General features: G+C 45.2%; 6 protein-coding genes across 26 annotated transcripts in view; 4 read left to right on the forward strand and 2 right to left on the reverse strand.

Annotated features, from left to right (window-relative positions):
• The first annotated feature begins 45885 nt into the window (after window positions 1-45885).
• SH3BP4 (SH3 domain binding protein 4) lies at window positions 45886-82827 on the forward strand. Of its 3 annotated transcripts, XM_075094152.1 has the most exons (7): window positions 45886-45990; window positions 58896-58990; window positions 64968-65046; window positions 68943-69165; window positions 71552-73914; window positions 81154-81342; window positions 81586-82827. In XM_075094152.1, exons 4-7 carry the CDS (start codon window positions 69048-69050, stop codon window positions 81808-81810), a joined length of 2895 nt encoding a protein of 964 aa, XP_074950253.1. In that variant the 5' UTR covers window positions 45886-45990; window positions 58896-58990; window positions 64968-65046; window positions 68943-69047; the 3' UTR covers window positions 81811-82827. The 3 variants fall into 3 exon arrangements, with proteins under 3 accessions (XP_074950253.1, XP_074950252.1, XP_074950251.1); XM_075094151.1 differs by lacking the exon at window positions 58896-58990 and having other exon boundaries at window positions 45898-45990; XM_075094150.1 differs by lacking the exons at window positions 58896-58990; window positions 64968-65046 and having other exon boundaries at window positions 45898-45990.
• A 9583-nt stretch (window positions 82828-92410) lies between these two features.
• On the reverse strand, window positions 92411-129352 carry LOC142057683 (UDP-glucuronosyltransferase 1A1-like). 4 transcript variants are annotated; one of them, XM_075094161.1, is made up of 5 exons: window positions 128510-129352; window positions 96223-96354; window positions 95869-95956; window positions 94836-95055; window positions 92411-93458 (listed from the first exon to the last, which is right to left on the reverse strand). In XM_075094161.1, exons 1-5 carry the CDS (start codon window positions 129350-129352, stop codon window positions 93161-93163), a joined length of 1581 nt encoding a protein of 526 aa, XP_074950262.1. In that variant the 3' UTR covers window positions 92411-93160. The 4 variants fall into 4 exon arrangements, with proteins under 4 accessions (XP_074950262.1, XP_074950263.1, XP_074950260.1 ...); XM_075094162.1 differs by lacking the exon at window positions 128510-129352 and adding an exon at window positions 117549-118436; XM_075094159.1 differs by lacking the exon at window positions 128510-129352 and adding an exon at window positions 108726-109828.
• Window positions 129353-129357: 5 nt separating this feature from the next.
• Window positions 129358-175334, forward strand: USP40 (ubiquitin specific peptidase 40). 7 transcript variants are annotated; one of them, XR_012660712.1, is made up of 33 exons: window positions 129358-129445; window positions 136660-136876; window positions 137280-137347; window positions 138344-138457; window positions 139054-139218; window positions 140480-140626; window positions 145776-145919; window positions 146916-147044; window positions 147531-147632; window positions 147974-148081; window positions 149775-150096; window positions 150609-150690; window positions 151712-151883; window positions 152727-152811; window positions 153981-154051; window positions 155211-155530; window positions 156459-156585; window positions 157352-157409; window positions 158071-158124; window positions 159768-159856; window positions 160514-160600; window positions 161414-161450; window positions 163104-163168; window positions 163734-163808; window positions 167626-167752; window positions 168728-168822; window positions 168919-168959; window positions 170075-170193; window positions 170590-170655; window positions 170887-171097; window positions 171234-171329; window positions 172162-172256; window positions 172672-175334. XR_012660712.1 is itself a non-coding variant. In XM_075094145.1 (32 exons), exons 1-32 carry the CDS (start codon window positions 129428-129430, stop codon window positions 172778-172780), a joined length of 3774 nt encoding a protein of 1257 aa, XP_074950246.1. In that variant the 5' UTR covers window positions 129358-129427; the 3' UTR covers window positions 172781-175334. The 7 variants fall into 7 exon arrangements, 4 of the variants coding, with proteins under 4 accessions (XP_074950246.1, XP_074950249.1, XP_074950248.1 ...); XR_012660713.1 differs by lacking the exon at window positions 129358-129445 and adding an exon at window positions 134358-134584; XM_075094145.1 differs by lacking the exon at window positions 168919-168959.
• Window positions 175335-177118: 1784 nt separating this feature from the next.
• LOC142057684 (anterior gradient protein 3-like) lies at window positions 177119-183312 on the reverse strand. Its single transcript, XM_075094163.1, has 8 exons — window positions 183258-183312; window positions 182946-183169; window positions 181894-181957; window positions 181458-181510; window positions 180200-180276; window positions 179624-179687; window positions 178844-178927; window positions 177119-177781 (listed from the first exon to the last, which is right to left on the reverse strand). The coding sequence occupies exons 2-8, from the start codon at window positions 183082-183084 to the stop codon at window positions 177732-177734; spliced, it is 531 nt and encodes a 176-aa protein (XP_074950264.1). The 5' UTR covers window positions 183085-183169; window positions 183258-183312; the 3' UTR covers window positions 177119-177731.
• Window positions 183313-184271: 959 nt separating this feature from the next.
• TRAF3IP1 (TRAF3 interacting protein 1) lies at window positions 184272-236849 on the forward strand. Of its 6 annotated transcripts, XM_075094156.1 has the most exons (17): window positions 184568-184757; window positions 185634-185889; window positions 186617-186759; window positions 191955-192023; window positions 195833-195994; window positions 198883-199023; window positions 199187-199657; window positions 200842-200919; window positions 207790-207865; window positions 213731-213829; window positions 220093-220183; window positions 220928-221011; window positions 221649-221769; window positions 221909-221945; window positions 222706-222782; window positions 233532-233755; window positions 236438-236849. In XM_075094156.1, the coding sequence occupies exons 3-17, from the start codon at window positions 186751-186753 to the stop codon at window positions 236601-236603; spliced, it is 1905 nt and encodes a 634-aa protein (XP_074950257.1). In that variant the 5' UTR covers window positions 184568-184757; window positions 185634-185889; window positions 186617-186750; the 3' UTR covers window positions 236604-236849. The 6 variants fall into 6 exon arrangements, 5 of the variants coding, with proteins under 5 accessions (XP_074950255.1, XP_074950257.1, XP_074950254.1 ...); XM_075094154.1 differs by having other exon boundaries at window positions 184272-185889; XR_012660715.1 differs by lacking the exons at window positions 184568-184757; window positions 185634-185889; window positions 186617-186759 and adding an exon at window positions 189878-191111 and having other exon boundaries at window positions 222706-222790.
• Window positions 236850-270061: 33212 nt separating this feature from the next.
• ASB1 (ankyrin repeat and SOCS box containing 1) overlaps window positions 270062-284571 on the forward strand; it is an 18915-nt gene continuing 4405 nt past the window's right edge. For 2 of the 5 annotated variants that reach the window (XR_012660716.1, XR_012660717.1), the window contains exons 1-5: window positions 270225-270541; window positions 270700-270846; window positions 272780-273082; window positions 277457-277842; window positions 279763-279932. Coding sequence is in view for 3 of the 5 variants with exons in the window: in XM_075094167.1 (XP_074950268.1) it covers window positions 270240-270541; window positions 270700-270846; window positions 272780-273082; window positions 277457-277842; window positions 279763-279896 (1272 nt within the window). In the remaining 2 variants the exon portion in view is untranslated. Of the gene's footprint in view, window positions 270542-270699; window positions 270847-272779; window positions 273083-277456; window positions 277843-279762 lie in introns of all 5 variants that reach the window. The other 3 variants (XM_075094167.1, XM_075094165.1, XM_075094166.1) reach the window with 3 other exon arrangements.

The following is a 284571-nucleotide window of genomic DNA, read 5'->3' on the forward strand; positions in this document are numbered from 1 at the left end:
CTGCTCAAGCAAGTCCGGCAGTGAGCTGCCAAGATGATCAGGGGGCTGGAGCATCTCTCTTATGAGGAAATGCTGAGAGACCTGGGTCTGTTCAGCCTGGAGAAGCAAAGACTAAGGGGGGATCTTGTCAATACTTATAAATATCTGAAGGGTAGGTGTCAAGAGGATGGGGCCAGACTCTTTTCAGTGGTGCCCAATGACAGGACAAGGGGCACTGGGCACAAACTGGAACACAGCAAGTTCCACCTCAATATGAGAAAAACCTTCTTTCCTGTGAGGGTGCCAGAGCAGTGGAACAGGCTGCCCAGGGAGGTTGTGGACTCTCCTTCCCTGGAGACATTCAAACCCCGCCTGGATGTGGTCCTGTGCCCCCTGCTCTGGGTGTGCCTGCTCAAGCAGGGGGGTTGGACGAGATGATCTCCAGAGGTCCCTTCCAACCCCTACCATTCTGTGATTTTTTATGGCCTAATTTTAAAAAACCCAGTAAAACAAGAAAAAGAACAGTAAAGATGCTTTCCTCATCTCTTAGTAGGTACTTGGGCAACTGCAGCTGGACTCCCCAGTACAGGACAGACACTGGTGGGTGGGTGTGGGGCCATCCCAGGGCCCTGGAGATGGCGAGGGGCTGGGGCATGCAGCACACGAGGGCAGGCCGAGGGGACTACCTCTGGTCACGAGGGCGGCAAGACCCTGGAGCAGGTTGCCCAGAGAAGCTGTGGACACCCCATCCCTGCAAGCATTCACTGTCAGCTTGCATGGGGCTCTGAGCAACCTCATCTAGCAAAAGATCAGAACTAGGTGATCTTTAAAGATCCCTTCCAACCCAAACCATCCTGAGAGTGCTTCAGGTTTCTTAGCAGAGAATCCTTCCACTTGTATAACCATCACTGACAAGAGGGTCTCCCAGTACGTCCCTAATTTTTGAACACCACCCTCAGTACAAATCTGAACTGAAAGCAAACACTGAAGAGCCTGTATTTTTATCATTTTATGAGGAAGTAGTAGCATAACAGTTACGTCTTCACAAGAACCTTGCATGCCAGAAATACTGATTTCCTCCAGATCTGTTAACCTTAGCACACTCCTAGACAAAGAAGCTCAAATGGGCAAGACTTTCACTACCAAAGTTGAAGGAATAGATACAGACACACTAAGACTATTATAAATATTGATTTACATTTTAAATAGCTGTAAAACTACGAAAAGCATTATTCATTCTTGCCAACTCAATTTTTTCCAACGGAAGTAGTTTTAAAATAAACAAGAGGAAAAAAAAGAAACCACTCTCATCCAGACACTGTCAACGGACTCAAGAACACAATCTCTCGCGTTTTACCTTTGGCGGAAGCTTTCCTTCAGTTATAACCAAAGTATCTCCTCTGCAAACATTAAGTTCTTTCAGAGTGGCATTCTGTAGGGAGAGAAAGCACAGTGTACTTGTAAGTCTGCTTGTTCTTGTGCTTTGTTTCCTAAAGTACATGTTGGTGGCTTTTTAAGCCATGCTTGGCAAGGCCCCAAGGTGTTTTGCTTTTCCAAAGAGCACAGAAATACCCATTTAACATCCACTGCTTGGAGACGACTCTGCAGCAGCACGCAAGTATTGCGCCTACAGCAGTCTGCTCTGCAGGAGTCCTTCCAGAGCATCCTGCTGAGCTGTGGATTTCCTTTGCACCTCCGCACCTCACCAACTGACCCCTCGTGCTTCTTTGTAGATGTATCTTTAAAGCATGGTAAGCCTAGACTTTAGAAAAAACTGTGTGGATATGGCTTAATCCTAGTCGCTGAAAATAAGAGGCAGGTGTACAAGATTTACACTTTAACCATAGATACCCCAACACCATCTTCATAACGCCCTGTGAAAATAAAACAGTGTGTGTACTAATGTAGCACACACAAAACCACCACGCATTTACTTTAAATGCAGCTCACTTCAGGGACAGTGTCTACAGAAAAATGGAGTAAATAAATGACCACATGACTCAAGTCAAAAATAGGATCCTCTTACTTCCTGGCTTAATGCTTCCCCTGCTTCATAGCACCAGTCCATCCTTCTCAAATGCCAGTTATCACCTACCAAAATACAAGAACATACATATGGTAAACTAATTAGGCAATAATGCTGTTTTGAAAAAACATTACAGAACTCTTAATAAGTGTTAAGGGTTTTTTTGTTTGTTCTTTTGATTGTTTGGTTTTTTAAACACAGCTCTGATGAATTGAATGAAGTACCACCTTCATGTCTTTCCCCAGATCCTTAGAAACACTTTGCTGTTTGGAAATAGTGTTCTTTTATTTGTGTAAATGTCCCTTCCTCCCCATAGCAATTTCCAGCATGGTTGAATGGATAGAGGGATTGCAGGATGGCCAAAAGAGTGCAAAGCATGAGGAGCTTGGCAGGGTACAGGGAAAAAAAGAGCCTAAGAAATCCTGGTCAGGAGGCAATGGACGGTGTTGACTTCTTTGAGGGCCAGGATTTCACCCAATAATTTTAACTCTGCCTCCACTGGCTGCAGGGTCTGATGTTCTCCAGCTTCCAATAGATCGTAAATAGTTTCTCATAGGTAGCTGCCTTTTTCTCACTAAAAATTGCAAAATTCAGCAAAAAAAGTAGCAAAGATGACTAATACCTAGGACAGTATCTCCCATTCCATGTCCATTAGCACGGTCAGGTGCTTAGGACCCATTGCTTTGCCTGCTGGTTGTTCCCATGCAATGCCCCTTGGCAATGCATCCTTCCTGGGAGTTCTTCTTCCCAAAGAGGCCAGTCTGTCCTGCATTCCAGGGCCTTGTTGGAATGAGACAAGGTCAGCATGGCCCCTCCAGGCTGTGAAAGCAAACGTGGGCTCATGCATTGGCCAAGGAGCTCGTTGTCCTGGCCACTGCCAGGCCAGGGTGTCTGACCTGCATGCTGGGTGGGAGGCTCAGGCCACCAGGATCTGCAAGGCTCAGGAGGGAGATGGATCCAGAAAGCTATAGGGGATGAAAAGATACTTGAAAAATTACTTTCCATGCCAACAATGAAAGAAAAATAACTGCATGGCTCCCTCTGCTTAGGTGGGCAGTGCTCACATGCCTAGGAGAGGTGCACTTCCACACCAAAGCATTTATTTAATTCCTTAAGCATGAGAGAAAAGGAGCCCAGCCCTCCTTGTGAGTGCAAGTCTCAAGGCAAGCTGAACACTGAAATTTTAATTATGTGTGTTTGTGATTTTGCACAATTAAGGCTGAATAAAGCAGGGTCTGCATCCAGGCATTTTTTTATTCCATCAGGAAGGAAAGCAAAACATAAAATGAATGTGCCTCTGGGGAAGAAGAGGTGATGATTTAGGATTTTTTTTTGATGGCAGACAGTGTTAACAAAGGTCATGATATTATTAAAAAGAGAAAAATAGATAAGGCCACAGTTAGCAGTAGCTTTTTTATAGACACAGAAGTTGAAACTGCAAAGCAGCTTTTGAGGTGGAGAGTGCAATAGGTTTTTTGATTTAAGACATATATTAGTCTCTGACGGTAATGAAAGTCCACTAGGAAAATAGATGGTATCTTTCTTGCCTTATTGTCAGAAGAAATTATTTAAATCACAGGTTCCTACTCACTGTTTTACCTCGTGATTTGAGTCAGTGATTTAAAACTATCAATTTTATTCTCATTTAATATTTGCAAGGGGTTTTTTTTCCAGATATGTAAGTGAATCATTGGTTACCATGCCACAATTTTGTTGTTCGTACTGCTAGAGAGGAGGAGAGGCCTTATCTATACCAGTGTAATCACACACGTGTATAATTTATCATGGATTCATGTTAACCTTTGCTTCTTGCTATATTCAGCAGTTGGATGTTGGGCTTGAGCCACCATATATGCATATATAGAGATGTATGTAGGACATTTACATTTGAAGGTATTGGTATAGTTGAGTTTCCTAGGTGAGTGCTGTTTTCTATCTCTTTCTCTCCCTGCTCATTATTTTAACCTGTTGGGTTGATGGAGAGCTGGGGGTCTCTGGAACCCTTGGTTTGCCGGAAGTTTGGGGAAGCTGGTGACTAGGAGGAGATACCCTGGGATAGGCTTCCAGCATCACCTCTGCAGAGCAGCCATAGGTAGCTTTGCAAAGGAAAAGCGCAGAGTGATTAGATGATCCCTAGACTTCTTGGGTACCACACTCAGAGAGCAAGATAAATTGTGCCTTGTATCCAAACTTTTCCCAGAGAGGCAAGCAGAACCTGCTTACAGCCATCACATTTCTCCCAAGAGGATGAGATGCAACACCTCCATTTGCTTTTCTCGAGGTTAATTTAAAATATTCCAATCTTATGAGGTTTTCCAGCTCTGGATACATAGTCCTGCCTGTTATCACACACCGCCCTGGCCCATGGGACGTGTTAACGGGCAAGGCTTGTGCCCAAAGGGTGCTGTGACCTCCAGTGTCCTGCAGAAATTGGGACGTGAAGAGGGCAAGGGCAAAGCCCTTTTGGGAAGGAGCAGTCTTATCTCTGCCTGAGGAGGGATGGGTGCACTGTAAGCATTTCCACCACCTTCCTGCCTCCGTCCCAGAGGTCTGTGCAGTGCTGAGGCTCCCAGAACAAGGCTTTTGGAGGTGAGCTTGTCCCAGCACAATTTAATATCTGAACACTTGATGGTGCAGCCCTGTAATGGTACATCCCAGCAGCGTTCTCTGCTGCAAACACAGGAGATGCATTAAAGCTGAGCTTAATGTTTGGTGGGGAAAATATCAGCTGTGACCCACCACAACTTACTGGCAGCTGTACGTCCTTGCCCTGCACACCAGCTTGGATGTGCAGTGGGAAAGAGTCGTCTAACACTCCCGGTTCACCTCTCCCACCAGCTGTGGTGTCTGTGCCTCCATTGTGTCTCTCTCAGGAGCCTTCCCCAAGGTGAGTCCTATCTCCTTACTTTCCCCAGGTGAGGAGACCTTCAGCCCAGGTCTAATTCTCCATGCTCCTCTCCTCACTACCTTCCCTCCTTTCTCTATTTTTTCTTGGCCTTTTCCTGGCTTTTGCAAAAACCATCCTCTCTACCTGTGCTATCTGTGGCCCTTGCGAGGCATGTCAGGACACCAGCATCCCTTGCTTCTTTCCTTTTATGGCACTCCTCCTAATCATAAGACATACAACTGGGCCTCACCTCTTTGAAAAACATCTTTTGAATCCACTTTTCGGATAACAAAGGTGCTACCTGCTCTTTATGTGTAGGGCTGCGCAGGAGAGCTGTAGCCAGCAAGCATGGACCCTGGTGGAGGAGCTGCACGTGGTGGAGGAAGAGATACTGCACAGTGACAGCCACACTGGGCATGTCTCCACAACTGGAGATAGAGCCTTATGTTTTTCTCCAAAGAAACGATGCTTTTTATTGAATGTGGTCCAGAAAAACCCTGTTTTGGCTGTTCAAAAGTAACCTTCCACCAAAACCAGGAATGGCTCCTCCCTTACTGCCTGCCTGCCTGCCCAAGAGGAGTGAGAGAGCTCCCTTCCATGGCTCAGCTCAACATTATGGTTTTCCTTCTTTGAGGGAGTTTGTCTTTCACTCTGCAGCATATTTCTCCAGTGTCTTTGTATCAAAGACATAAGATCTCCTTACACTTGATGTTGCCTTGCCCTGATGTTCTCACTGCTTCAGCTTCTGCCAGGAGATTGTCAGCCCCCGCCACAGGATTTGCTCCTTACCCTTGGTGTCCCATCAGATTACTTCCATCGTAGCACCCTTACTCTGGAGCTTTTCTGATCAGCACATGAAGAGATATCTGCAGCTCCTTGTGTTGTACTGAGCAGTTTCAGAAGCCAGTGGGAGGACTGTCTGTCCATGGGCTGTGGCAGTCAGCAACAGAAGGTTGTGGATGGAGGTCTCTGCAAAAACCTGAGCTTGAGGATGGCTGTTAGGATGGATATTGCTCTTGTTTGCTTTTCACCTGAATCAGAATTGCTTTATTTACTTCGTGATGACTAGCTCCTCGGTAGCCAGGCTTTAATGCATACTAATGAACAAAACAAGTGTTTTCCCCTAGAAGTATCACGTGTTTTCCCAGACTTTCCTGCAGCTCAGCCAGAGAGATAACATCAAAGTGGTACAATTTAATGAACCTGTTCTGTTCCAGTGTATGGCTTGATTTACTGGCTGCTATGCAGAAAAAAACCACCGCTATTGAGGTTTTTCACTATATTCCTCTGATTTTATGAAGTTAAAATTTATTGCAACCCATTGTAGAAAGAATGTGAAACATGGAATAATAAAACAGTGATTCATTCCATGCCAGGAGGTTTATTTAAAAAACAAAACAAAACAAAACAAAAATAACCACACAAAAAAAAACCAAAAAACCCCTGAGTTTTCAGCTACATCTGGAAAAAGGAAGAAAAAAACCTTTCTGTTTTAAAAGATTCCTTACGTGCCAGAATGTATGGCTGCATGGGCTCAAACATATCTCATTTTGAGGAAGCACAGATAGCTGTGCACGACTGTACATCATCCCCTCTGGCTGCAGAGTGTCTCCCAGCCCCTCTTCATCTGATGTCCCTGATGAAGTGCAGGTCTCTTCATCACTTTATAAGGTCCAATTCTGAAGGCTAGGAGGGAGAGGCAGCCTTGTCTCACCCGTGGCTATTTCCCAGACAACATAGGTGATTAACTTGCACAGCAGCTAATCAAAACCTCTGATGGGTGACCCTGCCAAACACATGTACCAGGATATCCACACTCTGGCTTAGCTGAGCAGCAAAAAAGCAGGAGCATGCAGTGGGAAGGTGGTTTGTGAATCATCTAGCTGGAGCAGAAGAATGTAGCATGCCCATGGTTTCCCAGCCTCGCTGCTGGTGTCCCCTCTTCCTGGTGCCAGCCCATGGAGTGGCTATTGCAGAGAGGCTGGAGAGAAGGCATTCACGCATCTTTCCCCGCCTTGGGGCTGAGTTTTCTACACCAGCATCAATTGGGGAAACCTTTGGTGCTATGAGTGTTTCAGCATTTGGCAGGTGACCATAGCATTTCACTGCACGGTGCCTTTTGGCTGAACAATACATCTCTGCTAGGTTTGGGCTGTGCTGTTGGCCTCGGTGCTGTAGGTGCCTGCAGCACACAATTTACTGGCATCAGCATGAAAGTGGTGTAAGGTTATATGGCCTTGCTCTGCTGGTCATGACTGAGCTCTTAAATATTCATTGAACTGCAGACAGGTAGGGTTTTCTTCCAGCTTAGCACTGAGTCCTGGGAGGGCACCAGCAGTTGACCCTGCTGCTGCTCTGGAGGAGATGGACTAAAGGGGAGCTCAGGACAGTCATGGCTGCTGATCAGCAACAAATAAATGGTCCTGTTTGAAGACAGTAAACATCTAGCAATGCCACATATTTTCTGAGATGTGGTCATGTTGCTGAACCAGCCTGATTTCAAGAGGAAGATGTGACAATTCACTTTGTAACAGCAACAATAACTGAAAGGCCCCAAATGATGCAGCCCAACTCCTACAAAAACACAGCAAATAGGAGCAGAGAGGGAGGCTTTAATTATGCAGCAGTTTCCATGACAACCCCCTATATCAAATGGCTGAGCACAAGGGCCCTCTCCTCTTCTTGATCTCATTTGCCTCTGGAACAATTAGGCCAGGATAAGAGCCCAGCTGCATTTCAGTGTGGCTTGCACAGCTCTGTGCAGGCAGACAAGACAGCCTAATACCTCCTTCCTCCACAATGAGCTTTAGAGAGGGGCACAAGGAGCCTGCTTTTTATTTCCATTGCAAATGCTAACCACCTGCCTTGATGAAAAATCCTCCCAGGTGCTGTTGGCATAGCCAGGAGAGGCACTTTTCTCTGCAAGAGTCTCCTGGAGCTCAAGCTTAGCATCTGCGACCACTGCAGTGACATCCACAGGAGTATCCCCCAACACATAGCTTCATCCATGAGGTTTGCTGGAGGCTGAACCTTCAGTGGGACTACTGCTATGAGGATCTGGGTCTTCTGGCCAGAAGAGGATCTTGGTCTTGCTAATGCACTGGTGATGAGCTGAAGAGTGGCAGGTCTCATAAAGCCAGGCTGGGTTAGCAACGTGCTGCTGAAGAAGTACAAGCCAAGACCTCATCTCTGCCTCCTCCTGACGATGTTCCCAGTTTGTTGAGTCCCCCAGCATTTTGCTCACCCTTTCTGCCAGGTGTAAGAGGAGTTGGGTGCATGTGATTCTTTGTCCAAGCCCTGGTCTCATCCCAGCTGATGGGAGTTCATTGCTACAGTCAAGGTCAAAGGGTCTCTCATTTGCTTCTGGTTTTTGCTTCATGAGGAGGAGCACAACTTTGGGGTAGGAGGGACAGGAATACATTTATAGTTAAGTTGTCATTCACTCTGGCAATGGAAAAGCAGGTAGCAGGGCTCCACTGGGCAGCAGGCAGCCCTTGGCAATCACTTCCAAAGAAATCACGGGTCCTAAAATGACATTTTAGAGTAAGAGGGGAGGAGGAACAACACATCAAGGTGGTGTCCAACTGAAGGCATTGTTCTCTTTTCTCTGGGGCCATGTGAATGGCAAAACATTAATATTTGCTTTTCTATTTCCCTCTGGGGCCCATTGTTTGAGGGCTTAGTCCGGAGACGTCTTTCCAGCTCACCTCTGTTTACTCTGAGCGCTGGCATTGCTCAGCCCTTTGCTGAGCCTTTCCCTTCCTTATATTGGCTCAGTGGGAAGGAAAGGCTTGCTAATTCTTCCCAACATAAGAAGACTTATTGTCCCTCTTGACTGCTGTTCAAGAACAGCTGGTTTTGTTGTATTGTGGAGCTGTGTATTTTCTTTTTAATGGCTCAGCATTACTTAAAAGGCAGGTCTGGCCTGAGCACGTCTGCCAAACCAAATGGTTGGCTTGCTGTGAAACTCAGCCTAAGACTTTAAGTGGGAAGAGGTCCAACAACAGAGCAAGTCAAAATCCCACTTGGCCCAGATGACTGTTTCTCAGTTCAAGATTTCTGACACCAAACCCACCATTTTTAGTAGTGACCGTGAACTTTCAGCGCATGGCCTCTTCAAAGAGCACTGTGTTTTCTGCTTGCATTGAAATGAGCTAATCTCAACTCGAAACAGACTTTTTGCAAAAAAAAAAAAAAAAGACTTGCAAGGACCTTTTTTTACGCATTAAGGATGTCAGCAAGGGGTTTTTATTCATGCTCTTTCTTTTAAACTCTGCCAACCCTAGTCTTTGCAGGAGGCGCATGAAGAGTTGATGGGATCTTCACAAGGAAGACATGCAGTACTGCCTCTTACCTGTAGTTTTTTCCTCTTAAATCCCAGCAAGCTGGTGGCTTTTACAGGCTTATTAAGAATTGCTGCCTGACTATCAGACTCGATTTTTACTCCCAGTTTGTAAGAGCAAGGGCATGGCAAAGGTGCCAAAATGCAGCTGGAGAAGACCTGCATCTTGCTGAGGCCCCAATGCACCTCTGCTGCCCCATGCCCCAGAAAGCAAATGTTTTCCCTCTGTCAGAGGCATGGGAAGCAGGCAATGGTGGTGTTAGAGGTGCTGAGTGTTTTGCAGGAGGGCTGGAAATCCGAGCTCAGGCAGTGGTGGCCTGTGCTGTTTCCTGTGTGGACCTGCCTGCTCCCTTGCTGGTGGAATGAAATGGCCAGGGAGCACTGCTTCTTGCACAGCACCACAGCTCACAGCCTGCCAGGCGACTCACAGCTTAATAAACAATGTGTCAGTTAGCAGATTAATTGCTGTATAAACACCAGGCGTGCCTGATGGAGGAATGAATCTCAGGGCCCTTGTTTGCCCTCAGGAGAGGCCAGGCAGACATGCAGGCAGGGATCTGCCTCAGCAGTTCGCATCTGCTCCTCAGCTTTGCCCACCCCTGCATGTCAGGAGCATCGTCCTTCAAGGGCCAAAAGCCCCTGCTGCAAAACAGAGGGGAAATCACCCAGTCCTGCAACATGGAGCCAAACCGCAGTGCACACGGATTGCCATATTTGTACCACTGGCACCAAGAGAGTATCACCTGTCATCCCAGAGCAGGACATGTCCCAGTGCAGGAAAAGTCCTGGCGTGCATCTCCCATTAGATCGAGGGAGGGCTGGGAAACTGAAGATGCATCTCCTGCCCAAACTAAACACCATGTCTTTATTCACTGTACGAGTTAATAACCACAATTACAAGTGCTCATGTGGTCAGGTTGGTTTGACCCTGCTTCCAGGAAAGGTCCTTGCTGGCACTTCTCACCTATTGGAAGGGAAGAAAGCCTCCCTCCTTTCCCTCACCCAGGCCATGGCATCTGCCAGTCTTTTTGAAGCAATTAAATGCTTCTTTGCTCCTTTAGGTTGGTTTTACTGATCCATGTCACTCCCTGACTGTGCAGCTTTCATGCTTCCTTAGGCCAGCAACAGGTTTGCTAAGCCGAGTCCCAGTTTTCTCCATCAGCAGCAGACCCAACCCCACTGTGACTATGTTAAACCCAGCAATGGGAGACTGAGGTGTATGAGCACAAGGGGGGCAAAAAAGAGAAGAGTGGGGTTCAAGTGCAGAGTGGTAATGCTATTCCCTTTGTTAGCACCATGTGTACTGTGTGCCTAGGCTGGCTCCAGGGTCCAGAAGCAGCCCAATCCCAGCAGCAGGAGCAGCAGCTCAAAGCCCGCCATCCTGGGGGTGAATGGCCCTGAAGGGTGAGTTCAGAGGCCTGGAGCAAAAGGCAGGTGGCATCCATGGCATCCTGATCTACCACTTCCACAGAACTGAAACTGTGAATTGTGCATTGAAAGACAGGTGGGATCACAGCAGAAAGGTGGGAACACAGCAGAAGATGCTAACATGTAAGCAGGAAGAGACTGTTCCTTTTGTTTCTCTCCAAATTCAGAGCCTACCCCAAATGCAGACGTACACACTAGGTTCTGTGTCTGTGGTGAGGTATTTGAGATGCAATTCTATTACTTAGGGTAAGGCAGGATCCAGCCCATTCATAGTACCTTTGTTATTTAAGGCTAGCTTTAAGTCTTCTCAAATAAGGAGCCTAGTAACCTGGTGAAGGAGCCAAGCAACTGGTTTCTTTTCAATGTGACTGTATAACCGGAGCTTACTGGGAACCAGTGTCATCAACACTCCAGGGCAGATGTCCCCTCATCACAGAGCAAGCCACACTATGTGCTAACTCCATCTGGATGAAGGCTTGCAAGACCTGAGGTGTCTGCTTGAATCTCATGGTGAAGTGAGACAGGTGAGGATTTTTTCTGTGCGTGACATGGATACAAATAGCCCGTCCTCACCTCCTCTGACCTCCTCAAGTAGAAAGGCAGGTGACTGGCAGGCTTGTGTGCAAACATGCTGGGCTGAAATGAAAGGTTGCTGAAGTGAAGGAGACTCAAAGGCAGCCATCCTGAAACCAATGGGGGACTTACAGTAGGTCTCGCAGGCCTGATTTAGCACAGGGATCATGATGCTTGCTATTTTTTGTTAAATCTAGCTCCTCAAGCTAAGTGGGAATCACAGCTTGTGTTAAAGGAGATTTCTGAGTCTCACACAGGAAGAAGAAAGCATAGAAGCCTTAGAGTTGGAACAGAAAGCAAATGAAAATGTAATGCTTTGGTTTGTAATAAGTATAGTTATATTTAAGCTCCTTGCATAATTTTGCAGTTATCTGAGAGTGCTGAAAGCTTAGAGTTTGCAATAGCAAGCAGTACTGACACACTGCATGCAGAAATTGGCCTTCTGACTCTATGAGGATATTAAAGATGTTCTGGTAAATATTTACATTTTTGAACCTCCAGTGCTAATCAGAGCTGAGATTATTTAACTCACAAGAGTTTATTAAAATAAACTCTGCACTGATTGCTTGCTTTCTGCGTTTGCTATTTTTTTCCCTACTGTCCAGATGCCAGGGAAGCTGGGCTTTTATTGACGTTGGATTTGCTGGAGTACTGTAGTTACTGCTATTCCCCATAGTAGTTTGAGAGGACTTGGCCCTCAGGGGCAGATGTTATTCCAAACCGAGATGTCACCCTAATCTTTCTTGAAGCTTAAATGAGTTAACAAGAAGAATCTTGGAATAGGAATTACTCTGCGGGTTATTTCTTGTCTGAAGCAGTTTATTAGAAAAAGGTGTCTTTATTGTCAAGAGAGGGCAGTAGAGCCCCCTCTTGGCATCATTCCAGCTGACCTTCAAGATCCTGCATGGCTCCACATGCTGCTTCTGCAGCCCACGGAAAGGCTTCTTTGGCCCCGTTCCTGCAGAACTGGCCTGTGGTCGTCGCCATTTGTGCACAGTGCAAAGCAGATGAAAAGTCTTCACAGAGCCCTGGGGCTGTCTGATAAATGCTCCCGAGGCCGAATTGCACACATTCTGAATGTGCACTTGTTTTTCAAGGGAAAGCTTTGCATCCCTGAGCTAGTAATAAGTAACATTGTCAGGTCTGCGCTCTTCCCAGTTCTTGTAAACTTGCTTGGTAGTGATGAAGGTGTCCTATGATGCTTTTACCAGGGCTTAGTAATTCAGCTCTAACAGGAGCTCAGCTACATTTGTGAGAAATATCCTGCCCAAAGGAAAGGGTTCAGTGATTTTTTCTGCTTCCTTGTTTTGCAAGTTGAAAATTAAGCCCAGTCTGGTTCTGTGCACCAGACTGTCTCAAAATGGTGCATTTTATGGGGTGAGCTGACCAAAAAGGAGCACCAAAGGGTCAGGGAAGAGACCATTTCAAAAGCAAGCAGAGCTTTGTAAAAGCCCCCTGAAGGCTTGGATTTCTGCGCAGAGCCAGGGACTTTTGAAACAACCATCCCTACTGCCAGGGCTCATTTTGCCCCTTGCACAGCAAGATCTGTGGGAGGGTAAAGCAAAGGCTGCATGGCCTGGGCTGGGAAAACCAAGGACAAATAATTGCAGAGTCTAGCAGTAAGGACAGAATAAATGAGCTATTTGAAAATCAAAGCAGGACTCAGCACTGCAGCTCCAACAGTGCTGTCTGTGTCCTGGGGTCAGGGAGCTGTGGGCACTCCCAGGCCTTGAGGTATCGTTGTCTTTGCTTTTTAATATCAGCTTTGCAAAGTTTGCAGCTTGTCCGGGCATATTCTCCCAGCACTACTGTGTTTAGGCTCTGAGCAGAGGTGAGAAGCCTTCAGTTCATCCTTAAGGGAAGAAGGATCACACTTTGCTGTTTACATATGACTTCACTAATGATGGGCCCATAAGAAATAAGGGCAGTGCCACCAAATGAGCTTGTCTCTGGTTACTGCTGCTGAACACTCGAACAAGCTGGAGGTGGAAGACATCACCAGCATTGCCCTGAATGAGGAATACCTAGGAAAAAACTATATTTTGGTCTCCTATGTGGAAAAAACAAATTGCTGCTGTCATCTGTCCCCACCAGCATCAGGCTGTCTTGTAGCAAATGCTTGCCCATCTTTACAAGTCTGTCAGCCAGTTTTGACCTTGATACAAACCATACTGGGTTCTGGTTTGTCACCAGACAGGGTGAAAAAGAGGGTAGGAGAAGACGCTCAGATAAGCATGGTGGGAATGAAGGTGGTGTGAAAAAGCGGGTAGAAAACCGTATCACTGCAGGGGGAGCAGATGGAGGGTGAAGTGGTGTCACAAGACTCGTGGGCTGTGCTGCATTAATGATGTTAATAAGCAGGGAGGAGTGATGAATGAATTATATCGACTGATTGGGGTCAGCTGGGGACGCCCGAGGGCAATTCTGCCCCACGCTTCCCCACAATGCCTGGGGACAGGTTGAGCTGTGAGCTGGTAACTTGAAGGTCCCTTCAGCAGCAGCTTGAACTGATGGAGGTATGAGTTTTGCAGCAGTGACATTAATGTCTGCAACTCTCTCATGCTGAGCTCACCAATTCATTTTCAGCAAAGCAACTAGGGAACCGCTTTGCGGCTATGAATTGAGTTTTAGGGAAATGGGTCCTTTCCCACCATCATCGCATTTTGAATCAAGGACCTCTTTTTCAGACTCTGGATAAATGCCCTACCTGGCTGAAATGGCTATTTGCCTTCCTGCACACTGTAAAACAGCACGGTGAAAAGAAAATATAGTGACGTCCAGAGGGGCTGGCCCCAGGACCTCTGGAAACATGATGCTTTCCTGAATTTTCTCAGGTGCAGGAGATGTTAGAGCAGACTTTGAGTGATGTGTACAAGCGTAAGGGGCTGAGCATCAGAGGGGAGGACTGTGTTTCCTGGCTGATGGGACATCTGTGCAGCCAGGTGTTCCAAGCATGTGCTCCTTAGCAGTAGCCTGCATGAACATGGAGGATGGGGCAGACCCAACAGCCAGGCTGGGGTCTGCTGTGCTGGTTACACCAGGGAGCAATGGGCACTGCTGATCCCTTCTTCATGGAGCATCTAACCCAGGTTGGGTGCACAGTGCTTTCAGCACTCCTGTTTTCTCACCCTAATGTATCCTGAGTGTAATGAGCTCAGATGAGAGCAGGTAAGGAGTTCCTGTTGTTTGGTGGCAAGGCTTTAATTGCACTCCCAGGATCCCTGCCAGTGACATGCCCTTGCACGGCTCCAGGGCTGCTCCTCCATTCAGATCACTGAAGAGGACATGCAGGAGAGCCAAACTGAAACCATGACTGATGCTGTCCTTGTTCCTTTTGTCTAACCCTCTCATCTTCACAGCAGAAGATAGATTTCCTTAATGAACCCAAACTGACCTCATATTGCCTGATACGAGACCAATCATTCACCAACCCTGCAGCCTAGCTGTTCTCTGCTGAAGTCAGCTTTCTGCCTTCAGCTGCCAGGCTGGGGAGAGCTGTGGTGCTTACTCACCACTAAATTAATCTCTGCTGAAGCCTGGGGAGCCCCCCAAGATGCACAGGTAAGGCTGCATGGCCCTCAGATTCACATTGGGCTGCCAGGCTCTGCAAACAAGGTCGTACCTCTGTGGATTATGTCATTTTTTCCAAAGAACCTCCCCCTGTGTAGATGTGTGAAAATGACTTCAAGGAAGCTGGCAGTTCCCACAGAAAAATCAAAGAGGAAAAGCAGAAATGGAGCAGATGAATTCTTCCACGGTCCAAGGTCAATGGAGAGGAACTTGCAGATGTAATTCAAAGCACTGTTAACTTCATTATTTATCAGACTGTTTACCAGTGATGTGGGGAGATGGGGCTGGTAGCAATGAAATGGAGCCTTACCCGTCTTGAGTGGGTTCACAAGAGTTAATCCTGGCATCCGAGTGGCTCTCGGCACATCTAGGCTTATGCTGGGCAAGACACTGACAGCAAAAAGAGTGGGTCAAAGGTCCCTGACAGCAGGTTGGGGATGCTGGCACAGGGGCTTCAGGGCTGTGTGAGATGCCAAGCTGTGAATTCCCAGTGAAGTATTTAGGAAGTCAGACTGCCAGGGAACGGGGCCGGATCCGGCAGCTTGAGCAGGGCAAGGCTGCTGTGGCTCCCTGCCCCAGACTCAGCCAGCAGCACAGCTAAGTTTGTGTCCCATGGGTTTTCCTTACTGGTCTTTCTGAAAGAATTGGTTTTGGAGACTCAGAGACTTGCCTAAGATGTAGAAAACCCCAGTGGCACCAACAGAGATGCAGTCCAGTTGGTAGTGGATGCTGAGGCACTGCGTTTCTCTGCCTCCCATCAGTCCCCAGTTTGCACTGTGCATCTTTCTGCTGTAGTAGGCATCTTCCTCCAACGCCTCGGGAGCAACCCAGACCCTGAATAAGGCAGGTGCCTGCAGAATTGAAAGGGGGAGGATCAGGAATATCATGCCATGGGGGCTGCACAAATGCTGGCAAGAGCTGTTGGAAAAGAAGTGGCTGATTTGCACTGTGTCACTGTATCCATTTGCACACACCTGCACCGGCACACAAAGGGATGAAGCTGCTTATCTGCAAGTGTAAAGCAGGCACATTTCAGGCTGCGAACTAGCAATTATCTCCCACACGTGAGTTATGTTCCCAGTCTCAACTCCAAACACAGCTTGGCCTGCGTCCAATACCTCCCCCCTCCCCTGCCCACAAATTGCTCAGTGCTCTTGTGTTGCTGGGGGTCGTAGAGGACTGAATCAAGGAGAAATGAGCTGAACTTAATTGCAGTGATGGTAAAAGCTGCTGCCGAGGTTGCTGTGACCACCAGGAGGTTTAGGCCAGCTGGAGGCTGAGCAAGGCTATGGAGTGAATGAACTGCAACTGCTAACACTTTTGTGTGACCTTTGAAGCAAGGCACATGGCCACACTTAGACCTTCATCTCATTCTGTCTGGGGCTGCCCCACAGTGTGTGGAAAGGGACAGTGAAAGGGAATGAGGCTCTCAGGTGCCCTTGGGTGATCTGGGCTGAAAATAGTGCTGGGGAGACGCTGAGCTGCAGTAACACTGATTTTGGCTTGCAGATTTTTTTGGGCTAGCAAGAGGCATCTCCTTCATCAATGAATGGTCCAGTTTTTAAAAGCTTGCCTAAAACCACAGGTGATTTGGATTACCTAATAGCAAAGTATTCAGTGAGCACTTTATAATGCATGCGTTGGCTCTTCTAGTGATGGGGCCACACTAGGGCAGGGATAATGAGAGCAAATCAGATGCAAGCCTCCTAGCTTTGGCTAAACTCAGCCATTTGAGAGGAAGGGTGGCAGAGAGGTTAGCTAGCTTGTTGCTCTGGGATTTGGGCAACCCAAATCCTGCTCCCTGTGTTGTCACTGATGATGGTGGGGAACACAGTCAGCACTTGTCCTGCATTTCCTTTTGGATACGTTGATCAGGGAGCCTGTTCAGGCCTACTGCCATCCCTGTCCTATGTGTCTGTGTGCATTATGGCTATGAAGAGCCCAGTTCAGGCACTTCCCAGACATCAGCTGTTGGATGCTGCTGAAAGTCTCTGTGTGACCTGCAGTGGAAGACTCACACAAGCAGGGTTGCACCAAGACAAAAGAGTAGGGCTAGAGTTTTGTGCCTTCCCAGATGCTCATCCAAAACCATCACCCTGAGCCCAGGTGGACTTGAGGTGAATGTCAGCAGCACTGTGGACACAGCGTTGGTCTCTGAGGAGACACAGGCTTTGCAGGATGGGGAGCTTGTGCTATCACCCAGGACCAAGCAGGTGAAACACCCCTCTATTTATAAAGCTAACAAGGGAACTTCTTTCAGGAATGCTGTGAACAGAGCTTATGGGTTACCCATAGACATTGATGTGACTCCTCAAGGCATCTTCCAACTCCTCTTAGCTGGGAGCACCCCTTTCCATCCAGGTTTCTGGAAGGTTTGTACCCTGGCGTTGCTGTATCCCACCTTGCTGCATGGCATTTGGTGCCATGCAAATACTAACGTGCATTCTGTGAAGTTGCAAACTCTCTTCTTGATTGGCAAGGTCCATTTCTGCTCTGCATCTCAGGCCTACATGGAGTACCACAGGTGGACATACAAACTTCTAGGCAAAGGGAAGAGAAAGCGGTGGCTGTTTGTCTTGTGTGTGGCTCATTTAACCAGGCAGGTCATGCATGGCATTCAGTGAAAGTGGTGCTTTTTAATCTTCTGATCTCTGCCCCTGCCCTGAGCAGCTTTGCCATCTGTTCAGACGCAATATAAGGCGACGACGCATGTCCCAGCAAAGGCCCATGTTTCTCCAAAGGTTCTGTCCTCTGTCTACATCTACCAAGCAGCTCAGGGTAAGCAGCTGTGCAGCACTTGTGACACTGAGTTATTTACCAATTGCGAAATTATTTCCTGGACTTGGAGTTGACCCTCTTAGGGTATGACATGTGATATATGATTTTTTTTGGTGTCTTGATTTCCCCAAAGAATTTGGTGCTTAAGTGGCTTTATCTTTCAGTGTTGGACACCTACTGTCCAGATTTGCCGTCAGCTTAAAGTGGAAGACCAGTAGTATTCTTTGGGTATTTCTCAGGCAGTTCTGCTTATTTGGAAACATTACTGCCTTGAGACAAAGAAAACTGAAGGTGCATTTCCACAGGTAAGCTGAAGCTGCAACGGCCCCAGATACTTAAAAAAGTAAATCCTTAACTACAGGACAAGCTGCTGTAGGCAAGACTAATTGCAAAAGGTTTCTTGAACTTGGATCACAGCAGTGCTTGGTTCCTATGTTGGTTCTGCCATCAGCAGGTTGCAAAGCACTTTTTGCAAAGGAAATCAGTGTATTTTCCACTGATGAATGCAAGAGAGAGTGACTGTTTAAAAAGCCAATGGATAAGTGGACTTGATCTTGCTTTTGCTGTGTCCCCAGGCTTGTGCCCCTGCTAGTCAACAGTGTGGTGAGGATTTACCCTTCTCCATTTCAGCTCTGCACCACCCTTAGGTTTGTATATGTGGTCATATCTGTGCATGCTCAGCTGCCTGAGTGAGCCCACAAATGCAGGACACCTGCATTTTCTCACTGGAAATATTTGTGGAAATTTGCCCATCAGTAATGGAGGTGAGGGTGCAGTCTGTGTAACTGAAATACAGCCTTCTTTTGTCTCAGGAACGAATCTTTTGGGGTTCAATAGTTTAAGCTGACGTGCTATTAGTTTCAGACTCTCCTTAGCAAGGAGGGGTTGATGATAATTGTACAAGGGCAGGTGATGTTTGAAATAGGATCTGTGCTGTCATTGTAACTGAATCTTGGCTGCTTGGGAAGCCTTGGCTGGCTGCTGAGTCCATGCTGAATGGGTCTTGCAATAAAAATATTTGCCTGTGGATAGATGCCTTATTATTAATTTAAAGACTGACACAAACCATGAGCTTAGAAATGCAGACTTAAGCTTCATGGACAAAAATAGATGTGGCCTCTTGCATGGGGAGCCGTTCTGATTACGATTCCATAATTGGATCATGCTGAAATGGATACCTTAAACTTAGTTACAAAAGCCTAACAGGAAAAAAATGCTAACAATTTATCACAGCCGTGGTGCTATATTTAAAGCTGCCAGCGTTTCCAGGATATAAAGCGATTATAAATCCTAGCGATTTGTAACCGGCCATAGGAATCTGCCTTCATGCTGATATATAACATTCGAGTTCTCCACGCTGGAAGCCCTTGATTCAGAAATGTAATTAAGCCTTCACCTCCTTTTCAGTTTAGGGATAGCCCTGCTGCCATTACCAGCTTAAATGTAGGCATATACTTAAATGAACTGTTGAATCAAGGCCCAAACGCTTAATTTATTTCCCTCAGTAATCAATACCTTGTTGTTGATTTGGAATTAGAGGTACCAAAACGCTGCTGTCGTTTTTTATTTGACTGAAATAAGGCACTGTTTTGAGTCTGAGCGTGTGGCAGCTTGTTAGCTAACAGACAAGAAGAGCAGCAGTCAAAAACCTGTGTTAAATGCAGTCTTATATGAACCTTTCCTACGAGCGGCTTGCACAGAAGCCTTTAGAAAATGACACACAATAATCCACAGTTTAATATCTTTTAAATCCTCTGAGCGTCCTGGCATTATCGGCCCAGTGCCATGCCTCCAAAAAAAGGTCTAAAAAAATTGGAAGTGGGCAGGCATGGAATGACCAACCCAAAAAGATTTCTTCCACGTCTTCACTAGCTCATGCCCTGAAGCAAGGTATTTTACGTTCTTTTAAAAACTCAAATACAGCTTAATCTTGCAACTTCTAGTAACATGGTCGTTCTCACCAGTTTGACTAAGGCCTTTTCCATGGATAAAAGCGGTAGAATGCCTGTTAATTTAACTTCCAATATGCCTGCCCTCACTTCTGCTTGTTAAGATTTCAGAACAGACCCAGCCTTGATTTCCACAAGCACCCCCTTTTCTTGGGTTACACCAAACCCAGGTCTGTACATCAAAGCACCTCTGAGCCGCAGGAACCAAGGGCCAACACCAACCATCCGTCCCTTCTTATCAAGGCAGAAATAGAGCATTGGTGTCTCCTAAGAGGTTCCATTACTTGTTATTAAATAATATTTTTACTTTTGCTTGCTATGACCTTGAGTGGAGGAGATATTTTAGCTGCTCAAGAACTGTACAATGGGAAGACATTTGCTTGAATCATGATACAGATAGTCCTGAAAGAGCCTGGCATTTGGAAAACTTACCAAGAAATAAGGCAAGGAGCAATGATTCTGCCTGTGGCTTTGCTTCCCTTTCTTTGAGTTTTCATTTCCTATCTTCATTCTTTTTCCTTTAAGTGATGCCAAACCTCTGGAATGTACTTATTTATTAGCAGAGTGAAGAACAATAAGCAAAAAAATGCAATAAAAAAAAGAAATTGCTTCTAAACCTCCCTTGCCAAGCATGTAAATCCTTCAGGAAACTAACACGTGCCACAGCTCAGCAAATCACTGAAGAATGTGAGTTGTCTTCTTGGAGTAAACAGCACTTGGGAAGCCTGCTGAGGCATGAGCTGGAGAAGCAGGGCCTGAAATCCTGCATCTCTACAGACAATGCCCCCATGGTCATCTGAGGGTCCTACACTGCTCTGCATGACCTATGCTTCAAGGGCTGCCTTTGTCAGCCCCTACCACATCGTTTGCACTGCACAGCCCCCATGCCGGGTCTGCATTCACCTGTGGGCTTGAACTCTGAACTGATGGAAATGTGTTTTCATGGCTGAGGAGCAGGACTTCAGACCCCATGTTTTAGCAGCTTCCAGATAGCACATAACTGCCATGTTTGCAGGTGGTTTGTGTCAATCCCCCCATTATGCCACTCCTGTGGTAAGTAGTTTTCCATGTCTTGTAATAAAGGTGTGCCTGCTGATTTCTTTTTTTTTTTTCAGCCCAAAAGCTCTTTGTTTGCTTGCTTCAAAGACAGGACAGCCAGGGTGCCCATGAAGGCTGAATTTTTCCCTGGAGGTCCAACTATGCTGCAGCTCATGCCTAGCACTTGCTGGCATGAGGAAGGAGCTTGCTGCAGTCCACTGGGTATCTCAGTGCTATTGCATTGCGAGGGGTCATGTAGAGGACTGGGTTGTCTGTAGGAGCCCCAGTCCAGCTGTGGATGAGATTCGTTTGAGCTCAGAATGGATGCAAAGACTCCCTTGGTGTTGAAGGAATGGCTGTACCTGCTCCAGCACCTTGGGAAATGCTGCATCACCCAGAAACTGTGCGCCCTGGTGTACACATTCGTCCCCCAGTGGGACTGCAGCCAGACAAAGTGTTTTATTCCAGCAACAGCAGTTCCAGCATCCAGAGCTCGAGTGAGGTGTGCACAGGGTGGATAACAAAATGCCTGGGAAAGAGAAAATGCAATAGTCTTAAATGATTTCCATTTGTCTCCTCCTGTTGCCCGCTGAAGGGATCAGATTTATGAAACCTCCGCGTTAGCAGAGGCTCATTGTAATGCCAGGTACCAGCTCTGCCACCAGCAAGCCATCAGGAATGGCAAGGAGTGAATGCCGTCACCCCCTTCCCCGGTCTGACTGCTGACAACATTTTGGGTGTCTGCCCAGGATGCTCTCAGTTACTTACAGTGTTTCGCTGATCACTGCCAGGCTTTCTGTGCAATAAAATTTACACCTCCCAAGAGAGGTTTTTCAGGAAAGGCTGCGTGTCTGCATTCACGCCAAGGCAAAAATCCTCTTGCAGCGATGACTGAGCAGCAGGAGAGGGGTCAAAAATAACCCAAGCTCAGCTCTGCTGTTACTGAAGCTGGAGAGATTATTACCTTCCCCATCCTCTTGCCCAGGTTAGCTGGCATGTGCTGCCACCAGGCATCTCAGAGACGTTTTGGAAGAGGGTCTCGCCTTCAGATAAACAGGGAGAAACCAAAGCTCATGAGATTTATGGATGTGAGAAGAGACAGGCTGTCTCCCCCAGCTGCTAGCCAAGAAAATTCACTCTCTCCAGATAATTCAGCTCTTCACAAGCTCTTCAGCTCCCACTTCACGAGCTACTTCATGCTGTGCTGACCAAGTGGGCTTCCCACCCGGTGCTCACCATGGGAGTGGGGTTCAAGACGCCCTCCACTAGGCATGCTGTTCCTGGCATTGCCTGGGCAGATGTGGGTGCTGGGTGCTCTAGGAGGGATGTAGAGAGCTGCAAAAGGCACAGTGCGGTTTTTCACTTGACTTTGTTGGCAGCCCACATCTGTGAGGCTAATTGGGCACTTAAAGCAGCTTCGAGGGAATTTATTTTCCTAGGAATTAGTTTCCAAGGAGAAGGTTTCAGCAATTAGTATTGCCCAAAGCTGGGTAACAGTTCAAGTGGAGGAAAATATAGTCTGCAAATGCATGAGTTTATTTCTGTGTTGGCAGCAGGTAATGCCAAAGGGACTGGGATAGTTTCAGAGGAAGCAAGAGGCACATTGGTGTGTGAGAAGTGAAAATCAGGCACGAGACAGGCAGAGTTGGTCTGCTCACCAATGGACAAGTCCCCAGTGCTGCATGTGCCCTGTGTTGCTTTTCTCTGCTGCAGGTTTCTAACAGCAGGCAGGAGCAGGGGAACCAGGCAGAGTTTAATTCCTCCCCTGAAGAAGCTGGTAGGCACAATAAATTCTCACTTGGAATCTTTATTTTTAATGGAAAACTGGGGTCTCAGCTAAACTGAGCTAAAATTGAAAGTGTCTGCAAGGTTTTTGTTTGTCTAGCAACAGCACGAGTATTAATAGAGGGGAAAGGGAGCCAAACCAGCAAATTGCAAGTGCCCTGAAATAAAGAGTGTTCTCTTTCTCCAGCCCAAACTTAAAACACATCAGCAGAAAAATGAATGATAGCATTTAACTGGAACTGTAGCCTTATTTTTCTACCTTCCTTACATCCCTAAAGCCCCAGCAGACAACAAATCCCATGCCATGTCTCAACTATGATATTCTACTTCTCCTTGCAGGCAGTAAGGCCGTCTTCTGCCATTGTATGTTGTGCAACTACGTGCAATACTGTCACCCAAGAAATATGCTGGGTCTCTGGAGGAGAGGATGACTGTGGCACGTTGCAGTGAGGGGTTATAAACTGAACTACCTCCCTTCCCAGGCTTTGGAGCCTGGAGAGAAGGAGGTGGGCACACCTGCAGCAGCAGCATCCTTACTGTACCTACCCCCAGGTCCAGAGGGCCACACCAGAGACAACCAAAGAGTCAAAGGGATGGCAGGGAGCAAACCCAGCAAGCGTCAAAGCAGTCTTTAAAAGGTTCATGTCTGGAGTAAGACTGAATGGAGTATAGAAAGGCCTCTGCTCTGCCCTTCGCTCAGGGTCAGTGGTCTTGCAGCATCCTGTATCCTGCTGCTGCTGTGGCCATCAGTTCCCCAGGATTTTCTGCTTCATGCAGTCCTCTGTCTTGAAACAGTGCCTCTCCCTGCCCTCTTGCAATTTTCACCAAGATCAGCCCTTACAAACTCAGCACTTATTTCTTAGTGGGTATTACATATCTGCCCCAAATATCAACAGTTTGCAGTTGATAGACACTTCACAGTGAAATTAATTTTCTTTGACATCTCGCTTGCAAAAAACCAAAAGCAACAACTTCTCTTCCCCCTACACGACTGACTTGCTGGCTCCATTTGAAATCTCAGATTGCCAGCATGACTCATGCAAGGTGCCAATAGCAAACAGAGTAAGGGATTGCTTTTGATGTTTCAGTCAAATTTATGTTCCAAATAATCATTCCTTGGACAGAGTAAAGAAGACTTAGTCAAGCAGACATCCCAACTGCGGGGTTAATAGCTGCAAGGAACTTTTTCCTCCCTCTGCTAAAACATCAAGGGTTTAGTTAATGGCAAACATTAATAAAGTTGTTACGCAAAGATGGCAAGTATCATTTATGGGTTTGAACCACCAGGACAGGAAACAGTTTAATGGCTATGATATCCAGTTGTGTCACTGAATGCAGCATTGCACACGTGCATGAAGGCATGAAACCCTGCCATGCGTTAGCCCTGGGCTCAGCCCAGGCAGGGGACCACGCTAAGCCTGGATAGCCATCATCCTTGGTCAGCAAGGCCAGCATGGTGGTTTCACACATGCCACAGTGTGCTCATGCCTTGTGCTAAGGGACCTGTAAAATGCAAATATGTGCTATGATCTAATTTTTATCACCCAAACCATCTAAATAATGCAGAATCGCATCACAGCCACCCAGAGTGAGGAGATTGGGCTGAACTTACAGCGGAGAAAGAGCAAGCCAAGTGGCTGATACCCTCTGGGGAGTTATGAAACCTTCTTCTAGAAGGACCTTTCCACCATAAAAATAGCATTCAGGATCCTCTTTCAAAGTGAGGTTGTGTGGCGCTGCTTTGGCTATCTCCACATAGCTCTGTGAGCTCCAGCCCATAGAGAATTCAGAGCTGAGCTTTGAAGTTGCCCACCCTCCCTCCATGTGCCTGCTCTCACTTTGACCTTCCTTACACAAAAATAGCTCCTTTCAGTCACAGAAAATATCAAAGGTATCAGACAATGGCTGGGTCCCTGTTCTCACTGAAGTCAGCGGGAACTCTGCCATGGTCTGGAGGAGAACGTGATTAGACCAGAAGGGCCCTGTGACAGACCTCTTGCCCAAGGAGCATGAGGACTGCTGACAATAAGATGTGGTGGCTCAGGAGATTAGCAATAGGGTGGTGGGGGACTCCTTTCCTCTTGGGGACACATGGGCAAATCCAGCCTCCATTTGGTGGCCTGTGGGACTGGAGCTGTAAGCCAGTTCCTAGCACACAATGGTTACGGTAGAGCATAGGATCTCCAAAACTGGTGTTAATGAGCTGGCCAGAGCCAGAGCTGCAGCAACAAGGCTGTCCCAACCTACAGGCTCCACATCACCCAACCAACAGGCCCTACACCTTCCCAAGCTACATGCCCTTCTCCATCCAAACAACAGGTCCTATACCATCCCAACCTACAGGTCCTTCTCCATGCAACCCACAGGTCCTACACCATTCTACAGGTCCTTCTCCATCCAAACCACAAGTTCCACACCCATCACTAGAGTCTCATGAGTGTTGTCAGCTCACATGACTTTGCTGTGTGCCTAACCCTACCTGATGTTTACTGAAAGCTCTAGATTCCAAAGTCATTTGAAAAGGAAACCATATCCTCATTTTTTTTAAAGTAAAAATATTTTTGGGAAATTGCTATCATGTATTGGGAACACTTTACCTCCTCATAGTAAGACAGATACTGTGAAAGCCCAGCATGTCTAAAATTTTGACTAGGTTTTTGGGTTTGGGGTTGTTTTCTTTTTATTTGCTGGGTTAAAAAAGGATATTGGCTCTCCTCACAGACCTTACCTTACTCATGACCTTGGACTATCACACCCACAGCAACTCTGCCATTAGAAAAAAATGGTCTCTTGAGCCCATGGCTGGAAATACCGCTCCCAATTTCTCTGCTGGAGCTCAGGCTCCATCAGAAGAAACTAGCAATGGTGTTTCAGTTCACAACCCTCTCTACAGGCAACACAGTTCAACATTAGAGGCGATGAGACAAAAATAAATGGAGGAAGCTAGACATGGGAACATAATCAAAGGCATTGAGCCTTTTAAGATAGCGTCTGTCCTAATATTTACAGAGTCCTTCCAAAGCCAAGTGACTTCTTCTGGACTTCAGAGACTCAGTGCTACTCTGTTCTTGTTTATAGCCCCAGTGCCAAAGAAAATTGAGGGGTTGATAAACACCGCACACCCTGCCATGCTCTGTCAATGGATGTCTTCCTTGGAATTAAGTGTCTGAACAACATAAAAGTATTTTCATTCTGTTTTATGTTCTTATCCGTCTTCTGAACAATTATTTCCAGATTTACACAGGAACATGAACTCAGTGGGACTTGGGTGGGTTTTTTTCCCCTGCTTTTCCATCAAGCTACCGTGGCAGCCCATGTGCAAAGTGTCTCGGTTTGTCATGGTATTATCCCGATGTGTTCATCTTGTGGTTGTCCCTCCTGTGGGAACTCACTCATCTGAATTCAGAGCAAGCTCCAGCTGACCAAGGAATGGCTCCCCTCAGAAAAGTGTACTTATTTAAAGGGAACTTTTACTGTAGCCACTTGATATTCAGTCTTATTGGGTGTCTGGACCCTAATTAGAGAAGGGAATTGTGGACTGGGAGCAGGAAGTTGGCAGGACTCGCAAATATGGGTTCACCCTAGGGTTGCAATCCTCTGGGTTGCTGCTGCATCAGCACAGTGATTAGTGGCTCCAGTCCCACTGGCTGGCTATAATGGAATAGAAGCCCTCCAACTGTGAGTTAATTAGAGCTCATTGCTCACCAGGAAGAACTAAGGCCTTCCTAGCTGATGGAAAGCAGCAACAGCGGAGCACTCTTGGCTGAAGGTGGAGCCCCCTCCATGGTAGGGCTCCTGCGAAGGGTGATGCTTGGCAGGAGGCAGGGAAGGGCTGCCCAGCTCACCTTCCTCCTCCAGCACCTGGGCTGGATCTAACCCTGCACTGATCAGCTTGTCCACATCCTTGCTCTATTCCCAGGCTGCACTTCAGCTTGTCTCATCCCTTGTCAGCATCCCAATGGCAGCAAGTGGCTTCCAAGGGCTGTGCTGGAGAAGCGGCATCACCAGAGGTGGGACCCATGGAGAGGGCCACGGGCCAAGGTTGGGCAGCTGTGGACAGCAGGTATAGCCTCTCTCCTGCTAGCACCCCTGCTCCTAAACTGAAGACACTCAGAGCCAGTGCTGCTCTGTGTCTGCAAGAGCTCTGCTGCTCAACCCAGCCTCACTGGGAATGGAGGGCACAGACATCCTCCTGCTTCTGACCTCTGCATCACAGCAGAAATTCCCACAGAACCTTTTTCCTTGCAAGAATTTCAGGCCAATATCAGCTTGAGGCATTGCAAGTGATGTGGAGGGAAAGAAAGGCTCGGGGAAGTCAGTGGGAGCTGGGACATATGGTGGGGAGGACAGATATGCACCCAGCAGATGCCTGGCACCAAACTGCATGAAGCAACTACAATTAGGAGTGGAGCTGCTCTGCTGGGCTGTGACTTTGGAAGAGAAAGGGAACATGTCCTGTGGAACCAACAGCCTGAAAGCAAGCACCAGCTCAGGATAAACCTGTGGGGCCGGGGGTTTGGCTTTTGTGGGTTTGTTGTTGCAGGGAGGAATGCGAGCAATTTCTTGGCACGATTTCTCCCCAGGATATTAGCATTATAAAGGGAGTCGCTGAGAAGCTATAGTTCAGATAGCTGTTGTTGGCTCCCCTCACCGGGGTCTTGGGTCTGCTCTGTCCTTTTCCAGTTACTGTAGTCTAAGGATAATTTAATTGCTCTGCATTTTTCACACACAAAGCATCCCAAACAGCTGAGGAGGAGGGCTGGCAGGAGCAGGCAGGATAACATCCCCATTCAGCATTGCAAAACCTCCTGCTCGCCCTTTCTCTGCAGGAGGTGTGCAACCTGAATCCTGCAGGAAAGAGTCTCTTGGCAAGGACAAAACAACAGATTAATGCTTTCTTTCCTTTCCTGACACGTATGAAGGGATCCCAAATGGGTCTTTGTGACGCTTCTGGCTCGAGTTCTAGGCATAAATTAGTATTTATGCCTAATGAGCCTGTGATCATGTCCAGGGCACTCAAGGATGGACAAAGAATCTAAACCCCAAGGACAGGTATTTTTAAGGCATAGATGTGAATGGAGCCCAGGGGATTATCTCACCCCGTGGAAAGTTTGGACCCTGTCTACTGGATGGGGTTTTTTTGGGGGGGAAAAATACTCTCTGCCTCCTTTTATAGCAAGTTGTAAAACTTTACTGCTTGTCAAGCAACCTTAGTACCTGTCCCTCCTGGGAAAAGGAGCTTTACTGCCATTACAGCAGTCTCACCCCAACACTTCAGGGCCCAAGTGACGCTGGGCACAAATCATGCCCTCACTTTTAGCAGCGCCTTGGAAAAGACTTCTTGTCCTTCCCATCGCAGTCATAGAAACAATGGCTGCTCTGGGAAATCACATTGCAATCAAAATGGAGTTGGAAGAATGGTTGGAAGGACGTGTGCGCACACACACCCCACACCCCCCGGACATCACTTCCAATCCAGATTACATTAAATTGAACCAAAAATTGTCCAGATTGCACAGTTGTAAAGCAGCCAAGAATTAATGAGTTTTCATGATCCCAGGCCCTCAGTGCAATATCTTTTGCATTCCTCTGGCCGCCCACATGCATTGAACAATGAATGTGCCCTGTTTCAGGGACTATCAGGAGAGGAGCAAATGTTTATAAACTGAAAATCACCCTTCGGCCATTGGAAAGGCATTTTTGTCCTTACCAGGAAAGACTGCCGTAGCAAAAATGGAAGCTGGCAGCTTCGATCATGCTGTGCGGGCTCCTGCAACAAGGAAGGAGATGGAGCAGCTACATCCCTCTCCAAGCTTCAACTAGTGGGATAAGGATTTTTAAGCACTGAATTAATTGCTTAAAAACTGAAACATTGGTTTTTGGATTTACTGTTAGCTCAGAAGCATGGAGAACCTCAATCATAAGGAGCCACGTGGAGGTTGTGCTTCAACAGACACACAGCCAAGGTTTAAAAGTAAGACTTTGAAAGCAAGGCATGCTCCAAGTTGTTGAGCAGTAGCAGGGCAGTGCTGGGGCTGGGACCTGCTCGGGAATAGGGAAGGACGAGGATGATGAACAACTGAGCAAACCTTACCTCCTGAACCGCCGAGCGAGCCCACAGCCCTCGCTGGGTATGCAGATGTTGGAACGAGGAAATGAAATGGCCATCAGCATTGCCACGTTGGCTTTGCCAGGCCACCAGTTCTGGCTCCTCCACCAGTGCTGCAGATGGGAAGCAGCCCTCCAGGTATCTCCTCTGACTCTGACAACATCTAAATGTTTCCAGGTATGAGTGAATCCTTCGTCAGCAGCATGCTCCTGTTCTGGGGCTGGAACAAGAAGTCCTCTCTGTCTAGGGGGTGTTTGAATCATTTGTGTCTTGGGCAGATGGGCAGGTTGGGTTTTGCTGCAGTCAGTTGGCAAAACTTGTGCACACCAATGTGTGAGCTCTGGAGGAATAGGTGTTGCTGCAAATAATTGCCAGAAGCAGTGTTTCCATCCAACAAGTGCCCAGTAGAGCAGAGCTGGATGTCAGTTTAGGCAAATCTCCCACTCCGCATTTGGCGCAGCCACCCCAGATGATGGCCTCGAGCGCCTGGTCATCAGAAGTGACATTTGCTCAGGCCTCCATCAGCCACATCAGCCCCAAGCAAGGCTGTGCAAAAATGCTTTCTGCACTGTGCTGCGGACAATCCCTGGGAAGGCTGGCCAGCATCTCTCGACCATGCACCCCATCCTGCAAGCTCCTGCTCCAGCAAGGCAGGTGCTACATCAGGGTACACCTTCAGATGTAGCCACAGGGTGACCACAGCCTCTCTTCTTCAGGCCACAAAGTTTTGGAGTTTTGTTGTCCTGGAGGGAAAGGAAACACCCCTGATTTTCCTGTTAACTTCCTTCTTGGCTGCAGGTGGTGCTTCACTGGTATTCCACCTAAACCGGTGGAGGAAGAGCACCTAGCTGCATCCTTTGCATGAAGATGCCTTTAACCCCCTGGAGCTGCCATTCTTGTTCCTTGTTTCCTTCATGAACTGGGCTGGAACCCTGCTTCCCTTTGGCATGCTCAGTGGCTTTGTTTCCAGCCCTGCGTGGAGGAAAGGAGATGCAGAACTATTGCATGGGTGGTCCAAGCCCCATGGCCCTGAAGGTACCATTGCAGCAGGTAGATGAGACACTACATGTGGAGCTGCAAGAGTTGGGTGCTGCTGGGAGGGGATCAAGCATATCCTTTCCCAGTAGGAAGAGCAGCCTGGGAGCTTTCTGCCTTCCATGGAGGGCAGGGATGAAGAAAGAGGTGACTTTGATCTTCATGATGCGGGCACAGTCTGCACCGCAGCCATCCCTGCAGCATGTCCTGCTAAATCCTCACCTGCCATCTGCAGATCCACAGCTATGCATCTGCTCTCTGTGGGTGGAACTGAGGCTGAAATGGCTGGGAATAAAACAAAGCTGGTGCAAATGAAAGCACCATCAGGGTTAGGCTCTAGGGGGATGCTGGAAGCCCTTAGGGTGATGAATGAGCCTATGGGTACGAGCAGAGGACGCAGTCTCAGGTAAAGAGGGGTTGAAGAAGATGCATAGGACGTCAGGTCTTTCCCCATGGTGTCACGTAATAAATGTGTTGTCCTCCTTGCAGGGCTCCCCTGTTTCCCAGAGGCAGGAGAAAGCAGTGGCTGCAGGACAGCCACCCCTGTGAGGTGCCCACTCCTGTTTGCATGCTCAGATGTCCAGGCCCTCCATCCGGAGGCAGGAGAAGAGGCACAGCAGCACCCATGCTGCAAGGCACCTGGCAGGGTCGGGATGTGGAGCCCTTGAAGAACAGGGCTTATTATGGAGCAGGAATAAGCAGTTGCGTGGTGTGGTCCAGGTTGGAATAAATGAATCCCTCCACTGGTAAATACTGTGCACGGGGGGAAGAGGCTGTGAATGAGATTTGCTCCTCTAAGAGGCTTGGAGCGGCTTTGGAAGAGCCTGTCTGGTGTGTGAACGCTTACTCCTTCATAAGGTTCTGTGCTCTCCTTTGGGGATGCATTGTGCATGCTCGGCTCCTGCCTAAGGGATGACTTCGGGGCAGCTGAAGGGACAGAGCAGGATTATGCCACCTTTGTGGTGGTTCATTTTCAAAAGGGGATGAGGCAAACAGGTTTTGTGCAGTCTGATGTTACTTATGTCTATTGGCAGATTAGGACCACCTCGTAGCATCTTTCCCCGTATTTTGTAAAATACATTGGGTTTCTTGCGCCTGATACCTTCTGAAAGACCAAGAAAGTGTGGGCGACATGCTGGAGCTTTGCAGCAGCCACAGAAGACAGACACGGAGAGGGTGATCTGAGTCATGGCGTGCTCATCAAGGTCCAGCAACCTTGATGGAGACTTGCACTGCACAACCATTGCAGTCAGCATCCTCTGCCATGAAAACGCTGACCACAGCTTTCCTGGCAGACCAAAGCTTTGCTGGTTTCTCAAACTGGCCAAAAACCATGGCAAGTTCAGTTTGTCTGGGCCACACTTCCAAAAAAAAAAAGGCTAAAAATCTGTAAAGTTTGATACACTCAATAAATGACATAACAGGCTTGTCTAACAAAGAGCAAGTAGCTTTATGGATAGTGACATGAATGTTAATAGTAAATTAGTTAGAAAGTCCAGTGAAGCATGACACTAATCAGGAAGGGTAATCACATGTACGCTTTAAAGTATGTGATTACCCCTGAATCACCCGAACTTGCTGCTCAGCAACGGCTGGTGCAGCAGAGCCTGCAGCAGGAGGAAGCCTGCTCATTGCTAAGGGGTCATTGTGAGTTTGACAGCTCTGATGACTGTCTCTTGAGATTATTTCACAAAACCCTGGGACTAATGAAAATGCAACTCAAGTAAGATGTGGTGTTTAGGGATGTAAAATATGGAGCTGAATTGCTTTTTCAGGGCTGAGCGAAGGTGAAGATTCTGAAAGTGAGCGGTCCACAGCTGGCACAGGCACCTGAAAGTCCATCATGACTTTTGCCATGTCTGGAAGGGACATCTTATTGTCTTCTCTCCGAGGAGGGTCACAGCTCCTTTCTGGGGTGGAGAAAATCTATCAGAAGACATGAATCTGTTGTCCTCATAGTCCAGCCTATCCCAGAGGTGCTGAGATTCTGGAGAGTGATCAGTGCCCCCAAGGAGCAAAAGTCCTGTTCTCTGCTGTTGGATTTGTTGGGGAGAGGGAGGGGTTAATAAGCTTTAAAGTAAGTATGTATATAAATACACATACAGAGTTTTAAAAGTATATAATATACATATTTATATATATAAAATTATATTTGTATAACAACTGTTTATATATGTTTTAGTGAGCATATTCTAAAAGCCCGTGATCTCTCACTGTACTAATTACAAAATGGGCCAGACCTAAACTTTCCTCTCCTGTTATCCATGTTCCTCATGTTGATTTTGTGTAAGTCAGACTTGACTATTTTTATGCAGTCTGAAGCAAATAAAGAAAATAACAGTGAAATGAAACGTGCCATTAATCTCTAGGCAAACTGGCAAGCTTCTGACTCTGCAAATGATTTACTGGAATCTTTAATGAAGTCTGAATGGTTGAATTATGGACAACAAAACTGGGAACAGCATTTGGCATTGAAAAGGAGAATAAGGACAGAGTAATTTTTAGCCATTTTCCTATCAGATTTATGCTTTTCTGAACTTTTATGATGCTTGGATATAACTCCTGATATACTTTTAATCCCAAATTAAGATTGCCTTGTAAAAATGTCTGCAACAATCTATCTCATCACAGTGGCTACAACACCCAGGTTAGTTTTGCCCCTACCACAGCACTGAGTTATCCATCTGGGGTGGGATGAGAGGGATGCAGGCTTTTCATATCACTGGTGTGAGCCTACCTGAAGTTTTCATTTTTCTGAAAAGCTGAAATGTATGAAAAGAGCCACCTGCCTCTGCTCAGGCAGGAGAGGCATCTGCGGGGAACCAAATGATTTAGCTTACATTTTTAATCCTTTTAAGTATCTTCTGCTAAATAATGAGTGTGCACAACACCTTCTTCATGCTCAGTTGTGGCTTTCACAAGGTGTGAAGGCAAAGCCATCAAGCAAAGCTGCACAGTTTGTCATACAAATGTTTATCCTGCCACCTCCTGCCTCGCTCCCGGTCCTCAGAGCAGAAAAAAAGGGATTTGGGCTCAAATCAAAAGGGTTGGTAGAGTTGGGTCCAAATGGGCCTGACACCTAGACCAGGCTGTGGCTCCAAAGGAAAGTCCTTGAGCTTGGATTGATGTTGTGTCTCTGGAGCCCCTCAGAGGAGATGGAGAAATGCAGCTGGACCTGTGCAGGGACAACGGCTTGGGCTCCAGCAATGCCTGCTTGTTGGAGGTGCCTTCAAGCTGTAAGTTTCCCAAGGCTGCAAGTTTAATTTCTCATGGCTACCCCCAAAAAATATTAGCCTCCATCAGTGTTATTGAAGCCTAATTTGGGAAGACCCTTACCATCTGCCCCCATCAGGATGAAAGCCACAAGGCAGGCTCCCTCCGCACTGGCTGCACGGCTGCAGCCAGAATCTGTCCTTGCTGGAAGGAACTTTGCACTTTGATGTGCCAAGCTGAGAAACTATCAGCCTCAATCTGCAAGTCCCCCTGCCCTTTCATTGGGTCATAAATCGCAACAAACACCCTCAAGGTTTTAGGAGCCCCAGCATCCTCCAGGGAGACTGCCTGCCACACCCCCAGCATCCAGCTTCCACCATCCAAGCATAAGATACAGCCTTGTAGCGTTAAAGTCTGTGATCAAAGCAGTTCAGTAAGTCCACGCTTTCCTGTTTGTCGCAGCTCCTGATGTGTATGAGAGCTGCCGTGACCAGATACGAGCGGGGAACGTGCTCCCAGGGAGGTGAAAGCCTTTTGAACTGAGGACAGCATGGCAAAAAAGCACATCTGTGTTTCCCCAGCCCTCCCACCTCCTGGAAATCCTTCGGGGTGGGGAAACATCCCTCGACCCAAAAGCTTGGCTGTAAGAAAGGAGTCAAGGAGGAACACTTGGATGCTTGGAGCTCTGTGTCAGCATAACCTTGGCTATTCTCAAAGCCCGGGAAGAAAAAAACTCCTACAAAAGCAGTAGTGCTGGTTCTGTTGGTTCAGCTCAGTTTGTACAGGGGCATTTAGGGTATGGCTGCCTCAGGTCTGCTTATGATTTTTAAGGCTGTGTTTCAGTGCCAGACAAAACCCTGGAAGAGATACGCCAGCATCATACAGCCCGATGCAGCTACAGCCAGCCTCTCTGTCCTGTCTCTCCCTGCATTGCCCTCTAAGCTCCAGAGGGTGTTGTGGGCTAAACCATCCCTTTCTACCTGGGAGAATGCTTTAGGATCCAGGTTGCACTCTTTCCAGGCTTTTCATTACTGGTTTGCATTTGCCCAGACAGCCAGAGCCAAATCCAGCCCTGCCGACCCCAGAGAGCTTCAACCAGGGGTGAGTTTGGCCTGAGATGTTTCTATCGCAAAGCTGTCAAAACCAATTTCCTCTGATTGGACTGACTTGAAATCCCAGCGGAGGCAAATAATCTACTGCTGGATGTTGGATATAATGGCAAATAAATATCAGAGGCAGGAAAGCCTGGCTGGAGATGAGAAGCCTTATCCTGTGATGAGAGGTTATGAACCTTTCTTATCTGTTTGGATTTCATAAGCCAGACATGGCAGCGGTGGCTCATGCCAAACAGCCTGTCCCTGAGTCCCCAGTGGGTGCTGGGGTGCCACAGGAGTGGCAGACAGACCGAAGGCTGGGGATGCTGCAGGGGAACAGCCAGCCCTGCCCAGCCACCCAGGTTTGCAGTGTAGGCTGCGGATGGGGCAGCCCCACTGCAGGTCGACCACGTGATGCTGCATGGCAGGACTCATGTCTTTTCCAGGATCAGAGACGTGATCTTTGCATCCCTGGGGCTGACTGCTGGCAGAGTGATGTGTTTGCATGCCCTGGATGGGGGGTGGGTTAAAGGATGAGGCAGGGATGCAATGTGCCAGCATTTAAAGCCATGGTGGATTTAACAGCAGATACTTTATCTGCTGCCAACATGCAAGCAAACCCCTGTGGGAATGCGCCAGCCCTGGCTAAGGTCCCTCCCACAGAGCTGTTGCCCATATGCCCATGCTGACTGCTGTTTTGGGGTGCAGCGGCGGGATACACTGGTGTGGGAGCTGGCAGCAGAGCAGCTTTGTTCCCTTCAACTCCTGCTCATGTTGTCCTCACTGGTGATACCGCTGCTTGTCAGAGCCCCAGGACCTCTCTGAGGGGTCTGTGACCACTGCTCTGACCATATGGCTCATCTCCATGCCATGCAAGACCCCACCACCTTCAACCCATCCCATTTTTCTGGAAACAGGTGATTTTTTTTTTCCTGTTTGCCTACAGTAGCTGCTACACATCTGCTGAGTGAATTAACCATGGGAATGAAATCATTCCACCAAGCTCCCATGGGAAATCAGTGGCAGAACCAGGACTGGCCACACTGTCCCCTGACTCCCATCCCTGCACCGCCTCGCTGAAGGACGGCATTGCAGCAGCGAGGAGGAAATGCTGGGGCTTAAGTGATTTAGCTCAGGGAGCGAGTGAAATCTACTTATATGGACTAATTGGTAGCGAATTATTCCTTAATTAGAAATTATAGAATTACTCTGTAGCTTACCAGAAGGAACAGGACCAACACATTGAAGAGTGAGGACTATATTTTGCGGCCGCTGTTGATTTTCCTTCAGAGATGCTCTTGCCAATTAACTTTTCATGACATAAATTTGTTTGCCTTAAAATATCCAGTTAGAAGCATTTTCAGATGCATTATTTAAGGCCTGAAAATAAATATTGGATGCTCAAGCTATGCTTTATGAAAGCTCAGAGCGGCTTGCCTTCTCACTCAATTATTGATCGTGCTTTCCACTGCATTGGAGACGCTCCTGCATGCACAGGGGAAAATCCCAGCTTGTTTGTTTCCTTCTTCTATTTCTCAAAGTCTCTGAAAGGTCTCATCCAGCAATGGATTTGGGGTGTTTATCACAGCAGAGAATTTATTTCCAATGCTAAGGCCCCATCAGGGAGCTGCCAACCACAGGAATTTCTCACCGCAGGCACTAAGGATGGTTTGATTTATTTTTATTAGAAGGGGAAATGCCAGTAATGGCACAACACATTTCCACCACCACCGGGAAAGGTGAGCATTGCACACTTGCTAGTTGGATGAGCATAGAAGAGCTACCAAAGCCTGGCTTCTTCAGCAGCCGAGACTGACTGCATGGTCTGATGGATGCTTTTCTCACCTTAGGGACTTTAATGTCTCTCTCGTTGTGGGCTTTCTGATGTTTCATAAGGTATGAGCATCTCATGCAATTTTTCCTCACTAAGACATTTACAGGTTCTTTCTGCTCAATGCAGATGTTATTTGACACAAAATTCTGCCTGGACATTTTTATCCTTGGAATTGCCATGTTTGTGTCAGATTTGATTGTGATTAGCCCCGGAGGCTCCTCGGGGAGGAAAGCAGCCCACCAGCCAGCGTGGTGACTTGGACGTCCTTCTGCAAGCACCAGGAGAGAGGAGCAGTGAAAGCTCATACCAGTTGAGTATCCATGTGTTATGAGAGCCAGGGGGAGGAATTGCATAAACTTCACCTTTGGAAGATTGCGTATAGGTTCACAGGGATATTTGAGGGATGTGGTCACAGAGCCGGCAGGCTTTCAGCCCCTGCAAGATGCCAGCGCCCAGGAAGTGCTCGCCCTTGGCTTTGTGTCAGGAGATTTGCCAAAAATTTGCCAGTGGAAAACCAGTTAGCCTGGCTGTCTAGCTTTGCAGCTGGAGTCTCAACAGAAATGGTATGTCCATGGGGAAGTTTTCTGCTCCCCATGAAACATTGAGACCCACAGAAAGCTGCTCTTGTGAATGCTTTTTGTGCAATGGGAGCCCCAGTACCACTCAAGATGGGTCCGAGCATTGTCAGAGGCAAAAATAACGCAGGACCTGTTTCAGAAGTGTTGCACAAGGGAATTAATTTTGCATCCCTGCTTCTTCCCGCATGGCAAATTGGAGGCACAGAGCTTGAAAACTCTGCACAGTCATGGCCCTAATTAATACTGCAAACCAGCTGGCAATGGGATGCCATCAGACAGGCTCCAGCTATGGGCCTGAACGTCAGCAGGTCTGCAAAGTCCTCGTCATGCTAAGGCTGGCTGTCAAAGCCAGCGGGAATTTCACCATTCACTTCAAAGAAACCAACATTTTGCCCCAAAGCCCTACTTCTTCTGTCTGTGCCCCACCACAGACCACAGCACAAATGGACACAGAAAGAAACCTGTGATGGTAGGACAAGCGCGTGATCTTGTCAGTCAATGTCAACTGACAGATTGGAGGGAGGTGGCTGCTGCTTTCCCTTCTGCCTGTGCGTGCCGCACAATGTCCTTTCCTCCCAATGCACACCAAAACATACCCAACCCAACTGATGCTGCCTCTGTTTGCTTTAACAACCTCCAGCCCCATTTTTTCCACTTTTTAAATGGGAATAATGTCATTCATGCAGGTTGCGATTCCTCTGATGGATGCTAAGGGGGAAGCTCAGCTTTTGGGCTGGTGTTGCCTGATTGCCACCATTATTGCAGTGAGGGGTACAGTTTCTTACCATCCATGCAAATAATCCCATGGCACTGGGAACTAAATGAGAGTCCAGTGCTTGCCAGCTGGAAAAGAAGAGAACTGGGCATTTATTTGCCATAAAAAAAGGAGTGCAAATAATGGGCTCATAAAAGAGGGAGTGAAAAAAAAATGTAGACCCAAGTGCTTTCTGTTCTCCTTTACATGCTTATAAGAAACCAATTCAGGCTTGGCGCATGCATTTATTAAACAAAAAAAATTCTTCTGACTTTGTTTCTTTCCAGAGCAGTCGAGCAAGCCGCTTGATACGCTGTGACCTTGAAGCATAATGAAGCATTGAGAAGCAAATCCGGCGGTACAGAAAGGAAGTGTGTTTTACCATGCAAGAAGAGGTATTGAGGTCTAAGCAAGAAACAGCCAAATGGTTATCTCTGACAGCTTAAATCTCATCCAGGCAGTGCTTTTTACAAGACCCCCTTTGTTAAGACAGCCACAAACGGTGCAATGTGTGGAGGGCTCTGCAGAAAGGTACTTGGCATCATGGCATGCATCTGACATTTAACATCGTTTTTTAATGATATAACTGACTTGTGTTGCTCTTTGCCCCTGTCAGTGTGTAATAACCCCTAGGACAGGTCCCCGCATGCCTGGTAGCTGTGATCATTGCAAAATGCCCTCTGTACCAGCCACCACAGCAGTGTCCTTGGGGGCTGCTCCAGGGAAGGGGGCAGAGGATGCCTTGTGCAAGTAGGAGAGGGTTTGCAAGTAGTTATGGATTTAAAACTCACCCAGGGTGCTGGCGGCTAACATAGGAGCTCCGAGGTGGCCCATTTCACATCAGCATCATTCCATTGCCACCCCTTTCTTGGCAAACAAATGTGCCCAGTTTTGTCTCAGAGGCAGTTTTGGGTAGTTGGGGTGAGAGACCTGTAAAGGCAGTGAAGAAACCAGGGTTGGGAAGATGGGGGAAAGGGCTGTCCGGGAGCTCCTGGGGAGAGAGTGCTTCAGTGAGGGTGTCAGCAGGGACATTTCTTCAAAGTAGCCATAAGCCTATATAACTTATAGAGTTAAGCAAAACAGAGAGGATTGCAAATCCGCAGGTGTCTGATATTGCAGAGTCCTGGGTGCCCTCTGGGCCCCAGCTGTGCTCAGCATCTCCAGGATGGGTCCCCACAGAGCCACACCTGGGTCACATGCAGGGCTTTCACATGTCACAGGAAGAGAAAAATCAAGACCCTGCTCCTGCCTGATGGTCAAATATCCCTCAGCACTCTGAAGAAGAAATGAAGGATGAGAAGACCCATGTCCCATGTGAAACTTTCCTAATTTTAGTGAACTTTAGCAAGTGAAAGCTTTGCAGTCCTTTGGCCCCAACATGAGCACGTGGGGGTAGGGGTGACTGCAGAGGCACCCCTTTGGAGACAGCTTTGCTGAGGAAGCTTAAGACAATGAACACAGCAGGTAGTAGAGGGCATGATTTCCAGAGCAGAAATGCAGATCTTCAGGTGATGCAGACTTCAAGCTCTCTCTGACCTGGGTTATAACACTCTTCAGACAGATGCAAGTTTCCTCGTAGAGGGATTTTTCAGCTCCAAGTCTTTGAGATGAGGAGAAGCTTCCAATCTCCCTTGAAAATCAGCTGGAGAAATGCAGCCCTATCTGGCCCAATGCTCTGGAGGAGAGCCAAGGGGACAGTGCGAGTCATGCAGGGACCAGCAAACACCATGGGGAAGGAATTTTGCATCCCTGACTTGAATGGCACTCTGGGAGAGAGCCTCTCTTGATAGGGCAGCTGCCTTCACATTAATTACACTGGCAAGTTTTAGCATTGTGCCCTGGCTGTGCTAAATGGGCAAAATGGGGATGATCTGACATACCGGCTGTGGAAATGCAGTCATGCAAGCTTCAGGCTGAGCAACACTGCCAAGGAGAAAATGCTAATTGCCACGGTCTGGATGGTTTTTGGTAAATAAAACGCAGGGACTGCAGGTTGGAAAAGGGGGATGGGAAGAAGCGATGTCCCTCCTACATATGGGCTAGTAAGGGAAAAAATAGTGTCCATTGACCATATAAGCGGGGGAAAGCACTGTGCTGATTGTGCCACCCGGTCCTTGGCACCTGGTTTTTGCTTTGGGAAGATGATGTTGCCATAAATCATCATCGCACGTCCCCTGCTTACTGCTGTGACGCTGCTGATGGGGCATGTGCTCTGGCAGGTTTTGCTCCAGCCCTTGTTAACGCATGATTGACGGCTCTCAGCTCTTCTGGGTTTCTGGGCTAATTCCTCACTCCCATTTCCCTCTGCCCCTGAAGGCCTAGGAGTTAATATTTTCCCCTTATCTTTGAGTTCCAAGAACTTTTGCAAGGGGGAAAACAGATAGCCAAAGGCATGAACACTTTTATCCTCTTCTTTTATCCTGTGACACTTGCATCCAGTGTCTCTGGGATGAATTTGCAGAAAACACTGCTTCCCTTGGGTTTGCCCTGCATTTGTGTCAGGTGCATTCAGCCCGTGTGTTCAAATCTGATTTAGCCCCTGGTGTGCACTAGAAAAGAGACTGATGGCTGCAGCGAAGCATCTTCCAAATGTCTGTCCTTGTCCCTAAGCCACTGCTGGTGTACGGCGGGGAGACCCAGGATCTGCTGCTGCTTGCATCAGGGTGGAGATGACCGCAAGCAGATCATCTGACAGATCATCATGTAAAGTGGGTCTAATGACGTGAAACAGCTGCTCCAAACACAAGCCAGTGCAATCATCCATTCAATTAACCACACTGATTAATAAAGGAGCTCGGGAAACGTCATAAACGAGGCTGCCCACCACTGAACACGGGAAATTACTGTGCCTTATGCTATTTAAACAGGGAAACTGTCCCCTGTTTTATTATGGTGCCACCTGAAAGGTGGAAGGGGTCTGACCATAATCTGATGGAAGGAAATAAATGATGGGTGCATCACTCCACAGCCTCATTAAATGGCTCTTGCCTCCCTAGTCTTTGCCCCAGAGAAGATCTTTAGATGTGTAGGGGGAAATCTGGGAGTCTGCAGCCAAAACTGGTGGAGAAAGGGCTGCTTTGAGCCTCTGAGGGACATGGGAAGGCAGCCTAGGAGGACATTGCGCTGAAGACCAAAGTCGTCCTTGGCTGCAAAACAGGGCTTTCTGCTCATCTAATTCCCTGCTGCAAGATCTGGGCCTGATCCAGACCCACAGAAATCTGCTGGAGTCTCTTCACTGACTGCAGCAATCCTTGCAGATTCCATAATCCAGCTAAATTTGTCAGTTTGCTGGGGGCAGAGGGTGTAGGTAGGAGCCCGTTTCTCATCTCTCAGCCTCATTTCAAGGTTTACGGTGATGCATGGATAATCGTGCCCTTTTGCACGCCTCTTCTGCTAGGCAGGGATATTTGTCCATCTACAAAGCCATCACAAACAGTAGCAATTTCTCCCTTCCTAGTTGGTTGGTGCTTTCTTCCCTAACGATGATAAAACAGACTCATCTTGGTGGTTAGTTTTAGATAGAGCCGTCATTGAGCCTTGGCATTTTTTGCAGCTTCCGTCATTCTGTTGCCAGGAGAATCTCCATCACAAACAAAAGCTGGTTTATTTTGTGCAATCGGACTCGGGGAGGAAAAGAAACTCTCTATGGGAAACCACAGCGTTAACTCGTGGGTCACGGGTCTCACTGTTGTAATCAGTCAGCCAGGGAGGATGATATGGACAGGGGGATTGCTTGGCTTATAGTGGAAGGGTGACGAGGAAAAATGAAGAATGTTATTTACTAGAAGTGGTTGGTTAAAGTAAAGGATTTTGGTTACAGTAAAGGATTTTGCCATACACAGTTGGGATAGTTTTCCAGGAGGAGGGAGGCTGAGGATGCATGCTTGATGCAAAGCTCCCCAAAGTGAACTCCACCACCCATCCCTACCCATGGGGCAGAGCAAGCAGCGAGTAGGAGTTGCATCATTTGATGCATGATGGCAAGGATGAAGGATGCAACAGGGCCAGGAGTGCAAGGCTGCTGCAAAACTGAGGACAGTGGTGGCGCGATGGAAAGATGCTGTAGATTTTCCCTCAAGGACGAGTGAAGGTGCAAGGCCAGTCCCCAGGCCTCTCTTATCTCTCACCTCTTCCTCTTCGCTTTCCTTTGTTCATTCATTCGCTCAGTTGATGTCAGTCAGCCAAACAAATTAAAAGCACTCCAGAAGCCCTGTCATTTGCTTTTGCACTGCCTCATCAGGCTTAAAAAAACTGATCACTGTTATTAGTAGGAAGTGATTGTTACCTGGCTGGGTGTTTACCATCACCTTACAAACACCATGGATGAGGGCTGAGCAGTTTGCACAGCGGTCACGGGTGGCTTACAGCCTCCCATCCTGCAACTTTCCTTCCCCGTTGGCACCAACACGGCCCCAGATTTAGGAAGGGAGGTGGGACTCACCTGCTGCAGTGCAACAGTTGCAGTGACTGGGGATGCTATGCCTGGAGTCTCAAGGAAAAGCAAAAGTACAGGCCAGGTTTGCAAATATAGCATAGGAAATTGCTGCTTTTGCCTTCAGCCATTGCAATGGATGGAGATCTCGTGTAATGTTCACAGCGTGTGGCTGAGGAAGGAATGGAAAAAAATCTGCCAGTCTCCAGCTACAAAGACAAATAGGGTAAATGCAGGTTCGAAGTGGAGACGGGTGTCAGAGGAATAAATCTGCCCTGCTTTCATTACTGCTCAGTGTACTCTAATGCAGAAAATGAAGCAGAAAATATCCATTTGGGGATCCTGGCAGAAGGAAGACAATGCTTTGTTTGCCCATTCCAAAGGCACCGAAACTTACTTATTAGAAACTTTTGTGCATAACTTGTTGTGAAAGGAGAAAGTTATACATACAAAATAAATATTGTCTGAATCATTTGTTTACATTATCTTAGTCAGAAAACCAGAACACCCTAACCAAGCAGAGTTCAAACACCTGTAAGTGCCACCTGTGTCAGTGATGGTCTGCTCCAGAGCCCGCCTTGCTCCCTGCCAAAGGATGCAAATAAACAAAGAGCTGCTGCTTCCCGGGAAGGTGGCGATAGCTCTGCCACCGGCTTCCATAGGAGAAGAAATGTCATGGTACGGCACAAACCAGTAGGGACATCAAAAGCCGCCAGCTATCCCTACCCCTATCCCTCATCATTAACTATCACGCCTGTAATTAATTCACAGCAAGGAGAAGATTGGCCTGGGAAGAGCTCACCCCAGGGAGTTTGCCGGGCTCGCTGTACTAATGAAGTGTTATTAAACATACCTTGGCAGCCAAGCACTGTCTTCCGCAGCTCTGGAAAGCAATCTATAGCATGATACAGCCAAAGGGATTTGTTGGACTCCTACCAAAATTGGAGGATCATGGAAAAAGCGCTCCCCCCAGTGCGTAGCAACAGGCTGCAACAAATGTAGGCTGCAGGAGGAGCTTGGATACTCCCACCAAGGGCCAGGATTTTATTAGATTACATTTGGGAAGTAGATTTTATTAGGTTTAGATATGGGAACACTCCCATCTGCAAGGTTTCAGGAGCTCAGTGTTAGCAGTTGAGCCACTGCTTCACCTGTGAGAGCATCCTTCTGCACCTTCAGCCCCAGCGAGGGGTTTGGTGGTGCTGGGTTTGGTGCTTATTTGCGGCAGACCCGGGACTGTTTGGAGGGCAGCCCATTTCAGTATTTTCCTCCAAGACAAGCAGAAGTCCAGTGTCCCTCTGCAATTTCAAATGTGGCGTCAGAGCAAAGATGAGCCCTTCACTTTCTGAAAGAACCAGATACACTCACATATCTGAGTCACGGGTATGTCATCCCAGACCAGCCCGTCTCCTAAGCACTATTTAGGCAGACAATTACCATTCAGTTTTGTGTAAGTGCTTCAGAAATCCCATAGGCAAATGGACAGAGAAAGTCTTGAAATGAACTTTAACATGGAATTCCTGCAAGATTAATTCCCAGCACTGTATAAAAGCCTGAGCTTGTTAGGGCATCCTGCCCGGGTCTAATTGTTCACTGGTATCGCTTCCTGACAGGGGAAACGGCAGAGGCACACATCCAAAGGTGGGATGGCTGTGCCACTGGTTCTGGCATGCCTGCCTCTCTCCCGGCTCTCTGCGGTCGCAGCAGGAGCAGAGGGGACACAGCAGCAGAAGGCAGCTGCAGGCAGAAGAGGGGTAGGAGCAGGGCAGGGAGGCAGAAGCCTGGGGGCAGCCTGCACCAGCAGCTGCTGGAAGGATGCTGGGGGAGCATCTTCTCCCATCCCCACGGATTTTGGTTCCCACCACGTACAGCACCCACCCTGTGACCAAATACCCCACAGCCCCTTTTTGCTCTGAGCTTCTGGGCATTGCAAAACACTTGTTGCAAAACTGAGAGGGGGATGAGAGGCAGGATGGGATGCTGATCCCCCCACCCCAGGCTTGGCTGGACCTTCCCCACCAGCAACGTGTCTAACGTGCATCCTCAGTGCAGGGAAAGCAGCTCCCAGGATAGGCAGCGGTTGTCACGTATGAAATGCTGATTTTCAATCAAGCCAACAGTTTGGAGTTGATCAAGTTTAGTTTTACAGCCTGGAGATGTGGGTTTACCACAGAGGGATCACAAGGCTGCTGAGCTGAAACTCTAGATGCACGTATGCCTCCTCCACCCCAGCAGCCAGCTCATCGGAAAAGCAACTTTTGCCCTCAAAGCCACTCAAGGCGTCAGCCTGGGATGGTCCAGAGATCTCCACCATCACTTTTCAGGGTTTCAGCTATTTAGGAAATTATTATAATTAGTAAGAATGAACCCGGGTTTGTGAGGCAGAGAAAAAAAGGCAGATTCAAACTTTGTTGAGTTTGGGAGAGGACAGTGTGATTTATCCCGACGTAGACTCATTCATTTAAGGGCAAAGCAGGGCTGACAAATTTTGTGAAACATCAGCTGGTTGGCATCAGAGGCTGTTTCATAGCAAGATTTGCTACTTTAGTATTTCTAATATAAAAACATCGAATGAGACAAGTAATTTTGGACTTTAGAGTATGAGAGCTATGAAATCAGACGAAAGATGCAAGAGATGATTAAACCAGGTGCAGGAGGGACAAGAGCACCTTGGTCTGGGTGTCCCAGGCTCAGTGCCAAGGTGCAGATGAGAGAAGCACCCCACATGGCACCCGCCACCAGCACGAGAGCAGCACCTAGCCCAGCTACAGCCCGGTGTTGCCAGCAATCCAAAATTCACAGGTACCATCTGAACCATTTTCACCAGCAAAGTGAGATGAAAATGCCCTGTTGCAATTAGAGAACTGGGCTATCCGGCTGCAGGGAGCTTTCCTTTGATAAACCCCAAACCTCCCAAAACAATGCAACAGAATCAAGCTCCAAAGGGTGCTTTGAAGTGGTTACACTGCTCGTTTCGTTTGCTTGCTAAACAAAGCTGGTGAAAGCGCTGGATGAGGCTGGGGAGCCCTGGCTGACACCCAGGACGGGGTTTGGCCATGTGAGGACTTGCAGCTGCCCTGGATGCCACCCCACTTTCATCTCGCCCTAGTGAAAACCCTGTCTTCTTCTGCAGCACTGGAAGTTTGGGCGCAGGAGGAGCCAACACCAGGAAGAGGAAATTTAATCATCAGTTCCTGATTATACCCAGGAAAAAACAAGGCAGGGGTTAGGAAGAGCAGCGGCTCGCATAGCCAGGGCCCTTCTGCACACAGGACCTGCTTACCCCGGTATTTCTCACTCAGCTGCTTTTCCCAGGGGTGTTTCAACACGAAATGGCCACCATGAGGATACTCGTGGCCACCATCTCAAGCTGCACATTGCATCCATCCCCAGCCTTCCGAGTTTCTTGCTCCTCGTACCCCACTTACTAACCCAACATCCCTGCCGGGCAGTGCAACCCCAGCCAGTGCCGGGGTGGGATGCTCAATTAGTCGGTGGGGTTTTAATGAGGGCAAAGTGGTTTTTTTTGCTTTGCTGCTTCGAGGTCGAAGCCATTGCAAGCTTTGAAGCTGCTTTCTCAAATTGTGGTTAACTCAAGAAACTGCATTGCAAAACTTGTTGCTTTATCGGTAATAAAGGTTTGATTTTGTTTTAGCATTTTCCTCCACGTTTCTTCCCTCTTGCAAGAACTCCCATCCTTCCCATCCCAGGGGGATTTTTTGCTCCAGGTCTCACACAGCACAGGGATGTGGCACAGCACAGTGAGCTTCACACCAAACACTCAACACAGGCTGCACCACATGGCTTCGCCTCCTTTACACAAATGCATGAAAATGCAAAAAAAGACAAACCCCAGGCCATAAAAGGTGAATTGCTCAGTCTACATGCAAAATGGCTCAAGCATAACTACCCCTCGCAGGGTTTGGATTTGCACTCACTGCGCCAGTGGCACCCCCTTGCACGACGCTTGGCCCCCATCGCCTGCTCTGGGTGGAAGTGATTTGTACAGGGGGTCTCCCGTGCACCAAGGTTCCCCCACAAAGCCCCCCTCCCCCCCCGCCTGTTTTGCACGAGGACAGCCTCTGGCACAGTGCTCTTACAAGCCTTGTGCGTGCTTGTTTTGCATGACTGCCCCGTGCATGCCCGTTTCACACGAGGACTGCCCCTTGCACGAGGACACTCCCACACCCCCTGCACACGCCCGTTTTGCACGAGGACTGCCCCTTCTGCTAGGACGCTCCCACGCGTCCCGCGCACAAGGACCGCCCCTTGTACAAGTGCTCCTACACCCCTTGTGCACGCCCGTTTTGCACGAGGACCGCCCCTCGCACAAGGACGCTCCTACCCCCCCCCCCCCCCCCCCCCAAGGCCCGGGCAGCGGCACGCGCCCAGCCTTCCGCGCGCACGCCCGCCCCTTTCCACGCGGGCCCCCGCTCCCCCCCTCCGGCCGGTCCCGGCTCCCGCGGGCGGCCCCGCCCCCTGACGTCAGCGCTGGAGCGGGGCGGGCGGTGCGCGCGGCCGGTGGCCGGCGGGGAGGCACGAGTCGGGAGCGGAGCGGGTTTGGCTCCCGGTGCCGGTGGTCCCAGGTAAGCGCCGCGCTGTCGGGGGCGGGGGCCGCTCCCCCACCCTCTGAGCCCCCCCGGGGCTGCTGGAGTCGCCGGGAGAAGTTTGCGGCGGCGGGGGTCGTGTCCGTGTGTCTGTCCGTGCCGACATCCCTCGGCTGGGCGGCGGCGGTCGGTCGGTGCGGGCAGCCGGGCTCCGCGCCTCCGGCCGCTCCGGCCGGGCGGCTTTAGGGCGTGGGGTGCTCCGGGGCCGGCTGCGCCGCGCGGGTGTGCAGCAACGCCGCGCGTGTGTGCCGCGGGAGCGTGCAAGTCCGTGCGTGGGCTGAGTGTGTGTGCCGTTCAAGTAAGCGTGCAACGCTGTGCAAGCGCGTGCGGTGCTCTCCAAGTGTGCGTGCGCGCGCGTGCAGCGCGGTGCGACTGTGCGTGTGCAATATGTGTGCGCGTGCCATGCTGATTGTGGGCACGCTGTATGCGTGTGCATCGCCCCGCAGGCGTGCGTGGCCGCGTGCGTGTGCGCACGCTGCAGGCGAGCGTGGTGTGCCAGCCCCACGCGAGCGGGAGCCAGGGAAGCCCGCTTGGCGCAGGGTGGGAGCCACCCCAGCGGCGTGAGCCCGGCTCCCGCTGCCCCGCGGAGGTACCTGCTGCAAGAAACTTCTTCTCGCGTCCCGGGCACCACGTGCTTTAGGGGGGCTTGCCCACCTGCCCGTGCATAAGCCACCCTGCAAGCACTGCGTGTTTGCAAGCCTGCCGCCAGCAGCCTGCCTGTTGCCCCCCCAGGTCCCGCCAACAGTGCCAGGAGGGGCCGATGGGGGCCAGGTCCCAGGGTTGGCACTCCTCTTCCCAGTGGGGAGCCCTTGACAGCCGGGTGGACGCTGGGGGCTCTGCGTGCGGCAGTGCGAGCGGGTGTACTCCAGGGACAATGTGCAAGCATTTCCTGATGTGTCTGGCCCGTAAACTTGTGATGATGTCTTACGGCTGAGGCTGGAGGAGGCCGGGCTGGCTTTTCTTTCCTTTCTTATCTCGTCGGCCCTGGGTGGGACGTTCCCTGCGAGTTTGGGCCTTTTTCTAACAGCACTGCGCCGCCTGTGCTTGGCATTTATTTTCCAGGAAGGTTTGCCCAGTCGGGGCTTGTCGATGTCATGGGGTCGCTGACCTTTTTGCTTCTTGCTGGCTGCCTGGGTGGGGTTGCTTTGCAAGCAAGGGATGCTTTTCAAGGCTTGGTTTACTGCCCTTGCTGCAGCACACATTCGGCAGGAGAGGTGGACTTATACAGAAGATGTGTTAGAGAGGCGTGAATTGGTGTTGATGCGTTGCAGCCTTGAACTCGGGTACTGGGGCACCCCCTCGGGTTTTTTGGGGATCCCTGGCTATAAAGCTGTTCAGGAGTAAACACCTCAGCCACAAGGGCAGCTCAGCGTTAGTGATACTTGGAGCAGCTTCGGTAAAATGGGGACGATGGTGGTTGAGATGCAATTTTGTGTATCCATTAACCCCCACCTCAGCCCTAGGTAAGCCACACCGCATTGAAGCCTGTTACAGACCCAGAGGTGTAAAGGGGTGTGGGATGCAAGAGCATGCAGATGCCTAGCGCAGCATCCGTGCTCTGGCCGGGGGAAGCATGTGTAACGCCTGTCACCGTCCCCCCAGTCTGCCCTTCCTGGCTAACACGGCCTGAGATTTGCAATAATTAAGTTATGGCGGTTAAGGAGCAGAGCGTCAGCTTGGGTAGAGGTTGGAGGGGGATCTGCGTTGTGCTGACATCTGTGTGTAGGTAGTGAAATGTCCCGCTCCACTCTGGAAGAAGGACTCATCCTTTATTTGCTAGTGCCTAACTGCAGCAATGGGGTGCTTAGATTTGCTTAAAAACAAAAAATCCCTGATACTGAGGATAATGTCCTCCTGGGATGTCTTGTACCTCTGAATGTTTGCATCTCGTCCCGGCTCTTGCTCCCATGCGGCAGCATCAGCACCAGACCCTGCACGGATGCCCTTGTGCAACATCTCCGGTAGCACGTTTTCGCCCCTTTCTCCGTTTTCGCCCCTTTCTCCGTTTTCGCCCCTTTCTCCGTTTTCGCCCCTTTCTCCGTTTTCGCCCCTTTCTCCGTTTTCGCCCCTTTCTCCGTTTTCGCCCCTTTCTCCGTTTTCGCCCCTTTCTCCGTTTTCGCCCCTTTCTCCGTTTTCTCTTGTCCTTTCCAGGGGTTGGACGCTGCCCAGGGTCACTGCGAGCTTTAAACCCCCGGCTGCATGCAGCAAGAGGATGTGGTGGTTGCCCGTGATGCTCGCTGGTGCCCCGTGCCATGGACCTGCAGCCTCCGCTGAGTGCATGTCCTCCTGGGTGGGGATTTTTTGCTGGCAAAGATGCCAGCTTTCCACATATATTTCCAGAATAACTCCGGTTGGGCCATGGAAGAGAGTGCGCTTCTCAAAAATAGCAGCGTTGTTACTTTTAATCAAATAAAGCCTAAGCAGCGTGGTGCTGCGTGGAGTGATTGCAGCCGTTGCTTGCCTCTGTGCTTGACATCCTGATTATGTTTTCATTTTAATGAGAGGAAAACTATTTGTGAAGCAAAATATTTATTTTAGCCTGGTGGGGTTGTTCAGAGAGCTTGTATCTATGTTAAGGAGGTGGTTTAGACACTGCATTTTTTTTTTTAATTAAAAAAACCATTTAAATACAGCAAGAAGCTTTTCATTGCAGAAGCCTGTCTGTGCAAAGGGAGCTAGCAGCTGTAGAGGTCAGGCCACGAAGGGGAATTTGCATCCTTCTTATTCTTCTTATTTTCAAGAGGTCTGGAAGTTGCATCGCCTTCTGGTGTGGTGGGTGGATTTCTGACGGCAGCTGAAACAGAAACGAATGCAAATAACCTCGCCTCGGAGTCTCTGAACCTTAGGTTTGGCACTTGCCTTTTCTCTCCTTTCCAAAATTCATTCTGAAAACACCTGAGCTTTGCAGACTGCCCCAGAGCCTCCCTGGGAGATGGTAAGGAGGTGGGATGGGTGTCCAGCAGGTCGGAGGTTTGCTGTCCCTGCAAAGGGTATGCTTTGGGTTGGCAGGGCTGGCTGTAACGCTGCTTGGCTGAGGGTGGTCCTCGCTGGGGGTTCGGGCACACAGCAGCATCACGGACGGGTGTCCACGGTGGTGGAGGGCTTCCCCCAGCAGAGAGCTGGTGGGCATCTCTTGCACATTGGCTGTGTGGATGGCAACTCTCGGAGGAGTTTTGTAGCCAAATGTTGACTTCCCTAGTGACCAGCGACGAGCCGGGTTTGAAAGAAGGGGATCAACCTGCAGGAAAATGTATTTGTGCTTATTAAGTGGAATTATATACATTGCAATATATACAGCAAAATGTTCTTCAGCGTTTCACACTTGCAGGGCTTTCGGTCTGGTTTGCGCTTAAAAGCTGCTCAGGTGGGAACTCCTGGAGGTGATGGAAGAGGGGCAAATGTGAGGTTTATAGGTGGCTTTGGTAGCATCGTGCATGTGTTGCTGTGGTTGCCAAATGGATATCTTGCTCCTTGCATTGCAGTTACACCCCAGGCCCAGTGCCAGGCCGGTGGATTCATTGCAGGGGATTTTATGTATACTTGCAAGGGACAGCCTGGGGTGGTGGGAGATGATGAATGCAGGAAGGTGAGAGCAATGGGCAGCTGCAAAGCTGGGTGCTGCCTGGGGTGCCCTGCCCTCTGGGCAATGCCTTGCTGCGGAACAGGAGGCACCTCTGCTGTCAGTGCCAGCTGATGGACACATCCAGGCTGCTCCCTAAAATTTGCAGAATGACCTTTTAGCTTAAAAGGCACAAAACGAGTGCCCCATTGTTTCACTCAGGACCTGATTGAGCTCCAGCATTAAAGCGTGCTCCTTGTCCTTGTGTGAGCGGAGGATGCTTCGCTTTTGCTGCTGGAGCTGCATCCACTCGCTTCTTGCAAGCAGGGCGCCAACAATCACTGCATTAACCCTGCCGAGGGGCCGGCGTTTGGACACAGGGCTGGCATTGTTAGAGGATGTCAAAACCACCGTGCCAGCCTTGGCTGGGGCAGGGAGCACGTGGACCTCTCAGCTCTGGCACTGGGAGAAACGTGCTGCCTGCCGCGGCTGTGACTTGGAAGCAAACCCTGGAGGGGCAGCCGAAACCCTGGGGTGTGCTGGGGAGCAGTGGGAGGATTGCTCCTCCAACAGATGAAGAGTCTGTTTTCTCTCCCTAAAGGGCCTGAAGGGGTGGTACAGGGAGGGCAGGACAGCCTTGCTTCTTAATTATGAAGCTGCAGGGTTTATTAAATTTTAAAGTGCAAATTGCAGCCTGAGCTCCCTTTGTGGCCATAAATAATGTTTATTTTTTAAAAATAAAAACAGGAGAAAGCATTTTCAGGACTTGTAACTTTGGCTGATGGGAACAGCTCCTCCAGTGGGCACATGCATGTCCTGACAAGCCCCTTTCCTTCCAGCGCAGAGCCTTGGCTTTCTAAACGAGGTGGAGAGAGTTGCTCCCAGCAGGTCAGATGCTCGCATCTGGTTTTCATTTAATGCTCAAGTGATGTTCCAGTCACACTGCAACCATCCACAGAGCCATGCTGAGGGATAATTTTTGAGGATACCTGTAGCATCTATTCCCTCGTGGTCCTCATTGCAGCCTGGGGTCCTTAATGTCTCCCAGTGGTCCTTGGACTCGAGTGATTTCAGTGTATTTCTGCTCCCTTGGGCTTGTAGAGAAAAACATGGGAGTATGGAGAGGGATGTGTACCAGCGGCTCACAGCGTCAGGAAAATGAAGGAACACATGAAATGCCTTTGCTGCTTGGGGTGGTTTGCGAGTCCAGGAGGCAGCCATGCTCCCCTGTGCGTGTTAACAGCGTTTCCAGGGTAAAGTCGGTTTTTGATGGGTCAAAGAGCTGACCGTAAAACTTCTCTCTTTCATCCTGTCCTTGGTTTCACATTTTTTTAACTCCGCTAGGACGGTTGACATTTTGGGTGGGTTGCATGTTTTTTGAAAGAATCACTGGTGTCCCACAAGCAGCATCTGCTGTCTTTAATCCAATTTTTTTTTGGTGTAAAACTAGCACTGTTTGTGGGCTGGCCAGTCTGCTGCTCCTCCATTACGAGCCCCTTAGGCAGTACTCCCCCTACCCCGCGAGATATTTCTATTTTTAACCTGCCGATTTCATTTAGATTTGTGCAAGGGTTTATTTTCAGTGCTGAGAGGTAGTCATTCCCAGCTGGCACGTCAATGGGCTGCTCGGGCGCGTAACACTCTCATTACCAATAGAAGAATTGCGAGTCCTAGGGCTAAATGTTCCTGCATGCTCCTACGCGAGTAGCTGCTCCTGCTCTGCCTGGACTAGGTGTTGCTTCAGACCCATCAGCAGGAAGGTGGTGCACATTGCATCCTATCTCCTCTTTGCTGGCAATGGCTCAGCTGACGCACGCCGTCTGCACGTGCAGTTGATGGGTATGTGAGCAACTTCATAGCCTCAAACCGGTATATATTAAAATACACGGGTGGAACATGGCTGAGTCACTTTTTTTTTAATCTCTCCTGTGTTTCCTCATCCTCGATGTGCTTTTGCGCAAATTGGAGGGACGGTAATGCACACCTGGTTTGCAAAGCTGCAATAATAATAACAATAATTCTCTGCCCCTTCCTCCTGTCCCCAGGAGGGTTGTCCTAGGGAGCACCCCATCGTTTCAGGAAGGGTGATCACTGCCATGAAGCAAAACCAGATATTTTCTAGCTGACTCCAGAAAACACCTTTTCAACACAGCAAAGAAACGTGGCTGTGGTATGTAATCCTTAGGCTGGATTGCTCATCCCATGCTGCAAACAAGGCCCGTGCAAAGCTATTACTCCCCTCTCCTGGGCTTGCTCTCTGGGGGTGAATCCAGCAGCCGCCCTTCTGCCTTCGTGCCTGACCACGCCGCCTGTATAAAGTGCTTTCGGTTGTCTTTTAGGGGGGAGGCGTTTGCATGGTGTGTGGTCTTGTTTGAACAACGCTGGCTGTTTCCTTAGGAACAGAAAAGGCTTTTTTAGAATTGAACAATGATGCGTGCCCAGCTCGGTCGGTGGAAGAGCAAGGCAGATGTTTTTATGGTTGCTGCTGCCATTAGCTTGCCAGTGAGTTCACCGAGGGCTTTGCAAAGTTTGTTGCCAGTTGTGAGGGTCCTCTGTGATGGTGGCCCACAGCACGTCCTGCTCAGGGCTGCCAGTAAAGTGTTGGGGCTTGCGGGGGGAGCACGAGCCGTTTTACACTGAGTTAGGAGGGTTGTATTTGGAGTAAGTCCACAGATGGGTTCGGTTTGATCTTTTGGCTGCGGATTGGTGTTGGTGCAGATGTGGCTTGAGCAGGTGCCAGGGCTGGCTGGAGCACCTGTTGGTTTGCTGGGTGTGGTGGGAGAAGGTGCTTGAGTTGTCCTTCTAGAAGACACATGCTCAAGGTAAAGGGCAGAGGAAGGGAGCAAAAAGAGCAGGAATTTGAATAACCAATGCAGCGGTCTCACAGGGAATTGAGACCAAAGTCTCCCAGGTCTCGCATGCCTCTGGGAGTAAAAATAATCTGTTTGAGCTTAGGTCGCATCTTTGTGGGAGATGTTAAAGCTTTAGCTCCCGCGTTATTCCCTGCTGCCGTGCTGTCATCTTCGTTCACATCCGTTCCCAGAGCAGCCGGCGGGGACGCTGGGTCCCTTGGCGCAAGGGCTACTGCAGCTATAATTAAACAAAGAGAAACTTTTTATTTTTTTGTAACTGATCCAGCTTCCGGAAAATGGCAGCTAGCTGAAGGGAGGGAAACAAAACAAGCCTTCGCCCAGCCAGAAAAAGCGTCCTCACCTCTGTGGCATTTCCTTGCTTTCTTTCCCCCCTCGCCAGCCCCTCACATCCTGGCCATTGCATTGAAAACCTGCCATCAGATTAGCTGCGCCGGGGTGGGGTTGCTCTCCGCAGCCGGCAGCATGCATGCAAACCGAGCCTTGGAAATTGCTCTTCTCTTTCTCCCAGGCACTCTGCCTCCTGCCCCAAACCCTTCCATGCTTTTTTTTTTTACTCCCTTGTCCACAAAAGCCATAATTAGCATTTTTTTCTGTGCATGTGGCTGTGCCTTTGGTGCAGATTGAGCTATTAAAGTCAGTAAGAAAGCGTAGGGGATAGTTCCTAATGCATGTGGCCTGGGAGTAAATATCCTTTGCAATTCATTACGTTTGGAGTTGGGGGGGGGGAAGAGGAGATGGGGGGTGCATCCCACAGTGTGTCTTCCTGAGCGCTGGCTCCTCCTTACCTATGGATGCTGTTGGCTGCAGATTTGTTGGAGCAACCTCCGGACAAGTGATACCTCTGTAGGCATTCATCGCCCATTTGCTTGGACAGAGGAGGACAAGTAGGTTTCTGGGGCAAGGGGATGAAAGTGCAGGGTCCCCAGCAATGGGCTGTGTTATTTTTTGGGTGGCTTGGTTTGTTTTCTTTAATACCAGCTTCCTGGGATGCATGTCTTTCCATCACTTCGTGGCAACTGTCCTTCTTGTCAGGGAGTGAAACAGCAGCGGCCACAAAGCAAGCCTTTCTTTTGGTCTTTGCAAGCATTTTCCTTGGTTATCTCTGGGCAAGGGCCACAAAGTATTTACTATCCCTGGGAGATGGCCGTTGCCTCGTCAGCAAAATGGATAGCTAGTGCTGCTGGCTCTGGCCTTGACCAGCTTATAGTCCTAAGAGTTACGGGCAGCGTTGCTGGATTCCCGGAGCTTGTCATGTCTGTGTTGCGCCACACTGAGGGAAAGATGCTCTGGGACTGGGACATCAGGGTGGCGAGTCTCATCCTGTGCATCCATCTGCTACAGCCTTGCCTGGTCTTCTCCCCATGGAGTCTGTCCTGCTCGGCCTGGAGGTGAAAAATAGATGGAAGTTTAGGGGTTTTCTGGGTTTTGGGATTTGTTTGGGGTTTTTTTTTGTGAACTGCTTGGCGTCAGCAGATGCTGCTGAGAAACAGCTCAGTGCCCCATCAGTAAGTGCTTCCAAGTAATTTTTCCCATCTCCTGCTGTTCCCGAGGTGTGGCCCATGCTCCCTAGAGAGAGCTGGAGCCACTCTGGAGCGGCACGCCTGAAAGTTAATCGCCACTGAAAAACGCTTTAATTAACTCAATTAGCCAGACGGTCCATCTGGACTCCTGCAGTGCCTGGTGAGATCCCATGAAACAAGGTCACAGCTCCACCCTGGCGACGGGGACACACTGACCCATTCAAGTCGCCTGGGGACGAGCTGTGGTCTCCAGCACATCCCTGCTCTTAGACCTGCAGGGAATGTGAGATGTTTTTCCAGGTGGCATGTAAAAATTGTGTGTTGACATTGAGCACAGATCTCAAATACGTTTAGGTGGGCAGGGCTTGCTTTTTTTTTTTTGTTCCTCTGCCTGATTTTAGCACCTTGCCCTGCAGCGGGACAGCCCTGCAGCTCCTTGGAGGTGCGACTGGCTGGAGCAGCTGGTGCCTCTCCAGCTCCTGCTCTGCCTATTAATAGGAGTTATTAAAACGTTCACCAAATCCAGGATGCAGGGCATGACCGGGCGTGGAAACAGTGAGCAAAAAAAGCTTTAGCCCAGCAGGCTGTTTGAGCAGAGGAATGCAGGGCCCTGCAGCAGGGATTTGGGGAGGGTGAGCGTTTAACCCCTTCTCTGCAATTGCCCTGCAGCAGAGTGACATTTCCGTCCTGGCTTTACCTCTGTGCATTGATCTCTGTTTTAAATCCTCGCCTTAGAAGCATCCCGGTTGAAAGCTGCTTGCCATCCTGCTGCTGGTTTTGCTGCTACCTGGCCATGATGGGGAAACCCCAGCGCAGGCAGGTGGAGATGCATCCTTTAGGTAACAGGGAGGGATGTGTTTCCTGAAGGGTTTGGGTACCAGCGGATAATGCTTGGGGGGAAAACAAGGGAGAGCATAAGCGTTGCCTGCGTTCATGCAGCAGTACAAGCCGAGTGTTGAACTGTGCAGCTGTGGTGCCCGTTCTTCCAAAAATGGGCTCTTAAAACACCTCAAAAGTGCATTTTGGGGTGGGGGAGGTGGCAGGGATTAAACCACTGCGTCCAGATTGCCCTGCAATCAGGCAGGATAAAAGGAATAAAAACGTTTGCAGTTTGGCCTAATTTTCAGGGGATTGTGACTGCAAAGTGGTGATGCCGATGCTGCATGAGGTGGTTCCCTTGCTCAGAGCAGGAAGGGGAGGTGGTTTGCTTTGGGAAAGGGCAGGTGGTTCCTGGCTTGAGGCTCCTTTAAGGCAATTTAGCTGGTGAAAGCAGGGCAGAGAGTAATTCCCTGCAGGGTGGCTGGCAGGTGGAGTGATGCTGCATTCTCTGCCGGGATGTTTGTATTCAGAGCATCTTTTGGGCCAAGCATCCATTGCATGGCACTGGGGAGGTCCCAGCTCATCCCTGGGTCCCAAGCAGTGCAGAGGCAGAGGAATTCCAGGCATCAGCCTGAACTCTTTCTCCTTCTGTGGATGGAATCTGTGGGAATCATTTGGACCCAGAGGTCTGAGCCTAACTGTTATAATTCCTACATAGTGCTGCAAACACATTTTCCTCCGATTTGCCTTTAAGCAGAAAATGCTCATCCCTTTTCTGGCACAAAAAATGTGAGTAATGTTAGAGAAATTTCGGATGAGGCCCAGCAACCAATCGGATATCCAGCTAAGCACATCTTTAATTTTTGAACTAAAAGCTCCCAGATGAATAATGTGGCAGAAGAAACAGCAGATTTGAAGGATTATATTTTATGTTGGTGCTGTGCTTTGTCTCTCTTAAACTTCAGTCTGCAAAACTTGGAAATGGCTTTTTTTCATCACCTCAGTGTATTTGTTTCATGCTGAAGTACTAACATGTTAGTTGTCCTGTTGAAAACAAAGTTCACAGTAGTAAGCACTAAATTTGAAAAAAAAAAATATAATGCCAGCTGTCTTGTGAACGCACATGATGTGTTTTGGTTGATAGTCTTTACATGGATTCTGCAAGCTGTAAATTTTGTTTACTGGGATTGCCTGTGGAAAAAAAAAAGCTGAATTCAGTGTAAAAACAGAGTTGGGAGGCTAAAATGCCAGTGGATGTTGCCCTTAGTAACAATGAGTGGCGCTGGCCGTCTCTCTTTTGGTTTTCTTTTCTCCTGGACAGTGCCAAAAAAGTTTCCATTTCTTTCCTGTTGATCAAGTATTTAAGTTGTTGTTCTAAATATAAATCTGTCCTAGTGCGTCAGCTATGCCTGGGATTTCACTTCTTTTATGTGCCACTTCAAGCAGGTTTTAATTTAAAAAGAAAACAAACAAAACAAAAACCCTCAGTCTGCACTGGTTTGATATTTAGGCTCCCTTCTCATCAACAGCATGTCTAATTCTGGCCCGGCTCTTCGACAGCAAAGTCCTGCAGGCTGCATGTGGGCATCAGCTGGTTGTGCTGGAACCCGCAGCTCCTGGAAGGCTCTTATTGCCTCCTCTGCTTCTCCTTGCAGAGCTGCCCCATTGTTGGCCTCAAGATCTGCTGCATTTCTGGATGCAAGTGGCACTGAGATGTGGAAGAGCTTGATCCTACAGGGCAGGAAATCTGGGGTGTTGCTGTGAAAGATACTGAGAAAAGGAGGTATTGCCTAGGCAAGTCGGTCAAGGTGCTGCCCTGCCATGTTGGTTGTACCTGGAATTGTCTTCTCTAGCCAAGAGCCTGCTGCTTGTAGATCCTAACCCATGCTTTAGATATGGAGCCGAAATTAAAATACACACATCGCCGTGGTTATCAAAGCAGCCTTGAAGAAGAGACAGTGGTGGGATTAAAGTTGCTTTCCACAGGAATCAATAAACTGAGCGTGTTCTTTGCTGCACATGGCCAACATTCAGCTGACCCAAGGCATCTGTCCCTGAATACATGGGGCTTTTTAACCTGATTTTAGTCCTTACTTGCTAAAATGAGGCATTGTTTTAGAGACAACGGACAAGCTTTGGGCTTTTTTGTATCCCCTTGCCTGTCTGTCAGCAATGGCTTTGTCTTTTTTCCTCTAGTACAGGCACTTCTGTGTTGGCCTAAGACAACCCCCTACCATGGCTGATGACGCTTCACCCCTAATTCAAGCTGCAATAATCCAAAATTTGGTGGTGTGGTCTATCACCGTAGAAATCTCAGCAGGAATGAATGGAGTACCCGGCTCTTAGGCTTGAACAGGGAGGCTCTGAGGTTCTTTGGGGCTTCATGTCTTGGGTTTGAGAAGTAAGGGCACGTACATCTCCTTACAGCCTTGCCTAGGGCTGAATTCTTGGAAACAGCATAGAGGGAATAACTTGCCCTTTGGAAATATTCCATCTGCAGTGGCTTAGAGTTGCCCATTTTTTAGGAGGTGGTCTTCTGAAAATGCATCACTGTGGTTTGATGCACACACAGGAGGGTGTTTCATGCTTGCAGGAGGTGCAATGCAGAAAGTTGTAGAAACTGACTCCGCTCAACCACAAAAGCTCTGCTTTAAGCAGGCAATATATCTTCCATTAGTTTAACGTGACTTTCAGGTGTCATTTTATTTCACCTGTTGACTAACACTGCAAAAACCATGTCTGAGATTCAGCCCTGCGTTGCCCAGCAGTGAGAGTGATTTCGAGCAGAGGCAAGATTTTGCCAAATTTATGCAAGTGACCATTTCTGTGCCCAAATGTCTTGCTAAAGAGAGGCACCTTCCCCCAAAATGGGTCACCCCAAAGAAGGTTTTGTCCTGGCACAGAGAAGCAGCATGCCTTTGACATTGCACGTGGTGGAGGCTGCAGTCTTGTATTGTACCACATTAATTTTGGGAGCATCCAGACAAGGGCCTCATGCATTTTTAACTGACGTAAAACTAAACAGTTCAAAGTGTGTAACTTTGCAGATAAGCCCTTCCAATAAATGCTCGGGTCTTACAATGGTGAAATCTGTTTCTTATCAGCCATCTGACCCATAATGATGGGATCAAGCAGCTTTTAACCTGGTGAGATGAAACAACAAACTGAACTACAGACAGACAGGGTGGGTGGTGTTATTTGGGGTTTTTCCCTTCATGGCACTGTTGATGTTTTGGAAAGTGCTTGGAGCCACTGCTTGGATTATATCTGGCATCCCTCGCTCCCAGGTTGTGTTCCTCATAGTTAATTTGTAGGTTGCACAAAGCCTCTGTGCAGTTTGATGGGCTTTAATTTCAGGGGTAACTAATTAAACAAGCAGGCACTGTGTTTGCTCTTGTGTTGCATAAACACTGGCCTGTTTTGGTTTATCTCAAACACCCTCCTGGCTGGCAGAGGTGGGTACCTGCACCTGGAAAGCTATTTCTGTTCAATTCCGACCTGTGGACAGACTCTAATCTAAATTAAGGCAAGGACTTTGCTGCTGAAAACTGCCTGAAATTAGCCACATGGTCTTTTGTGCTGATCTAATGAATCTGATGTTAAAAGCATGCTCCGAATTGAAGTAGGAACACTTTCTGGGATGGGTATCCAAATCGCTGGATTTGCAGGTGAGATCAAACTGGAAGACCAGGGCTTTTTGCAGCAAGTTCTAATCCACACTCTGGGTGGGAGCAGATGTCTGTCCTCATGTCTGCTTATTGCTGCGTGCTTCTCAAATGGCATCGTCACCTGGGAGTTTGCTCACCGGGTGTCATACTGCTCCCAGCATCTTGCCTTCTTTCCAACATGGGTTTGTGAACCAGGGATTGGGTCAAATGTGGAGCACCCTATGGAGCATGCCATGGAGCGAGCAACCCACAGTCCAGTTTAACACCACGTGTTGTTTTCCTATGAGAAGACCATCAGCTCCAGGAAATGGTTAAGCTGCTGAAACCCAGGTATTGTGGGGAACCTGGTTTGGAAATGTTTATCAAGGACAACTGCTTTAAAAAAATGCTGTTTTGAGGAAATTCATTACAATATGCTGATTGCATTTGTTTCTGCCTAACTCAGCCTCGTGATGGTTTTTGGCTCCTGTCAGCATTTTCAGCGTAGATGAAGGTGTCGTGTAATCCACCAACAGATCAGTGCCTGGACTAATCAGCAAGGTGTGTAAGAACATTAAATCAAGGGTAAGCTTTTGCACGAGCTCATCGCTCAAATGAGTTCTTATCTCAGTTCGATAATCCGAGGAGGTTTTATTAATTAGTGAGAGAATCTGGCTGCTAGACGGTGGCTGCTTGGTGTCTGTGGGAGTGATCAGAGAGTGAGCTTGGAACAACCCCCCTTTTTTTTTTCCTAAAAGGACCTCCTGACTGCAGTCAGGAGCAAGTCCAGCTGATCTGGGGGCTGCAGCTGCATCCTGACTACCTGTTTATGGTGTCACCTAAGTGGGTGACCCACAGGTGGCTTCTGCGTGCTCATCCTGCCTGTGGCATCTGCATCTTGAATGCAACCCTTCCTTTTTAAATGATGAGCAGGTCAGGTAAGTCCAGAGAACCAAGCAGGACTGATGTTTCAGCCTCTGACGTTCTTTGTGTGAGGAAGTGGTCAGTGCGGGGAAGATAAGTCTTGGTGGAGTACTTGGGCAGGGAGAGCTGCATGGAGTTGGCTACGTGTTGGTCCACAGGCAGGTTGGAACTAGCTCACCTCTGGTGGACTAGCTCATCTCTGGAGCTTTTTATTGTCCTCTCTGTGTGTCGCTGCATCAGTTATGGTGCCAGCCTTCCCACCCAGCAGTGCGAGTGACTTTTCTGTGCCCGCCCTTGTCTGGTCACGCTGGTGGGACTGGTTTTCCAACATTGCAGCTGGGAACAAGGAGAGCACGTGGCTCTGTGCATTGCACCAGCAATTCATCTGAGAACAGCCACTTCTTTCCATCAGACAAAGTGAAATTAGTGAAGGGTGATGGAGACAGGGCTCTGAAGTGTTGATGCAGTTAAAGCTCTGTCATCATCTCCACTTAGGGGAAGCACAGCTTTTCAGGGACTCAGTCGCTTTAGCTTTTGACAGCTCTTGAAGTCTAAATTAGCATCCAAATTACCGAAGTAAGGAGACACTGCCGGGACTGTAGCCCTGATAGTAGCATGATAGTGAGTTTCTCCAAGATTTTCTCAATGAAGACCTTTTACCGTACCTGAAAGTTTTGTTGACCTGGTTAATTTTGTGCCTTGAGATGGGAGGAGGGGTTTGGATTGCCCCCCTCTAGTGCACCAGGTGTTAATGAGATGGTTCTTGCAGCACCCGTGGAGGCAGGAAATAAGTTCCCCTCCTTTTGTTTTCCGTGGCTGCCCTTAGTCTGCTCTTTATGGATATTGCCCTGAAATCTTGTGGGGCACCATGAGGAGGCATCTCTTCCACCACAGCGTCACACAGGGAGCAGTGTGTATGGTTTCTCCTGGTGATGGTCCTAGGTGGGGCCACAGCACAGTGTTCATACTGTTGCTCCATCAACTGAGAGTGTGCCACCAGTGGGCAGAGCAAGTGCTGGCAACAGCGGAAGAGCTTTGCCCAGCATCTGTGCTCCGGACCAGCTCATGCAGACATTTGTGCCAGCGTGCAGATGTGTCCTTAGATTAACCCACTGCTCAGTCTGCAGTGCATAAAAATGCGAAGGAGAGATTTTCTTCCTCTTCCAAGCCAGAGGATGATGAGTATGAGCCACAAGCAGGACATCTGCTGTCAGACAAGGCTGTTTCTTCTTCAGAGGTGTCTCCCTGCCCAGTGGCTGGATTGTGGCTCTGGAAATCTGGGTTTAGTTTCTCTTCTGCCACTGATTGCCTGCATGAGCTTGTGCTGTTGCTTGATCTGGCTCAAATCTGAGTTCCCTCAGTTTGAAAGGTGCTTGGTCCTTGCTTTTGGCCTTAAGTATCCCTCAGGAGCAGTATTGCTTTGGCTGTTGGCAGAGCTCTTGGGCTCCTGAAGGACTTTGGAGGGGCTGCAAGGGCTTGGAGGAAAAGGGTGCTCTCCTGGGCTCCTGTTCTCTCCAAGGGTTTTAAACTTGAGTTTGCAGCTTTTACATTTGACCCCTGGAAGCTCAGTGCTGGATGTGATTCTGGGTTTTTGTGGTTTCATTCGTCCCCATCAGGACTTGGCTGGAACAAACTCCTTGCCCTGACAGAGGAGAGTCCATCCACAGCTCCCTGTTAAAAAAAAAAAAAAAAAAAATCCAAAACCACCTTTGGGACTGCCCCACCTGAATTAGGAAGTGGTTTTTCTCTTGGAATAGCATTGAGCAGACAGTAGGGAGAGGGTGGATTGGGGCTGAACTCTGCCTCTTCTGATATAAGGACTAGTGGACATCAGACAGAGCTGGTGAGAGCCTATTTCTGATGGAGGTGGAACTGTGCCACACTGGCAGTTTCCAGTAATTTTGGGGGGTGGGCTCTGAAGTTGCTGTGGATGCTCGAGGGTGGTACCTGTATCTCCAGCACCTTCCTCTGCCTTGGCAGTCAGCGTATCAGTACTGCTCTCTGATGCCAAGGCATCCAGCTTTCCTTACCATGAGTGGCTTTCAAGCCGTACCTGGCCCAGTCTTGCTGGCTTCTGCAGTTGCTTTCTTCTGACTCAGTGGCTGATTGCGTGGGACACGAGTGATCAAAATCAGTGGGTGAGTGCTGGGCTGGAGCGGGTGCTTGGCAGCAGCAGGAAGTCCTGTAGAGAAAGCTCCCTTTCCCCCTGCCACCAAAGACACCTGATCTATTTTTGAGTCACTTGAAAGTCAGTGCTGGAGATGGACTTGTGCTCCAAAGTCATTGCTATAAAAGGAAACTTTCCTGTCCTTCCTGCTTCACTCAGCTCGTGAATAGTGATGTCCCCATCAGGGAGGCTGTAACGGACACCAGGTGCCAGCAGACACCTGCAACCCATGCTCAGCCACAATTACTTTTTTTTTTCCCACCTCTCCTTCATCAAACCTGCTGTGTTTGGCTTGCCCTCACCTGGCAGCAGGCTCCGCTGGCAGGAGCAGAGCCAAGCTTAGGCTTGTGGGCAGGATTTTTCCATAAGGCTTGGTGAGGGCTGGAGGGAACGGTGTAGCACGGGGCTGTGCTCTCCGACTGGCTCTGCTGCCATTGCGATGCCTGATCAGGAATGCTGGGTGTGAGCATCCCTGCTGTTTGCCATGCATGGTGAGGATCAGGTCCAAAGCAAACCTCTGGGAGATGAAGGTGCTGTGGGAGGGATGGGTGGTCCCAGTATGTCCACAAGTCCTTTCTCGTTCACTAGGAAAGGGACTAAAACGACACATCTTCTGTTCTGGCACATTGGCAGCCCCAAGGCTTGTTCTGGGATGTATGTGAGTTCACCCTAATGTGCTTTTTCTAGTACAAAGAGCTTGTGTTTTGTATTGTCTTAAAGGGTGGTTTACCTTTGGTTGGATGTGGGGTTTTGGGGGTATTTTGGGGTTGTGGGGGTTTTTTTGTTGTTGTTTGCTTGGTTTTGTTTTTGCACGATGAAAGCATTGGCTTTGCAAACACAAGTGGTGAAGTAGGAGGAAGAGTTAGAGAAAGGTGACAAGGTCACTAATCACTAGGGTACATGGCATTGCAGGCATCAAATGTGCAAAATGTTTGGACCAGGCTTCTGGAGGAGGAAAGTAACAGCCAGCTCTTCCCCATCCATCTTTACCAGCAAGGCTCAAACTGCCTTATGGAAGAGGTCAGGATCAAAGGGAGTAAGATGCATTGTCTCCAGGACAAAGAAGAAGGAGGAGGAATCACCTCAATCTCCCTTGTAACCAAACCCCATCGTTCTCTGCTGGCACGCAGCTGCCACCAGAGATTTGGAGATCCTCGGAGGCATCTCACGGCCAGAAGATACCTCACTGTGCTTTGGGGTCTCTCCATGGCGTTTGACTGGTTTGGTTTGGTTCTCCAGTGGTTTGACTGGGCAGACTGGTGGATGGGACAGATGGCAGGCAGGAGGTCACTTTGTGGGTGTAACCAATGGCGTTGCACAAGTCAGTGTGGTCTTTCCCAGTGCTGCATGTGCCCTGAGAGGACCTAGGGCCATGCTGCCCTCCTGATTGCCTGCAGCAAGTGATGGATACACTATGTGGCCACTCATGGAAGGTGGGGAGTCAGCCACAAACCCATCCTTTTGGACAGACCTCAGAGATGAACTGCAAGAGTGTCCATTTGTCCACTTGCCACCACAGGTGGTACAACTACAGGTGGCAAGAGGACATCAGCAGTTCCAAAAGCTGTCCCAGTCTTGTAGGAGACTGCAGAGGGCCTGGCTGGGTCCCTGCTGATATTACCAATTTAGAGGATGTTTTTCACCTCCCAGTACGTACTGGAGGATCTGTTAATACAAGAATGGAAAAAGCAGGCGAATCTCTAGGTAGATAATTTTCTGCTGCATGGAGGTGCGTTGAGCAACCTAAGCCCAATGGCCAAGGTTGTGTTGTGGCGTAGTCATGAGGAAGCTTTTGAAGGTAAAGAATCTGTAGGGCAAAACCAAGTTCCTACGTTGGACCGTTTGCTATAATTTGGCAATTTTAGCCAAAAAGAGGCCAAAACCGGCCTCTTTTGGAGGCTATTGCACATTGCAGTGGCAGAATCTGGTTTGTGTTGGTGCTCCCAGGCACATCTGCTGGCTCTCCCTGAGCAGGCAGTCATCAGCTCCTTCAGATGGAGTGTGCCCTGTGCATGTGCCCTGGGTTTCCAGGAGGAGTCTCTTCTGTGACTACTTGTACGGTCTTGAGTTACTTAAGGTTTTATGACTGTGATAAAACCAACCTTTTCAGTAAATTCATTGTGTAGGATGAATGTGCTCTGTGGGTAGTGCTGTGGCTCTGGGAAATTAATTTCTAGCTACAAAGAGTTAAATTCATGTGTATTTAAGCAAAGCTGACTGTTTTTAAAAGAAACCTCCAAAAACATGTCTATGTTTGTCGGGGAACATGGGGAGCTTGACTTTGGAGAAAGAAAAGGCAAATTAAAAGCCACTAGCAACAAGTGCATGGAGTTGGTCTTGGCTTTGGTGTGGGAAGATGATGATGAGTGACTGATTAGCAGCTCTTTCTACTCTTACCACCTTTTGGTTTGAGTCCAAAGGTGGGTGGAAGATTTTCCCTGAACTTACACCATGGGCTTAGGGCTTGACGGGCTTTTTATGTGTTACCTGGGAGGACAGGTGTGCAGTTATGGTAGTTATTGCAAGATTGATCTGTCTTGTGTCACGGTGGCTCCTGTTCCTGATGCTTCCTATGGATGTGTGTGTGCCATGGTGGGATGGACTCTGTAGCTCCCTGTCTTGGCCAAGCTCTAGGCAGGCAGGGATGTGCATCAGTCCTCCCCACCTGCCTTTGCTGGCAGTAGGTACCATGTACTGCCCTTCATTTGGCTGTGCATGGAAGGACCTGGCTCCACCTCCAGCCCTAATGGTGCTTGGTACCACCCGGCCCCACCAGCCCTCCTGCATCTTATCAGCCTAAATTCTTGGCAGTCAAGGGTTTTCCTTCATTGAGGCTTTTGGAGGGGTTCTCTCCCACATACCCGGGATGCAGTCAGTGCTTGTTGGAGAAGACCTCCCCTTGGCCAGTGGCAGATCCTGCTTCCTGTCCTCGGGGTTTGCACTTTTAGGTGCTCCCATTTTATTGCATTTCTTTGCTCACAGACACAGGGCTTGTGCTGCCAGTATTTTTCCTGGGATTGCTTTTCTCCACTAACCCCATTCAGCATGGCCAGATGCCCATGCTTTGTCTTTGATTTATAGCTCAGTGACAGGGCAGAGGTGGGTCGCTACCGTAATCCCATCAGGATCAGCTTGGTGTGGTGGATAGAGCTGGGAGCATTGGGGAGGACAAGGCTTTGCTCCTGGCCTTCCTGTACCAGTGTGGAGCCTGCAGGGCTCCCCTGGGTCTGTGGGGCCAGGAGAGGAAAGCCTGCAGTTGGGTTTCTGGGCTAAGCCCTCTCAGAGAATTTCCAGAAGCTTTTTTTAACCTTTTCTGTGCCACTACATGCCAGGAAATACTGCTGTTAGGGATCAGCTGAATGCTGTGTATTCAAACACTGCAGGAAAAAGACTTTTGGGGGTTTTAAATAGTTTTCAATAGGCTGTTGATTTTATTTTTTTTAATAGGTGCTACACTGTCATCAGCCCTAGACCTCCCCAGATCTGCTGCTGCACCGTGCCTGGTGGAGAGGAGATCCAGGAGTAGGTAGGGCACTTATTCAAGACCCTGGAGATCCTGCTTGCTGCTCCCCAGCTTGCTCACGACAGCGCTTCTGTGCCTTGAAAAGCAGCCAGCCTCTCTGTCAAGTACAGCTGGGTCTGTTTGCATGTCCCATCTGTCCCTCTCCCAAAAACTTATTGATACCTCCAGCTAATGCAAAGTTAAATCCATGCTCTGCAAGTCCCTGTTGAAGACAGCTTTGCTGTTCACCTGGCGGGTGGCTCACAGGATGGGCATCCAGTAATGTCCCCCAGGGAGCAGAAACCCAGCAAATGGGGCGAGGAGGTGACACACAGCTGCTGTGTCACCCCATGTGATGCCAGCAGAGGAGCAAGGGGTATCTGGAGAGAAACCCTGCAGCCTACCACCATGCTGGTCCACGACCAGCACCTCCCCTGGCGCTTCCATGCCCCAGAAACCTGGTGGGGTTTTGTGGGGTGCCTGCCAGCAGCTGTGGGACCATGCTTGTCAGATCTTCCCTAAAGCTTTGCCCAATCCTTAGAAAAGCCCATTTAGGATTTTGGAAAGAGTAGTGACACAGCTGCTACCACAGGGTGTAACCAGTGCGGTGCTCTGACCCAGGCAGTTGCTGCCTATATGCTGCCTGTTGGATTAATTGGGGTGGGGTAAGCACACAGCAGATCCTCCTGGCTTGCACGGTTGGATTTTACCCTGCAGCATTGCCTTTCCCTCATGGAGGAAAAAAATTGGTGTGAAAGCGGGTGCAGGTGCCTTTGAGCTGGTTGCACAACAAGATGCTGTTGCCTTCCTCATTCGTGCGGGGCGAGCTCTTGTTTCTTCCCCCCCCCTTTCCTCCCTCTTCATTTTGGATGCTGTTTATGGCTTTGGATAAACAGATGGGGCAGGGTTTTTCCTTGTCTATATTTAATCCTAGCCCATATTTATAGTGCTTCCAGAGGAGTTAGCAGACCATTGTCTCAGCCATGGCTATAGAAGTGATTTCTAAACAAATCTTGCCCTGTCCACCCTTGTTTCCCACCCCCCCATCCCCCCCGCCCCGTACCCAAACCTGTTCCCAACTGTCCCCTTTTATTCTCATGTAGCCTGAGTTGGAAGGCTTGCTAGCATCTGTCCTGCCTCTGCATTCAGAAACATCTCAGGTCTGCCCCTGAACAGTCAGCTCCAAAACACAATTCCCACTCCAAGTCCAGCTGTGGGGGGGGCATACTTTCCCCCATCCTTTTGTGTGTGTGTCTGTGTGAGAGAGAGAGCGCGATGCTACATCCAGAATGGACTGAGATGCAGCCAAGATGCTGCTTTCAGGAGAGGAAATACATCAAAACGAGCAATTATGAAAAGGTACATTCTTGCTGCCTTTTCAGACCACAGGGTGTGTGTAGAGGGGATCTTTCCAGCTATTTCTCCACACAACCACATCTGTCCAGACCTTTACCATAAAGCTTCCCATATATAGTTACATAAATACAGGAAGGGAGAGTGTCCCTGCAAATGCCAGGCACTGAGAGGTGTGTGGATACATCGGTGAGAGTTGGCAGTGCACGGCTGTAATGATTGATACAAAAAATTATTTGGCACTGGACTGCCAGGCAGGTATTTAAAAATATATTAATGGTTTGCACTTTGATTCACAGTGAAATCACCTACCTGGTCCTGTTTTCTTTCTTGCTTTGTGCAATGCTCACCAAGCAGGGGTGACCTTTGGGCTGTCAAAGTGTTTTTTGGTTTTTAACAGGATTGTGTGTAAGTGTTGCTAAAATTGGTGAAAACTTTGTCACTTGAGCTATTTCTGTGATGACGCTGCGTACCTCGTGCTGTATTTTGTGCCTGTGTAGCATGGAGGGCTTGAACCCTGCAGCTACGGAGATAAAAAAGCCCTGCAAGAGCCTACCTAGTGTCTGCAGGGTCTATTTAAGGGGAAGCAGTAAGTGTTTAAGGTCTTGCATGCCAGCTGGAAAATGTGCAGTCCCAAACAGTGCCTCGTATTAATGAGAAACAATATCCTGCCTGCTGTGGAGGTGCATTGCAAAGGGGCGAGCTGGATGGATGGTGAACCATGCTAGCTAACGAGAGTATCTTTCCTCTGTTCCCCTCTTCCCACTGACTGCTTACTGCTTTTTCTTGCTGCTAATGACAGCTCCAAGTCCCCTGTCTTACCTGGTCCAGCTCTGATAAGCGCAGTCTTGACTGAAAGCCTGGTTTCTCTGTATTTAATGCCTGCCAAGCCATCTCCCCTTGGGGTGCTACCAGCAGGACCTGAAACAATGCTCTTCTCAAAAGGAAAAGTGTTTGTACACAAGTTCTCCCTTCCCTTTTCTGGCTGAAGCCTGGTGCATCCCGTCTAGCTAACTGCATTCCCAGCATACCAGCCTAGGGGATGGCTTGGGAAGCATTTCAGGCAGGCTGGAGTATCTCCTGCTCTGGCTCTCCCCTGCAAATTTCCTCTTATTGCATTCCAGAAAAGGGCACCAAATCCTACAGGGCTTTCTGCTTCTCCTCGCTGCGCTGGCAGAGACAGACACGCTGGTTTAATAACAGCCAGCTGCAGCCAAAGTAATTGGCGCTTGTCTTCATGTTTCCGTCGGCTCCATATTCCCACCTAAGGAATTTGGGTTTGGGGGTTATTTTCTGCTTGATCTGATTTTCAAGCAGAGGGAGAACAGAAAAATTGCATGGGTAGAAAGGAAGAAAAGGGAGAAGGGAAAAACAGTGGTAGGAGTGGATGAAAAGCCCTGTGGGTTGCTGAATGCAAGCAGGGGATTTGGATATAACTTTTAATTGCACAGGGCTTTATTTTTAAGAACCATTAGCACTTTGCAGCTGGGCTGGAGTTTTGTGCCAGGTTTTTAGGGAGCAGGGTGTAGGGATGTCTGTAGGGATGCTGGATGGCAGGATTTACTGGGATGATGCCAGGTACATCAGACTGCTTACCTGCTCCCTGGTGCAAACCTGGAGGAGCAAAGGATGGTTCCGGCTCTGCGCTCCAGAGTCCTGCCTTCAGCTAGCAGAGAGGCACCAGGCTTGCCTGCTTGCCCACATGCTCCTGGCCTTTCTGGCTACCCTCCAAGCTCCAGAGGACATGGGTGACACCAGAGAAGGTCTTACCAGCACTTGCATCACCCATGATGTTGGTGTTCAAAGTGCTGGTGTGTTCTGCAGGCAGCTGGAAATCCTCTCGGCTCTGGTGTGCTGATGCAGGTTCTCTTCCACAGGGTTTCTGGAAGTGTTTTTGCAAGCATTTCTGGAAAAAAAGGAGAAAAAACCCTTTATTTTTATTTTTCCTCAAGTGAAGCAGGGCAGTTGGTGCAAGAAGGGACATTTCTCTGCCTGGTCCCTGCCTGGTCAGCAGGGAGGAAGCGGGAAGAGTCAGTCCCTATCCTGGGAGATCCTGGCGCTGTGGTGGGAGACAGTGATGACCTGGCTGAGCGTGCAGAAAGCCCAGTCTTGTGGGCCCTCCATACTCACTAAATACTGCGCTGGGCTCCCACAGCATCTGAGCACTTGATGGTTTTATAAATATGTATTACAGCAGCGTGCAAATGCCCTGAAAGGTCTTATGAAATGGGGAGAAGGACCAATTTACAAGCCTGAGAGCAACGTATTTCCGAATCACTATTCAAGGCAAGAGGGTTGTTTTGTACAGGATGGTGGCCAGCAGTAGTGTCCTGCAAGACCAGGCTGTCCTCGCTACCCAAAGCCCTTGGTGATTTGTAGGCAGTGCCGTGCTCATTAGGAGCACCCAGTTTATTTTACCTGATGCTTTAAGGAGAACCCAAGGATGTTCTCCTGTATTGGCACCGCAGGGTTGGTGTGCGCCTGGGGAGAGTGTTACAGGTGTGTGGGGTGGCATGGTGGGACCTGGAGCTTTTGCTAATGTGCGGCGGTTCCTTTCTCTCCCCCAGGCTGGTTCCCCAAGGTGACGCCAGGGTCCCCGTAGCTGGCTTCGGTCGCAGAGTGGCCATGGCTGCCTAGCACTCCCTGGGACCGCGGGGGTCGGTGGGCCGGAGATGGCGGCACAGAGGATCAGGGCGGCCAACTCAGGTGGCCTGCCGCGATGCAAGTCGGAGGGGACGCTCATCGACCTCGGTGAGGGCTTCGCCGAGACCAGCCTCTGCGACGTCAAAGGTGCGGAGTGATGGGTGGGGACGATGCCCTCTCCTCAATTCGGGTGCTTTCTCTCACCCCGGGGGTCTGGGAGGGGTTTTGGTTAAAAAATAGCAGACAGCAACTGCTGGGGAAGAGCAGCAAGCGCTGATGAGCACATGCGCAGGTGCAAGGATGGGCATGGGCCTGACACCAAGAGAGAGGTGACAGTGACAAGGTGGTTGCAAGGGTTTGTTTTCCACTTCCTCAGCGCGTGGAGCTTGCAGGTTGCTTGAATAATCCTTTTTCTTCCTTTTATCACTTTCTTTTCAGCTGTATTTGCCTTACCCAGCATAAAAGCCACATTCAGGTGAGAGGGGAATTACTGTTCCCCTGGCAGAAATGGATCCCAAGAAATAACTCCATGTGGAAGTTAGCATGTGCCGATGGTCTTCAAAAATAATCATGGACAAAAGCGATCGCTTTTGCAGGTGTAGCAAGAGGAGTCCCAAACATCAAACACTCTTGCTGCAAATTAGATTGTTTTTAATGCAAAAATAGGAATTACTTCTATTCTCCAAGGGGTCTGCTGCTTTGAGCAGATCTGTGTTAACTCTGGCACTGCGTTGGCTGCCTGCCCAGCTGTGGGGGGACATGGGGACATGGCCACTCACCCATCTGATCCGAAGGGATGGGGAGACTGAAAATGCCCTGTCCTGCAGACAGCTTGGGCTGCAGTGCTGGGTTAACAGTGGCCTCCCACCAGGGTGGTAAAATAGTTTCAATATGGAATTTGTATATAGTTTTACGCTGAATAAATGTCCTCACAACTTTCCCTACCTTCTGGTGGAGGAAGCAGATGAATGATGAGTTGTTCAGGATGTGTGCAAACTCTTCCTGATATTTTGATCCCTAGAGTATATTTAAAGACTTTTCTTTGCTTGTCTGTGCCTTCGCTTGCCATGTACTTTCTGTGTCCAAGAAGTGCTGCCAGCCTGCAGTCAGTGACCACAGGATTGCGCAGTCTGATCTGTCATCCCTTTGTTTCTGGGATTTTTAGGGGCTTCCTGTGTTTCTTAAATCCCCCTTTTTGCTCCAGAGAGTATTTAAGCCTACTGAAGCAGATGCAGTCCCAGTTCTCTTACAGCTCTGTATTGGTGAAAATCCAGCTCTCTTTGTTTTCTTAGCAAGATAACACACATTTGAATGTTAGTGTAACATCATCTGTAGCTTATTTCTGGTGTCTTTTTACAGAAATAGGTCCTGAAAGTGAGAACAAAAGCAATAAAAATGGTGACAGCGTGAGTATCTGCAGGCGTGACCCAGCTGTTTCGCTTGTAATTGGGATCCCCAGGCAAATTGACTTCTGGCTGGCGCTGCTGAAAGGGAGATTGGAGATGCTGCTAGGACCATGTCAGCACTGCATGAGGGTGATGCTGTGCTTCTTTCTGAGGGTTCAAACTACACGACCTTCTTTAGAAATTGAGTTAATTTTTCTTGAGGAGCTTTGAAACACAGGTGCTAGGTAAGAGAGGTGAGATGCTGATTTTGTGGCTGGTGTAACGTGAAAAAGTAGGAATATGACATGCCCTTAGTGGGTACCCTTAGCTGTTTCTTGCACTGAAATGTGAGCTGTTTTACCGGTGCAGGAGAGTGGTTACAAGAGAACAAGAGTACTTTTAGCCTGTGAATGTTATGTGTTAAACTGCAGCAGCACGGGTGACTATTTGCATGGAGCGTGCAATGGCAGTACTAAAGAGCTGCTGGTGAAAGACCTTGAGATACTGCTGAGAAAATTGGTAGGATAGTGGCTCTTCCCATGTAGCAATTGTTGAGAACCCCACCTCATTAATTTCTGTTATTTCAAATGTGAGCATTTCAGAGGATGCCTGTGATTCTGACACGTGCCCATAGGAGCTTAGGTCCCAACATGCCAGGTGAAAAGGAAAGCTGTTAAGAAGTGACTCCCACTCCCTCAAGACTCCTTCCAATACATCTTGTGCATCGTTCATCAGGGAGTTTCGCAAGGCTGTGGGATGCTGGCATCTTGTACAGGAGAAACCGCATGGGGCTCAGCGTCAAGGGGGAGGCTTGTTGCTAAGACATTTGACTGAACTGGGAGGATAACAAGCTGCTGCTTCTCCTGTCTTGGCTTCTGCTGCTCTTCCCAGCTGTGTTGATGCCTGTCCCTTTAGATTGTGAACCCTTTGGGGAAGGGGAAGATGAATGTACCAGATGTAGTGGAGGGAGAAGTTTTGTGTAAAAATTTTAGTGGGGAAAAAAAGTACCTGTAGGTTTGAGAGGCTTTAAACCTACATTATTTCACTGCTTAAAGTAGTGCAGATGGCTTACCTACAATTAATGATTGCAAGTAATTTGTGACTCTTGTGGATTGCTTACAGTGCTGTTTTTCATCTTGGTTTTGCAGTGCCTTCTCCTAGTGCCTTGCTGGTTGACAATCCCACGTGCTTTGGAAATGCAAAGGAAGTAATAGCAATCAAAGATTACTGTCCAACTAATTTCACCACTTTGAAGTTCTCCAAGGGGGACCACCTTTATGTCTTAGACACATCAGGAGGTGAGTGGTGGTATGCTCACAACACCACGGAAATGGGTTATATCCCTTCCTCCTACGTCCAGCCTGTAAACTACCGCAACTCTTCCTTAACGGACAGTGGGATGATAGACAATCTACTAGAGAGCCCCGATGAGGGGGTCAAAGAGTTAGACCTGCTTGGAGAATGGACTGACGTGAAAAGAAACTCTGTGAAAACCTACAGTAACAACCCGTTCTTGAACAGAGCCCAGACGAACCCGTTTCTGAATGGGAATTTGCAAACAGTGCCCAGCTCAGACAAAGAGTCCAACTCCAGTGTCGCCCTTGACTTGCTGCTCTTTGACACAGGGGCTCCTACTTCAACTGTTTGCAGTTTGGCCGCTAATAGCAGCCTGGGTAACATTTTTGATGAGTTTCCATCCACAAACAGGCTGGATCTGGAACAGCCTGTGAAAAGGGACAATCCCTTCTTCAGAAGTAAACGCTCTTACAGTTTGTCTGAACTGTCTGTTCTTCAAGCCAAGTCGGACACTCCGGCATCATCGGGTTTCTTCAGTGGTTTGAAGTCTCCCACCCCTGAGCAGTTCCAGAGCCGGGAAGATTTTAGGACAGCATGGCTGAACCACAGGAAGCTGGCTCGGTCTTGCCATGACTTGGATTTGCTTGGCCAAAATCCTGGCTGGGGTCAGACGCAACCAGTGGAAACCAACATTGTCTGCAAGCTGGATAGCTCTGGTGGAGCCGTTCAGCTTCCAGACACCAACATCAGCATCCACGTGCCAGAGGGTCACGTATGCCCTGGGGAAACGCAGCAGATCTCCATGAAAGCGATGCTGGATCCGCCGCTGGAGCTGAACAGTGACAAGTGCAGCACAATCAGCCCAGTCCTGCAGATCAAACTCAGTAACATGGAGGTGAAAACCTTCATCATTCTGGAGATGAAGGTGTCAGCAGAGGTTAAGAACGACATTATGAGCAAGAGTTTGGTAGGACTGCAGTGCCTGCGGAGCGACATGAAAGAGGGGCCATACGCACCGGTGCAGCTGAGCTATTCATATGGGGACACAATCCAGGTGCAGCTGGAGAACCTGGAGCCTTGCATGTACATTGCGGCCGTAGCCCAGGGGCAGAACATCCTCTACCCTTACACCGTTTGGGATTACATCAGCAAGAAGATCACAGTTGGTGTCTACGGCCCAAAACACATTCACCCTTCCTTTAAAACTGTCGTGGCCATGTTCGGGCATGAATGTGCACCCAAGACTCTCCTGGTGAACGAGGTCACGAGGCAATCCCATAGCCCAGCTCCTGTTGCCCTCCAGCTCTGGGGTAAGCATCAGTTTGCTCTGTCCCGGCCTCAGGACCTCAAGCTCTGCATGTTTTCCAACATGACCAACTACGAGGTGAAAGCTAGTGAGCAAGCCAAAATTGTGCGGGGCTTCCAGATGAAGCTGGGCAAGGTCAGCCGCCTTATCTTTCCCATTGCGTCCCACGACCCCAATGAGCTCTCAGACTTCACACTAAGGATACAGGTCAAGGATGACAAGGACGCCATTTTGACCCAGTTCTGCGTCCAGACGCCGCAGCCGCCTCCAAAAAGTGCCATCAAACCGACGGGACAGAGGCGATTCCTCAAGAAGAATGAGGTTGGAAAGATCATCCTTTCCCCTCTGGCTGCCACTGCCAAATACCCAGTTTTTCAGGATCGGCCAGTATTGAGCTTGAAGTACGGCAAACTGCTGAAGACAGTGGTGCGGCAAAGCAAGAACCACTATTTGCTGGAGTATAAGAAAGGAGATGTCATAGCACTCCTTAGTGAGGAGAAGATCAGGTTGAAAGGGCAGCTGTGGACCAAGGAGTGGTATATTGGCTACTACCAGGGAAAAATAGGCCTTGTGCACACCAAAAATGTGCTGGTGGTTGGGAAGGTTAAGCCCAGCTACTTCTCTGGGCCAGATCTTACCACCAGCCTGTTGCTCGAGCAGATCCTGAGGCCCTGCAAGTTCCTGACCTATATCTACGCTTCTGTGAGGACTCTGCTCATGGAGAACCTCAGCAGCTGGCGGTCCTTCGCCGATGCGCTGGGGTATTTGAACTTGCCGCTCACATTTTTCTGCCGAGCGGAGCTGGACAGCGAGCCAGAGCGAGTGGCCTCCGTCTTGGAGAAGCTGAAGGAAGACTGCAACAACACTGAGAACAAGGAGAGGAAATCTTTCCAGAAGGAGCTGATGACAGTAAGTCTGAGGTCTGACGAGGGTGTCTTAATTCTGTGCCATGCAGAGTGATTAGAATGAACAGGAGGTAGAAGTTTCCTAATTCAGCCTGTAGAAAATTAAGTCCATCTTTTAACGACTTCTGCAGGCTGCTCCTCAGAGCCAGATGAAAGTTCAGCCCTGTGGTTGTTCTCATTGGCAGGTTCCTGGTTTAACAGGATCGTGGCCATAAATGAGGGACGTAGTGGGTGAAATGCCATAGGTACATGTTGTGTAAGGGCAGCAAACAGGCTTGCTTTGGAAGGTAGCTAATCTGAAGCCTGTGAAGATCAAAGTGATTTTGGTCCAGTGTTTTCATAGCACTCAGCTGGTCTCTTCTGGGTATTTACATTTCAGCCTTCAGTGTTGCATGGTTCAAGGAATTACTCAAGAGTTGCTGGTCTCCTCAACCTCTGTGTCAAAGCGTGCATTGTTGAAGGCAATACTGATGGAAAACAGGAAGAAGGGCAAGAAACATAAAAGCTCTTCCTATGTTGGGTGGCATGGGTTAGCCACCTCTCAGGTCACATACTTCTGAATTGCTAAGTGTATCAAAGTGTGCTGGAGAGAGGTTTTATGGCTGCTGTGAAGAATGATGCTACTACACCTTTGCCTTCATGAAACAACCTCAGATTCCTATATAATAATCTTAGGTTATGTCTGCCCCATCTATCTTTGAGAGAGATGGCAGCTAAACCAAGGGTATCTCTGACTTGGGATGCTTTACTTCCAACTGTTGATCGCATTTGCAAATTGACATGCATGGCTTGCTTCTGTCCCAAAAGGTGTTTGGGGAAGTGCAGCCTTCACGTATTTCTAGGGTGCTGACAGGAAGTCTCTTACAAGAAACCATCTTCATGATAATTTCTAGCATTTCATAGGAAGTCAGCCAAAGAAAATACAGGACAAAATGTCTGGAAGAGATTTGCAGCTCTCACCTCTTAACAGTCTCTCCAGCAGAAGCAAGATAACTGAGTTACAGCCAATCGTGTGGTTTAGAATGCGAGCTGAATTAAGGAATAGCAAAAGCTTTGCTTGGCAGTGATGGGTGCAGGCAGCAGGGCAGGAACATGCAGCACACAAAATGAAATTATGAGTAGGCAGCCTGAGTAAAGAGCCGAATGAAGTATTTAATCTCCCAAACCCCCTTTAATAAGAAGGGGGAAATTTGAGGATCAAGTGTGAGGTATAAGGCATTATGAAGAGTACGGAGCTCTTCGTTATTCACAGAAATATTTTCCAGTGAGTTCCCAGTGCCTGAGCACCACTTTGTGGCCCATGGGGCAATGTTTTGTCTTTGACTTTCAGGTGCCAGGTCATGCCACCAACACTGCCTCTGTTAAAGGGTTCTTCTGGCTGTCGCATGCAGTTGTGTCATCTTTCTGGAGCCATCCAGGAAGGGAAAATACCCACCGTGGTAGCCAAGGCCGGTGTCTGGCTGTGTAGTTCCCCCCCAAGGGAGGGTTTGCTCCTTTAATCATTTGCGTTGGTGAGCAGTGGGATGCAATCTGTGCTCCTCTTGCTGGGTGGTTCCAAGGGCTTTCTGCTATTTGCCTTACAACTTTGCAAAGCTATAAGTGTTTCTTTTATCTATTCCCTTTGTCTCCGGGGGTCCCAGGCAGTCTGTAGGTCGCAGAAAAATCCATGCCAGACCTTAGTGGGGAGACAAAGGGAAAGATAAGGCTCTCTTGGATACTCACATTGCAGCTAACTGAAGGGGAAGGCTGTAAGCTGCAGGAAAACATCCTGCTCCCCAAGGGATGTCTGCAGTGGAGCGTCCCAGAGCAGGTTTTAGTTTTGTTATTTGAATGGAGGCTAATCCTGAGCATTGGCTCTGTTTCCTGTTCTTTTGGAGTCTGAGCCTGTTGATAAAGGATGAGCTCCATTCCTGGTGGAAGATCACGCTTCTTCTAAACCCCTTGCTGCTGTCAAATCCTCCTTAGCTTATGGAGAAATCAGACTGAGTTTTGGTTTTGGTGGTTGGGGTTTTTTTTAATTTTTTTAAAAGAAATAGATGTTTCAGGGGGTGACAAAGGAGTAGTAATGTATCTTATTGTGTTTGAATCTGATTTTATTTGTAACAAATGAACTCGCTTTCTGGTGTCTGCTGGCAAGAAAAACTGGTTGGCTTAAGTGCTGATCTGGCTGTTTCATCTTAAAGTTGGTTGTCTCCTCTCAAAGGGACTGTGAAGGGAGAAGTAGTAAGCAGGCTTATCTCACTTCAGCGTTGAGTACACAAGATTGCAGTGGCAGAACCATGTACCAGCAGCCAAGCATGGAAAAGCCCAGTCGCTATAACTAGTTAATAAGTAATCTGCACTTAATTATTACTTTTCTAATCTAGCACTAGGAGCAGTCTGTGAAGGTAACTGGGTAAATGTTGCTCAGAAGGTAGTCATCGCATCAGAAAGAGAAACCTACTTCTCCCCTTCCTCCTCCCTGGCCATTGAAAGTAGGCAGCACGCTAAAAGTTCTTGCTAAAAAAACCTGGGCGCAGTTGTAAGACCACCTTGTTGCAGGCTGGTCATCTAGTGACAGTACTATTTGGTCCTTGGGAGCTGGGGTTAGACCTGTGATGAGGCACAGCATTTCTCTTTCTCTGGATTTTCAATATGGTGTTTTTATAGAGCATTTATCGTCCTTTCCAAGAGACACTGCCGTTGGGAAAAACGTGGGTCTTCTGGGAATGCCACTGGGCATGTCAGCAGAGCGCTGTGGAAACTTATGAGCTTTTTCTTCCATGCTACTTCTAAAGATCATGCAGAAGTTGATGATTGGTTTTTTTCTTCCCCCATTTTTTTCTATCATTTTTTCTGACTGCAAGTATCTCCATGCTGCCTTTTTTCTACCAAAATATACTGCTTGTCCCTAGTGTGTGCAGACCCCAAAGAGCTGCTGGTGGGCTCAAGCAGTCCTTTGTGTCCTGCAGAGCAGGGTGTCTGCTTGCTTGGACCTTGTGCTGGCATGCCTGGAGCGTGCCAGCCCAAGGTTGCTCATGTTGGGCTCCTCTTGCTCATCCATCCCAAAGCAACCTGCTTGCTAATGGTAGTCCTTGTGCTGAATTTGGGTCCAGGAGGAAAACCAGACTCCTACTCTTCTTCTGCCTTTGTGGGAAAAAATCCCCACCATGTGTATAGATCTTGGACGTTGCTCCCCTAAGGAATCACACTGCACCGTGCTGAAGTTGGTGGGATGTTTTCTGTAGGGCACGGCTTGTCCTTGCATAGCCAAGTTGCTTGCAGCACAGAAGGAGGAGGAGTCACTTGCAGGCTTTCAGCAAGGTGTTCTTAATGCACAGCAATTGTACGACTTGCCCTGCGCCCCTATCAATAAATAGAAAGCTGCAGAAATGCCACCGATGTCTTTCAGCTATTGTGTTGTCAGGCTCCTTGCTCTGCAGGCAGTATGAGACAACCTGCATTTATTTTCTGGGGCTGTCAGGAAATCCTTACTGCCTTCCCATCCCCAGTGCAGGAGTTGCGGGCTCTGTGTTCTTGTTCCCATGCAATTGTGGTCCTGCAAAAAAAAAAAAAGCTGCCTGTGATTGCACTTGGCTGATGGCACTTGGCATCCCTTCTTCTGAAATGACACCTTTCTCCCCATGTTTGAGGAGGTCCTGGGGCTGTGAAGACTGGAGCTAGGTGAGAGCTGCAGCATGGGGCTGCCCCAGGCACATCCCCTGCCTGTCCTGCCTGCCATGCTTAGGTCACATCCCTGCATACGTCCCCGCAGCAGTTAATGGGACACTAAATATTATTGCTTAGGGTAACTGCATCTCATCTTCCCCTGCCAAACACCCTACAGGCATTTTGGGGGTGGCTAATGTGTGATAACACTTGGACCCCTGGGGTGCTTTCCAATTTAAATGCTATTTAAAAAAAAAAATAAATTAATTAACAGCTTCCTTGTGGGTCTTGTGCCACGCTTCGCGGTCACATGTGAACTTGGCAATGCTTTCTGTTCCTGGAGGAAAGGAGAAAGGCTTTTACTCCTTTAGTCCGACTGAAGATGAGGAAGAAAGAAGAACCCACAGCTCAGATGGCTCCTCCGGAGCACGTGGGAGTCAAGGCTGGACCATGGGGGGGCTGCGTATTTGTGCATGGGAGAGCGAGCAGCGCTGGAGGCTCACAGAGTCCGGAGTGGACCATGAAGGTTGCAGTGATGGGCATGGGCAGGGGTGGCTGCACATCTGCAGGTGGTCTTTGGATTGCCTGTTGCTTCTAGCTTGGCTTGCTTTCTTCCAGATACTGGTTTCCATCATTAGAGGATGGGAAATGGGATTCTGCATTTCAGAGTCAGGATGCAAATTCAGAAATTCAGCCTCCCCGGATGCCTTTTAAGTGGAGGCGCTCTGTGCTGCTTTGAACTGGGATTTAAATATCAAACCATCTCCTTTGCTGAGTGCTTGTCTGGTGGAGCAGGCTTGGAGCTGCTTGAGGTTAAAAAATACTTTGGAGGATGCTGGGAAGGCACAGCCCAGGTCGCGCCTCAGCAGGGAGCACGGCTGGGTACTGAGGGGTGGAGATGTGGTGGTGCACCCAGCTCTCTGGGGAGGTTTGTCCAGGGTGAGGGAGGAGGATGGAAAGAAATTGTAGCATAATCCTAAAAGCACCTGCTGGAGGATTAAATCTGTTGTGAGCCATGCTCATCCCAGCCGGGCAGTCGGGGCTTCCAGGAGAGCTGCATGTGTTTCATGTATTTCTGTAACAGAGGGACCGAGTTGTGCCCAGGCCAAAAAAAGTGTCACTGTTACCACTAATATTTCCTCTTTGACTCTGACCTTAGTGGCTGTGTGTCCTTCTTGCACCCATCCCCACTTGGCTTTGCTGCTGTCCCCATCTCCCATCATCTCTGCCCACTCGCCTGTGTTTTCCCCAGCCCAGAATGTGCATGTTGAGCCTCTCCAGCTTAAATCATCAGGGGCAAAGTGTAGGAAGTAGGTGTTTCTGTGGCCATCAGTAGGTTTCAGAGTTAACATGCTGTGCTGCAGGGAGCAGTCAGTCTCTTCCAAAGCTGTTGCTTCAAGCAATTGTACAGTTCTCAGTCACATGGCCTCCGAGCTACGTTACTTGATGCTGTTTTCTTGTTCATATCAAGTAGCAGAAGGAACAGGAGACTCATCTCCTGCAGCTCTGTCCTTAAACCCTGTGGTTTGCTCCTGGTCGCTGTCTCTGCTGCCTCAGACCTGCTTGGCCTCCGGCAGGAGATGGGAGCAGCTCGTTTAGCCTGCTTTGTGAAATACCGGGTTGTTTGGGGGTTTTCATGCCGGCAGTTGAGCTGCCTGGAAACGGAGGTTTGAGGATGCTAAATCTGCCCTTCCTTAGGACCATCCAAATCCTCTGCCTGCAGAGGAGAGAGTGGTGAATCTGTGGGCTGGGTAGTAAGGTAGCGTTGCTGGAGAGCTGGGCACAGAGTGCTCTGCGGAGATGGTTGTGGCACAGGTGTGAGATCTAAATGCTTCTAAATGCCCTTTTTTTTTAAAAAAAATGCTCTTTTAAATGTATTTTCTTTGCTTGCTTAACAATAGGGTTTATTACTTATCTTGCTAGCACAGGAAACCAGTGTAAGCGCTTCAGAGGAACAAACAAACACCGGTCTGCAGCTGTAATTAGATTCGAGCCCAGCTTTGAGATGGAAACAGATAAGGAAAAAATTGACATGCATTTGCTTTGCAGATTGCTGGAGCGGTTTCAGATGTTCCCATCTTCCCCCACTTGTGCCTGTGAAACCGCCTGTGCAAGGTCTTAACCCTTCTTTTGCTCCAGAGCCAAACCAGTTGGGGTTTGCCTAGACCCCCCCCTTGGCAGGAGAGGATGTCAGGACCCACGGTGGCAGAAAGTGAGAGGATTCTGGCTGTGTGTGGACCACCACACCCATGGTTTCTGTAATAACCAGCCTTGTGCTGTTGTGAAGTTGTCAGGGATGTTCCCAAGGGGGACGTGTGTGCCAGTGTGGTTCCTTGGCTGTTTGCTGGTGTTCAGCATCCCTCAGGGGGCTGTCCTCTTCATCCCTGAGCTGTGGTTTGCCTTTATTGAAGTGGGACCTCCTGTTGAAACACTGGCCCCTTTGTGTTCGCACATCCTGGAGCCACCATCCAGAGTCTGCTGGTGCCATGACTCTGGATCTGGCTGTAGGAAAACGAGGGTACTCAGCAAACTATCACCCAAGGCATAGCTGGGCCCTGTTTGTTTGGTTTCCATGTTTTAAAAACAGGATGCCTGTTTTGTAATATACCTTCCTGTAGCCAGTTTTCTTTCTGAGGTGGGATTTGTCCAGGGACTGGAGTTGCTGCTGAGGCTATGGCAGCCCACAGGCTCTGGCAGAGGATGGGGGAAGCCCTGGTGAGTGGGGTGTTGATTCTGTTGGTCAGATCCTGTCCTCTGATATTTGCTACTTAAATGCTTCCTTTCCTGGGCTGCACTGTGTGTTTTCCCCTGTTGCAACTCGCTTTCCACTTTGAGTAGATTTTAGTGTGATTTGGTACCTAAAGATAGGACCTAACACAGCTCTATCATTTTCTTCCTGGCTAAGATATCACTGGCTAGAAAACTGTTACTGCTGCAGTTCCGCTTCCCCACTTCAAAATCATTTGCAGAAAATCTCAGCTGTTTGGACAATAAACAATGCAGAAGGAGGTGGTTTCTGATCTGGCATGGGAAGGCAGAGGGGGCAGTGAAAGGAGCAAGAACATCCCTAGACCAGCAGTGGTCTTGTAGTGCTGCCAAGTGGCCATTTGCCTGGGTCTCACCCCAGCCCATCTCCCGAAGCTGATGTCGAGGTTCTCATCCAAAAATGTTCTGGCTGGCCGGTACCCACCCATCCGTGCTGAAGGACGGTGCTTCTCCGGGCTCGGGGAGGCAAGCTGCATGGACTGTGCTGGATTAGTTATCTTGATTAAAGACATCTGTTCTTCTCAGCCCCTGGGATGCTTTAAACTGCTTATGGTGGCGCCTGAACATCTTGAGGGGTTGCCTGGAAAATAAAGCTGCATTGGCCAGCCCAGGCTGCAAGCCTTGTTGAACAGGGTAGGGTGCTTTGTTCAATTAATGGGATTACTCTTCTGTTGAGCTTGGTGGCCTAATTTCACCGGCTGTCACCAAAAAGGGGTTGGGAGGATTTTTGGGGTGGCTTCTTGAGGGACTTCCCTGTACAGTTCCCTGGTCACCTGCCATCTACTGTCCGCCTTGACTCTCTGGTTTGGTTTTCACCACTGTCCCTCAGGCTCTGCTGAAAATGGACTGCCAGGGGCTGGTCGTCCGGCTCATCCAGGACTTTGTGCTACTGACCACAGCCGTGGAGGTGGCCCAGCGCTGGAGGGAGCTTGCTGAGAAGCTCGCCAAGGTCTCCAAGCAGCAGATGGATGCTTACGAGGCCCCGCACCGGGACAAGACAGGGGCAGTGGACAGCGAGGTGAGAGCAGATGGATCTTGGTCTCCATGGGTCCCCTAGGGTTGCAGATACCTCCGGGGCATGTTGTTATGGAGCACTTTTTGGGGGGATAAAAGGGGTTTGGGTGTGCTGGGGAAATTTGGGGGTGTTTTTCCCTGGGAATGAGTTTCTTCTGGGATGGGGATGTGTTGGGGATGACATCACTTGCTCACTGGCCATACAGCTCAGCTCTGATCCCCTCTCTCTTCTGCCTCATCACTGCAGGCCATGTGGAAGCCAGCATATGACTTCCTTCTCACCTGGAGCAGCCAGATGGGTGACAGCTACCGTGACGTGATCCAGGAGCTGCACACTGGGCTGGACAAGATGAAGAACCCCATCACCAAGCGCTGGAAGCATCTCACTGGCACCCTAATCCTCGTCAACTCTTTGGACATGCTGCGGGCAGCTGCCTTCAGCCCACAAGACCATGAGGATTTTGCCATCTAGGTCATGTGGCGATGTTTTTGTCCACCTCTCATTTGCTGTTTTCTTTCTGTGCTTTCTTTCCCCCTTTTTTTTTAAGCAGTTGACTTTAAAAAGAAGCAGAGATTGCTCTCCCCGGGTTTTAAGAGGCCAAAGTTTGCAAGTTCTCCATTGGGACTGGAAATCAGCAGGAGACATCCCTCCTTGATGGGAGGGCATCCAGAGGGGGATGGCTTTTCATATGACATTGATACCAGTTAAACTATTTCTTACTAAAAAACTTTAAAGGGGGCAAGGGGGTGGGGAGGGTTCACAAAAGAGATCACATTTTTTAGGCATTTACAAATAAAAGTCTAATTTTTGTAACGATCAGTAAAGGTTGGAACCACTTTGGGGGGAAACTGTGGGGTTTTTTTACATTGTAGAAACTGCTTTTAAACTATCATTTTTGAGATGAACGTGAGTCATGTAGATATGTATTTTAAGAGTAAGCACAGTAAATGCCCACCCTCACCACCACAGTCATGCTTTGGCACACTACCAGATGTGACTGTAAAGCACCATATGGACTTGGGATGTCCTTGACCCAACAAGCATCTTACACCAAAAAAGGAGCTTTTCTTTTTTATTATTCTTCACAGGCCCTGAGAGGTGTTTTGTTGATTTTTTTGTTTTGTTTTATTTTCATGTCTCTGCAAACATGCATTTTCTCGTTTGTGGTCAGGGAGATGCTCGTTGCCTGTTTTCAGATACATAGGTACCATTTTTAACCAGGAAAATTGGTTGCTGCCCCTTGCGCTTCATCGCACTTGGGTGCTGCAGGAGATCTCTGGAAGAAGCTGGAGGTTTGGGATTCAGCAGAGACCCTCTTGGGAGATAGACCAGGAGAGTGGTGAGAGTGTGGCTCACCCTCTCATGGCAGCAAACTGCTTGGGCTGCTCCTCTCCAGATGCTCCTGCTCTGGGGAAGAGGCCAGAAAAGGAGAAGGAGTTGCCATCCATATATCCCTTTACACACACCACACACACACACACACACACACACACACAAATAAAAAAAAAAAAAAAAGGAAAAGAGAAGATGTTTCTCCTAGTTTGAAATCTGAGCTCACTGGAGATGCTCCAGATGCACTATGCGACTTAATTGCTCATTGCCGTTGATTTCAGACGGCTTTGAGTGGGGCTTTTCAAGGCTCCCAAAGCCCAGTTTAACTTGTAAATAGTCTTTGCTATAAACCTGATGCCATTGAGCTAAGTATTTGCAGCACCAAGTGCCCGTATTTTTCCCTGTTTGTTTTATAGCTGAGTCTTTTGAATGACCTCCCCTCTTCCTCCTGCTCCCCAGCTTTCAGATATTTCATAGGGGAGGGAGATATTTTTGCACAGAAATATTATTTTAAGTGCAAAGTCTCTTTATAGTGAAATGCTGCTACCACTGAAAGGTTAGTTGTTAAAGGATTATTTTCTTCCAGGTTAATGAAAAAAAAAAAAGAACAAGAATGGGAAAGGCATCTGGCAGATCGTGCCGGCACGGTGGCCTCGGGAGGGACCGGTCTCCTTTCCTTTTCCCAAAATCATGTCCCCAGAAATAATCACTTTTCCTGGACCCCACAAGAAGTAAATAGCACCTTAAATTTCTCCTCAGGGGCGTTAAGGAATTTCCTATGCAACTTAGCACAGAGAGAGGGTCCAGCAGCAGCTGAGCCCACTATGCCCCTTTCTCTTTCCCTAAGGGATCCGAAGAGCACAGTTTTCCGTGCACGAGCGAAAAATCTCCATTGCAATAAGGAATGCCTCCTCCCAGAGCATGCATGCTGGCAGAGGGATGGATTTCTCCTGGGGTTTTACCCAAATCTTGGCTTTCACTATTCTCTGAAGTGGCACGTGCTGTAGGAGGAGTTGGTCCTGTGCAGGGTCTGGGACTCTGCAGGACAGCCACACCGGGGACCCCCGAGGCTGTCAGCTGCTGGTGAGGGTAGAAATTTGAGCCTCCTGTGTTTCAGGGATGTCCCTGAATAATTTCAGCATTTTTTTTTTTACACCTCCCCCATTGGTTTTCCTAACTACCTCAGGTACTCTATATACACAACTTAACATTTCAGCAGCAGCCTAAAACACACTGTGCTCAGCTTGTTGATGGTGTGCGCCTTCCCTGAGACCCGCAGGAGCACAGCCAGCACGTTTCGGGCCCTGTGGGGTAACCACTGCATTAATTTGTCCTGTCCTTGGTCTGAAATCCAGTCCCTCCTCACGTGCCAGGACTGGGCATATGTCCTTCGGATGCCTTCTACCTGCTAAATGTCAGGTCCATCTCCAAAAGCTCTGTCTGGGCTTTGCATTACCACCCTTCGTGCAGAAACTGGTTGTTGTACTTACTGTTTAATATTTCTTTTTTTTTTTAATTTTTTTTGAAAAAAAATCTGATTAAAGCTGTTACTATTCCAGTGATCCTGAGTAGATGTCATCTACTGTTGTCTCTTCATCTCAAAGCAGCTTGGATGTGTAGGATTAATTTAGTGGGATTTCCACCATGTGAATGACATGTTTCTGGGAGGACGTTTCCACACCGAGAGCCAGCAGTCCACCGGGGCTTAGCTCAGTCTGATCTGCCTTCCCCGTGCCTTCCCATCCTGCCTTCTCCAGGGGAAAGTTGCTGGAAATGAACTGGCTTCTCAAGGTACTTTTTATGCTCAAGCACTAGATAAGAAACTTTGTGAAGTAGGAAAAGATTCAGTTGCAGGATTTGTTTTGGTGCAGAGGTGTTTTTCTGGCTGTTTTCTGAATGGAGGAAAAAACCCTTGTATTTAGCCAAGACGGTTGTGGTGCTCCCTATGCGAACAGTTCAGATTTCAAGCCATGAATGTGAAATATTCAGATATTTGGCTATGGCTTCAGTTTGCCGAGGGTGAACAGGAGACACAGTGGTTTAATTTCATCTTTGGTGAACGTGTCTTGTGGTCCAGCACAGGGAGGCACCTCTGGGCTGCTGAGCCAGGACTGCTGCATCTCATGGGTGGCGAGGAGGATGTGTCACACACAAGGATGTGCTTGGACCTTGCTTGGCACCCATTGCTCCATCCATGCCTGGGTTGGTGTTACTGTGTCCTCTCCTGAATGCCTCAGGCCCTCCTCCCAAGGAGGATAAGCTTGCAGGAGGATGCATGGTGGTGGCTAATGAGTGCATGGAGCTGGTTACCTACCAGACCCTGCTGATACCACGCCATCTGGGTCGTTAAAGGAGGCTGGAAGTTTCCTTCTTGGCATAATGTGACGTGATTTCTAAAGCAAAAGGAGAAGATGAAGAGAGTGGAGCTAAGGAAGGTACCAAACATGCATTTGCATTGCCAAAGGGAATGAGCAAACAAGTTCTTCCCAGACTCTTCCAGGGATGACGCACCAGGACCCAGCTGTTGGCTCTCCTCCTTTTTTCCCCTGATCTCAGCAGTCCTTTGTTTCCCAAGCAGATATTTTCCCATCCAACCCATTTAATTTTTCAGCCCTACTGAAACACTAGTCTGTGTCAGTTTGCCAGTGTCTGAAACTTCAGAGTCACTGGATTCCACCCTCAGGAGGGTGTTGGCCTCCATAGCAGGGTGATGGATGCACTGCCGGCACGCTCCTCGAGCCCAGGCTCACTCAGCCCTTGCTGCGTTGTCCCCATTCGGTTTGGTGCTCAGCGTCATGGCCGTCACGGGATTTGGGCTGTGGTTCAGGCACCGCCCAGGCTCTTGGGCCTTCAATCAATGCGTGATCCCAGTTGAGGCTCCCTGGAGAGAGCAGGACTATAGCATGAGCACTGCTGCAGCCCCAAGGCTCGGCTGTGGCTACTGGAGAGCGGCTGTGTCATGGCTGACATTTGGGCTTTAAAATGGGGCATTTGGGACAAAGTTGTAATCGGGGGATGATGCATTTAAGCCACTATTTTACTTGCTGCTGCTGCTTCTCAGCCCTCTGATGTTTCCTACAGCTGCTTTCCTAGAACAGCTCGTTGTTCACTTTGCACAGATAAGCATGCTTTGAGATGTGTGTAAACTGAGAATAAAAACAGGGAAATGATGATCCTGCATTAGATTACACATATGGATGTGCTGGTCCAATAATGATGCATTGGCCTGCTTTCATGAAACCTGCCGATTTCTGTGTATCCCATTGCCTGCCTTTCTTTCCCCTCATTTCCAGTTGCTAGTAAGTCTCTGCTGGTAAGAAGGTTTCTTAACTCAGCTGCCCATTCTTGTTTCCTTTCCTCTGTGAAACTGGTCAGGGCCAGTAACCCATGGCTGGGGCAGCGGTTGATGCTGGGAGCTTCACAATGTAGCGTGGCACAAAACCCCGTCCTCCAGCACAGGTACGCCTGGTGAGAAAGCGAAAAGGGTGCACGTGTGAGATGATGTCCTACTGATGGTCTGCTGTGGCATTTTCTGAATTATTTGCCTAAAGGGTTGGTTTGTGCTTGGGGTTATCAGTCCTCTCCTGACTGCTCCGGCACTGCAGGTTCGCTGCCAGGATGGGTACAGATGATGCCCCACCACAAATGCCTCAGCATGTGCTGCTTTGGTCCTCTGTGGTCTGGGCACAAAGGGCAGCAGCCGTCTGATTTGGGCAGTTCCCCATTAACTGCTTCACTGCTGACTGACTCCCTCTAACATTCCATCTTCAAGGAAATGATTGGGCTTTTATTCCTTGGCCCAATCAAGGGAATGACCTGCTTTAGCATGGGTCACCTTGGAAATGGATCATTTTCTCCTCTGCTTCAGCCATCAGAATTGAATTATCGTCTTGTATCAGCTCAGCTCAACACTAACACAGGAGACAGAGAAGTCACCTCTGAGTTATCAATGTCCATACAGAAAAGCTGCTGTGTGATTTTTGCTTCATCCTTGTCAGCTCTTGGAGTCCAGATGCCCAGTGCAGTTTGACGTGAAAACTAGAGTCTCTGATTACAGAATCACAGAACCACAGAATGGTAGGGGTTGGAAGGGCCCTCTGGAGATCACCTAGTACAACCCCCCTGCTTGAGCAGGCACACCTAAAGCAGGGGGCACAGGAACACATCCAGGCAGGGTTTGAATGTCTCCAGGGAAGGAGACTCCACAACCCCACTGAGCAGCCTGTGCCACTGCTCTGTCATTAAAGACCCTGGAGGTCTCTGGGCATTTGTTTTCATCCCTAGAAATCCCTGCTGAAAATCAATTGCTTTGCTTCCTTCCCAGCTCTCAATTAAATGTTTGTTGTGGATTATCTGCTGTCAGGACACCCCTATCTTGCTATATGAGGAGCTGGTCATCAGTGCTTATGAGTAGAGGAGTTGATTAAAGGGCTGTTCCTACATCTTCCTCTTTTTGGCAAGTTTCTTTTGCCGCCAAAAGGCCATCGTTCCCAGTGTTGCCTCCTGCATCTGCCGTCCTCTGAAGGGCTGTATCCCCCATGTCAGGTGGAGGCCTGATGGTTTGCTTTGTGGAAAGCCATGGTAGAAAACGCCTTCAGCGAGGCTCATGATGCACTGCTGGGACTTCTGCCCTGGGTGCTGGTCTTTGCCAGCATCCCAGGCACATCTGGCTCAGCAGTCCTGTTCCAGGTTTGGGTTTCCTTGTCGTCTGGACTCGTATAACCTTCCCATCTTAATAACCCAAACCAACTTAATCAGGCTTGATTGCTCATAAAACGTGGGCTGACTGTACAGAGATAGCCATTGTCCCTGGAAATGTAACTCCCATCGTGCATCTGTGGACTGACCCACTCACACTTCCTATCAAAAGCCCTTTTTTTTGGATGATGGGCTTTACAGGAAGGATCTCCTGGGACTCACCTCTTCACAACTGAGAGGGCTTAGTCCATCGGTGAAATTCAGGGGCTTCCAAGCAACAAATGACACGTTTGGGCTCCTTTATTATAATAGAGAGGGGGAAAAGCAGAATATAAAGGCACGTGTTTCCCAAAGGCTGTATGCAGCAAAACCTGGCCAAAAGAAGAGCATGCTTTGCTCCTCAGTTCTGCAAGGGGTGACTGATTGCTTTGGGGTGGGAGGACCCTCATGTCCTACGTGAAGAGGAAGGAGCTTCTGGCTGGGGAGATGAATGTGCTATTTTTGTTACTGTTTAACAGACTCACTCAACGTCAGGAGTGCTGCTCGTTGTGGTTTCCACTTCCTTTCCCTGCCCATCACTGCATCCATCCCACAGCCTCACTTGTGGTATGCTGAAATCATCTCGAACCCACCCCTCCAAGCAGTTTGGACCAACCATTTGTGGCCGAAACTCAAAGGACGGCCCCCACCGTCTCTTCAGCAGCCTCCAGAAGATAATGAGCCTTGGGTTAGTGCCCTCTTTTGATTACCCCCCACCAAACGTTAATTAAAGCTTCCAGCAGACGCTTTGCGAAGTCCGGCACAAAGTGAGTCACTGGGATACAGTCAGTCTCCTCCTGGGAGAGAGCGATGAGCTGGAGAGGGACGCTTGGTAACAGATGCAGCTTGCTTGGATCTGCCCCAGCGAAGGGGGGACCATATCCCCCCCACCAAGATAATCTAGGCTGGTAGCATTTCAGGGAAGAAATCCGCTCTATTTGTTCAGACTGGTTTTTGAAGAGAGGCCACGTGGTTAGATAAGCCAGCCAATATCTGGCTGGGGGTGATTTGGGATTTGCTGATGCCTGAACAGTCTGTGCTGATTACTTGCTTTTATCATCCTAAGCAATCAGATCTGGCATATGAAACCTTTTACCCATCCTTAATAGAAAGGGAATTGATGCTGGGAGCACTTGCTAGTACCTGTCAAAGCAGCATTGCATGACAGCAGCTTTTTTTGTGATGGTTACTGTGAGCCATGACACCCGCCGTAGGCAGGGCAGGAGTTTGCTCTGAGAAAGATGAGATTGGAGGCAGCGTCACCTCTCCTGGAAATAACAGCATCCTGAGCTGGCTCAGATGGTGAGGAAATGTTTGTGGATGGAGCCTTCATCTTCTCTTCCTTTTGTAAGCCTGGTTCAGTCCCAGCAGCCTGTGGCACCAGTGGCAGCAGGGTTATGGACCAAGCTATGGACCAAGCCCAGCTGCTACATGGGCTTAACTTGGCTCACTGAGCTTAAATGCTAAAGTCGGAGCAGTTCGCTCCCTCTCTGGGTTCAGGAGGGCACATTCCTCCTCAGGGAGGGGAGAGGCTGTTCTGCATTTTTTGTCTAGTTCACTTTGGCAATTGCTTTCCCCAGGCCTCATTATGCTCACCTAGAAATAACTCCTAAAAACACCTCTGCAGGTGATAATTAAATGGAGAGCTGAGTAGCCACTCCAGCTAAAAGTACCTGGCTTGCTAGTGGCAGCTACCTGCCATCCTCAAGGCAGTGCTGGGGACCAGAGCCAGCCATTGCACGGCATGTCACGGGATGGGACATCTCCAGTGCCGTGCCCCAGGCTGTGGGGTAGAGCTTGCCCACTGGGATGCTGCAGGGAGCAGAGTCTGCTTTGGGATAGCTCTAGAGAACACTGTGGGGCTGGGACATGTCATGGGGGAACCTCAAACACTTCCTTCAGGGACTGTGGGGAACTGAGTGGTTGCATCGTACCACCCATGTCAGTGTTACCCCTGTGCTGCTCCCCAGGCTTTCAGGGAGGAGGAAAGGGCTCTGGACCATCACAGTCACCACATCTGCAGTCCCAAAGCGTTGTTTCTGGGCGCATGTGGGTTTGGGATTTTTTTTTTTTTTTTTTGTAATGAGGCTCTTGGCAGGTCAGCATTCCTTGTCCACACTCCTCAGGGAAGTGGGTATGCACACCATATTTGCTAATCTCAACCTTTCAGTGCTTTCCCACAGTGGGAAGCAAGGCTGAAAAAGGGTTTGAGAGCTCCTGTGAACACCCCCAAACTGGGGTCATTGGCTGGCTTCTGGCAGCAGTAAGTATTTGCTTTTTACAAAGCCACCCAAAAGATAGATCTTTAAAAAACAAGTTCGGTAATTGCAGGTCTAAGCATGAGCATCCGAGTGGGAGTGTGTGGGGTGAGGCAGCACCAGGGATCCATCTGCGGGTGTCTGGCAGGGAGTGCTTGTTTGCAGGTCGCTGCTGTTTCTTGCTCTGCCCTTGGATAATGATCGTGTTTAACTTCTCAGACTGTCTTGCAAGGGCGTGAGTCCCCCTCTTGTGGGCCAGGGGTCTTCTTGGACCCACATGCCGGGGAGGTGGAGGAGCCCAAGAGCTGCTGGGAGCTGCTGTAGCAGTGGAAAAACATCGCTGTTGCCCTTGGGGACCAGAGGGCTGGGGAGAGGCTGCAGAAACCCTGTGGCTGCAGAAAAATGTTAGCAATTCCTGTCATTTCCCGCGGTCTGGCTGGTGAGAAGCAGTGAGAGATGCCAACTGCACCCTCCCACCAGAGCTAGGGCTGCTGTGCCCCCCAGGACACCCCCATCCCAAAGCCAAAGAGGCTCTCCCCCATGTTTTGCAGCCAGGGGGTCTGAGGGTCACCAGAAGAGCCAGGACCAGTGCTGGCTTGCACTGCTTTTTTTCCCCCAGCATTCATGTTGCAGGCCTGGATGGTAAAATCCAGGCAAAAATAAAATACACATTGAAAAAGTCCCCAGAAGGGAACGGAAAGCAACAGCTCTCCTCTCCTTTCACAGCTCCCAAGGGGTGCGATGTGAGCACTCCATGATGCTGAGAGGCTGCTGGAGGCAGGAAGTGTTTATGCCTCCTTTCTCCAAGGGCAGTGAAGGGATTTCAACTCCTCTCTTTCGGCAGGCGTTTAAAAACAGAGATTTGGAGGGTTTGCTGGAAAAGCTCAGGCTGCAGTGCCTGGAGGCCTGGGGCGATATGGAGCCTGTGCAGCTCAGGGAAAGGAGAGATGGCTGTCCCTGCCTCAGTTTCCCCTTTTGGGAAGTGACCCAATCTCAGCTCTGTTGCTTAGAAATGCATCATGGCAATTTCTCCTTCTCCCAGGGAGAAGGAGGGGCCCCAGCAGGGGCTTGGGTGCTCTTCCCTGTTTAAGGGGCAGCATGGCTCTATATGGTACCTGATTAAGGGATGATAAGACAGGACAGCAGCCCTAGAGTAACTAACTCTTCCCTTGAGAAGGTTTGGGAAGGCTGTGTTGCAGTAATACTGCAGCCCCTCCGGCTCCCTCCTCTGCACTGAAACTGCTTGTCCCACGCAGTTTGGCCCCTGAAAATGATCCTTCTGCAGCAGGGTCGGTATTCCTGGAGCACAGACAGATAATAAGTTGCTATCGACTTCCACCAACCCACATGGGCTGGCTGGGCAGGGAAGGATGGCCTTTTCCTTGCTCCCTCCTGTGAGTGATATCGTAGTGTCCTCTGCTGGGCACAGCTGAAACTGGACACAACACGGCAGTTGTCCAGTCCTGGCTCCATGTGTCCCCTAAGGCCCCTCTCGTCTCATTTTTCCAGTAAGTCAAGGGAAAATATAGAGCAGGACAAAGTAGTCGATGCTAAGGAGAGCAAAGGGAAAAGGAGAGGAGGATACATGATTTCCACCGCTGTTTTGCTTCAGCTTTGTTAGAGATATTTCTGAAATGGAAGCCATGGGATGGCTATTTTGCATCTTCCTCCCTTTCTCTTTGCTCCTTTCCTCCACCTACACAAGAGGTTTTGAGTTGGAAAAAAACCAAAACAAAACAAAAAACCAAACCCAAACAGCTGCAACTGGGATTTTTTTTTTTGTTTAAATTCTGTTATTCTGATCTGAAATTAAGGGGGTTTTCTCTTGTCTGCACAGAAAAAGTCACTGGATCAATCCAGAGCCTGTTTGCAGCAGAGTATTCAGACATCATCTCCATAAAGACATTTTTAAGTGCTTTCTGCATCGGACAGCTAGCTGCTGGAAGCCAGCCCCATGCTCAGCGATGACTGAAACCATTGCGCTGGTAGTGTGATGGGCACTGCGAGGTCTCGCTGGGTCTCATTTCCAGAGGCACTATGTACACTTGCACAGATGCACTGCTGTCACCTGGCTCCAGCTGGGACCATGGGGACAGCCAGAGCTATCACTTCAGGAATGTGTGGAGCTGCAAAAGCTGCATTTTAGAAGCAGGTCAGCTCTCATGCACCGTGGGGACTCCCTCTGCATGTCCCAAGGAAGAGATTTCTGTCTGTTTACCGAGGGAAGGAGGTGGGGAGGGAAAGGCAGAGGATGAAAAGCAACAGTTGGCATTGGTCCTGGACAGGTTGCAGGTGGCATGGATGCCCACAAGAATCGAGCACTGCAATGGGGATGGGCTGAGGAGCAGTGGGACTGTCTTCTTGAACTTAACAGCTTTCACTAAAGTACATGCTTTTCAAACGGCAATAGAAAATAAAAGCACCAGGTACTTCGCAGGATGCCTGTGCTGCCAGGATGTACTGGGATGCCCCAGCCTGTTTTGAGCACCAACTATTAACTTATGTTTAAGGTCTTTTCTGACTTTTTCTATAAGTAGTAGTGGGGACTGTGGCAGCCTCAGGATGTAACCTCTCAACAAGTACCAAGTCACCAAGCAGTGAGACAATAATGCTGAGAACTGGCTTTTGTACATTGAGGTGGCTTTCACACTGCGGAGCATTGAATCTTTCCCTTCCCAGCTCTCTCTCCATGGTTGAACAAGCATCCAACCCTGTAAGTTTCAAGTCAGAAAACACAAGAGACATTATTGTTAGTATTGGGGGTTTATTTATAGGGCTGGTGTTTGGGGTTTTACCTGAACATCACTTACAAAGAGTAAATCAGTTGGGTTTTATAAACAATGCTTACAAAGGTCTCAGCATCTAATAGGTAAGCTCCAGGTACAGCACTCTGACTGATGGGGAACTTGGGTGACACACCAAGTGGCTTTACAATCCCTTCCCTGCCAAAACCACAGTTGAGTTCAGGGTATTGTAAACACATGCAAAACCCGTTTAAGGTGTGCATCTAGCTTGGCTTATGTGACATGTATTGTCAGTGTGTAACATTTGCCTCCTCTATAACAACAGCTATACAACGATTTCAAGGTGCTTGATAAACCTGACAGTCTCATACTAGAGCAAATTGTTCTCCTAAAGACCTTGAAGCAATATTTTATTAAATCCTTATATATCTCCATAGCATATAGAGGTAAAAAAAAAAAAAAGTCACCGTGAGTCCTCTGCACACGAAGACATGGAAACCAGGAGCCTTGGACATCACACTAATACCTCCCCAAGTGACTGAAGCACTCCTATACAAATTATTTTGAACAACTGATTCTTAATTAAAGGCAAAAATTATATCAGTGAAACAACTCTCCCGTTATGCCAGTTTAAAGGAACGCTATTATTTCTTGACTGAAAGTCAGCAATTATTTTAGTGAAATTTGAGGTGTTCTCTGATCCTCCTGGTCTGGAGCAGAGGCCTTATCTCCTAGCACTGGTTTCATCTGCTAATGGGACTTTGATTTGGTTGGCTTTCTTGTTCTTCCCTTTTTACAGCAGCACCTGCGGCAGCAGAACAGGCAGCACTTCAGAGAAATGAAGAGGGAAAGGAGCACCACGGTGAGGAGGAAGGCGATGACGTCCAGGGAGTGGTACTGGATCCAGTTCAAGTCATGAGCAGCAGGTCGCAGGTGTGGGGCCCCTTTGTGTCTCATTACAAACTCCACCCAGTGCACGGCCAGGTCCAGGGGATGGATGGGTCTGTCGAGGTGAAGGTCCGAGAGACGCTTGATGTTCTCTTTGTACCTGCCAAGAAAAGACATTTGGTGTTTTCAGTGACTTGTGCTGCTGAAACTGAGTTCCCAGAAAACAAGGATGCAGTTTCAGTTGTCTGAGGCCCACTGGGGGCTTCTCTGCTGGTGTTTCCCCAACACCACCACCCCATGAGAAGGATAACGGCAAAGTTATGGGCCCAGAAAAGTGCTGTTTTCAGTTACAAAAAAAAGAGGGAAAGGTTTAGAAAAGAAGAAAAAAGAAAAAGCTTAGTTTGAGCTGTCAGCAAAATCTCTGGGGTGAAGGGATCTAGCTGAAATGTGAGACTGGGTGTAGAAGAACTGTCCAGCTGAAGATCAAGAGGCATTAATTATTATTGTTATTTTTATTACTACTGCTACTACTACTACCACTGTTGTTACTATTATTGCTATAAGAACAGTGGTTAGGAAGCAACAGCAATAAGGTGCCGTTTTTCAGAAACATGACGGGGAAGAGGCTGGCAAGGACTGAGAGGCCCTAGTGACAACAGAGAATGGGATCAAGGAAGAGGAGGGTGTGAGGGTGTGTCTTAAAGGTCCCCTTTGCTGTGATGCCTTAAAACATCTTGGGCATGTTGACTGCACTACTGTGATGTCCAGCATGGTTCCCTGTACTGCCTCAGTGTATCTGGGCGTGTTCCTCCTGCTCTGTGCTGGAATTGTCCAGCATTGCTGAGCCAGGCAGTAGCTGACTGTGCTCATACAGCTCCTTATGAGCACTGGGCAGGAGAAAATGACTGAGAAAACTGGTCTATAAAATAAATGAGTGATAATAGCTATGTTTAGTAAACCTTGGCAGCTGGGAGGCAATGTTTCCCAATGCAGTACAGCCTCTGGACTATACCGAGGCACTGCCACTCATCTGCTTCCTCCTGCTTCTGTGCAGACACATCTCTGGGCAACCCTCATGCAAAAAAAATCAGCCAGGCAGCTGAGTCTTTTCAGGCTCCTCACTGACTCACATCACCACTGATTTAGGGAAGAAAAGCAGTTTGCCGCATCTCCCTTCACCAACTGCCTTTTCTACATTGTGTTAAAGCTCTCAACATCACTGCCTGGTAAATTTGGCTTTAAGCAGATGGCACATCTTTTGTCAGCTTGATTTCTTCCATTACACTTATACCCCATCTTCTCTGATACCTGCATCCTCTCATAACAGCCAGTTCTTGTACCTAATCCCAGGCAGTGAGAAGGATGGCACTGTTATGGCGACAGGACGAGGTTAACCCAGGGCAAGCATCAACTTCTCAATGATGTAACTTTGATATAAGAAGGCATATAAGAACAGATTAGTATTCTCTTAAGCAGGAAGCTAGAGTGCTGGTGTTTACAACAGTAGAGGGAGAAAGGCTGTGCTTCTATTACTGACTTTTTATCATTAATAACTGCTTTCAGGGCAGCGGATATGTCCTTTGAAGTCATTTCGAGTATATTCAGTGTCAGTCCTGCTCCCCGTGACTCTATTCGCTTGGCGTTGTCCATCTGGTCTCCAAATAAAGGCATTAGTACCATTGGCACCGCATTGCATATGCCCTCGTAAACACCATGTGAGCCTCCGTGGGTAATAAAGGCACGAGTCTTAGGGTGAGCTGTGGAGGAAAGAAAGATTTGCTTAGCTCTTTGATTTATTAAGCCACAGTAATACATCCCTGGGGAAAAACTTGCGCAAAAATGGCACTGGTAGGTGTAAATCAAGAACTTTGGATTGTCATGTGCATCATTACTTACGGACAGACTTAGGGCTGCAGACAACAGGACATGATAGGGGATTGAATGAACCTTGGGTTGTAGAGCTCTGTCTTGGTTGGGTATTCTCTGGAAAGCCTTAGATAATCCTCCAAAAATTCTAAGTTTTTGAGATGAAATCACAACCAAGTGAGGTTAAAAAGGATGTTACCATTGCTTGCTTTTTACCATGTCTTCCATTTGATGGTTTTGCAGATCTCCCGCAGCCAAGCTGTGGTGTCTAACAAAAAAATGCTCCTGGCAATAGCACATACAATTTTACCACTTGAAAAGCCTGATGACCTGTCTGGAAATGCTCACTTGAGGACCTTAAATTTTCTTTTCATTCCAGTAGACAAAAACATGACAAAAACCCATGGCTGGGTGTGGAGACTAGCTAGTCAGAGATAAAGACCCCCCCCATATTTGACAGTAAGGGTAGCCAAGTGTTGGAACACCTTTCCAAACAATGTTGTTTCATAATACAGCAATTCTGAAGTTGCAATCAGATAAGTTTCTAAAAGACAAGCTCTGGTTCAAACAGCAAAGGCTGTAAGGAAGTCCTGTGACCCACAATGATACAGGGAGTCAGCACAGGTGATGCTAATTGGGCCTTACAACAGCATTATCAAATTAAAAGAAACATGCTGGTACAACTCTAGGTATCTCAGACCTACCTAGAAGATCATTCTGTGGCAGCCACTTGACAAGCTTTACATTCTTCGGCAGGTTGCGGGGCACCTCTCCTGTGTATCGCCACAAAACCTTTCAAAAGAAGTAAACACAATGTCAGTTATCATCAAATGGCCCCTTGCTGCTCCTCAGTGGGTTTGAAAAGCACAGCTAAAAACATCTATGGTGCACAAAGCCTGTTTCATTGTGCAGAGCCACTGGGGTGATAGTTTCTTCTGGCTTCAGGAAGCAGGAGAAAGAAAGGGGGACCAAGCACGCTGTAAGCTGAAGGCAATCATATACTGCATTTGGCAATAGTCTTGAATTGCTGTGCTAGAAGAGGAAGGGGGAAGCTATACCGTTTGAGGGACTGATCCCAAGGCATCTGCGATTTCCTCAGCTTTCTTCATAGGAATCTCAGAGACCATGGAGCCCAGCGAGAAGACAACAATGCCGTGTTCTCCAGAGGCATTCACAATAGCTTCAAATTCCTGCCAACACAAAGCACATCTTTAGTCAAAGTCCCTTCCACATCAGATGCTGTAATTTCTGTAATGATCCCACAAAAACTATCTGGAAAGGCAATAAAATGAACAGCCAACACAACAAAATTATGGTCAGGAAAATTAGTTATCTACATGAAAATGAGTCCCAGGGGGAAAAAATGGGCACAGGTGGATGAACAAAGATACAGAGGCATGTGAGTGTTTGCAGAATTGAAGCCCAAACTGAGATTCGGAATGGACATAAGAAAAAATTTACATTAAACCAGTCACATAGCAAAGCCTGCCTGCTCAAAGACGTCAGTTTCTGTGCAGTAAAAAAAGATGCTGTACCAATTAAAGAATAACTCATCAGCATACTTTTCCTGGCAACCAATCCCCAGGTGAATATTGTAGTTTATTTTAACATTTTTTACAAGTCAGATGCTCTGACTTTAGAGTTGATGCTCTTCTTTTCAAACCATGCAGCTGCAGGAGAGAATTATGGTTTTGAAAAATGTTCTGACAGCAGATCACTTTAATTTCTAATACCTGCATTTATTGGGTCTGCTTTGAGTATGATAATATTGAACCGCTGCCATTTTTTTCCTGTTTTGTTTGTTTGATTTAAATAAAAGAAGGACTAAGAGATCTGCCACTGGAATCCAAGAACAAAAGGATTCCAACGAAGCATAAAAACAGCTGAAGGCTGGAGCAAAAATTCTGTGCCATAGAAAAATATTTGGTAAAGCCAGGGAAGGAAAGACAAAACTGGGGGGAATTGCTGCAGGCATTGGAGTTAAATGAGTGGAATAAAATGAACTAAATGTTCCCGTAAGTCTGGCAATTGAGATGTTATCTCTAGGGTCTGAGGGGATAACCAAGATTGACCCTCCTGGTTTACACTCTGTGATGTATTTTTGTGGCTGACCAGTGTGCCGTGGCCCTTCACTTGGACTGCAGCCCAGACAGAAGGCACCATTGGAGGTTTGCTGATAGCTGCAGCCTGAACAGCAGGCCTGATGCTCTCCCAGGGGCAAACAAGGTGAAATGTAACTCTCCTTTCAGGGCTTGGTTCTGTCTTATGAGATTTCTCTCCATTAAGGCACTGTAGATGTCTGGTTGGGAACTCGGGGCTCAGTTCTGTATAAACTCACAGACATCAGGGAACTGCAAAATCCTCCCCAAACTACACATGTGCTTTTGGTACAAAGTTCTTTAGTAGTTCCTGATGCAGAGAAACAGATACAGCTATTTCAGGGCATATTTAGCCCTATTTATTTTCTGTGGGACTAGTCACATCAGTTTTACTCTGTTCTTTAAATGTTTTTGTGTGCCAAGGTCTGACTTTCTGCTCAGAAATACCACTATAATTATGAAACTTTTTGCAGCCCTGCTTTGGCAATAGCGGGATTATTTTACTAAAACCTTTTTAACCACCAGCTGCTTGTAATGGTGGGTGTTACACATGACCTTTATGAAATACCTGCAGTGGACACTCACTGGAAAATATGAGAAAGCACTAAGAATTAGGAGGATTTCTTAGTGGAAAGTGGCAGATATCCCATATGTAGGAAGTTTGATGTAGTTCAAGCAAAATACAGTTGTAGTCCAGATCTGGGACAGGGTATTCTACACAAAAGAAGCAGATCTCTTGCTGCTTTGCTGGGTGGTGGGGATTTCATTCAGGTCTGCCACTGTCTGAAACTCCTGCAGAAATGGTTCTCTGCTCCAGGGCAGATGACTAGGATGATTTGGCCTGTTGCATTACCCTAGCTAGCACCAAGTCTTGTAAACAGGTATACAAAACAAAATTACTGAAAATAGGCAGTAAGAAAATACTGGTTGGAAAAACCCAGCTTTGTATGCACCCTTGTCTGGGAATCTGGACATCTACCACAAAGTAACGCACTCCTCAATGCACAAGGGATGCAGAGGTGCAAAGTGCTTTCCTAGCCACTTCCACCAAGCTGTTTTGCCTGTTAGTATTTGTTACTGCCAGGAGCTCCAGCTGATGGTGAGAGGAAACAGAGCAGCCATAGATAAACTAGGAAAAAAAAAGGTAACTGACCTGTGATAATGTTTTTTCCTGAGTGCAGCTTATGCCTCCGATCAAGACCATATTAGGCATGAGGGGCCTGGGGTACTCAAACACAAAGTCATATTTCATGAGCCAAATAGATGCATGGCTGAACAGCTCAAGCACTGTTGCCTTTTGTTGGAGGAATTCTTTGATCAAACCATCATACGATGAATAAAGAAAGCTGCAAGCCAGGGAACTGCTCAGGCTAGCTATGAGATTGCCCACACGCTGGAGGAATGTCATGTGGTCTGTGTAGCGAGTGAAGGACCTAGGAATGTAAGAAGGAGGATTTGGACAGAGGGTAGCATGGAAGTCTAGGCTGCATGGCAATCCCCGTACGAGATACACAGAAGGTAGGGAGAGATGTTCGGCCACTATCTGTCCACATGGAAAAAAAGGATCCATAAAGACAGCATCAAATTTGCTTTCTTCGAGGTATTCAATCAGCTCTTTGTTAGACAGAAGACGTTTGCAGGAATCAAAGAACATGGTTGTAATATTTGCCATTTTTGAGAATTTTTCCAAGAAGGGTTGAGGTGTGAAACTCCTGTAGCCCATCTTTTTAAATTCTGCCTCCACATACTCCTTGGTGTAAGACACAGAGTATGTTTTCATGGTAAAATGCACTGACGAATCTATCCGCAAATTTATCTCTGGTGCAACAACCACAATTTCATGTCCCCTCTGTCTGAGCCGCTCCACAATCGGGCGCATGCTGAGCCAGTGGCTGCCATCGATAGGTACAACCAAAAGCTTTCCACCTTCAGAAAAGGTCCACAGGAGCAGGAATAGCACAACCCAGGAGGCAAGAGAATTAAAGCCTGTATTTGAAGAAGCCATTTCCCTTGTGTCATCAGCAAAGTTTTAAATGGCCACAAAACTATTGCAGGGGACGAGGAGTGGATTTTGGAGTACTTTGCACTTTATTCTTAACTAAGTGTTTAATTTTTAACAGACTATGTTTGTGGGCAGAAATTAGGGTAATTTTTAACTGTGGGTAAAGGTTGGATTTATCATCTGTGCACACGGTGAAAGCTTTAAGCAACTGGGCACTGCAAGGTAAAGTTGAATGCCTGAATTAATATTAGAGGATTCAAATGCTCAGGGGCGAAGTGGCAAGCAATTGGCCATGTGTTGCACTGAAAGGCTGAACAGTGTTACGAACAGAAGGTAACACCTGACAAAGCAATTACTATCTTATTAACATCCAGTTAATGATGAACTCCCTGCCTTGAGTCTTCTCAGCTGATTGGACACAAAATTTGGAACAAAAGCCTGACCTTTGGATTACCTTATGCTCTCACAGTTTAAAGAAGAAGCAATGATTGACAGAGACTTGATATACAGTACATTGATAAGGTTTATCCATTGGTCTCCCAAGTAATTAGTGATAGTAAATGGCCTCAAGCTGCATCAGGGGAGGTTTAGATTGGATAGTTGGAAAAATTTCTTTACTGCAAGAGTGGTCAGGCATTGGAACAGGCTGCCCAGAGAGGTGGTGGAGTTGGCATCCCTGGAGGTGTTCATAAAACATGTAGACGTGGCACTTCAGGGGATGCTTTAGGAGGCATGGGGGTGTTGGGTTGACGGTTGGACTTGGTGATCCTAGAGGTCTTTGCCAACCTTAATGATTCTATGTTCTACTAGTTATCAAAATGAAAGCCCTGAGTCTACAGTAGTTAATGAGATGCAAGCTTAGCAACAACTTCTGCAGTTGCCACATCACTGCAGTCTGAAAAAAAAAAAAAGAACTAACATCTGCACTATTTCAACAGCCAACTAGGAAGACTTAAACAAGCTAGGGAGGGAGGGTAGGTAGTTACAATCCTGAAGGCTTCTTTTTTCTAATCATCATCTTACATGCTATCTTGCATTGCTGCTTACACAGATTCAGAAGCAAAAGAGCTCCCTCTACCATCTTTGATTGTGTACCCCTGGTTTTGTGGTATTCATCTGCATTATCAATCTCTATGGCACACTGTAAGTGCCTGGGTATATATACACAGAGTTAGTTCCACATTCCAATTTTTCATCCAATCAAGTCTCCTGCAATTCATCACTATTCCACAACTGTTAGGGATATTAAATTGTATGACCTAGAATTAGTTTCTCATTTATCTAGATATAGCACATGTGTCATGATTGTCTAATATTTTGCTGTTTTGCTTACAACAATCTAAGCTACACCTAGGCAGCTACATAGCTTAGAAAACTTCACCTGAACTTTCCTGGAGAGAAACCCTTCACCTGCTTGCAGAGCAAGTCTTCTGGTCATCTATCAGAGATTGAGATTCCTACTTCCAAATCATGCCATCCTGGTACTCAATCACATAGTGCCTTAAGTACAAGTACTACTATAGGAAGAACTTAAAAAAGTGAATCTTAAATAATCACTAATATATGCTATCATACCTTCAATGTAAACAATGACAAACCTTTCGTAATGGCTTCTGCTCAAAGTTGATGCCTCCAATAAAAACCATATTTGACATTATTGGGCACAAATACTGAAACCCAAAGTGTATCTCATCAGCCAAACGGATACTTTCTTAAAACAGTTCCAGTACTGTTACTCCTCTTTGAAGAAACTCAGAAGCTAAGTTCCCATATTTTAAATAAAACAGATAGCAAAACAAATGCTCTGAAAACTCAACCATGAGGTTCTTCACACGCTCCGTAAATGTCATGTGAACTGAACTGTACGTGAAAGTCCTCGGCATGTAAGAAAAAGGACTGGGATGCTGGGTGGCTTTGTAGTCGAAGGTACATGGAAGACCGTGCATGAAGTACACTGAAGGGACAGAGAGACATTGAGCAACAATTAGTCCGCAGGGCAACACAGGATCCATCATAATGGCATCTAACTTGTTGTAATGGAAGTACTTCATTAGTTCTTCATTATATAAGAGAGGCCAACAAGTAGAAGAGAACATGTTGGTCAGTTCTGATACATTACTGAGTAAAGTTGTAAATTCTTCTGGAAAGGGAGGGTTATCAAAACCTTTTTTCACCAATGGAACGGTAGTATCTATCCATGAACTCTTGTGTGTAAGGCACAGAGTATGTTTCAATGGTGAGAGATTGTGAGCTTTTCACGAGCAAAGTGGCGTCAGGAATCACTGCAATGATTTCATGCCCCTTCTCCCAGAGTTTCTCTGGAACGACACACATGGTCAGCCAATGACTTCCATCCGGAGGCATGACCAAAAGCTTCCCACCTTCTGCCAAGCTCCAGAAAGAAAGAAAAAGAACAAGCCCAGCGTCTATCTGGTACCTCCACTTAACTGTCATGGGGCTGTCAGCAGGCAAAGAAAGGCTCTGCCCCTTCTTACTTCTTCCAAGCAGCATACGAAGGCAAGAAATAGTTGTACCTCATTTATAATGAGGTGATCTTGATGGTCTTTAATCTTTACCTCTACAAAATGTTCACTAAGACAGGTTGTTGGAGTTCAAAGATCACGTTTTAAATGGTGATAAAAGCATTGATAAGAGTGCTATGAAGGGATCTAAAGCAAGAAGCATTTCCATACGTTTCAGTTATCTTAAATGATTCAGAACAAATAGCAGGGTCTTTGATTAGCAGAGGTAGCATTGGTTTGTAGAGGGATTTTTCTGGGTCTGGGTTGTTTCAAGTGAGTCACTGTGCACTTGACTGTCCTGTGCCAGGTTCAAGCCAGGAATCAACATTTATGGCCGCTGAGCTTCTCCAGAGAGCTTATAATACAGGAAGCATGTTGCACTGTTGACATGAAAGACCTAAACCTCCAGCTTTCTCTCTTACACCTTTGCTCAGAAAGGTGCCTGGAGTTCACACACACAATGTTCTACACAGTAAGCAGAAGCCGGCACGCCAAGCAGTGGTGTCACCAAAGTTTGGGTAACATATTAACCAAATGCCTTTTTATATAAACAATGATGAAGCAGAATACACAGTTCTGGCTCAAGAGGGGCCATAAGAGTTTATTGGTGAGTGGCTTGAGGCCAAATGTCTTTTGGAAAGCAATGGTCCAGCAGAATATGCGGTTCGTGGTCACGAGGGGCCATAAGAGTTCATAGGTGAGAGGCTACAGGCCACATGTTTTTGAAAGTTCATAATAATAGCTACTTTTCAAAAGAAGTTAATAAGGCTTGGCTGTCGTATGAGCCAATGGGAAGTCTACACTTGTGTTCTCTGCTTACCAGGAGAAGGGGGGAACAGAGTTTCTGAGCTGCTTCTGCATGCACTATGATAAGATTTTTAAAGGAAAAAAAAAAACCAAAACCCAACCCCCAAAACTATGTTGGAAGTCCTGTTCTCTAGAACACTCAACCGCAGCCTACAGCTACTCAATGGGGACTAGCGATGATGACGGATGTGGAAGAGAGTCCCACTCCAAGGACTTGTTTAGGCATCCAAATCAGGTTGGTTTGAATGAGATTTAAGTGCCTAATATGCTTGAGAACCTGGGTTGAAGCTGCAGCAAATGATGCAATGGAAACCCTATGGATAGACAGGTGAATGGAATAGGTGCCTATAAACAAAGCAACATCCTTAGATAGGGAGAACATGCAAGGGTACCTGAAAACTTTCAAGATAGACCTAGAAAAGCAAATATCTGCAGTTTGTGCTTAAAAGAAGTGCCTGATAAAGCAGATCTTATCTGCCATTAACACATATTTCATAGAAAGGGAAAAGGTGGATGCCAAAAGTTTGCAAGTTTACAAAAGCAAAATAAGATCCAGGAATGGTAGCTGAACAAGAGTAATTGCTGGCTGGAGAAGAAAGACTGTTTTAGATCCCCAGCCAAGCACACCTGATCGGAGAGAGAGGTCTGAACAGTTTCTTCATGCTGTGCAGCAGCCTGGAAGAGTTGTCATGGAACCTGTAGGAGTGATAGGAAATCTGGTTCCGGAAGTGGCTACCTTTGCCATAGGTACCTGGGTGAGATAAGCACATTCCAATGCTAATACTAAGTGTGACCTAAAAAGTTTATTTTGATAGGAGGTTCTCCATGTGGCATGTTAAAAAAAGTGATTGTCATAAGCCAGCAAGAAGGACTGTAAGATCTAAGCGAACTGTATTAAAAAGGAAGGAGTTTCAGACATCAATACAGTCCCATTCTGCAGCCTGTTTAAGCAAAACTTTCTCTCTAGCTGACAGTGAGGCAATATTAAAAGATCAAAAACTAAAGGAGGTGGACAGAAGGTATTCTCGTGTGCAAGAGAGTTAGCTGCTGTACCTATGCCTGCATTTTCATGTTTCAGTGATAAAGAGGAAAAGATCTCACAAAAAAAAGCAATGCAGCATTACGTACGCTGGTGGCAGTATACACTCAGGTAGTTAACCCATAGTTGCAGACATACTGTTACTCTATGCTAACATATAACAGGCCTCAAATGTCATATTTGATATATAGTCACTTCCATGTAGTCTTTATATTCTGCTAACATTTCAGCCAAATATGTATTATCTGTGTAACACTAATATATTATGCAATAAAACAACATTAAAGAGGTTAAAAAACAAACAAACAAACAAAACCACAGCCCCCCACCCTCCACTTAAGGCTAACGGCAGGTTCATAAGAGTTTAAAAGTTGTGTCACTGGATTTGGAGCAACACACAAACACTGTTTCACCTGTATATGAGTCCACAGACTGAAGTCCACTAATGGAACAGCAAGTTCAGCCCATTCCAAAGGCAAGAGTGAAAAAAGAGATCTATCAGGAGAAAGTAAAGCTGAAGTACAGAGCTGAGTGCCAAGGCTGAATGCTGGAAAAGCTACAGAAAATATCTCCAGTTAGGGAAACCCATGATTACCTCTTTTGTAATTCTACAAATCTTAGCAGTCAAAATGTACCTTTTATTAATCACCCAAATCCTTTTTAAATTCATAGTTTTTATCTAAAAAAAGAAATCCGCTGGTGTTGAGAGGCAATTTTTGTTTTGTACATGGTATGAAAAAGTACTGCCTTTTGTTTGCTTTAAGCTTGCTGCTGCCTCATTTCAGTGTTAGTCACAGGTCAAGTATTTTGAGAAACTGCATATCAGTTCCCCTTTCACCTTTGCTACACTTCCCAGGATTTATAGACCTCTGTCACGGCTCCTCTGTCATAGTTCTTTTCACAGGTTTAGCGATATGGTTTATTCCATCTCTGCTTTTCTAGACTGAGAGCCAAGTTGAATCTCCTTAAAAATGCTTCATTTTTACTGCTTTTTCTGAAAAATAAGCCCTAGTTCACTGCAAAGTCAATATCTGAAAAACTTACTTCACAGGAATAGTTATTTCTAAAAATAGAAGCTATGATGTTACTCTGCAAACTACAAAATATACTTGAATACCCTACAGGGTTTGTGTGGCAAGGTTTTGGTAGTGACGGGGGGTAGCTACAGGGGTGGCTTCTGTGAGAAGCTCTAGAAGTACCCCTATGTCTGACAGAGCCAACACCAGCCGGCTCCAAGACAGACCCACTGCTGGCCAAGGCTGAGCCCACCAGCGACAGTGGTAGCGCCTCTCCGATAACATATTTAAGATGGGGGAACAAAAAACCCTGGCGCAATTGCAGCCAAAGGGAGGAGTGAGAATATGTGAGAGGAACAGCCCTGCAGACACCAAGGTCAGTGAAGAAGGACAGGAGGAGGTGCTCCAGGCGCCAGAGCACGAATTCCCCTGCAGCCTGTGGTGAAGACCATGGTGAGGCAGGCTGTCTCCAGCAGCCCATGGAGGTTAGCGGTGGAGCAGAGATCCACCTGCAGCCTGTGGAGGACCCCACACTGGAGCAGCTGGATGTGCCTGAAGGAAGCTGTGACCCTGTGGGAAGCCCACACTGGGGCAGGTTTGCAGGCAGGACCTGTCGTCCCATGGAGAGAGGAGCCCACGCTGGAGCAGGTTGGCTGGCAGGACTTGTGGTCCCGTCAGGGGGGTCCACGCTGGAGCAGCCTGTTCCTGAAGGACTGTGGCCTGTGGGAGGGACTCACATTGGAGAAGTTTGTGGAGGGTTGTCTCCCATGGGAGGGACCCCGTGCTGGCGCAGGAGAAGAGTGTGAGGAGTCCTCCTCCTGAGAAGGAAGGAGCGGCAGAAGCAACGTGTGATGATCTGACCACAATGCCCATATCCCATCCCCCTCTGCCCTTGGCAAGAAGGAGGTAGAGAAACTGGGAGTAAAGTTAAGCCCGGGAAGAAGGGAGCAGTGGGGGGAAGGTGTTTTAAGATTTGGTTTTATTTCTCATTACCTTACTCTGATTTGATTGTTAATAAATAAAGCTAATTTCCCCGAGTTTCTTTTGCCCATGACGGTAATTGGTGAATGATCTCTCCCTGTCCTTATCTTGACCCATGAACCTTTAGTTACATTTCCTCTCCCCTGTCCAGCTGAGGAGGGGGAGTGATAGAGTGGCTTTGTTGGGCACCTGGCAACCAGCCAGGGTCAACCCACCACAAAGACACATTAAAAAATCTGCAATAAAAAAAATATCCAACAGTCATTTTACAGGAATAAAGTAACCAAACTTATACTTTATTTTTACGATGCCAGTTCATATTTTAAATAAGGAGCATCACTGGCCTGGGATATGCAGAAAGAACACCACAAGCTGGAGAAATGGGCCAACAGGAGCATCACAAAGGTCAGCAAATGCAACAGCAGAGTTCTGCTGCTCGGACGGATAACCCCATGCCACAGGGCAGGCTGCACTCCAGCTGGACAGACAGCAGCTCTGCAGAAAATAACCCAGGGTCCTTGTGGACAAAAAGTTGGATATAAGTCAGCAGTGTGCCCTTGCAGCCACAGAGGCAATAGCATGCTGGGCTATATGAGCAAGGGTGCAGCCAGCAGACTGAGAGAGGTCATCCTTCTCCTCTCTTCAGCACTTGGGAGACATCTGAAGACATGTACCCAGTTTGGGGCTCTCCAGTACAAGACAGATGTTGATGCGCTGGAACAAGTCCAGCAAAAGCCAAGAAGCTGTTTAGGAGCTGGGGACTGTGATGTGCAAAAGAGGCTGAGAAAAATGTGCTTGCTCAGGATTCAGAAGAGAAGACTAACAGGAGATCTCATTGCTGTCTTTACCTTATGGAAGGGCATAAAGGAGACAAAACTGTACTCTTCTGTGCAAGTGAAAAGAGGTAACAGACACAAACTGCAACATGGAAAATTAGAATTGCATAGAATAATAAATTGAATGTAGTAAACTGTTTTCACTAGAAGGGTCACAGGAGATATTCAAAACTTAACTAGACATAGAATGGAACAACCTGTACTAACTGCACCTGTTTTGTCTAGGAGGTTGGCTGAGAGGCCTGCAAATGACCTTCTAACTTGAGTATTTTACGAGTCTGTGACAATCCAAAACATAGAGGATCCTTCTTTAAGGAAAAAAAGAAGGAATGTAGAGGAAATCAGCAATGACAAGGTGGACCACAGGATGAACAAAGGTTTCCTCAAACAGAAGTCTGCCTTGCGTCACATCAACAGTCCTGAGCAGAGAGGCCCTGAGCAAACTGCTCTAATGTCAAAGCTGGCTTTGAGCAGAGGCACACGACCAATGGGAAGTTTTCCAGAGCTAAATTCATTTACAACACTTTCTCCATATGGAGACAAAGACATATTAGGCAAAGTCTAATTGCAGAAGCCAAATGAAGGCTTTGCGTAAGAGATCTAGCGCAGTCACGTCCCACCAAAGGAACTCCGAAGCCAGTTCTCCATATGGTCGAAAGACAAAATCACAGAGAAAATAATTTGGGATGTCAAAGATCAAATTCTACACCCACTGGAAAAAGTTCATGTGGTCTGTATCGTCTGTGAATGTCCTGGGGGCATAAGAAGCGGCATTCGGACACTGAGTGACTTCAAAATTCTATGCCACATTGTATGTGCTGCAAGAGAAACACAGAAGGGACTGAAAGATGCTCAGCCAGTATCTGCCCGCAGGGTCTGTAAGGATGACATCAAATTTACTCTCCTCAAGATATCTGACAAGCTCTTTGTTATACAGTAAGTGTGTACAGGTAGACAGGAACATGGCAGTGGCTTTTTTTAACCGTTGATAAATTCTAACAACTCTTTCCAGAAAAGATCCTTCTTCAAATACATCCTGTGAAAATACCTGCAGTTTTTCATCCAGCTCTTCCAGTGTGAAAGGGACGGTGTATGTTTTCATAACAAAATTCTTTGTTGGCTTTATGTGTAAAGTGACTTCAGGTGCAACAACAACTATTTCATGTCCCTTCTGCCTGAGACCGTCCAATATTTCCTGCATGCTGGACCAAGGACTCCCATCCACATGCACCACCAGCAGCTTCCCACCAGCAGCCAAACTGAGCATGGACAGGAGCAGAACCAGCGTCACGGTGACTTGCAGGTGACCACTAAGCACTGGGGTCATTTCTGCAGAAATCTTATGAGTGCTGCACAGGAAAAAAACTACTGGTGGCACTGAAGCAATAGCACCAGCTTCACACTTCTATGCAACCTGTGCTGCACATAGCTTTTGATCCTTTGAGGTATTTGCTATGTGGTAAACATGTAATCACTGATTTGATAAAAGGCTGGATAACAAGCAATAGAGTTCAGCATTCTACATGGGCGGGTGGTAAATGTGGTGGATGCACCAGGTAAGTCCCATCTCTTTCTGTTTGAAAAGCTTTGGCATCTCCAATGCCTTTGAGCAGGATCTGCCAAGCCACCATAGCCCCTTCAGGCTCAGAGATTGATTTTGTTCTCAGATCTCACTCAGCTGTCACCAAGGCAAAATCTTCTAACGCCTGCCTGTAAACAGAGACAGTGCCTCTTAGCGTAAGAGTCTACAGCCTGCAATATTCCTGCTGATTCCAGCTTTGGAAACACCCATATGAAGGAGCAGACAAATTCATTAACAAAGAAAGAAGTAGCAAGGATGCCCCAGGACAGAAGCCTGATATGCATTTCTCTGTAAATACCAGACCCTACTGCAACCATTTGCAAAGTTGTATGGGTTATACCTAATTGCAATGCTTTGACAGCCCCTCAGACTTGCCTGCTGCTCATCCATCACTCACTAAGGGAGACAGTATAAAGTTACTCAGTGCTACACAAAATGGCTTTCAACAGGCATAATGAAAAAGGTATCAGCTGACCATACTTATAACTGAAAAGGTATAGCTGCCTACATAGAAAACGGAAAGTGAGGAAGAAAGTGAGATAAAAATAATTTCTTCTACAAGTATTTGCCTAACGCACCCTAGACAGGAACTTGATTCCTATCTCCAGTACAAAATTCCACCTTTGTGTAACACAGAAGTCTATCAGAGCAAGAATTAAAAACAGAGGATGACCCACCTGAGGTAGCTTCTTGTGAGCACAGTTTACTCCTCCAATCATAATTATGTTGGGCATCAAAGGTCTGGGATAATCTAACACAAAATCTAACCTCATGAGCCAAATAGAACCCTGGCGTAAGAGATCCAGCACAGTCACGTCCCGCTGAAGGAACTCCGAAGCCAGTTCTCCGTATGGTCGAAAGACAAAATCACAGAGAAAATAATTTGGGATGTCAAAGATTAGGTTCTTCACCCGCTGGAAAAAGTTCATGTGGTCTGTATGGTCTGTCAGTGTCCTGGGGGCATAAGAAGCGGGATTCGGACACTGAGTGGCTTCAAAATCTATATCACATGGTGCTCCTCGCAAAAAAAACACGGAAGGGACTGAAAGATGCTCAGCCAGTATCTGCCCACAGGGTAGTGCAGGGTCTGTAAGGATGACATCAAACTTGCTCTCCTCAAGATATCTGACAAGCTCTTTGTTATACAGTAAGTGTGTACAGCTGGAGATTGTCAAATCACAGAGTCTTTTCATACCTTGGTAGATTTTAAGAAATCTTTCCAGAAAAGATCCTTCTTCAAATACATCCTGTGAAAATACCTGCAGTTTTTCATCCAGCTCTTCCAGTGTGAAAGGGACGGGGTATGTTTTCATAACAAAATTCTTTGTTGGCTTTATGTGTAAAGTGACTTCAGGTGCAACAACAACTATTTCATGTCCCTTCTGCCTGAGACCGTCCAATATTTCCCGCATGCTGAACCAAGGACTCCCATCCACATGCACCACCAGCAGCTTCCCACCAGCAGCCAAACTGAGCATGGACAGGAGCAGAACCAGCGTCACGGTGACTTGACCACTAAGCACTGTGGTCATTTCTGCAGAAATCTTATGAGTGCTGCCCTGAAATAATATTCCTAGCTCCACGTTTTTAAGCAATCTGTGCTGTGTCTTCTTGGGATGATCTTTAGACTTATTTGCTCTGTGGTAAATGTATAATCATCAGTATGGCAAAGATGCAATAAGAGGTCTTAAAGTACAGCCAGTTTAGTAGATAGTAAGCAGAGTAAGTGCGAGGCTGGGAAATACCCACCTCTTTTTATTGGAGGACACTGGGATTTTAGGAAATGAGGAATCCTCCAACAAGCAGTCTGCTCAAAAGTGCTGATTAACAGATTCATTTTCCAAACAAGAATTTTCAGTATAAGAGAATTCCTCCCCTCCTGCCAGTCCAGATTATTGTGTATGTATAAGATTAGAAAAATATTATTGCTTCAAATGGGAAATGGTCTGCTTTCTTTACCAGTTTTATACCTTGATGTTGTAATGAAAATGGAAAATTGGCTACCAATGTTCATTTCCCTAAAAGGCCTCTTGTTGTAAGCATGAAGTAGGGGCTGGAAGGAGGAAGGACAAGGGCATGTTTTTTTCCAGATATATTTAAAACTGGATTAGCAACTCAGAAATACTGTTCTAGATCAGCCTGGGAAGACGACGCCCCAGGGCCACAAAAGCAAACACTAATGTCTAGACAGGATGTGCAGACAATCAGCCTAATTATGAAAATTATTGCACAGAGATAATTTTGATCATACAGTAATTTGCTATGAAGGTTGACAGTGTGCACCAGAATTTTAAGGACACCTTCAAGAGTGGGGAGATATATTTTATCAAGGAAATCACTGACCTCAGATAATGGCTTTTTCTTTCCACAGTTGATACCTCCAATGAAAACTATGTTGGGCATCACTGGCACAGGATACGCAAAACCAAAATCGATTCTTTTAAGCCAAATGGATCTATGGCTTAAGAGCTCCCTCACTGTTACTGGTCTGTGGAGAATATCTGAGGCCAGAAGTTCAAATGGCAGATAGGAAAAATTGCAAAGAAAGGATTCTGATGACTTGAGAAAGAAGTTTTCCACTTGCTGGATAAACATCATGCGGTCTGAGTTGTCTGTAAATGTTCTTGGAACGTAGGAAGGGGGATCTGGACACTGGGTAGCTTGCAAATCAAAACTGCACGGAGTCCCCATAAAAAGAAAACAGATGGGATAGAGAGACGCAGAGCCAGTATTTGTCCCCATGGTCAACAGGATCCGTGAGAACAGCATCAAATTTACTCCCGTTGTGGGAGAATGGCTAGCTGAACAGGGGCATACCAACATAGAAATGATTACTCATTAGGATCTCAAGAAGTATCGAAAACAGCTAGTCTAGGAGCCAATCAGAGACAAGGACAAATTACCCTTGTTTATGAGAAAGGATACGAAACCAGGGACTTGCGATAAGAAAATATGTAGGGGAGTCTATGGGAAAGGATACGAAACCAGGGACTTGCGATAAGAAAATATGTAGGGGAGTCACTGAAGCAAAGTAAGAAAACGGAACATGAACTTTAGGCTGTTAACCAATGAGGAGCTTAGCTTTTGCAATATGTATGAGCTGATTAAGAATGGTATAAATTGTGTAACCAGAGGACAATAAACGAAGCTTGCTGATCACTCATATTGAGCGACTGCGTCTTCCCTCCGTCTCGACGAATGGCACGACAATTTGGCGCCCGAACAGGGACCCCGGCGACCCGATAGCGGAGTCCGGTAGCCACGGTCGACGGAGATTTGGAGCGGTCCTGCAGCAGCGCAGGAGGCGGAAGGGAGTTTTTCCCCGCGCCCGGGAGCACCTATAGAGGCTGTCCCGCCTGCCACGCGCCGCCGAAGTTTGCAAAGGCTGCAACAGCGCGCTGAGTGAGGTATGAACAGACAAGCGGCGTATAATTTGCTCAAGTGCTTTTTAGAAAAGCGGGGCATTGAGGGTATAGATTTAAAGAAAGAGCTAAATGATCTCTTAGCCTATGGAGAACTTAGGGGGATTTTTACTGACCCCAACACGGTGTTTGAGGAGGAGGAGTGGAGAAAGCTAGGAGATAAATTGTTTGATGCCGTTATTAACGAGGAAAAGGCGGCAAAGAAATTAATGAAGCCGTGGCGGGCGGTAACGAATACTCTGACCATGCATAAGGCAGAGCAGCGCGTTGCCGCCGCCGCCGCTGAAAGGTTAAGCAGCACAGCCCCCACCGGGGGTACCCCTGTACAGCCAACAGCCCCAGCGGCTCCAGACTGCCCCTTGCCCCCTTCTGTGCGGAGTATTGTTATCCCGCAGAGTTCTAGGGACGCTTGGGACCTGTCTCGCTTAAGCTCCACATTGGAGAGCGAGGGAAAGGAGTCTCCGCCGACAGATCAGGCGGCACAAGGGGCGATGAGTATTGACCCGAGCGCAGACACATGCGGGGCAATAGGCCCGGGGCCGGACGCTACTGCTACTCCGGTGCGCAGCCGTGGAGATAGTTCTTATTCGAGTCAGGGAGCAGCAGGTATAGCGTCGGAGCGCCAACAGTGCTGGCAGAAAATCGCAGAGGCCGCCCTCAATGAAGGAGACCGAGAGGTCGCTGCCAGACTATTAGACGAGGTAGGGGCATTTCCCGTGCTGTACCAACCAGATGCACAGGGCCGATTAGTAGCCAGTATCCAGAATTTAGATTGGAAGCTACTCTCACAGTTGCGGGCTACAGTTAATGAGTCAGGAGTAAAAGGAGAACCTACGCAACAAATGTTAGACTATATTTGGGGAACCAACATCTTACTCCCGGGGGATATACGAAGTATCATGAAGTTAATTCTTACCCAGCATCAACTGCTATTATTTAATGCGCATTGGCAAGCAGCTTGTATGCGGTCGGTAGCTACGGTTAGACAACCAGGTGATCCTCTATATGGAATAACAGTCGATGAACTGATGGGCTTCGGTCCATATCTCCATTTAGAGGCTCAAGCAGTAATGGGCCCAGATAAAGCCAAAGAAGCGATGTTACTCGCACGACAGGCATTTAGTCAGCTTAAAGAGCCAGGTGGAATCCCGTCATATATGGGAATCAAGCAGGGTCGAGAAGAGGCGTTTGGGTTGTTTATTGACAGAGTAGCCAATGCCATACAGGCGGCAGGTGTTCCGGAATATCTGAGAGGGTCCATTTTGAAACAGTGTGCGATTCAAAACAGTAATCTTACCACCCGGAACATCCTAGCTACCCTTCCCGGGACCTTTTCAATTGAAGAGGCCTTGGAGCGAATGGCACAGGTTCCGATGGGCCCACAGGCTATGTTGGTAGAAGCAGTGAAGGAATTAGGGAAAACTTTGCAGGAGCATACGCAGACATCGCATAGTCAAATTATGGCAGCCCTTGCACCTTTGCAAACTCCTACGGCTCGCCCAATGTCCCGTGGGCCATCCCGTCTGCGATGTTTCCGCTGCGGAAGCGTTACAGCCAGGCTTGCCGAACCCCGCCATGATACCTGAAGGCTGGCATCTACTCATCGTAGACTTGAAAGACTGTTTCTTTACCATAGCGCTGCACGAGAAGGATAAGCAGCGTTTTGCCTTTACCCTGCCTTCTTTGAACTGTGAGCGCCCTGCCCAACGGTTCGAATGGACTGCGTTACCGCAAGGAATGCGTAACCCACCCACCCTTTGCCAAATCTATGTGGATGATGCACTGCAGCCTTTACGTCGCAGATAGAATGAGACTCTGATATACCACTATATGGACGATATTTTGTTGGCACAGGCGGTCTCATTCTCTGAAACACAGAAAGAGGAGTTAGTCCAGGCGCTTGCGTCTCGCGGCCTAGTAGTTGCCCCTGAAAAGGTTCAGGAGACGAGCCCTTGGAAATACTTAGGGTGGCAGATAACTGATGCGGCCATTCGTCCACAAAAATTGACAATACATTTGGAACTCCATACTCTACGCGACGCCCAGAAGCTGTTAGGCGACCTGCAGTGGCTACGTCCTGTCGTAGGCATTCCCAATGAAATGCTAAATCAGCTGCGCCCGCTACTGAAAGGATCCGATCCTGCGACACCGATACACGTATCGGAGCAGCAGCGGCAAGTTCTCCAGCATATAGCGGAACTGATTACCGAGCGTGCCACACACCGCCGTCTTGCGGACGTCCCCATTGATTTGACCATCTTTTGAGGCACCCAGTACCCTATGGCGGCCCTTACGCAGCACAAAATAAAAACGGGGGAGACAGTTGTATTAGAATGGATTGCTCCCCCACTGCAGCCCCGTCGGACAGTGCAAGAAAAGGTACTCTCTGGGTCCCCAGCCGATGGGTCAAGCCCGCCGTAGAGGGAAGCACCAGCGACAGCAACAGACGACCATCAGCAGGCACTAGCTGAGAGCCTCTCTTTGGGCGAAGGGAAGAAGCCGCGACCACGAGACTTTGCCATAGGCACTCCTACTGTGCCATAAGGACTGTTAGCATATAAACAGAAGCATTAAGCAATTAATTGTTGGTGATTGGTGATAGTTGTGCAAAGCTTATTAATGGTGTTGATCATTGTCATAATAGGGCTTATTTTGCTTAGTTTGCTTATATCTTGTACTAAACGCCTCATTTTGCAAGCTACACACAATACCTGGGTAGCCCAAAATAAAAACGGGGGAATTGTGGGAGAATGGCTAGCTGAACAGGGGCATACCAACATAGAAATGATTACTCATTAGGATCTCAAGAAGTATCGAAAACAGCTAGTCTAGGAGCCAATCAGAGACAAGGACAAATTACCCTTGTTTATGAGAAAGGATACGAAACCAGGGACTTGCGATAAGAAAATATGTAGGGGAGTCTATGGGAAAGGATACGAAACCAGGGACTTGCGATAAGAAAATATGTAGGGGAGTCACTGAAGCAAAGTAAGAAAACGGAACATGAACTTTAGGCTGTTAACCAATGAGGAGCTTAGCTTTTGCAATATGTATGAGCTGATTAAGAATGGTATAAATTGTGTAACCAGAGGACAATAAACGAAGCTTGCTGATCACTCATATTGAGCGACTGCGTCTTCCCTCCGTCTCGACGAATGGCACGACACCCGTCAAGATATTGCATCAGATCCTTATTGTGCAGTAAACTGGTATAGGAGGAGACATAGAGATCGGAGATTACCTGAACTTTTTCATAAAGTGCAGTAATTCTCTGAAGAAAAGGTCTTCTCGCAAAAATATTGCTAGCAAATGAATGCATGCTTGCTCCCAGTTCTTCCCTAGTTAAAGGCACTGGATACATTTTGAGAGTGTAATAATCAGATGCCTTCACGTTCAAGTTTACTTCAGGTGCGACAATGACAATTTTGTGCTCTTTCTGGCTGAGGGCCACCAGCACTGAGTGCATGCTGACCCAGTGACTCTCATCCACTGGCACCACCAACAGCTTTCCACCATTGGCCAGGCAAAACAGTGACAGGAAAACCAAAACCCCTGCAGAAACTAAGTAACTGTACTTACTTACATGACCCATGATCCTAGAAATCCAGCCTGTTCATCTGCCCAGTCCTAACAGATTTTAAGTAGGCCCACAGCCTCCTGGCAGATTCTCACATTCCCCCTTAACAAGTGATCCTGCTTTTACAGCAAAACCAGTCACCAGTAGCCATTCAAGGCATTGATGAATCATTTAAGGAATGTGATAAATCAGCTTGCGTTGGGCAGAACTGGGCTTGGTATCTGAGGCTCCCTTGGGATGGGTCCTTTCTGATCAATTCCCGTGCTGATGGATGTTAGATTGAAAATAAAATCAGACTTTGCAAAAACAAAATCCCAAGTCTTTGAATAGTGCTGGCACTTGGAAGTAATTGGGCTTGCAGAAAGCAGGTGTTAAAATGCTTTCTCGCTTTCCTTCTTTTCTTTCTTTCTCTTTAATAACCATTTTACAGCTGTTCTGAAATGCTTGTCAAGTTTATGTTTAAATCAAGTTATAATATTATGCCACTATTCAGCATGATATCTATGCAAATCCTAAGAAGGAGACTGTGACTTACATACAGCTCACACTTGTGCCAGGTACAAATTTATTACAATAAGCAACACTGCAGCTGAGGCTTGCATCAGCAAGGGACAACCGCAGAATCTGTGCTGTCATGCATGACACTTCTTTGTTCTCATTCTCACCTATCCCTCTGTGCCTCTTTCTATCATTTTCTTCTTCCAGGAGCAACAGGAAGGAAAAGCCACTTGGTTCCCCTTGTACCTAATTAAACACAGGAAAGCCTGGACAGAAGCAGCCAGTAACAGCCCTCTTGTTTCAGGCCAGGAACTGATTTAAAATGCAAATGGTGGTGGCATTACTTCGGATGAAAAACTAAAAGTAAGATACCATGTCTGACCAGTTAACAAGTACTTATGGTGAAGTTGTCAACCCGCAGGATTACATTTTGCTCTTAGATGTAACCGTGCGATTCAGAGGCATTGTTGGAAGACAAGAAATTGGGACTGAAAAATCAGCACTTCTGCAATAAATATTGCTGCTGGACTATGAGCTTTAGCCCCTGAGCAAGATGAGAGTGAGAGCGATCTTTGTGTTCAGAGAAGAGTCTGATTTTAAGCTGGAGCTGCCACTTGGCCTTTCCTGTAGGCAGGATTCAGCTCGCTACTTTCGCAGAGGATCTGCCTGGGTTTGTCCCTGAGGAGCTAGTAAGCAGCTCTGATGGACAGAACAGATAGGAAAAAGCACTACCCTGATAAAAATGGCCATGTGGGGGGTTGATGGTATTTTGAGAGTTTTGTGAAAAAGCAAGATCTGAACACTAGCAGCTCAACAGAAATAAACAGTACTTTCAATGGGCAGCATCAGCTGAAGTATTGGGAGGAGTAGAGCAAAACCAGAGGGCAGTTAAGGTTGGCTCTGGGGAAGATGTGCCAGACTTGTAAAATACAAATCTATTTCTTGTGAAGCTTCTCTCAGTCATGTTCACAAAGGGCTATGAATTTGTGGGAAGAGTGGTGATAGGCAGGAGGAATCCATTCCCTAAGACTCAGGGAAGGCTGGCAAATGAAAAATGTTCAAGAGAAGAATAAAGTCTGCTTAAGGAACATTCACAAAGGATAAAACTTTATCCTTGCTAGGAAACAATGTGATTTATTGCTGACACAGCTGGATGACACTAACTGCAGATTCACCATCTGCTGGGGAGAGCTGTCTCCTCCTGTATCTCCTTTTCCACTTAATCTCTGGCTTCACATGAGGCTGTTCTACTTACAGCACAAGCAAGCAAGACTATACACCACATTGCAGCAACAAGCTAATGCACATCATGAGCACCAACAAGCTAACATACATCACCCGCATGCCTTTAGCAAGTCCTTTTGGACCACAGATGCGCAAGCAACCACTCATCAACATTTCCATATCTAAACTGGGTGTCTCCTAAAAATGCAGTTGAGAATTCAGCTGTCTAGTTTTTGTGATGGAAGCTGTTGTAAGACCAAAACCTTCACCACAAAATATTAGCCTTTGACTCAAACACTGCTGTTACAGAAGAGAGCACATGATGCTATTGCACATAAGTCAGTGAGTTACTTTCTGACTGGATAACCAGGTATTGCTCTTGAAGAAATATCCTACTGTCTCTTATGTGAGGCAAAGAATTTTTGGAAAAGCTGTTATAATTCACCTGCCTTTTTTGCATTAATTCCTGGGTGAGGTGGTGTTTGTGTACCTGACTTCAGCTGGAATTAAACATAGCGTACCACATGATCTCCTCATGGAACAAAGTCCCCGCGTTGGGCAGACGCAAGGAAAGGAGGTGGAATCACATCATGTTCTCCTGGTCAGCTACACCACTCTGCTTTTCATGTGGATTTGCTATACAGAAAGCATTAATCTAAATTATCACTTTAGGTAAGAAATGTCCACATCAAACACACTACTAGACTTCACCCAGATCATGCACATGTATGACTGCCAGAACTTTTCCCTTGTTATACCTTTCCCAGCCAGTCACTGACCTGAGATAATGGTTTCTTCTGTCTGCAGTTTATGCCTCCAATGAAAACCATGTTGGGCATTACAGGCATGGGATAGTCAAAGACAAAGTCAAGTCTCTTCAGCCAAATAGATCCATGACTTAAAAGCTGTGTAACTGTCATCGGCTTTTGGAGAAAGTCTGAGGCCAGGTTTTCAAATGCTGAAAAGACCATACTGCAGGTGAAAGACTCTGAAAGGCTGATCAGGAAGTTCTTCACTCTCTGAGGGAATGTCATATGATCTGTATTGAGTGAGAACAATCGTGGGATGTAGGACGGTGGGTCTGGACTCTGAGCAGCCTGAATGTCTATAGCACATGGGATGCCCCGCAAGAAGAAAACAGTAGGAATAGAAAAGTGAAAAGCAATTATCTGTCCACAGGGTGTCAGAGGATCTGTGAAGATGGCATCAAATTTACTTTCTTCAATGTATTTCATCATCTCTTTGTTGTACAGTAAGGAACTGCAGGAAGCTTGAAACATGGCAGAGATCTTTCTGAAATTATCCCAGGTACTAAGAAATCTCCTTAGGAAAGACTCTTCGCTAAAAGAGTTTGCACTAAGTGAATGTATAAGTTCTTCCATCTCTTCTTTTTTGAAAGGTACAGGGTATGTTTTCAATTTGTATATCCCTGAGGAATCTATCAGCATTTTGCTGTCTGGTGCGATGACAACTATTTCATGCCCTCTCTTGCTCAGCTCAGCTAGCACTTGCTTCATACTCAGCCAGTGGCTGCCCTCCATTGGGATCACCAGCAGTTTCCCAGCAGCAGCAGGACACAGGCAGCACAAGAAGGGGAGCAGCACTGCCACCAGCATGTTGTGAGCTGGACAGACAGGAACCCATACACAGGAGAGGCCAGGGGTGGTTCGCAAGCTTTTGTAGCTGTGCTCCACCCATGCAAACACACCACTTGGCAATGCTTTCTAACGATACCTCTGCCCTTTCCACTTACCTCATACCTCATGTATTCACAAGTTTGCATGCAATGGAAGTCACGGGAGGTGATTAATGATTATAAAAGGTTGAGATGAGGTTTGTACTTCAAAAGTGGGCTTGCATGTGTATGAGAAAGGTGTGTCTCCTATCATACACTTTGCTCTCCCAAGCTGAGACTACAGCTCAGTGCCTCAGCCTTTTCTTCTTCTCATACTAGGACCACAGCCTCATGACACTTCTTACTATCAGCAACCCAGCAACCTTTACTGACCTTTACTGACAGCATGCTCTAAGGTACATGGGAAACCATGAAAGAAATGCATCCACAGAGTGGATGGACAGAAACACTGCTAGGATTAGATGGTAGTACAGGGTCTATAAAGAGTGCACCAAAATTACTCATTTCCATCTAGCGTTGGAGTCTTCTGTGCCCCTGAAGACTGTCAGAATTGTCACAAAGTGTAGTGATTTGTTATTTTTTTATTAAGCTTCTTCTTTTCTAATGAAACTGAGGCAAGTAGTACAGTGAAACATAACTTATAGTAAAAATAAATATTAAAAATCAATGTTGAAGTACCTGGGTTTGGGTTTTGTTTTGTTTTAATAACCAAAACCAGTTGGTAAAACTGATAAATTTTTTTTTCATTGATGCAAACCTGCCTTTTTTGATGATAAGCAGCCAACAGAAAATCTTTCCCCATCTCTACAGATAACTTTCATCTAAGCCCTTATCCCAGCAGGTATAAAATTAAGTTGCAAATAGCAGTTCACCATTGTACCTCAGATAACATAAACCAACAATAGGTTTCTAGTTCATGAACTCACTAGTTCATGGCCCATGTAAGTTCAGTTCATGACTGAAACAGCTCATGAACTCCATGGGGCCAGATCCTTCTTGGTTTTAAATTGATGGGTTTTAAAATGTTGGTGACAACCTCTCACCATTAAGGTTTATAAGTAGTTGGCTGTGCAGGTGCCTTTGGGCTCCTCCAGGGCATTCAGGGCTCTACAACACTGGTGGAGCTTTCTCTCATGTGCAGTTTCTGCGTGATTATTTTCAAGCCTGGTGGGAAAGCTTTGACCTTATTGGGAACCTGCCCTCCAAAAAGAGCAGCCAGCTCCATCACCCGCACTGTCCCCATATCGGTAGTTTATGACACAGGATTAACTTAATGGGAATTTTCAAATGGCCTAGGAGAAGACGATGCAGAGAAACACCCCTGTTGCTCATAACCCCTGAAAAGGCCGTCAAATGAACACTTAGAAGAAAATGCATTCAAGCTGGACTGACAGATGAAGACAGTCATTCATTTCCCATGTGGGGCGTTTACAGACATCTGCTTGGGTCTTTAATATCTGATCAGCAATTTTTCCCATTCCTGACTCCATGTCCTTTTGAAAGACCGCTTGTGAGCAACTGCTATTCCTTCTTCTTCGTTTGAACATATATAACCAGTTAGAATGAACCAAGTGGCACTAGAGACTGTCCTGGTAAAAGGATTGGCTCTGCCACTTCCAACACAAGCGCTAAACATACTTACCTGGACAAAGGGGGAGGATATTAGGGCTTTCTTATACACTACTCTGTTTCAGGGGTATGCTTAATTTGCAACACTTGAATATCCCTTTCTTGCTTTCCTGAATGGGAATTTACAAAAGACATCAACACCCAGAAAAGCTTAAAACCTAATTAAATAGCCTATGGAAGAAGGGGAAGATACATTTTAGAAATGCTTTCTTTTGGGGGTTAGATACTGACACCTTGACATAATAGGAAAGATGTAAATGAATCAATCTGGCAGATGGGCATGACAGAAAAAACCCTGATGAACAGCTAAAATCTTAAGTCCTATAACCTTCAATGTCTATGAAAGGAGAATGCATATACAGAAGTACGGACAGACAGTCCATGAGACAGCTGGAAAGGGAGGACACCATGGGGCAGACAGGCAGCAGACTGTGCTTATAGATGCTCTTCAGGCTCTTTCAGAGCAATATAGCCAAGTCCTCCAAGCCTGGCTTTGGTTGTAGGGACAGCTCTTAGGAACATGGCATAAGAAACTTAGATTAAATGGAAGCTACCAAGTCCGACTCCTGTTGGGCAGGAAAGACCTTGTCAGGTTTTGATGTAAGGATGTTTAAACATTTATGTTCTTGCCTTTTCAATAAAAACAAAATAAAGTTTTATAGCTGCAACAGTTTCTTCTTCTGATCACAATTTATCCCTCCAATAAAAACCACATTTGGCATCACTGGTCTCGGGAACTCAAACACAAAATCATATCCCATTAGCCGAACAGATACACAGCTTAAAAGGTCTGTTGGTGTCACTTTCCTTTGAAAAAACTCATAGGCAAGTTCTTCAAATTGAGCAAATAGAGGCTTACAGTAAATGAACTCCAGCATAAAGACCAACACGTTCTTCACATGTTGAGCAAATATCATGTTGTCTGAATTATTTAGGAAGAGTCTGGGGACATAGGAAGGAGGGTCTGGACACTGGGTAGCTTCAGAATCCATACTGCAAGAAGACCCCACAAGAAGTAGAAGGAACTGAAAGATACTCAGAAATTATTGGTCCCCACATCAGAATTGGATCCATGAAAACCACACCAAATTTGCTGTCTCTCAAACACTGCATTATGTCTTCACTGCATTATGTCATATTACGCAAAAGGCTCTTACATCTGGTAAAAAAGTACCTGGAAATTTCTATTATGCTTTGATACATTGTAATAATAATAATATTCAAAACAGATTGTTGAATAAAATGAGCATTAACGAATGACTCGAGCGCAGCAGCTAAATGGTCCTCTGTTTAAGGTATCAGATATACTTTCACTGTATAATTCTGTGACTCCTTTGTCTTTATATACAAACTTGTTGACGGTACAACCACAACAACCTCATGTCCATTTTGCTGGAGTTTCCCCACCACTGGGCGCATGCTGAGCCAGTGACTTCCATCCTGAGGTACCACCAAGATCTTTCCACCTTCATCAAAGATTAAAGATGATGCCAGAAGAAACAGCATCCAAGTACATTGGTAAAAACACTGAAATTGAAGAGACATTTCAGTGGAAGTAAACTGGAGAGTTCTGCTCTGGAGGCATCTGACACAGTCCTTTATATGAAAGTCCATGGAAGCTTTACTTTTCTGCCAGGAACTTATTGACTACAGAAATAAATACTGAACTTCCCAATATTGTGGTTATCCTTCAGTATTGCAATTGCTTATGTAACAGGGAAGGGGAGCACAAGTTTTTTGAAAAAAGATATTCCCCTTTGTACTTTTTCTTCATTTTTAAGCTTGGAAGTGTGTATGTTAGCACATTCCTTCCTTCATGAAACTAAGACTAGGGATGTCATCTTGTAATTATACTGTGGTTAATACCATCAACTTGGTAAGCACCCAGTGAGAAAATAAGCCTGGTTTTGTTTTCAAAAGGCAACCTTCAAAATACACCCAGCAGAATGAATGGAAATTGCAACACCAGTTCTTTTATGGACTAGCCAAACTGAGAACACCTAACCAGTATGTAGAAGTCTGGTGTTAAATTCCCACCTCCCAGAAGCAGTCAGGTCTGCATGTCTTATGAATATATCACAGCTAGCAGGACGTACCTACCATGCAATCCCAAATCTGAGGAGGAGAAGAACAGTCTGTTTGGATTTTCTCCCCATGCTACTAGACAAAAAAAATGAACTAAAAGATAGGTTCAGGGCAAGTGAAGAGAAAGGAGGCTGGTATAAACCTTTTGGGACACAAAGGAGCCTTGGTCTTTCGTCACTGTCCTGAAAACCCTTTTTATATATTGCGGGCAAGAAAAAATTTAGGAGGAGATGTGGTATCTTTCACTAATCCCACTGAAAACACACACAGAAAATCCCAACAAGCAGACTAGGCTTCTAAGTTCTCCTCCATTCACAGATACAGGTGGTAACATAAGCAACCACATACAGGTGTCTCCTGGACTTCTTCAGCTATGAGCCCTGACAGAGCTGCAAGCTCACCTTTCCTTTTCCATGTTCCCTTCTGGGCAGCAGCCCAACTTTGATGACAAGAGAGATCCTCTCTTGATTAAATTAGCCAGGAACTTGGTAGTTAGACCTGTGGGTTTGAATTCACTCACAGGGAGACAAGAGCTCTCCCTACATTTCGTGTTTCCTGAGGGAGGAACCGATTGCTGGGCTGTTATTTAAAAAATGGGTGGTAATACCCCACCATGGGTTTCCAAAGAAAGGTCTACTATGGTGGTGTGACCCCTTGTTTGCTGGCATTCACTTCTATACTCTCGGAATTGCAGTGAACTGAGGCCCTTGGGGTTTTGCTGGAGAAATGTTTTGTCTTTATGCAAGTAAAAGCAATGCCAGACCAAAGTCTTTGGACAGTGCTAAGGAAGAGGTCCTTGTGAAGAAAAGAGCTGATACAAAACTATCAGCAGCATAAAGATTTTCCTGTTCTTTCCTTTTATAGGCAGCAGTGGGATTCCCAGCATCTTCAGTATGGAGAAACAAACCCTTACAGCCTTAGGCAATGGGGTTTGTCTCAATATACATCCAAAGGGTGCCAGCACTGTTCTGTATAGCTTTACACTGTAATGCTGACAGGGAGGAACCAGCTTTAGGCATGAGAACCATTTTCTCAAGAGGGCCACATATGGGGAAGTGAAAGGCAGGAGGCACAGACTGAAAGCGTGAGACTGAACAGATTTACAAATAATTCTGATGGAATGCTGGAGATTTGGAGATAAAGAGTGTATTGCAAGTGCTGTGATAAGAAGTGACCAAATCCATTTGAAACTTGCTGTTTGGTATGTTTTTTTCTCTGCACTTGGATATGACCTTCAACAGCAAAATTAGTTGGCTATAAACAGCCAATACAAAGTTAATCTTCCAGAGTCTGTTTGAGCACAAGTCTCTTGCTAGCATGGCTCCACTTTCATATGGACTCTGGTACTTTTTGTACCAGACCATCAGAGAAAAAACTGTGGAAAAAGTAAGGCAGCAACAGCAAGGACAGAATTTTTTAAAAAGGTAAATTAGAGGTAAACAGAGAACAGGCAAACGAAGAAAGGATGAAGTTCTTAGGTTAGCACAGAATCAACTGAGGTCAGATCTAAGCTGGGTAATTATTACTCAGAAAATTAACAGACAGGCTCATTTTTCAAAATCACATGGTAGGTTTACATGTGTTTGTTGTTCATTATGTTGTAGCAACAGACACCTGGGTCCCTTGCAAGTTTGAAGGGTGTGGTGCTTGTTACAGACTCCTGTTGTATGTGCAGAGGAGCACCACAGAGTACTTTGAGGAACAGAGGTCTGAAAGAGTGAGAGCTGTGTGCTGGCTTGGAGGAAAGGCTTCCCCTTCTGGCTACTACAAACAGAAATTTCACATTAAACAAGGCTGAAGCTTGGGTGGCTCAAGATTCATTCTCCTCCCAGGAGTATTCTCACCATAAGGGTTGTGTGGGTTACTCCAGGGAGTCTCTTTGAGCTGGCAAGGAGCGTTGCAGCAATGGAGTAGAGCTGTGCTGGCGTGCAAGCAGCTTTGAGGAGTTGAGACTGCTTGGACCCTGAGCCATAGCCATGTTGAGGTGTTTGGTTGCTGGTGTGACTACCCTTCACCCTATGACCGCTTCAGCTGGAAGGGTTACTATCACCCTCTCAAACTGCTTGTCTCAGAGGTGGGCTCGCGGCGACTTGTGGATTCCTTCTAACCTGAGCAGCAAACAGTGAGTGGCACTATGGGAAGAGGACAGCAAATGGATACTTCAGCAGCTACTTGTTATGCGAGCAGCACCAAACCCAGGACTGTTGATGCAGCTTGGAAGTGTTGGTTTCATCTACTGGATTTCTTTTCCCGTTGTTAGGTGAAATTACTCACCCCTTTATGTTCTGGGTCTTGCAAGCAGGAACAGGTTGCTCAAATGCACAAATAATGATGTAATTTGATTGACTAGGTTTTTGGATGATGGTCAGGCTTATACGTGGAGGAATCCTTGTGTAATTGAACCCACACCTTTTTTTGGTCGTTTGTGGGTTTTGTGGTTTTTTGGTCGGTGGTTTGTTTTTTTTTTAAATGCTAAACAGTGTCAGGCAAAAGGATTACAGTAAAATGCAGGTTCGTAGCTGCTGACATGAACCTGCCTGATTCCCCCCTTACATTTTACATAGCTATGGAGATCTACTGGCATTCACCCGCACAGGATAAGATAGTATGCAGTTTGGCTAGCTGACTTCAGAGGAAAAACAACACATAAAACCAATGATATGTTGACTGCAAGTTGGAAAGTAACCTTACTCTAACTCTTTGCAGTAGCAAGAAGGAGCAGGCAGGTAAGCAAATCACAGAACACAGATCATTTCTAGGGCAGTGCTTTCCTAAGCTGTGAATAGAAATAGTATTAAAATCATCGTATGTGATCCTGAGATAAATGACTGTATCCTAACAGAAAGACAGGTGACATTCAAGGCTGCTGAGGTAACAGTAATTGGAATATTTCCCAACTTTTGGAGGGCAATGTGTTTGGTATTTGCAAATTTAATACTCTTATAGCCTTTCTAGATTTTTGTGCATAGACCTTTATCAAACACTGTACCTTTAGACTCATGTTACAGAAGGTGATTTAATTTAACCAGAAGACAAAATTCCCAAGGAAAGAGAAATGAAGGCAGAAGTTCCATTTGATATGAGGGAATTTTTGTTGAAAGAACTGTGGTTTACAGCTTCCTTCAGTATCTCTTCTTCAAAATTATGGAAGGCACAGGGATGTGGGCAAGAACAAACTGAAGAGGATGGTGAGACGAACTGTTTGGTTAGAGCAGCCGTTTCAGGTTGATACATACTGTGCATAGAAGATGTACAATGCATGACAGCTAAACTTTTTTTTTTTTTCCAAAATTAGCACTGCTTTTACTTGCTTTCACAACTTCACAAATCACAACTTGATGTTGTGTATTTTGCTACTGCAGTATCGGGCAGATGAACAGTATTGTCAGCTTCGGAAGTGCACAACATCCTTTACAAAAGTATAATAAACAGATGCTGGTGTGGTATCAGGCTGCTCTGAGCTGCCACTAGGTTCATCAACACCTTGAACACTGCATAAGAAAAATGACCCTAGTATTTGGTTCATGAACAGAGTGATGACTACTGCTTCAGTGCTGAAAATGAAGAATTCCCCTGTAGCTGGTCTAATCTTAGCTACCTGTGTTAGTAAATTAACAGTACCTGCAGACATGACAGGATCCCTTATGAGGTCACACAAAGTAAGTGTGTCTCTGTGTACCAGGTACGTGTCCATGCTTTGGTACTACTTACTGTATTCTTTGGCTTCTTGCCAAAGCATTTGAGTTCCAGTTTAATTGCATATTTCAAAAGACCAGTTAAAAATGTCTCCTTATCAGAGCTTCCCAGATGCTGCCGGCGCTGGCAGGAGGGTTTCTGAACAGGACCTATTTTCTTAATCCTTGCGCTGCAGGGAAAAACCACAGGGTCTTTATTCAGTTACACTTCTCCTTTACTTGAGTAACTACCTACTTAAATCCAGGGTTATTTTAATGTTTTAAGTTAACCAGTTGTTTAAATAAGTAATGGGTGCTTCAGGTTTGAAAACACAGGAACAACTTTGAAAGATTCCTATAGCTTACATTTCTGAACTTTGCTTTGATCAAATTATATGAACTTCATTTTTATGAGCTACCCAAAAAAGCAACTTTGCATTAACTTTGGCTGAAGATGAGATATTCATCAAAGTGTTTCAGGGCTTAGAGTCCCACATTCATTTGCAATGCCCCCTACTGAGGGACCACTTACCATGCCAGCGTTCAGGTACTCCTGGAGTCGTTAGAGGATGATGCTGGCACAGGACCTCTGCTCAGGCAAGATATTGGGTCTGATTTCCTGTGAGCCTTGTATTAAACCTCAGGGAACATTGTGACTTGGCAAGTGGATTTATGTGTCTGTTAATGACTATGCAATTGATACTGAGATGGATGGCTATGCAAAGTGCAGGGCAAGAGGAACTCCAGCCTGAGGCTGCCAGTGCAGTCATCTTAGTCAATGAATAAATGCACTTTGTGTTCCCCAGGCCCAGTCCTGTGGTTGCATGTTCTCCCACTCCTGTGGATGATGCTTATGGCTCTGGAGGGTCAGGGAACTTGGAATTTAATTCCCAGCTCTGTGCTCGATAAGACCCATGTGCCCACTTCTGCAAAAGCATGAGCTCCTCAGCCTCCTGATGCCTTCAGCTCCAGAGTAGGTACTCCATGGGACAATGTGAGATACAGCAGAAAGGAGCCCTTTTCTGGAAAGAGGCCACAATGCCCAATTTTTCTGCCTGTGGAAAATTATGGAAAGGGGTGTAATGGAAAGGTCTGTGGCTTAAGCTCCTCTTCTGGAAAAAGAAACTGCATTTTGAATCTCTTGTTCTCTCTTCCTTTCCTAGTCACCCTAACATTTTGTTTTCCTGTCTGTTGAGCAATGGGCTACTGAGCTTCAGAGAACTATCTATTCTTATCATATGATTATTGTTCTGAACAGCAATGATCAACCCAAGGCTTACCACTGTGTATGGACAGGTAGATTTTTTTCTCCCATATGACTCACTTCACATTTATTTACACTCTACTGCATTATTGCCTTGTTCCTAGGCACTGTTCAAAGTGAAATAGGAGAAATTCCTCTGCTGCCCGTAGAAAACTTAGCTAGAAAAGGCAGACTGAAGATATGAGGAATACACAAGGTTTTTCAAGGTTTGGAACATACCATTTCTACCAAATGACAAATGCCAGTGATGCTGGGGGAAGACACCAGGTATAAAATAAGGGCAGGATGGTTCTACCCCTGTAGCAAGCTACAAATTGTTTGTAGCTCTGAGACCTTCAAGATACACAAGTAAAGACTTATGTCATGCAACTAGCAAGAATTTGCCTCTTAAGTCTCAATCTACAAAGTGCCACTCTCTTAAAACTAATGCAAAAGAATGACTTATTTATTATTATATTATTATTGTTCATTATATAATATATTATTGTTTATTATATTATTATTATTTATTATTATACTATTCTAATATCCTGATTCATAATATTACTCTTTATTTGCCTTATTCTTTATTGAGTTCAGTGGACTCTGCAAAAACCCATCAAAGAGTATAAAAGAAATCTGAAAGAAGAAAGAAAAACAACTTCAGCTCAAAGATACTGTAATGCAAATGTGCACTGATGTTGTGTGACCACAATTCAGAAGTTAGGGAATAATTTCAAAGATGTCTGTGTGCTGCATTGTGCTTGGAAAGAAATGTCTAGTGCTTTTAGTTGTTTTAGAGACTATATGGTAACTGTCAAAATAGATTTAGAATTCTAGATTAGCTTTAAAAACCCTGCCGAACAATTCTGGTAAAAGCAAATGTGAAGAAATAAGTACGAAAATTTATCTGAGTTTTGCGTGCAAGTATCTTGCACCAAACACACTATTTTAGATTAATACTTCCCATTTCAACATGACATTTATGTTTCACACCATGATCTACAAACAAAAATAACTTAATGTAGACAGCCAGTTTGGAAACCATATGTCATGAAAACACAACCAAAGCAAATTAACTGACTTTGCTGAGCCTGCAGTTAAAAACAAAAGATGGCTCTCAGAATATGGTCTTTGGGTTTTTGGTCAGGTGAAAGAAATATATGTCAGACTTCATGAAAATTAAATCAAAACTGCACCTGGTTGGTGAACAATATACATTCACTGACGACAGTTTGTAGTTGGCAGATGATGTCTATTTTTTGTTAGACTTGTCAGAATACCCTCATTAATTCAAATAAGTCATCTGCCTCCATCAGGGTAATTTGATTTCATCCTGTGGAAAACAACTGCCAAAACCTGATTGTATTAAATCTTTACCAGAAATAAAAAAGTTCAATAGCACTAAACTTCCAGAAATTATGTAATCACATTTCATTGGAAAATATATAATTTGGAGGAAAAAGAACATACCTTAGACAGTGGTTTCCTCTGAGCACAGTTTATACCTCCAATAAAGACCATATTGGGCATCACTGGTCTGACGTACTCAAACACAAAGTCAAATCTCAGAAGCCAAATGGAAGCAGAGTTCAGGAGGTCTAGCAGGGATACATCTCTCTGAAGAACTTCGGAGGAAAACTTTATCGCATCTTCATAGAAACCATTACAGTACACAAGCTCCAGGAGGGCAACCAGTGCATTTTCCACTCTCTGGAAAAAAGTCATGTGGTCTGAGTTGAAGGTAAATAGTCTCGGGATGTAGGACATAGGGCTTGGGCACTGTGGTGCTTTGTAGTGTAAGTCGCAAGGAAATCCTCTCATGAAGAACACAAAAGGAAGAGAAAAATAATTAGCAAGTGTCGCTCCGCACATACAAATGGGGTCTGTTAGGACAGCATCGAAGCTGCTTTGATTCAAGTACTGCAGGGTCTCCTTGCTGCTGAACAGGTTTTTGCACTGAAGAAAGAACAAACGGAAAACTTCCACTGAGATGTTGTACAGTGCTAGAGTGTTCAGCGGGAAAGGCAGGTCCTTCAGGTGCATGGCAACATACTCATGAAAGGCATTATCCAGCTGTTCTAATGTATAAGACACTGGGTATGTTTTCACTCTGTATGCCTGTGTTGTCTTCATCTGCCAGCTTACTTCTGGTACAACCACCACCACTTCATGTCCTCTGTCAGTGAGCTTTTCCACCACTTGCTGCATGCTAAGCCAGTGGCTTCCACCCATGGGCACCACCAGGAGTTTCCCTCCATCTGAGAGGCCAGGAAGGAGGATAAAAATGCAGGCACAGCAAAGCTGCAAAGTCATGTTGCTATTGTCAGAATACAGACTGTGAAAGCGTCTTCTCCTTCAATATCTTGAAGATGCTTTTGAAGAAAGCAGATGGGATTATCTGTTAAGGTATGCTGCTTTGTCATACTCTTCTAGTTAAAGATTCACTGCTTTTGGTTGTGGGTTGGTGGTTTTTGTTTTTTTTTTCATTACTTGTAAAGCCAAATGTAGTGACCCTTTCCTGTGCTGAGTCATTGGAATTCCTTGGCGTTCAACAGAGAACTGGCTCCTCAGCACACTAGTCAGATTTCATAGGACTTGTCTCGTGATCATTAATGTGTCCTGTCTTACCCCTTGGTCAGGGCCAGGGAGGGCAAGTCTGGTGCGAACGACTCCAACATCACAGTAACAAATGAAAACAGCCTCAACAAATTGCATTGTGGCTGTGGCTGGAGACATGGATGTTCAGATAATCTCTCTGAGGACTGAACAGGAGAGACCCTTGGGGTACGGGGAAAGGGCAGATGAACCAACTCCTCTGAGCTAGCAGAAATCTCAGCAGTCTACAATGACATCAAAGCGAGACACTGAGAGAGGCTGACCTGGCAGCCAAGGCAGAGAACTGTGAAGCTGCAGCCCGGGTTCTTGCTTCAGAGCAGTAACGCAGTTGTTTCACAGCCTATGAGATGGCCCTCAGGCAGTTGAAAACTCCTCACCACTTGCCTATGCATCAAGTAGAGGCCAGACATAAGACATGTACTAAATGTGTTTTACTGACTACTACTTTCTGTATGGCTTGGACTGCTCAGTAGAGACTCACGTGTGAGCCCAGGTATCGGACCTGACTTAAAAGAGCAGCTTCAGCTCAAGCTTGGGTTTGCAAGAGCCATCAGCTCCACAGCATTGGTTTTGACGTTATCAATGCCAAAAGGATTAGGTGCCTAAATAGCACTGCGATGTAGAAAAACAACAAAACAGGATATTTAAAGCCATGCAGCCTCTGCCCCTCAGGCACAAAACTGAGATACAGAAACAATATTTCTCTCCCTTCCATACCATGGTCAATGCAATGAAACTAATTACGAATTGTTTTCTTAATGTTTTCCTATCAGTCTTTTTATTTCTTTTTCCCAAAAGTTACAAAGCCTGTGACTTTCTCCTTGTGTACGGAAACTACAGAATGAATGGCAGAAGGCAGTCCTCTTTCAGGCACTTGATAACTTTTCAGAAAACAAAATATTTGAGCTTCAGAATAGGGAGAAATGCTCTGAAGTAAAAGTGAAAACAAATAGTCTTAGAATCCTTTATGTTAGTATAATGAAAAGAAGATTAATAATAACTAAAACATGCTGTTATTTCCAGATTTATATAAAACACACTTAAAAATGATTGATGGGAAGGTGACCAACAGCATTTTCTCATGAAAAGGTTGATTTGTTTTTTTAAGGGTTGTTTATTGGCACCTCCTATTTGCTGAAGAGGAGTAAACAGGGAGCTGGTAGGGAAATGTACTGCCATTTTCTCTCCTCCTCATCCTTCTGTAGCAGGACAAATTTGCCATCCAAACCTTGCAGTGCCCTTAGGGTGAAGAGAGTGGGTGCAAAGGCAAGTGAAGGATGGATGAAGTTAATCAGTACCTTAGAGGTGTTTCTGAGTGTTTGAGAGTTTGCCAGCGCTCCCTCGGTTCACTTGGTTATCAGGCAGGGGTTTCTTGATGAGTTAAACTTTGCTGAGTTCAAGGGAGCATGAGATAACAGTTGCTTATCTCTCACACGTGATCATCCATGCAAGAGGGCAGTGGGAACATTGAATTTGGGTAAGAAGCCACATAGCTGGGGAATGGCAGGGGAGGAACAGACAACCTCAGAACAGATGGGCTGTGCTGGAAGGCTGTAGCAGGAAGGAGGAGTGTTGTGTCAACATGACTGCTGCCTGCAGCTCTGCGGCCTGCCCCACTAGCAATACGTGCGTGATCACAGCGGACTGTAGTGAGACTCAACGCTGGTAGCAAGCGAGGTGCCAGCTGGGTCATTCTAGGCTCAGTGGTAGCATTAGGAAAAACCTGCTTATTTCGAAGAGGGAGCTGGTCCTCTCTGATTATTGGCTAGGCTCATCTGTATTTGCAATCCCAATGCTGGTACAAGCCCTAGTTTACACTTGGTGGGGCCATACGACCCCCAAGGAGGGTGCTGGACCAGGATGGGTGGGTGAAGAAGCAACCCTCACCTCCATGAGGGCTCTTCCTTGCAGCAGATGCCCTTGCGCTGCAAGGCTGGTACGCTGAGCTTCATCCCCAGCTATGCTTTTCAGAAGGCTTCAGCAGGGCCGGTCCTTGGCAGTGGTCTGAGAAGTTTGGGTGATGGCGGAGTGTTGCATTAACGGTAGAAGTCTGAGGAGTGGTTAGGGAAAGACCCTACCGTTGAGTCACGAGGTTCAGACAGGACCCCCTTGCTTTCTCAACTCCTTCTCCGAGAGGAGTCTAGGTGCAGCTAAGTCCAGTCTTAGTCTCAGACTTGGTCAACGGTTTATTTTCTAAGGGTTGTAGAAGTAACCACTCATCACAGTATTTGTTGTTAGTAACTCATCTGGCAGATGCCCAGGCCGGCCGTGTTCAATGAGAACAATCATGGCTAGATTAATGAATAGTACAATTGATTAAAGCAACAGATACACAGGCTCTTTGGATTACCGGTGATAAGATTGCTGGTTACAAGACACACACAAATACTAAGAAAATGAGTAACACTGCTAGGCTACAAGTGTGTTAACCAAATATGAAGCATTGGAGATTTAAAGTGAAGCTATAAAGAGGTTTCTAAGTTTCCCCAGGAAAACACTTGGTATAACCAAATGTTTTAATCTTACTCAAAGGCATCCCAGTGAGGGGGAAGACAGGCTCAGCCCGTCGACTGGTCCCAGAAGTCAGAGTGGTACACGATGGTATCTTCCCTAACACCCTCTTTCTCTTCACATATTTTATACTATGTTTTATCTTTCAGATGGAGCTTGAGTGACCCTAGTCATACATACCTTTATTATGATTGGTGTAAAATTTCCTCACTTTATTTTTAAAAGTATAGACTAGAAGAAATTCAAAGCACATGCCCAGTGAGGGGTGGTTGCACCTTAGAGGTGGGTAACTTTCGGGATGGAGGTGTGTTTTGGTATTATAATTATATTATAATGAGCAAAGTTCACCAAAAGGACAACATTTTGTCAAAAGTATGATGGACTGTTGGCCCAGGGTAGGAAATATGCAGCGTACCAGCTCCATGGTTCCTTGAGTTCACATTTATCACAGAGCCTGGCCACAATGCCTCCACACCGCTCTGCCCTCCAGACAACTCCTCGTAGACTCAGTTGGCCAAGTTCTCCTGGCATTGCTGACATCTAAGGTTACTAGGGAACTTCCGTGGAATGGATTCCTCACATATCAGCTGCACTCCACCTTGAAAGCTTCTTCAATGCTGTTCCTTTTCTAGAAACATAAGTTTAATTTCTAAGTCATCTCCAGTGATTATTCCACACGGAGCTGCGTTGCTCTCCAGCGCTGCCAGGTCCAGTCCCCAGGAGAAGCTGGGCCAGGGCAGGGTGGGCCTCCTCCAGGAAAGAGGGGCCCTGCAGAGAGATCTGGACAGACTGGAGAGCTGGGAAATCACCAACCGTATGAAGTCTAACAAGGGCAAGTGCTCGATTTTGCACCTGGGGCACGGCAACCCTGGATGTACACAGAGACTGGGGAATGAGAGGCTGGAGAGCAGCTCTGAAGAGAGGGACCTGGGGGCTCTGGTCAACAGCAAGTTGGATGTAAACCAACAGTGTGCCCTGGCAGCCAAGAGGGCAGTGTCCTGGGGTGCATCAAGCACTGCATTGCAGCCAGTCAAGGGAGGGGATTGTCCTGCTCTGCTCTGCGCTGGTGCAGCCTCACCTCGAGTACTGTGTGCATTTTTGGGCGCCACAGTATATTAAGGATACAAAGCTACTAGAGAGTGCCCAGAGGAGGATCACAAAATTGGTGAAGGGCTTAGAGGGGAAACCATACGATGAGTGGCTAAAGTCACTTGGTTTGTTCAGCCTGGAGGATACTGAGGGGAGACCTCATCATGATCTGCAGCTTCCTCACAAGGGGAGGAGAAGGGCCAGGTGCTGATCTCTTCTCTCTGGTGACCAATGATAGGACCCAAGGGAATGGCAGGAAGATCTTGAAGGGTATGGAGAAGAAGTCTTATGAAGAGCAGCTGAGGCAGCTGGGGTTGTTTAGCCTGGAGAGGAGGCTGAGGGGAGACCTTATCACTCTCTACAACTACCTGAAAGGCAGTTGTAGTGAGGTGGGTGTTGGTCTCTTCTCCCAAGTTATTAGCGATAGGACGAGAGGAAATGGCCTCAAGCTGCGTCAGGGGAGGTTTAGATTGGATATTAGAAAAAAATTCTTCACTGAAAGAGTGGTCAGGCATTGGAACAGGCTGCCCAGGGAGGTGGTGGAGCCACCATCCCTGGAGGTGTTCAAAAAACATGTAGAAATGGCACTTCGTGACATAGTTTAGGAGGCATGGGGGTGTTGGATTGGAGGTTGGACTTGATGATGCTAGAGGTCTTTTCCATCCTTAATGATTCTATGATTCTAAGTTGTGCCAGGGGAAGTTTAGGTTGGATATTAGGAAAAGGTTCTTTACCCAGGGAGTGATGGAGCACTGGAACAAGCTCCGCAATATTCAAGAAGCACTTGGACAACGCCCTCAGACACATGGTGTGAATTCTGGGGCTGTCCTGTGCAGGGACAGGAGCTGGGCTCGATGATCCTTGCCGGTCCCTTCTAACTCGGGACAGTCCACGATTCTATGCTTCCACGACTCCCAGCAGCCTTTGCGCGCCCGCCCTCCCCTCGCCGCCCCCCCCGTCCCCCCCGGGGCCGCGTTACCGGCCGGTTTTCGGTTCTCTCCGTCGCCCGTTCGCGGCGGTTCCTTCCCGCCCATTGCGGGAGGCGCCCCCTCGCTCGGGGGAGCGGGGTGAGAAGGACCACCGGTGTTCGGTCTACGGGGTCTGGTCAGGTGCGTGAACTCCCGGGGCCGCTGCCGCCTCCCAGCGTGCTTTGCGCGGCGCCACAACAAAGATGGCGGCGGCGGCAGGCCCGTGGCGGTAGGCGCTGGCTCTGAGGGGTGAGCTAGGCTTTAGCGGTGGGCGGCAGGCCCGGGGCACCCCGGTACCGGTGAGACTGCGTCTGAGGAGCGGGCCCAGCCCCGCGGGGGAGCCAGAGCATATGGGAGCCGGGTGAGTTCAGCTGGAGAAGGGAAGGCGAGGTGGGAGGTTCCTTTTTGAGGTAAAAAGTATAGGGCAGGGGCTTAGAGGATTTTGGGGATCTCTTTTATGGAGTTATTCCAACTTAGGCCCTGATAAGCAACGCGCTTTATTTCGGCCCTGCTTTGTGAGGGCGTTGGACCAACGCCATCATCACAGATTTGTTCTAATCTATATCACTGTATGAATTTTAAGGGAAGGAAGCTGCTCGCAGCGGTGCTTTGAGGATCCTGAAATACGGATCGAGGGAGGATTTGGCACTGTCCGGCTGAAGTGCTTCTCTGGAGTGGTGGGTGGTACAGCAGGCTGTCAGTAAGATGATGGCTGTCTCCTAGATATGCACCTTTTTATGTTGAATAAACCTATTAGGAGCAAGCACTTGTGTGTTGAGATGTGGAAAATAAGAAAGGTCATAATCTTCGGATAGTTAAATGCTAAAGTGCAGCAGGCGAAACTGGAAAAACAAATGAAGGCTGTGAGACAGTGCTAAACCTAGTAATTACATCTTGAAACATGGGAGGTGGGACCTTTACAGGTTTTTGGAGTTTTTTTAGGTCATCAAGGTGTAAGAGCTGCATTCAGAAGAGAAAAATGTAATGCAAAGAGATCAAAATAATTTCTTTCCTGTCTGTGTTCATTAAGGAGGATCTCTAGCCGCATACTTTTATTTTGAGGGTGTTTATAAAGGGGTATGTATTGTATGAAGTGCTGAAGAAGCATTATAGAACAAGCAGAGTGAACACAGCCACACTGCTTCATAGCTCTGAGCATAGCCTTTTGCCTACAAACTGCTCTACTGTAGGAAGGGCTAAAATGGGTTTAACATAAGGCTGTTTTATACAAAGAGATTTAGGAGATGCCTGAAGAGCTACTGGCTGGTTGAAAGGGGGCCTGTCAACTCTGGATTTTCAGAAGGCATTTAATAAGGTCTGCTGCTGAAGGCTTTTAAAGGAATTAAGCTGACACAGGAGAAGAAAGTTGTTGCTTGATTAAATAATTAGCTAAAAGATAGAAAATAGAAGATCAGCTGTCAGAGAGGGGAGTTTCTTTGTATCTTTGGTAGAGCCTGTGTTCAGCATATCATAAACTATCAGGAAAAAAAAACCACTGTAGGCAGATATGGTCCTCTGATCTCAGAAACAGGGAAAAGAGAAGTTTAAGGGCTTTAGAGGAGGTAGATAAGGATAATCAAAGACAGGGAAGAAGTTTGGTTGTAGGAATGAATATGTCTTTCTGGAGGCTTTTGTCTGGAAGAGGTGTTTGAGTGAAATAAGATAAAGATCTGTAAACTCACAAGTGGAATGAAGGTAGATAAGAGAATTATTATTCACTGCTTCTGTATAACTCATTGATTACTCGCCTACTACTGCAAGCTACTCATACCAAATAAAATTACCGGGTGGCAAGTGCAAAGCAAAAAGGGAATGCTGGTACATGCTAAGAGGTTGCAAGGCTTTCAGAAAGGACATAAAAAATTCACATAAGAAGAATTAGTTGTCATTGAGTTTCTGGCTCAAATATCTGGAAGCAGAGATAAAATTTTCCATAAAATATCACTGTATTTTTGACGATTTATTACGCTCTTCCCATCTGAACTGGCCAGTACCAGAGACAGGTTACTTGTGCTCAGGGATTTGTTGAGGCACAGTGCAGGGATTTTGATGAGGTTTGAGAGGTCTTGTGTACCTTCCCTGCATGAAACTGGTCACCTTGGACACTAGTTAATGGCAGGTGTTTAGAAGGACCTATTTATTTTGCCACGTGTGTTTTTGCTGATACGAAATTGAAACGTGATGTATTTGATTGTAGTTAAGTCTGTTCAGACCTGTGCTAACATAAATGCTTTTAATGCACCCTTTTTTTTGTTATATTAGTGCACATTTTCAAATGGATCTGTCATTCACTTTTAGAATGAACAGCATAAGATGAAAAAAGCTATAAAGAAGTACTTCAGTCACGGCTGAAAGGCTCATCTTGGAGGATTAGAAGTGGATGGATTCAGCTGCATTTTTTTTTATAGTAAATAGATAATTTTGTATTTTTTCCAGGATTGTTTTGCCTTCACAATGTTTGGGGACTTATTTGAAGAGGAATTTTCCTTTATTTCAAACAACCATTGTGGAAAAGGGAAGAAGTTAAAGCCCAGAGATTCTGAGCCTCCAGCTCCCAGGGATTTTACCAACCTAAGTGGTATCAAAAATCAGGGTGGGACCTGCTACCTCAATTCCCTTCTGCAGACTCTGCTTTTCACACCTGAATTTAGAGGTAGTGTGTTCAAAATCTTCTTAAAGTAGTGTTGGAATTTATACTTTACAGTGACTTGCATTTTGAGTTATTTATTGAAGGAACACCACAGACAGATCGTTTTCAGGAACAGTTTATTTCAGTTCACTTCAAATAAGTTATTACAGAGTACTCAGAGCTCTTGGTCTGTAAAATTAGTATTGTCACTTCTGCACGAAATATAAGTATTGTAAACATTATCTTTTCATCAGTTCAACCAGTTGCAAGGTTGACTGATGTTCAGAAATGTTGTTTAATGTCTTAATTTGCCAAAAAGAATAGCATCATAATGCTAGCTAGAAAAAATACAATAAATCTTTCAAGAGGAGACATAGGTTGATTGGTTTGTTTGTTTTTTAATAGGCATTTTTCTTTACAATTGCAGAGGCACTGTTCTCTCTAGGACCTGAAGAACTTGGGATTCTGGATGATAGCAGTAAACCAGATGCAAAGGTATTTATAATTTTCTTGTCATAGCCACTGCTGAATGTCAATTTGGAGGAATATTGTTTGAATTTGCATGAAGCCTTTCATGAGAATGAATGAAAGCTTAAAGTTGAAGTTGGTTGGCTGATGACTTGATTTTGCATGCAGATGTAAGTTTTCAGTGCCATAAACTTTTGCTTCAAAAGTAAGATATTGAGCCTCTTTCTGCTGAATTTGAAAACAGAGATCCTCCTCACCTTTAAGGAGAACAGGAACAATCCCAAAGTCTGTACAGTCCTTTTTAGATTTTTCTGTAACTGAAGCTACAGTGCTAAGGCTTATTTGTCACCAGAAAACAAAAAAATCTAAATATGCACGCAACCTAGGTGATTGCATTGAGACTCTCGGAAGGTTTGGCAGCCCACCCATGCACAAGTTGGTATGAGACTGGAATTCAGTCTTTGTTTAAAAAATGCTTACTAAAGTTGAAAGCAGAATTTCATTCTTCAGTTCTCAGGTTGAAGTGATACAACTGGTTGCTTGGAAAAATTTTTTTTGTAAGTCAAAGATAAATATAGATAGCTGGTCAAGCTTCTTGGCATTAACGGTTCTCATTCCCATCTCATTCTGCCCTACCGCTAAACCCTTTACTTTACTGAGTAAGGGGTAGCACATGTTAAATCTGTGTGTCATGATGTCTTGTAGCTGAATTCTTAGGGTTTAGCATTACAAAAAATATCAAAGTTGTCCTTTTTTGTGATGGCTTGTGATCGCTTTTAATCCATACAATTTTGCTTTATCACAAACCATGTTCCATGACTATATTTGGCTGAGTAAGGTGAAGAACTGCAGATTTTGGAATCGAGTCCGACTGATGTGTTTGTGTGAATTGAGTAACCTGTATTATGAAAGCCATAGCCGATGGTGGTTTATAACAAGTCTTGTACTAAATTGTTTTTATTTAAATGATTGGTTTGAAGATTCTTTCTGTTCTGTTGGGTACATTTTGTTTTTTATTTCTAGGTTCGAATAATTCCGTTACAACTTCAACGGTTGTTTGCTCAGCTTCTGCTCTTGGACCAGCAAGCTGCATCTACAACAGACCTTACCGACAGCTTTGGGTGGAACAGCAATGAGGTGCAAATGACCATCAGTGACACCATCATTGATAAGCATCTTCCTGAATGGAGATGACTTTTTTAAAGCCTGACATTTAAGAAATATCTTAAAATACTTCAAGCTGTGGAGATAGCACTGAATTGTGTCAACTACTGTTGTATACTGTTGAATCTCCACATGAAATATATGCCAATTGTTTACAGAGCAAAGGAAGAAAATGTTCTGTTAGGTACAATTTCAGTAGCTTTTCCTTTGTTTTAACAGGAATGTTTTTTTCCCCAGCAGTAATTAGGGTTCTTGTCCTTCAAATACTTAGATTCTTACTTAAATTGAACTGTGTAACTCATCTTAGAGTTCAGTCTAAATCTACCCAATGAAAGTGTCTTATGTGGGTTATAGTTTATATCCTTGTAGCTGCTCAGAGAGCATAACTAAATTAAGAATACAAAATAATAATAAAGGTAGTAATTTACTACTCAAGGTAGTAAATATATGGGTAGTCATTGAAACAGCTGTCTTTGTCATACTTAATATATGTTGTTTTTAAGCAATAAGTAAAGCAGATGGCACTATTTTATTTCTTCAGGTTTGTTTTCTGTTGTTGTTTTATGCAGGAAATGAGGCAGCATGATGTACAGGAATTAAATCGGATTCTGTTCAGTGCTTTGGAAACATCCCTTGTGGGAACTTCAGGTCATGACCTTATTAACCGATTGTACCATGGGATTGTTGTCAACCAGATTGTTTGTAAAGAATGCAAGAATATCAGTGAGAGACAGGTAAAGCCAGAGGATTTTCCAGGATAGGTTTCTGTTTGGTCTGTAGAAGATACTTTAAATGTAATTATTTTTGGAGTTTAAAAAAAAGAACGTCTTGGGTGTCACTGGTGGCCTTGTTGATTCTAGGTAGTGTGCATTGGTTAGGGTGCTACAGGCTTGAAAGCATGTGAAAATCACAGAATCACAGGTTGGAAGGGACCTCAGGGATCGTCTAGTCCAACCTTTCTCAGAAGAGCACAGTCTAGACAAGATGGCCCAGCACCCTGTCCGGATGGCTCTTGAAGGTGTCCAACGTGTCCGAGTCAACCACTTCCCTGGGGAGATTATTCCAATGGTTGACTGTCCTCACTGTGAAAAATTTCCCTTTGGTGTCCAACTGGAATCTCCCCAAGAGCAGCTTGCGTCCATTCCCCTTTGCCCTCTCCATGTGACTCCTTGTAAAAAGGGAGTCTCCATCTTCTTTGTAGCTGCTCCTTAAGTACTGGTACACGGTGATGAGATCCCCTCTAAGCCTCCTTTTCTCAAGGCTGAACAAACAAGGTTCTCCCAGTCTATCCTCGTATGACAGGCTTCCCAGTCCTTTGATCATCTTGGTGGCCCTTCTCTGGACCCCTTCCAGCCTGTCCACATCCTTTCTGTATAGCGGGGACCAGAACTGTACACAGTACTCCAGGTGTGGCCTGACAAGTGCTGAGTAGAGTGGGATAATGACTTCCTTATCTCTGCAGGTGATGCCCTTTTTGATGCAACCCTGCACCCTATTGGCCTTCTTGGCTGCAGCAGCACACTGCTCATGTTGAGCTTTGTGTCCACCAGGACCCCCAGGTTCCTTTCCACAGAGCTGCTCTCCAGCCAGGTGGATCCCAGTCTGTGCATGACTGTTTTAAGTCTTGGCTGGCATTTTCTAAACCACCTACATCAGGCTGTGACCCAGAGGTTAAAAGTGTTATTGCATTTTTCTGAGTCGGCAAACGTTACCTTTAGTAGGTGTAGTTAGGAAAGAGCTGAACAATGGAGTAACAGCAGTAAAACATATCTTTACAATCTTTTACTGCTCTTTGTAATTTAAAAAACATTCCTTGTTTGTTTTGTTTTTCTTTTAAAAGTAATGTCTCTTATGTGGATATATGGGGTTTTTTTTGTTCCACCCTGCCATCAACAATGAAAGCAAAATGCTCACGTGTGCATGGGATGAGTATATTTTTAATGTACTATGAACTTACACCACTTACTACCTTTTTTTTGTTGGACTTCTGCATAGGAAGATTTCTTAGACCTAACAGTGGCAGTAAAAGGTGTTGCTGGCTTGGAGGAGGCCCTGTGGAACATGTATGTAGAAGAAGAGTACTTTGAAAATGACAACTTGTATCGATGCGGAGCTTGTGATAAACTTGTTGAAGCTTCAAAGGTAATGCAGTGGTGATTCCCAGTGTTCAGTTTGCTAACGTTTAGGAGCTTTGTTTACATTTCTATATCTACCCTCTAACTCCAAAGTAAAGTTTTCTGACCTGTTTTTTTTTTTAAAAAAAACCTCAGCAACTATGTCCAGAAAAGCTCATGTGACTCATTTCTTGATGTGAATGTTGTTGTTGCAGTCCTTAATCTAGCCAGAGGTGAATGGGATGGCATGTAGTTCCAAGAGTACTGCCTCATTCACACAACTCTACTGGCTCTGGCTTTGGGCATTTTAGAGGATAGGCTAAAAAGTAACCTAGAGCATAAAAAAAAAAAAATAAACAGCTCCATGTAATGAAGAAAACCATAGAAATTCTCTCGTGAAGAACCCAAATGGAAGAGAAAAAAAATGAACAAATATTACTCTGCACAGGGAAATGGGATCTGTTGATCCAGGTATTGCATTGTTTCCCTGATCCTAAACAGGTTCTTGCAGTGATAAATTAACACTTCAGTTGGTGGTTTCAATTTTTTCTATAGCACTAGAGCCTTCAAGTGAGTAAGAATGTATTAATACAAGGAGCTATCCAGCTTTTCTGATGTTGTAAGACACTGGGTGCGTGTCCTGGTTCTGGCTGTGATAATTTTCTTCCTAGGAGCTGGTACAGTGCTGTGTTTTGGATTTAGTGTGAGAATAATGTTGATCACACACTCATGCTTTAGTTGTGGCTAAGTACTGCTTATACTAGTCAAGGACTCTTCAGCTTCTCATGCCCTGCCAGCAAGAAGCTGGGAGGGAGCACAGCCAGGACAGCTGACCCAAACTGGCCAAATGAATATTCCACACCATATGACATCATGCTCAGTATATAAACTGGGAGTTTGGCCAGGGGTCGGCAACCGCGGCTGAGGAACTGGCTGGGCACCAGTCTGTGGGTGGTGAGCAACTTCATTGTGCATCACTTACTTTGTATATTCTTTTACCGTTGTTGTTGTTTTCCCTTCCTTTCCTGTCCTATTAAACTATCATTATCTCAACCCACAAATTTTAGGGTTTCTTTCCCCGATTCTCTCCCCCATCCCACTGGGTGGGGCAGGGAGTGAGCAGAACAGCTGTGTGGTGTTTAGCTGCCTGCTGGGTTAAACCACAACAGTCCTTTTTGGTGCCCAACATGGAGCACAAAGGGTTGAGATAATGACAAATCTGACCAGAGTATGTTACGGCAAATTTGTTACAAGCATTCATTATATTGGTTTAATAGTCACTGGTCACAATGTTGATTTATTTGCTCTCAAAGTTGTTGTGCTTGCTTTCAAAGTTGGGTTATGTACTTGCAGTATATGTTCCCTGTTGTGCTGTTTGTTACTGCTGTGAGCTGGGTCAAGGCTACCATTCTGCACTGTGTAATGCTGGCTTATGATATGATAAATTCACTGGTCATGAGACTAATCTGGTATTTGTACTCGGCATTGCCATCATCTCCGTACCTTGGGAGCCACCTCTTGGAAAACTGTTAATAATACACGCTTTACCTTTTCTCCTTGGACAACCAGTCTATGGGGGAGACATAGTGGGACACTTTCCCCTGCTCCTTCACTTGCCCCCTTGCCATCCCACTGCGCCCCTGCAAGTGAAGGGCTCTGTATGTGGTGCTTAGCTGCCTGCTGGCTTAAACCACAGCAGTCCTTTGATCTGTGCTCAGCTATGGGTGGGAAGTGTCATTTTTGACTGTGGGGTTTGTTTGGTTTGGTTTTTTTTAATTACTTGTAAAGCCAAATGCTCCTTTCCTGTGCTGAATCATCGGAGCTTGTCAGTGTTCAATGGAGAACTGTTGACATTAAGCTTGTGGTGTTCATTGAGAGCGATCTCCAGGAGCGCAGAGACATCCAGACTGGAGTACTCCTTTGTCTGCCTAGGTTACTGCCTTCACCCAAGGCATCTTGGGAAAGCTTCAGATGTTTGACACTTGACATTGGTATCTTCTGGAAGAGTTGTCTATTTGACCCTGCGTGCTTTGCTAAATGGTGGTGTGGCTGTCAACAGTGGTTACTGTGTGTATGCCAGTGCAGCCTGCAGCATCCATGTGCCAATGGCTTGTCCCTGTTTCTTGGTTTACAACAGTTTGGACTGGTTTCCCCAACATAGTAATTGAATATAAGATTTTTTCTGTCTTGTCATCCATCCCCTTAGCCAGGGCCAGGGAAGGGCAGTCCAGCAAGAGCTTTACGAGAGTTTTATGTTTTTGAATTTTGTTTTTCCAGAATGATACCAAGTGGTGTTTGGTTTCCTTCTGTGCTCATTTTTCATGTCATAAGTTTTTTATAAAAAGTTGCTCCTTTTTCCTGTTATTCCCACTATTCTTTGTAAAGAGGAAGCAGGCAGCCTGTTAGTGCGCTCTGCCTTTGACAGACTCTGTCCTCTTCACAACAGTGAAGCTCTTTGGCCTGCTATGGTGACTCTCTTCTGCAGCAGGATGAGCATAATCTGAACCTTGCAGCACTCTTAATGTGGAAGGGTGCAGGTGCAAAGGCAGGCTGAGGACAGGTGAAGTTAATCAGTGACTTGGGAGTTCAGGAACATTTGCCAGTGCTTCATGTGGCTTGCTTATAAGGGCTTATTTGAGTTAAACTTTGCTGGGTTCAAGGCAGTGTGAGGTAATGGTTGCTTACCTTTCAAATGTGGTCATCCATGCAAGAAGAGAGCAGGAACTCTGAACTTGGGTAAGAAGTCATATAGCTGGGGGATGTTGGGTATGAATGGCCAAGAGAGAGCGGCTGTGCTGGAAGGCTGTAGTGGGAGGAAGAGATGTTGTGTCAGCATGACTGCTGTCTGTGACCCCACGGGCATGATGCGCATGATCACAGCAGACTATAGTGAGACTCAACACTAGCAGCAAGTGAGGCGGCAGCATTAGGAAGGCAGCCGCGTAACAGCGTGACCACCTGCCTATGCCTAGCCTGCTTCAAAGACAAGATGGCCCATACCGATCCATTCCATGCCTCCCTTCCTTCAGTACGCTGTGGGTCTCTGGATATTATTCTTCCCCTTTTTTGTCTTGGCTTCTAGAGAATTTAGTAGTTGAAGAATCTTGTGTTCCAGAACCTTATCAGATTTTAATTGTATAGTCTGATTATCACTTCAAGTATGGAAGAGCATGCAAAATCCTTTGTGCCACTAAGCTCTGCACAGTAGTCTTCACAGCTGATGGAGATTAAATACCTAATTCAGAGAGTTTCTTACGCCGTACGCGTGTTCCTGGGAGGCTCCTCAAACAGAGTTGGTGGAGATGTTAGAAAGGCTCAGAAGCGTGTCCACTGAATCTATACATACACGCAGAGGTAATACAAGATGGTTGGTTTTGCTTCACACCAGGGTTCCTGATGTGCTCGCGTGCCAAGTTGTTAAACCTTGATTAATCTTCTTCCTTACTAAAATGTTGGCTTTCCTGCCTTGAAGGTTGTCTTCTGTATAAATGAGGGAGACTTTAACCCTTGCTTGGTTCCTCTGTGGCTGTAGTGACTTCCAGGATATACCTGCCCCATGCCACTCAGGCACGGCATTGTGCTCACTTACCATAGCCTACAGACCTTAGTTAAGGCCCTCTTCTTCAAGCAGCCTGGCAGATCTTAAGCAATGTATGACTGTGATATATTCTGGTGACGTTTTTCAGACCATTTCTGTTGCATTTGGAAGCAGCCCGACAGTCACTGAGCAGCAGGCTGCAAAATATATGTGGGCGTGATCTTTTTTTCTGGACAGTATACACCCGTCAGAGCTAGTTATGTTACAGAAAAGGATGATTTATGACTTCCACATTTGAAAACACTGCCTGTATGAGCCCTGACCTGTACTTGGGGTCACACAGCCCCAGACAACTGGAAAACTCTGCAGTCATTGTTGGAATAAACCTCAGGTGAAGTACAAATGCTGTGCTTGGAGACGACCAGGAGGGGACAGAAGAGCAATAGCCCTAGCCTCAACTGAGGTCCTTTCCTTGCAGCAGAAGCAAGTGCGTAGGCTATGTTTGTAGGCTGAGCTTCACTCAGAGCTATTTTTTTGGAGGGAGCGGCTTCAGGGCCTATGCCAGATGCTGAGTGCCCCACTGTTCATCTGGGAATGGTGAAGCTACTACAAAGCTGTGTTGCTCTTTGCAGTGACTGCTTTTCAGCAGCAGCTGAGTGTGTGCGATTTCTACTCTGAGCTCCCAGGGTCTGTGTGGGATGGATCACAGAATAAACCCCCCATAATCCAGGAGGAAGCAGTTTACAACTGCTGCTTCACCTGGACGCTCACAAGTCTATGGGGCTGGATGGGATCCACCCTAGAGTACTGGGGGAGCTGGTAGAGGAGCTCGCCAAGCCACTGTCCATCATTTATCAGAATCCCTGGTTAACAGGGGAGGTCCCACATGACTGGAGGCTTGCCGATGTGACGCCCCTCTACAAGAAGGGCCACAAGGAGGATCCGGGAAACTACAGGCCTGTCAGCCTGACCTCAATACCGGGAAAGGTTATGGAGCAGTTCATCTTGAGCGAGCTCACTAAGCATGTGCAGGACAACCAGGGGATCAGGCCCAGTCAGCATGGCTTCATGAAAGGCAGGTCACGCCTGACCAACCTGATCTCCTTCGGTGACCAGGTGACCTGCCTAGTGTATGAGGGAAAGTCTGTGGATGTTGTCTACCTGGACTTCTGTGGTGGAGGCACATGCTGTGCAAGATGCCAAGAGCAAAGCTGCTGGGAAGATGCTGTGTAGTCTGACTTCATGCGTAAACACAAACCCAGGGGTTTGAAGCAGTTGTGTCTTAGTATAAAATTCAAGAAAATCCTCTCACAAAGAACATGTGAACTATGAAAATGTAATTACTTACTAGAATTTCAGCAATGCCCTCCATAGTTTTCTGCAGGAGGATGAAGTATGGGACTGGTGATCACCATTCAAGGAAGGTGTAGGGCTTAACAGAGGAGAAAGATCTTGATTGCTTTTATAAGATATCTAGTTAGTAGGGAAATTGAGAAGTAGGGAAGACATTTTAAAAATGAAAACACTGATCATGCTGCCTGGTTGTAACGGAGCTTTGTTGGAAAGTAGAGTTGACCATAGCAAAGTGGAAATACTATTCTGTATAAACATGTGCTTACAACTTTCTTAATCATTTCAGTCTGCTAAACTACGCAAGTTGCCACCCTTTCTCACCATTTCTCTCCTGAGATTTAACTTTGACTTTGAGAAGTGCGAACGGTACAAGGAAACAAGCTGCTACACCTTCCCTATTCAGATAAATCTGAGGCCTTTTTGTGAGCAGGTATGTACTGTTATATTTGCTAAAGCTTCTATATACTCTGCAGAGAACTGATTTCTGAAGGAGAAGTTATCTTTTTTTCGCATTTTGTCAGGGCAAGGTTTTCGAGAAACTTTGGGGTTCTCCTCTGTCCCCAGTTCAAAATTTTTGGAATTCCAATTTGTTTCCAAAAGACTACTTTCTAACTGAGTGGGAAGTACCTTGAAAGCTATACAAGGGGAAAGGGTATAATAATTACCTAAAACTTAATCTGCCATTCGCTTGAAAGGAAGGTTATCACATGGAAATTGAAATTAAGTTCAGCTTTGTGTTGTCACTGACAGATAAGATCATGTATAAATTTAGCTATATATGTTTTGTGTGCCTGTAGTTATTTAATTTTTCTTAGGAATCTTATCTGTGCATACACATATGTGTATTTTGTTTATAAAGTGAGCTATACCATTGCTTGATGACAATTTTGGATGCCTAAGCTATGTAAAGAATGTACTTAATAGAGACACTGTTATTGAAAAAGACCTTTTTCTTATTGAAATGTCGCAGTGCAAACTTTAAAATTTCTCAGTGTTTGCATTTGAGGAAGAGGGTTTTTTTCAGTTGTTTTGTGTATATAAACGTGTTGCTTGTTTTTTCCTCTAGTCTTTTAAACAAAATAGACCTGGTTATGAACAAACAGCTTGAGCTGTACTATTATTTGCATCAATATTTCATTATTTTAAATTTTGAATTTCCAATATTGTTCACAATCATGCTTTAAAAAGCTCCGTAATGAGCCTGTACCTTGGTCCACGGTAAAAAGCTGCTTAATGAGCCTATACCTTGGTCGATGGACTGATACAAACCATACATGTGTTCCCCAGCACTAAAAAGCCATTTCGATCTCTGCACATGCAAATGCACACTGAGAAATATCTGAAGCTACGCTGATGGTATAAAACTGTCCTTGTGTGAAAGACTTACTGATATATATTATTGTTGTTATTGTTTTTCTTTTTAAAGACTGAAATGGATGATTCAGAGTACATGTATGAGCTCTTCTCTGTTATTATACATAAAGGTGGCTGCTATGGAGGACACTATCATGTTTATATCAGAGATGTGGATGAATTAGGAAACTGGCAGTTACAAGTAAGTTCTAAAGGTTTTCTTCCTTGCTCAATATGTCTCATTTTTCAGAAAAGTCTTAAGAGCAGATGAAATGTATATCCAAACTAAGGAATTTTTTAGTGAGGCATTTGGTTCCTTACCTCATTGAGAAGGCTAGTTTTCCGCAGTATGTGATCTCTGTGAAGATTTTGGCTTTTCAGTCTGCAGAACTGGGCTCATGTTTTCTTTCCCAAATGAGTTAATAATGCCTTTGCTTAAGACTAGCACAGTCATTTTAATGGAGAACTCTGGCTGTTTGTAAATAACGCAAATGCCTTTTCTCTTAAAAAGACTGATAGTGGATAGTCTGTTTGACAATGTACAGTCCATAGCGGGCGGCAGAAGCAGCTTATCAGAACTTACTTCACATTTCTAAATTTTGCATGCTAATGTTAGTACAGACGATGATTGAAAACTGCTAGTTGTGTGTGAAACAACAGTATTTGTGAGTCTTTTTTTCTTATATAGGAAGAAGAGGATAGGCTGATCGAAGATAAGGCTTTAAGAGACACTGAAAATGCCAAAGAAGAAGAAAATCCATTGGCAGTGTTGAAAGGGATTTTATCAGAGGTATTGTATGTCAGGAGTTTACTGCTTTGATTTTGATATTAAGGAACCTAGAAGAAGGGGTTAATGTATGCAACAGTAGGCAGGTTTAAGTGTACAGACCTCTTCTGAATGTATTGTGAAGCACGTAAAACTTGTAACTTAACCTGACTTTAATACTAATAGTGGCTCCTCATACAGAAAATGGCCTTTTTTGAGTAATTCTTAAGTTGCTTGCTGTTGCAAAAGGTGATGTTACATTGGCTTATTAACAGGAACGGTTTAATCACTTCAGAAGTGGCTTCTTTGTGTTGATCCCTTGACTTTTGTAGCCTTTGTTATACTAGTTTTAAATTTCTTTGTAGGAAGAATCTAAACAAATTCCCGTGGATCAATTAGGGCAGAAATTATTGGAGAAAAAAGGGGTGTCCTGGAATAAGAAATACAGAAAAGAATATGGAGCATTACAAAAGGTAACATGTATTTATGTTAATTTGGTTTTTACTGTTAAGATAACTTCACATTTACATTCCTATTGAATAGTCATTAGGATGGTGATTGAAAATACTGGCACTTGGACTAGGAAGATAGAGCATGTGTAAGAAAGGTTTGTAAAATAAATTAGTAGACTGGAGAACATAGACACGGTCGTCAAGGGATTGTCTGCCTGAAAGCTTGTATTTTTTTTTCCATCTATATGGTTGGCCTATAAAAGAATTAACCTTACCTACTGAACCTTGTTTCACTTGTGTCAGTGGATGAAGCCGCAACAACACTACTACCACTTGAACGTAAAAGCACTGATGAGAATTAAAGAAGAAATATAGTACTTCTTCACAGTCATAACAGAAGTGAGGTTTCGAAAATGTATGCCACTTTTTGATTAGGGCATGTCCATAAAATTAACACAGTGAAATCTTGTGTTTGTCTAATTGGTTACTGGATTTTCTATGGCTTTAAGGAAAATAGTTTAGCATTTATGTTACAGATATGTGGAAAATTCATGTTTGGATGTTTTTTGAATAGAATTAACTATGTAGTTTTCAGAATAATTATCTGAAAGTAGTTGTGAATTCTGAATGTGAGTCTTTGGCAGAGGTAGATGCTTTTCTGACTTTGTCAGGGAAGCGATAGAAACAAGTTGTAAGCAACCCTGTATTAACCATTTCAAAGTTTGAGTGCTGTTGCGAATATTACCAAAGATGACTTTTCACAAGTACCAGATCTATACCAAAAGCATACTGAACAATGCAGGACTTGCCTTATTGATATCACTAAATTGTTTTATGCTTTTTGAAGTGTCAGATTTTGGGGGTTTGTTTTTATTTTTTGAGGGGGTTGGGTGGTCTTTGTAGTTTTGCAGGGGGATTGGAGGGTGATTGGTGCTCACCCTGCCATGCTTCAAGAGCCACGATTTTGTTTTGTGTGATTTGGACACCAGGCTTGTTTGAAGTATCTGCATACTGCTAAAATTAAAGTAGAGAACAGAGTGGATATGTTGGGTGAAACAGAATAAGTAGGTTTTAAGTTCTCAAGGTGCCACAATGGGCAGCGTTAATTTGGGTAAGGTACAACTCAGCAGACCAGAATTGAGCTCAAGATCCCCATCTGATAAATACAGAAGGGAGCACTTCTGTGGAGACTAGGGAGTGGAAAGTACCAATGTTAAAGGGCTAAACTGGTTTGGATGGTACTCTGTGTCTGATAAAGCAGCGACTTTCTGAGCGCCTGTAGAGCATCACTCCCTGTGCTACCTTTCCAGGGACAGGGGGCATGCACTTGTGTTTTAAAACAGTGTTTGAAATTTAAACAGTGTTTTGCATTTTAATTCCAGTGACTTGAAATTCAGAAGTTAGTATGATTTAATTCTTAGTGATGCATGTATGTTAAAAACGATTCTTTTGCAATTTCTTGCATGATAATTTAAAGTTACATAGGAAACAAAGGCAGCAACAGCATATAAGAGATCAGACAGATAACTGGTGGTAGGAAGATTACAGTTTTCTGTCTAAACTGAGGAAATACATGAGGAAGCATCATAAAAACCAAGTTTGAAGGGATGGGGTTTGTGTATCAATTTGAGGATGAATCAGATGAAGTAGCTAATGCGGTCTGCTATGTTTAAAACTGGGTATCTTCTTCATCTCATCCTTGCTTTCCTTTCAGTATTTGCAGAGTCATCCTCAGATATTTCAGTTCAGTCCTGACGAAAATAAAGTTGGTCTAAAGGAAAAACACAAGCTCCTGTTTCAGTCAGATTCTCAAGGTCAAGGTTGCCAAAGCCCTCCTCAGAAGAATGATGTCCAGTGGAATTCAGAAAAAAAACCTACAAGGCTATGGGACAGTTCTGCTGGTTGCCATTGGTTTGATCTGAATGATTCAAAAGTCCAGCCAATCAAGGAGAAGGATATTGAGAAACAATTTCAGGGTAAAGAGAGTGCCTACATGCTGTTTTATCGAAAATCTCAGTTAAAAAGACCACCTGAAGGTATACAAAGCTCATCTTGATATTCTCGGGGCTTCCTTCATTGACAGTTTGTTTTCTAGAGGGCAAAGGCAGTTGGGCGTTTCTGTCCTTTCCAAGAACTGAATGATCTTTCTAGCGATCATTTGAAAAAAGGGTTAACTAAGATACATGGCAGTTCCCTCCAAGGAGGTAATGACCAGTTAATTGGCGATAGCTGACACTAACTTTTTTCTAGTACGCTTCATAAATACAAGCAGAACATCTCCTACTGAGACAGATAAAAGAATGCTAATGGCATTCGTGTATCAGTTTCCCTAAGGGAAACAATGATGGGAAGAAGTAAAAACACTTGTTTGTTCTTTGTGTCATCTTGCAGTTTAATTTTCTCTACTACAAAAGGATGCAGTATTATTGCTCTGAATTTTCAATGATTCTGTACAATGATACTGTAATGTCTCATCTTGATCACATTTCTTGTTTGCTGAAACATTTTAAGCAGCTGAGGTCAAATTAGCCTATATTATTTGTTGCAGCACGAGGAAATCCAAGGTACCAAATTCCTGAACGCCTTCTGAATGAAATGAATGCTGCTAATACTGAGCTGCAAAAGAAGAGGTATATTGATGTAACTGCACCAATTTCTTAAACAGCGTTCTTAACCTGAGATCTCCAAAGTGATTTAAAATGAAATAAACCTATTGAGTAGAGCCAGATACTAAAATGATTCAATGTCATGGAGGCTAATCGAGGAATACAACTTGTATGCCCACATTCTGCCTTTACTGGTTCCCTGCCTCCCTGTTAATGGTGTAACTAGGCATTCTACAGAATTTCAATGGAAACTTAAAATTGTACCTTTTTTTGTGAAAACCAGTGCAATTCTGGAAGGTTTATATAGGGAGTTCTCCACTGGGAGAAGGGGGAGTAACTTGCTTTACTGTGCTTTACTGTGAAGCAAGAGCTAAATGGTATCCTTTGCCAGAAACATAAAGGAAAGAGCTAGTGGTATTCAGGTTGGTTGAAACTCTTACTTCTGTTGAGGAACACAGAGAACTGATGATACACCTGAATCCCAGTTAAGCTATCAAAATATAGAAACACACATGAGGTACAAGTGTTGTGTGATGTGTGATATCTCTGTACTGTGCAAATGTCACTCCTTTATTTTTTAAATGGTGTATTTGCTGTTACATTGAGCTAATAGAACTGGATGCAGGTATAAAGGAGGAAGGCATGGCTGTGTCTGTCCTGACTCAGTTTCTGTGCAGTTTTTCTGTCTCTGCATTTCAACAGAGTAGTGATCTGGAAAACAGCCTGAAAAAGCCTACAATCTCCACATCCCTGAAGATGAAGTTTGCTAGTCTGTTTAGAGAGGTATAAGCAAGGTGTAGAACCACACAGAACATACTGTTCTAGTGCTTATGTGGAGGATGCCCATGCTAGCTGTGCAGTGCATAAATCATTGTCATCTTTGAGCCACCTCTTTGCATACCCCTTGACGGAGGGGGAAATGTGACAGTGAATTTAGTCATGAGGTTATCAATTCCAGGACAACTGCACAGAAGCGTCTCTGAAATAAGCTATCCATTTGTCAGTGTTAAATTCACCGGTTTATTATTATGTTATTCTTTCAAAGAGCGGAATGTGACTCAGCAAACCATGGCATTGATTTACACCTCCATTTGAGCTCATGTTATGAATTTAACAATGGGGCTTTACATCCTTCACTTACATGGAAGGAGGGTGTTGTGGATTTGACTATTGATAGAAGAAAAACACTAGGAGACCTTCGACAATCAGTATTCCAGGTATTTGCTACATTAAATGAACTCAAACACTTCTGTTTTTACTCGAGCTACAAGATTATTTACATATGTATTTATGCCACAATTTTTATCTCTATGAGAAATTTTCAACAGCAAATGTTATTTTAGGAGGCTAAAAACTATATGGGTTTACACAGAAAGAAACACTGATTTGAGGTCTGTTCTTGAAGAATTGAAGAAGCTATGAAACTTATGAATCTTTTACTATGTAAACTTTAAAGCTCTCATAAGCTAATTATTTATATTTGGGCAGCATGTAGGTGGGCATGGATTGACACTTTGCAAAACTCCAGGCTTATCATTTCAGTTTGTGTCATATTTGTCTTTGTATTTTCAAGGAGCTCACTGGCCTTAAAAGGAAATAATGAGTAGTTTAAGAAAAAAGATAATTAGTTAAAAGAAATGTTTAGCTTAACTATTGAATATGGTATCTTTGTGTTTATTCTCTACTATGTTAATGGAATATAACAATTTGTAAAATACTTTCTTATAGAGATCTATATCAAAGCTAACTTAATGTCAGGAAACACAGTTTGCCTTTCCTGTACTTCACAACCTTTGGTTAGTGTCCAGTTGGAATGTTATTTTTGTCTGTCTGGTGACTGGTCTGAAAGGCCAAGTCCTAAATGCTTGACTGTATTCTGTGTTACCAGCTTTGTTGAGGTAGCTAGCTGTGACATGTTAAGTGTCAAAGTGAGTGTGGTAGCCAGGCTGTAACAGCTTTCAGGAAAGTTGTAATTTTGAGTGACGTGAGGTTGCTGGTGGGTTTTACATACGTAAAATTTATTGTTGTTGTTATTATTGTCATTATTTATTCCCATTTAGATGTTGGAATCTTGGGAAGGAGACATGATTCTCAGTATTGCTAAGCCATTACCAGCAGGACTGCATCTTTATGAGATACTTGATGGTAAGATGACTACATACGGGATTCCATATTATTTATATGTTGTATTTACCACAGACATTGAGGATTTCATATGTAAAATGCCTTGGAGAAGTGTATCATTGAACACTCTTCAAACTTGAACTTACATGCAAGTCCACTGCTGTTAAGGTATTTAGGACACTTTCATTAGTGAAATGAAGGTTTTTGAGACTTATATATGTAATATTTTTTGTGAAGTGCAGTAAGACTGCAGATCTTAAGCAAGTTAAACACATTTGCTGACAAAAATATATCAGTCTTTATTTCAACCTTGATTTGCTAATGAATGTTTGCTTTCATAGTGTTTACCTAGTAGGTAGAGGAGGGGATAGAAGAGAAGACCCAGGGTGACATCAAAGAAAAATGTAGGTTAGACCAAAGCTGAAGTAGGATATTTGTAAAGGAAAATGCTTACATAAAGAGTACCTTACCATATTAAGAGTGCATTACTATTTTAAAATAAGTTCTGTCTCTAGCTCTGCATTGTTATGCAATTCTAGGTGTTAGTCTTCAAAAGCCTATCGGCCATTTAAAAATTTTATAGTCTTTGTGGTCTGTTTCAGAAAATTAGGGTTCCACCAGGTCACAATGCAACTTTCCATGATGTTGACATCAAAATACAGAGCCGCTCATAGCTTCTGTAAATATTCATCTAGATGCTAGTACAGTTCTTTAAATGACAATGACTTTTAAAAAATCTGAATCTGACTCTTACAGTAGGAGGGTAAAAAACTGCAGCTTGGGCATTAGTGTTGCAAAGAATGGGTTTGGAATGTACAGTATGTAACTTGTTTATTAAATCCAACCTTTTTATTTTAAATCTATTCACTATTAAATCTCATGTAGATAATCCTTACCAAGAAGCTTTGCCAAGTGCTAACTTGGGCCTCAGTTTGCAAGGGACATTGAACTGAAACCTTTGTGCTGCAGCCCTCTACTCAGTGAGTGGTGCAGGGGTGTGTACCCACTTGTGTTGCTCTTGTTACATGAGTGATCCCTGATTTACTTGCGGTAAATGCTGATGACACAGCAGCTTTTGTAACGATACACTTGAGCCAGAGTAGAATGTGCCAGTGTATTTCAGTTTATCAGCTGACCCTGCTTGTCTGCTTTCCTGGGGTGAAAGGACTTGATGATTTGCTCCTTTTCAGGAGATGAGCTGACCCTGGATGGCATTGGGCTGGCTGATGGAGCAGATATCTTCGTGTGGAATGGGAAAGAGGTAAAAGAACCAAATACCCTCACTCCTTGTCAATTCTGAAGAGATAAGATGCAGTCTCCAGACACATTTTTGTAAATATCTTAGTTATATCTTATAACAGTTCTGTAGGCATGCTGCTGACATACCAACGTTGGTTCTGGAGACACCGCTTCAGTGTCATCTAGGACACTCTGTCTTTACAGCTTTTCAGTATACTTTGAGTGATGTACAGTCTGCTGCTTGATAAAATTATAAATAGAATTATATGATGGAGAATGTGCTATGGTCAGGTTGATAGATGCCTGTAGATATCCAATGCTAGTTATATTGGAGTGTATTCTGAAAACATCTGGTGCCTCTTGGAAGGAGACTGGTAGATAGTAAGGAGATAACAAAAATTTATGCCCTGAAATGAATCGTTCCACATACAAAATTAGACCTGTGAATGACTACTTTTGTGTGTGGTCTCCCTGAAATACTGTGCTCCTTCTCTAGTCTTGCATCTTTCTTTTAATATCAAGGCTTCTGCTTAACCTGCAGATGCCTGCCTCACTGGTTATGCATTTTTATCCATCTCTGTAGTGGAATAGGATAATACTTCTAAAAGATTTTTGTTGTAAAAGTATACATTTTCTTTCTGATTCATTAAAAAATACCTCCACTCCAAAACTGAAATAAAACAACTAGGAACAGAGTCATTCTTGTCTTGGTTGCACTTGTGGTATGGTCACCAGCTTCCTGCGGGATCAAATTGCCTTTGTCAGGGAACTCTATTCTTTGCCTAAGCTGCATATCAGAAAGGCCAGATTTTAAAATCTAACTCTTTTGAACTGCTCCAGTCACATTTTTTTGGTAGTTCTTTAACATTCTGAGGGACTGAATTAATCTAATCTTAATATGATGCAGACCAAGTGTCCACTGGTTTCCCAGCTACTGTTACTGATATATTTATTGTACATGCAGACTTGGAACACACCTTAGCATTGTGCTTTCTCTTCCCAACACCTTTGAGTTACTCTAGCTGTTTGTTCAGTACACATTTGGCCAAAGGTGGTTTATTTCTAATGAGGAGGGAGGGTCCATCTTTTTGTCTCAATAATTTTATTGTCATTTATTGTTGTGCAGTCTTTTCTGTATTTTATTGATCACCACTTCATAAATCTTGCATTCCTTACTTCAGGTTGGTGGTACAAAGGTGATGACGGGCCCTGATCATGAACCTGTGGTCATAAACGTTCTTCGTTTAGCAGAGTATAATGAAGGAGGGAAGGGTCAGCATTTCACAGAATCACAGCACGTCTTTTCATGCAGCACAAAACTGGGTGATCTATGCAGAGCCTTAGCACCGTCAGGAGGAATCATCCTAAAGAACGTCTCCGGACCAGATAAAGAAGCCAAGAACTGGGAAGTTTTTCTTGAAGAAGATATGAAGGAAACAGTCAAAAATGTTGGTCTGATGGACAGATGCTCAGTACTAATCTTAGACAGCCATGACCAGAGGTAACCATTTTGATTACAAGCGTAATTAAACAAACAAAAAAAATTTTTGGCAAAATCTGTTTAGTTAAAATTATGCTAGCTTTCTCTCTGTATTTTCTTTTAACTAATTGTCACTTTGAGATTTTTAATTCAAGATAATGCAATCTTAAGTTTTGGAAATCAGGTACTTATCAACTATTAGATCTTTCTTTCTCTTGAAGTGCAGATTCAGTCACATCCTTTGACTTACACTTGTAAAGGGAAAAACCTAGCAAGAACAACTTGTGCCCAGTTTGCTGGCACATCTTTGGCGTAACCTGAATTTCTGAGGTTTGAGTTGTGTGGTTCTCCAGGTGACATGGTGGGATGAGAGAACAGAGCAGTATCAGAAGAGTATGCAGTTCTGCTGAATCTCCCAGTTGAATCTGAAGTTGCCTGGGGCAAATTTCTGGTCTCATTTCACTTCCCAGTGTATTGCCCTGAGGTTAGGTTCCTGTTTTCAGAGACATGTAAATGGCTTGTTACATAAATTCCGACTTCCTAGTTGAAACAGTACTGAAAAATTGAGATTAAATCCAGCAGTGAGAGGGTACTTCACCAAGAACTGTTTTTGTTGTTATATACAGTAGCAGAGATAGAGATAACATCAAATTTTAGTTACAACTGGGTATACTTTTACCATATTTTTATCAGAAGCTTTAAATCCAGCCTCAGAAAGTGACTTAGATTCAGGTGCCTTCAAAAGCTCCAGTCCCACTGAAAGCCAGTTACCAAAACATAGCCCAGAAATGCCTGGGTGCTACCTGAGGCCTCTGACTTACTTTGTGACATGCCATTGCTATTAATGACCTAGGCATTATCGGTTTATTTGAGAGCTTTGTTTAGTGATCTAGCCCAGACAGTGCGTAGTTTTCCCATCTGACCATCTTTGCACTGCTCATTTTTACAGCTTCGTGGATGTGTCCAGTGGCAATTTGACTGCTTTTACATATGACATCAGCTGGCTCCAAGTTAAAAACTTCTGCAGAACAGAAGATGAAGAGAAATATGTTAAAATTACTGCTACTGTTGAAACAGTAAGGAGCCTGATTGTTCAGGGATATAACACAGGCAGTTTCCCTGAAAAGCTTGGCCAGTGCGCATGGGCCAATTTGTGAGGAGTGGATTTAGCCTCAGGGCTGAAGTTTTTCTGTGATGAAAATAGTGTGCAACTCAGAGTTACCATTACTGTAATACTTTTGACTGCTGTGTGATAAGACTGTAATGCTGATAACTTAAATCAGTGCAGTCTACATTAGTGTGTTTTAGTGTGAAACAATTTCCTTCTTGGACCACCATGTAAATGTATGTTTGGTGAGGCTATGTCAGTAAACAAAAAGTGAAAGAAGAGTAAAGTATTATTTCTTGCTTTCAACATAGGATAGGAAAAATGCAGGTTTTCCCTAAGGGGTGGGCTTCTTTGGTACCTTTTCTGCCTTTTAAATTATTTTCTGTTGCATAAAATGTGAAGTACTCCTTAGTTTTGCTCACAGAATTACTGTTTGTGAAATACTAGTCTTCTGATAAATCAAAAAATTAAATACCACTTTCTTTTCTTTGGAATGCTATTTTTAAGGAAAATTTCCGCAAATGTGTTATGATATCAGTACATTTTATTTTTTATATATATTTGGTATGATAACATTAAAGAAATATTTTCTCAGCTGTGTAGAGTCTTAACAGAAATAAGAACATAACTAGGATGCATTTCAAGTGAAGGCTGCCTTTTGTGGACCGGCATTTGAACAGCAGGTGTATTACTGTCATTCTGTATCAGAGGTGTTTAATATTACATTCTTTTAGGTGATGTCAGATATCAGAATGAAAGCAATACAAGAGCTTCAGCTAGACAAGGAACTAGGTAAGTGTTTAGCTGCTTTACTTTTAGATCTGATGCTGGCTGGCTTCCTGCTTTTTGCATCAGTCTATTCAAAATAGCAAAATCATTCCTGTTAGGAGTTTTTTGGGAAAGAAAGTGTGCAAAGGACTTAAAATTAATCTAATTTTGAATAGAACTATTATTTTTTCCTAGCTTAAAAATAAATCGGTGTCAGTCTTGATTAAAATATATTTTATGAAGCTCTTAGTTTTTGGAAGCTGTTTGAGTAGGAATAAACATGCCATCTTACTAATGTATTACGCTAAGAATTGATGAAGACTTCTTTCTTTACCGTATTAATTTCTTTAAGACACTTCAGTTTTCTTTCTTTAAAGCTTTTGTTGATGCCTTTACATTTTGAAGCACTTGGTTGGTTTTAGAGTGTTTTACTGATTGTGGCCTACAGCTGGCTTCAAAGAGAAAGTAATTTTTCACTGAAATGATAACAACTAAGGCTGTTCAAAGTCTCTAGGAATCTCTCTCCAATTGTACTTTTGATGTAATACCTTCAGAGGGAGGCCTTTAAGATAACATGTTGTTGTCATTAATCTTAAATGTTATCTGTCTAAACCTCTGAGTCAAATTTCTTCTGATTTTAATTACTTAATACATCTCTCTCTCTTTCCTGCCTTTTTTGCCACAGCAAATGACACCTGTCTTAGACCTGTTAGCGGAAATGGGAAACTTCTTTCTCCAGGTAAATTTATTTATTTAATCTTAGTTCTGTAAGAAGTTCAGTTGGGAGACTTTAAGCTTCCCTTTTCCCTCTCCTGGGAGAAGTACACACACATAACTCCACTATTTCCAGGCTTAACAGAAGCAGTTGTGTGGTTGTTTTCTTTTCCAGTTTTACTGTTTGTTAACAGTATCAATACAAAGCTAGAGGTTAAACTTAAATGTTCAGCTTGGTTTTTACTTGCATCCCTAATGAGTAAAACTCATTAGCATATCTGCTTTTGTTTATTGACATCTGGCCATGAGCTTCAAGACTCTGGGAATTAACAAAGTTCTGTGTCCCATTCTTATTGTATAAATTGAAAAAATCTCTAAGTGGTCTGTTTTGAATCATATTTAATGTATTACAGAGCAACTTTCTAGTTGTTCTAGGAAGCAGAGTCATTGTTCCATGTCTTTCTAACTTCAGTTTCCTGAAACAGGGTGGGCTAAATGTGTGTGTTAGAATATTAACACGCAGGGTTGGATTTCAGAACAGGTTGAGCAGCAGACCTGAGTCCTGTGGTGATGGAAGAAGCACTGTTAGGTTCCTCTTTGCTGTAAGAAGGCAACTTATGTCTGTGATGTATGAAGCACACTGAATAACATGTGGATTTCTGCTTCTCTAAGAATGGAGGAATATGTTCATGCCATAGCGTGCTCTTTGATTTAGATGAGCATGCAGTAACCACTTGTCACTATGTAACTATGCTCCTGATAGCCAGTGTTCAGCAGAAAAGGACCCCCAGCTTTGCTTTTGCCATTGTTGGGGCAGTGGTGAGAAACTGAGTGGATCAGCTTTGTGTGTGTTGGGAAACGTTTTCTGTGAATTTGCTATTTTGCTGATATATTGCATTAGTTAAACACAGCCAGGAAGCCAAGGGGAGATTAATTCCCCTCCGTTCAGCGCTTGTCAGACAGCACCTGGAGTACTGTGTCCATTTTGGGTGCTCCCCGGCATGAGAAAGAAGCCCTTACAAACTAGAACCAGTCCAGAGGGGAGTACCCAGGATGGTTTGGGAGCTGGAACATGTGAAAGAGGAGGGAAGCTGTATTTTTCCAGCCTAAAGAGGCATGGGGGTAGGAAGGGTAGTTGCCATCTTTAACTCCTTAACATGTACCTACAGAGAAGGCAGAGCCAGATTCTTTTCAGAGGAGCACATGGAAAGGATCAGAGGCAGCAGACACAAGTTTCAGTGAGGGAAATGCCAGCTGGTATGGTGGGGAGGAGAGGGGAATTCATGTTGGGAACGGTCAGGCAATAGACAGGGAGCCCTGGGAGGCTGGCAGGTATCCATCCTTGGAGGTATTTAGAGCTTGAGTGGAAAAAGCCCAGAGTGAACTGATACGACTTCAGAACTGGTTCTGCTCTGAGCAGGAGTTTGGACCAGACAACCTGCAAAGATCCCTTCTGACCTACATTCCTCTGTTAGTTCATATCCAAGGCTTGGTGGGAAGAACCTTCATACAAATGTTGCTTACAGATCTGATGTCAACACTGTGGAATTGAAGTTCTCTACATGTCACTCAACACTTTCATCTTACTCTAAAGAGCAGCATAACAGAACGGATATTTTCAGGAAGCAGCAGCTTATGATGACGATCTTGTGTTTGTCCTCCCTAAAGTGCCTGAGGATTATACTGTCAAGGAAGCAGAACTAAAAATGGGAAGCTTACTAGGGCTGTGTCGTGGGAAAGCTCCAGCTTCCACTCAGGTATAGCAGTGCTGTGACTGAAGAGAGACTCGTGCTGCTTTTATGCCTTTTTTTACATTGTGCAATGTTTCAAGTTGTCCTTTTTTTACCCTTGTAATGGTTGTAAATGGTATGGAAAAAACATGCTCAGTGACACTGAGAATTACACATATTAGCATGAAGGCTCACACCATTTATTTCAGTTGCAGAAGGCCAAGAGCATATACATCATGAGTTAATATAGCTCATTTGAGTAATAGTAATTCATTTATCATTTGTCCATTTGTAGTTGTCCAACTTCTGTGCTCTGATGTGTGTATACTTCTGTAAGGAGCATAAAGTAAGAAAAGGACAATATTTCTCTTGATGTATACAAGTTGCAATATGCCAGAGAAAAAATAGTTGTATGTTTCTAAAGATCAGAGTGCTATCAGGTTTTCTCTCTCATTTGCAGCAGACATGTTCAGATGGTTAATGAAGCTCTGCTTATGGCCATAACTCCATTGCATGTGCTTCTCTGTCCTGCAGAGATTGTTTGCTTTATCCCAAAGGACTTTCACTACTGTTTGACTAATGGCAGGCTTGTGATAGCTGGTATATATGTGCATCAGGGGGTGTTATTTCATGGTATTTCCATACTTGTATAAGCTATTAGAATGCATATTTTTGCTTTTTTAGCTCTTCTTATATTTTATTGTTGGGAGTGACCAAAACGCAAGCCCTGAGATGGAGATAGTTGTGGAAGAGACTGCTTCTGTCAAAGAGGTAAGTTGAACTGCTTTTAAAAGCTTTTGTCATGCCGGGGTCAGGTCCGCTGCTCCTGGAGAACTTTGCTTTTTATCTGTGCGTTACTTTGGGTCACCAGGGGACACAGGCAAAGGAAGTGTTTCAACTGCAAAAGGCCTGTGGGGAGGAAGCCTTGATCTTTCACCAAGTAGTAAAGAGACATCCTTGCTTTTTTCCCAAGGGTGAACGTAATCCAACTGCTTCATGCCTGGCTAGCCACTCCTTTTATGCACAGCAGTCCTCAGAATGATACGGAATCGTGGCAGAGCCTGCCGCAGTTCTCTTGTCATTCATCAAGCTCTAAATGCACGGAATTGGAGTGAGAGGATTTGGGAGGAACTGTGCACGGAAGCAGTTCTTGATACTGCCAATCCAGGCCTCTGGCACAGAGTGCCGACGTCTAAAAGCAGTGGCTGGAAAATGTTGAGTTTGCAGGTTTAATTTCTAAAAAGTGCATTTGCAAACTCTGGGACAGAATTTGTTCAAGTAAAGCAACAAACTGACAGCACAGATTTGTTTTGTGTCACTTAGGGTGTTTTTTTAAACAGACTTAAAAGCTGCAAAAGCTCACTCACCTGACATAATAAACTTCTTGCCTGAAATCTCATACTTGAAGGGTTTAATACATAGTTCAAATACACCAAGTCTTTATAATTGTATTGTTTTTTGGAATTGATGAGGAATCAGTCACCACACAGATTTTAGGTTAGAAAATCCTAGTGTAGATTTTCTGAAAACTTTATTTCCCAACCTGTATATTGAGACAATCTCACCATATGTTTCTTTTTTCAGTGTCTAAATTTAATGCTGGAAAAATCTGGATTATCAGGTTAGTTGTATTATATTGTTATTTAATTTTTTTAAAAGGGATTTCAGGTTTCTAAGGCATTTCTTGCAACCCTAACACTTAGATCACTGTAACAAACTTAGGCCTTTTTATGTATCATTGTAAAGTAAGGAGGGAAGATGAAAGAATTATAAACTTGCAGTCTTGCTCTGATAAAAGCTGGCTGTGCAGGTGCTCTTGAAAATCGGTTCCAAGCTTTTTATTTAATCAAAACATGGCAAAATCCACATTTTCTGGACTATCTGCTTGGATGCAGGTGGAGGTGTTTGGCTGTCTTCATAAGACTTGCTATCACAGTGGGAACCAATGCACGAGATGAACTGTAAAGACTAATTTTTGGTCACTTTGCAAAAAACAAGTTATTCAGAATGTTGATGCTGGTGGGGATGAAGGAGGAGAAGAGACTGGGAGTGGCACTGTGTTTCCAGTTTTCGTTCTAAACATTCATTGAACACTGAATTTGTGTGGTGGCTGCAAATTTGGCTTACTCCAAAACCTGTTCATCTGAAACACGTTACTGTCAGAATTATACACTGAGTAGCCCAAATTAGAAGTTGAAGTTGTTAATAATGTCTTGAAAATATAAACTTAACCTTTTCTATTTCCATATAGTATACATCTAAAGCCAAGAAACAATGGTTCTGTCTTTATTGCTTTATCTTATATTACCATGTTTGAAAAATCAAATTTGGCCTTGTGTAGAGATTTGTGATCCGACTGCTCTCATTCAAATAGATGTCCAACTTCAGTGGATTTTGATGATGGTCTTGTTGAAAGACTGCAAAGTATATGGGTTTTTTAGTGGGTTTTTGTTTGTTTTTGTTTGATTTTTTTTTTTTCCTAACCCCACAGAATTTATTGATGAGATTCCTCCTGGGGTTGGTTTTTTTTTTTAGTAACGAAAGTCGAATTTTGTACCTTGCAAAAATTAAGTGCATTTTCATTAGTTATTTTGGTCAAATTAAGAGGTTCAATTGTATTTGTTCTTTCCATGCCTGGTGTGTTGTATATATAGGTGGTAAACCTAAAGTACTGTGATTTCTGGACTACACCATCTTTAATTTTTTTGTCTAGAGTGGAGTCTCCTGGTAGACAGTCCAGGAGGGGAAGTTAGATTATTAAGGTATATTAAAGTATAGTTTTCATATTAAGGAGCCTGTCAAAAGGTATATTGACATGATGATGAATTTCATCATCAATTCACACCCAATGTTTCCAGACTACATTCCCCCTCAACATATCATTTTTCTTCTGCAGTGCTTTTTCGGCTTTGTGGGTGTGGTTTGTTTTTTGGTGTGGGTGTTGTTTTTTTTTTTTGTGTGTGTGTTTTTTTTTCCAGCTAGGCTAAGTCTTGTCAAGCCAGTTCCTTTGCTTTCCTCTTACCAGGGAAATCATTTAGGTAAGTGAGGAAGAGACATTTACACAAATAAGAGGGCACCATTTCCAAAGAGCAAAGTGTTTCTAGGGATCTGGGGAAGGACATGGAGGTGGTGTTTCATCCAGTTTGTCAGAGCTGTGTTTAAAAACCAACCAAGCAAGCAAAAGAACCCCTTAACACTTCTTCAGAGTTTTATAATGTTTTTCTCGAAACAGTGTTGTTACCTAATCAGTTTTCCATGTGTATGTTTTTGGTAGGTGACAACTGGCATTTGAGAAGGATGGACTGGTGCTATGAAGCAGGGGAAGCATTAAGCCAGGAAGTAAGAGGATCCTATTTTTGATTTGAGTCATGTGGTCATTTATTTACTCCATTTTTCTGTAGACACTGTCCCTGAAGTGAGCCGCATTTAAAGTAAATGCGTGGTGGTTTTGTGTGTGCTACATTAGTACACACACTGTTTTATTTTCACAGGGTGTTGAAGTGTAAATCTTGTACATCTGCCTCTTATTTTCAGCAACTAGGATTAAGCCATATCCACACAGTTTTTTCTAAAGTCTAGGCTTACCATGCCTTAAAGATACATCTACAAAGAAGCACGAGGGGTCAGTTGGTGAGGTGCGGAGGTGCAAAGGAAATCCACAGCTCAGCAGGATGCTCTGGAAGGACTCCTGCAGAGCAGACTGCTGTAGGCGCAATACTTGCTTGGAGACAACTCTGCAGCAGCACGCAGTGGATGTTAAATGGGTATTTCTGTGCTCTTTGGAAAAGCAAAACACCTTGGGGCCTTGCCAAGCATGGCTTAAAAAGCCACCAACATGTACTTTAGGAAACAAAGCACAAGAACAAGCAGACTTACAAGTACGCTGTGCTTTCTCTCCCTACAGAATGCCACTCTGAAAGAACTTAATGTTTGCAGAGGAGATACTTTGGTTATAACTGAAGGAAAGCTTCCACCAAAGGTAAAACGCGAGAGATTGTGTTCTTGAGTCCATTGACAGTGTCTGGATGAGAGTGGTTTCTTTTTTTTCCTCTTGTTTATTTTAAAACTACTTCCGTTGAAAAAAATTGAGTTGGCAAGAATGGATAATGCTTTTCGTAGTTTTACAGCTATTTAAAATGTAAATCAATATTTATAATAGTCTTAGTCTGTCTATATCTATTCTTCTTTCAACTTTGGTAGTGAAAGTCTTGCCCATTTGAGCTGCTTTGTCTAGGAGTGTGCTAAGGTTAACAGATCTGGAGGAAATCAGTATTTCTGGCATGCAAGGTTCTTGTGAAGACATAACTGTTATGCTACTACTTCCTCATAAAATGATAAAAATACAGGCTCTTCAGTGTTTGCTTTCAGTTCAGATTTGTACTGAGGGTGGTGTTCAAAAATTAGGGACGTACTGGGAGACCCTCTTGTCAGTGATGGTTATACAAGTGGAAGGATTCTCTGCTAAGAAACCTGAAGCACTCTCAGGATGGTTTGGGTTGGAAGGGATCTTTAAAGATCACCTAGTTCTCATCTTTTGCTAGATGAGGTTGCTCAGAGCCCCGTGCAAGCTGACAGTGAATGCTTGCAGGGATGGGGTGTCCACAGCTTCTCTGGGCAACCTGCTCCAGGGTCTTGCCGCCCTCGTGACCAGAGGTAGTCCCCTCGGCCTGCCCTCGTGTGCTGCATGCCCCAGCCCCTCGCCATCTCCAGGGCCCTGGGATGGCCCCACACCCACCCACCAGTGTCTGTCCTGTACTGGGGAGTCCAGCTGCAGTTGCCCAAGTACCTACTAAGAGATGAGGAAAGCATCTTTACTGTTCTTTTTCTTGTTTTACTGGGTTTTTTAAAATTAGGCCATAAAAAATCACAGAATGGTAGGGGTTGGAAGGGACCTCTGGAGATCATCTCGTCCAACCCCCCTGCTTGAGCAGGCACACCCAGAGCAGGGGGCACAGGACCACATCCAGGTGGGGTTTGAATGTCTCCAGGGAAGGAGACTCCACAACCTCCCTGGGCAGCCTGTTCCACTGCTCTGGCACCCTCACAGGAAAGAAGGTTTTTCTCATATTGAGGTGGAACTTGCTGTGTTCCACTTTGTGCCCAGTGCCCCTTGTCCTGTCATTGGGCACCACTGAAAACAGTCTGGCCCCATCCTCTTGACACCTACCCTTCAGATATTTATAAGTATTGACAAGATCCCCCCTTAGTCTTTGCTTCTCCAGGCTGAACAGACCCAGGTCTCTCAGCATTTCCTCATAAGAGAGATGCTCCAGCCCCCTGATCATCTTGGCAGCTCACTGCCAGACTTGCTTGAGCAGTTCCCTGTCCTTCTTGAACTGGGGAGCCCAGAACTGGATGCAGTACTCCAGATGTGGCCTCACTAGGGTGGAGTAGAGGGGGAGGATGATCTCCCTCGACCTGCTGGCCGCACTCCTTTTAATGTAGCCCAGGATATTGTTGGCCTTCTTGGCCACAAGGGCACGTTGCTGGCTCAGGGTCAGCTTGTTGTCCACCAGCATTCTCAGGTCCTTCTCAACAGAGCCGCTTTCCAGTAGTTCAGCCCCCAGCCTGCACCGGTGCATGGGGTTGTTCCTCCCCAGGTGCGGGACCTTGTTCTTGCTCATGTTGAATTTCATGAGGTTCCCCTTGGCCCAGCGCTCCAGCCTGTCCAGGTCTTGTTGGATGGCAGCACAGCCTGCTGGTGTATCAGCCACTCCTCCCAGCGTGGTATCATCAGCAAACTTGCTGAGGTTACGCTCTATCCCTTCATCCAGGTCACTGATGAATATGTTGAACAGGACTGGGCCCAGCACGGACCCCTGGGGAGCAGTGCTAGTTACAGGCCTCCAACCAGACACTGCCCTGCTGATCACAACCCTAATCTTGAAAAGAAGCGATGAAGCAGCTGGAAGGGACAGTAACGCCGAAGGCCAGGCTTTCTTCCTGGCAGACCTGTGGTCTTTCGCTTCTCCAGACAAACATCTGTCTGTCTGAATTCCTTGCCTGAAGTGCTGCTGTTCTTGGTGCGCTGCCGCGGAGGATCTGTCTTTGTCTTCGACCACCCTCGTCCTCAGACTGCAGGAACAGCACCTCCAGGCCGCAGGGTTCTTGGTGGGCCTCTGAGGGAGGGCTCCTGTTGCCTGGGCACAGCAGCCTGGCAGAAGCCATGTCGCCTTGTCCCCTTGTCTTGGGGGTGAGAGCAGAAGAGATGGCACCCCTTCAGGAGGGGTGGGGGTAGGGGTAGGGGAACGGGAGAGAGGGGCTCATGCTGGGCACGGAGGCTGCACCTCCCAGCTAAGGCCGGGTGCGGAGGCTGTGCCGACAGTAGGGTGCTGGCCAGATGCTGGTGTCACGCGTGGCATGCTGGTGGATGTGTGGTGTCATGGAGGAGGGAAGCCCTGGCACGGTGTAGTGATGCCAGGGGAGCCGTGATGGAGGTGGATCCGCTTCCATTGGCTCTTCTTGGTGTTTGGGTGGATCCACCTCCATGGGCTCCACACCATCAGCTGCGTAAGTGAAGGCCATCGCTGCCATGCACCTGCTGGTGCCTCCCCTCTCACAGTGCCTCCTCTTCCTCCACAGCTCCTGCAGCCACCTCTCTTCCCTCTGACTTAAAGGTGGGCAGCCACCTTTGCTGTGGGACCTCTTGGTGCCCAGCATTGCTGGCATGAGACAACCTCGAAGCTCAGCAAAAACAGTGGGGCGAGCTGCTGTGGTCCCTGTGTTTATAGGGCCCTGAATAGAAGGCAGTGATGTGGATTGTGACATCAGGAGGCCACTGTGATGGCGATGTGTGTGGCCAAATATGTCTGTTTTGGGAGTTGGGGGCCCTGAAAGATGTCCTAATGGGGGAGAAGGAGGAGGGGTGGGGGGTGCTGAGGCTCCCTTTGCTTGGAAGACCTGGATGAGATATTCCAGGAGGGTTGGGGTTCCCCAGTGACCCCTCTGCCCACCTGACTCCCTGCACATGGTGCAACCCCCTGTGCCCAACAGTGGTTGATGGGGGCAAAGCATCCTGCAGCCGCCCTGCACAAGGTCTTCCAGTACTCCCTGAAAGAATCGCCAATTGCCAAGTGTTGCATGGGCCCTTGTTACCCCGTGCCCTGGCCCTGGCCCTGCAGCGTGGAGAGGTGCCATCTCTTCTGCCATGAGCCCTGAGGGAGAGGGGTGGAGAGGGCCTGGCATCCTCGGGCTGCGGTGCTGGTGTGATGCAAGGAGCATGTCGGAGGGATTCTTTGCAAGTGAATATCTTCAAAAGTAACATCAGTCAGGTCCTAGGACAAACTTGAACTGTTGCACGTAGCCAAGTCGTGTCTTCTAGGGATAGTTGCAGGGGGAGTTATGGGAGGCCACCAATACTGTAGGCATGTTGTAAGGCTAGCTACAGTCCTAGTCTATTTTGACAGCTGTAGTGTGCCTGTGTCCCTTTCTGTCAACCCCTTCTCTGTGAACTGGTGTTTTCACATAGGTTGTGCTTTTGTGATTCTCATACCAAAGCTCTTCTGCAGGGACATAGTATTACAGGATCCCCAGTTTATCCAGCAATTTTTGGAGTTCTTCACAAAATTACTCTGAAAGCCTTTGATCTTTACCACTGGTATGGATTACATAAAACTCCAGTCCCTGCAGAAGTGGGAAGCGAGATCTGATGATGCGTGATCTTAGATGAATGCCAATGCCTTGACAAAAGCTGAGATTTGAACCAGTCTTTTCCCTCTTCCTAAGAGGAAGGTGAAATTGTTCATTGTCTATATTAGAACACATTAGCTACCTGGTATTTTCTGTTCACTTTGCAGGGTTTCCTCAAAATACCCATCTGGTGGTTCAAGTCTTCAAGTCTCATGAAACACAGAGGGAATGCACGAGACCTAGTGAATGGGATGACCTGCAAGATGGATGCTTTGCAGGTGTCTCCTGGAGGAGGTGAGCTTGATCAGTTTTTGAAAGGAATCATATGGTCTGATTGTCCGTGATTGCACTGAGGGCTTTGAGTCAAACCCAGAATTTTAATCCAAATCCTTAAAACCCTTCTGAAACCTATGAGTGACTACAAGTTCAGCCAGTTTATGGTGAAAGGAGCCACGTAGGAGACAGATGCAATTTTTTTTAAGGCCACAAATGCTGGATGGTACTGCCCTGGTGTTCTTTAGCTATATTTCATCAAGGGTAAGACCTCCACTAAACTTCGAATTAGGGGCTCTTTACTTATCAGTAAATAACATGGCTTCTCCATACCAGAAGGCAGTGGCAGTATTAGTAAATCATGGAGTAAGGCATCTACTGAATGAGCATACAGTTGATTGGCTTCAAATACAAGACTCCCAATATCACATTTAATTCACTTCAGGCTACGTTGCTTTTTGTGAAGCTGTAAAAGGAGCGATGAATATATTTTCCTAGAATAAAAGACATCACATACAGTTTTTTAACCTGCGTTTGTTCTTCTAAAGGTCAAATCCAAATAAAAAAATCAGCTAGGGTAGGAAAATCAAGTGAGGGTTGAGAAGGAAGAAGACAATGGAATAGGGACAAGTGTGAATTGGAAAACGGGGAAACGAAACGATTTTTTCCTTGCTACAGGAAAAATAACCTTCTTCCTTTGCAACTTTGCAGGGCAGGCCCCCTCTCCTTTTAGAAGGTTTATTTGCATTTTTGTCCTTTTTTCTTGCCATATAGGATCAGTTTGAACTCTTCTTGTTTGGCAACTGACAGAATGAATTTTATCAATTGTGTGTTAGGATGTTTCCTTAACTGCCTTCCAAAAAACTTGAGGACAGGCCCCTTCTCTCAGTGAAATCCCCCCGTCAGGTGCCTGTTACCTCTTAGGACGATAAACAAAGTCATGTTGACTCTTCTGTTGTTTTTCTCTTCTTCCCCCTTCTCCCCTCCCATCTAAAGATTCACCAGAATACTTCCACACAGACATGGATCTTTGTTATGCTGGCAGTATAGAAATAGCAGGAGAAGCTTCTTTGGAAGATCTGAAGATGCAGGTTAGATGTTGTCCTGTATTAGAAATGTACAGCAAGACTGTGATTAATTGAGCTCTATTAATACCTATTTTTTATTTCCTTTTCCCTTGTCTCCAGTATGTTCTGATATGGCATTTGCTTATATGCCATGTTCAGTGGTAAGTACCAAGAGGCAGTTGGAGCATGTAGCTCAGAGACTTCCTTAGTATGTCCCCTGCAGTTGCCATTCTACCTGTCATGTGTCCTGACCTGCAAAAGCCTTGTTGCACTTCATCTGGAACTTTGGCTTGCAGCCCTATCTTTATTTCACGATGTAAAAATTCTTCATGAGAAGCACACACATGCAAGCACTTCCTAAAAAGCCACTTTCCATTTCCACATTTTTCCTGTATTAGTTTTGTGTTGGGTTTTTTTATTTTGTTAGATTCAACGTACAAAAGAATTGCTTTTGATGCACAGAAGGTCACGTTTGACATTCAGGAAAGTATAGCTTAGTTTCGTTGGCCGGAAACTAAGGTGCCTTTTAAACTTCTTTTTTAACCATACAAGTATGATTTTAATACACTTAAAAAAAAAAAAAACCAAAACCAACAAAACAAAAAAAGGCAAAAAACCACCAAAAAAACCCCACCCACCTCCCCAGAAAAATCAAACAAAGCCAAAACCACAAAAAGATATAAACCAGTCCTATCGTAAGGCTCTTTCTTGATTAGCCAGTTGGTTGTTCTGGTTCACCTGCATGGGGGAGAATCACCTCATGTGATTCTGGTTCATACCAACGCTTAATCTTTTGGGTCCAACTTCAGTTTCAGTCTCTGGCAAAGTACTGCTATGAAAAACTGACCATTTGCATCTTGTGAACAGTAATTGTCTTAGCATGGAAAGAGTCTTGTGTCCTTGAAAAAGGATTAAAGGAGCTTGCTCTGCCCTTGGTTAGAGACTGGGGCAATGATTCTGTCAGCCTCATTCCCTCCAAGTTACACAATTTTTGGTTAAAAAAAGAAATGCAGTACTTTTTAAATGTAAGTTAAATTGAGAAACATTGGGAGGGAGTGAAGTCCAACTTGCTTTGAGGTTGAAAAGCGAATATGTCGATCATAGTCGCTGCCTGTAAGTCACAAGCACCAGCTGGTGTAGAATAAATCTAAACACCTTGCCCTGTTTCTGATTCTTTCAGTATTGCATTGAGAATTAATGAAAACACTTGGTTTTCTTTTTTTTTTCCAAGGAGACTGGCTGCTAAAATTATTGAAGCAATGTTTCTTTTTTTCAGGCTATGACCTTACCATGCTGCCAGGAGCAGATTGTCCCACTGCCCTCGTTTCTCAGAGCATGGACAGTGGACAGTAAGCGTCCAGGCAAGCTTTTACGAAACAACAAGCAGCAACTCAAGTAGGTTTCTTATTGAATGTGCAAGTAGCATTGCAGCAGACTGACTGTTGACTGGGTTGTGGGATGGATTGGTAGAGAAATAAATCAGCTCAGTCAAATGCCACCAGAAAGCTCATTTCCGGTTACTTCAGTGTTTTGCTGAGCATGTTTTTAACTCGAGAGCTGTGGAAGGGGAGGTGTGAGCATAAGTAGATCACGCTTATTCTGCTAAGCTTTATTTTAGGTGTTTCTAAAAGCAATTTTTGTATTTTTCTGAGTCTTTCGGTTTTGTTCCAATAGCCTCTTGTTTTGATTTTCCAGATAAGTACAGGTCTACTTGACTAGAACTGTGATTTTTCTACTCAGGAACTTTGAATATATGACTGGAAATGTCTATGATCTTTGTTTTGTTTTCAGTGACTATAAGCTGGGTGCCAGAGTGGAAATCTGCATTGAACCTTTGCAAAAAGAAGAGCATTTGGGGTAAGACCTCAAGACGCTTATTTCTTGTAGCAATGCATTTTTGCTGAGACCTAATTGAGCAGCTTTTAACTTCAATGCCAGGATTACAGATGTCAGTATGTGAGAATTCTTTGGAGCTTCTTTTTTGTTTTCCACAAATGAAAATAAGGGAGGGTGGAAGGGAAAACTAGGGATTCTGGATTCTGAAAGCATGATTCACAAGGATGGTCTATTTTCTCTTCCTGATGACAGCACCCACGAACTGCTGCTTCGAGTCCAGATGGGCATACCAGGGGAGAGGGACTACTATGACCCCACAGATTTGGTGTGGGATATCTCCAAAGAATGCACAACCTTGGCACTGAGGCAACGAGTGGCTTCTCACTACTGTCTCCCTGTAGATAAAATTGAGATAGCCAAATACTTCCCCGAAAAATTTGAGTGGCTGCCAATCTCTAGCTGGGTAAGATCTGGAATGGCAGAATATAACGGTTGTCTGAGAGAAGTATGCGTTGGTTTGTGCTGCAGTTCTTGAGCCATATGTATTCAAGCAGGTTTCTGAAGTCTGCCATGCACAAATCTTCTGCTTTTTTATCCAGACTCAGCAAATTTCAAAGAGGAAACGGAAGAAAAAACAGGAGAGTTTACAGTCAGCGCCTTACCACCTGAAAGATGGAGATATCATTGGGGTGAAGGTAAATTAACTTGGTATTGATTGTTGCATGAGGATGAGGTTCAGGCACTGTCACCTTTGCAGTATCTTAAATGCTTCCTGGTTTTCCTGCATCTTGCTGCATCTCTGTGAAGGTACTGGTATGTGAATCTGGATGGTACATTGTGTGGATAGGAAATTTGTTGCTGCTGGTGCCTTTTCTTCTTTTTTTCCTGTTCTTTATCAACCTTATGGCAGTTTCATGCTTTTCCCCATCTATCTTGGGACTGGCACTAGAGGACAATACCTTAGAGGCTCTTGTGCAGGGCAACCCTTAAGCTTCTATTCTACACCTCAACACTCTCCAGAGAAAATGCATTTTGTTCTTGCCCTCACTGACTGTTTTTTTTCCAACTCAGAGTACAATCCAAGAGCAGTGCCCTTTAAAAATCATATTTAAACCTACTACCTTTTTCCAAAGAATTGTTATAGATCTATTTCATTATTTAAAAAAGAATTACACAGCAGCATATTGAGCTCTGCTAGTAAGGCTTATTTAAGAGACCTCTGAAAGAACATACTCTCTGTATGGTTTTAAAGTAGTGAATGGAAAGTCTGTTGTCCTGTCCGGATGCCTTAGGCTATGGAGAGAAATCTCAGTCAGGCAAATCCACTGTTAAATACAAAAACTAAACAGGGGAGTCTAAAAAAAATTTCTTTGCCTTTTTGAACCTTTGCCACTTAGTTAACCTGAAGTTAACTGCTCTAAAACTAGTTAGAGGAAATGCTCTGAAACTTAATTGTGTAAACCGAGCAGCACATGGGAAATAGTTTGAGCTTATAAATTTCATCTACCAAATCCTCTTTCACAACAGAATCTTCTCCTTGATGACACTAAAGACTTCAGCACGGTGAGAGATGATGTTGGAAGAGAGAAACAAAGGCAGCTTGCATTAGGGAAAAAGAAAAGGTATTGAGTATTTACATGTATTTTTCTTTAAAATATGTAAACTGTTCTTTGCAGCTTTTTGGACTAGCTTGATAACCTGGATGAGACTTTGGGACACTGTGAGCTGGGTGCTCTTAGAGTGCACAGTTCCAGTTGTCCAGAAGGAGGTGCTCAGGTAATGAGCTTTAAGCACCATGTTCTTACACCAAGCCTCGGCTTTTTCTCTTGCAACACACTGCAACATTTGTCACTGCTTCTGGAGGTGAAAAATAAACTCCTTGGCTGCGCTGGCCCTGCACAGGTTATATGTGTGAGCTTGCAATGTCATTCTTACAGCTAAGCAGAAATCGGGTTACAGTCCAGGCTCGTGCTGCTGTTGGTGCTCAGGCTCAACACTAACACTAGGCATCTTAATTTTTTTTTTTTTTGGTAATAGTCGGCAAGCTGAACGCTTACAGGACCATGTTTTCTCTGAGGAGAAGCTGAATGTCAAGCACCGTAAACCAGAAGTGGCTCTTTCTATCAACGTGGGTGTTTTCAGATAGCAGCGGGAGATGATTTGCTGACCAGACCATGCTACCGATGGACTAAATTGGAATGGAGTACCTCAGCTGGACTAGCAAGAGGGTCTTTCCTGAAGTGTATTCAAGAATCACCAAGACAAAGTGGATATAGGATTCAGGATAACTCTGATTTTCCTCTAATCTCTCCTGGGGAACTGCTTTAGCATCCCTTTATCAATGCGGTACTTATTCTCAGGCTAGGTAAATGCACTTTATCCATGAGAAAACTGATTAATATATTGTATAATCTTTTGGTGACTGTTTGGTAATCACCTTAAATGCCTTTTTTTTGGGGGGTAGGGGGGTGGGGTCAGATGCTGATGTCTTGCATCATCACTACAGAGTTTGCTGGGTTTTTAATGCAATCATAATCATCTCTTTTTAGAATTTTTCTTCCATCTCTGATCACTGAAGTTACTAGCAATATCAGAATTTGCTTTTGTCTCTTCCTGTATCAACCGAAGTCTGTAGTAGCTCGAGTCAGCTTTCAGGAGTGAAAGAAATGTGGAAATCTCTGGACAAAGTGTACTAAATTGGCTCAAAAAAGAGCAAGTTCAGAATCTGTCAAGCTCTAAAACCCGAAGACCTTTTGTAATACGGAACAACAGTGCAGTAACCTTATATTTTAAAGCTGCTAGGGCTTTTCTGTTGTCCATAAGCTTCATGAACAAACAAAATTGATGGAAAAAATAGGCGGATCTGATGTTTGGTCTTAAGTGGCTTTTATTGTACTCAGGAAAAAGGCTTGTATTTATTTTCATTACTCTTATTCAGAGGACTTTCCCTTGTTTCTTATCTTTTCCATTGTTCTAATGTTCTTTGTTGCATTTGAGAAAAAGAAAAAGTTTCTCTTGGTGTCACAAAGCTGACTTACAGCCTCTGTAACAGAAGGGGATGTACGTGGCTGATTACCAGCTGAACTTGGTATCAAAGGTTCTTAAGTATTAAGTAAAATGTTTACCGAATGCTTGTGAGATTGGACGGCAAGATTGAGAATGTGCGTAACTAGCTGATGAGATATGATATTTTTCTTGCCCCTGAGGCTGGGAATTGGGGTTTACCAGAAGTTGACATTGCAGCATCTTCATTGAAACTTTTCTAATGCTTACAATACTGAAACTGTGTTTCCCTCACTGTACGCGAGTATTCGTAACTTAATTTTCCATCAGGTTCAGAATATTCTTTAAGTGCAGCTAGTACTGACAAATTAACCCAAACTCTTAATGGACCTAATGGGTTATAGTCAAATTCTAAACAGTTTTGGAATGATAAGGTGACAATGGAACGGTGGAAGACAACATGCAAGCATTTCTGTGCAGCAGTCACGTGCTGGTGGCATGTAACGTGTTTGTCTCTTAGGGCTGGGAACCTGTGCAAATGGGCTGCTGTACCAAGTGAAGACTGCTATCACACTGTAGAGCCTTGTGGAACTGCACAAAGGTTTGGAAACCTGTTCTGAAATGAGCAAAGCGGTTGTTCAAAACTAACTTTTGAACGTAGCCTGAAGTATCCTTAATTAAAACTGTGGTAGTGAGAGGACAAAATACCAGTCACTTTTAGGGCTACTGTAAACATTTCACCTGTTTTGTGCACGTGTAGAAGATATTGTAGAAGAAGATGTCAGTACATCAGACTACTAAAATTTTGGCTAATGTGAGAAAGTAGCTCATTTACCATTTACAGGTTAATAATATTCTGTTATTTCAGATGGTTTCAAGACAAAAACTGACACTCTCTGCTAGCAGGAAAGAAAGTCAAAAGGACCCTGAAGCCTATGATTAATATTTATTTCTTTGCATATCTTTAAAATTCAGCAGGTGCTCCTGTGCTTGCTTAGGCCAATTCATTCCAGAAGGGGACGTTTTAATTTCCTCACTGTTTCTGTTGTAGGGAGGCTTTACTTGAATCTTGAAATCCTAGTTTCTTGGATAGGTTTTCTGACTGAGGTGAGGGCAGCCAATTGCTTTCCCAATCTTACTTTGCATCTCCTTCTTCCATATCAACAAGTGTTCTTGAGAGCCAGACATGGTTGCACATGCTGATTACTAAGGTAAGCAAGAAAGGTTTGTGTTTGCGGATTGTTCCATTGCATTGCACTGACTTCGTTGTCTCTATAATTCCTCTGGTTCCTTGCTGGATGACAGCTGTGCTGAGCTCAACCTTCCCACCTACCTTTAACTCTAGTCTCTTCTTGAAAACACAAAGTTTGGGGCAATTTAAATATGGATCACAAGTATTAAGGTGGGGTTTTTGGTATGTGCCTTTGTTAAAGTGTAATGTAGCAGCGCCTGCACTTAACTAATCTTGGATTATTTCTAATGTTGGCTCAAAATGCATATTTTTTTTCTTGAAATTACTGTGTGTCGTTCCACAACGAGAGGGTTCATTAAAAATGGGGTGGGCAGAGGGGAACACCTTTTTAAAATGGAGTCTTTGTGATTCCACAGTTTATGATGGCTATATTCCAAAGCCTGGAGAAGCTTTCATCTTTATTTTTCAAGTGTTCTTCACAAAATAAAAAGCCATTTCTATATGACTATTTGATTGATATGTGTATGTCTCACTGATGCATTGGTTGGGAATGGCATGAGTTGGTTTCTATCATTGGATGGGGCACAACCTTCACTAAGCTTTAATTTCCGAATCTGTTCCTAAGACCCCGTTCCTATCTCTGTGTGAGCTGTTTCCCCAACCCAGCTGGGGTGGCACTGTGCAAAGACCTGGGTTCACTTGGAGGACTGGGATTTTGATGCAAGTGTTAAAGTGTGGGGTTTTTTTAATCTTGTGTTTTTCTTCTTTTTCAGAAAGCATGGTCTAGTACTAACTGCCTGCTATTTCAACTCCCTGTTTGTGCACAAACATGTTAATCTGGTCTATTTTCAAGGGAACTAACACAAATAATCGAGAGGACTGTGGCTCAGCATAGAGTATGAAACAGGGATTGCCAAGGACTGTTATCGTCTGTACCTGCTCCTGGTGCAGTCCTTGTAAAAGCACGTGTGCAGCTCTGAGAATCTTCTTATGAGAAAATTGCGGTTTTTCTTTCTTTTCCTCACAAGCCATTCCAGTTCGCTGAAGTGATTATGGAGCAGGAGGAAGTGGCCTGTTTAAAAAGCTAAGTACTTCTTGCTCACTTTAATTCTCACTCAGTGGCCACTGAAGAGAGCCGTCATGTTCTGACAGGTGTTGCAGGTACAAACCCCCAGAAGGAAGGGCGATGGCATGGGGGGCTGTCACTGGGACAGGTGGGCGATGGCACCGAGACTGCAGGCTGTGCTCAGGAGAAGCTCTGTGGTTCTGGGACTCGCTGGCTGCTTTGGCTGTTTCCCTGAAGCTAAAGGGGGGGTGCCAAGAGTGGCCCTCTCCACCAGTGTGGTTAGCGGCAGTTTGGGGTTTTGCCAATACTTCTGCTGAACTTGCCTACAGGCAATTGATGAGCTCGTCTTCAGCCCTTGCTGTATCCAAGGCCTCCATACTGGAGAAAACAATACTAAGCTGAGCTTCAGGCGAGCTCAGAGGGACCAAGGGGTGTGAGGTTCCAGTCAGCAGCTGGAAAGCTAACAACTGAACTGTTATTCCTCTGTTTTGTGACTGACCCTTGGTCAGCGCAGTTCCATGTGCAGAGAAATGCAAAGGATGTGGTAATGATACAGCTCTTTCCATGGATCGTGATTACACATGGGCAGCAGAGGCCCATTAGCTGTGTTTATTGGATGGAGTTTGCAAGTACTACCGTTGCTGCTCCTGGTTGATCTAGGCGGTCTGGTGCCTTGCGAGAGCATCCATCTTACTAGTTTGTGCATTTCTTGCTAAGAGAATTTCAGCTTTGTGGGTAACAAATCTATAAATTCCTGCATTACAAAGCTTTCCCATAACCTTTAACTGGAACCCAACCAGATTTTGAATGGTGATCAGTGGGGCTTAAACACTGGTTTTTGCTAAAATGTCCTTGCTAATCCCTGGGGGAAAATGTATTTAGACAAAAGGAAAAAAACTGGCCTTAGACTATTGTACTTGCTTCATGGCTGACAAGTTTTACTGCAGTTGAGAAAACTAACTGGTTGCACAGATCAACCACACTGAATGTCCCGCACGTGTTTACTCTGCGGTAGTATCTGAGCCCTGGGCAGGCAGTGCTCGCTGGGCTCTGAGGTGCCTTCTGCCCCAATGTGCGGGCAGCACCCCTCCCGGTGCACAGCTGGTGGCTTGATGGTCTTGGTTAACATCCAGCTCGTTGTAAGAGGGGCTTACTCAGTTCTGCAGAGCATCAATTTTCTTTGTATGACCATGCAAGTAAAATAATGTGGAGAACAAGGGAAAGAAACCTGGAAAAGGAAACAGGCTGATCCTTTTATTTTCAGTGTTTGAATTATACAGCAAAAGTTTTAACAAAGAATAAGAAAACAATTTTCTGAAATTCACGTTAGTGAGCGTGGCAATTCACAAAGCTATAAAAATACAAACCCTATCTCACTACAGATTGTAGTTGCATGCTTTTGCTTCTCACTATACTAAAAGGCTTTCAAACTAAAAGACTTATGGCTTAAAGGTGGAAGAAAAAAAGCAACTGTGCTGTAGAAAAATGACTCAACACATACAGGGTAGCTCGGCGCACACAAGACAAACTTCGAAAATGTATTTATAATCAAAATATCCTTTCCAGAACAATGCTAACTGGGGTAAAGAAGAGTTTGTAAATGCTACAAAAGAAAATTCTTCTGAATTAATGATAATCATAAAGTTGTTAAGATCAACTGCTACTTAAAAGTCAGTGGGCAGTGCTTCATTCCAGGTATCTATTGCAGCATGGGGTGCACTGAGTTCTCCTGACTGTGGCTTCTCAGCAAGAGATCAGCGAGGGCAGGCGCAAGGACGGCACATGGGTGCTGTGCGGTGTGTCTCGGTGCTGCGGGGCTGTTGTCTTGCCCCTTGCTCAGAGCTCTGTGTGCAGAAGCAGCTTCGCTTGCCTCATGTTTTCAAGCACTGCGGAGAAAGCACCGAAGATACTAATGATGACAGGGAAGACTCACAGCTTAAAGTCAGAAATTGTAGCCACTCTGGATAGCTAGGCTTCTAAACAGTTTTTTTTTAAAAAGTCTTTTTCCATTTTAATGAGTAGTTTTGCCTGGTTATTTTGTCTCAGCAGCAGGTTTTCAGTGCAATTAGCAATTAACTTCTAGAAAATATTAAACCACTGACTTGGGAGAAGAATGGTCTGTATACAACGCTGTGTGTTTTAGTCAGCGCTCAGGGGACAGAGTGCCATTAGAGTACACAGTTTCATGTGATGGAGTTTGTGGGCAGCACAGATGCTCTCTTCTGCATTCTGCAGGCGTCCCGTGAGGTTCAAAGCTTTGAGCGTCAGACAAAAGTCTATGCTGCTGAAGTGGTAAAACTAGAAGAGAGGACTCTGAACCCAAATCACAGGATTGTTGTTAGCCTGCTTGTCTGTAGGAAAGGGTTTGTTTTGTTACCCACAGCTTTTGAATCTGGCTCATCCAACTCGCTATGGCCTGGGGATTGAAACCTCAGGAAAACAGAGTTCTCTGTTATTAAAGCGGGCAGCCAGGAGAGGGGAGTGCAGAGACAAACGCTTAGGAATTCATGCCAGTCCTCCTAGAATATGTATTTTTAAACTTTGGTTACTCCTAGGGCAAGAAGTACTGAAACATCTGCGATTCAGGTTAGGAAGTAGAGCAGCAGTATGCTTGAGTCTGTTAATACCTTGAACCGAAGCAGGTGGGATTTTGAGGCCAAACCTACACAGTGTTTGGAAACTCCACCAGCAGGGTACAGACACTGTGGACGACTCTCCCCATACTTTACGGCCCAGTACTTCAGAAATATTCACCAGTGTTTTGTCCCAGAAGGCGCTTACACTAAACTTACTTCATTCATGTTTATAAAGGGCTAGAGCAGATTTTAATGCAGAAATAGACGCAGCATTTCTCAAGATTCACTTATACCCTCTCCCTTTAACCACATTTGTTTTGTGTAAACTTGAGATCGTTAGAAAGGGTTCAGAAAGGTGCCCATGTCACTCACAGGTCGAAATATCTTCTGGTTCATAAGTGTACATCCTGTTCCCATATTTGCCAGTTAGGTCAGCTCGAACTGTCATAGAAGGATCTTGAGGGGAAAAAAAGTATAAGATATTAGCAACTAGGGCTTTGAAGTGGGGCGGTAGTTAATAATTTTGTGAGGATAAAAGCCTTTTAAAACAGCGTTGATTGGCCTTTTCATGGCCAGAAAGGTGCAGCTGGAAGTTAATGAAGGAAGTCTACTTCTGAAACCCATCACAAGTATATCTGTTTCGTACAAGCCTTGTCTGGTGGGTCAGGAGTATTGTCCCTCATCCCAGCAGTTTGATGGTAAGTTTGCCTTTTGTCTAGGTGGTGGTGATGGCTGGTAGTGGGCCTTTGCTCTCCCCTTGGAGTGAGTGCTTGTCATTCATCTGAGGGCAGCCTGGAGTAAGAGGCTGTGTTCAGGTGTTGTGGCACAGTGTCTCATAGGCAGGACCAAACTCTTAGGGGATATATGTTAACAGTTAATAGCAGTGACATGCTGTTCGCTTCCACTAGTGGAATATGGCTGTCATGGTCCTGTTTTTAAAAAGATGGTAGCGTATTTGGATGCCCAGCTTAAGCTCTGATTGCTAAACAATTTGGGTTTTTCATCTTAAGCTCTTCCTTTTGAAAGTCTGGGTTATTCCTATGGCTTCAGTGGTCAAAAGAACAAGAGTTATTACTCGAAGCAACGTGAATTCAATGGGGACCATATAGAAAAAATGCCGCCCTGATTATTCCCCTGACCCCAGAGACTCACCCACAAAGAGGATCCGAGGGACGTAATGGCCATCAGGTGCCATGTTGTCATCGCTGCTGGAATGCTGTTGGAGTTAAATAGCCTCTTAGTGATGGCTAACTGCCCGAGTGCTAGAACTGGACTGAATCAGCTGAGCTTGCCTTGTCTACCAACAACTAACTATTCTGGTGTGATCAAATGCGGAATTTCCCTGTTTTGTCCAAGTTGTCCCATGCTAGGTGCTTCAGGGTGAGGACAGAAAGACCAGGCAGGTGACTCTTTCTAAGTGATAAATGGGTATCTTTTATTATTTTCCTTGTATCAGAATATGATCTGCTGTTGGAGAATACAAAATGGTATCTCAACGCCAGTAAGTATGTGTATGTGCATATGGAAGTGTCTCCTTGCTTCCTCTCCAAGGAGGAACTGTGCTGGTGTTTTGCAAACCCTGTTGTATATCCCCAGAGAAGTGGGAGAAAAAAGATAATTTCAAGTACTGCGCCAAAGCTGTATGAGGTGAATCAGTTTCTGCTTTTCATATGGCTTATTCCATTCCCCAGTAAACATTTTGATTAAGGTTTTAAAATTCAGACTTACCACCAGATTGAGCATGATAAAGTCCTCCTGAGCCATCTGCTGGATCTCTGGGCTAGAAGCAAATGCTTTCCTTAAAGCTAAAAGAATGAGAAACGCATTATTTGGGGGGGTGGTGGTGGAATCTAGATCACTGCTTTTCATGGTTTTGCATCATCTTATATTGATCCTAAATTGAACAGGAAATGCCCGGCACCACTTTCTGATGTGCGCGTGTCACACAAAACTTGGAGGACATAGTTCTAGTAAAGTAAAATGCAAAAGAGACTTAGTTCTTGAGAAACCAAAATGCTGGTGTACAGATCTATTTCCTTCCCAATGGCAGGAGGAGGTCGTGAATGCACACAGCTTGACTATATTTGACCATCTGTGGCCCCACACTACAGAGCGTAGGAGTCATCTGCACAATTAATGCTGCATGCATTTGGGGTAGCAAATACTTACAGAAATTTCATAAGAAATGGTAGGGCCAGACTTCCCTGACAAACCTCACTTTGTTCCTGATAACCAAGGAGGTGATCAAGTGATAGTGGTCTGAGATGCTCTTGAGCAGGAGGCCTTGTAAGAAAGTGTAAAACAGATGGTAGCAGATCTTCTTGCAGTCCAGAAGATGATGTGAGCTTTCCAGTGCTGTAAACTATTGCACTTCTAAGGTTCTTGTCTGCAGATGAAAATACGCTGCTAAAGGCGTGTTGCAGTTGCTGTGAGTTAGTGAATATGAGGCTATAAAGATAATTTTCTTGGTGTCTGACTCCCTGCTTGCAGGATACTGGTAACTGCAAAGCCATAGTATAAAACAATGCAACGGAGGCAGTGCAATGGCGAACCTTGCTGGCTTGACACAGTCTATTTTCAGGGCTTTTTTCTGAGGGGATACAACTTCCTCAAGCTTTAATCGCACGAGCAGATGATTTCCATGCTTGCTGGGGCCCAGCACTGGAGTTGGGAGTTGGCAGGAAGAATTGGCAGGAAGTCAGGGTGAGGAAGAGGATAAAGGAGGAAAACTTGGTGCCTACCAGCCTGTTTTATAGTCATGTATCTCTGCCAGGGCAGTTCTGACCCAGAGCACATACTGCCTAGAAAAACTTTACAACTGCTTCATTTCCCCAAATCTCAGGGGTCCCCAGAGGATTTACTGTCTCTCCACCTTCCCCTGCATCTGCTGGAAAGGCTTCACACAAAGTGCTCATATGCTTTGTAAGGAACGAGCTCTGACAGATTTGGGTCCCCCAGGTTATTTGCAAGTGTTTGCTTTGCTCACCTTGGCTGTAAGGACACTCTTCCAAGTGGTGTATAATCATCAGTGGCTTTTTGCTGAAACAACATTGCAGGAAAGGAGTGGGAAGGCAATAGAAGAGCTTTTACAGACCGCACTTGCAAATAAGTAAGCCACTGGGTTGCTCCAGGGATAGATTTACATTGTGAGGGGCAATAGCAACCAGGCTAGTAGGGGGGTGTAGATGCAGTCACATACTGAGGGGCGTATCACAGAAGGCAATACTGGAGGCATTACAAAGGTGTTTGCTCATCACCCAAAAGGTGAGCTCTAACTCAGATCTTGTTCAGCCCCCATACCGTGCAGCACAATACAACTTGTATCTTGCAAGATACAAGGCAGTCCGAGCATCGTGTTAGAGCATAGCTTTGTCCTGTGCAGTTAAACGTTATGAACTGGCATAGCAAGAATTGAGGATTACCTGAGTTTTGATTGTGCTAAACCTTCTTCGTATGTCTGCACCCATTCAATGTCATCTCCCCAGCCTGTTGAGAGCACCCTTAGTTAATTTTCCTGTCAGTATGGATGAAGGTGTTCTGCTGAACAGGGAGTTGAAGCCACCCGTGTAGTCAGATGGCACAAACTAGGCAGCTTTCCTCAGGGTGTCCAGACCCTTAAGGTATTTGTGGATACGAGGAGAGCTCCAAGCAGAAAGGTGCAAAGAAACAGCTGATAGGGAAGGAGAGGGGGTTTGAAACCCCAGCCTTGCTCAGGCTCAGGTGGTGGGTTAGGATTACAGACAGGTATTTCTAGCCACTTGAAAGATGGAGCTCAGAGTTCCTCCCAGAACTTGTCTACCCTCTCAAGGAGCTGAGCCAGGCATGCCGCTTACATATTGCTTCCTGCAATAAGGGACTGCTCGACCAGGTGGGGGCTAGGGAGGGTAGGGATACAAGAGTGTTTTGGTGTGAGGTGCCTGGATCTTACTTGATGGAGCAAAGCTATCTCGATGGGCCCAAATGTGGAACCCCTTCCAACGGCTACAGCACCCCGCTCATGCCCTGCAGGCAGGGAAGTGCACAGCGGAGGGGTTGAGCTGGCTGCAGCTTGGCTGTGTGGCTCTGGTCTCCTGTGTACAGACCACACCTTTGTAGGGGTAGGGCTGTTGGTGGGGCTGCCTGCAAGCTCTGCCTCTGTAAAGCTGAACCAGCAGCTGATCAGCAATTAGTATAACAGCCTGGCTCTTGGCTCCATACCCAACCCAGCTTTGGAACAAAGCACCTGTTCCTGTTGCCAAGCACAGAGCATGAGGACTTATCCCCTGCTGAATGCACCAGTGCTCTTAGCCACAGTGGAAGTGGCACGTGTGAAAGGTAGGTTTGGGCTTCTGCTTCTCAGCGCAGGGGTTAATCTCCCAGCTGCTGCTTTCAGACATTTCCCTGCCTGGATCTACGTGTGGAGATGCACGTTAGTCAGTGACAGAGGGAAATAGAGGTGCTTCAGGATTGCCAGTCAATCATCCCAGTCACTCACCTCGAGAGAGAGTCTGTGGGGTCTGTATCTGAGTCAGGCTTTCTTCCTCTTCATCAGGGAGCTTCTGGATATTTCTCTGTGCAGACACTGTTACACCATGGCAGAGAAGGAGGGAACACAGTAACAGAAAGGCATGCATGTTTCTGGCTGGCACCAACTGAGAGAGAAAGGATCAACTCAGGCAGGCAGAACCTGACAAATTCCCAGCCACAAAAATCAGGTACCTTGGCAGAAAAAAAATTTAAAAAGGCCTGGTCCTCCTCAGGGACAAGACAGTCTTATAAGGGCCATTTTCTGGGAACTGGTTCTCACCTGGCAGCTCCTGCTTACACCTTGCCAGGGGTGTCCTTGCTGCAGCCTCTCCCCTATGGCCCAGGTAAGGCAAGGTCTTTTTATACTTCTGTATTGGCACAATAGCTGGGTATGTACGTCAGCTGAACTTCCAGGATATCCTGCTCCTGCCAAGGCACAGAACAACCTTTTTACAAAAGCTTTCTTCAATCAGCCCAGCACCATGCATGTTTTTATCAAGGTATATTGATTTATGAAAGCATTCATGCTGAGTTTATGTGAGATACGCCTTGCTCCTTGGGGGTGAACTGCAGGTCTCCAGGTATGATGAAGTCTCCCAGAATCAAACTGAGAGGTACAGAGGAGATGCATACACCTCTCGACACCCTTGGCACCAAGAGTGATGCATAATACATGTTCCTGTAAGGAAAAAAAAATTAAAGAAAATAAGAGACGACAATGTCAACAACATTAAACAATGTGATATGAACCGAATTGTGCCACAGGAACAGGGAAGAGCAGCTTAATGAAAGGGCAATGCACAGATAAGAGGCATAACTCTATGGGAAAAACAGGGCTTGTTTAGGAGATGGTTCCCCGTTGTCAATTTTAAGGAAGTGAAGCACCAACTCTCTGTGGAGGGTTGATAGCTCTTTGGCAAGCTTCTGCTGCATCGAGTGAAAAAGACCATAATTTCTGTTGTGGAACCAACCACTGGCCTGTTAGGAAATCGCTGCTCTGCTTCTGTACACAGTCATCTTGTGGTCTTTGTTTCCATCTGCTCTGCTGTGCTGAGTAAGAGAAGGGCTCCTTCTGAGGACCCTCTTCTGGTGTCCCACAGGGTGGGCTTTAGTGTATCATATGGGCCCAGGAGGTCACAGTAGGGTTTTAGAAGAGCTGGAAATAGTGTGTCCCCTGTGTTTCTAATGCTTGATTACTCAACCAGAGGAATGCTTGTTGTAACACAGTTTTGTGTGAATGCTTTTCCTTGGCACTTTTTGAAGAAGCAGCATTTACCTGTATTTAAAGTCAAGCAGGACTTCAACTTGCAACTTCAATATTTGCTTTTGTTGCCTGAAGGACAAGGGACAAGAGCCCTGGGCTGTTTCCTAGCTAGACCTTGGGGGGGCTTGGGGCTGACAATGGTCATGGAAGGGAGGCAAGTCCTTTGGAGTCCTGAGAGCAGAAGGAGGGGTTGGAGCCAGTACAGCTCATGGGAGAGACCCCTTCTTTCCTTTGACTTGCCCTCTATTCTTGCCTCCATGTGCCTTTTCATTGAGCCAGTGAACTGGGTCCCAGGTGTGGAGGGTTATATATCTATATAAACCATCACCAGTGGTTTTCTTCTCTCTCCAGTTTACTGTCAGGGTGAAGAGGCAGTATCCAGGCCTAGAGTGTCACAAAGAAAGTTCAGGAGCCCTGCCAGTGACTTACAGCATGTTGCTAGCTCGAGGCTGAGGAATACAGTGGATAGAGAGTTGCTGAAATGTGCAAACTTCACACATTTCATGAACCAGAATGGTACTGCCTGAAATCTGTATATAAATTTCATGGGGATGTTGAGTTGTGCAGAGGAAGGCTGATGGTCATTTTGGTAAAATTCAAAAGCTACGCTTATTTGCAAAACTAGACTATAAAAATGCAAGTATGCTGCTGTGCTCTGAATGACGAGCTTTTCTGATTGCAAGAGAAATAAAAGTCAGCACAGACAGCTTTAGCAAAGGCTGACAAAAGGAAACTAGCACACAGACAAAATTTAAAGAAAAAAAGAGGGGTGGATCCAGAGAATGAAGTAACACTTTGTAGAGACCTAGCTCTCATGAAAGTTACTGCTTTCAATTCCAGTTACAGCAGGGCAGATCAAATAGATCCACACCATAACTGCAGTCATGAGATATTATGTGGCTTCAATAGACCCAGGGGGAACTGTTTCTCCTGATAAAAAGAATCTGATTGTGCACCATACACCCACTAATTGCAAAAATTCTTTTTATACGATTAACAGAATAAATCAAACACACCTTTCCATTAACACTCCTTGGAGTAAACACATCGCAGCTTCCAGGCTGCTTATTGTGGTTTGGGTCTTATCCAACACACCAAACACAACTGGCCAAACCGAAGTTATACTAGGGTCCTGAATGCTCTCTCCATTAGGTACCTTAAGCAGGTAAAGATAAGAAAAACAAAATATTTTAAAAAGTATTGTATAGGATCTGTACTGAAATAATCCAAACCAGCAGGAAGTATCTAGGAAACCACACAGCTCTGTTTGTCTAGTCATTATCTCCACACAAAATGTATTTAAGGTGTGTTTTATCAATTGATGGCTTTAATAGCTGTAAAAATAACTCATAAATGTAATTACCTCATTTCTCCCTGCTTTCCACAACACAGCACTTCTGAGACACGGCATATTTTGTCACCTTGAGGACAGAAAGGCCACAGCAAGCCTGCTTCGCCCTGATCCAGGCGGATCAGTCAGCAAGCTGCATCCGTAGCTGTGGGACACATCTTGTGAGCTGGGTTGTTGCTGGATGGCAGAGACAGGGCAACAGAGCCTCCATGGAGCTGCAAGTCCTACAAATACATCTCATGGCAAGCAGCCAGGGAATGAAACAAATACCAGGGGCTGTGCCAAGCCCCGAAGGAGGTATGTTAAGAGGTCAAGACTTCAGCTGGCAGAAAAAAAGTTTGCCAAGATTCATCCTGTATTCAAAAAACTAAAAAGGTGTAGAAGGTGCCTATGACTCTGTATGGCTTGTCACCAGTTAGGCTGGTACACAGAAGTTCCCTCTGCTATAGACTTTATCCTACTGGACATGGTTCAGATTTTGAAGTGGAGTGTGTTTTGAAGTGTGAAGTGACTTCCACGCTTTCACAAGAGATGCTGAGCACTTTAAAATGTCTGCCTGCTTTGTTACAGTACCAGACTGGAGCCAAGCAGTCACTAGCATCTGTCACTGGTGAGCAGCACTGGTGAGACGGAACCCAGCTGCCGTGGAGAAGAGGGAAAGTGCGCTGGAGGTCTCTATCCAGCACACAAGGGAAGGGAGAGGAGTAGGCTTAAGCAATTGGTGTCTGAACCTAGATTTTGCAATCTGCAAGTCTAAAGTTTCATGGGATAAAATGTTTTTTCTTGTTGCAAGCTTAGCCATGCAGAGCCAGTGATGGGGAACACCCTTGGTGTCAAACGTCAGCTTCATTCTCCTTTTCAAACAGTGTAGGTTCCCCATCATTGACTTTCTTTGCAATTAGAATTAAATAGTAAATGAAACTGAGAATTCATTAGCCACAGAGCTATAGTCACCAATTTCTTACTGGTGGAAGGACAGCTAATTAATATGACACAGAAAATGTCACTGGTTTCTATATTGCAGGTGTTGGGCTTGTGCAATTACCTTTCCGGGCAAGGGAACTGTGTAAGTGGTCCCAGGTGGGAGCTCTGCTCACTGTGAAGTCCCATCCTTGAAACCTGCTCTCTGAAGTACTCCCAAGATGACACCACATCCCAATGTCTCTGGTATGTCCACGCCAAGTGAAAATGGTGAATTTTCCACTGCAGTGAAGTTGTGTTATTAAAGCAGCAGGGAAGAGAGGGCACAGTCACAACCTTTAGTTCTCCATGTCAAGGTTAAAAAATTGCCAGTGTAGCACACACTGTCGCATTCATTTGTCTGAGTGAGTCAGATAAATATGGGCTGCTGGTGGACCATGACTGTTCCCAACCTAAGTGGGTGTATAGATGAGCCCCATGGTAAGGGGAGGTCTGGCAAGCAAACTCTTGCCATTGTCAGGAGAACTTAGCTCAAGACTTTAGAGTGAATACCAATTTTATGAATAATTTTGGAATCCAGAGACTATAATTACAGTAAATAGTAAATATATGTAAATAGGCCTTCTTGTAAAAGAATATAAGCTGATCTCAGGGAGTGCAATACCAGCTCCTTGAAGTTTTGTAACATTGCCAGCCACACTTCTCAGGGTAGAGATGCTGTCTGGCAAAGCTGGTAGCAGTTCTGGAGTTGGTGGCAATAGGATAGGAGAGAGATCCTTCACAGAATAAAGCATATCCAGTAATGCAGACAGTGTGGACTTCTACAGAACTCTGTGGTAGCTCTAGGCTATTTTAAATCTACACTTTTCAAGGCATCTTGCAGAACCTGCCAACCAAATATTTGATGCCTGTGCAGCATCAAAATACAATTACTTCAAATCATCTAGGAGCAAAGATGTACAGCGTGACAGTAGTTTGTGTTTCACCAGTTTCCTGCTGATCTTCAAAAGCATACTGTCTTCACAGTGATTTGAGCTATACATTTGATATGTTTACCTGATGGACTGGGAGTAATTTTGACAGCTGATAATAATCCAAAATGTGTGGGACTGCTGGACAAAATTCCAAATTCCACATTGACTAGCAGCTTAAAAGGCAAAACATGGCTTTTAAGGCGTGTTAGTAGTTTAAAAGGCAAACCCTCAGCTTTTTAAAGGAGGTGAGGGAACGAGAGAGTTCAAGAGCATGTTGAGAGCAGAAGGCTCTCCCCTAAGCAAATGCCATTGGTTCTATGCCTTGGGCTCTTTCCATGGACTTGGCTGGGTTGCTGTTCTTGATGTTAAGGTAAGGGGTACTGTGTGAATGTTTATTTCTGCCTGAGGCACTGATTTTAAAGTAAACTTCCCAAATCCCATACCATGGAAATCTTTGGAGAAGTCCTACTTGGTTTAGAACTTTGCACAGTTACAAACTGTTCAGTTTCCTGTTACCTGTTTAAAAAGTCTTAAAAGTGAGAAACCCAGTGAAGCAAAAATACCTGCTAATATTTATCACACTCAGCAGCAACAGTCGTGTTCAAAGATAATGCAGTAGTATGTTCTTCCATGTTACCGATGCCCCAATACAGTTATCCTTAGGTCTGGACAGACAGCAGGTGCTTTCTGTTATCAAGCTGCCATCTGTATTTTAAAGCATTTGGTAGCTGAGCTGATAGGGGTTGGAAACTGCGTATATACACGTGTGTGCTTAAGCTACTGAGTTCATAAGGTTGAGGCTGGAGGTGGTACTCTGCTGTCTGTGGCATGCAAAAAGAAACAGAGGTAGAAAGCTTTACATTCCTGCCTTGAATATTTGGCCAGCAGTACATACCATGGTCCTGTCTTGCTGCTTTCCAGCCTATTTCTGCAAAGAAGTTCTGCTGTATTAAGTCAAACTAGTGGCTGGAAAGGTCAGAGTCCCTTCCTCTGGGAGGAGGCAAACCTTGGAGAAAAAGGCAGTATGTGTTGACATCTAATCCAGCTTGCGATGGTGGTGACCTGCTCAGAACAGCAAGATTCTCTGCCACCCTTCTGGTGTTAGGGTGGCTTTTGGTATATGATGGAGATCTGTGAATCTTCTCCTGAGCCATTTGGTAAGCTGCTTTCTCTCTTATTGATGCTGTGTGGTCAGCTGAATTTCCTGCTGACATCTTCATGAGGATTGGTCTCAGCTTGCCCAATGTCTGTGAACAACTCTAGTCCAAGGTCCTCAAAAAGACTAGGTCTCCAGACTGAACTTAAAGCTATCTGTTTTATGGTGGTCTTTCAATTCCAGTGACTCCCTTTAGGTCCACAGGGATCTGTGGAGACTTCGTGTGTTGCTAGCTTCTGGTTCTTCAATTAAATTGAACAGTGCTTCCTTGGGTACTATCTCTTCAGCAAAATGTGCATGCCAAAGGTCAAATTTAACAAAACCCCTGAGATTCCCTGAGGCATCTCAGACTCTTCATGGAGACCTGGTGGCAGAAATCCAGATAAACCACATGATTCCAAAATCAATAACCCTCTTCCCCAGAGCAGCTTCTTCCCACTCTTCCTGCTTCCTCTGAGACCCCTTCTAATGCCCTTGGATGTAAAAGCTGTCAACACCTCCTCTTCTTCCCAGGCTCACTAGATCCTGTAGTCACAGCCTGTCTGGGAACCTCATCAACCCACTAGTGTATTGGGCTGGGGGGAGACAGAAATTGCTTCCCTGCGAACACCTGCTCTCAGGAGCCCAGGTATAATTACCCAGGCAGTGTGGAACCTGTCCGCTTCCCTTCCTCTGCTGAAAAAATAACCTCTTTCCTTGCCTGAACTAACACCAGATAAATGTGCTTTGTAACGTGTCTTTTTTTGTTTCTAAATCTGTTTAATTCTAAGGTTGTTTAGCAAGGCAGGTAAGCTGGAGCTGTAAGTTGAAGCATGGCAGTGCAGTCCCATGCAGCCCTGCTGAAGTTCAGCTTTCCAAACATTAATGGTCCCAAGTGGCCAAACAGAAAAGCAGTATTTTCTTTCTCTGGTTCCCAAACCTGGTCAGGGAAATTGGTAGTGACCTGGAGGTTGGGGCACAGCCAGGGTTTTATTTGTTGATGAGGGCTACGATGGGGTGAGGACAAGGCAGGTTGCAGGGAGGCTATAGTATGCTGTCTGGTGGAAATGGGGCTGCAGAAGGCTGAGCGTGGTGCTGGGGGTCCTGCACTGTTCTTTGGCTGTGGCCTGGCTTTGCTAGGAAGCATGCGGAGGGATTGGGTTCCCTGACCTTGGCTGCTCCTTCCTGACCCATCACTTCCTACTCTCTTATTTCAAGAAAAAAAAAAAAAAGGTTACAATTGGAGTTTCAGAGCACTGTTTATCTGCCCATTATTCAAACAAGGGCCTGGGGTGTGACTAGTTCTGTGGGACAAGAGGCAGTGGTGTTACCTGTAATTTAAAATAACTCCCGAAACACATGAAGTATGCTTACAGAGGATACATTGCAGGGTGCAAGGTGGAATATTTCCACAAATCCAGCACACCTACTGGAGTTCATTTTGACACTTATACATGACAGGCATGGTGTGTTAACTATCTAATACATAATCATTGACCTGACTGAGCATCCTCCTTTTCCATTGGCCTGTATCTTTTCCACTTAATTTTAAAGCTACAGTGCAATTTAATTCACTGTCCATGTGTGGGGGGTAGTCCTTTCATCCCTCAACTGAGACTTGGTGCTTGCAATCTCCACCTGCTGGAATTATCTTTCCCACACTTGCTGGGCTTTGGTAAGAAGTTCTTGCCTTCTGGGCCAAGATGTTCCCTCTTGTCACTGCTGGCTGATTTGTGAAGATAAGAGAAGGCCACAACCTTCTTTGTAGAAGGATGTTTCCCCTGTCAGTCCTTGGAAGTCTACTAATTTGTATTCTTTTAGAAGGCTCTTGTTAATGAAGCATTCGTTGCTAATAGCCTCCTACCTGCCCTAAGCATTATTTACTGCCTTGAACATTCTAGAATTCTCTCGTGTTAGTTTCCACTCCTGTGATCCTTTCTTAACTGCTACTACCTCCTGTGCTATTCCATTTCATCCAAGAAGAATATAACAATTGGCAATCCCAACCATGGCTGCTTCTTCTCCCATCCCTTACTTTCCACTTCTTTATTTCAAGAGAAAAAAAAAAGATCCAACTGGAGTTTCAGAGCACTGTTTATCTAAAGATTATTCAGACCAGGGGCTGGGGTGTGACCAGTTCTGCGGGACAAGAGGCAGCGGGGCTGATTCCGGGGTCTCTCCCCTCAGGCCTAGGGCCGGGCCTAACCAGGCCGCCGGGGTGGTTGCTAGGGCCGCGTTGCGGCTAGCAACCGCCCGTGCCGGGTCTGCGCTTGCGCAGTGAGTCGCCCTGCGCCGCGGGGCAGGCCGGGAATGCTCGGCGCCGCCGGTGGCGGTGGAGGCGCGGTCCCGCCGCGGCCGGTGCCGCTATGAACGAGGCGGTGGTGCGGCGGACGCAGGAGTCCTTGGGCCAGGTGATCCGTAAGCCGCCGCTGACGGACAGGCTGTTGAGTAAGCCGCCCTTCCGCTACCTGCACGACGTGATCACTGAGGTGGGCCGGGAACTGGCCTGCGGGCCCGCTCCGGTGTTGCTAGGCAACGGGGCCTGGCTGTGGGCTCGGGCGCCCCCTGGCGGGCGGGGGTGTGGCTGCCGCGGGGGGTGGGCAGAGAGGGGCCCTGGGGTCCCTCTGTTGGGGGAGGGGGGCGCTGCACCGGGGGGACATCCCGGGCCCTGAGCGCTCCCTCGGCCGGGAATGGGGACCCTCTTACTTCTTCGGGCTCTGGGGCCTGGGCAGGGCCGGGGGGGCACACGCAGGTGGCTGCTGTAGGGGGTATGCTGGGAGCAGCGAGTGAATCTCGGGGGGTTTTAGGGTAGTAAAGTAAGTCTCAGGGTTTTTAGGGTGGCTGGTGGTGGTTAAGACCGGATAAGGGGGTCTGACTCCTCTCAGGCTGGTGTGGGTTTGATCTTCTGTGAAACCTGTTAGTAGGTTGGTTTTCCACCTCCCATTTTAAAAAAAAAAAAAAAGTCTTAACTTTTATGTTCATCGATTTGGTGCCGTTATATACTGTCACATGTAAAGAAGTCAATAAGGGAATAATGAAGAGCCGTGTTTAAAGTGCATGTGCTGGTGTTTACGTTGTGAATCTCCCAGAGTCACCAACCTCCAAGAATTAAATAGGAAGGGAGGTCTGAGCCGTAAGTAAGGACTAAATCTCCTTGTTCCAGAGCATGTTCAGAGATGCAGCAGATCTCCGAGCCTGCTCTAGAAATAGTTCTAAGCAAGGTATCATCTCTGAAAGCAAATAGGGCCAACCTGTTTCCTATTGCTGTACAAGCTTTATTGGACAGAGGCCTTCAAGTGTTGTTAACTTACTCCTTTTCTTCTGTTTTGAAGGTAATTAGAGTGACAGGTTTTATGAAAGGACTTTACACAGATTTTGAATTGAAGTCAGAGAATGTTAAGGTGGGTATGAAACTTCTTGTATACAAATGTACAGTAAATATTCTTGCTTAATATTCTAGGACTTGCTGAGGCATTCGTATAGTGTATGTATTCCACAATAGGTTTATTACAGTATACAAATGGCTAATTACTGAAAGAGGAAGTTAATGTTATTACTGAAAAAATGTTTTTCTTAACTACAAGGGTGACTTTACTGTCTGCTTGCTGGTCTTCTATTGTCTGCCTCTTTGCTGAACTGATGTTGACTTCAGCTACCGACTTGGTTGGAAACTTTGGTTTCTTATTTATGGCAAATAACACAGTGTTCGTATGTTGCTAGTGAGACAGCTACATCTGTTGGCGATTGTTTAACATAGCAATTGAAAGTCTAAGGTCTATGAACCTGGCTTGTCACCTATATAGCCAGTTGCATGTTTTATGCACTTCTTGCAGCTAATTATTGATCTGATATGTATGTTATTTTCTGTGACTGTTCTTATTGTTGTTGGGATAACTAAAATCTAAATTAGTTATACAAGGGATTGTTGATTTTGTTGGTACTGTCCCTGTTGAAGCTTGTTAATAGTTTCTCTGATGAAGAGTAGCTTAGGAAATGCTGCTACTTCTTTGGAGAGCACCGTGCATTTTATTGTGGATTGAAAAAGCAGATTTCCTAGCAACTGCTGGTACTTTGTTTGTACCTGCATACTGTGATACCTGTGAAGTTGTACCAATCTTGAGTATCTCTCTGAGAGTTTCTTTCACAGTCCATGAGGTCGTGGTTGCTGCGATGTGGGGGAAAACATCTCTAGCTTGTGTTCTTCCTTCCAAGATACTGGTCAGGAGAAAGACTTGGCTGTCACAGGATGCTTCCTTACTGTGATTTCTGTTGGAGTTGTAGAAGATCAGGCGAGTCACCTTTATGCAGAGACCAAAACTACCCACAGAGAGCTAGAGAGCAGCAGCCAGAGTTCATGTTGTGAATAGCTGTGTATGTTTATGTGCAAGGGTGATCTGCTTTATGTAACTCTAGGGAATGATACTCATCTGGTGTGATGATCTGGCAGTAAATGCACAGACTTGGAATGGGCAGGGTGCTTTCAGAAAAAAAGAAAGGTTTGTACCTACTGTGGAATAGTCCCAGCGCTGTAGTCCACAGTCTGCTTGCTCTGGGCTGGGAAAAACTGGCAGTTGCTCTTCGCAAGCTGGCTGTGCTGTTGCAGATCATGAGGTGCATAGACTGAAATTAGGAAAGGTCAAAGCTTGTGGTCCAGGCTCTGAGGTGGCTGGGGCTGGCTCCTGGTATGGAGATCCCCTTAAGTGCTACGCAGCATCATGCATGCATACATGCAGCAACTGTCTTCGTTTCTAGTTTGAACTCCCCTCTCCCACCTTGACATAGCCATGGGGTCCTAAAGCACCCACAGTTTCTTATGTGCTACCTTTTATGTCTCCGCTGTTGGGATAACAGATATTGCATAACTGGCTGGTCCCCTTCTCATGTGCAGAAAGGTGGGAGGCATGCTTCATCCCACGAGTCAAATCTGTCCTGCAGAGCGTGCCCATGGACCTCACCAAGTTCTAGTTTGTTTCAGGGATGTATAGTCAAAGTGATCAACGGAAGAGAGATGTAGGGGAAATGTAAAGTGTGAGGACAGCTACAATGGATGGTGTTGCTGTCTGCATGTTTATTAGAAAGGCCATCTCATTTGGTGATTCTCTTATAAATGGAAAGATTCTCTTATAAATGGAAAGATTGGATACTAGGCTTGATCTTCTAATCTTCCGCATCAGTTTTATATATATACACACACAAAAGTCTTTATATATATATATATATATAATATATATATATATATATATGTAAAAAGAGTCTTACCATTTGGAACAGTGGAGGTACCTTTGTTTGAAAGCTACCCAACCAAAAATATTTTCCTAAGTGCTCAGCACTATTTCAGATGTTTCCTTCTATTTTAATAGAACTTTATTTACTGATGCAGGTAGGAGCTCTAGATTTCTCATTGGGTTTTTGAGGATTTTGTATATGGACAGAACACACTGATACCGTAACTGGTGAAAATGATGAGGATGTAGGAGGAAATTTTGGATCTTTATTTGAAAACTTGTTTGGTTTAGAATAGCGTCCTGTCTCCTTCCCTAAATTAATAGATTGCATATGTCCTTGGAAGTATGGACAACTATTTTAATAGAAGGTTGCAGTACTTCCTTCCTTTCCTTTCTTATTTTTGAATGCAGGAAGCACTGGTGAGGGTGAAGTGCTCCTGCTGTTAGCTGGGATTTTCAGATTGTCTCCATTATGCGGCAGTGTTTGTTTTAATGCTTTCGGTACAGTCAAAGACGGGAAGTACTCTGACTCTGGAGACTGTCTTCCCATGTGTTTAACTATCATTCATGTGCTTGCAGCAGAACCCAGTTCTTGTTTATGGAGAGTGGCTCTGGGACTTGAGATAACACGTGAACAGGACTGTTAAGCTCCAGTGCCACAGGGATATGCACATAGTGCTACTGGGTGGCCTGTAAAGAGTGTTGGCCTTGCTCAGCTGAGGAAACACTGGCTTCTATTGCTTTCCTCTGTATTGGTACGTCTGTCAAATGAGATCCAGGTCATTCTGGATGTGCAGCTGAGATGATACTCAGTAGGTGCAGTGCAAACTGAGGTGTTACTCCTTTCCTGAATTAACTGAAATGGCAGCAGTCCACTTTTCAGTTATCAATTATTCAGTTATTCAAACTTAGCTTATACTCTTTTGAACCGATGCCTATAAAACATTCATCCAGAATTCTTCTTGCATGGGTTTACTTTTTAACAGGCTAGTAAAATATTTTCTTTGTCTCCAGTCATGACTGTAAAGGATGAGTGAGTAGACTTCTGTGCTGGGCCTGGTAAATATTCCTTGAATTTTATTATGTTTTATTAATAAAACTTTTGAGACTTGTTGGTGTGTTGGTTTTTTTTGTTGTTTTTTTTTTTTTTAATTCCCCCTGAGTATTGTGCAGCTGCAGAGGCTTCACACCACAATTTCATTATCTGGGTCAGGAGCTGTCTGATAAAATTTTACTTGGTGGGCGTTGGTTTATTTTGTCTTTATTTTTTTTTCTTATGATTTTGAATAATCACCAAAAGCCATCATCTCTGCTAAAGGGCACTTGGGGAAACTTGTTTGTAAAATATAATAATAAACCTAAAACACATCTGGTAATTGCCAAGATAAAAATACGTGCCAGTATCTCTTTCCCACCATCTGTCCTGTGTTTTCTTTACTCACTGTTAACTCTGGTTTGTAAAGTATATGCGCAAGCGTATAAGTCCCTCAGTTTAGATTCATATAAGATCCATAACTTTGACTTCTGTCCTGAAAAATATTCAGGGCAAGGACTGTCCTTCTGAGCAATATCTGCTGTAACAGTCCTGCTACAACTCTTTAGTGATTCTTTCGGTAATACTTGCAATCATTTCTTAAACAAAACTTTATCTTCGTTAAAATGTAATGCTTAAAAATAGAGTGCCAAGTTTTTTTTAGCAGTCTTAAAATGCACTGGAGCTAAATGATAAACATATTAAAAACACAAAGTTATACTTCCACTTTGGTCGTTCCAGTTCACTGTTCAGCCGTTATCAGAGCTGTCATTTCTTAATCAGAAATAAATAGCTAACTATAAATCAGGGCAGCTCTCTTTCCTGACTTTACAACCCACGTACTGTACGGATGCTTTCTGCAACTGTTCCACTCAGAGTTTTTCCTGTTCTTTAGGTCGTGTGTGGAATTATTTTGGAGTCTCAATATTATTCTTAATTGCTCTTTTACCAGGATAAAGATGCCAAAATCAGCTTCCTTCAGAAGGCAATTGATGCTGTTGTAATGGTAACTGGAGAGCCACTGTCAGTCAAACCAGCACGTGTTGTGGCTGGCCACGAACCTGAAAAAACCAATGAATTTCTTCAAGCAATTGGGAAGTGTTGCTTAAATAAAGTATGACATCGCTGCGTGTATAAAATATAGATAGTAATATATTATCAGAGCTTATGTGTAACAGACTTCATTGGCGCACAGTTGCTGTTTTTAATTACAGAAGATATGCCTTGGGTCACCACTTATAACAACAGATAGATGGTATATGATCTTTGCAGAGTTTGAGCCAAGTCGCCATTCAAACATGTTCTGGATATTTTAGTACTTCTAATTTAGGCTGGTTTTTATTTTTTACGTTATTCATTGGTCATTTAATAACATTTATTAGGTTTGAAGAACAATATGAAGCTTCAGAACTTTAAAAACTTTTGGTGATGCAGTCGTATTAATTATATGACCAGATGCTGCCACCTTGAGTTTATCTCCTTTAAAATTTCAGTCAAATCTCTAATTCTGTAATGAAAGTAATTTTTCCAATTTGCTGCTTTTTTTTTCCTTTTTGAATACGGAAATGCAGCAAAAGAGCAATTTGATAATCTGTTAACAATAACTACAGGGGCAGTTCTTAAAATAATTCTTGCATTTGTAAAATAATTGTGGCATTAAAAGTAACGGGGATCCTTTGCTTATAAGTGTTAAAGAGATTTTTGAAATATGAAGGTATTATCTAATCCCCTTGAATTAATGAGTGGGAATAAATTGTGTATAATTGACTGTGAAATACTACGGTATTTTCAGGCTGTCTGCAAGTTTAGCTTGGATTATTTTTGTCAGATAATCTACTCATATAAATTTATGTTATTTTGTTTCAATTAGCTGAGTGCTATGAGCTTCTTCCTTATGAATTGCTTGGGATCAGGAAGGGGGAAGTTGATAAACATGTGCACAGAGACTGGATGAGTTTAAAAATGTGCTTGATGGAACAGCTTTGTAGAATGCTGTGGTGAGATGTAATATCCAGAGGATATAGTCTACCCATCTGAGCTAAGATAATTAGCCCCTTGGCTTTTATTGTGAAACATAAGCTTGATGCACATTGTGAAAAAGATTTCCTTCAGTCTCTAGCCTGGTACTTTTAGTGCTGAGCTGAGCGCACAGCTTGGAGTTACTTAGTTCAGGCAAGTGTTGCTGATGTGCAGAAGTTAGTGACCAAATGTGAAAATCCACAAAAATTCATAGTTTTACATTTACAAACCAGGAGAGAATGAGGAGCCAACCCCTAGGACAATATAAGTTTTTGGTGATCTAAAAGCTTTTCCTGTTTCAGGAAGAATTTCCTGACAATGTGATTTTTTTTTTTCTTTATTTTGTTGATTAGTCAAACTCTTTCTCCCTTGGACATGAAAACATGACATTAACTTGCTGTCAAAATGATATAATTAATAGTTACTTGTTGTCTTAACAAATGAACTAGATGCAGAAGCTTTTTAAACACTAACTTTTTGAAAGTCATTCTTAATGTAGTTTTCTTTTCTTTAGTGGTTGCTGCTCATTGAGCAAGTATTAGGTGAAAGTAGAGTGGCCTAAAAGTGGACGCAAATACAACATAGTGTGGTTTTAAGAGTATTTAGCCAATCTAGCGGTCATGGTATAAGAATTTGACAGTCATTTACCTTACCACTTTGAAAAACATATAGATTGCTGCAATGAGAATTGCTATTGTGCTATAACACATAAAAAGCACTATATATCCCCATCACGAGTGCTGTTCCCCAGGGCTCAGTGTTGGGGCTGGTCCTGTTCAATATCTTCGTTGAAGGTCTGGATGAAGGGTTTGAGTGCACCCTCAGTAAATTTGCAGATGACACCAAGCTGGGTGGAAGTGTCGATCTGCTGGAGGGCAGGAAAGCCCTCCAGAGGGACCTGGACAGGCTGGATTGTTGGGCCGGGGCCAACGGTATGAGATTCAACAAAGCCAAGTGCCGAGTCCTGCACTTTGGTCACAACAACCCCATGCAATGCTACAGGCTTGGGGAGGAGTGGCTGGAGAGCTGCCTGGTGGAGAAGGACCCAGGGGTGCTGGTTAACAGCCAGCTGAACATGAGCCAGCAGTGTGCCCAGGTGGCCAAGGCGGCCAACAGCATCCTGGCTTGTATCAGGAATGGTGTGGCCAGCAAGAGCAGGGAAGTGATCGTGCCCCTGTACTCAGCACTGGTGAGGCTGCACCTCAAGTACTGTGTTCAGTTTTGGGCCCCTCAGTACAAGAAGGACACTGAGGTGCTGGAGTGTGTCCAGAGAAGGGCAACGAAGCTGGTGAAGGGTCTGGAGAACAAGTCTTACGAGGAGCAGCTGAGGGAGCTGGGGTTGTTTAGCCTGGAGAAAAGGAGGCTGAGGGGAGACCTGATTGCTATCTGCAGCTACCTGAAAGGAGGTTGTAGTGAGGTGGGGGTCGGACTCTTCTCCCTAGTAACAAGCGATAGGAGGAGAGGAAATGGCCTCAAGTTGCACCAGGGGAGGTTTAGGTTGAGTATTAGGAAAAGTTTCTTCACTGAACAGGTTGTCAAGCACAGGAACAGGCTGCCCAGGGAAGTGGTTGGGTCACTATCCCTGGAGGTATTTTAAAGAAGGGTAAAAGTGGTGCTCGAGGATATGGTTTAGTGGTGGACTTGGCAGTGATATGTTAGCAGTAGGACTCGATGATCTTAAGGGTCTTTTCCAACCTTAGTGATTCTATGATTCTGTATTTATATAGCTGTGGCACATATAATCAAATTATTACAAGAATTGCAAGGAGGTGTCTGACATAAAACAGCGTTGTTACTCCTGTTAAAGAATGTTTCCAAAAGAGCAGAAATATAAGCTTTATTTAAAAAACAAACAAACAAAAAATGAAAAAAAAACCACCAAAACCAAACAACGCCTCCCCCCCAAAATTCAAGCCATATTGATTACAGAGATAGGAAGAAAGGAGATATTTAAGAAAATAATTGTTTTTCTATTCCTTGCAGCTGTCCAGTGATGTTGCTGTAAGAAAGATCTTAGCTGGGGAAAGAGCTGATGCTAAAGGGAAGCCTCCATCGTCTAAATCTCGAGATAAAGAAAGCAGAGAATCCAAAACAGAAGAACAAAAAAGCCATAGAGATAAAGAGGTAGGCATTTGGAACTTCTGTGGCGTACAGCAGCTACCGCTCTTTACAGTTTATTGTTTTGGTTTGGTTTTTTTTTTAGCTTGCATTGTGGTCTGTGGAAAGTAACTGCGTGATAGAGTTGCCATACGTCAGAATTAATTTTTAGCTTTTACCTCGTTTTTAGGGTAGAGGAGACACTGAAATTAAAGACAGAAGCTCAAGCAGAGACAGAAAACCCAAAGGAGATTTGAAAGAGAGTGAAGAAAGAGAAAAGCAATGTGATAAACAGAAGGATAATGAAGACAGGTACAAAGACCCTGACAGAGACACCTTCAAGGAAGGAGAAAAAAGAGAAAGGGAAAGAAACAAAAGCAGAACAACCAAACAAGGAAAAGAAACAGAAGAAAACAAGAGAAAAGGAGATGTAGAACGAGAAGACGATCTTGAGCATGATAAAGGACAAGAAAGAGAGAAAAAAAATGAAGGAGGAAGGGAAAAGGACAGACTGAAAGGAAGAGACAAAGATAAGGCTAGGGACAGAGAACGAGGGAAAGACAGAGATAGAGGAAAAGATCGGGAAAGGGATAGAGAAAGGGACAGAGAAAAAGATGGGGAGCATTTAAGAGAACATGGAAAGGATAAAGCAGAGAAAAAGGTAATTGAAATCTTATTTCAGAGAACAGTTACTTTTGGCATGCTGTGGTAGGGACTGAACATGTTATAATAACCTTGCATGTTTGTATTCCCTGCTCATTTAACAGTTAAGTACTTTCTTTAACAGCAGTCACTCATGAAATGGAAGTGTTGGTGTGGATTTGATCTAGTGAGAGTGTGAGTAGCTTCATGTCTATGTCATGATATATCTTGATTCACTTAAGCAATCAGACTCATCTGACTGTGGTTCCTGAACATTTAATAAGCAGTTTATTTTCTGAACTCTGCATGTCTGAATTCTCCTGATCACATTACTTTGTTTAGCAGAGAAGGGGTGGCAGTGACTGTTGGAGCTGCGTACTTACCATCCTCTTGTGTCTTCCCAGTAATGCATCCTATTGCTGCCGCCATAGCCAGCTTTTGGGGAAGATGGGGCTGAAGGGCATTCCTTTGGGCCGTAACTAGTCATTAATATCTCTCTTGAGCTTACCTTTGTAGCAGCACACACGTGGTGGAGTCGTACACCTGTATTTTTTTTCCTAGCTTTCTAGATTAAGCTGCCTGCTTCTAGCTTGATGTTTTTTTTTTTTTTCCTTGAAAGAACTGCTGGGAATGCCATCTAGATTCTTGCAAGGGTGCTCTATTTGCAGTGGATTCAGCACATCATGTTACATCTTTGAGAAGGAACATGTCCACTGTTTCCCCATACTTCAGACCTTCTCAGTGTAAAGCCCTAAACTGCCTTAAAAGCCATGTCTTTATTGCATTTTGTTATGTAGTTCTTTTTGACTTCTCTCTTCCTCCTCTAAATATTTCCTATTCTCTCTTTCTGTTCTGTTGTATGCTGGTTCACACTAGAACTTTGGGATTAATGGGCATCAGTGGTGCTTCTAGGGAGTAGTTTAATTTTGTTAGATGTGAGAAAGCAATTCTGTCATTTCCTGTCTGCTGGCCTTAAGGATTCTTACCTTCCTGATGTTACTCAAAAAGAACAACGTTTGACTGTCTATGTTCCTTGGTTAGTCTCCTATGAGGGAGAGCCAAGGTAAAGAGGGCAGGTAGATGGATAAAAATACAATTGTAGTGTGCTTGGTTCTACTCTATGCTCATTTCCCCTTTCACGTTATTCAGGTAAGTAGCTCGCTTCTCAGCACACTGAATCTAAAGCAATTAATTTCTTTTCAGTCTGCAGATTCTGAGGAATCCATGCTTAGAAAAACGCAGAGGTCCACTAAAGACAGCAAGTGCCAGCCAGATAATGAGGTTAGTAGTATAGATCATCTGGGAAGGTGAATATTGAAAGTGTTGCATTTTAGAATGATTTGGGAGTCTGCACAAAAGGAATGTAAGGTGGAAAGGTAAGTAGATTACAAGTTTTAGGGCTGTCTGGGTTCTTTATTTATTAAATTTCTCTGAGATTAAACGGAAGTTGTCTACTTGGTTTACTCCATTTTCCAGACTTTATTTCTGTGTATTGATATGTTAGGTACTTCAGAAAAAATCTTTACTTCAGAGTTTTCTCTTTATTCCTCTGAATCTTTCCTGGAAAGGTAGTTTGGTGGGCTTTTTTTTGTTTTGGGTTTTTTTTTGTTTGGTTTGGGGTTTTGTGGTGTTTTTGTTTCTTTTGTTGTTGTTGTTGTTTGGGTTGGTTTGGTTTTTTTGTACTGTAATAGAAGTTACTGTTTTGGAAAGAAAATTAGTGTAATGTTGTGCCTGGGCCTGTGTTATGCAGCTGGATGATGGTAGGGCAGAATAGCAATTTACTGTTCAGATTGCTTCTGAACAGTAGCTCTTGCTTGTGATACCATTGGGTCTGCCTCTGCTGCTTCCTGATGACCTGAGGCAATTTGGGGAATTACGGAGCCATATGGCTAAATGTTTAAAGAGTGAGACTTCAATAAATTAACATAAAGCGGCTCAGGCTAGGAAAAAATAGGCAGGATCCCAAGTCTAGCAGGAGTCTCTGTTGAGAGTCTATGGGCCACTGACATCATTGTGTCTTCTACATGAGATGACAAATTTATAGCCATTCTTTGACTGAAATCCAACCAAACTTTTAAATTATTGGCACTTGGAGGGAGAGCTTATAGAATAGTTTTTAGCCTGAAGCAAACATTCATGGCCAAGTTAAACTTCCTGCAAATCGGGTCTCTAATGGAAATTCTGAGCCTCATCCCAAACTATGGTAGTGCTCTTGGGCACCACAATAATACACTGGGGCAGTAAAGTTTCATTTCCCGTCTTAAGTGCTTTTGGGAGTGATGCCAAGGCATGTGGGTTTATTACCTTAAATCTAGATGACATGCTTTTCTTCTACTTGCTTGCGTAACAGTAGACACTGCTTAGTTTTTAGGTGATGAAAACACACACGTTAGACCAGTGCATGACAAATGGTCGTCATCTTAAGACTGTGGAATAGAGGAATGAAATTAATATTTTCCCAATGAATTTTTAGAGCTGGAGAGCTAAGATAGCCACACAAAGTGATTTAGAGGAAGTTCCAGCATGAAATTAATTCTGATGGACTGGGGTTGATCATCCTGTCCTCGCAGTTGTTTCACAGCAGGGTAGTGCCTTTATTTCGAGGGGTTTACACTGTAACTCCATTTAAGTCACGTGGCAGTGAAACAAGTGTATTAAAAAGAAGGGAAACTTTGTCTTTATGCACGTGAAGAGTATTGAGTCATAGTTTGTAGTCTCTGCCGCATAATCAATAAATCTTCAGCATCTGTCTTTAGCTTCTTGTAAATATAATACAAGTGAAACAATTGAAGCAGCCCCTCTGAAGCAATGGCTGATATGCCAATACTTAACATGTCACCCACCCCACTCTTTTCTGCCCTGAGGATTAACCTCTTCTTTTCTGGTCTGTTCCTGTTGTGCTCACCCATTTACCCTGGCTTCTAGTCCTGTTCCCTTTATCGTCACGGTCCTAGACACATCTTCTCTCTCTTTCCAAGCCTAATCTTATGTGGCTTCATGGCATTATGAGCTATTTGTCTTCCACTTGATTTTCATCTTGCTGCTTCTGTATTTGAATTAAGCCCTTTCTTCAGACACGCTACTTGGCAGCATAAGAACATGGAAACAGCGGGGGAAAAAGCAGTGGGGAAATGGGAATTTTTATTTCATTTGAGATTTCTGTGGAGTTTCAGGCTGAATGGCTTCTATGCTGCATTTACTTTAGAGGAGAAATTAATTATATAATTTTTTTTTCATATTCTATGTGTACAGCAAAGCTATCACTTAAAGCTTAGTTCCTGGCTTTCCTCCTGTGAGATTAGGAGTCTATGTAAGATTCTATGTGTATTCGTGCAACTCTATTTTTCTTGCTGCTACTGAGGCCAGCTTTAAAATGCTACTTAAATTTTGACAGGTTGACTTTTTTTAAAAATGTATTTTTCTAGTACTAAAGAAATTCTGTATGTTACCCAGTGTGTAACAGTCATCACATAAGTATCTATAATTTTTTGGAACTAAAAGAAAACAAGCATAAGTAGGAATTAGAAGAAACATTTGGCTAACACATGGCAATCGGAAGACGTCTACTTGCTGCTTCAAGGCTAGCTGTGGCATACCACGCTGTTTTTGATCAGAGCAGATTGAGTTGTATTTTGTTAGCTCTCAGTCCATCTCAGGTAGAAGTCTTGTTCAAAATGGACACTTTGCAGCAAGACTGATTTACCTTCTAAATAATAAAGATAACTTTGTCTTTTGACAAAAGGTGATTGAGGGTGTAGAGCTTCTGAGCGTATGGTGCTGTTTATATGAAAGTGGCTGCAGAACAGGTATGTTATTTACCCCTAAGGCCAAACACATTGGAATAGTCTCTTCCATTTTACAGATGGCTGCTGAAACTCTTGGCTGAAGCTTTTTGTAATATCCTGTCACTTTTGGCCACTTCTGTAATGACTTTTATTTTTGCCCTACAAACTGTTTTGCTCTGGAACTGGTCACTTGAAACAGCCTCTAAGTCATATCTAATGAACTTCTATTTCTGTTGGAACGCATCTCAACTATATAATGAAACAACTACTGAATGAAAAAAAGACATAACTGCCCTAGAAGCAGCAGAGAGAATCATTCCATGGAAATCTGCTGGATGTGGCTCATATATTTTTGTTCCGGTGCTGTGAATGACCCTCTTTTTGGTGTCAGTTATTCATAACTGGCTCGTGTAATATAAATCCATCATTAAAACTTATGTTTTGAAAAGTGGGGTTTTTCTAATAGTTATTTTTGCATTTGAAAGGTTTTCATTAGCAGAAGCTAACGCCAATAGAACAGCACTGTGTGAGCCTTCATGTGAGGAAATGATAATTGATTTATATTTTCTTAAGTTTTATCACCACAGCAGTCAAAGTCACCTTAGCAAACAGAGATCTTTCCTTGTTGCTGTTGCACACTAATAAAGTATGCCTATTGATAATGATAGCCGATTTAAGAATAATACTGGGAATAAAGCAGTTTGAGGGAAAGAGCAAAGAAAGTCTTTGAGGGGTACATAGCTTGCAGTAAAAGCATTAGAAATGAGCTGTGTTTATTTGCTGAAGAATAGTCTGTGGCACAAAATTTTAAAATGTAAGTCAGCTTCGTTGCCCTTCTCTGGACACGCTCCAGCACCTCAATGTCCCTCTTGTAGTGAGGGGCCCAAAACTGAACACAGTGTTCAAGGTGCAGCCTCACCAGTGCCGAGTACAGGGGCATGATCACCTCCCTGCTCCTGCTGGCCACACTATTCCTGACACAAGCTAGGATGCCATTGGCCTTCTTGGCCACCTGGGCACACTGCTGGCTCATTATCAGTGATGAATTAGAAGGGGAAAATCCCTCCGGCCTATTTACACAATGAGTTGTCCCCCTTTCTTGCTTGGGTGGGAGTGTTTTTCCTGCCTTCGATTGTTGGTGCATGGAGTGGCTGTGGCTAGAGTAGATGCATGTTAAGCATGTACAGAATTAGTTAGGAGAGCAGTCTAAAAGTCACTGATAGAAACTGTTCATGACCTCCTTTCATGAATATAGAGGTTGGTTGTTGCATGGAAAGGGGGAGTAATTAGCAGTTTGGCAGGATGACTTTTCAAAGCATATTCCTTTTCCTGACCTGCTGAAACGTCAGAAATCATTGTTTCTTATGTCTTAAAGTAAAATTCAACCTATTTAAAGGTTAATTATGAGGACAAAGCAGCAGATTGGAAGGTTTACAGCAGGCTGCTGTATCCTCTCCAAATAGAAATGTAATTACTGAAAACTGGGAAGTGTGCATACATCCATCTAGGATTCCACTTTAATATGTTTTTTCCAGGATGGTGTAAGATTTCTTTTTAATGGCTCCAGTCACTGCTTTTCAAAGTCTTGGAGCCTATGGATTTGTAAGAAGAAGAATGACCTAGTTTATCTCCCTTTGGAAAGACTCAAATCATAAATATTGTGGGATTTGTTTTTGTGTGCTACCATAGCGATTAAATTTTAGTTTTTACTTTGCACCTGTTGCCAGTGCGCACATGTGGCTCTACAAAAATGTTAAGCGGTGTTTGTAGTCACTACCTGACATAAATAAATGACTGAATCCACTCCTCCAGAAGCCTCAGCACCTATTCTGAACTCCTTCCCCACCTGTGCTAATAATTACATCACCCCAAGAGCTGCTGAAGTTTGAGTCTACCAGATGTGGCCTGCGGGCCCGTAGAGCCAGACTTTGATGGTATGTAAGCTTTACTTTTGCTCCTTGCATAGTGTTGTGATTGTGAAAGATGGTAGTAATTAAGATGACCTAAGATTAAGATTAACCACTTCAGTATTAGCTATGCATTTTTGACTTCTGTCTGTTCTTCTTTATAATATGCCAGCATTTTCTAGAGAATGAAACAAAAGTATTGGTAGCCCTGGTTGTGGGTCAAATAATAATAATTGTAATAATCCCATGAAGATAGTGCAAGTGAAAACTAGTTTATTTAAAAACAGGACCATGTACTGTCCATTCAACTAGATTTTTGCAAAGTGTAGGATGTAGGGCTTTCTTTTGGCTGACCGAATAATTGAAATTCTGGGCATGTATGTTATATTACGGTCATAGAAGTGAAGGAGATGTAGTTTTTAAAGGACCTAAACTAACTGTTGAAGCTGACGCTCATGTAGACTTCTCACTTGCTTATAAAGCACCTTGAAACAGTTCAACTACTCGGTTTATTGCAGTTGCATACTGTGATTATCTGTTGTTAATAAGCATTTCTCCTTGCTTTGTCAAGAACTTCTGTTGAGCCTGTGGTGCATTATAGCATATAAAAAAACAACATTTGCCTTCAAAGCAAACTTACCACAGCATTCCTGACGCATCAACTTCATTCCCCTTCTCCATGTAGCTGTGTCTCCTGGGCCAGTGGGTACATTGTTGTAAGCTTGTAGAAGTGGGGTGTTTCTTTTGCATGGTCACCTAAAGTAGTTAGAGTATTATAGTGTTGAATATTGTAGTGTTATTTTCTGTTACAACATGTATGGTCTCTTGTCCTATATGCAAGGTATTATGGAAAATGAATGTTTTACAGTGTGTAATTTGACAATTTTCTCTTACAGGTTATTGGAATATATAAAGTTAACATTTGCACAGAAATGGAAGAATTTGTAATTCTCATTTATGTTATTATGGACATTATTAGCAGGGCTGGCAACAAATCTTGGATGCCAACTGCATGGACTGTTAATTCACACAAACTACAAAAAAGCAGATCAGGAGGAAATCCTGTGAGGTGCTAAACATTTCAGGGTTTTGAGTAAGATGCAGAGGTGTATTATAGGGATAAAAAGCATAGAAACATAAAATGGTATTCTGTAAATCACCTGTACTTCATCTGTTGTGGTCAGAGGTAGATGCTTCTTTGGCAACAAATGTTGCTTATGAAATCAGGGAGTTGGATAAAGGACAGGGAAGTTATTAGAAGCATGAATGGCTTGTTGAAAGCTACTGGTTTATTAGTATGTACAGTCCTGTAAGAAGTGGAAAGCCCTGCATGTGTTCATGGTGGGCCAGATCCCATTGCTGGCTCCATCATCACGTAAGCAGAGGACTGCACCTTCTGCTAGTCAAGATTGGTGTAAGGAGATGGCCTGCCTCCTTGCCACCCTGACCCCATAACTACAAGTTTTGCTGGGCTGGCAGGAGTCCTCCTTTACACCTTGGACCTTCTCTGGAGGCATTTGGGCCCCAGGTGTGCTTCAGGTAGTAGTAAATCTGTAGTATACCCTGCCTATAGTTGTGGCAGCTCTCACGAACCTGCCCCTCTGCAACATAGTGCCTTTGCAGAAAGTATTGTCAGTCTGATGTTCTTGACTTCAGCCAGTGCAAGCTATATCTGGAGAAAAAAATAATTCTTGTGTGTGCTTGCCTGCTTTCATTTCCTGGCCTCTCTGAGTCACTTTTGGACTAAGGTCAGAGTCCCCAGAATTGTCCTGAGTTTTCCTCCAGTTTGATCTTTTCCACTTTTGAACTCTTATCCTCCTTTCTGTACCAGTTGTGCCTTCGGATGGTCCATTGCTTGTTTGCTGGACTTTCTGACAGGACCCGTTTCTTAGTTTTTCCAGGGTCTTTGTACAGGAAAGTTGCCTTTGAGTAAAGGACTATGCAAGTCTAGTGGCACGGTTTTTTAGTCTTTGCTTCTGTTTTGGAATTAAATTTAAGACTTTCCAGAGGGTTAAAGAGGAACTGTGTATCTGATGTAGCTGAAACATATAGGTGATTGTAAGCATCTTATTTCTTTCAGTAGCTCACTGGTAACTAGGCATTATGTCCCAAGACCAGCAGTGGCATCTTAGATGCTCTGCAGGCTTCACAAGATTGCTCTGCCCTGGATAGTCTTAGGTCATATTTGGAATTTGTCTTTACAATACTGATATCTAATCATATAAGTTCATTTAAAAGAAAATAGCTAGCATGTATCCAGGAAAAACACCTGCAGACTTTGAGGAAAATAAACTTGACGTATGCTTAAACTTATATGTGTGGGTCAGTTTTGTAAGTTAATATTTTTTACATATAGTGCATACAGGTAAAAAGCAACACATGTAAGTAAATTTTATATAGAAATATATAATATTTAATATACAATTGTATCAATTTGTGGGCTTTTTTTTTTTTTTAAGAGTGAAAGTTCTGCAGGAATATCAAGACAGCCTTCAACAAAAGGATCGAGGCAACGTTCCAGACCCGGAGGAGAAGGTAACTAGAGGGCGGATATTATTTCCATTAAATATGCTGGAGAGTTATTGAATAGGAATAGCATAAATACTTAAATATCCATGTTTATTATTTATCAGTGCTTGCTTTATACTCCCAGTATGCATTTATGAATCCAACAGGCAATTTTTCTGCATGAATTTGATACATAGGAAGTAGTAGTCAGTTCAGTTTGCTCGCATTCCTCATGCACAATTGCAGATGTAAATTGAGCCTGCTCTTGATATTTATAGTATTCTCTTTGAATGGGCTTTTTTAGTTGGTCTATAACTATTTCTTTTTCTATTGTTTTCACAGAAGTGTTTATTTGCTTCATAATCTAGCAAGTTCAGACAAATATGCCTTCCAGAACTTTGGGATGCTTTTTTCTTTTTTTATCACTGAGGATTAGTGGACAGTATGTTTGAGTTGATAAAACTATTGCACATTACCTTTACATAAAGTCACGTGTAAAGGTTTGAAATGTTTACAACAGAGCAGTATTTTTGTTTTAGTAAGACCGAAGATCTGTTGTTTAAGGTTGTTTTAGTAAGATGAAAGACATTGTGAGGCAAGATGTACTTTCCTTTAGGGTTAAATCATACAGCCATGAACCCTAAATTTGTAACTTCGTCACTTACTAATATTTAGGAAGAGTGCTCTTCCTCAGTTTGCCTAGGGAATTCAAACTTCATTTATTTTCTGAATTTTTCAATCATTTCTCAAGGATCTGAAGTCTTAGTGTTTGGTCTTTAGGAATTTTGGGTTTATAAATGAAAAGGTCATATTTGTCAAAAAAAGCCCAACCAAGAAAACAAACAAACAAAAAGGCATGTTCCCTGAGTACTGACCAGTGCAAAAACGAGTTTCCCTGGGTATTTTTTGATAAGCATTACATTAAACCATCCACATTTGTGTAAACTTTCTGGAGTTTCTTCAGTGAAAAGATGGTTGGGTGAATTCAAGACAAGCGAAACCTTTCTGAGTGATTTCCATAGCTTGAGACATTTACAACGCTGCAAGTGTAAGCTGGAGAACAGGTGAAGATAAACTGTTAAGCAGAACCTCTGGGATGAGAGAAGATTCCTCTGACTACTGAAACAATGGCACAGGTTTGTAGATCTGTGACTCTCCAGTGTGTCTCATTACAGCTGTGGTCAACTGTATTTGCACCCAGATTGGTGTCAGGCTAGGACCTTGATATTTGAGTGGGAACAGGGAAGGTGATCTGGGTATCATCAGTACTGAATCCTGTCCCATGTCATTTTCCACAGTAGCTCAGCCAGGTGTAAGGAATCAAGCCCTGTGGCATTTCTTCTGAGAGTGCTGGGGAAGGAAGGCCAGATATTTATTTGTTATTGAGGAATTATTAGCAAGAAGTGAGAATCTGTAAAAGGCCCATCTCTTTGTGATGGCCAGGAGCCACCCCTGGTAGCATTGTGGCCACCAGCGCTGATGGGTGTGCAGTGCCAAGACTCCAGACTGAATCTTGGCTGCGCTAGTCTTGACAGCAGATGAGGAGGTAGCTCTGTAGTCATCTTGTCCTTGCTTCGGTGCTAAGTCTGTCAAGGCTGACACCTGTAATAACAGATGCGTGGTATCTGTACTTGCTCATTAGGAAGTGGATAGATATAAACTGTAATTGTATTGATTACAGACCATTTTGGCAGCCTTTGGTGATAACCTCTTCTGAGTCTTTGTTGAGTGGAGCTATTTAACAAATGTTACAATCCTCAATAAACATTCCTCCTCATCTGCCTTGCACCTGCATTAGTCATTTCTCTTAGACTCTTTAGATAGGATTTAATTGAAGATTTTAGTCCTGAGATAGTCTTAACTGAGTTTAATAGACAGTTGTGCCAGGCTTTATTAAATAAGTAAATAATTTTATTTTATCCGTTAAGGTGCTTCATTGCAGTTGGTTATGTCATGAGCTTTTCTATGTAAGTGTATTAAATACTGTATTTGCATACTAAATCAAAACTAGATTACCTTCAGAATATCCTAAATACTTGGTACTTTTGCATCAGGAAGAAAGGAGTCTAAACTTAGTACTACTAGCCCTTTGTGTAAGAAAGCCAAGCGTAAGAGCCTAGAGAAACACGTAGGTAAGGAATAAAACTGGCTGCTAACTGCAGCTCACGTAGTAACAGTGTAACTGCAATTTCTGTCTGTATCTAAGTGCCCTTTTCCCTCCTACTCCTATTTCAGTGACCTGATAATTTACTCTGATTCAAGTTTTCTTGCAATGGTTTTGCACCCTGGGAGCTGCTATTTTATTTCTACTGAAGAAGTCACTGTACATAAATCAGTTTAACATCTCAGTTCAGAAGATACAATAACACCTGTGAACTGATACCTGTTAAATAGCTAATTCTGGCTAAAGACACTGTTTAGACTAATGAAGCATGAAGATATTCATACACTTAATCTGCCAGTGTTACTACTATTTTTAATCTATATAAAGAGATTGTGTGTTGCTCTGTCTTTGCAAGGATCCACGTTTTCTTTGGGTTTGTGTTTTAGTAGGTTTCCATGTGTCTGAGACAAAATACTGAAGTTATATCAGAGCTTGGATAGTGTTTTCATATCAACCAATAGCCATGTTCTCAAAAGGACTTGGGGAAAAAATTAAAACAATGTTTAGATACCTTAAACACTTTGAGAAAGATCTGGCACTTTGGATATGAACGTCTGTTGACTTAGCAGATTAATTCAGGTTGGTGCTCAAAAATTGAAAATTTTATGTCACATCTCATGTACTTATGAGTTGTGAGGTTTTAATAATTTTGTAGATGAAAAATACCATCTGGATTCCATTAAATGTAGTCATATTTTACTACTTAGTGATCCTTAGCTGATCCTATAACTTTTTTTATTTCCCAAGATTTAAATATTTGTTTTATAGCCTGAACGGGCACTCACTACAGTGACTAGACATGCCCCATTTTATAGGATCATCCCTTCTTTAAAATGAGGATCCAGTTTTTCTAACAAATGAAATACGGTTAATGACTTACCCTGTGTTTTGGCTTTGAGGTAAATATTTCAGAATACTCCTCTTTTTGTGATGCAGCAGGCCAGCACATGCAAATTTCAGTTTACCTAAGTGGTGCTAAATACTTTGGGGTATTAGCCCTCTTTTTGTTCTAACACAGCAGCAATAGGTGAGTTAAGGCTCAGAGGTGCTCCAGTAAGCCATCCAGAGGGGAGTAAAAACCTCTGGAGATACACTGATGCCTGTTGCTCACTGGTCTCTGTAGTTACTGGTGATGATGATCAGAGCTTTCTGTGTTTTCTAATACTAACTGGAGATAAATGCACAACAGGAGACTAAACTTGTAATAAATAAAGCTGAAGTGGTGAACAGAGACTAGTTGAGCAAAACCAGGTATATTTGCTGTGCTGGTAATTAAAACAAGTTCTACCAGCATTTGCTCACCTCTATTACGAACAAATTCCTAGTGGTATTGGAGCAAATGTTGTGTTTGGTGGGGTTTTTTTTGGTGTTGCATAGTAAATGTTACATTTATTACTACTCAGGTAATGACTGCTTTTATAGTTGCAACATGCCTTACAGCAAAAATTGTATCATGTGACAGACCATTTTTGCTAATTTAGAAGCTGATTGATAAATTGAATGTAATTTTTTAAAAACTTGCAGTTGCTCTTAATTGAGATCTGAATAGGTTTCCTTTCAGACACTGAATTACTTTCTGAACGGAAATGATGGAATAAAGTGCTTCACTTTCCACCATTGGTTTGGCTTTTCTGCTAAGGTCCAGACCTTATGAGTAACTTGTAACATTGCTGTAAAGCTTGGTGATGAATGTTTAAATGCTAGTTTCAGTTTAATAAAACGATAATTGAGCCTTAGTCAGCACAGATAAATGAAAGTGCTGGCTGACCTTTCTCTGCTGTGTGTTAATCTCCTCCTAAACTAGTAGAACTCAGCATTTCTGCTGCAATGGACTGTATATCTTTGTGGATGCTTCCTGTGGCATGGGTGGAGGAGTAGATCCTCCACTATTGATCTGTATGTTCTGAAAGCTTCAGCTTCATGCTGCCTGCAGTAGTTTCATTGCTGCTTTTGGAACTGTTGGATGTTTCAACCCAAGCATTAGGCAGGGCTCTACCTAGCAAATCTTTTCCTGTTCACTCAAAACTGTTTGCTCGCTTGTTCTGGTGATGTAAAGATTACCTGAGGTATCCTGGCTGCAGATGGGGGCCCTGTGAATCTGTTCTTTACCTTTGCACTACAGTTAACTGTTTGCAGATAAGGAGACTCGGAAATGCTGCATTCAGTTCCTGGGCAGCACTTTGGGTACCTCTGTTTTAAACACGTGTGGTTTTTCTGTAATCTTGTCTACTTCTGAATCTGTTCTGCTTCTGCTGCATTTTGAAGAGTGTGAGAACTGAACATATTACTCCAAGTGAAGGGGTGCCTCTGTGTGTGTGTGTGTATATATATTTAATGATAAGACTAAAGCTAAACTGGCACTGGTGAGGCCGCACCTTGAGTACGGTGTTCAGTTTGGGGCCCCTCAGTACAAGAAGGACATTGAGGTGCTGGAGTGTGTCCAGAGAAGGGCAACAAAGCTGGTGAAGGGTCTGGAGAACAAGGCTGATGAGGAGCAGCTGAGGGAGCTGGGGTTGTTTAGCCTGGAGAAGAGGAGGCTGAGGGGAGACCTGATTGCTCTCTACAGCTATCTGAAAGGCAGTTGTGGTGAAGTGGGGTTGGTCTCTTCTCCCAGGTCACTGGCAATAGAACAAGAGGAAACGGCTTCAGGCTGCATCGGGGAGGTTTAGATTGGGTATTAGGAAGAATTTCTTTACTGAGAGAGTGGTCAGACATTGGAACAGGCTGCCCAGAGAGGTGGTGGAGTTGGCATCCCTGGAGGTATTTAAAAGAAGTGTAGACACGGCACTTCAGGGCATGGTTTAAGAGACACGGTAGTGTTCGAATGACGGTTGGATTTGATGATACTAGAGGTCTTTTCCAACCTAAATGATTCTATTCTATTCTAAATATTCTACCCATTCTGTACGTATCTTGACAAACCATATGAATAGTTTAATGTGTCTTGACCATGTGTGTTCAATGCACAGGTATATATTCAGGAATGATGTACAAATGGTGCTGAATTGTTTCTTCTTTGCATCCCTCCATCCTGAATGTCTCTTCTCCCTGGGCAGATAAATTAGAAATCAGATGTATACCTGAATATTTCAGCTTTCTTCTACTGTATGTTACTTTGCTTTTGTCAACGTCGTCCTATTGTAATTGGGGGAATTAATTCAAGATAATTGGTAGATGAAATGGTCTTTAATTTTTTGCAAAAATGAATCCATTTCAGATAGTATCAAAAGTGAATAACGTTTGTGGACTAAGCTCTTCTGTGGCATTACCAGCAAGTTGTGGAGTTCAGCTGCCAGAAATCAGCTTTTCTTGATTTCTTAATGGCTTTAGTATGAAATGTGTTTAAAGCTGAAGTCTTTGAAACAAACTGAAGTGCATTATGCATTCCAAGTAGTATACAAACAATACTGTGTATTTTAGTAATTACTTAGACTTTATTAGGTAAATATTGTATTGTTTCACCAGCTATGAGGCTAATAAATAATATTCGTAAATCCTTTCTGAACTGAAGAAGTAGCCATTATTTTGCAGTAACACAAGGAGTTCAATCAGCAGTCATGTAAAAAGTCATTGTGAACTTCGAAAGTTATTTATTTACACTCAAGATGGTTTATTAAACTAGGATAGCATTTAAAGAAATAGTAAGTGTAACAGGTATTGAGCATGGCTTTTTATATTAAATTTTTATTGTATCTTCAGTTTCATTTGACTATAAACTCTTGTTACAGGAACTGTGGAAATGAAGAGTGTGGCAGACAAGATTTCAGAGGAGAGTGTTGCTAAACTGCAAGAGAAAACTGAACCAGGACTTGCAGTTAAACAGAAAGGTAGGGACAATAAAAACTTGACTGCCTTGGAAAGTCTAACTTGAGTGCTTCAGGGTCGAACTTGAATCCATGCAGCTAAATTATTTAAGGAGGGGGGTTTACGCTTAATGCAACTGCTGCCTTGTTTTTTAATCACATCTTGTGATCAATGTCCTGGTTTGAAAAATGTATGTTCCCTGATAAAAGAGTTACCCTTATTTTCTCTTTCCTTGCTCTAACACAAGTTTTCACAGAGACCAGGGCTTACAGTGTCCCAAGGTAAATGCAGGGCTGCTGCGCCTGAATCCCTTGGTGACTTGTTCTATGTAAGAACTGAATCAATGCACGTTGCCTTTTTGTACAAGTATTTGCGAGTCTCACTTAGTGTTTGCATTTTACCGGATTTTAGAGGAAAATTCCATCTCTGCATTCTTATTTCTCCATTTTTTTTTCCAAGTTGTATATAGCTCCCAAGACATATGTTGTTAATGAGGTATTTGTATCCAGCTACGGTATATGTGGAGCCATAGAAGCAAAATGTAGGAGGGATAACTGTGATTTAAGCAAAAAGCTGCGTTTTTGTTTTCTCCAGATCCAGATGCCTGACCTAGTTAGGAGAGTTGATACCATATATGTGGGAGGTCAAAGGCTGTTTCCCAGTCCACGTGTGGCCTTCAGGGCCTCATAGCTGTGTCAGTCTAATGAAACGTAGATGGTTGGCCAAGACATTTTTGTGACCTTACACAACTGGGAGAGCTTCCACGCTAATTCCTTTTATTACTTTTAATCTTTTGGAGCTGTCTTGTCTATTGGAATGTATCTGTTATTCCATAACTTTATATTCCTCTATTTCTTATTTGAAGGTATGTAAGAGGAGTACCCCCAGGTTCATTATTGATTTGGATTGGATTCTCAGGTGGTATAAGAACCAAATACTGTATTGACTGTTCTTTACTTTCAGCTTTATTCAATAAGATAGTGTAACGTAGAAGCACGTTAGTGAACCTTAATTTTCTGTAAGTTCTCATAGAGGTGAAATTGTCATCCACACATTTAATAGCTTTCACAGTTGGAATATGATATCGGTTATGAGAGTCGATAAGAACAGTCATTGCAGATAGCTAAGTTGGATGCTATTTGGCAGTAATCACAAATCAGTGATCACATGACCCTTCTTGCTGTGTTCTTGTGTCTTTAACTACAAATGAAAGTTATGAAGGTTTCCAAAGGAAGAATTATTTATAGGATTTCAGAAACATTGCTCAGTGGCTGAAATAAGCTTATTTTCCTGGATCTTTAGCAGTTCTGTTTCTTCATTCTGCTTCAGTCTTATATTCTGTTTCTGAGCATTGAGGCCCTGAAGCTTTCCATCATGGTGTGGGTGTGTTTTGGTTTTGTTTTTTTTCCCTTTATAAATGAGCATTTGTCAGCGTCAGCAGTCATTCTCTCTTGGTGTCCTCCCTTAGGAACCTTCACTGGCTAGTTTATGGTAGCCTCTTAAATAAGAAGTATATGTTTAAAGCTTTCTGGCAGAAGAGTGTTTTGGCCCATCTGAGCTATTCGCTCATATACCCCTGAAGTTACTTAGGTTCCACTTTCTTTAGACATATGCACATAAATGCACCCACTGTGGCAAGAAGGGAGGAACAGTTGCACTTCATGGTCACTCAATAAAGTGTAGGCCTGCATGAGGCTTTTTCAGAAGCTGGTGATGATTTAAGATTTTTCTGAACCTTGTTAAATTCTAAAATGAGCTTTTTGGGGAGTTTCAGTGGTGCTGTTTGTCTTCTCACAGTTTTGGTAATTATATTGACAAACACTTCATTAGGAGGAGCAATTCCAGGCTCCTTTCTGAAGTTCATCTCAAAATAACCTTAAGATGTCACTCATGCAGTTGAGCCGTTGCAGCCACCCATCCGCAGAGAACTGGCATATATGTAAAATATGAACGTCCTTTCTACCAGCTTGGCAGAGGGGCTGCGAGGGCAGTGTCTTAAACCAAGTTGTGCTGATCCAGTTCTTCACGCAGTGTGTGAATGCATGGGTGAACAAGAGGGAATGGGTGGTATGAAGGCGGGGGTGCTTATCTGGTGGCAGTGCCAGTTTACAGTAGCGGAAGGGTTTAGGAAACTACTGAAACTCTGCTTAGTTTGTCACTGCATCCTGGAAATCACAGTCCTTGCAAGATGCGTAGGCACTGTCTTGTTTGCTTATGTAGCTGGTCTGTGACACTGTTTGGTTGGTTAATTGTGCATTAGATTTATACTCCAGCTAACTCCAGTGGAATTAGATGGAAACTGGGTGTTGAAACTTCTTGAAAATCACAGTCGCTGTCCTTCCACAACTTCAAACCCGTCTTTGGAGTAGGTTAGTCAGAAGAGCTAAAGATAGTTCTTCCACAAGGTTTTCAAGGGTTTGGGGGGGTACTTGGGACTACTGTAAGTATTACACTCTGTGAACTGCTGCTGAATTTCCTCTGGAACTTTAATTTTTATAGTTCTGGACTGTGTAAACTTACTTTGAGGGGTGAGCAGTCCCTGGGCTTTCCTAATTCAAAGTAGATTGGCATGGCTTTGCCTCTCAAATCTGTTGTACAGATTTATACAATTCACTTTTTACACATCTCATTTAACTTTCAGGACTGTCTACTCAGTCTATCAAGACAAACGTTTTGATCCTCCAATGTCTTTTGACTTTTTAAAAATGTTTCATTTCTGATGAATGTGTTCTGCTTAGTGACCAGGACATTGCTGTGTTTAGCCGAAAAGTGTGAGTTTGTTGGAAACACTCCCTAATGTGTTTGTCCCTATTCTTCCAGTCCTGATAGTAGTTCCCAAGGCAGAAGCTGGCTGTAGTTGTTGTGTGCTTCATGCCTAACTTGGTCAGATTATTAATAAAGAACTTATGTAACTTACTTGAAAAAAATCACTGTATTTGTTATTTTCAGGTGAATTGCCAGCAACTCAGGAACATTATAGTGACAAAAGACTAGCAACGAAAATACCACTGTTAGTAAAAACTTCTAATAGAAAAAACAGTACTTTTAATAAATAAAGCACTTTGATAATGTAGTGCTTTTTTTCCCTTTTATCCTATGTATTAAAGAATTTTTAAACTGTAACAAAACATAATTTAGTTGTGTTTGAATGCTTTAGGTAGAATTTATCCAAGTAGTTTCTATGTAAAGGAATACCAAAAAGTCATCCATGAAAGTACTCGGTGCTTTGGGTTAAGTGTTTAAAAGAAGAAAAAAAAAAAAAAAAAAAAACAAAAAAAAACCCCACACCAGAAATTAATAGGTTATGAGCAATTCACAAGTTCTACCTTGAAAATAAGCAGAACCTGTGGGGAACTTTATGCAATACATTACAGGTAGTTATTGCAACAACCAGATTAATAAAACATAACCTTTTCCATTTTATTAATGTCAGTGCATGACTTTGTCTCCCTCCTCCTAGTACTTGTTGCGTTTGTGGCTTCCCTTCATGTTAGAAGGGAAAGTGATCCACAAAACCTTTCCTCAGATAACTGGATAATTGGGCCAGTAATAGACTGGAATCTGGAAATCTGGTATATAGGAGGTCCCTGAAGCATCTCTTAGTTTGCTCTGTGCAGGTGTCACAGCATTGTGCTGTGATACCATCCGCTGGCACTGTGGGGCTGGGATGAACCAGGGAAGTGAGATTTTAAGAGATGCTCATTTTTCACGTAGAGTAAATGAATGCCTGCAGGACTCCTTGCAACTGCTGACTTTCTATCTTGTGAGCAGCTGTTATGTCAGCATGATGCATGTCGGGATGTAGCGAGAGCAGGAAATCAGCTGAGACTTTGACTGTGGCTGATAGCTGCTCCAAAAGCTAAATTCCTTTAGCAGTCTGCACTCCTTGCTTGATGGTAGCTGTTTCTTTGAAAACAATAGTAGAGATTCTTGCAGGTGTTGTTTTCTGGGAGCTGGGTGTATGTAGAGGCAAGGGAGGACTGTACATGCTTCCCACAAACCTGCAGAAATGTGCTGTACCAAAAGGTCAGTGATGGCTTTCCAGTATGACAAGTAAAGCTGTACTATTAACAGACTGAACGTAACACACAAAAAAGTAAAAATCCTGGACGCACTCACACATCTCTTCAAGCCTGCTGCTATAAAGGCTGCCAAAGAGTTCTTTGTTGGGTCTGACTTACCCAGCGTACCCACGGTCACCAGGGGGCTGTCTCAGCTCCTCTGATTGTGTGAACAGGCTCTGAGCAGAATCTTTGTGCAAAATCTAGTATTTTATTAAGGAGCAGACCTCTGTTTTTTATTACTCTGTACTTTTGGGATCCCCATCATGTGGGAAAAAGCCTTTTGCTGTGTGGAAGGGGAATTTTGAAATCCTGTTAGGCAAGGATGCTAAGTTAGGTACCCAGGGAAGTGCAGGAAGCTCGTGATACAGCCAGCAACAGAGCACAACTTTCTGACTTGGGCCTGGCTTAGTCTTAACATAGGGACCACTCAAGCTTGTGTGCTAACGACTGTAGGACTGGATGATGCATGGTGGTTGTTCCAGTAAGACTGAGGGAAAGCTTAACGTAGCACTTATGGTTAAGTGTATTTACGTATAGAATCCTAGAATCATTTAGGTAGGAAAAGATCTTTAAGATCATTGAGGCCAACTGTTAATCTAGAACTGCCAAGTCTACCCACGTCCCTAAGCACCACATGTGCGCATCTTTTAAAATACCTCCAGAGATGGTGACTCAACCACTTCCCTGGGCGGCCTGTTCCCATGCTTGACAACCCTCTTGGTGAAGAAATGTTTCCAAATATCTAGTCTAAGCCTCCCCTGGTGCAATGTGAGGCCATTTCCTCTTGTCCTATCGCTTGTTATTTGGGAGAAGAGACCAACACCCACCTCACTAGAACCTCCTTTCAGGTAGTTGTAGAGAGCGATAAGGTCTCCCCTGAACTGCCTTTTTCCAGGCTAAACAACCCCAGCTCCCTCAGCTACTCCTCATAAGCCTTGTTCTCTTGTATCTTCCTCATGTTCTCCAGTAGACTATATGTAGAATTAACACACTGTATAAAAATAATTTTTTTCTCTTCAAAATATAGTATATGTTCTATTCAGTAGTTTTAAATGAGAAGGTCCTACCCATGAAACGACTGTTCAGAGAATATGCACAAACACATTAGGAAAGTGGAATGCAGTAGACTCTGGGAAAAACAAACTTGCATTATTTTGCCTAAGTTTGGGTTTATAAAAGCCCGGCTGCTTTGGCCTTCTTCTTTCATTGGTGCCATTCTTGGTGATTTCAGAGCAGAGGAACACTGAACTGGACAGTGGTGTTAGAGGAGTCCTTTCTGTGCATGGCATTACATGGAAGAAATATTTAATGACAGATCATTCATCTGAGTAAGCTTTCTAGATGGAATCCAAGAACATCCAAGAATTCTTTTTATCTACCAAAGTTACTTGTAGGAAATGATAAAGCAGAACGTGGTGAATGATGTCCGTAATCCTGCGCAGTTAGATTTTCAAGGCAAAGATGTCATTCATCTTGTTCTCTGCCATTATAGAGAATGGTCTAACCTGAGTTTGGCAGGTGTCAGTTCATGCCATTAACTAAACTGGACTGGTCAGAGTAACTTGGTAGGAAACCTATCAACAGGGAAGGAGCCATTAAACTAGTTCTGTCAGATTTAAATTGCAAATAGTCAATCCTATGGAAAGCATAACCATCGTGGGATTACAGAAGAAGCCTCATCCTCAAATCATAGAATCCTTGATGTTGAAAGGGACAGACAGATGGAGGTCAACCCCCTGCTCAAATCTGGGTCAACTAAGAATACCAGTAGAGGAAAATAAAAAGTTAAGGTGAACAAAAGAAAGGTTTAAAAAAACCTCAGTGTAGACAATATAGGGTTTTTTAATACATCTTTGCCTCTTATGATTCTGTATAATGAGCAACTTAAAATACTGCAAATGTTACCATGCAACTGTGGAAGAATTGAGTGAGATTTTCGCAGATGAGGGAATTTCACAATATTAAGAAACAAATGAAAAATAAAGTTTAAATGTTTTTTCAGTGTCCCTTTTGAATTGTGAATGCTCAGAGATGTCTAAAAACTGGAAGTTCACAAGTTAACTTTTATATAAGCTTACAGAATTTTATTTCTAATTTTAAGTTTGTCATGTGATGTATTTCATGAGCACACATTCAAGTACAGTGTTGATAAGATTCAAAATACTGTTGTAAGATTTGCGCTGCCAGCTAAGCCAAAATTGTATGTTTGTTTTGTTTAATAGAAGGAGAGGCAGAGCACATGGCTCCTGAAAAGCCTGCAGTATCTGAAAATGGTGAAGTACCTAATGATCTTCCACCTCGGTCCATCGAAAGGTTAGTTTCTATCCTTTATTCTGTTTGAATCAAACTATGATGTGTCTGGTGCTAACACAGTCCATTTAAAAGCAGCAAGGAAACTTTGAGCAGTGTGTTTCTGCTAGTGGTACCAAATAATAAGTATTATCCCATGTATGGTTCCCTTTATTCACTTTCATGTCCTTCTTTTAAGAAAACTTTAACATTGTGAAGTGTTTTGGACTTAGTTTCTTAATCCATAAAGTGCTTCAATGTAGTGTTCTTAAAATTAGGGCCGCCTGGAGAAGAACATTGCATTATATATGTGACTTTCGTACGTATGGTGTTATGGATAAGATGAACTTGCCTTTCAAATCCCAGTTCACTTTTTTTTTGCCCAGCAAAGGCTTGTGTAATTGCATCACTTGTGAAAATATTTTTTTTCTACATGTTTACATTGCAATGTGTGTTGTTAATGCTAAATTTGTTGTTAACAGTAAATAGCTGTGTTGAACACAGGTGATTTTTTTAATGAGCCAAATCAAGATGTGGTTTTACACAATCATAGGTTTTTTTTTGTTTAGGACACATTTTCTAGATTTTCCTAGACCCCTACTAGGATAGCAAGTCTTGTGATATTGGGTTATACCCTGGGGGTGTTTTCAGTGTTGTTGTGCATGGACTAATTTAGTCAGCTCATGTGTGTGTACATGTCTGTTCCTTTGGAGGGCATGTGAGACTTCCTTTTATAGTATAAATGAAAAAGCCTCTTTGTTACCGCAGACGCATTCCCCGTCCTAGCAGCGCAAGACCAGCACCACCCCGAGTAAAACGTCAAGACAGCACAGAGGCCTTACTTCCAGAAAGGTAAGGAATTTGGGAGATGCAGAGCAGAATTTTTTAGCTTTTGTGCCACAGTATTCTCAGATCTTCTGTGCCTCAGCTGCTGCTCAACAGCTTTAGGATGGATCATCCCAGTGCTCGTTGATTCAGACTGGAAAATTCAGGCCTGCTTTATTTGTTTTATTGTTTCTGCAAATCCAGCACATTATCTAAAAGTTATGGTTGGTAGTCACAAATGGAAGTTAAAAAATATAATTTAATTTTTTTGCCTTTGGGAACTCTGAAACAGATAACCCTAGAACGTTAATCTAGACCGCCGCTAGAAGAGATGTGTAAAACATGCAGTGAATATCCCATGTTCAGAAAAGCCTGAAACAGCCATTTGAAACTACAGACAGAATGGCTTACTTGATCTCTGATAAGTGTCAGTCACTGAAATAGTGTGTTTAGAAGGAAAATATACGTCCTTTTATGAGAGAAGGAGGGCTCACTGTTTGTGGAGTTGGGCAGTGAATAGAAATGACAGAATTTTCTGTTCTTTAGATGGTGCTGCTTTATTTGATGGGAGGAAGGGAGGAAGCTTGTCTCTTCTATTCTGGATAGATCTCAGTAGGCTTGGACAGATCTTAATAGGTTTTCATTTTTCATTTGTCTCTTTCAGGAGTGGTAGTGGTAAAACAGTCTCAAATGTGATCGTAGACCAGCAGATTTCTGATGATGATGATGACCAGTTTGTGGTGGAGGCAGCACTGCCACTGCCAGAAATGCCAGAGATGGAAATGGTCTGTTCATGTTGTAAATTATAGAACCTTTTTCCATAACTTACTTGTTTAAGTAGCTTCTAGCTGAATATTTTTGAATAGTTGTATATTATAACAATGCCAGCTTATTGCAACTAAAGCTCTCTTCCTGCATGTGTAGGAGCCAGATGTGGAGCTGGTTGAGGATGAAAAGCATGGTATGTTTGCTTTTACATATATTTATGTATATGTAGAATAAAACCATGGGTTTAAACCAAATGCTGAACACTTAAAATGCTGAATAAAGCAGGAAAATACCTCCTGAGGGTAGGAGCTTGCAACTTTTGCAAGAAAAACAGAAATTATTTATCAAATGCAGTCTTGTTTAGTTGAGCAGCTGGATTTGCAACTGATAAGTACAGATTTTCTATACATCTTTAATGTCAGCAGTATTTAAAATTCTGCATAAAAGTCATAAATTTAATGCTTCTTTGATGTCAGGTACAGCTTGTCAGCTCTGAGATATGAGATGGTATTGGCTGTTCAAGGCATGTTATTGAAAATTGATGGACTGGTTCTTAACAACACTTATGCTTACTCGTGACCTCAGATCTCTGATCTTCCATTATGGTTAAATTGGGTGTGATTTAGGCAGATATACTTATCTGCATCCAAAAATTCCTAGCAAAGGAAAATACATATCTGTCTACATACCTGTAATGTGCAGTTCTTGAATTCTTCCAAAAGAGGGGTGCCAAGGAACAGCCTTTTTGTTAATACACCTCAAGGATATGGTTCTGTGCCAAAAGTCGTTCAATAAATGATACTGATCATACAGGTTGATTTAGAGGACACTGGAGAAAATAGATCAAATAACACACACATTGTATCTCAGTAAGTAAAATACATAATAGAATGTGTTCATGGTGCTCTAGAAGTTTTTTACATTGAAAACAATTGTCAACAATTTTTCAACAGGTGGGCTTGTAAAAAGAATCCTAGAATCAAAGAAAGATTATGAAGCATCACAGAAATCATCAAAGATGTCAGAGAGGGTAAGAGGGTAATGGCCTTCAAAGAACTGTGAATATTAAATATTGTAACTCTGACCCTTTTCTCTGCCTTAAATATGTTTTTTCCATTTATGATCAAGCCTTCCTACCTGATGTGTGTTATTCTGCTTTTTTTCCTCTATCAGTCTGTCAGATATTGTTACCTTCTCTGTGTAGTGCTCTCTCGTTCTCACCTTTAATTTTCATCGTTCTTCAGTATTTCAATACAATTTTTCAGGGAGCCTTCTTTAGCCTATTTTTTTGTTTTCCAAAACAATGGCTGCTGATTTCAGCCTTGCCCTAGATGTAGTAGGGCACACTGCGTTTGTACAGCTGCACCATTATTGTTTCAATCTTAGCTGTCCCCTGGGCATTTGACGAACAGTATCCTATTGCCCAGCAATCATTATAATTGTCTAAAAAAATGGGATCTCTGATGCATTTGACCATATAAAGTATTTTCATATCACCAAATGTTTCTGTAATAAGATCCTAGCATATCCTGGCATTCAGGTCTGAATCTATGAAGGGATTTGATTTGATTTGTGGGGTTGGGTTTTTTTTGTTTGTTTTCTTCCACAATCAGTAGCTGGGAAAAGGGAAAGTGTTGTTTTTTGTTGCTGAGTGTTTTGTCAGTGGGTTTTTTTGGTTTTGACAGCTTATAAAGGGTCTAAAAAGGGTCTGGCCATGATCACAAACCGAAAGCAAAAGGTCAAACTCCCCTCATTTCAGTGTCTTCCTGTTACAACTGGAGAGCTCTTGCTTTTTCAGCCTTGCAAAGCTCATGTTACAAGAAGCAGCAAAAGGCAGAGCATTTAGCTGGACTTTTCTGATCCATTGGCCCTTTGGAAAATGTCTAAATCCCTAATCTAGTTTGATGTGCTGGGGAGGAGGCACTGAGGAATGCGGTGCAGAGTGCTGTTAGAAAAAAATACAGGCAGGTATGTAATGTTTTGGAAAGGCGAGTGCTTTTCTTGAACTCTTAAATCTTCGATTACAATCACTTCTCATATTTTTTAATGTTAATTCAGTGTTGTAGTTTTTACTACATATATTCTTTTTCAGGAACGATCTATAGTTTGGTATACCATTTTAAGATGCTACAACTCAGACCTCAAGAGTCCAGCTTTTCACAGAGCATCAGGCTCTTTCAAATAGCTGTCTAGAATCAGTAGTGAATTTTGAAGCCTTGACCACTTGTCTGCCTCTTGGCTTTATCAACTATAGTAATTAGGCAATTAGTAACGAAATGATGATAGGTTATGAGCAAAGTGTACAGTGGAAAATAAAAAATGTTGCTGAGAGGGACACGGTAGACAGTAGACTATTTTAAAAATCTGTTCTTAACTAGAATCTGTATGACTTTATAATCACCTCTGCAATCTGCAGCAAAGTGACAGATTTAACTTTCAGGACTGGAATTTTAGGAGGGTAAAATCAACAGTTCTCTTAAACAGAGATATTCCCACATGCTTTTGTGTCCAGTGGTAATGGGTTATGCTGCCTTTTCAATTCTTCTCCAGGAGTTGAGAAAGTTGGGAAGGCAGATCAGACCCTTGGCGGACTATCTTCCTATGTGAAGTTTGGGACTATCTGAGATCCAGGCCTGCTTGGCTGGAAGAAAATTCCTTTCATGTATTGCAAGGGCTGAGGTTAATGAAGAAAATTGATCCTCCTTAAAATAGGAAAACACCTTTAGTTCCCTGCTCATAATCCATTATGAATAACTATTCATCCAACTTGCTGAATCACATACTGTTTATTATAAATGTGCGGCTTGTAGCATCTGTGTACTGATCATTGAAACACTGTTGGCTATTTCTAACGAATATGCCTGATGTGAAAATTTGCCTGTTTGAATAAGTATCGTCTTTATGTAACTGTCTGGAGGAAAGAAGGGGGTAAAAGTTGATATTACTGTGTTTATGCAGTAGCTCTAAAGGTGATTACCGGAGTGCATGTGGAGCTGGCACTTGTGAGAACAAGATACAGCTCTTCCTGTTCCTGGTTTTATAACTAGGTGGTGCTGTTGAATCATCAGTCTGAAGACTGGGTTTTGGTAGTAGTTCATTTAATAATGCCTTCTGCTGGTATATAATTGTGGTGTAAGGCTGTACTGTTCGCTCTTGTGTCCTGTCAACTTAAGCACTGGACATAGAAACGGACAATAGGGGAGGGTTTACAAAACTGCATAGATTTCATGCTCAGGAAGCTTCCTCTGGTGTTTATGCTAAATTTTATATGGTGTTTTTTTGAATAAGAGTAACTAAAATTATTCCCTTTTAACCTCTTAGATTTTTCTAAATGCACATGGACAATTGTGTCCTTCTACAATAACCATTTAGTCCTGTTGCCCGTTTTCACTGAATTTTAAAAACATTCATTCAGTCCTTGTTTGTCTTTTGTTGCATCTTTTGAAGCACTGATCTGTGTTAGCAGTGCTGATAATAGACAACTAATTCTGGAAAAAAAAGTGCTGACTTCCCTAGTCCATCACGTGAAAACTTGCATACAATGCTAAGCTCCTGGAATATCATCTGATCTCATATCCAAGCAGCTGGCTGCTACTGCAGTAGGTTTCTTTGCTGCTACTGCTTTTCAAATTATGTTGTTGAAGTCATTGTGATCCAGAGAGGGGAAGCGTAGTTTTCCTGACAGCAGAGGGGAAAAATCAATGGAAAAGATGATTAGAAATGCTAGGAGTTAGTGACTGAGACTTGACAGATGTAGTTCAGAAAACATGAGCTGGAGACATTAATGAATCCTGGGAACTTATTTTAGAGGATAGAGACACTGTGATGCAGGGGACAGTAAAAGGAAAAAAATACATTTCCAACATGGTGTTGCCTCTGGGAATATTTCAGGGACCAGACATGCAGAGGGTAGCAGGTGGGGGTCTGGCATGCTCACGTAGCCCTAGCATCATAAGCATGCCTCATCTCTGAGGGATGTTCCTAACACATCGAGGAAGGCAGTGGTGGGATTTCTTCTTGCGAGACTGCAGACCAGCACATTTGGGAGGAATAGTTACTGGTCTGTGGAATCTCTTTGGAGAAAGTCAGAAAAAGTAATTAAAAAGAGGAAGAGTTTGAAGTGGTTTATTCCTGCCAAGTGGTCTAGGCAGGCAAGGGGAACCACGTCCTGCTATATGGATGGGTCTGCAAGAATAGGTCAATGAACTTGTGCTGTGTTCAAATGGCCATATGTTTTGTGCCAGGTCTAGCTCTGCAGTCTGCTGGGAAGCAATATCAGTCTGGGATTTGACCATTTCTCCCCAGACTGTCAGCTCTTTTATTTAATTTGTTTTCCATCAAACTCTCCAGAAGAAATATCTTCTACATCAGTATGCAACTGTATTCCAAAAGGTATTGTGCATTGGAGAGTAAAATGTAATTGTACTTCTGTATTTTGGAGTAAGGTAACCAAAAGTCCAGTGACAATTTGAAAGGATACTTGCTTTGGGAAATTGTATCTGATGAAATGAAGGTTATCCTTGTGTCTGTCAGCAAGAATGTTCATCTTCCCTTGTTTTGCTAAACTATTCAATCCATACAAAATAAATGAAATAGTTTCCCAGTTATATTCATTAGTCTTTAAAGCCTTGTTCTTCTGCCAGTTGGGAAAATGAAGGGAGAAAAAAATACGTTTGTAGTCTGAGTGCTGGAACTTTTGGCAAATACTTTATTAAGTCAAATATTCAGAAAAAAATGATCAGTGGATTTACCTGATTTATTGTGGATTAATCAACTAGAAATTAGGTGAGGTTGGTGAATTAATACTTAATCCAAATGTAACACCGGTGAACTCTTGGGGATGTTTCACACCTTTACTTCTAACTGCTGATTGCTGAGGAGCATTTATTTGTGTTAAAAGCATTCCTCTGAAACCTTCTGTGCACTGCGGTTCCCAAACATGCATTTGCTTTTTAAGATGTTTTCATAAAGAAAAAGAAGAGAAAAGGAGAGAAGAGTGGGACTTTCATCATCTAGGTTTTGCATGTGCAGAAACCTGAAATAATATACACAGTTTTCAGGTCAAACAAAGAGGTCATTCTGGAAATACACAAGATTTTTGCTGCCTTGATTAGCTGTGTTCAGCCTAACAAATTCCTAAAAAGACTTCCTAAATGTATTTGTTTAGAATCTAACCCTCTAATGTTAAACAGAGAAAAGAGACAGATGTTACATTTTGTATTCCACTTCATTTATCTGATGTGTGGAAAATGTAGGCAGGTTATTAAATAGTGTAAGCAAGTGGGATCACTTGCTTAAAGAAAGAATTCCTATCTTTGCACTACCAAATACAGTTCACAGGCTTCAGAAAAGAAACAGCTTTGAGGTTTGTGCTAGGAACAAGTGATATTAAATAGCTTAGCACCTGGATAATATTAACTTTAATTACAAATGTGATAAATCAAGTATGTAATTCTAAGCTTAGAACATCATTGCTGATTCTGTTTGTTTAACGTTCTTCAGGTCATTGTTTTTTACATTAATCCATCAGCTGCACGACATTGGGTGTCCCCTCCAGTCATTGCAATTGGCAACATGTCATGTTAAACAGATGTATTCATACGTCCCACCATTTAAGCATTTTGAAGAGGGTCACTGTTCAAGACCACAGCTTCTCAGCACCCTGTGGCTTAATATGTCATCAGAAATGCCGACAGTAAAATTTAATAGGAGTTACCTGCAGAAGGGCTCTCATTTATGTGTGACAGCTCTGTTCATGATGATGTGACATTAATGCCGTGATCTGAATAAAGCTGCAGTGAGAAATTTTTGGTGCAAGCATCCAATTCCTCAAAAATAAGAACTGTACCCGGCAGTCTGCTAATGGACAAGCACCACAAGGGTTTAAATTGAATGAGTATATGCTTGAGTGTCCTTGTTACACTACTATCAACTCTCAGGAAAAAAAAAAGACCAAAACCCTGTGGTCCCCAAGTAATTGTGTTACAAGCTATGATCACAGCAACAGGATTTTTGTCACTCTTGGGACATTCCTGGTATTGTGGCTCCTTTGCTGCGGCCTTTGCACACAAAAACACAAAATCTTCTCTCCTGTGGGTACAGTATAACTATAACCTGAGACACCAGATGGATATGTTAAACAGAAAGGATATATAAAATTGCAGCGAGACAGCTGTGATTTCCATCCCTGGAGGAGAATGCAGTGCATCAGCTGTGTAGCAGCAGTGTGGTGTAAGACACAGTCCAGGTGACTTTCACATATTTCAAGAAGCTTATCAATGTCTAGGATATTTTTCTGGGGCACAGACTGGTGTGAAAGCAGTTGGTTAACACAAGGAACATGTTTATTGCAAATTCTTTTTGAGCAAGGAAGGGGCTGCTGTTTCAAGAGGAGGAGATCGTGGACCTAGAGTTTCAGCAGTGTGAGCAGAAAAGGAAAGCTGGGCAGGACTGGCACTCAGTATGCCATTATGGCTGAATTAATACTACCTGCTGTCGTTAATTACCTCTAGAGTTGTCTCTTGGCACATGTGTGGTCAGACTCACAGGATTCTGCTTAGCGTGCTGAATACCGCACCAAGTATGTGAGGCTTTATGAACTGACTTCTCCCCAAGACAGACTGAATGTGAAGTAAGGCATACTGGCTCTGGGGGCTGAGGTGTGGGGCGTTTATGTACGTCTGAAAAGTCCAGCTCTTTTTAGAGGTATCAGATGTGAACTGGTGGGAGGGAAAAACCACCACTCCCTCAAAAAAAGAAGAAAAAAAAAAAAGGCACCCTGTTTAAAGAGCTATCCTTTTACCTTTTATTTTCTTTTGGTGCCTTCCAACTCAGAAGCAGGTCAGACTAACTCTGGTAAACCTGATGGTAAAGAACATTTTGTCTCCGATTCTGTGGCCTGTTACTGAACTCAGTACCTGGCATAAGCAGAAAAAGCATCCTGTTCATTTGAAATGATTTAACATTTACTGTTTTCCCTGTGTTTCTGTGAAAGAGTTTCTTGTGGTGATCCCTAGTGGATAGTTACAATCTACTTAAAATGCAGACTCTGTAAAAACCAGGAAAAGAAAGCACCCTTTATGATCAAAAAATATTTTGTGCAATAAAAAAACCCACCTTGTTGTTTTTGCATTGAATGTATCAAAATTACTTGTCCAAAATGAAGTTTCTGTCCTGTCCTATAGTAAGAGGTAGGGGGGAAATGGTATAGCTCAATAAAACTATGATTACTTGGGTCTGTTTTCATAATGGGACATAATACAATAGTTAAAAGGGGCTGTAGAAACTATTAAGTGCTTGATGGATGTTCATTCTAATTTGATTCATATTTTAAAATTGTTAATTTAAAAAATGGAAACAAAGGAGAAGCTATGTAAAAGATACCAAATACTATTTCTAGAAATAAACTTTTCAAACAGCGGTGGGGTTTTGTGTGGTGGAATCTCATCACCTCTTTAGCTTAGTACATGTCAGGCACTTCAAATGCCCTCCGCAGCCCCAGCTATCAGATAATGGATGTCTTGTGAATGATCCATTTCATGGAGCTGTGCACGCTGCAATATTGATGCTAATTGCTTTAGCGAGGGTAGATTAAACCCAAGTAAATTCTGGTGGGTTCTGGAGCCCTGTTGATAATTTCCCCTTCACGGAAGAAAAAGAAAATTCCTGTTTTTTAATTTCTCAGGTCCCTGCATCCAAGTCCACGTTGTGTTCTGTTCACGTTGAGGTAATGGGAAAGGCAGACTTTTTCCCAGGAATCCAAAATAAACATTTATCTTGGTGCCTCGTGAAAAACATGAAGGAAAGGAAGCGTGTTGGGCCTACAGAAGTGATATAGGCTTTTATATGGGGATAATTTATTGATTCTTGGGTTTTTGTGAAAGGAGAGTTCACTGAGGTGTATGGCCTAATTAAATAGACTGGAACAATCTGATTCTGGCATTTTTTCTTAAAACTGAATATATCCTGTTACATGTTTGTGCAACATGAGCAAAAGTGGCATTCAGAACTCTTACCACCCATGTTGCCTGTTGTAATAAACCATCTGCCATAATTCTTAGTGATTTCAAAAAAATGTCCCACATAGATTTTAACCCGTAACTGTAAGTATGAAACTGAGAATAGACAGTATGGCTTTTCCCCCGCTCCTTAATTACTTGTAATCAGCAATAGCTGGCAAAGCTTCAGTGCTTCATGGTGATAATTCTCTGTCCACAGCTCAGCTTTCTGCAGACCGCAAGAAACATAACTGGGTGTCTTGGTAGTACAAGTGTTAGTGACATGAAAGAAAGGATTGATGGTTATTTTTTAACTCATGTGAGGAGGGACAACAGCATGCCAGCTGAGCTACTGCACCTTCAGGCGTCGGGAAGTTTTTCTTGGGAGCTTGAAATTTGAGTGCTTCTCTTTTTTTAAAAGAGAGATATATTAAAAAACTCTTGTGTGTTCTTACACCACTTAGATATATAGTATGTGTTTCAAAGACATGTTGGTTTTTTATTAACAAGCCTGTTGATGTACCTATTTAAGTCTGAATAGTTTTTAATAGATTTTTAATGGTAGTATGTTTCAGTATTTGAAATTACTTTGGATGGGACAATATTTTGGGTTTTTTATGTCAGTTTTGAGGAACTGAACTCCACAAAGAGTACGCTGGAGTTACAGGGACACTAAAAATTTTTTGAATATATACTAATACACTTACAAGGCATCTTCCTGATACATAGAAAATATTCCACAGTGGTTTGTTTCCACTTAAGCTTTTCAAGCAGCTGTGTATTTTAGCATGGAATATTTAAAATTCTTAGCTGGATCTATGTTTTAAAGTGTACAATTCTGGTTTGCTTGTTTATCAGTTGTGGGATTTTTCACTTCTTCAGTTTTTGTTTTCATACCATACTTGCTGGTGTTGAGAAGTGTGGCTGCTTGGACTGTCTAGGTATCAGGGAGGCCATGCCAGCATTACAAGAACATAAAACATGGAACATTTGGAAAATAAAAATGAAGCATTCTTCAGGTTTTCACACACCCAACTATATCCTCAGATAACGGACTGGCTGAGTCTTCCCGTTTCTGAGAGTTGAATTTGAAAAATTCCTTACCCTCGTGGCTGTGGCTTCTTATAATGGATGGCAGGAAAGAAAGTGGTATGGGTTTGGTGCACTTAGGAGGAGATGGAAAATGGGACTTCTTCCTGGGAAGCTGTTGGATCTGATACAACTCTGCTTTGCTGCTGAACTGAAGGTGATTGTCTTTACAGGTAACTTCCCAATTACATGTGGAAAGTGTGGTGCCTTCCCTGTGGCTTTGGAGGAGCACAACATGTAGCAAGGACTAGGAAAACAGAGTTCGAACAGAGAGCAAATGGGTTTGAAACACTGTGAGAGTGCAGATCTGTTCATACGTCTTCACTAGCTGCAGCAAGGTGGTTGGGCAAAAGAATATTTCCAGGAGAGAAACTCTTGTCAATCTGAGATGTGTGCTGAGCCCTAGTAAATGGCTGGAGTGCAGGACCCAGTCCTGTGATCCGTGCCTTCAGGGCACAGAGGATGGCTCTTGTATTCTCTGGGTTGCTGCAAGATCAACAGGGAGAGAAGCTGGATGACACTGATGGGAAGGAACACCATTGGCCATTGTGCTCAGAGGTTGGGCAAGGAGGAGACCCAGGGGACAAGATCTGCTCAACCCTAAGCAGCTATGCTCAGAACTGGGGGTGCTCGCCAGCTCTCAGGGGATAAAATGGGTCAAGAAGCAGCACTTTCATCTTTGCGTTGCAAAGGATAGCAAACACATGGATGGCTGCAGTAAGTATCTAAATAATGGGTTTTATGTAATGTAGTATAATGAAACACCTGCTTCTGTGAGAGAGGTATGGGTTGAATGAGAAGGAATTAAGATGAGTGTTATTTTTAACAGTTTAGCCAGCACTCATGAATTGACTTAGGTAGCGAAGGTCACAAGTTCAGCAGCATTTGTCGTTTCAGCCCAGTTCCTAATTAAACAACTTTAACATTATAAGATCGCAGTAAACTCAGAAGCCCCACAGTTTTCATGTGCTATGTGTGTGGTAAAACACAAGCATTAGACGCAAGTAAATCTCAGCCTTCAAATCTTTAGAAGTATTTTTCTAAAATACGTATATATGTATCTCTATATATATCTGAGTTCATCAGTAAGCCAAGGGCTGCTGAAATGTGTTTGGCAGTAGTCCCTGCTGCCTCCAAACGCAGCTGAACAAACAGCCCGCAGCTCGCACAGGAAGCCGGGCCAATTGGGTAGGAGGGCAGGAGGGGACAGCGTGGTAGATTTGGTGTCCCAGCATGAGAGAGAAGCACACTGCCACCTCTGTGTTTATATAGCCACTAGGAACTGTGCTTAGCAATTGGCTGATCCTGCGGTTGGGTGGTAGAGAAAGACCTTTCTAGTTTTCTGGCATACATTAAATGACCAAAATGATTTTAAATAAACTACTTAAAGCTTTGTGTGTCTTAAAGAAAAACTCAGTTTGGGAATTTGACTGGGAGGGCTCTTGGAAAGAAAGAAAAATTAGGTTGTTTTTCTTGATGGGGGAGAAGAAATGCACCAGACTTTTTTTTAATGGTGATTGTTGTTTTCAGGGAGGGCTTTCCTGGAATAAGGTTATTACAGTGTGTTAGTAATGTGGCATCACTTTGCTCTTTTTATGGCATCCTTTTGCTCTTCGTGACTTAGCTGCTTTAGCAAATGCTTTCTCTATTTAACTTGCAGTAAGCTGGGAGGCTTCAGGAGATTGACCACAGAGACTCTGCTGGCTGCACATGAGGGAAGTGTGCACAAGACCAAATTATTTTTGAGTAGTGGAGTTTATTTAGGCCACATCTGCAGCCTGTATGATTTTACAATCACTGTTACCAGAAGTACAAGGCGTGGAATAACTGCCGTCTGTTTTAGCTGTGCAGTGTGAAGTGCTATTATTAGGAGCGGCGTTAGGAGCTGGAAATCCAGATACTGACAGTGGAGGCAGAGAAGCATCTTGGAGGGACCAATTTAGAGAACTAGAAGGAGGCTTTGCCCTTCAGTGTCTGCTGTAGCTCCCAAGTAGCAGCAAAACAAGTGTGGCAAGCAGGTCCAAGGAATGTTTATGGTGTGGTAGCATAAATGGCATTTACCATTGAGTAAATGCTAATCCACCAAGTCCTGGTGCAGGGCTCTGGAGTGATGCCGTGACAGTCCAGCCTTGCCCCACAGAGAGGGGATGGATGGATGTGCGATTTACACAGTGAATCCGTTGGCAGGCAGTGGCAGCAGCATATTGATAACAACAGTGTTGTTGAGTATTACGTGTCTGTTGACAGCTTCTATTCAACGATGCCATGTTAAGCCACAGAAATTTCCCTTTTAATATATAGAAATAGGGTGAAGTGAGACTGAATGGGAAGGAGGTTCCCCCTCTCTACACCCACGGCTTTAAGAAAGATCATGATGGGAATGAGAACATCAGTGACATCACTTATGGGATCAAACACTAATTTTACTTTTGTGCACTTGTGACCTGAAAAGCAATATTGCTGATGCTATTGCACAGTTTTGTAGTAGCGGTGACTTGTATGTGGCATGCTTTCTGCTCATCTGTTTCTAGGCTATTGCTTTGTTTCTTCTCTTTCATCGCAGACTGTCATAAACATTTCCCCAGGTACTTCACAGTTAGCAGTCTCTAAAACATTCTTCATTCAATACCTCATGTGCAACAACTGTTTTCCCTGGTTTTGATGCTTTCCTTCTTACTCATCTTTTCTATTAGGAAAAGCCCTTTCTATCGGAAGCAGCTAGGAAGAAAGAGAGAGACTTGGTAGCCAAAGAAATTGAGAAGTTTCAGGTCTCTATTCAGACTCTGTGCCGGAGTGCCCTTACACTTGGCAGGATCATGGATTACATTCAGGAAGACATGGATGCCATGAAGAATGAGTTGCAGATGTGGCGACACGAGAACAGACAGCATGCAGAAGCTCTACAGAAAGAGCAAAGGTGAGCATGGTCAGGGAAAGTTTGATTTACCTCTTGAGGCAGATTTCTGTTTTTAGGAGAGTGGAGGGTTTTGTTCACTTTTTAAAGCAAATTTGTCATCAGTCATTTTTGTGGTTTAGGGACTTTCTTTTTTCAGTATAAATTGGTTTTTGAAGTGTTAAGGTCTTTTCAGCTCAATTTCACATGATGTACATGACAGCAGAGATGCAAACGTTTACATGAGGCGAGAGGGCTTTATGTTTTGTTTTCTTCTCAAAAGTATATAAGGAGCAATGGGGGGAAAGCTTAGTAAACAAAGTAGGTTTTGAATTGGGACTGGGAGTGGATTACTCAGTAACAACTTTCTCTCTTTGTGTCATTAAATTCAGCATGTTCCCCAGTGGTGTTAGTAACAGTTGTTGTCATCTGTGCAAGGTTAAAAAACAACGTTGGAAAGCCAGGAGAGTGAAGGTGGTGTGCGTAATAGAAACAAGGAGGTCAAGCCTGGAAGCAGTTTCTTTAGCCTTACTTGTCTCACCAACATGTCTTTATGGTCCTTGAAAACAGAACTTCCTTTCCAGCTGTATGTCCTCTGCTCTGAGCTAGGTATCGATCTTGGATTTGCAGTCTGCCTAGATAGATTTGCTGCTCCCTGAATCCACGTTTCATTCATGCAGAAGCAAGTATGCGTGGTATTCTTAGCTAAGTCCTATCTAGGTAGGTTGCAATGTGTTAAATGTTGGAAATTTACAGCTGCTGGCTTAGTCCACTGGCTGAAGTGGGAATTAGGGCTTTGGTTCACATATAAAGTGTAATGATGTTAATTCTTTGCACTTACATAGCACCTTCTATCCCAAAACCTGGACAGACTTTAAAAATCTGGTTGGCCTCAGAACGCACCACCCCTGCAAAGAGAAAGGAAATGGTGTTTGGATTTATTTTGTGGTTGGAGAAACTGAGGCATTGACTCACTTGCCTTTGCACCACACCTAGTGACAGGGAGCAAGTCTCAAGCCTTTCTCCAGGCATGTGCGTACTCAGTGGATCTACTTTGGCCTCGCTAAACAAGTCATTGGCATTGGTGCACAGTGACCGTACATGCTTCACTGGACCCATATGTCCCTGAGTTCCCAGGCAGAGTGTATTTGAGGACAAGACAGTCTCCTTGATATTGGTGCAGAAGGAGAGAGGGAGCGGGAAGAATGAACTGCCCAGCTGATTTTATTTGCAAATTTATATCTAACCAAGCTTTACAATGGCCAGTTGTTTCATGCGAGACTGCAGGCAGGCTAGCATCCCCTCAGCAGAGCCATTCACTTCCCTTTCAGGAGCTACGACTTCCACAGTGTATCCCAGCACTTTACAAAGCTTTGTATGAGATCCTAATCAGATTGGTGTAGTGCTAAGGCATGTCCAGTCCTTCAGGAAAGAATTACAGGGTATCAGGCATGAAGAAGACAATGCTTCCCATATGTACTGGCATTTGGATGCATGTCTTTGCTTTCTTTGCTTTTGTGAAAGACAATTGAAGGATCCCATTGGGGAAATGTTAGTGCAGTTTCTAGTGATGCCTTTTGTGATTAATGCTAATGTGGTAGAAAGGAGGGAAAAACTAAATGATTTTGAGATGCAGACTTTAGCTAATGAGTCCTCAAAGTGACTGGGTAATTCAGAATGACAGGAGGCTAGTTCAGTCTGTCATTTCCCTGGCTGTTCAGCGTTCCTGATGATCAGCAAAGCCTTACAGAAAGGGGCACGTTTGTTTTAAAGCCAAACAGCCCCATTCACTTCAGATGCATCAGTGTACTTGTGGTTTATTAGCATAGGATTTATTAAATTCCTATTGTGTGGGATTGCCTGCCCTTGTCAGCAGCTAGTGGTGGGTCAGTTTTCATATACCTTGCCTCTTCTCAGATGTCCACCTGCTGTCGCTTGGTGCTGCTGGCAGCTGCTGGTGTCTTGCTGCTGGCTTGCTGGTTTTCTGTAGGAAATAGCTGGTAGTGGGCCAGCAACCTCCATAGCAATTGTATTTGTCCCTCTCTGCCACATGCTTCTCTCATTTAAGGCCGACGGGGGTGGCTGTTACCATGTGTATCATGGCAGGACCCAGAGGCCCCTGTAAAAGGGGGTGTCCTTAAAGCAATAGAATGGTTTGGGTTGGAAGGGACCTTTAACGATCATCTAGTCCAACCCCCTTGCAACGAGTAGGGACATCCCCAACTAGATCAGGTTGCTCAAAGCCTCGTCCAACCTGACTCTGAACACTTCCAAAGATGGGGCATCCACAATTTCTCGGGTCCTTGTTGTGTTACATCCCACAGATTCAAGTGCTGGTTCATCCCTGGGCCAGGTGGTTGCAGCTTTTGGCTAGGTAAAATGAAAGTAGTGCTTGGCATATGCATAGCGTGGGGTGAAATAACTGCAAAGCAGTTTTTAGCAGAATTTTAGCAGAAAAACTAGATCAGCCAAGAATTGACTGTTTACTGCTGAATTGTGGGTGATCTCTCTTGAACAATATTCTGTTTTGTCCATGTCATTAGCTTTGCCTTTGTGCTTCTTATGCTAAGCTAACTTTCAGGAAGGGTGAGCACAACTTAAATTCTTTGCAAACTTTCAGGTATTGAATGTACTTTCCTGGAGGCTTAAGTAAGCTGAAGCAGCATAACATTTCCAATAACATTACACTCTTTGTGTTTCTTTCAGCATCACAGACAATGCTGTAGAACCATTAAAAGCAGATCTGGCTGAACTGGAACAGTTGATTAAAGACCAGCAAGACAAGATCTGTGCTGTAAAAGCTAATATTTTAAAGAACGAAGAAAAAATCCGGAGGATGGTTCTTAGCATAAACCTGTCTTCAAGAAGGTGAAGAAGATGGGGGGAGCGGGAGGGTTAAGCCTTGGGACTGACTGGCGTTCCTACCAAATAAAAACAAAATAGCAGAGAAAGCAAATATATGCCTTGTTTAGATATAAAATGTTTAGGGACCACAAGTCTAAAAATTATATAAAATCCTATTATTGCATTAATCTTCAGATGTTGATATTACCCAGTATAAAATTATATTCATTGGAATGCTCAAGTTGTAGAGCTATTAAAATAATTTGTTTGTTTAGATGTGAAATGGTGTTACTCACTTACCAGGTCTTCCCAGCCCTCCTTCCCTCCCTGGCCTGTTGAGCAGTTTCTGAGCCACTTCTCTCTACATCTCCTTCTCCTCATTTCCACTGAGGTTACTTTTGAACACACTGTCATGAAAAATGGTTATCAGATACTTCTTCTGCCCCCTTAAAAAAACTGTTCCAAAATCCCGCAGGTCAGAAGGTCCCTGAATCCTGTTTATTATTAACAGGGAAAATTATCTATAAATCAACGCCACAAGATCAAGAAGTAAAGCTTGTGTAACTTGCAGTTCTTTGCACCAATACAGAGGTGATGTCATGGTTTCAGAGCTATTAGGAATCTTATTAGGAACAACTGAAAATGCAATATGAGCATCACTGTGTAAGGGAGCAGAAGTATTTTATCTGCACAGGTGTTAATTCCATTTTTATTGCATATGTTCATTTGGAAAGGATTAATTTAAGTACCTGTTTCCTCCCAAATGCATGTTCCTGTAACTTTTTGTACGTGAATAATCCACTGATCTTTTTAGTTAACTGCAGATGTCTGTACTGTTCACCTAATGACCTCTTGAGTGTACTGCACGTTAGAGTCCAGCTTACTTATTCCTAAATCTGCAAAGCATATTAACATAGGCACAACTACATGACACTGCACTGAGCACAGAAGGCTTTAGTCCCCTGAAAGGCTGTTCTCTCAAGATTTTTGTAATCTGTGAGCACATCTTCTCCTCCCATGTTGTTTGGATTGTGTATGAAGTGCTAGTGTCCTTGGGATTTTTCCTTCTTTGATGGCAAATCTGTGGGGTTTTTTCTTGGTTTCCTTTTTCTGGTATCTGGACCTCGAAAAACCTACCAAATGGATCATCCCCAAATCAGGTGAGTAGCATGTTAAATACAGACATTTTAAAGGGCAGGATGATTTGCTGCATGGGGTCTTGTTGAGGGTGGAGAGGAAATAGAGGACTTGTGAAGGAGTGGGAGAAATATTCTGATCTACCCTTAACAGCATATGACATTATGGTCTTTGCTTTTGAATTGTCACTTCATTTTTTAAATTTCAATATGTGAACTTAAATAGTGAAGCAGTATTGTGGGTAGGGCCCAAAGAGGCAGGACTCCTGCAGTGACCCACCCCTGCACTGCCACCCTCTCCTGCCGTGTGTTGCGTCTCACCCAGGACTGGACCCTGTCCACTGCATCCTGGGTCTCATCACACAAAGGAAAAGGGATTCAGGATGCCCACCAGAATCCCCAGAGCCCAGAACTGACGGTGAAAACCTGTGTGGTCGATATATAACTTTGGAGCAGTTTGAATGCTCCCTCCCTTCTCTTGCATCTTTATGCACCTGTTTTCCTATGCTTTCTGCATCAAGTATCGCTTTAAAAAGGAATTGGTTAGTGTTAGGGTTTAATAACACGTCTGACCTCTCCCACAGTCTTAGCTGGCTCTCTGTCTAGGTTTACTTTGTTTTTCAGTATGAAGGAACAAAGCTAGTGCCTTGGGGCTGAGGCTTGGTTTAATTTTAAAGGCAGGTTGAGGACGCAGCACAAAAAAAGCAAATAAACAGCTGTGCCTCACGAAGGGGAAAGGAGCCTATCTGAAAATGGGTAGAGAAGAACGTCTGTGTGTGCATGTCTGCCTGTGTCTCTCCTGCACACAACACCTTGCCTGTGCCTCGGACTTGCGTTCCAGCTTGTGGGTGGTTCATTAGCAAGGGAAACTTTGCTAGTTTGGTGGTTTGGGGTTTTAAACCCCTACATTGTCAGGCCGCTCTGGTGCTAATGGAGTCTGACAGTTCTGGGAAGCAGGACTTGTATTTCACGATGTGCCTGACATTCCTCTCTTGTGCAGGTCAGGAGGTGGCTGCCAGCCCCCCTGGGTTAGGACTAGGGAATATTCCTCAGTCAAAAAGGAAGAGCAGGACCCTGAAACACAGTGGCTAGCCAGCAAGGGACACCGGTAGGGTGACAGGACCTCCCCAGATCAGGAGGACTCAAGTCCAGGGGCAGAGGAGGCTGAAAGGAGATGGTGGGGTGATCTCAAGGGTCTCCATCTGAGGACATCATTGAGTGCTCTGGCTATTGGAGATTGTTCCCTAGAGTGGGAATGGAAGAGGCTTAGTTCTCTGTTCAGTGGTGCAGGGGAAAGGACGTCTGAAGGGCTGAGGTATGTGTAATGGGACTTAGACGGACTTTAGGTACCAGAGGGTCCAACTGTGGTTGTGAGGGACTTCCACTCACCTGGGACCTCACCCCTCAATTCCAGAGACACCAGTGCCAGGTGTCCCGAGTCCAAATGTGCTGGCTGTGTAGGAAGCTTCTAGATTCTAGATTTCTTAAGTACTCTCAATTCACCTTATTGTCAGGATGAGCTCAAAAGTAGGGCTCCATAGAAAAGCCCATTTCTCTCTGTTGTCTAAAGAGTAGCCGTGGGCAAGATAGCTCAGGTAAGGCTGTTTGCCGGTGTCTGAAGTTGAGATTTGTCTCACCCATCCATGAGTTTGAGTCCTTCAGTTCAGACCCTGCACCTTAGTTACAAGATCAGGTGTCTCCTTCCATCTCATGGAGGCTACCTGCCAGGGTTCCTCACCCATCACAAAGGTAGATGCTCTGGGATAGCAGGCTCTGCATGCCCCTTCTTCCCCAAACTCTCACTCCCCACTGGTATCTAGACAGAGGCAGCTTCTCTAATTCAACCAGCTTGCTCAGGGGCAGAGCTCACTCTTGTTCTGGTCCTGATGGGCATGGCCCTGCTTGGAGGCATGTAGATGTGGAATTAAGAGTTTTGCAAATGAGCAGCTCTTGCAGAAACTGGCACTGGAGTGTTTGTTTTTCAGCCTTGCGGGTAAATGCTGTGGACTTTGTCTCTTCCTAAACTGTGGCCCCAAGCTGCCTGCTGACCACCGTTCACATCTCATTATCCTCACCAGCCTGGGCAAAAGGAACACCAGCATCATTATTTTTACCTTGAAATCTGAAATTCCTGATCATGTGTGCAACCCAGGACACACCACCTCCGAGAGAGCCACAACGCACGTGTCCCTGAGTCAGATCTGGGTTCCTGCACTCCATTGAGCTGGTGCCTGGTCTTGCTGTAGCTCCCTCTGATCTGGCTCAGTGATACCGGTTTGCTGTGCTGCTGGGGATCTGAAGAGCAGATGGAAACTCCTTCTGCTCACTAAGCCAGGAAGACTGAGAGAGGGACACGTTGCTTCCTTCATGGCCTGCCCTTGCTTTCAGCTGGCTCCTGTCTGCGATTTGCTGTATTGGATTTCTTCCTTCATGAAGCCAGAATAGTTCAGAGGCCTCGGAGACAGTCTCCTGCCTATTGGGTTACTTCCCTTAAGCACATCTTGGAACATAAAGGGGAAAATGCCAATTACTTTTAAATGCTTTAGAATTGCAAAGCTCTAGCTATATTTCTGTGTCAGTAGAGAAAAGCCTGGCATTTGTAAGTCAGCCAGCCCCTTCATGATTTAGGGGATGCAGCCGATTGAAAGCTAATTGAAACTGGGCTCCCAAACAGCTTTGCTTTAAAAATTAAAAAGCCCCAGTGATTTTCTTTTTTCTCCCCCAAAGCACCTTGGATCCATCCATTGAGGAGGCAACCACTGCAGCCTGATATTGCTGCTGTGGTTGCAGAAGAGGGCAGGACCACGGCTACAGAAAGCCGAGCAAATGCAGGGCTGCGTGGGTGTTTCAAGGGCTTTTGGGAATGCATCCTCCTCTGCCAGAAGAGTCCAGGGTGGGCTAGCTCTGGGACCTTGTACTTCTTAGATGGCTAGACTGTGTCTCAGCTGAGTTTGCGCTCTCCCCTCTTCCCGGACTTCAAAAGCACATGTGGAGGCAAGTCAGTCTAGTATGTGTGATGGACTTGTGAGCTGACAGCCATGGAGCGACTGTCAGCTCTCGGAGAGCCCCAGGTATGTCCCACAATGCCCCAGACAGCTGCCTGCAATGCCGAGACACGTCTCTTCCCAAATGCTTCCTGCCATGATTTGTGAAAAAATATTAAGAAATAACATTTCCATTTTCCAGTGAGAAATTTAATCAGAAGGAATTAAAAGGTATAGTTTATAGTTTAATTTAATGTGATGAAAAAAGGATTAGCTCCCTCCCCCTCTTACCCAAATCCCAACCTAAGATGGTGGCAGCCTGGCTTCCAATTGCATCCGACAGCCACAGAAGGGAAACACTTACCAAAAAGAAAAGGGAGAGAAATTCCACCCTGGATTTATGACTTGCGAAGCAGAGGTTGCATGGGTTAGCTTTATTTTATGTTGCGCTGAGTTCCACAGACTCGACTTTGTTGTGTGCCCAAGAATGGGGTGAAAACTGATTTTTTTTTTTTTTTTTTTGGCTGCTTTTGCAGGTCACTTGTGTGCTCAGGTGCTATTTTGGGCCACTGAGGCTCTTGGTTGTATATACATGGTGAAGTGTGTGTTCAGACATGTGGGGAACATGTGCTTGTCCCTGCAAGATAAGGTTTTTCCCTCCCAGGCAGTTTCCCCTTTTTGGGCATTTTTTTTTTTTTTTCGCTAGTGAGAGTGATTAGGAGCATCAGGCAGAAATGAACAGGACAGGTTTGGCCCCAGGGCAATTGGCATTGTAGGGTTCCCCCCTGCCATGCTCAAGCCAGTTGGGTGGCAAGTTCTGGTGCACAGGAGAAACTGCCTGGTGGCCCCTGCCCCAGCCCTTCTCTATTATAGACTTTCCAAAGCAAACATCTGCTATTCAGGGGAAAAAACCCAGATGTAGCTTCAACTTCAGGATCTGTCAGGCTCGTGGTGCAGCCTGATGCAAGGGATCTTTCTGCACCCTCCCAGCCCTGGTGTTTTCACCTTGAAATGACCTCTGGGGAATCCTTGAACACCTCAGGACTTCACCAGGACCAGCAAGACTTACAGCAATGGGTAACAGCATAGTTGTGCCAATTCTTTGATTGTGCCATTTATTTTTCCCAGAGGCAAGAGGTGTTAGGGATGGGAGGCCTGCTCTGAGGTGGCACAGGGAATCCTTCTCCTGTCATCCTGGTCATGCCTTGTTTCTGCACCAAGGGCTAAGCTGATCGTTAGAGCTGGGACCAGGATGGAGCTCACTTGTCCATTAACTGGAATTTTGGGAAGCAACGTGGCAGGATCTGAATGGGTCAGCTGGGAAGCACACGCAAGGCCAGGCCAAATGACCCAGTGATCCTAGAAAGCCTCTAATGCTACCGTAGTATCCACACTTGGTGGCAAATGTGCTCAAGGTGTTCTGCCCAGGCATTGCTCCAGAGGCACCCAGGACACATCGGAAGAGGGTGCCCAGCCATTGCCTGGCCCGGTACTTCACCTAAAGTGCAGCACTGGGAAATGGACCCCTGGGACATACAGTGAAGTGCAGGTGGCACCTTTGAAAATGCATCCAGCCCTGGAGGACAGGGACTACACCTGCTGCGTTATGTTGGTCTCTGCCCTGTGCTGGATAAGACGGAGAAGGCAAAGGTGATGTGGAAACACCATCTTTGGCCTTACAGGGAAAGAAGCACATGAACACGTAGGGTGACAACCTTCTCCTTGAAGCCAGGGAGAAAATGGACATGTTCTGCAAATGAGTTTCCTTCTCCAAGGAAAATGGATGTCTTTTTCCAGATTTTGAAGGAGTGCAAATTTCTTTTAAAGAACTGGTAGATTTTTTTTTTCTTTTTCTCTTTTTTTCCTGTATGTGAAAAGACCAGGTGATTTCTGTCCTTTTCAGTACTGGTAATACTTCCAAGTATGCTGGCTCTGCAAAGGACAGAACAGGGCTGGTGTTAACTGCTGCCAGTCCCACATTCTGCAGGTGAGAGGCCTCCAGAGATGGCAGAGGACGCGGTCTCCCTGTGTGGGGGGCATCACTTAGAAGGGAGTTATCTACAAACCAGAACAGCTACAACCCCATGGGCTCACAGTTGCATGCTGAGGCACAGTTGCATTTCCAAGGGACACGCAGGCATGCACGATTGGGTTAGGAGCTTCACTCCTGGACCAGGATGGGCCTGGGGACCTCGATGAGCTCACTCGCCTGCAGGATGTGTGGCTGGGGAGGCTCTCCACTCTCTCCTTCCTCCCAAGAGAATGTTGTAGGGGCAACAACTGAAACAAGTCTGCCCCGGGGGGGCTGATATGCCTATCTTTACTGCAAGGTCTATTGAAGGTTAATCGCATAAATAATACAGAGAAGGAGAAACTACTTTCTACACAGAAGAAACTACTTAAATACCTAAAGTAACTGACACAACCCAAAACCTGAGACAAACAGAAGGAATTTCATTTCCCTGAGAAAAACAGCAGATATAGTCCATGTGCCCAGGGTATACCAGAACCTGTCACCCCTCTGTCCTCTGCTGAACCACATTTAGAAAGTTCTCATGCTGCAATACAGTGGAAGGGAGTGGCCCTTTGTTTCCACCTGGTGTAACTGCTTCTGTTTGAAAGGCTAATTATGGATGTAAATTCCTCCCTCCCCAAAAGGCCAGAAGAGCCTGTTCCAGATGAGTGGGATATAAACAGAAAGGACTTCTATTGATTTAATAGAAAAGGCATATTTTAACAGAGCTCTTTTGTTTCAGAAGACTGACTTGGTCTAGAAGGAAATGGATGGGAAGTGGTATAGGTGAGCAGCGTGGAGAGGCTGCACAGTATCTCTCAATTTCTGGGCTGGCAGCCTAGCTAGAGGGACTGTTTTCTGGCTAACAACTTTACATTGGATTAGGCTGGTAGCAAGAGGTGCTTAATTTCTTCTGTGCTTTCAGGTTTCTCTGCTTTTTGGAACAGCATCTGCTGATGCTGGAGACCAAGTATTGGCTGTGCTTGGGAGGAGCTGGGGATACACAGCATATTGCAGAGCTGTCTGGGAAGGAGAAGCTGTTTGGATAAGAAGCAGTTGCTCTGAGCAAGAGGTTCCAAGCTGGTCTGGCTTTAACCGCAAGAGAGAGAAAGGAAGTCTTTCTGTCCAATCCAAATAATCTCGGTGGTACTTCCAGTGCACGTTACAAAGCTGGAAAATAGAGTCAATCTGAGGTAGGTCTTGGGCCAGCATCAGTGCACAGAGAGTAGGAACGCGCAGGTAAGAACCAGAAGTGACGCTGACGGATTGTGAGTGAGCAGCCAGACACAGAGATGCTGGACTTTGTCTCATTGCATCCTCCTAAAGGCAGACAAGCAGCCTTTAATTGTTTGCACAATGTTGGGGGTTTGGTTTTTTTGTTTTGTGTTTGGGTTGGGTTTTTTTGTTTTTGTTTTGGGATGCTGTTTTGGTTTGGGTTTTTTTCCCCTCTCAGAGAGATGGCAGTGGGAAGAGAAAGAGCCCAAGATGCTCCTCTCCACAATACCCAAGTTACTTTTTTGACCATCACAGATGTGTGTGCTGGTTGTAAGGATAGATGGGAAATAAATGAAAGTGCTGTTTTTATAGTTCTCAGCTGCTATAATGTCTGAGGATATGGAGAACAAAGAATGACTCCTCCAACATCTTGAGGTGTCTTCTGAGTCTGATGACTGGACATCAGAAAAATGGCATTAAAGTCAAGTATGTTTGAAACAGTGTCAGCAAAGCACTCAAATGGTTAAATATGTGTATTAAAAAGTACATAAATTGTGTCGTGGAGAGAAAGGTGAAAGTAAACAGACTAACAACAAATAATGAATATAAAAAGGTCATGATGAACTCCTTTATCTTGGCCTTCATTTGCACAGGTATTAAAAGTCTGTAAATTTGGGAAACTGGAAGAAAATGCTTGTAAAAGTAAGTTTCAATATATATGTTAACCTGAGAATAAGCGCTATAATGGTGTGTTTTGACTTCATGCTAACACTAAGGGAGATAGCTAAAGATGTCCTCACCCCATGGGTGCTTGTGTCTAGAAAGTCCCAGGAGGTACTGGGAAATGATGACTTTAGAAAAAAAAAAACGTAAAGCTAGGCAAGAGTGAGCTTGGTGAGCTCTCACCTGGTGCATCTCACTCCAGCCTCTAATGCAGCAAGCTGAGACCTCATTTCTTTTTGCACTGTTTTTATAGCCATGTTGATTCACAGAATCATAGAGTCATTTAGGTTGGGAAAAAAACTTTAAGATCATTGGATCCAACTGTAAACCTAATACTACCTAACACTTTCCCCAAGTGCCACATCTACACATCTTTTAAATACCTCCAGGGATAGTGACCCAACCACTTCCCTGGGCAGCCTGTTCCAATGCTTGACAACCTGTTCAGTGAAGAAACTTTTCCTAATACCCAACCTAAACCTCCCCTGGCGCAACTTGAGGCCATTTCCTCTTGTCCTGTCGCTTGTTACTTGGGAGAAGAGACCAACACCCACCTCACTACAACATCCTTTCAGGTAATTGTAGAGAATGACAAGGTCTCCCCTCAGCCTCCTCTCCAGGCTAAACAACCGTAGCTCCTTCAGCCACTCCTCATAAGACTTGCTCTCTAGACCCTTCACCAACTTCGTTGCCCTTCTCTGGACACGCTCCAGCACCTCAATGTCCCTCTTGTACTGAGAGGCCCAAAACTGAACACAGTATTTGAGGTGTGGCCTCACCAGTGCCGAGTACAGGGGCACGATCACTTCCCTACTCCTGCTGGCCACACCATTCCTGATACAAGCCAGGATGCCGTTGGCCGCCTTGGCCACCTGGGCACGCTGCTGGCTCATGTTCAGCCAGCTGTCAACCAGCACCCCTGGGTCCTTCTCCACCAGGCAGCTCTCCAGCCACTCCTCCCCAAGCCTGTAGCATTGCATGGGGTTGTTGTGACCAAAGTGCAGGACCCGGCACTTGGCCTTGTTAAACCTCACACAATTGGCCCCGGCCCATCGATCCAGCCTGTCCAGGTTCCTCTGCAGTGCCTTCCTGCCCTTCAGCAGATCAACACTCCTGCACAGCTTGGTGTCATCTGCGAACTTACTGAGGGTGCACTCGATCCCCTCATCCAGATCACTGATACTAAACAGAACTGACCCCAACACTGAGCTCAGGGAATATCACTTGTGACCAGCTGCCAACTGGGTTTAACTCCATCCACCACAGTTCTTTGGGCCTGGCCATCCAGCCAGTTTTTTACCCAGCAAAGAGTATTCTTGTCCAAGCCAAGAGTAGCCAGTTTCTCCAGGAGGATGCTGTGGGAAATGGTGTTAAAGGCTTTACTAAAGTCTAGGAAAGCAACATCTGCAGCCTGTCCCTCATCCACTAAGCAGGTCACCTGGTCATAGAAGGAGATCAGGTTAGTTAAGCAGGACCTGCCTTTCATAAACCCAAGCTGACTGGGCCTGATCACCTGGTTGTCCTGTACAGGCCGTGCAAGGGCGCTCAAGACACTTTGTCCTATAACCTTCCCCGGCACCAAGGTCAGACTGACAGGCCTGGATCCTGGATTCTCTTTCTGGCTCTTCTTGTAGATGGGCATCACATTTGCAAACCTTTGGTCAGCTAAGACCTCCCTGGTTAGCCAGGACTGCTGATTGAGGATGGAAAGTGGCTTGGTGAGCACTTCCTCCAGGTCCCTCAGCCCCTTGGGCGGATCCCATCCGGCCCCATAGACTCGTGTGTGTCTAGGTGGTGTAACAGGTCACAAAGAGTTTCCCTTTGGATTATGGGGGCTTCATTCTGCTCCCTGTCTTCCAGCTCAGAGGGCTCGGTACCCCAAGAACAACTGGTCTTACTGTTAAAGACTGAGGCAAAGAAGGCATTAAGTACCTCAGCCTTTTCCTCATCATTTGTCACTATGTTTCCCCCCTCATCCAACAAAGGATGGAGATTCTCCTTAGCCCTCCTTTTGTTGCTAATGTATTTATAGAAACATTTTTATTGTATTTTACAGCAGTAGCCAGATAAAGTTCTTTGGCCATTTTAATTTTCTCCCTGTGTAACCTCATGACATGCTCATAGTCCTCCTGACTTGCCTGCCCCTTCTTCCAAAGGTCATAAACCCTCCTTTTTTTCCTGAGTTTCAGCTGAAGGTCTCTGTTCAGCCTGGTTGGCCCTCTTCCCTGCTGGCTTGTCTTCTGCACATGGGGACAGCCTGCTCCTGTGCCTTTAAGATTTCCTTCTTGAAGAATGCCCAGCCTTCCTGGATTCCTTTGCCCTTGGGAGCAGGCGGGGCTGCCTCCCAAGGCACTCTGTCAACCAGACCCCTAAACAGGCCAAAGTCTGCCCTCTGGAATTCCAAGGTGGCAGTTCAGCTGACCCCCCTCCTTCTCTGGGATTCAAAAACTGTGTTGCATGATCATTGCCACCCATGAGCCCATCATCACTGATTCACTGTCTAGTGCAACATGTACATCTGTGCTGCCAAATCTCTTTTGGTTTGTCATAACTGCAGACTCATACCTGGCTCTTTGTGCATTGTCTCTCCAGAGATTTGGGAGGAGAGATAGGACAACAGAAGAAAAAATTGCTCCCTTTTACATATCAGTTAATCTGGAATTCTTTTGCAGCTGATGTGGAGCTCATCTGTCTTTCAAGAGTACTCTTGCTGTGTTATATTTAGCTGTAAAACCTAACTATGCTTGGATTTTCCTCTGCAGTTCTTGCAGGAGGGATTGTCTTCCTGTCCTCTGTTTAGCATCCTTCCCAGATTTCACTCCATTGTGCTCACCTCTTGCAGGCCAGTCTCTTCACTGAGAGTTACACTTGGAGGGGGGGAAGGAGAAGAGGACTGCAAGGAGGGATAGATGTTATTTAGGTTAGACAAAGATGCATAGCCCTTCCTGTGGCATGCAGCTTGATGTAGCAGGAAGGTTTGTTTGTTTTAGTCACACTAAGAGTTTTATTCATGCTTCTTGTTGCTCCTGGCAGGCTGGGAGCTGAATAAAAGTACCCCTCTGTCTCAATAGTTTGGGTCTTAAGCAAACAGCCATGGGTCCAAACAAAAATGTCCTGACAGGAGAGCAAAAGGATAGCTGTTTTGGATTATGCACCAAGACCTTGATTTAAAGTGATCCTGAGCAGCCTGGATGCCGGGAAGCTGCTGAACAGAGAAGAGCCAGAGGAAGTTTTCCAGTAGTGACAGTTTTTCACTGTGATGAAGCTGTGGCTGTCACCACGTGTGGGTGGAGTGGGACAAGGCAGAGGACAGCAAGAAATGCCCCATTGATGGCCTCAGCATCCCTGATAGGGCTCCTGGTGGCTGCAGGAGCAGCTCAGCTGAGGACCGTCTTGTGCTGCAGACCAGCCCCGGACCCAGTAGGAATTCGTGGGCCACCCAATGTCTGCCATACGCACAGGCTACCCCTGTGCCAGTCAGGTAGCCTGGCAGGAAGGAAAGGTGTTCTCCTCCAGTTTTAGTGCTCCCTGCTCTCAGCTTTCCATTTCTGTCCACAGAAGTGTCAAGAAAGGGCTGGTTTTATGTTTAACTCTGTTAGACCGAGGGCTGTAAACTCAGAGGCCACATTAATAGGATACTTGTCTTTTGGAGCCAAAATGGAGGGTGAGAGACCAGGGTCTCTCACAGCTAAATACTGTTCTATTGTGCTGCATTTTATATCTGCTGGTAGGAGCGACCAAAAGCTGTGTGGGAACGCACATTAAATGTGTTATTTCATTAAAATGTCACTTTCTCAAGTATCATGTGCTATATTTGCAAGGGGGTTGTGGGTTCTCAGTATGAAACTGTGGAGAGCAACTGGAGTATAGGACCACCCGAAGACATCCAGCTGCTTCCAATGCAGTGCCGCGGATGAGAGACAGCCTGTGGTGGAAGGCGTGTGCAAACTTCCACTCAGCATCTGTGTCTGCTACCACCCTGGCTGGCGCTGCTGGTGGCTGGGCTTTGTGGGGAAGCCACTGTGTGATGCAGGAGAGAGGATGTCTCCCCAGTGGGAGAAAAGCATGCTTGGACAGGGAAGAAACCCTTCCAGAAGGGCTAAAGTCCTTCCCAGGTTCATGTAGATGGGATGGCTTGATGGCCATGTAGGGCTGAGTCCCAGTTACCTGCTGGCATTTCTGCAGAAAAGGAGTCGGGGAGCTGGAGGCTTCATTGCACTGATAAAGGCAACAATATTTTTTGGAAAGTGTTGGGTTATTAAGTGCAGATTCCCCTGCGCAATTAAGGCTGAAATTTGCTGAGAAGGGATGGGGGTTGTGTCAGGTGTCTAATGGCCCCTGGCATGGTTTAACCCCAGCTGGCAACAAAGACCAACACAGCCGCTCGCTCACTCCCTTCCACAGTGGGGTTGGGGAGAGAATTGGAAGAGTAGAAATAAGAAAACTCATGGTTGAGATGAAGACAGTGTAAGAGGTAAAGCAAAAGCTGTGGAAAACAAGGAATTCCTTCATTCCTTCCCATGGATAGGCAGGTGTTCAGCCATCTCCAGGAAAGCTGGGCTCCATCACAAGTGACAGAGAATTGGGAAGCCAAACGCCATCACTCTGAACCCTCTTCCTTCTTTCTTCCCCCAGCTCTTTATGCTGAGCATGACATCATACGGTGTGGGATATCCCTTTGGCCGGCTGGGGTCCCCTGTCCCGGCTGTGTCCCCTCCCAACTCCTTGTGCGCACCCAGCCTACCCGCTGGTGGGGTGAGGACAGAAAAGGCCTCAACTCTGTGTAAGCCCTGCTCAGCAGGAATGGAAACATCCCTCTGTTGTCAACACTGTTTTCAGCACAAATTCCAGCCAACTCTATCCCAGCCAAAACCAGCGCACCCACTGGAGTTCACTTCCGGCTCACTCCCAGAGCCTGTCCAGAAAATTTGTCCTTAATTATTTTGTGCAAGGGTGAAGTGCCCTTTCTCATGTCCAAAGATGTAATTTGCTTTCCTGCCACCCCTTCATCTCTCCTACTCTGAACGCCCATATCTTCATATAGTCGCAATACTTGCTTTCACTGTCTCCTGGAGCTTGGCTCTTTTTTTACACCCTTGCACTCATTGTCAAGGCTTTAGACACACTTGACTGGGAAAACTACATGGTCAAGTAGGTCAACCACTGATGTATCCACTTAGTGATCACCCTGTTGCTTGTTCTAAAGTTCCTGGGTGGTAAAGACCAGTAGAGGACTGTGATACTGATAAAGTTGTTTAAGAAATTGTTCTCTTTTGAGCTGTACCTTCTCTAAAGCTTTGGGAGATGGAAATGGAGCATCCCAAGGGTTTTCCCAGGCTCAAACGCAGGGATAAATTGACACGTACCTTTATATGTGATTTGTTCTGACTGCTCTGGGGTGGTTGCCTTAGAGGTCCTGAGATTTTTTTGCTCTAAGAGGAAACAAGGTGTTGGGTATGGTGCTAGGCTTTATTCTGGCCAAGAAGATCAACATCTCTGCAGTCATCTAAAAGCAGGCGGCTTTTCTCAGGCTTTGGAAGAGCAGCTTATTACTGGACTCATGAGGAGGAAGTCCTGGAGTGGGCATTGACCACCCCTAGAAAAGTGCAGAAGCGGCCATTCAGTGGGTACTGCCTTGCTTAGCAGAAAAGGCATCCAAAACAGCTGGGTTGCTTGAAAAGTGGGTGGTGATATAGCTGCTGTTGAGTCAAAGGACTGTGTCAACACATCTCCTAGGAGACTGGCTAAGCTGCCTCCTGATTGCTGAGAGCAGCTTTTGTGGGGGACAAGGGACCTTGTGCATCTTGTAAGCACATTGCAGGATGGATGGCTGCCCTAGCAAACCTTAGGTTTGGAGGCAGGATAGTCTGACAGGTTGACCTGGAGGAGCTTTGCAAGTAGGTCTTTTCTGTGCCCCAGCCCTAGTTTGTGATCCATGAATGTTCCTGCCTCGCAGTTATTCTGATCCAATGGTGGTACCAGGAATCTCTCCCATACCCTTTTCTCCTGTCTTCTGGCAGCTGCAAGCTGCACAACTGAGTTTCCAAGTCAGAGCTCAGAGGGAAAGACAGACTTATGCCACCAAATAGTAATCTGTAGGTGTAATGAGTGGGACAACTCTCCAGGGCAGTCCTTAAAGGGCAGGAGGAGCAAAATGCTGTTGGAGGGAGCTAGACCCCTACTTTGGCAGGGACGGACTGTTCCGTTTGCCACCTCTGGGGCCATCAGGGTGGCTTGGGACCAGCATACTGCGGTAATAGGAATGAGGACAGATTCAAATAAGACAAGTGATGTGTTACCTTTAACACCGGGGAAAGCAGAAATGGCTCGGTGAAGCTGAGACATTTCTGGAGCAAGGTAAGGTTTTTTTAAGTGATTTCCTGATTACTTTGACTGCTTGATCTTATAGTATTGCCCCAGTGTTATTTCTTTACATTTCATTCCTAAGACATCCTGAAGAGCAGGGAGTGAAAAATAAAATTAAAACTTGGCGTGTATTTTACAAGCTGTGCTGGCTTCTCCCACAGACCCTGTCAACCCTTTGAACCACAGCTGCTCAGATAGCTGAGGTCGCTGGAAAGGCTCCTACTTACTTCAGGGGACTTTGAACCCAGACCGTAAGTAGTGATGCAGTTGCAAGTGTGACCAAAAGGCCATTTTGGTGGAAAAGCTCCCACTGGCTCCACAAGAGTCTGGGTCACAGCCTGGCTATGGGCTCTTGTGATGGAGGAGCCACCTTCATAACACCATTGCTGCCAGCTGCACCGCAAGCTAGTGGAGGTGTATCAGTTATGTACCACCCACTGCCTGACAGCAAGGGAAAGAGAAGCACCTTGTTTTCAAGTGTTTGGGGTGGATCGGGGTTTTCAGCCCATGGCTGGACTCCAGTTGTCTTCATCAAGTGGTTGTGGCACTGCTTTTTCTTTTGAGCTCCACAACAAGAAATGTGGTTAGAAATTTTTTTGAATGAGGAAAGTTTCTTGCTTTAGGCCAAGCTCAGAAATGTGGAATGGATTTGGATCAACTTTTTTTTTTTCTTTTGGAATTTTATATAAAGAAAAGAAAAAAAATAGCACCTTGGGCAAGAGCTGAAGCATGGAAAATTTTATCCTAAAAGGTGGATGCTTTGTGAAATTATGAGCGTGTGAAAACAGGTGGTTAAACTGAAATGGTTTTACAGATTTAAGTACAGAGGGTGCTACCAAAATGCTTTTATAAATCCTGGAGTGAACTCTTCTTGAAAGGCAGAGGTAGAAGAACAGGCCATCAGCAAGTAACCTGAACCACTACCAAACCCACAGGCGGCTCCAAAACCGGTAAAGAAGCCAAGCAAAATGAGAAGAGGCTTTCTGAAAGGTCAGCAAGGGAGCCAAGTCCAGGCTTGGGCTTCAGTATTTAAACTCAGTCTCAAAAACTGCACCCTTGTAACTGGTATCTGGCTAGGACAAATTTTCCTTGCAGCACCTGATCCAAAACCTGCTCAAGTCAACAGCAAGCGCTCTGCGAACTTCTCCGAGTGTTGGATCAGGGTCTTAAACGTGCAGCCAGGAGGAAGAATGTGTAAGGACTGTGCTGCAGCACGTTGCACAGTGGAAGAAGGGCTGGTGCTACAAGAAAGCCAAAACCATACTGCCCTTTGCTGGGAAAACCAGTACTGCTGAAGGTGGAAATAGGGTCCTGGGGAGAAGAAAGTCACGGTGAGTTGGAGGTCTGCAGCTGTGAAAGATCAGGAAGGAAGGCGTTACAGCCATTATTGGTGTCATACAGCTAAAGGGACTAATTACATCACGGCTTTGCTGTGCAAGGTGCTGTGTAAGCACATGACAGGAGAGGGACCCTGTCTTGCCCTGGTCTTGGTTGTCGGCACAGAAAAGGGGTAGCAGTGCTTTTTGGCTGCCTGGATGTTTTCCAGTGAGCACAATGTCTGGCTGTCATTGTCCTCTTTGTGATGGACGCTGTTCCTGCTGGAGCCCGGGGCCTTGCAAACACATCTTCTCTGTGGATTAAGTTAAAATAAGTAAGAAAATACATTTGCTTGTTCAATTAGTGGAATGATCTGTGAGTGAAAATCCCTTTTCTGTAGACAAACATGCCTACACATGTGTGTATAAGCTATAAAAGATGCTTGACTCCATTTTCTATACTGGGAGACTGAATATTGTCTTCACGTGTCGAGATTGTTTCCCTATGCACTCAGGAGATAAAAAGAATCTGGTTTTGCCCTACTGTCTTATCCCTTCTTCAGATGTCCTTGCAGAAATGTAGGACATCCCCAGTGTGACTTGGGGACCCCACCTCATCCCAACAGTTAGCATCAGATCCCCACCAAGAAAACATGCACCAGGAAGCATCCACCTTCATGCAGACCTGATGTAGCTCAGCAAGGACCTGCCTGGGAATGAGATCCTGTTTCCAGTCCCTTGGGTTTAGCCTCATCCCACAAAGGTCCTCCCAGAGGACCACCGAGGACAGCGGTGGGAGGCAGAGGTGCTCCAGGTCGATGCCTCACTCCCAGCTTCATTAACGTGCGCTGGCATACTGCTTTTAGGCTCCTCACATCACTAGGAATGAGCTGATTTCTGTCGTGTTACTAAAATGTAAGTGTGATTATGAAGTGTTATGATATATGGTCTGCAGAGTTTTACAGCTGTGTCTTAAAGGGCTCGTAACAAGAAAAAAAAAAAGTGGGAGGCTTAAACTGGAAGCCAGAAGTACAGTCAAATTAAGGAGTACAATGGCAGTGCTAATTAAAACCCCTTGGAGAGAAGAGGGGGAAGGAAATGACCTAACTCCCAGCACTGTGACAGGATGGTTATTGCCCAGGGACAAAACAAGGGAGAGGCAAACCAGAGGCTGGAGAGACTAGCTTGGGTGATGGGAGATAAAGCCTTAACTTCTCCTCTCTCCCCTGTCACAGAGCAGGTGGGTATCCTTGCCTTGTCAGGAAAGCCAGGAGGGGCACACCAGCCATGGAGAATTTTCTGAATTGCCTGAATGCTTGGGCACATGGAAGCCATTAAAGACCTCAACCAAGGCAAAGAGTTGCAACCTGTGGTAATTTGTCCTAAACATTTCCACTATTTCTTTTCATGTTAGACAATAAATCTTTTAATCATCCACAGACGAAGTTGCTTAAAAGTGTTTCTCTGTAGTTCTCACCTTGTGAGAGCATGGGTGCAGGCTCTGTGCTCTCCACCTTAGTAAAGAAGTATGTGCTGGTATCTTCCTGGAAAGTCCAGTGACCAAGAGATGGCAGGCTCCATGACAGCCTGCAAGAGCTTCCTCCAGGACCTGGGTGTAGGTAGGATAACCAAGTGTCTGGGCTGTAAAGTACAGTTTGCATGGTTGAGTAGCAGTGGAAAGAGGGTTTGAGATTTAGGGGTTCTTTCGGACCCTTCACAGTCGAACCATGAAAAAATTAATAAATGAACATGGCACTCATCAGAACAAAAGCTGGACCTTTGTCTTTACTCCCAAGAAAGAACTTGTAAGGTTGCTGTCTTCCTGCAGAAGCAAATTCCTTTCCTAGGCACTCAGGAGAGAAAAATAATCTATTTTTGCCCTATTGTCCTCCTCTTTCTTCACATGTCCTTGACTGAAATGCAGGACCCCACAACTGTGCTTTGATCCCTCACAGCTTTGTCTTCAGTCCCTGAGAAGCAGGATGGCTCTTGAGGTTTCACCACCAGCCTTTCCAAGGAGGGTCTTGTTCTGCCACCTAGGTTTGACTCAGAGTAGCATCGCTCGTTCCAAGCCCAGACAGACATAGCACAGCACCCATAACTGTCCAGACACTTGGGCTTTCCCTTTGTGCATACAAGCCTGGCAAAAAAAATTTCCCAGAAAGTGTAAGGCTGAAGTATCTCTCTGAAGTCAGTGTGAAACCTGCTGCAGGGGGATGGGATGCTCCATTTCAGCTTCGGAACTCACATCCCTTTGGGGAGCTCCAGGCCATTTATTCATGCCTTAGCTCCAAGCTTGGCTTTTTCGCTCAAACCAGTCCAACTGGAAAATGTTTAGGAATTGCTAGCCTTGCCGTTTCGCATTTCATCTGTTCAACACAGTATTTTCCCTTCTCTTTGAATTTTAGGAGTTAATTAGGTGAGTTGATACTTTCTGATCATAGCCATAACTTCAGCACCTGCTGTGGTGAAGGTGCAGTCTTTTGAGATGAATTCAAGTTCACCATCCCGGTTTTCTTAGAGGTAAGTAGGAGTGGATGAGACTTTTTTACATGAGACCACTCTGCTGGGCTGCTGGATTACATGACTTGATCCAGTTCAGTCCAAAATCCAGATAAATTTACATCAGACATCAAGCCCTGCCAAAGAATGGCAGATCAAAGCAATAAGAGTACTGGTAGGGAAAACAACATTCACAAAGTTGGCTTCCTCTCCGGTTCTGCAACAGATCTCTGTCAGTCTGGAGCAGGCGTCTCCCTTCCATCACTTTGATTTAAATGGCTAGCAACTTGCAGCACCATCTTTGCGCAGTTTTTCCAACAGTGGAGCTAGGGCTTGCAATAGTGCCAATAGAGACCAATAGTAATGATAGAGAAGAATTAGTAGGGGCTAATAATGTCTATTTCTCCATCTGTTGGAGAGTTGCTTTCTTATTTGATCAGGTACAACTGTCTTTCTCCTCCTGTGTTACTGGCCTACGGCACTTCCTGCATATTTCATAAGTGTATTTGGCAGTGTGACATGCCACGCCACATTCTGAAGCACTGAAGGATTCACTTTCTCAGAGTTAAAGAATGGTCCTTACAGACTAATTTGTGGTACTGTTAATGCACTATCTCAAGTGAACAGTGAAAATATTCTGTCACCACAATGAGTAAGTAACCAGGATAGGTTTTTATAGCTGGCAAAGCTGATCTACCATAGTCTGCATACAAGAAAGCTAATTTCTCCGTATTTTTTTTTCCTATGTCTAAAATGACTCAAACCCTTTTCTCTGTGTTCTGAAAGGATGTAATTTTCAAGGTGGTGAAACCTCACAGCAGCAGGAGCTGAATAAGTTCAGAGACAGCTGAACACACCTACTTACAAGAACCTGTCCTACATTTACTTCTCCTGGTTTAATGGTGGAGAAGAAAAGGAGGGAAGAGGACATTTCTGACAAAGGATCTGGTGGCACAGCATATAAAGTAGGGCTGATTTGAAAGCAGTGCTCAATCAGCAACAGGCAATTAATTTGCACCAAAAATGCAGCAGAATGTAATTGTGCTGGGCCCAGTCCTGTTCAACATATTCATTGGTGACCTGGATGAGGGGATAGAGCGTAACCTCAGCAAGTTTGCTGATGATACCACGCTGGGAGGAGTGGCTGATACACCAGCAGGCTGTGCTGCCATCCAACAAGACCTGGACAGGCTGGAGCGCTGGGCCGAGGGGAACCTCATGAAATTCAACAAGAGCAAGAACAAGGTCCTGCACCTGGGGAGGAACAACCCATGCACCGGTGCAGGCTGGGGGCTGAACTACTGGAAAGCAGCTCTGTTGAGAAGGACCTGAGAATGCTGGTGGACAACAAGCTGACCCTGAGCCAGCAACGTGCCCTTGTGGCCAAGAAGGCCAACAATATCCTGGGCTACATTAAAAGGAGTGTGGCCAGCAGGTCGAGGGAGGTCATCCTCCCCCTCTACTCTATCCTAGTGAGGCCACATCTGGAGTACTGCATCCAGTTCTGGGCTCCCCAGTTCAAGAAGGACAGGGAACTGCTCAAGCAAGTCCGGCAGTGAGCTGCCAAGATGATCAGGGGGCTGGAGCATCTCTCTTATGAGGAAATGCTGAGAGACCTGGGTCTGTTCAGCCTGGAGAAGTGAAGACTGAGGGGGGATCTTGTCAATACTTATAAATATCTGAAGGGTGGGTGTCAAGAGGATGGGGCCAGACTCTTTTCAGTGGTGCCCAATGACAGGACAAGGGGCACTGGGCACAAACTGGAACACAGCAAGTTCCACCTCAATATGAGAAAAAAACCCTTTGCTGTGCAGGTGCCAGAGCAGTGGAACAGGCTGCCCAGAGAGGTTGTGGAGTCTCCTTCCCTGGAGACATTCAAACCCCACCTGGATGTGGTCCTGTGCCCCCTGCTCTGGGTGTGCCTGCTCAAGCAGGGGGGTTGGACAAGATGATCTCCAGAGGGCCCTTCCAACCCCTACCGTTCTGTGTTTCCATGATTCTGTAATCTTGAAGACACTGTATTCTCTTAGGCTGAAAGGCTATCTTTTTTTTAAGACAACTGTTTCTATTAGAAACTTCCGGCCATGTGGGCTTTTCTTCAAGGACCATACACAAACCCGGACTATGTTTCCAGCCATATATCTGGGCATTCTTCTGGAGCCCAGAGTCTGGGAAAGACAATCGGCTCTTCCCCTGTTTAACCTGAGCCTATGCGCACACCACCTGTCACTGTCCCACATCCTAATGCATCTCCTCTGCTGTAGCACTTGGAGCTGAGTGCCCAGCAGTAGCCCTCGTTTCAAGCCTCCAAGAAGACCAAGTGCAAAACTGCAGTTGAAGGTCAGAGAGGGTCACACTTGTTCTGTGCTAGATATCCCTCACTGACAAGGGGCCACTCTGGAGTGTCCAATTCCTTGTCATTACCTAGAGGAAAAGCTGCTTTTGCCTTACTTTGGCTTTCTGAGCAAAGCTGCTCTCCTCTCCAAGGTGACCTGGTGCAACTCCTCACACCAACACCCAGCAGATATAAGGCAGAGAAAGGCTTTCCAGGCAGGACATCATAGTTCTGGTACATCACAGAGTCTTTTCACTGGGCTGCTGAGGTATGTCTGCTCTTCCACAATGATGAGACATAGGACAAAACCAGAGCAGAACGAGCTAAATGCTATAGAGTAAGTTATCAGGGAAGAAAAAGCTGATTTGCAGGCCCCAGCAGTAGGGACCTAACAGCATTTCCATCACCTTGCGTTAGAAGTCAAAGGTGCTGAAGATCTGGCTGCAACCAGAACCACAAGCAGAACGGAAGCAAAGTCTCCAGACAGAGACAGACTTGTGCCAAATAGGGAGCAGCCTGTGGTCTGCAGAGAAGAGACAGGCAGGGCCAAGGACCCAGAGCATGCCTGTCCCCCACCCAGAGGAATATGGACTCTTTCTTGGCAGAGGAATTAAAAGTCACTAACTGCTAACTGCTCACAGGCAGGATGAAGTTAGAGGGTGACACGATAGGTGCAAGCCCCAGATTTCTGGGGAGTTTAAGGGTGACGAAGTGGCCGTGGGCTGGAGTTTCCAGATGTCTTTGTAACTTCCTAGGGAAAAGAAAGAAATGCTCAAGCCTGACCAGAGCCCCTCCTGGAGGATACATTTCCTGGGAACTCTCACTTTGATGGCTGTGAAATCTATAAAGTTTTTCTTCTTATATCTGGGAAACTACAGCCAAGGTCCTGTGGGGCTGTCCTTGGTTAAATGAGTGACAGTAAAAATAACTCACAAATGCAACACCAACATGGGCATGTAAATCAACACCTGAAGTGCCCATTAAGGTGAGGTGCCTCCTTTTGCATGGGGCGGGGGAGGGAATGTCTGTGAAGGAGTCATCCTGCAAGCAAAATCCAGTTGAGAGGGAGGAGGCAAAGTCCCATCAAGATATTCCTCGCAAATCCATCAGCAGTTTCATTTCAGAAGAGATACAAGGATTTAACACGGCTGTCAGCAGCATTCTTCAGGTCACACTGCTGCATAAAAGAGGGTGTTAGAACCTGGGACTTAAACTAAACAGATTTCCTATAGGAAACACACGCAAAATTACATTGCTTCTAAAGTTACTTTTATAGACATTTTCCCTGAGAAATATTTCTCCCTGGAAAAATAAATTCACAGGATGTAATTAAAACAGTTATATGTGTACACTGGAATGGCCCCCTTTAAGTGCTTCACCAAATGCACCACTAAATAAAGGAATGAAAGCCAGCTTTGTTTAAATCTATTAATAACAATATGTATTAATTATAAAATGAGACATTGTTCTGTTAGTTTATGGTTATGAAAATAGCCTTTAATAAGACTGAGACTGGAGAACTCAGCTTTTCAGTTCTCTGCGCTGTTAAAAGGGCTTTGAAAATCTACCATAATCTACTTCTTTTACTTGTCAAACTCTGACCCGATAAAGGCAATGGGTATCAGATTCCATACCCCATGGATTCTGGTAATAACCAGGTGCTGATGACTGTATTTTTTTCTGCTTTTCTTGCCATTTTCTTTGTTTTTAGCTTTTGTTTAAACAACAACAACAACAAAAAAAGAGGCAACTGCATTGTACTAGAGTTTAACTTTCACGCTTTGGGGAACAAAGCCTGAAGAGGCTTGTATTGATCCATCTCTGCATTGAGCGGGGTGCATTGGTGATCCCAAATCTGCTCAGGTAATTAGTAAAAATAATTATCTCCAGCCCCCCACCCACACACACCAGGCCCCACTGCCCCAGTCCAGCAACACGTGGCAAATCTACTCACCCAGCTTTGCAAATCGTCTAGGCTACAACATGCCTTTTTTGCCTGGAAAAGATCCTCAAGGGTGCAGAGGTGATGCAGCCTGATGCCAAGTGGTGGGCAGCTTTTTCCTCATGTGTTTTCCTGCTTTTGGAGAAGATTTGTGAAACATCAAGAAGGGAAGGCATCAGTATTTATAGCCCAGCTAAAACATTCTTGAGAGGCTATTCTGTCTTTACTTCCCACACCAGAAGGACTGTGTAATGTGATACTCCTGACCTGAGGAAGTATTAGCTGGTAGTATTAAAAGGGGGCTGAGATAGCCTGATGTGCTAGAGATGCTGTTCATGTTGTGGCATCTTGTGATGTTGACTGTCAGCTCCTGCAGCCCTTGTAGATTTGGTGCAGCTGGGTAGAGGGTCATCACTCTGTCATTTCAGGGAGTGATTTGGAGGGCCCAGGGGAAGTGTTTGCTGGGCTCTTGCAGGAGGGAATCAGTGCAGTGGCAAAAAAAATCCCTGCCTGCCCTTCTCTGTGTGCTCCTTACGCCAGCCATCTCTCACATTATCATTTATTATACCTGATTGGGTCCCTTTTATTTTTCCTTTGATTAGTTCATTTTAACTTTTATTCTTTCTTAGTAGGGATACAATCTAAAAGCCAAAAGGCAAAATTACACCTTTATACTAGTATAACTACAAAATGTTTTTTATTGCTATCATTTCTATTGCTGTATTACTGTTCTGATCACCAATAAAACTTTCCATGTCCTTCAGGCATGACTGGCTGTATTTTCTGTATCTCCCTCAAGCAGAGTAGGGTGACATTTCTAATGTGTCTCCAGTCCAGGGTCTCTTTCTGAGGGAAGAGGTAAGAACTTGGGGTCATTTGTTAAATGCTGCATCGCTGTTAGCACTTGAGGGAGAAAAGAGATACTGTAAGAAGGACTATCAGAACAGTCTATGTTATTTCTTTACTGGAAGCTGATTTTTGGTAACTGAAATGTTTTAAATAGCCTCTCTGGAGCCACTTCCAATAGGAAGAAAAAAAAAAAGACAAAAGAAGCAGAGAAAAATGAACAGGGGTTGATCTGAAATACCTTGAAACAGAAACCCCTTCCCTGGGAAGGACGAGGAGCAAGGGGAGGCAGTTAAATGTGTGGAGTCGAGAGTAAATTTTCATTTCTTCATTAGCTCTAAACCTCTGCAGCCTGCCACCACGAGTGAAAGCCACGCCAGGGAACGCTGCCCACGCGTCGCTTCGCAGCTGTTCAGCATCGCCCCATCTGAGTGGGGAAAACAATTGGGGAAATGTTTTATGTTCACACTCCACCTTGGAGGTAGGCCGGCATCCAGAGCGTGCCGTAAAACAGGCAGAAATGCCGCTGGTTGGAAACGCGCTCGTAATTCTTGTGCCACTCTTTCCAAAAGACACCTTTCTTCATTTAATTGTTTTAAAACCGCAGCATGTTCACATTACCCTCCGCAGAAATTACATCTGAAAATGGCTTTGTAGTTTCTTTTTTTAACACTGGGATTTGAGTAGGGGGGTGGTTCTTGCTTTATTTAGTTTCCTTAAATCCCCCCTCACCATAACAGCCAGGGGCTTCTTTTCCCCTTTTATTCTCCTAGGGCTCAATTCAATAAATATACATCCGGCTCCTTCACAGTCATAGTCTGGCTTAATGAAATTGTGCTAGGCACTTCCAAGAGAAGGATGTTTATTTTTCTCTGCTGATTCGGTTAGGCTGGTCCAGGTCCCGTGTGCCCGGCGAGCCGCTCTATAAAGAGACCCTTGTGATTGCAGCAGGGACGCTGTGTCAGCCGGTAAGTGCCTGTACTCACTCAACACTGGGATTCTCTTACTGCAAAGCTGGGGTGCGGGCGGGCAGCTGTATTTTCTATATACAACGCACGGGGGAAAAAAAAAAAAAGCAGGCTAAGAGCACAGTGTTAAGGTGGGAAAGTCAAGCACTCGTAAGGCAGATACAGCTAGAGCTGTCTGGAGAGCAGGTTTAATTCATCTGTTTATGTGAATACATTATGAAAGTCTCCTATTTTTGCATAGTCCCATTCTTGTTTTCTAGTTAATGGCGTTTTCTAGGCTTTGCCAGGACTTGCCACCTTCATAGAGTTCTTTCTCCAGAGATGTCCAACACTGTGCAGATCCTGATGTCTCTTCCTAGCTGGGATGCAGCGGTGAAGTTGGGCATCTCCAAAAGCACAGCCTCTGAAGGAAGGTGGAGGTGTAGGTGCTGCCATGGGGAACCCAGTGAGCCTTTTAGCACTAATCCAGTTTTATAAGCTTGTTGCTCAATGCTGGTGAGACCAAATTTTGCGGCAGATGTCATTTGAGACAGCAGTCTCAAATTCCAAGTCACTGGGAGCTGCACCCTTGGGCCTCTATCTGGACTGCCTGAAATACCTTGATGGGTTGGACTAGATGATCTTTAAAGGTCCTTTCCAACCCAAATCTGCAATTCTAAGAAATATTCACTGTTTGACTTCTCTGTGTGTCAGGAGACATACTCTGGCTGGGGACATTTTGCATCTTTGCAGTGAAGTATGAAAGCTTGGCAATGTGCAGTGTGGATGGACAGATACAGAAACACCAGATGCATTCAAATGTCAGCAGTTCAGGGTGATTCCTGTTCCCTTTGGGCCTGGCACTGAACATGCATAGAATAAACTGTGTTCTTTGCTGAGAGATCTTCAACCAAAGCTACAAGGCAAAGGAAGTGTCATGCCTGCACCGCCATCAGTAAGCACAGGGAAATCAGGTGTCAGTTCTCTCCTGACCCTTAGTTCCCAATCTGAAATTGATTTTGCAAAGCGTGAGATTAAAAACAATCCACATATTTAGTTCTTCCATTTATGCCTTCCCATTCACAACTTCAAAGTATTCTACCTGGTGATGAAGCCTGCAATGTATGTTTGAATGAAAGCCAATTGCCTTTTACAGCATCTCTGTCTCTGCCTTCCATGACATGGGGGTTAGGAAATCTCCATCTTCCCATTGTGGCGGGGGGGAGAGTGGCTCAGGAAGCATCAGAGACCTGTCAAAGATCATGAAGTGACAGTCAGGGGTGGTAACCCAGATCCTATGAGTGGTAGTCTGCTTTTTCCTACTTGTGTTGCCCTCAACTTTTCAAACCGCACTCTTGCTTTGAGACAAGCTGGTCTTACTGCTTTGAGTTAGATTTGCTTCCCACTTTGCTCCTGATGGAAACGTTTGATGGTTATAAAAAAGTGGAAATGATCCCTTTCAGATTAGGTTCTCCTCCTTTTTGATCTGCAAAACCCAGCCAAGTATTTCCATTATGACAGCTGCTTCTCCCTTCAGCCGAGGATGGAGACGGTATGCTGCAGGCTGGAAAGGGTGCCTATCCATCGACAGATTGCTATCAGCTGTTGGGTAAGGTGGCGTTAGCTCTCTGGTGGGTACACCTCAATGCCCAGGAGATTGTGGTCTAGAAAAAGAGAGGATGAAACCAGTTGACTAACTATAACTTTGAACAAAGATTCTGATTCTGTCTGTTGTTTTTTAACATTTTAAAAACAGGAAAGGTTTTCAGATAAGGCTTTTGTCTTCTGCATTAACACTCTTCTTGCAATAAGGAAAGCCCCAAGGCTGCACCTCACCTTTCTTTTGCTAGAGACAGAGTCTACAGCCTTGCTGTAGCTTATATGAAAGCACTGGAGTTGCCATGTATTCGACTTTTTTGCCTAGGAGCTTATGTATATTTTCAGTGTCTTCAGCAATGGTGCTTGCAAAGTGAAGGACAAACATTCCCATATTATCCAGCAAATTGTGTCACAGACTCTTTTTTTCTCTATTTGGGGATTAATTTTGGTCTCACTGGAGCCAGCATTTTCTCTAAACCTAACTGAAATACCTGTTTTAAAAATTGTTCCTAGAGGTGCAAGTAGTCTTCTTGGTCTGCTGAAGGAAATGTATGAAACAGGGAAGGATTTCTGTCATCAGGTTTACTAGGGATGTATCTGTTCAGTGAAAGGAATCAGAGTTGTGCATCCAACATGTGAGGGAAAAAACACCAGAGGCGGGGCATCAGGACCTGATGGAGCCAGGTCTCCCATCCTATATCGCCTCCACTTACCACTTTTATCCGTAAACCCTGCTGCTGGATAGTTCTCACTGCTGATGGTAGTTTCCCTCCCCGTTTCCATAACTGATTTATTTTCCTCTGATTATTTCACAGCCAGGACACTGCTTCTAATATTACCGTTGCTGACTTAATGTTATAAATGGAAAGCCCTCTGGGGACTTTAGCCATTTGGTTTGCTCTTCAGCACAGTGTCTTTGGCATTTTTCAACATTGAGAGCAAATATGAGAAACCACGTGCCTGAGGGAGAAACCTGCCCCATCTCATTGCTTGGTGGAGTCTGTCTACCTCTCCTCTGCAAAAGATGGAAGAGGGAGGGACGCGAGGCTGTGGAGAAGCATTTTGCACATGCGCTCTGTATGTTGCAAATGAACTTTCCTCCTCCCCAGCTCTTTTACAGCTCTTTTCTTTTTTCCTGCTCTTGCTTTTCCTTGAGGTATTTCTTCTGACAATTCCACACAAGTGGTGAAAGAAGTTGTTCAAAGGGCAAAAATGAAGCGGGGAAAAAGCTTCTCAGTTTTGTTTTCTATAATAGCAAAATATATAAATAAATCCCTTTTGTCTGCAAATCCCCTGGTGGGAGTGGGGGAGGTTTGACTGAAATGTTCCTGCGTGACTCATTTTTGGGCAGCTCTTTGCCGTCAATGGAAACTTGTCCTCAGCAGATTTTATATTATTTTCTAACTTGCCTGCAAGGAGGTGTTTCGTTTGTTGACTGAGGTAAAGGAGGCGCCTGCTTCTCCTTTGATATTCCCACATCTGCCATCAGAAGAAGGCTCCAGATGGCTATTTCTCCTGGAAAATGGTGATAAAAACTCCATTGGTGTTTTTCTCCCCTGCCTCATGCTGAGAATATCTCTGATGCTGCCTCAAGCTGTTGATGGTAATGGCCTGATCACAGTAATTCTCCCGGGAGAGTAAATACCTGCAACAAAACTTACTCTATGAGCTGGGGACCTGTGGCCAAGGTATGGGCTGCATCCTCTCTCACGTGCTGCGCATGCCTGAGAGACTGGACTGGTGCAAGCCCTTCTTTAGGTCCTTCTTGCTTTGAGCTACGCTCTTCTGAGGAGTTCCTGCAGGACAGTACTGGGCTACTGAAAAAGGATTTCCAGAGCCAGGAAAGGGCTTTCATGCCCTTAACAAAAGTAAATGCTACGAAAAGTGTAAGAAAAAAGCATGAAATCACCTCTCTCTCAGGTGGGCACATAATTTTATTGGGAGAAATGAAAGCAGCAGGTAGGACAATGATTGTCCTGTTTCCTTATAAACAGGCATCCTCTGGTCAAGGCTAAAAATACTAAACAGCAAACGTCCAAGAATCAGAGGTGCCGTGAGACCCACACCTCTCTGGGCACAACCAGTATGAAATACAACCTTTTTTTTTTTTTGACCCTTTTGCCTTAATGGTGTCATTGCATGGTGAAGCCAGTGTAAACTTTCCTTTGGGACTGTGTTGGGGCTGGCATCCCCAGTGCAGCTGAGATGTTCATGGCCTGCTAGCACCCACATCCAGGCTACCAATTTTAGCTGTGTTTATCTTAGTGGTACTTTACTTGATTTCAACCCTCTTTTTCTCATTTGCAAGACTGGTTGTACCAGTAAGCTGGGAGCAGCAGGGTTACCATTCACCTCCCCCTCATTTTGCACCATGCTGAAGATGACAGATGCCTTGGGATTTTTCTAGTCTCTGCCTTTCTGTGGTGTTACAGTATAACTTCCACTCCATGTCCTCCACTTTCTCACGGTCGGGCTTGTAGGAGCAAAGTCCTGGACACCTGATGGAAAGTCAAAATACAGCTAGCTGATGCATCAGCCCTGACTCTTTTCCCTCAAGAGAGTGATATTTAGGCATGTCAAGGCACATTTGCAGTGTAATTAACTTACTGGACTCCAAGCAACCTATCTGTTGTCATCTTTGTGATTACAGCCCCAGTCCTAATGACTGTCCTGGATGCTGGAATTAAGTTCTCCTCCCATCTCTCATTCCTGTTTTGTATTGCAGCCCCTTGTTAATGTACAGTTAGTATAAGACAACCATAAGTACGTTACGTGTCATGTTAGTACAAACATATAAGTTTTATATCCACTTCAGAAACTATACAAATTCCACAGAAAAATGTTGAGCTGTGCTAAAAATTGGAGAACAGGGGATTCCCCCCGCTTCCCCCTTTCCCCACAGATGCATTTATCACCAGGGCAACTTAACTTTAGAGTTCACTAAAAATTCAAGATGCTGGCTTAGATCCAAGAAGGGAGAAGTTTTATAGACTGAGCTAAGCGTGAATTACAGTTATGGTTACGGCATCTTTCTTTCTTTCTCTCTTTCTTTCTCTCTTTCTCTCTTTCTTTCTCTTTCTTTCTCTCTTTCTTTCTCTCTTTCTCTTTCTCTCTTTCTTTCTTTCTTTCTCTCTTTCTCTCTTTCTTTCTCTTTCTTTCTCTCTTTCTTTCTCTCTTTCTCTCTTTCTTTCTCTTTCTTTCTCTCTTTCTTTCTCTCTTTCTCTTTCTCTCTTTCTTTCTTTCTCTCTTTCTCTCTTTCTTTCTTTCTTTCTTTCTCTCTTTCTTTCTCTCTTTCTCTCTTTCTTTCTCTTTCTCTCTTTCTCTTTCTCTCTTTCTTTCTTTCTCTTTCTCTCTCTCTTTCTCTCTTTCTCTCTCTCTTTCTCTCTTTCTCTCTTTCTTTCTGTTTCCTTTCTTCCTTTCTTTCTTTCCCTTTCTGTCTTCCTTTCTTTCTTTCCCTTCCTTCCTCCCTTCCTTTCTTTTTCTTCCTTTCTTTCATTCCTTTTCTTTTTTTTTTTTTTAAAGAACAATTTTACTTACTGTGGCACCAAAGCAGTTACAATTGCTAAGTATTTCATAATACAGCTTTCTTCTGCTGCTTTGCAGGTCTGGGAGGAACCTTGGGGGATTTAAAAGGTGGTGCCTCTGGAAAGGGCATTGGAAGTGCTGCTGGTGGTGGAGCTAACCACTTGTTTTAGCACCAAGTATAAATAATTGTCCTTTTCAATCACAGAAGAGAGTGCCCCGCCCAGCTGCAAGTCTCAAGATGTTCTTATTAATCCAGAAATGTGAGAGAAGGAGATGCATTTCTCTTCTCAGTCTTGCTTTGTGCAGTCTCGCACTAAATGCAACCACTGGCTTCATTCCAGGAAGTAAAAGCAGTGGGTTAATAGCAGTTCACCCCTGCCCCCTCTCTTCTCCTCCACCATGTTCAGGTGAGACAGACCTTCTAGGTCCACAGAGGGGGCTTTCACAACACTGAAACTGGAACCTCTTGGTTGCAGTAATCCCAGTGACAGAGCGCAGAAAGCCATAGGTCTTTGTACATCCACGCCCCATGCTATTATCTTTACAAGCGCATGCTGCTCACCGGGGCTGCCACCCTGCAGAAGGGAGACTACTGCTGGGCTGCCAGGGCTGGTGGCAAGCGACACGGGAAGGTGGGCTGTGCAGAGAGGAGCAGGCTGGAGGGCAGGTGCCCAGGTCCTGTGGGGCAGGCACTCTCTAGTGGTGCCCCAATAGATGGGCCAATTCCTGCAGATCAAGCACCCTGTTTTCAGGAGTGGGATGTGACCAGGGTGGGTGAACTCCCTGTTTCACTTGGAGAATGAGAAGCATGGTTGGGAGAGGACAGCAAGTGGGAGAATGTGTCTGCTCGGGAGAGGCAGTGGGAAATGTTAGGGAATGTGGTGGGGCAGTTGAGCTAGCTGCTCATGGCCAAGTTTTCCTTGCTTTTTTTTTCATTGCTTCAGTGTTAGGAGCTGGAGAAAATGTCTTGCCTAATGAGCAAGTCAGTGTGTGCTGGCTGTGTTGGATTACTGGCTATTTTTAGATACTGGAAGCTCTCCTTGAGAGAGCCACAGGCCCCAGTTGCTGGGTGGATCGGTTTTCAAGTGGGGTGGGATCAGTGCAGCAATCCGAAAGGCCACCCACAGATAATGAACTGCTGGCCATGGAGAGAAGAGGGGCCAAGTGAGATCACCTGCCCTGGCTGCTTGTCCTTTCTGGTGGTGGGCCTCGCCAGGGCAGGTTTCTGGATGTAATGTGCTCCAAGACAGCAAGCCAGCAGATCCTAGTTCCTCTGGAGCTCTGCTGTCTTGTGCCAGTGGAGGATCTGTCTGCTGGACATCAAGCAAGCAGCAACTGCCTTTTGCAGTCTTTAGAACAACCCATGGACTTCAGCACTGTTCCAGCTACAGGAAGCATTGGCTGATTACTATTAGGATTATGGGATAATTCAGGCTGAAAGGAACCTCAGGAGACCACCTAGTCCAACCTCCTGGTGGGGCGGGCTGGAGCACCAGCCAGGGCTGCCCACAGCCTATGCCCTCAGCTGGTAAGAGGTATGTCTGGTAGGAATAGTCAGGTATGCTGGAGATAAAATTATTTCTCCAGACTTGGAAAAGGCATTTCCTAGGTCTTGGCCAAATGCTAACCTGTTTGCAAATTTACCTTTTCCCACAGCACTCAGAGAGATACAGATTTATATCATAGTGCATTTCTCCACGGGATTTCTCTTAAACACCTGTGGATTTACAGTGCTAGCTATCTCTAAGGCTGAGACAGCAATCACAGTCACTCCCTTTCCACCACCTCCATACAAGAACCCATCAGGTCAACTTTGGATGGGTTGGTTTACACATGCATTTAAGGAAAACAACAACAACAACAACAAAAGAGAGAGACAAGAAGCCTTGTTCAGGAGATAAATGTCTGCTAGAAAGTATAATGGGATATGGCATATAAAAACTTTCTGCCTTTCATTGCAGCATGTCCACAAGTATATAAATACATCTAAATATGTGGATGAGAGACAAGAGAGTGGTTAAACGGAGGCATTTGCTGCAAGAACTGGATGAACCTCGAATCATGAGTGATCCAGGCACTGCTCTTCAAGCTTCGTCTGTCCTGTCTACCCACCACTTTGCTTCTCTCTGGGACTCTGCTTTGCCCACGGGGTCAACTACCATATTGCAAGTAAACACTGCTGCATCCTCTGCTCCTCTTTCTTGCCTGTCTGCCCTTTACCCGTGGGAGAGGTGAGAAGAGTCAACTCTGAATTACACAGAGGGAATAAACAAATCTCTTTTAAAGAAAAATTGCACTGAGCAGGAGCGGCCTGTTCCTAAGAGCTTTGGAAACTGGCATTGTGTTCTTGCTGGGAAGGCACTAAAGTACAAATGCTTCTGTCCCTTGCAGTAACTACCCCCTTGTGCACACAGGCATTATGGCTTTTGGTCAGGGGCCACATGTATGAAAGCACACGGACTAACATGCCTTCTTCCTCTGGACAAGACCTCATTGCTGGCCAGCAGTCCAACACAACCCTTTGCAGCTGGAAGAGCTCATTAAATCTAGTCCCATTAAATCTGTAAGGGCTGCAGACAATGCAACAGCTAGAAAGCTGCTCTGGTCTGTCTTGTGCTATCATCAGGCACAGCAACAGGGATCTGAGATGCATATGGCTGCTTCCCTGCCTGTGAGCAGACACAGAAGGGTCACACAGAGCCTCTTCAGCTGGATACATTGTAGGTTGGGCTTAGAAACCAAGGAAAGAATACGGAGTAGCCCATTGGAGGGTGGTGGGTCTACTCCATCAGGAAGCTTGCAAACTCAGCAACAACATCTCCAAAAAAGCAGCCAGCCCTAGGGCAAGCCCACCTCAGAAAGCTCTGCCTGAGCCCATCCCAATCCTAGAAAGCCTTTCACAGACACAAGAGAGCATGGGCCGACCAAGATGAGGGCTGGAGCTCCACCTAGCCCCGTTGCCTCATTTCCAGATCTGGTCCCTTTGACTTGAGGAGGGCCAAAGAGACATTGAGTCAGGTTTCCAGACCGGCAGCCAATTCATTCCAGCAGACGTTTCTTGGCCCCAGGTCTGCCTCATCTAATGGCATAAGGACTGCAGGCAAGGGAAGGTGGCAGTGCTAGCCAGCACTGATGGCTTCTGAAAATCCCATTGATTCCATTCCTCTTTTGATCTTCCACCAGGCAAAGCAAACAGGTTCGATTTGCAGATTGTGCCTCTCTCCTCCAGAGTGCTCAAGCCCAAATAATAACGGCTTCAGGAAACTGTGTTTGCAGCCAGAGTCTGGCGCCTGTGGACTGATATCCTGCCACAGAGCAGCAGGAGTGGAGCTGCAGGAAAGCTAGATGGATTACCACCATTCCCCTCTGGCACCAGGGACTCAAAAATGTGCACTCAGAAGCCGAGGGTGTGTTTCAAATGCCTGGAGGGCAGCTCCGTGCCAGGGCGCCAACACAAGGTGCTACAGCAGCTCACCTGTGAGCATTGCCCTGGGAGGTCAGGTTCGGTGGGAACTTGCCAGCCTTTTGCATGTGTGTGCCTCTTACCACACACCTTCTCCCACTTTCGCGCTCAGTGTTGTGTCTGCGTGGGTACCTAACAAGGCTTCTGCTCCTTTCTGAGGGTGCAGTTTTGGGTGCTGTATTTGAGGCACCTGGTGGGGTTTAAGCAAAGCAACAGCTTTTTGCTCCGACCCTGCAGGCCTGGCTGTTTCTCGGCGGTGTTCCTGTGACCACCTTGCCTTTCTGCTTGCTCGCAGCCGGCTGCAGCTCTGTCCACCCTCACATGGGCTGTTTCCTCCCTCAGGCTTATGGCAAGCTGGATGAAAGACCCTGCGAGCCGTGCTGAAGGGAAAAACAGAGTACGATCACATAAAACCTCCTCTGCAGCTTTTAGCTATGGAAAACCTGGCCTAGCCTAAGAAAAGCAAAACTGTCCACTATACCCACTTCCAATCATTTGGTATCCTTGCAGAAGTGGAGGGTGCGGCCGGGAGGCTGCTCCAGGGAGTGGAGACAGTGCCCTTTACCAGCAGACTGGCCCTTCACCAGCAGGACCGAGCTCTGCCGGGCTACGGGCTGCGGCTCAGGCCGCTGAGGGCCGCCGCCGGGATGGCCGCCGCCGGGATGGCCGGGCCGGGCCGGGCCAAGCCGAGCCGGGCAGCCGCGGCCTCCCTCCAGCGGAGGTGCCGCCGCGGGGAGGGTCTGAAGGAGGAATGTCCCCGGTCTTCCTGCCGGCTGCCGGCGCGGAGGCGAACCGCCCTCCTCCGTCGGTGGGGAAACAAACCACCTTAACGCGGAGGCAGGAGGCGGCCGGGCCGGCAGCACCAATCAGGCCTGTCCGGGGCGGGAGCGGGGAGGCAGGGCGGCGGCGGCGGGGGCCGGCGGCCGGCGGGGAGGGCCGGCGGCCCGGCCCGGCCCGGCCCGGCGCGGTGCGGCGCGGCAGTGCGAGGGGCGATGGCGGAGGGCGGCCCCCCCGGCGGCGGGGACCCGCCCGTTGCCTCAGGCGGGCAGGCAGGTAACGTGGCGCGGCGCGGCGCTGCCCGCCCTGGGCCCGCCGCCCTCCCGAGGGGCTCCTTCCGGGCTGCCCTTGTGCCGGGAGGGGACGGGACAGCTCCCGGCCCGGGCCGCCACTCGCCAGGGGCTCAGCCCGGCTTCCCCACCCCCTCTCTCCAGCGCAGGTCGTAACCTGAAGGAATGGCTTCGGGAGCAGTTTTGCGATCACCCCATCGAACACTGCGAGGACACCCGGCTGCACGACGCGGCCTACGTGGGGGACCTGCCCACCCTCAAGAGCTTGCTGCAAGAGGAGAGCTTCCAAAGGTGAGGGGGGGCTTCCCACACGCCGCCCTGCCCTCAGCAGGCAGCCTCACCCTGGCTTTGGAGACCCTCACGGGGTCCCGCGTCAACAATTTTTGCCTAACGCTTCCCTGGGGCTGCTTAGCCCGCACCCATCGCCCCGCAGACTGCTTCTTTTGGAGACCCCTACCCCGCTCCGTTTTGTTTTTACAGGTCGGGAGGATGCTCCGCTCGCCCCTGAAATCATCCCCTCTGCCCCCCCCGCCCCCCAGGCAGGCAAATCTCAAGCCGGTTCGCAAGCGTGCGGCTGCCGCCGCGCACAAGCTGTTTTAAGATCAGGGTGGAAACGTAATACCGCGAAAACAGGAGCCTACGTATAATGAGAAAAACATACAAAAGGGGTTACAATCGAATGTAAACCTGAAACACCCTGTGTTACAAAATCTGCCCAGTGCTAAGTCTGTGACCGTAGGGATAGTTAATTAATTTTCCTGTGCACCGTGGAGAAAACTGCTTAGAGTGCGAAATGTCTCCCAGCCTCAAAAAAAGTGTCCTTTCAGCAAAAATGAGAATGAGCCAGCCCCTTCTTCTGCCACCTGGGCAACTGGTGCTCTCAGGTCCCTTGGTCTGAGATTTTTGCCTTGTTTTTTTGTCCCATTCTATGTGGGAACCCAGTGGCAGCAGGACTAGGTGACCTTCCCTGCAGGAAAAAGCAAAAGTTTGGCAAGAGGAGGAGGGCTGAATCCACAGCACCATCTTCTTTGTGACTTTTTAAATTTGGGGGTAGGTATGGGATGGAGATTGCCAAACCCCCAAGGTTAAAGGGAGCACTTTTATCGTAAGACTTGATAGCTGAGGGCTTGATGTGGGGTTTATACTATTCCTCTTCCTAAAACACAGTTGAAAAAACAGTTGTGGCATTGCTCTCCTAGCAAACTCTGTAAGCGCACTGTATAAAACCTGCGTTGTCCTGTCCCAGTGACGTGGGTCTGCATGGAGTGAGCTGGGAGAGCAAATCCACTGCTGTGCTGGTTAAAGAGCACTTTAGCCAGCCTACACTGGCCTTAAAGAAATCCCTTCCTCTCTGCGTGTTCCTGCTAAAATGGTACCCACAGTGATTTGCAGAGAATTTGGGAGCAAGGTCTGGATGTTTATGAGATTTGTAGGGCTACCCTGAGATCTAGATGAGAGTGACAACTGGTACAGGCAGTTTCAGAGGGGATCTAAGCAATTGTCAGCCAGAGCTATCTCTCCTATAAATTGGAAGAGGCTCTTATGCTGGTACAGCTACCCAACAAGGATGCTGATGGCCTACTTATGCTGTTCGGTGCAGGATGGCCACGCCTCCCAAGCTAGCTCCTTAATAGCAGGGTGCAGTTTTCCTGGATTTGTGTTTATGTCATCCCATCGTGCCTGGCTGAGTGTGGATGTTGCCAGTGGTGCTATACAGGTGTACGCCTGCTTTTGCGTATGTTGCTCCCCTCCTCCTGTGTCCTCTTGCTGTTTCCCTGCTGCTTTGACAACCTTCTGCCCCTTTTGGAGCAGCTTGAATTAAATGGTTGTGGTCCTCAGCTTGGCCACTTCTGATTTGGTACATCTCCCTGTAAAAAGGGAGTATTTTATTTTTTTTATTGGTAATTTTGACTCAGTTTTAAGGCAGGGTTTGTCCCTCACCATGTGTATGTGCATCTCCTGACACAGCAGAGCTGTAATAAAGCCCATCTTCCAGGCACTACTCCAGTACATGCCATAGTCTCTGGCTACCTACATGCAGCGCCTAGTCAGGTTGTTGGCGGGAGCTTTTCAGGGATGCTATAAAGTGCCAAAAATGGGGAGGAAAACTTCAATGGAGCTGGTTGAGCTCTCCCAGCATCCTCCTCCGTGGCTGGTGGAGGTGGGGTGGCGCAAGGCAGCAGGAGGGCTTCTCTGACCCAATGCATCTCCCCTCTGATGCCAGCCGGATCAATGAGAAGTCGGTGTGGTGCTGCGGCTGGCTACCCTGCACACCGCTGCGCATTGCCGCCACCGCCGGCCACGGCCCTTGCGTTGACTTCCTCCTGCGCAAAGGGGCCGAGATCGACTTGGTGGACGTGAAGGGGCAGACCGCCCTCTACGTGGCTGTGGTCAACGGGCACCTCGAGTGTGCCAAGATTCTCCTGGAAGCTGGGGCTGACCCCAACGGCAGCCGGCATCACCGCAGCACCCCTGTCTACCATGCAGCACGCGTGGGCCGGGCAGACATCCTTCGGGAGCTGATCAGGTGAGAGCTCGGGTCCAGACTGGAGGTGGTCCCAGTGGGGAAATGGGTGGCTCTGTCTCCCTCTCTTCATCTCTTAGGATCTTTCCCCCATGGGGCTCAGAGCATCTGTTCCCCATCACGTGCAGAGTGCCTCCCCAAGCCTGGTGAAGCTGGCCAGGAGGTGGACAGGAGAGAAGGTGGAGAGGTGCCCAAAGAGACATCCTTGTCTTGCCCATCGCTTGGCCCTGGAAACATGGCTGTGCCCAGCTGTGTCACTCCTATGACTGCTCTCCTAAGACAAAGCTCAAGGGACGAGTCTCTGTCTCTGATCCTACCATCCACTATTCAGTCAGAGCCAAATCTTGCAAAGTATATTCCCCCCCACCTCTGTCTCAACTGCCAGTTCCGTGCCCGTGGCTGAATTTGTGTGTGAGGTGGATGCCCCAGCGAACCAGAAATTGTTTGGAAACACATCTCTCCTTTGCATAGCTCTGCCACTCTGACGATTTCTGTCATTGCGAGAGATGCTTGTTGCTGGCACTGTCTGCTCCTGGCTGCTTAGCATTTGCCCATCACTAGGACACCCTCCGTGCCATCTGATTCAGTCTCTCCTTGGCAGATACCTGATGCACAGCTCCATCAAAGGACTGGCATCTTGGGGCCAGGGAGCGATGGCCGTCACTATGAGGTGATGAATAGTAACCTTAGCTGAGTGGTGGGTGGCTGGTGACCTCAGGATTTCTTCAACTGAAGACTGGTGGCGTTCAGTTTCTTCTAAATCCGAAGATTTTTGTATAAAGGACCATGCTGAGCACATACGGGCCATTGACACCAAATAATAAGGGATCCTAAGGGGAAAATGTAGGTTGAAGAAAGAGAAGAAAGTTTATTTGGATTCACACAGAAACACTCTCCAAGGAATCCCTTCAATGACCACAATTGCTAGAAAATAACAACGGAAAGGATTTGAACAGAAAAACTTCAAAATACTTGGGGATTTTCTCCTTTCCATTTTGCTTGTGGGGAAGTTAATTTTTGTACAAGTGCATCTTTAAGGAAGCTGGCAAGTAGAGAGGAGGGGAGATGGTCTCCCCTCTTTGTTCCTTTCTCAGCAAGCTGAGAGAATGGTGTCCCCATCGCCACATGCTTGTTGGTACAGGGTTCAGCTTGCATGCTGCACTCCTGAGAATCTCACCTGATATATCCACTAAGGTAGGGTGAAATGTAGCAAATGGTATTTCAGCAGCACATGGAGAGCTGATGCATCGATTTATGTGTCTACTCCTTGGGATACCTTGCCAGCAATATTAAAAGCAAGATTCTGGAAAACTTTCAGGTTTAAAAATTAACTGGAGTTTGTCCAATATCGTTTTATTAGGCAATGTCTCTCCCAAGGCTGCTAAGCTAATACCAAATTGTCAGATTGCCCAAAATTTCAAATATCTCAGAGTACGGATTTCACAGATCTGTTCAGAGTTGGTTACTTTAAAATGCAATCTTATGTTACAAAGCTCAGAGATTTTTTAAATGTTGATTTAAAGGATTTGGCAGGGGGAATGCAGTGAGGAAGACACATTTACTGAGACATAAGGAAATATTTCAGCATATTCAGCTCAAGAGGGCCTTAGTGTCCTGAAAAGAAAGCCCAACACAGTTCAGGCTTGCTGCAGGTGTCTAAACATCACCTTGTTCATTTTTATTTTTTGTTAATCATATGGTAGCACAATCAGGATTCCTGAATCCTACCACAATTGCTGAACCAGCTAACCAAGCAATAGGTGAAATTGTATCCATTAATAGTAGATACACAGATAGCTATGGAATGGTGAACGGCTGGCGGTAATATTTATGATTATATTGCCAGGGTCTAGGTTATTTTCCTAACAGCTTGTGATGTGATCATGCTGCGATTGTGTCAGACTGTTGCATTATACTTGCAGCATGACTGAGGGCTGACCCAGTGTATTAAGGACAAGAGAATCCTTTTGCCACACTAAAAGCGGTGAAAAAGCCATCTGACAAATCATTGCAATGCCTCAGGCGCATGCCTGTGACAAAAGCAGAATTTTGTATTTTGCTTTGAATTGGGGGTTTCCACTGAGAATTTTGATGGCGATAATGAAAATGAAGGACTGAAATGAAGGGGTACCTGCTGTCTGGTCAGGACCATGGCCATAGGAGGCAGCCACCATACAACAACGCTACGGAAGTCCCACAGCAGCACAGATGACTCTATCCAAATGCTCAGGTAGTCTGATTTTAAGAGATTTATCTACAGGGAATATGTGCAATTGCCTGTGGAAAGCAGACACCTTTTCTTATTTAGCCCTCTGTGCTCCAACATAGGTGACGTGATGCAGATTCAGCAAAGTGGTGTGGAAGTCCCCAAAAGATGGGAATGTCCCTTCAGTGTGCAGTGATCCCTGGGCCAGCTGCCTGGCCTAGGAAGCGAAGCTCAGTCCTGTGGCTGGTGCGAGGACCAGCTCACACTCGGCAGTGTTGTTATTGCCTACCTCCACCCTTTTTCTGCATTTCTCCACCCCACAGGTCTCATGACGTCTCAGCCAAGATGTTCATGCTTGGGAGATCTTGTGCATTGGGGTAAAAATACACTGCGTGCCACTTGCAGCTCTTTGAAAAATTTCCTTTGCCCTTGTTCTGCGTGTGCTTAATTTAAATGAGACTATTCACATCCTCAGAATTGAAGCATTTGGTTAAGTATTTGCTGGATAGGGACCAGCCCCTACTGGGTTCAGTGAGAGCTGTGCTTGCCTTGAGGCAGAATTTGTCCCCAGGTCCTTATTTGTTTTATTAACTGCAGAAAGGAATATAACGCTATCTAGGAAGATAGAAAAACCTAGTTCTCTGAATGCTCAGTTTGCAATTTTGGGAGGGGGACTGACCGGTGAAGGAACCTTTTATCCCTCTGTGGGGAGAAGGGACAAGGCTTTGCTTGATCTGCAGTGCTGCAATTAAAACTAGCTATTCCTTAGGGGATTGTGTTGTCTTCCTCCTTGTTCCCGTCCAAGCTGCATGTGAAATAGATGGAGTTAGTGTCCCCGCTGCTTGGGTGTTACCCAACCTGGAGGAAATAAGTGCTTATTTCTGCTGTCTCTTCTTTCCGCAGCATTGCCATTTTTCAAATGCCATGATTTTCCAGAAAGCGACAGTTGGCCTTTTTGTTCCCATTTATTTGTCTGCATTATTCCCTTCCTCAAAAGAAAAAAAAAAAAAAGAACCAAATAAGCCTCATTTTCTGCTCATTGACAACATGGTGACATCTGTACTTCCCAAAAAGAAGTATGCTCTGGGCACTGCTTCTGTTTGATGGTGATGGTGATGTCCACTGAGTAGGGCTTTAGTCTGCTGGCATGCCTCCTCTGTGCCATAGCAAGCCTGAGCCTGCCTTGCTCTGGCCGCAGGGTTTACTGAGCAGTTCAGACACCATGGCGCCATGTGGTGAAGATGTGAGGTATGGATTTCCCTGTGGGGTAGAGTGAGGCAGGAGTCATTTGCAAAAGGCTTGAGAGGTTTGCTGCTGCACCTCGTAGAGGTCTCCCCTTCAGCGCCTGGAGTGCTGGCCAGTGAACTGTAATCTCTTGTGCGGTATCTGGTATAATATGTGAATGGAGCTGTGCAGGATGGATGGGGAGAGCAGAAGGTCTGACGCAATTTTGTGTTTTTTCAGTTTCCTTCATGCTGAGAGTTGGCGGGTACATCACTTGAGCTGAGCTGAATACTAGGGAAAAGGCCTCTTTTTGACTCCCTGATGGGATTTCTGATGGGATTTCAACCACCCAAGCTCCTTCGGGAGCAGGATTTTGTCATACACGTTTCGCTGTTGAGCACAGATATCTGTTTTCATTTCCCTGCTGTCTGTGACAGTCAGATCAAATGCCTGTATTGCTTTTTGGCCTTTTTTATCCTGGTGGGGAAGTTATTTCACTGCATTTCTTCAACTGTGTCATTTGGAAACATCCCTGCTCCCCAGCCAGCTCATTAGTATCCAGCATTACGTGGTGCTGGCTTGGTGCTGAGCCATCCCTTGTGCCAAGGCCATGCTTGGCACATCCTTCAGGAGGGCAAGGAAAGATGTTCCTCACTTGCTTTCTCCTGAGCCTGGGCTGTTGCAGGCAGAGACACAGCTTTACTTCTTGAAAATCAGACTGTGCTGGATACGGCATTCCCACTCAGAAGCCCTGCCAGGCCCCTCTGAGAGTAGGTATGGGCAGTTCTTGGGTGGTGGACCCCAGAAGTACCAAAATGAGGCAAGGTGCTCACCCTCTGGGTGTACTTCAGCCATTTTGTCACCCTGTCATTTTGTCACCCTGGGGTGCAGTTGTGGTGCTGTTGCCCTAGTTTCCAAACCTCTGCTCTTCTCTCTCCCCCACCCAGGTATGGCGCAGATGTGGATGTGAATCACCACCTCGCCTCCCGGGTCCCCAGCCTCTCCCTGCGGCCCCTCACCACGCTGGTGGTCTGCCCACTGTACATCAGCGCTGCTTACCACAACCTCCAATGTTTCCGGCTGCTGCTCCAGGCAGGAGCCAACCCGGATTTTAACTGCTGCGGGCCCATCAACATCCAAGGCTTCTCCCGGGGCTCCCCAGTGTGCGTGATGGACGCTGTCCTGCGGCATGGCTGTGAAGCGGCATTCGTCCACCTCTTGATTGACTTTGGAGCCAATCTGAACCTGGTGAAAGTGGAGGCCTTGGGAGTTGAATCCACTGGAAGGGTCAAAGTCAACCCTGAGGCTCTGCAGGTGTTCAAAGAAGCAAGGGGTAAGTGGCTTTGACTTAGCAAAGTGGTGCTGGTTTTATCTAGCTCTGGATTTGAGAACTCTTTGTAGAGTTTATTTAGTAGTTAGGAGCTGTTAAGTAGGTAGGGTGGGTGTTACCAATCTCTTTTGGGTCTGTTTGTTCAAGTGCTTTCAGTTAAGTGCAAAAAGATTGTCTAAACAAGTTATACCTAACTTAAAAGCGTAAAGCAATTCTAACACAGAGAAAAGATAACTGGGATTTCACAAGCTGTTAAGCTAAGCGTTAATGACTTCACCACCCCTGATATGGCTCCCGAAGACCTGTTGCCGGCCAGGCAGGCATCAGGCCGGAGAGGGCTGTGGGGCTGGCCTCTGTGGCTCCCTGGCAGGGATCCTCAGTGTTGCAGAGCTGCTGCCTGCCTCTGGCTCTGTCAACGCTGATGACTCAATCCTAGGGCTTCCCCATAAGCCTCCAGCTAGACTCCCTGTTTTTCTCCTGTTGCATTTTGTATGTTCAGTCGTGTTTTCCCTCTTGAGTTTTTCAGCTACCAGTGATGCCTACTTCAGTAGCCCAGCTTCTGTCTGTAGCTTTACCTTTTGTATCTTCCAGCTCTTTTCCATTGCCTAATCGTGTCCTCAGCAGCCTGAGGCGAGGTTTAAGCAGTGGGGTCCTATCAGAGCTGGGCTTTGTGTCTGCAAACCACAGGCAGGTTATGGCATATCCAGTGAGACCCAGTTTTCCAAAGCTGTGCAGATGTGCCCTTGCTGTTCTTGAGTGACCCTGTGTGCTGCAGTGGGGCCCAGGAAGGGACCCAAGAGGTAGCTGTGTCTGGACAGGCTACTTGGGAAGTAAAGTCACAAATGGTGGTAGCAAATGGCAGGAGGGAGCTCAGATGGTGGTAGAAAAACATGGCAAAAGGCTGGCTTTTTGAATTTGATGTCCTCTGGGAGGCAAATGAGTTACAAAAGAAGTAAACCAGAGCCTCAGACCTGAACATGCCTAAATTTACCTGCTATTTCTTCCTTTTTATAACAAAAGCAACATCAACACAGTGCACACCCTTGTTCCAGCAAGGGAAGCACCTCGTAAAACCATGAGGCTCAGCTGGTGAAGGCCAGGGCTTTGCACCAGGGTCGGAAGTAGGGTTTCCCTCTTGAACTCCAGAGAAATTTGAAAGGGATTCAGGTTGTATGATACAACCCCCAGCCCCTACCCTGAAGTTATTCAGCTTTGCACGTGCCTGGTTTTTAAACCTGCCTGGTCTTTTGCTGAGAAGAGGTGCACATAAGCTGGAGCAAGTGGTTTCCATTAGGCCTGGATTTAGGAGGCAAATGGGACTCCTCAGGTAGAGCATGTAGGATAATGGAGTGGTGCCTTGGAGGTCCAGTTCCTGAATCAACATGGACACCACCATCCTCTTGTCCCTGTGCTGGAAGAGCTCTCCATGAACTCAAAAGAAGCCCTCAAAAGAAAGTTGGGATAAGGCCTGAGCTGGCTATCAGTGCTATTATTTCCCAGGGGGCGATTTAGAGCAATAATAAAGTCCACATAATTTTAAAATTATCTGAATAGTATAAAGCCTCTCACAGCCTCCACTGGTGTGGATTTGGCAGTGATCTCCTGAACCCTCTCACGCAAGGACTGTCTCCGTGGTCACAAACTCATGCAGTCTTCAGCTTGCCCTTCCAAACTGCCCATGTGGCAGCTGTTGTTGCTCCAAGTTTTTGGCCAAAAGTCTTGGCCTTCTCACAGGGAGGATTTGTGCATGCTCAGCTCTCCTGTGCTGCCTTTGTATTGCTGTGCAAGACGTGGCCTTGGTGTTCGGAAGGGGTAAATGGCTCCTCAGCTGTCAGCCAGAGCTCAGCGCAATTTACACATGATTATCCCTCACTCTTCCTCTCTCTGTCCCTCAATAGTTTTTCTCTGCTTTCTTTATTGCAGGCCACACCCGGAGCCTCTTGTCTCTCTGCCGCATAGCTGTACGAAGAATACTTGGCAAATCTCGTCTGGATCTGATCCATATCCTTCCAATCCCAGACCCCATTAAACAATTTTTACTTCATGAACACAATTAAAGGGGAACTGGCTGCTTTCCGGGACAGTTTGATTTGGTAAATGAGTGTGCTGATAAAGCCAGGTGCCAATCCTAAACCTTCCCACACAGTTAAATACTGTATTGCTCATGGAGTGAACATAATTCCCTGCCCTGTGATTTTTCCCTTCCAAACTTAGGGTGCAGTGATTCTGTGTGTCTATTCTTAAGCTACCGGTTATCTAACTGGTGATCTCTTGTTTGCAACTGGTTGGGCGATGAGGCCAGTAAGTGTGTGTGGCTGTTACATGAGCAAATACAATATATCCTATAGCTGTTAGCATATATCTGTTTGTTATGACTCTACCTCTGTTATTGCTCTGTGTTACACACAACTTGGGTCTCAGCGGCACTTCTGTGTGGGGAAAGGGTCCATATTTAAGCCTTTCCTCATCCTATAGCATACAAGGGAGTCTCTCCTCGCCTTGTAAGGATTTTAAAACAGCACTGTTCTCTTTCTGCTGTCAGTATCTGGCCTTTCTCTTCCCTGTGGAGTTTGTGATTGCTGCTGTAAAAGTGGGTGTATTTTCTTCTGTCCTCTTCTGGTATGAAATGCATCAAGTTTCCTGTCCAGTGCTGTATGTTACTTGGAGATTTGTATCCGTGTCTCTACGTGCTGCAAGGTAGCTGCTGACTTGGCTTTCTTCATGTAGAGGCCCCATCACGCAGATGGGAGAGTAGCAGAATATGTAATCATAGCCTGAGTTGTTTCTACAGAGCACCAGATCTGTCGTGGCAGCTTGGCTCTCCCTTCAGCACTGTAATGGACAAGGCAGGGGCTGGCTGGTCCTCCTCCCAGCTGCCTAGAACTGGGTCAGGTCTCATGACCACTGCCATAGCATGAATGAGAAAACATGGAGAGAAGAGGAAAAGGTAATTTCAGCTCTAGAAACTGATAGCTACACAGCCTGTTGTGGGGATGTGATCCCTGTGGTTCGGTCACCACTGCAGTGCTAGTGGGACAAGGACTGTGATACTCAGATGAAGCCAGCACGTGAACCTGAAAGATTTCTAGGGTACTTTTTGGAAAAGCAGTGGCTAAATTAATCTTCTCACTGTAAAATGGGTTTGAATATTTGAGAGTGACCAGGAGCAACAGTGGAGGCATTGCTAAACTAAACTGTTGTGTTGCTGTGCTGGATGGTAGTTGATGCAATGCCTCTGAATGTATCTGTGTGATTATGAAGAAAAAGACACCAAAATGATGTCTAGAGTGCTTGCTTGCGATATTGCAGTGATTATGATGTTATTGAAGGTCCAGTAAAGTAGCTGACAATGCACAGCACATAGAAATAGAAGTTCCTACCTACCTTTTACTCCATATCCCACAGTGGTGGTATGACCAGAGAAAACCCTTCCAGATACACTTAACAGGTCTTTTTGATTGCATACTGCGAATTTCCACTGGCATTGTGGAAAAGGGAGAAGAAAGGACTTTTTGTCTTTTCTTGAAGAGTTAGGAGGTTATGTGCTCCTAAATGCAGCATTGCATCCAGCAGCCTGGGCTCCTTTGATTTCCAGTGCCTCTACATTGCTGTTTACCTTCATGTAACAAGCTCATAGAAAAGTGTCATTCTGCAGTTAGTTGACAGCCTTTTTCATTGGGATCTCAGGGTGAGCCAGCTCCTTAAAGGTAGTGACGTAGTCATTGTATAGGAAACACTGTCAAAATAGCAACTTTAGAAGGACAGAGGTGATGGTCTCTCAGGATCTTGGGTAAAAGCTTAGGTGATAATTGGTACTTGCTTTTACTTCACTGATTCAAGTTCTTTCTAGTCACTGTGTTATAAGTTGATTTTTTTGGACAGTCTTTCTTTGCCAGATGTTCTTTCCATGCTCATGCAGTTGGCAAGGGTGTTTTTCCAGATGTGATCCTAAAGATGTTGGGGATGTATTTATTGTATGGTATTAGTGCCTAGGGACCTGTTGTTGAGAGCTGAGGTAAGCATGGGATGGCAAGAACAGTAAGACAGCCCCTCCTGGGAATGGGATCTAGCTGTGGTTGCTCTTCTTGCCCTGCTGCAGTAACAGGGAAGTGGGGTTGTTTAAGCTGCCTTGCATTTTGATTTTGAATGCCTTTGACCGACAGCCCTGGTATTCCTGCCTCTGTAGGAGCAGATCCTCAAGGCTGCCCCACAGGTCTTGCCCCATAGGTCTTGACACTAGTTACAAAATGTTCTTTTTCTGGAGGCATAAATGAATGCAAAATCACAGTTCAGTGTTTGTTCCTCCCAGTGTGGGATTTGTTTAGGGTGGAGTTCAGTAAGCAGCAATGGTCTTTCTTGTGTGTTTTATTATCTGCTGAAGAACACGTGCCTTTCCAAGATGCTTCCAGAGAAGAAGGAAGGGCAGGAAAAATGCAGTCCCTGATTGTTTCCTGTTATTTCAGTTCCATGGCCAGGTCTGGAAGGTCCAGCTGGCCCCTCACATTGCTCTGCTCACTGATTTTAGGATAAGGTGACAAAATTTGCACTGGTGAGAACAGGCTAAAGTGTGGTGGTTACACTCAGTGTTCAGATACCAAAGCAAAGGATAATTTCAAACCCTCAAGAGGTGAGATATGGCAAGGACATGTAGCTGTAGGCATGCTTTCAAGGTGAGAAGGCAGCAGTTTTCCACTGTTTCCTTTTCAGGCTTGCAGATGGTTTAGGTTTTCACCATGCTGGAGGCCAGGGCAGCCCATGAGCATGTTGCCTGAGAGTTGTGTGCTTGCTTTATGGAAGTGTTAACATGCCTGAAAGATGCAAACAGGTTGTAAAGCCTCTTGTCACCTTGCTGGTGGAACCATAATGTTTTGCAGGAGCGTGGGCTGAACATACTCTCTAGCTCCAGTGTAGAGGTAGAAAATGCAAGAGGTTGTCTTTAGAAAATGCCATGGCAACAGCTTCTTTGGGTCAACTTTTTCCCCCTTGATTTTCACTTGTTCAGGCACTTTTGCAAACTGGTAGCAAATTAGTGCCTTTTGGGAGAAGGCGGTAGGGTGGATGTGGAAGGAATATGCTACTCTGGGAGAGCTGGCTCCACCTGGAATGAGCTACAGTAAAATGCCACGGTGTGGATTATGGAGGATAGCCCAAATAAATTCAGAGAATTTAGTTTTTATGGGCATGATTAACACAGTGCCTAATTTAACTCGAGTACCTAGTTAAAGCTAAGCCTCTGCAGATGACCTGTTACAATTTTCATTATAACTACCTTCAGTATTTCATTTGTTGACCATTGGGCCTCTAAATGACAGTATCCTACAACATGCTTATGGATAGCCAGCCAGTGGCACCCTGACCAATCTAGCAACTGTGCTCGCTCCTAGAACTGTAACTCCCATGTGTGTGAAATTGAGAAGAGCATCCTCTTCCCATGCACAAAGTCAGTACCTGTAGGATGAGAGAAAATGGCCTCAAGCTGCATCAAGGGAGGTTTAGGTTGGATATTAGGAAAAATTTCTTTACTGCAAGAGTGGTCAGGCACTGGAACAGGCTGCCGAGAGAGGTGGTGGAGTCACCATTCCTGGAGGTGTTCAAAAAACGTGTAGACATGGTACATCATGGCATGCTTTAGGAGGCATGGGGGTGTTGGGTTGATGGTTGGACTTGGTCTTAGAGGTCTTTTCCAACCTTAACAATTCTATGATTCTACCTGGGACTAAAGCGTTTCCTTTCTAGGTCTTGACCTCTGTCAGTTTACCATTCTTTATTTATAATTTGAGATATGATGATCATGGTGATCCAACAGTGTGCTGAACTTTATATGTTCGGGTAGTTCTTTTGACCTCAAGCTTGAAGGACTACATGGGTGTTCAAATCCAACCAATGTGAAGTCCAAAGGAGTTCCCTGACCATGGATATCTCCAGCCCCTGATCCCCAGGTCAAAGGATGGTTAACCCAACCCAAAAGCAAGCGAGCTTGAAGTTCATCCATCACGTGGACATTTGCAGAATCAAGGCTTTGAAGTGCAGGAGACTTTTTGCCTGGACCATCCATCCAACTCCCATGTTAACGGAGGGACTGTGCCTCCTGTGAAGGTCTCTCTGTTAAACCTGGATGGTCTTTTGGCTTGAGAGCCTGAAGGGAGTCCAACTTGGGGACAACTCACATATTATTAAGCTGTAAGTGCAAAGACTATTGTTAGAGTAAGCCCCTGTGGACATCGGTGCTGAGGCTACATAAACCCAGCTTTGCCTAAGTGAAGTGGTTTAATACACAGACTTAGAAGATCTGGAATTTTCGTTGCAGAGAGGTAATAATGAATCTCAAAATACTTTCGTGATATTTGTAGACCTTGGTGTCCTGTCCTGTAGGGCCAAAACCTATATCCTCTGGCTGTCCGTGTCCAAGAAACAAGTCTTCCAATATGAAATCTGAGTAATAATACGTTTGTGTAATATATCTTCACACTATATAAACAGCATTTATTTTTGCCTTAACTTGGACTTCACCGTTTCCTCTTATGTAGCAAAGCATTCTCTTTTGTAAATGTATTCTTTTCCATGCTGTCCATGGGGCATGCTCAGATAACATGAATAACAAATGAGTATCGTGAAGTCATGGGTGGGAAATCAAACATTTCTGCAGTGTACATCCCCTATATTGAAGAATGCCTATTATATTTGTGCATAATATATAAAGTGTATATTGTGTGGCCTTGCTATAAGCCTGGG

The sequence above is a fragment of the Phalacrocorax aristotelis genome, chromosome 5, assembly GCF_949628215.1.
Source record: "Phalacrocorax aristotelis chromosome 5, bGulAri2.1, whole genome shotgun sequence".
NCBI lineage: Eukaryota > Metazoa > Chordata > Aves > Suliformes > Phalacrocoracidae > Phalacrocorax > Phalacrocorax aristotelis.

What these genes read in the sequence shown, in the direction of transcription:
- TRAF3IP1 (XM_075094153.1), top strand. Translation starts at nt 190,989, where the DNA reads ATGAACGAGGCGGTGGTGCGGCGGACGCAGGAGTCCTTGGGCCAGGTG. An exon ending in AAAGCCATAGAGATAAAGAG is followed by an intron (nt 199,024 to 199,186) that starts GTAGGCATTTGG and finishes CCTCGTTTTTAG; the next exon opens with GGTAGAGGAGACACTGAAAT. An exon ending in AAATGCCAGAGATGGAAATG is followed by an intron (nt 221,770 to 221,908) that starts GTCTGTTCATGT and finishes CTGCATGTGTAG; the next exon opens with GAGCCAGATGTGGAGCTGGT.
- SH3BP4 (XM_075094152.1), top strand. Translation starts at nt 69,048, where the DNA reads ATGGCGGCACAGAGGATCAGGGCGGCCAACTCAGGTGGCCTGCCGCGA. An exon ending in CAGCCTCTGCGACGTCAAAG is followed by an intron (nt 69,166 to 71,551) that starts GTGCGGAGTGAT and finishes TTGGTTTTGCAG; the next exon opens with TGCCTTCTCCTAGTGCCTTG. An exon ending in TCCAGAAGGAGCTGATGACA is followed by an intron (nt 73,915 to 81,153) that starts GTAAGTCTGAGG and finishes ACTGTCCCTCAG; the next exon opens with GCTCTGCTGAAAATGGACTG.
- LOC142057684 (XM_075094163.1), bottom strand. Translation starts at nt 183,084, where the DNA reads ATGCATGCCTTTCTGTTACTGTGTTCCCTCCTTCTCTGCCATGGTGTA. An exon ending in AGAGTGTCCTTACAGCCAAG is followed by an intron (nt 180,277 to 181,457) that starts GTGAGCAAAGCA and finishes TCATTCTTTTAG; the next exon opens with CTTTAAGGAAAGCATTTGCT. An exon ending in ACCAGAAGATATTTCGACCT is followed by an intron (nt 177,782 to 178,843) that starts GTGAGTGACATG and finishes CTTTCTCCGCAG; the next exon opens with TGCTTGAAAACATGAGGCAA.
- USP40 (XM_075094145.1), top strand. An exon ending in TTAGACAGCCATGACCAGAG is followed by an intron (nt 155,531 to 156,458) that starts GTAACCATTTTG and finishes TCATTTTTACAG; the next exon opens with CTTCGTGGATGTGTCCAGTG. An exon ending in TGGGAAACTTCTTTCTCCAG is followed by an intron (nt 158,125 to 159,767) that starts GTAAATTTATTT and finishes TCCTCCCTAAAG; the next exon opens with TGCCTGAGGATTATACTGTC.
- LOC142057683 (XM_075094159.1), bottom strand. Translation starts at nt 109,580, where the DNA reads ATGACCACAGTGCTTAGTGGTCAAGTCACCGTGACGCTGGTTCTGCTC. An exon ending in CTCACAAGAAGCTACCTCAG is followed by an intron (nt 96,355 to 108,725) that starts GTGGGTCATCCT and finishes TTGTGTTGGCAG; the next exon opens with GAATTTGAAGCTATTGTGAA. An exon ending in GCCACAGAATGATCTTCTAG is followed by an intron (nt 95,056 to 95,868) that starts GTAGGTCTGAGA and finishes TTTCCTCCACAG; the next exon opens with CTCACCCTAAGACTCGTGCC.